Below are 216,054 nucleotides of genomic sequence, written 5' to 3' on the forward strand. Positions count from 1 at the left end.
TGGTTTAATTTCATAAATAAACCTAAATCATACAAGTATATATAAATTCAACACATTCATGACATTGAAACACCTTTTCATTCTTCTCCTAACTATATTTTTTTTTTCTTTGGTATTATTCTGGTGGTTGTTCACTGAGTAAACCCCATAGAGAATTTTCTGTTTTTAACCATTACGTAAATAATTCACCTGGCTTTAAAAGCCAGGAAAATAAGGGTTATAATCACAGTCATATGATCATCTACATTTTAACAATAAAGTACTTGAACTCTAGTTTGTTGTATAAAGTTAAGAAGCTCAAGATCTTCAAAGGTCAGAGAGAAACCAAGTCTAAGTATGGTTGGACAGCTGGACAGAGGCAGATAAAACCATGCTTTCCAAATGTTTCTATCCATCCTACCTCTGTGTACCTCTGCCTTGTTAGTTCTAGGAATATTCATTTCTTTTTTCTTTCTCTCTCTTTTTTTTTCGTGTGTGTGAGTATGTGTTTGTGTGTGTGATGGAGTCTCACTCTTCGCCCAGGCTGGAGGGCAATGGCACGACCTTGGCTCACTGCAGCCTCTACCTCCTGGGTTCAAGAGATTCTCTCACCTCAGCCTCTCAAGTAGCTGGGATTATAGGTGCGTGCCACCATGCCCAGTTAATTTTTGTATTTTTAGTAAAGATGGAGCCTCACCATGTTGGTCAAGCTGGTCTCCAACTACTGGGCTCAAGCGATCCACCCGCCTCGACCTCCCAAAGGCCTGGGATTACAGGCGTGAGCCACCGTGCCTGGCCATGCACGTTCATTTCTAGATCCAGCTAGATTTTCTTTAAACTTATTTTTCTTAAACTGTAAGCTTGGTGACTATTTTTCTTTTTTAATTTTCCTGTATGTCTCTAAAATGGAACTAAAGGCAAATGGAATGAAAGGAACATATTTTCCATCTTCCGACTCTTATAATAAGGGTTGGCAAATAACTATGTGGTACACATTTCAATTTAAAATGTTGTAAACAGTCAAGTTTATTATTTCAGTTTTTGATACAAACCAAAATACACTTACATTTACCCACTACTGGGCTTCTTTTTATAAAAGTGTTTTATTGGTATACATTGTCAACACATCAGTAAAGATCTTAAAACATATATTTTACTTGGATCATTTGCAGAGTAACCATGTGCTTCAATATGACTATCAAGATTGAAATAAAATTGGCCTCAAAAAAAGGAGAGTATGATCTATATGTTTATATCTCTCTTTCCACATATTTTCTATTTCCAGACAACATGTAAAGAAATTAAGAGGTAATGACAGTAAAAGGGTAATGATGTAGTCTACATTTGGGAATGTGATTTTTTTTTTCCTTTTAAAATAGAGTTTTGAAAGAGTGTATTGTTTTAGAAAGGAACTAAGATCACCTGGAATTTGAAGAGCTGCTATGAATACATTATCTAGAAATAATTCATTTGCCAAGTTGATGTGATTTCTCTTTTTCCCCTGAGCTGATTTCATCCCAATTCTTTACTTTCCCTTTTTTGGTAATAGTAGATCTTCTTGTTTAGGCACTAAAACACTCATTTTGTTATTTTGAGCTATCAGAGACTTGGCTTATCAGCATAATAATTCAAAAATTTTAATTAAAATTTGTTGACGGGGTAATGGGGAACATTGCCCAAATATATGATAAGGACAAACATCCTTTCTCTTCTTTTCTTTGTTTTGAGACAGGGTCTCACTCTGTCACCCAGGCTGTAGTGCAGTGGTGCAAGGATCTCACTCTGTCGCCTAGGCTGGAGTGCAGTGGTGTGACATGGCTCACTGCAGCCTCAACCTCCTGGGCTCCAGTAATCCTTCCACCTCATCAGCCTCCCGAGTAGCTGGGACTACAGGCGAGCACTACCATATTCAGCTAATTTGTTTTTGTATTTTTTGTAGAGACAGTTTTCACCAAGTTGTTCAGGCTAGTCTCAAACTCCTGGACTCAGGTGATCTGCCTGCCTTGGTCTCTCAAAGTGCTGGGATTATAGGCATGAGCCACCATGCCGGGCTGGGACAGAAATACTTTTAATGGGTAAATCATGTTTTTTGTTTTTGTTTTGTTTTTGTTTTTTTGTTTGTTTGTTTTTAATTATAACTTGTCAAATAAATACTTGACACCTCTAATTCCTGGATTCTAAGCAAGTAAAAGTATATTGAGACACTGAGCACAATGGCTCACGCCTATAATCCCAGCACTTTAGGAGGCTGAGGTGGAGGTATCACTTGAGGCCAGGAGTTCGAGACCAGCCTGACCAACATAGTGAAACCCCCTTCTCTACTAAAAACACAAAAATTAGTAGGGCGTTGTGGCATGAGCCTGTAATCCCAGTGACTCAGGAGGCTGAGGCAAGAGAATAGCTTGAACCCGGGAGGCGGAGGTTGCAGTGAGCGGAGATCATGCCACTGCACTCCAGCCTGGGCGACAGAGTAGGTGAGATGCCGTCTCAAGAAAAAAAAAAAAGTATATTGAGAATGCTTAAATTTAAGCATTTCTAGTTAGTGACAATTAGCATATTTATAGTAATCATCACTCCATTTACAAAGATCTGAGTTTTACCAACCATTTGCTTGACCTTGCAAACCTGTCAGTCTTAGTCAGCATCCAAGGCAGATTCAGAAGCAAGGGAAAATCTAATTTGGCCACCCTAAGATTCTTAAAAAGTAGTAGATTCTATATTTCTACAATCAATATCTAAACTATGTTTTGGTTTTCTTTTTTTTCTTTCTTTTTTTTTTTTTTTTTTTGAGAAAGAGTCTCATTCTGAGGCGCAGGCTTGAGTACAGTGGCGCCATCTTGGCTCACTGCAACCCCACCTCCCAGGCTCAAGCGATTCTCCTCCCTCAGTCTCCCAAGTAGCTGGGATTATAGGCATGTGCCACCATGCCTGGCTAATTTTTTTAGTAGAGATGGGGTTTCACCTATGTTGGCCAGGCTGGTCTCAAACTCATCACCTCAAAGGATCACGCCCTCCTCGGCCTCCCAAAGTACTAGGATTACAGAGTGAGCCACCATGCCCAGCCTATGTTTTGGTTGTCTTAATGCCCTTTTGACCACTAAATCCACATCTTTTTTACTGCAACACTTTTAGAGCTGTTTGTTAGAGGTGTTTAGAGCTTCTCCGAGGACTTAAAATGAGATAAACTACTTCTGATTCCTTTTAATATCATGACTTCCTTCTTTTACTCCCCAAGATTACAACCAATGTCACCTTTCATATTTACTAAACATTTATGATGTGCCAAAAACTACATAAAAGACAAAATTTCTTCTCTTGAAATATTAGGTTGGTGCACAAGTAATTGTGGTTTTTGCCATTAAAAGAACCAATGCACCAACCTAATAGTAACTTAAAGTATCACCTTACTTTGATCTTATTGTGGGTATTTCAGAGCTGTTTTTCTCTATCACATGTGCACACATATATGTATTAGCAGTAACTACAGGAGCTGCTATCCGTCAGAGAATGGGACATTTTGTTCACGTATTAGACAAGGTGATTGTGAAAGGAAAGGTAAGCAAGGGCTGTTCCTCCCAGTGTTTTCAGTGTGACTTGAAACTGGTCAAACATTGGCAAAAATGGAAAAAGGAGGTGTGGTAGGACCGTAGAAGAAGGAGGAAAAGGACAAACAACTGATGCCCAAGAGTGAGAAAGAAAAAAGTGAGATTAAAAAAAAAAAAAGAAAAAAAGAAAAAAGTGAGATAATAATACAGTTTTTTCAAGTAAAAAAAAAAAAATTAGCTAAATGTGGTGGCATGTGCTTGCAATCCCAGCTACTCAGAAGGCTGAGGCAAGAGGATCCCTTGAGTTATGCTTGCGCCACTGCACTTTAGCCTGGGTGACAGAGCAAGACCCCGTATCTTAATTAAAAAAAGAAAAGAAAAGAAAAGAAAAATGAAAGAAAAACACAGCTCTTAATAGCTGGGAGCTGACCTGGTACTAGCAACTGGGCCTTAGGGCTGATGGCACTTGCAGCTAAGCCACGGATTCCTTCTGCTGAACATAAACAATCTCCTAGAGCACCTATATTAGGTGAGATCACTCTGTGTCCATGATGAAGTGAAACAAAAACAAGACCACTTTGTAATTGTGTTTGAGTGCAACAGAAAAAACCAAGGCTACTGTAAAACCATAAAAACGCCAACTCACCCAGTAAGAGTAACTGCCAGTTTTCTACCAATTGAATTTAGCCCCTCTTAATTTCTCCTGACTTCTAGATAAAAATTATCGTGATACCCAATCATGGAATTGTTCGTTTCCTGACAGCACCCAATCCATAGCTAATGCCCACTTTCTTGAATCCTTCCCCATAATACCTAACAAGCTGAATTCCTTGAGAAAGTTTTTTCTAACTCTTAATGCAATGCTGTCAAAGTTCCCCCCATGGTGTGTGGGCTCCCTGGTTGCAATGAGCCAAGCCAATGAACTCAGATTTGTTTGACTGTAGTTGTGTTACTGGTGGTCTTTGGCTGCAGCTCATCAATGAGAGGCAGGCCCAGATTTCTATATATTTCTGTATATGTCAGAATTTCTATGTATTTTCTTTTCTAAATGCATCAGAATCACTGGAACCTGCTTTTAGAAATGGTTTCTGGGCTCCAAAATCTCCTTAAGCTGATAAGCAACTTCAGCAAAGTCTCAGGATACAAAATCAATGTGCGAAAATCACAAGCATTCCTACACACCAATAACAGACAAACAGCCAAATCATGAGTGAACTCCCATTCACAATTGCTACAAAGAGAATAAAATACCTAGGAATACAACTTACAAGAGATGTGAAGGACCTCTTCAAGGAGAACTACAACTCATTGCTCAAGGAAATAAAAGAGGACACAAACAAATGGAATAACATTCCATGCTCATGGATAGGAAGAATCAATATCGTGAAAATGGCCATACTGCCCAAAGTAATTTATAGAGTCAATGCTATCCCCATCAAGCTACTACTGACTTTCTTCACAGAATTGGAAAAAACTACTTTAAATTTCATATGGAACCAAAAAAGAGCCCACATACCCAAGACAATCCTAAGCCAAAAGAACAAAGCTGGAGGCATCACGCTACCTGACTACAAACTATACTACAAGGCTACAGTAACCAAAACAGCATGATACTGGCACCAAAACAGAGATATAGGCCAATGGAACAGAACAGAGGCCTCAGAAATAACAGCACACATCTACAACCATCTGATCTTTGACAAACCTGACAAAAACAAGAAATGGGGAAAGGATTCCCTATTTAATAAATGGTGCTGGGAAAACTGTCTAACCATATGCAGAAAGCTGAAAATGGATCCCTTCCTCACACCTTACACAAAAATTAACTCAAGATGGATTAAAGACTTAAATGTAAGATCTAAAACCATAAAAACCCTAGAATAAAACCTAGACAATACCATTCAGGACACAGGCATGGGCAAATACTTCATGAGTAAAACACCAAAAGCAATGGCAACAAAAGCCAAAATAGACAAATGGGATCTAATTAAACTAAAGAGCTTCTGCACAGCAAAAGAAACTATCATCAGAGTGAATAGGCAACCTAGAGAATGGAAGAAAATTTTTGCAATCTATCCATCTGACAAAGGACTAATATCCAGAATCTACAAACAACTTAAACAAATTTACAAGAAAAAAACAACCCCATCAAGAAGTGGGCAAAGGATGTGAACAGACACTTCTCAAAAGAAGACATTTATGCAGCCAACAAACATGAAAAAAAATGCTCATCATCACTGTTCATTAGAGAAATGCAAATCAAAACTGCAATGACATACCATCTCATGCAATCATTAAAAAGTCAGGAAACAACAGATGCTGGAGAGGAAGTGGAGAAATAGGAATGCTTTTACACTGTTGGTGGGAGTGTAAATTAGTTCAACCATTATGGAAGACAGTGTGGCAACTCCTCAAGGATCAAGAACTAGAAATACCATTTGATTCAGCAATCCCATTACTGGGTATATACCCAAGGGATTATAAATCATTCTACTATAAAGACACATGCACATGTATGTTTATTGCAGCACTGTTCACAATAAATGCCCATCAGTGATAGACTGGATAAACACAATGTGGCACACATACACCATGGAATACTATGCACTCATAAAAAAGGATGAGTTCATGTCCTTTGCAAGGACATGGATGAAACTGGAAACCATCATTCTCAGCAAAGTAACACAAGAAAAAGAGAAAACCAAACACCAAGCATGTTCTCACTCATAAGTGGGAGTTGAACGATGAGAACACATGGACACACAGAGGGGAATATCACACACTGGGGCCTTTAGCGGGGGTGGAGGGCTGGGGGAGGGATAGCATTAGGAGAAATACCTAATGTAAATGACAAGTGGATGGGTGCAGCAAACCAACATGGCACATGTATACCTATGTAACAAACCTGCACATTGTGCACATGTACCCCAGAACTTAAAGTATAATAATTAAAAAAAAATAAAGAAATGATTTCTGGGCTCAACCCTAGATCATCTGAACCTTTGCAGAGGCACAGAACCTGCATTTGAACAAGGTTCCCAGGTAATTCTTATATGCATGAATGAGTGTGAACACTGATACGTTTTCCAAGCAGGCTGAAGAAGTGTACATCCAAGCAAAGCCAGAATGATACTATGCCCCTTACCCATATGTGTACCCATCTTATTGGGGGATCACTTCCAAACCTTGCCAAATCTAAAAATACAATTTAGTAAATACAGTTGATCCTCCTCATTATGCACAGATTCTATATTTGCGCATTCCCCTACTTGCTAAAATTTACTTGTAATCCCTCTAAATCAACACTTATGGCACTTTCATCGTCATTTGCTGACATATGCAGAGCATGGAAAAATTTGTCGCCTAATGCAAACATATCCAGCTGAGGTCACACAAGGCAACTCTGCCTCATTTCAGAGCTCATGCTGATGGCCAGAGGACGAGGCAGTGCAGGGTAGTGTGAAAGCTGCAGCTCTGTGGCCAAATGGAACCAGTTTGAAACCCAACTCGCATCTGTTAGCTTATTCGTGAAGCAGCCTCAGGCAACTCACAACACTTTTGAACTACATTCTCATTCTCTCTCTCTTTCTCCCCCATCCCCCATGATTTTCTTTTACTTTGTTCAAATATACATAACATAAAATTTACCATTGTAACTATCTTTAAGTGCACAGTTCAGCGGCATAAGTACATTCACAAAATCCTGCAACTATGACCACTATCCAATTTCAGAACTTTTTCATCATTCCAAACAGAAGCTCTGTATCATTAAACAGAAACTCCCTATCCCCTCCTCCCTGTAGCCCCTGGTAACCTCTATTCTACTTTCTGTGAGTTTGCCTAGTCTAGAAAACTTATACAAATGGAATTAGAAAATACTTGTCTATTGTCTGGCTTATTTCGCTTAGCACAATGTTTCAAGTTTCATCCATGTTGTAGCATGTATCAGAATTTTATTCCTTTTTCCAGATGAATAAGATTCCAATGTATGCATTACCACATTTTATGGCTCCATCTGTTGATGAACATTTGAATTGTTTCCACCTATAGTGAATAGTGTCGACATGAGTATTGGTGTACACGTTCTCTGAATTTTTTTTTTCAATTCTTTTAGGTATATACCTAGGAGTGAAATTGCTGGGTCATATGGTAATTTTGTGTTTTAAGTTTTTTGAGGAGCTGCAGAACTGTTTTCCACAGCAGCCACGTCATTAAAACATTTCCACCAGAAATGCACGTGTTCCAATTTCTCCATGTACTTGCAAACATTTGCTATTTTCCATTTAAAAAATAATAACAGCTATCCTATTGAGTGCAAAGTGGTTGTTTTCTCTTTTGTAAAATAAAGAAAATAGGATCTATCAGAATGCCTTGCTTTCAGGTTTCAAGATTATACATGATGTGAGATACACACACACACACACACACACACACACACACCTCCAATCCCAGAAGCAATGGCTCAGCATATATTTCCCCTAGGAGCAATGGCTCAATATTTGCTAATTCAATGTTCACTAGCTACTTTATAGAACATAACTACCATGAATAATGAAAATCAACTGTAACTAAAATAAATGAAGATGCCTAAGAAGCTACGAAAGACAGAACATGCCAATTGATGAACTCAGAGTTAAGTGAGATTTCTCCTGTTTGAAGGATTTTTGCTGCCTGAGCAACAATTTCCTATTAACTAAAATGAGAATATTTATACCAACATATGTTAATAATGTGGCACACGGTCTGGAACATAGTGCACACTGAAAATATGAGTTCCTATTAACGCCCCAAGAACAGATCCACAGATACAGTCCCAGTTACTACTGCTCTTCAGAGTAAATAAGCAAAGTGAATTGGAAAAAACAATGTTGAACTGCGTTTTGATTATTTACATACTAACCAATACAAAACTGTACAATGTAAAATAGCAAATATCCAGGCTGTTGCTACCCAAGATGGTTTTATTTGTATTAGATGAAAACAAACAAACAACAAAAATTATTTTTTTGAGACAGGGTCTCACTCTGTTGCCCAGACTGGCATGCAGTTTAGTGATCTTGGCTCACTGCAACCTCCGCCTCCTGGGCTTAAGTGATTCTTCCACCTCAGCCTCCTGAGTAGTTGGGACTGCAGGCATGTGTCACCACGCCTGGCTAATTCTTTTGTATTTTTAGTGGAGATGGGATTTCAGTATGTTGCCCAGGCTGGTCTTGAACTCATGGACCCAAGAGATCCACCCACCTTGGCCTCCCAAAGTGCTGGGACTACAGATGTGAGTCACCGTGTCCCGCCTAGAATTTTTTAAGAAATAAACTTTGTAGGTGATGTTGAAATGCCCCTGTCTTCCTCTCTCCAGTTCTATTTTTTTCCCTCTGTTTCCAGACATAACTACTAAAATGAATATAGTGTATTTCCAGTTAATTACTATATATTTATAATGCACATACAGAATTATAACATGACCATTAAGGACACTGGCCCTGAAGCTGAGATATGAGTCTTTGCTCTACCACTTTCCAGCTGTGTTACCTTGGGAAAGTTGTTGAACCTCTCCGTGTCTCAGTTTTTGTATCTATAAATGGAGATGCGTTAGATTGAGTCCTCCAAAAAGCATATTCTAAAATGACATTAGACACCCAAAGGATTTACTGGGGGAACACTTGTGAGAGAAAAAGAGCATGAGGTTTATTGTCTATTGTTGCATAACAAATTACCCCCTGGGATTTAGTGGCTTAACACAATATACATTTATTATCTCAGAGGTTTTGTATGTCAGGAAACTGGGAGTGACCTAGCTGAGTGCCTCTGCTTCAAGATCCCTCAAAAGACTGCAATCAAGATGTCAGCCAGAGCTCTTGTCTCTTCTGAAGCATAGAGTGGGGAGGAGCCACCTCTCATTTCCCTTACATGGTTATTGTCTGGATTCAGTACCTCATGGGCTATTGGACTGAGAGCCTTAGTTCCTTACTAGCTATTGTCCAAAGTCCTTCCTCATTTTTTTGCCCTTTTCTACAAAGAGCAGCTTGTAGCATGGCAGCTGGCTTCCCTCACAATTTTTTTTTTTTTTTTGAGGCAGAGTCTTACTGCATTGCCCAGGCTGGAGTGAAGTGGCGTGATCTCAGCTTACTTCAACCCGGGAGGCAGACCTCCCGGGTTCAAGCAATTCTCCTGTTTCAGCCTCCTGAGTAGCTGGGATTATAGGTGCGTGCCACCACACCTGGATAATTTTTGTATTTTTAGTGCAGACAGGGTTTCATCATTTTGGCCAGTCTGGTCTTGAACTCCTGACCTCAACTGATCCACTTGCCTTGGCCTCCCAAAGTGCTGGGATTTCAGGCATGAGCCACCGTGCCCGGCCCAACTTACCTCACAGTTAAGGAGAAAGCTAAGCACTAGTGAGTGCATTTAAGATGAAAGCCACAGTGTTTTTGAAATTGACTCTCAGAAGTGGCATTCTACCTCTTTACTGTATTCTATTTATTAGTAGCAAGTCTCTAGGTCCAGCTAACACTCAATGAAAGGGTTACACAAGGATATGGTTACCAGGAAGTAGAGGCTGTCTCAGACGCTGCCTGCCACAGAGCTAGGGACTTTGGAAGACCTGACAGCCAGTGACGTATGTCTGGTCCCTGTGAAGGGGAGAGGAAAGGAAGAAGAGTTGAATTGGCACAGATTTAGACGAAGCATAGTTTTAATAATATTTTAGCTAGGCTGCTGGACCAAAGTCACCTATCAGAGGAGTCTCCATATCACCAGAAGAGTCTTGCCTTTAGAGCCCTGCTTCAGTCACTGGCCGAAAGCAGTATGTGGGAAGTATGGTCTCAGAGTGAAGGACGTGGTGGATTCAGGGTACAATAGCTAGGTGATCAGTTAATTACATGCTCAGCAGCAGATCTGAGTGGCACATTTTCATGGCTGCAACAGGGAATAAAAGTAGTACCTCCCGCAGAGGGCTAGGGAATTAGACAAATAGACTATTTGGAAGGGCACATAGAATAGTGAGGGCACATAGACTATAAGCCCTATATACGCTCTACTTATTTATTATTATTACCTCAAAAATACAGTATCGCTTTATTTTTTTTTAGTTTACATTTTTAGTATTTCACTGTATATAATGTCCTGCAGCTTCCTTTTATAATTCAGCGTTATGTTTATGAGGTCTCAGATTGTGTGTTACGTATTATTCTTTTGCAAATATTTTCTCCCAGTCTGTGACTTGTCTTCTCGTCCTCTTGACATTGTCTTTTGTAGATCAGAAAATTTTCACTTTACTGGTGTGATCCTAGAGACAAAGCACAGTCAAAGCAATGACTACCAAGAGGCAGAAGTGGTCCAGTCAAAGCAGTAGTGGGTGGGTCAAGAGCAAAAATCATGGCAATAGTTTTTTTTTTTGGATGTTCAAGCCACTTTGCTTGTTGACCTTCTGGAGGGCCAAAGAATGATAGCATCTGCTTATTATGAGGCGGTTTTGAGAAAGTTAGCCAAGGTTTAGCGTAAAAATACCTGGGAAAGGCTGGGCGCCGTGGCTCACGCCTGTAATCCCAGCACTTTGGGAGGCCGAGGCGGGTGGATCACGAGGTCAGGAGATCTCGACCATCCTGGCTAACATGGTGAAACCCCGTCTCTATTAAAAATACAAAAAATTAGCCAGGCGTGGTGGCGGGGGCCTGCAGTCCCAGCTACTTGGGAGGCTGAGGCAGGAGAAAGGCGTGAACCCGGGAGGTGGAGCTTGCAGTGAACCGAGATCGCACCACTGCACTCTAGCCTGGGCGACAGAGTGAGACTCCATCTCAAAAAAAAAAAAAAAAAACCTGGGAAAGCTTTCTAATGTGTTTAAGGTATGTCCTTTTGTTTGTATGAGTTCATGTGTTTTATTTACATAGTGTTATGTGTGATTTGTCTCATTTTGTTTCTTGCTCTTTTCAGTCAGCACAGGTTGTTGGGATAATCCATATTGTTATGCATATATCTGGCTTTTTACTTCTAACTGTGATACTTCAAGTTAGGCATCTACCTTAGTTTGCTAGTCTATTTCCCCGGTGTTGGATATCCCGATGGCGTCCAACCACCTCCATCATCATCAGTACTGCAATGAATGGAGTGAGACGTGCCCATTCGTGGACCTGTGTGAGGATGTGTTTGGGGTATACACCCAAGAGGGAGACTGCCAGGCCATAGATTATACTTGTGCTTAATTTGACTAAGCATTGCCAGACTCCTCTTCAGAATGTGCATGAACCTACCTCACATCCATAGTGCATAGTCCTATAATCTCTTCAAAATATTATTCAGCTTTCTCATTTTTGCCAGTCTAACGGGTGCAAAGTGATACCTCATAGTTGTTTTAGTTTATATTTCTTTAGTTTTTAATGAGTTTAAACACCTTTTTGTATGTTTGTTAACCTCTTGGGTTTCTCTGTTGTAAATTCCCTATTCTTATTCTTTGCCCATTTTTCGACTGGGATTAATTCTTTCTCCTGTTCATTTGCAGGAGTTCCTTGAAGATTCTAAGTTAATTATTCTAGGTTAAACCCTGTTGAATTAAGCATTGCAGTTATCTTCTCCCAGTCTGCTATGTGTCTGTTAATGCTGCCCATTGTGTCCTTTTTTAAAGTAAAAATCTTTTCTTTTTTCGTAATCAAATTTATCAATATTTTGCCTGATAATTCTTGCTTTTAAAATTTGAATATTTTTTCCCATTTTTAGATTACAAAGATAGGTTTTTCTTCTACTGTATAGTTTTTACCTTTTTCATTTAGGTCTTTAGTCCATCTGGAGTCCACATTTGTATGCAATGCTAAGCATCCAGTTTTATATTTCTCCATTTGTAAAAGCAATTTTCCAACACTATTTAGAAATAGTCTCTCTCCTTTAATTTTTTTAAAACCCCTATAGCTTTCTAGTATATTTTGTTATCTGGTGGGGAAAATGCTCCCTTTTATTCTTTATTTTTAAAAAGCAGATTACTGGAAAAATTACAAAAAAATTAAAATAGTATTATTTTTATTTTATTTATTTATTTATTTATTTTGAGATGGAGTCTCGCTGTGTCACCAAGGCTGGAGTGCAGTGGCGTGATCTTGGCTCACTGCATCCTCCACCTCCCAAGTTCAAGAGATTCCCCTCCCTCAGCTTCCTTAGTAGCTGGGATTACAGGCACTTGCCACCATACCTGGCTAATTTTTGTATTTTTAGTAGAGACGGGCTTTTGCCATGTTGGCCTGGCTGGTCTCAAACTCCTGACCTCAGGTGATCTGCCCGCTTTGGGCTCCCAAAGTATTGGGATTACAGGCGTGAGCCACTGCACCTGGCCTAAAACAGTATATTTTAAAATGTAATACACACATACATAAAACAAAAATATAGTTTCACAAATTATTATAAGGAAAACAACTGGGTAACCAAACTAGGTCAAAAGAAATCGTCACTAGTTCTCCAGTATTCTTTCCCAAATATAAACTTCTCCCTCCCTTCAAAGAGCCATTCTTATAGTTTTAATAGTGATACTTTCTCTGCTCTCCTTTACAGTTTTATTATCCACATATCAATTCCTAAGTAATAGAACTGCTATTTTAACAGTATATAAATGTATAAATGTATTCAACATTATATTTTTTAAGTGATCCATTTTGTTTTAGTAGCTGTAATTTTTAATTTTTCATTGCAGTATGGTATTCCATTGTTCCTTGGACCTTTATGCTTTCATGTAAATGGTAGCATAAATTTATTAAATTTCTCAAAAAAAAATCCAGCCAGAATTTTAACTGCAGTTGCCCTAAATATATAGATTTATTTAGGGAAAATATCCATGTATGTATAAAAACATTGTCCCAGTGAAGCATGTAGAATTTATCTTCATTTAATCCATCATCTTCTATGTTTATAATTAGAGTCTAAAAGTGTTCTCTATAGAGATCTTGTGTTCTTTGTTAAATTAATTCCTAGATGCCTTATAGATTTGTTGTAGTTGTGAATGTTATCTTAATTTTTCCAATATTTGTAATTGTTTTTTGATATGGATAAATAATTTTGATTTTAGAAAATTATGTGTACAGTAACCATACTGAATCTATTTTATTAATTCTAATAATTTATCGATTTTGTTTTTTTGTAAGTATTTGTAGTACCTAAAAGAATGACAGTTTTGTCTCATTTTACTTCTTTTTGTTTCCATTCGCTTTATCCAGGGCTTCCAGGACTGTTAAACAGCAAAACAGCAACAAGAGTAAGCATTCTTTTCTATTTCTTTTTTTTTTTTTTTTAAGAGACAGGGTCTCATTGTGTTGCCCAGGCTGCTCTGCTAGAGTGCAGTGGCACAATCACGGCTCACTGAAGCTTCAACTTCGCGAGCTCAAACAATCCGCCCACCTCAGCCTTCCTAGTAACTGGGACTACAAGCATGTGCCACTATGCCCAGCTCATTTTTTTTTTTTTAGAGATGGGGTCTCACTATGTTGCCCAGGCTGGTATTGAAATCCTGGGCTCCAGTGATCCTCCTGCCTTAGCCTCTCAAAGTTCTGGGATTACAGGTGTAAGCCATCATACATGGCCTCTTTTCTAATTCTTGAACCCAAAGGCAATGCATCTACCAAATACTGCTATAGATTGGCATATAACCCTAAGGAAATTCTTGTCTATCCCTGCTTTGCTGTTTAAATCATGAACTGCTGTTGAACATTATCAAATACTTTTTCTACATTAATGTAGCTAAGTATATAATTATTCTCCTTCAGTCTACTAATGTGGTAAATTATACTACATTTTGTTTCTGATGTTGAACTATCCCTGCATTCCTAAGATAACTTCAGCCTGATCATTAATTTTTTTTTTTCATTTCTGCAGCATCTTTTTTTTCCCAATAGTGTTTGGGGAAAAGGTCATATTTGGTTACATGGATAAGTTCTTTAGTGGAGATTTCTGCGATTTTCGTCCCATCACCTGAGCAGTGTACACTGTACCAACTGATCATTAATTTTTAAATACACTGTTGGATTTAGATAGCTAACATTTTAGTTAGGTTTATAAGCAAAATAGGCCTATAATTTTTAAATCCTTGAATCTTCCTTATCTCATTTTGAAATCAAGAACTAATTTAGTCTCACAAAATCAGCCATTCATCTTTCTCTCTTTATGCCAGCCAATTGCCTGTTTGCTTTCAGCTCCATTTCTGTCCTTCTGTGCTGCCAGTACCTGGTTCACAGTAGAGACTTCATAAATATTTGTTATGGGCTGGGTGCAGTGGCTCACGCCTCTAATCCCAGCAGTTTGGGAGGCCGAGGTGGGAGGATCACCTGAGGTCAGGAGTTCGAGACCAGCCTGGCCAACATGGCAAAGCCCTGTGTCTACTAAAAATACAAAAATTAGCTGGATGTGATGGTGTGCCTGTAGTCTCAGCTACTCGGAAGGCTGAGGCAGTACAATTGCTTGAACCAAAAGGCGGAGGTTGCAGTCAGCTGATATTGTGCCATTGCACTCCAGCCAGGGTGACAAGAGTGAAACTCCGTCTCGAAAATAAATAAATAAATAAATAAAATAAAATTTGTTATGGTGGGGAATGCCATCAAATCAAAAGCGGGTCAAGCTCGAGTTGGTTTGGGCAGCTGGCCAGCATTTCACTGACCTCATTCTTCTCGCCCTTGTTGCCTGTTCATCCATCATCTGTCATCTTGCCTCCAGATCACCAGCAAGAAAGGAAACTAACAGTTTCTGTGTATTGCCTTTTTGTTTTCTTGACTGTATCTTTTAAACATCAGAAGTTTTTAATTATGATGAACTCCAGTTTATTAATTTGTTTCTGTTTTGGTTTGCACATTCTAAGTATTCTAAGAAATCTTTGCCTAACCTAAGATCATAAATATTTTTTTCTACATTTTCTTCCAGAAGTTTTAGCTTTTACATTAATTCAAGTTAATATTTGTTTATGGTGTATATGGTCTTTTTTCATATAGAGATTCAATTATGCCAATGCTGTTTGTTAAAAAGACCATGTTTTCTCAACTAAATGGCCTTGGCATTTTTGTTGATAATCAATTGACCGTATACATGTGGATGTATTTCTTTACTTTTTATTCTATTCTATTCATCTATCTCTATATGTCTTTCCCCATTTCAATATCACATTCTCTTGATTACTGTAATATTATAGTAAGTCTTGAAAGCAGGTAGGGTAAACCCTCTCACTTTCTCCTTCAAACCTAAGCTTTTGTAAGTAAAAGTTGATTATTAGGTAATTTGGGAAATAAGCACCCTTCTCTATATATGAGCCTCAAACCATCTCTGTTCTTTTCCCTATTACTGAGCTTCACTGAGTTCAATGAAGTTAGAAACAGATGAGGGGAGGGATGGTGAAGCTCCCATCCCTGTTAGTTGGCAGACCCAACCCAAAGCACAACCCCAATCTTCCCAGCCAGTACCCTCCGTATGTCCATGTGACCCATTTCTGATTAATAAGACATGATATTTCAGCTGTCACATCTGTCACACAAATATTTCCCTTATGAGAAAATCTTGGCAAGAAAGGGATTATAAGTCAGTATAAATTCATCCCTACTATAGGAAAGAATCTTAAAATGTACGTCTATTAATAGTAAATAAATAGTGACATCTTCATCCTTGAGGACATATTTAATAAAATTTTCCCCCTCTGTGATTCTTGTTCTTATAAGAAATGCTACCTTTTGTGTGATTGATTACCAGGAATTCTATGGTAATGAATTATAGAGTTCAAGGGTATTGGATACGGATATGTCTAGCCCTACATAAGTATCATTTTACTACTACTACCAGTAATATAGCCTGAAAGTAATGATAATATAGTTCTGGATTGTTTTTTAAAAAAAACAAGCATTCTTCATGTGATGATTGTTTCTCAAAGCAGTCCTGTAAGGCAGATACTGAGCTATCACAACAGTTAGATCATAAAGCCCCTTAAAATGATATTTCAAAAATTAAATCCAAGTTTCTCAAAGACATATGGCTGCATACACAGTGACTGCAGGTGAGGGCAAACACAGAGGTAGAATTTTTCCTGTGTGAGAATTAAAATCAGTGCTACTGTGCCCTACAGTATTATAATTTCCAAATTAGTCAGTGTTCATTAACACACCCTACTGAATTGGGAATTCAGTATTAAACACAGACTTGATTATGTTTTTCTAAAAGATCCCTAGACCAGACTCTGACTGATTGCCTGAAACAACATGATCTTTTAGACAACAACAACAAAAAGATAACTTGGGTTTTGACTGGTGACTTGCATGAGTTGGTGTGGTTTTTTAGGATTGCAGTGAGGAATAACTGTCTCAGGATGGTTTTGGAGTCTGACAACAGGAACTGCAGTCTTTTTTTTAATTATTATTATACTTTAAGTTTTAGGGTACATTGCAGCCTTCTTAAGAAGGGTGTGAAGCCTGGACAACACTTCCGTGGGTGAGAACACCTTTCCCTGACAAACAGGTCACTGTTCTCCTACACGCCTTCTTTTGCCTTTTGCATATCCTTCCTACCTATCCACCTCCCAACCCACTGCCAGCAGTTTTGTCATTACCTTTGTAGTCAGAAAGACACACAGAATCCATTGGACTTGTGCAAATGTATTTTAAGTTTATGTCTTCCAAAATGTAAAGCTCTTTGTTAGCAAAATTGTACAGATCAAGAATATTATTAGTCTGTCATTTTCTGGTGCTAACCCATGGTTGTTGGTTGGAAACCCCCATACAGTTCTCAGTTTGCATAACACAAGTGGTTTAGAGTGTTTTTTGCTCCTTTTGAAGCAAAACTTCTGTTTTTAACAGGGGATTTCAAAATTCTTAGGCTAGCCTTTGGAAAGAGGGAGGAAAAGGAGTAACTACTTCTCATCTGTGATGGTTGATTTTGGGTGTCAACTTGACAGGAATATGGGATACTCAGCTAGTAAAGCATTATTGATTCTTAATGCTTCGGTAGGCACTGAGCTTGTTTTTCTTCTGCTGAGAGCCAAACCCAAGTAGGTTTGCTTTTGATTAGCATGATTAGGCTGCCCCAGGGGTGACTGTGAGGGTGTTTTCAGAAGAGACTGGCCTGTGAGTCAGTGGACTGAATGAGGGAATATCCACCCTCAATGTGACCAGGCAGCATCCAATCAGCTGGTGGTCCAGATGAATAGAAAGGTGGAGGAATGGGCTGGATGTTGTGAGAGGCTGAGGCAGGAGGCTTACTTGAGCCCAGGAGTTGGAGGCTACCCTGGGCAACATAGTAAGACCCCAGTCTCTTTCTAAAAGAGGGGTTGGGGGAGGAAGGATGAATTCTTGCTCCCTCTCTTCCAGAGTTGGGATGCCCTTCTTTTCCTGTCTTTGGATGTTCAAACTTGAAGTTCTCTGGGACTCCAACTAACAGCCTCTCAGGCCTTCAGCGTCAGACTGAGAGTTACATCAGCTCTCTTGGTCCTAAGGCCTTCCAACTTACACTGAGCCATGATACCAGCTTCTCTGGTTTCCCAGCTTGCAGACAGCCTGTTGTGAGACTTCTCAGCCTCTATAAGTGAGCCAACTCCCTAATAAATCCCTTCTCATATACCTCTCTGTATGTGTCTGCTATCAGTTCTGTCTCTCTGCAGAATCCTGACTAAAACACCATCTGTGACTCCTTTCCCCTCATATAATTTTTTAAATAAGAGTTTTATTGAGATATAATTTACATATAATGAAATTCAGTCTTTTAAAGTGGGTGATTCAGTGATATTTAGTATATTCAGAGTTGTGCAACCACCACCACTATCTAATACGAGAACATTTTTATCAACCTAAAAAGTAATCTTGGCTGGGTGCGGTGGTTCATGCCTGCAATCCCAGCACTTTGGGAGGCCGAGGCGGGCAGATCACCTGAGGTCAGGAATTTGAGACCAGCCTGGCCAACATGGTGAAACCCCGTCTCTACCAAAAATACAAAAATTAGCTGGGCGTGGTAGTGGGTGCCTGTAATCCCAGCTACTGGGAGGCTGAGGAAGGAGAATCACTTGAACCTGGGAGGTGGAGGTTGCAGTGAGCCAAGATCGTGCCACTGCACTCCAGCCTGGGTGACAAGAGAGAAACTCTGACACACACATACACACACACACACACACACACACACACAAAGGTATCTTATACCCATCTGCAGTCATTCCCTATTTCCCACTCTCCTCAGTCCCTGGCAACCACTAGTCTGCTTTTTGACTGTGGGTTTGCCTGTTCTGATGTTTTATATAAATGGAATGTGTAGCCTTTTGTGACTGGCTTCTTTCATTAACATATGTTTTCAAGATTTTTATCCATGTTGTACCATGTGTCAGTACTTCATTCCTTTTTATTGCTGAATAATATTCCATTGTCTGGATATACCACATTTTGTTTATGTAGTCATCAAACGACAGACATTTAGGTTGTTACCAATTTTTGGCTATTATGAATAATGCTATGAACATTTGTGAACATACTTTTATGTGGACATGTTTTCAATTCTCTTGGATATTCACCTGTGACTTCAAAGTTTTATTGTAATTAAACTATTGTTTAACAATGTCATGTAGACTGTTTCACTAAGGGTGAATTCATATGTGATAGTTGTTCCATTTTATAATACATAAAATATTTTAAGTTAATTGACTACGAACTTACTCTTCAAAGTTGGACTAAAAAATTGTGGGACTGAAGAATTAAATGTTGTGATACATTGTTTACAACTGAATTATAAATATAAAAATAATACTGAGTATCTTGAGTAGAAACCAGAAGCACATTAAAAGACTGATACTCCATGGCCAAGTAGGATTTATTCCAGGAATGTAAATATGGCTTTATAGCTTTAAAAAACTATGAATATAATTCACCATATTAATAAGTCAAAAGAGAGAAACCATATGATCATCATAATAGATGCCAAACATGGATTTAATAAAATTTAGCATTCATTTTTTTTAATTGGTACTCACTGGTTATAGCAAGCATTCATTTACTTTCTTTTTTCTTTTTTTGAGACAGAGTTTCACTCCTGTTACCGAGGCTGGAGTGCAATGGCGTGATCTTGAGTCACTGTAACCTCCACCTCCCGGGTTTAAGCGATTCTCCTGCCTCAGCTGGGATTCCAGGCATGCGCCACCACACCCAGCTAATTTTATATTTTTAGTAGAGACAGGGTTCACCATGTTGACCAAGCTGGTCTCGAACTCCTCACCTTAGGTGATCAACCCACCTCAGCCTCCCAAGGTGCTGGGATTAGAGGCGTGAGCCACCGAGCCTGGCCAGTTCAATGGTTTTTTAAAAACTCATTAACATCAGGAATAAAATAGAGATGCCACTAATATATTAAGTGAAGGAATCAACTAAGAGCTGGAGTGGAGGCCACAAAAGGATTATTTTTCAGGTGATTTTTGAACTATATATACAAAATTAATAGTCTGATTATACATAATAAAATTACCTAGTTTAGAAAACATATTGTCAGAAAACACACTAATTTATAATAGGAACTAAAATGTAACTGACATCAGAAAACCTTGACGAGAAGGGTTATGTAAACAAAATGATCAGGGCTGGGCTGGTGGCTTACTCCTATAATCCCAGAACTTTGCGAGGTCAAGGCAGGTTGATCACTTGAGGTTAGGAGTTCAAGACCAGGCTGGCCAACACGATGAAACCTCGTCTCCACTAAAAATACAAAAATTAGCCGGGTATGGTGGCACACGCCTGTAGTCCCAACTACTCAGGAGGCTGAGGCATGAGAATCTCTTGAACCCAGGAGGCGAAGGTTACAGTGAGCCAAGATTGCGCCATTGCACTCCAGCCTGGGTGAGGGAGTGAAATTCCATCTCAAAAAAAAAAAAAAGAAAATGATCAAATTTTACTGAGTTCTGTCTGATTCCAAATACAATTAATCACTATTGTGGATATATTTATACATATTCACTTATATGATAAAGGTAAAATTTCAAAAAACATGGTAAAAAATTGATTACTCCGTAAGGGTTTTGGACAACAGGTCAGTTATCTGGGAAAAATAAAACAGATCAAGATTTCAACTCCCAAGTAGAATTGTGGTTATCAGGGGCCAGGGGTGGGGTAGAGTGGGGAGCCCTTGGTCCAGGGATACAAAATTTCAGTTAGACTGGAGAAATAAATTCAAGAGATCTATTGTACAATATGTAACTATAGTTAATAACAATGTATTGTATACTTGAAAATTGCTAAGAAAGTAGATTTTAAGTGTTCTCACCACACACAAAATAATGATAAGTATGTGAGGTCATGCTAATTAGCTAGATTAAGCCATTTCACAAAATATACATATTTTACAACATCAGGTTGTACACCATAAATATATATATATTTAGTTGTCAATTAAAAAAAAGATTTCAACTCCTTACACACAAATGTCTTCTAGATGGATCATGGATGCAAGTGTGACTGATGAAATGTCAGAAGTGCTAAAAGAAAAATAATGGATATTTTTCCTTTAAGGGATGGCAGGCCTTTTAAAACAATATTACAAAAATTCAGGAACCAAAAAGAATAAAATTGATAACTTTGACATTTTAAAGTTCTGTGTTGCAAACGATCAAACAAAAAACAAACTCACAACTCACACTATAAAGAAGGAAGAGAGAGAGGACAAATTGAGAAATGTTTTTGCAGCATGATCTATAACAAAGGGCTGAAAATAAAAATATATCTTACATACAAGGAAGAACAAACAAAAGAAAAATGACAAAAGATAATGGACAGAAATTTATAAAAAGAAGATATCCAAATGACCAATACATATATTAGATGGTCTAGTTTATTAGGAACCAAAGACCAGACAAACAATATTAAAACCATCATTGAAATACTTTTTTTTTGTCCAATTGTTAAATATTTTAAAAGATAGTAACATTCAGAGTTGGAGATGATTTCAGGAAATGGATACTCTCATATCCTATTGGTGTAAATGTAAATTAATATAATACTTCTAGAGTACAGTTTGGCAATATGCATAAAAATAACCCAAACTGCCACATATAGGAATTAATACAAAAGGAATAACTGAAAACACGAGAACAGCTGGAACCATAAGGATACTCACTGTGGCTTTGTTCATAATAGAAATTCAGAATCAGCCCAGATAATTAAGTAAATTATGGTGCATGCATTCAGTACAACACACTGCAGCCTGTAAAAGAGAAAAGTAGCTCTGTACTGATAGGTATGGAAAGACTGAAAGGAAGCATGTTTCAGAACAGCAAGTGCAGTATGATTTCATTTATGTGAAACTGTGTTTGTCTATAAATGTGTGTATTTGCACAGAGAAATGTCTAGAGGATATTCACCACACTGATATCAAGCTTTCTCTATGGTGATGAATTTTAGGTATATGTTTACTTTCTTTTCTGTACTTTTCTGTTATGTGAGATTTTGTTTACATTGAGCACGCATTATATTTAAAAACAGTAAGTTGGTTTTAATATATTGCCCTACATGTGGCTCCTTTTCAACATGGCAGTGCATGTGTTAGCAGTCTTGTACAGACATGAGAGCAGTGACCATGTCAACAGTATTTCTACCCTAAAAGCACACTTAGTCCTAAAGGAATACGTAAACACAGCTTGGTGGCTAGAGGAAATACTGGAAGGTACATAGTACACTGGAAAAAAAAGGTGGTTCATATACACTCAGATAACTCCATTTCCCAAAATGTGGCCTCGAAGAGTTCAAGTAGCATTCACGTATCCCTTTTTAGAAATTATTTATTTATTTATTTAGAATAGAGATGGTGTTTTGCCATGCTGGTCAGGGTAGTCTCGAACTCCTGGCCTCAAGCAATCCTCCTGTCTTGACCTCACAAAGTTCTGGGATTATAGGCATGAGCCACCATGCCTGGCTTCATGTATCCCTTTGAAACATTCTACCACCAAAATATCACGTTTATATTCAAAAGTGACATTCAGTGTTCAGAAACTTAAATTTTTTCAATTTGCAGACATTCTTGTGGCGAAATATTAAAAAGTAATATATCACAAGACCAGAAAAGGCATTACTGTAAAGCATCATTGACTCCCATGAAAGAAACATATCTGCAGCCAGAAGCCAAAAAACAGTATTATGGCAAGGCCAAGTTCATTGCACATCATTGCCAGAAACGTATTTCTGGCAAAGAAACAAGAATTGCTAATTGAACTATCAAATATATTTCAAGAGGTTATTATGTTCCAGAGAGAATTGAATACATTTAGAAGTAGATTTCATCTGATTTTCCCTGACCTGAAGCATATCTGAATGCCAACATCTATTAGGCAAGATCTCCATAATATTGAATGCAATAAAAGTCCTTTATATTTCTTATAAATTTTTACATATGCTTACTTAGGAGGGTTTTTTTTTTGTATAACAATGTCAACAGACATCCTCTAAAGAAAATTTTGTCTTTACTAAGTTTCCTTGAAACCATATAGAGTCAATAAATTTGTTATTGTATTAAAACATGATTGAGAAATTTTAGACCCTGTCATCTTGAATTATATTTCTATCTGCAGCACTGTAACACTGTTTAGCTTGAACAAACTTCTTTATTTCTAGATTCTGTCAGCCAAATTAAAAAAATTTTTAAAAAAGAGAACATTACTGTACTCCACAGGGAGCAGTAGGGTTTATGATGAGATAATATTGATAATTTATTTTGATCAAAAAGAAAAAAATACTATGAATAAACTTATTGTATATGATAACTAAAAGGAAAAATATAGTTCCACAATGAAAAACATGTGTAAATTTAAATATTTTCAATATTTCATGTTCATAGATGAATCCTAGCTCAGTGCCTTGCCAAGGAAGATTAAAAAAAAATTCAGTTTTAGAAAGCTCAAAGTTCCCAAAGTCAGAGAAATGCGAACAGAGTCAAGCTTACTCCATTATTCCAATTTGTTCAGCTTTATCCATTAGGCTGTCACTAACTTCCGGCTTTTATTTTTTTTCCCAGTAATGTGCGTAGGCCAATTTAGTACGAAAGCTACAGTGCAGAACCACATATTTTGAATAAGAGATTGAAAACGGAAAATTTGTTTCAATTAGTCAAACAGCTCTCTAAATTTTCTTTAGCATGGATGGAAGCACAAGGATTACCATGGGCTGCTAGTTTTTATTAGAATCTAAAGTCATTATTGTAAAGTTCTAGTATCAACTTAGAACTTAAACATTTTCCCCAGGGACCAGCTACATCCCTATTTATAGCCCAAACTCTTGGTTTAATGCAATTTAGAATATCTACAACAACCACAACTTTTCTTTAGGATTTCTTTCTCAATTTTGACAGTTCACTAGTCAAGCTCCAAAGAACTGTACATTTAGTTGGACTGGTGATTCTCAAAGTGGGCCATGTTGGAAATTGGAGAGTCAAACCCCTCCACTCCTCAGGATGGATGAGAGGAAAATAATTCAACATTACATTTTTATGTTTTTGAAGGAAACACTTTGATTTTTGTAATAAAACTATAGAAAGCAAAACTTCAGGGAAAAACTACATGTATATGTCGAAAATGATTGAGAAGCACTAGCAAATACTGATAACTATTGTAAAGGAAGGAGAATGTAAAAGAACTGGTCATTTAGATGGAAGCAGAGGAAAATTTTCGTCTGGGCACGATGGCTTACGCCTGTAATCCCAGCATTTTGGGAGGCGGATGAGGGTGGATCACGAGGTCAGGAGTCCAAGACTAGCCTGACCAACATGGTAAAACCCCGCCTGTACCAAAAATACAAAAAATTAGCTGGGCATGGTGGCATGCGCCTATAGTCCCAGCTACTCAGGAGGCTGCGGCAGGAGAATCGCTTGAACCTGGGAGGCGGAGGTTGCAGTGAGCTGAGATCACACCACTGCACCACAGCCTGGCGACAGAGTGAGGCTCTGTCTCAAAAGAAAAAAAAAAAGAAAATTTTCTTGGTGAAAGAGGTGACAGAGGGACAAATAGGATCATACAGTACCCAGAGTGTTCTGTTCCAGTTTCCTCCTCCATTCCATACTTGTCTAGTTCATTAGCAAGCTGTGAATTTGGATGGCTTAATCTGTGACTTGATTAGCTTGATTAAAGGCCGAGTTAAGTTGAAATATTTGGCACTGAATTTCAGAACTGAAACAGATAAACATTACCCTTGCCAAGTGGCAATTCCAAAAGTTCACGGGTTTTGTTGATTGGGGCTGGAGGTGACCAGGAAAGTAAAGAGGGGGAGATTTGGTAATAAGGACGGCGGTGGAGGGAGCACTTGGAGAGAGACAGAAAATTAAGAAAAATGTACTTGATTTTTAAGTTTAAAAAGAACCACAAGATCACAAATAATAAATCGTCATAAAATTGAATCTATGGTAACAAGTAGAAAATGCTGTTCACTACAATGCACAGGGATTTAACATTTTAGGATAACAAGTCTATTGCTGCCAGAAACTGGAATTACAAAATAACAATCAAAAGCATATATAATTTGGAAGCAAATAACATAGGAAATACAAACATTTTCACATTTATACCCATCTGTTTCATAATAACTATGCTGAACTCTTCGAGAAGAAACACATTCCTGAGAGAACAAATGGGGCATTCCACCTGTATTCCACGGAGGAAGACTTATTTCAAGACATAAGCAGAGCCACTTGTAGAAGGATACTGCTCTTATCTTTTTGTGTTTTTCATGACCTTTCTTTTCAGGCAATGTGTTGCAGTTTGGTCCCATAATATGCAACTAGGTTTGTCTGGGCTGACTTATCTGGGTTAAAATATTCAAAGTAATTCTCCATTTGCTATCCTTCCCAAAACACTTTGTTAAAAGTTATCAGTACATAGGTAAAATAGCTTAACACAGTGAAAATTCTAATTCAGAATAATTATCTGAAAGGCTTAAGTGAATTAAAATCTGATTTATAAAATTCTTTTTGATATCTACGAATGTATTTTTAAGTTCTCTCAAAATATGAGCTGATTCTCAGAAATTTTCAAGGAGAGTTCCTTTTGGACCTGTTTTAACAAACAGGTAAAAATCATTTTTAATTAGTTCATCATTCATATGCAAATAAATGCTGCTACAGAATTTCAAGAGTGCCTGAAAGGACTTCCTAAGGAAAGCTAATAGTTCCCTCGTGATTTTTTTCTATTTATAGTTTATTTATCAAACACTTTCTTAGAAAAAGTACAAAGATCGTGATCTTACCTATGCTAGAATTATCTCAGCTTCTTAAATACTGTTTATTTAATGAGATTTTACTGGAATCCTCATCGTTAGTTTTATCACACAGGAATGGTAATTGTGTCATGTGTATAAACCTTGTGGAAAACATTCCAGACCTCAGTTCCTTATGGTTTGATTTTAGCTATTTCTAGGACATTTATTTTAACATTAAACAGGATTCTGAAAATTTTGTGGATTTAGTGTTGATTTGTCTAATGCATATTTGTCGGCATCTTTTTCCTCATAAGCAACATGTTGGGAGATGGTGTAGACAAAGGTAAGGATCCAAATCATCAGTTGAAAGTGACAGTGAGAATACTAAGGTTGGAGGATGAAGCAGGCCACCCAGCAAAGTCCAGGCTGGGTCAGTGTATTAGTTCGTTTTCACACTGCTGAAAAAGACATATCTGAGACTCGGCAATTTACAAAAGAAAGATGTTTAATGGACTTACGGTTCCACGTGGCTGGGGAGGCCTCCCACAATCATGGCAGAAGGTCAAAGGCACGTCTCACATGGTGGTCGACAAGAGAAGAGAGCTTATGCAGGGAAACTCCCCTTTTTACAACCATCAGATCTTGTGAGACTTATTCACTGTCATGAGAACAGCATGGGAAAGACCTGTCCCCATGACTCAATTACCTCCCCCTAGGTCCCTCCCACAACACATGGGAATTCAGGATGAGATTTGGGTGAAGACACAGCCAAACCATATCATTCCACCCCTGGTTCTTCCCAAATCTCACATCTTCACATTTCAAAGCCAATCATGCTTTCCCAACAGTCCCCAAAGTCATAACTCATTTCAGCATTAACTCAAAAGTCCACAGCCCAAAGTCTCATCTGAGACAAGGCAAGTCCCTTTCACCTATGAGCCTGTGAAATCAAAAGCAAGTTAGTTAATTCCTAGATACAATGGGAATGCAGGCATTGGGTAAATACAGCCATTCCAAATGAGAGAAATTGGCCAAAACAAAGAGGTTACAGGCCCCACACAAGTCCAAAATCCAGCGGGGAAGTCAAATCTTAAAGCTCCAAAATGATTTCCTTGACTGCATGTCTCATATCCAGGTCAAGCTGATGCAAGAGGTAGGCTCCCATGGCCTTGGGCAGCTCTGCCCATATGGATTTGCAGGGTATATCCCTCCTCCTGGCTGCTTTCACAGGTTGTCATTGAGTGTCTGTGGCTTTTCCAGGTGCATGGTGCAAGCTGTCGGTGGTTCTACTAATCTGAAATCTGGAGGATGGTGGCCCTCTTCTCACAGCTTCACTAGGCAGTCACCCAGTAGAGACCCTGTGTGGGGGATTCAACCCCACATTTCTCTTCTGCACTGTCCTAGCAGAGGATCTCCATAAGGGCCCTGCCCCTGCAGCAAACTTCTGCCTGGGCATCCAGGAGTTTCCATACAGCCTCTGAAATCTAGGCAGAGGTCCCAAACCTCAATTCTTGACTTCTGTGCACTGGCAGGCTCAACACCACATGGAAGCCGCCAAGGCTTGACGCTTGCACCCTCTGAAGCCTCGACTCGAGCCCTATATTGGCCCCTTTCAGCTTTGGCTGGAGTGGCTGGGATGCAGGACACCAAGTCCCTAGGCTGCACACAGCATGGGGACCCTGAGCCTGGCCCACAAGACCACTTTTTCCTCCTAAACCTCCAGATCTGTGATGGGAAGTGCTGCCGTGAAGACGTCTGAGATGCCCTAGAGACATTTTCCCCATTGCCTGGGTGATTAACATTTGGCTCCTCGTTACTTATGTAAATTTCTGCAGTCAGCTTGAATTTCTCCTCAGAAAATGGATTTTTCTTTTCTATTGCATTGTCAAGCTGCAAATTTTCTGAACTTTTATGCTCTGCTTCCCTTATAAAACTGAATGCCTTTAACAGCACCCAAGTCACGTCTTGAATGGTTTGCTGCTTAGAAATTTCTTCTGCCAGATACCTTAAATCATCTCTCTCAAGTTCAAGGTTCTACAAATCTCTGGGGCAGGGGAAAATGCCTCCAATCTCTTTGCTAATATATAACAAGAGTCACCTTTGCTCCAGTTCCCAACAAGTTCCTCATCTCCATCTGAGACCTCCTAAGCCTGGGCCTTATTGTTCACCTTACTATCAGCATTTTTGTCAAAGCCATTTAACAACTCTCTAGGAAGTTCCAAACTTTCCCACATTTTTCTGTCTTCTTCTGAGCTCTCCAAACTGTTCCAACCTCTGCCTGTTACCCACTTCCAAAGTTGCTTCCACATTTTCAGGTATCTTTTCAGCAGGACCCTACTCTACTGGTACCAATTTACTGTATTTGCTCATTTTCACACTGCTGATAAAGACATACCCTAGACTGGGCAATTTACAACAGAAAGATGTTTAATGAACTTACAGTTCCACATGGCTGAGAAGGCCTCATAATCATGGTAGAAGGTGAAAGGCACATCTCACATGGCAGCAGACAAGAGAAGAGAGCTCGTGTAGGGAAACTCCTCTTTTTACAACCATCAGCTCTTGTGAGACTTATCCACTATCACAAGAACAGCACGGGAAAGACCTGCCCCCATGATTCAATTATCTCCCACCAGGTCCCTCCCACAACACGCGGGACTTCAAGATGAGATTTGGGTGGGGACACAGCCAAACCATACCAGTTGGATACCCTGGAAACCTGTGAATGTGAGAAGTACTGTCAAAGCCACTAAACCATGGGGGCAGGAGTTAAATGCAGCATAATCATGGCAATGGCTGACAAAGATATAAGTGGTGACCATTTTATTATTAACTTAAAGAAGATAAATGGGAAGAAATTAAGACAAAAGGAAGTGTTATAAAGGCAAGATAGGTGGAAAAGATCTTGGTCAAGATCCAGGCGAATGTCAGCCAAAGTTCAACTGGAGTCTGTATTGCATGCTAGGACATAGATGAGTTCAACTGAAGTCTATACTGCATGCTAGAACAGAGATGAGTTGCGGGTGGGGGGGATGGTGTGGGCAGGAGAGCTTCAAATTTTCATTTTATAGAGGAAAATTGAATCTCAGGGAGATGGAGTTACAAACTTACTGGATGGCAGAAGTAAGTCATTATTTTTCTTTATCTGTCATCTCTGCAATGGAAATCCTACCCATCCTTCAAAGATCAATTCAAAAGCCACCCTCTGTTACTCACTTCCCTGTTTTTCCTAACTCCTGATCTCTTTCACCTCTGAATTTCTGCAGATTTTAGTAGTGTTTATGTAACAATTTCTACTTATATTTTGGTTATTTGTATGTAATGTCTTAACTTTCATAGTCTTCAGACTGTATACACCATGTACGTGACAACCATAAACTTTTGTTGATATGAATAAATGAATGGACCAGGCACAGTAGCTCATGTCTGTAATCACAACACTTTGGGAGGCCAAAGCGGGAGGATCTTTTGAGCCCAGGAGTTTGAGACTAGCCTGGGCAATGTAGTGAGACCTTGTCTCTACAAATAATAAAAAATTAGCCAGGTGTGGTGGCATGTGCCTGTAGTCCTAGCTACTCAGGAGACTGAGGCAGGAGGGTCACTTGAATCCAGGAGAGACTGCAGCGAGCTATGATGGCACCACTGCATTCCAGCCTGGGTGACAGAGTGAGATGTTGTCCCAAAAATAAATAAATAAATTTCAAGACCATTTAATGGACAGATTCCTTAGCCCTGTCTGAATTTAAAAGCAAAACAGTTTTATTTTGTTTTTCCTGGCTTACTATCCTGTTCCTGTTGCAGGCTGCTTGAACTCAAAGAAAGAGGCTCACTGATGAGTATGTAGGCAGGGAGGGCCTTCAACGTAGCATGTCCTCTTGCTGGAGAGAAAAGAACAGGGAGAAAAAATGAAATGTACCCTGACCTCATCATTTTTTTCTCTTTTTCAATAAACGACCTTCATGAATTCTACTTGTTTGATTTCTCCCTGTTCCTATGAAACCAGAAGGTAAGTTTTTTAGGGTTTCTCCTCAGAGCATTCTATTACCTCCATGTTATGATTCCAGTAAATAAATAAATTCTAGGGACCTTTGGTAGACCAAAAGCCAGACGATGTCAGCTTTTCTCTGCTTTCTACTTTGAGTGATAGTCAGGTAGTACAAATGCAGCCCAGTGTGGTGTGGGGTCACAGGACCAAATTAGTCAGATGTATGGTAGCTAACGGATCATTTCAAAGTAAGAAAGGATGGATTTAAAACTTTTGCTATTATTATGATGATGGTAAAGGAGAAGTCATTATGAAATTACATTAAAAGTAAAAAAGATGGTTTATACCTAAAGGAGGAATTAACAGCTCAGAAATAAAGATGTTTTTTCCTCTCAGTGAGCACTTGTGAATTTAGAAACCCCAGGAGTGAGTCACTGAAAATGTCCCAACAGATAACATATTGTTAATCTTTTTCTTCTCCTAGAAAATCCAATGTGAGAGACTAAAAATCTAAAATAAAGTCCACTGCCTATCAAATATCTGGAGGAACTAATGGTAGAACAGTGATGAGATCAAAACAAAATAAAACCATCAGCTGATCTAATTCCAAGAACTAGAGAGGGTGTGTTTTGGTTCCTGCAAAGTTCTGGAAAGCAAAGCAGCTGGTCAAATTCTTAACTCCTTCAGGGCAGAGCTGTGTTTTATTTTACCTATGAATTCCCTTTAGCGCTCAGCAGCACAGAGTAGGTGCTTGGGACATGTTTGCTGCATTAAAAGCGTTGAGCCATACTTGGTATAGCAAAGGCAACCATGTGCTATGTTAGTTATCTCTCATATGAAGCCTTTCTGAGTCTCTGCCAATCTTCTGTGTTCTTTGTACTTCACAAATTGGTGACAGAAAAGCAGATGCCCGTAGTCTTTTGTACTATCTGTTCTAAGCCTGGGTTTCACAGTTACTTCTTGCCTTTTGTGTGTGTGTGCTAGTGAAAAAGTGATGACTTTTCTGGTAAATGATATATGTCTCCACTGCCTCTAAAGATGCTACATCAAAAGACCTCCAGGACTCCTATTTTTCATGCCTAGCAACTATTATTGATTGGAATTCGGTCTCAGAGTTTAATAATTTCATTCCCAAATCTCTGGGGTGCAGAGAGCTAGTCTCAGGGGTGGGAGGAGGTCCACGTTTGACTGAAATACCTGTTCCTCTTGTTCCCACTCATAGGCCCGTTTCACATTAATGAGCCAGACAGCTCTGCCTAGAGAGCCTATTGCTTTTTTTTTTTAAAATAAGTTTCTTGATCTTAAAAACATACGTTTGATTGTTAAAAGTGATTGCAGACAACCGTATAGAGTAAAAAGGAGGAGTGTTCCAATCTTTTGCCATCCTATCATTGATTCCTTTCACCAGAGGTCATTGCTGATAAAATCCTGACCTTCAGAGATTCAGACAGATTACATCACTGCCAATGTTTGAAAAAAGAAAACTCTTACATTCAAAATAATTCTGTCTGCATGCCTTCCAATAGTTCATTTTACAGTTTTGATGAAACACTGGTCAGGTACTGTAAAGGATCTCAAAGTTATTACTCCCAGTACATCCTGTGTGTGGTACAGACTGTCAAACGTACACCTTGTATTATTCTTCATACATCCTGGATTCCTGGGGAGAGGGTGTATGATGTGGGCGTGTTTCGTGTGCTTGATATCTATAAATATACTCAGAGGCTGCTCAAAGCTGCTCACTGTTATTTCAGCACATTCACTATTCCCGGTTTTTACATACACCCGCACCCTCACAAAAAAGGAGTAAAACTGAATTTATTTCTGCTATCATGATCATGATTCCAGATAAATTGCTACAAAACTAGTCATCATTTTCTAGGTGTACCTCACCCCAAAGATACAAAATTAACTTCTAGTTTTTCAGCAGCAATGTGTAGAACACTCTGTTTCTACTCATTTTCTTGACCTCCTTCAGGGCTGACTTGAGATGCTGACTTCTATTTATGCCTCCACCTGCCTTCTGCAGTTTGACTCAGGGATCATCTTCCTTTAGCTCATGACTCTGACTCCATTTTTCCGCTAAAGCTTTTCCTTTTTCTTTCTCCAGGAATCCCAGCCCACAAGTCTTCCACCCACTGCTGCCTGTACCCTGCCCTTGCAGTCTGCACTTATCTGGAGCATGGGACCTTGAGAGTGTTCAGGGCCCATCATGATCAGCCCCTATTCACCCAGCCAGTCTCACCTCCCGTGGCTCTTTCTCATATGTAACATTGTGGTTAGGAGCGTAGATTCAGGAGTCAGTGTCTGGATCCAAATCTTGGCTTTGTTTCTTATAAGTTATGGGTTACTTAACACCATATGGACTTCATTTTCCTCATCTGGAAAATGGGGATCTTAGTCCAGTTACCTACATCACAGGGTTTTTATAAAGACGGTGGGTGGACTGTTGCAGTAATTGCAAACCCAGCGAATCATGCCTGAAACCATGCTCTTGCGAAGTCCCCTTTGACATTGATTTTGGGTTTGGCCATGTGGCCCACTTTGGCTGATGGCACAAGCAGATATTTGATATGTGCTTGCACGTTGAGTTTTGTACTCATTTGCTTGCTGGTTTTTGGAACTCAACCACCACCTGAAAAAGCCTAGGGTAGCCTGCTGGATTCTGAGAGATGCTTGTCTCAATAGACTCCATCCCCCAAGTCAACCGAGACATGTGGGTGGGGGGACATCTGGGACTAGCCAGCCCCAGCTAACTTGCCAAGTGACTACAAATACATGAGTAATTCCAGCTATTATATGGAGCAAAAAGATGGACTGTGCTAGCCCAAATTGCCAACTCACAGAATCTTAACCTAATAAATGGTGATGGAGTCACTAAATTTTGGGGTGATTTGTTATGTAGCCATAGTTAACTGATAGAAAGACAAGTGAGTTTTTACTTGGTACATGCAAAGTATTTAGAAAAGTGTCTGACATTTGGCATGTCAGTAGTTGTTTATTATTATTTATCATTAGCTTGAGTCGTAGGGGTCACCCTGGAAACTCCTGAATAGGCTGAGCCTTCTTATGCTTCCATGCCTCTGCATATGATTACAGTTCTCAAAAATGCATTCACTGACTGCCTACCTCCTATGTGCCCCTCAAGAAGGGGGATATTTAAAATATTTGACAATTAGTATGGCATGGGCACCATTAATCAGAATCAGGTGTGTACCACCTAAATATCAGGTCTGCCTTCAAGACTCTGATGAAGCATCACCATCATCAGTCACCTGAGTTATTGTAATACCTCATCAGATTTCTCTGCTTCTTTTCTTACATCTCTCCATCCTTACCCCATAGTTTGCTCTAAACATGGTTGTCATTTTTCAATGGAAATGATCCTTTAAAAATATAAGTCAGATCATATCACCATGCAGAGAATCAAAGCTGCAATGGTTCTTCGGTTCACTCAGAGTAAGATCTAAGATCCTTGCAATGGTTCACAAGTCCTGCAAGTTCTGAGTCTTCCACTCCTGCTCCTTACCTCTCTGATTTTTCTCTCCTTCCTTCACTGTGCTCCAGCCACACTGGTCTTCTTGTTCTTTCTCAAAAATCCTACCTTAGAGATTTTGTTCTAGCTGTTATTTCTGCTCGAAATGCTTGTCCTGAAAGAACAGACTTGCCTAACTACTTCACCTTTTCTAAGTCTTGCTCAAATACTTCTCAATGAAACCTAAACTGAGTATTAATCTGCAATCTGCTCCCTAATGCTACCCTACACTCTCACTCTCCCTTTTACTCTATCACCTTCTATAATAGTCAGGAATCCCCCAGAGAAGCAAAACCACAAGGATATATATATATATATATATATATATATATATGAATATATATACACAGAAGGATGTGTGTGTGTGTGTGTGTGTGTGTATATATATATATATATATATATATATCCTTGCAAGGAACTGGCTTATGCAACTGTGGGGGCTGGCTAGGCAAACCAAGATCTGTAGGGCAGGCTGTCAGAAAAAACAGACTGAATTCCCAAGCACAAGCTAAGGCTTCAGTCCATAGGCAGAATTATTTGTTTTTTAGGGAAACTGCAGTTCTACTTGTAAGGTCTTTCACCTCACTGAATCAGACCCATCCGGATTTCTAGGATGATGGTCACAGCAACACCTACACTGGTGTTTGACTGAATAACTAAGGACTACAGCCTGGCCAACTGGCACATCAAATTGGCCATCACATCTTCTAATATATTATATAATTTTCTAATTTCTTATGTCTATCATCTGTCTCCTTCACTAAAATAAAGTTTCCATGACCACTGGGGATGTTTTGTTTGCTGATACATTTCATAGTAAATATTCAATAGATGTTTGTTGAATTAAATAGAAACATCACATCCCCAGGAAGTCTTTTGACTACCCGCTATCCCCAAAACAGACACCTATCTACCCTAAGTTAGGTGCCAATCCTCTTCTTTCTACCTCCTAGTTAGCTAAATCCATCCACTTTAATTAGACTGATTTAACTTCATTCCAAGAGATTAAGTAAAGCACCAGGAATAACTAAGCATCTTATGGTTTTATTTATTTAACTTATTTATCTCTTTGCTCCCATTAGCCTCCTATTTTGCATCTATTCCTTTATCTTTCTTCTGCTTCTTTCTTCTACTTCGAATCATTAGGAAAAATAAAAAGGAGGGTGCATTATGATGAAATTTATAAAAAGAAGCCTTACACTAAAGGCAGTGTTGACTTGTTTGATATCTCCACCTATAGAAATAGTCTTTCAATTTAGCAACATGCCTCCATTTATTTTACCAGCATTTATTAAGCACCAAATATGTCAGACATTGTATAAAGTACTGAGACCACAGAAATAAAAATCAATGTCACTGCCTTCAAATTGCTTATAATCTTTAGTAATTGTTAATTATTATATATTATCAATCATTACAATTATTAATGATTCCTATCAATTATTTATTATTTCTCATTAATTAAGCCTTTATTAATTATTAGTTAATTATTGGTATACACAGTGTTTGATATTTAAATCAGCTGTCGACATTGAAAAATTAGGCCGGGTGAGGTGGCTCATGCCTATAATCCCAGCACTTTGGGAGGCGAAGGCAGGTGGATCACCTAAGCTCAGGAGTTCGAGACAAGCCTGGCCAACATGGTGAAACCCCGTCTCTACTAAAAATACAAAAATTAGCCGGGCATGGTTGTGGATGCCTGTAATCCCAGCTACTTGGGAGGCTGAGGCAGGAGAATCGCTTGAACCTGGGAGACAGAGGTTGCACTGAGCTGAAATTGTACCATTGCACTCCAGCCTGGGTGACAAGAGGGAAACTTCATGTAAAAAAAAAATGGAAATATTAGAATATTTTACATAGAAATCAGAATTTCTAGCTTCCCTTGAAATATCAAAAGAGGTAACAAAATGGCCTGCATTTTTACACAGCATAAGCAGCTCAGATTTGAGGCATGAGCTCTCCATTTCTAATTCACCATATTCACTACTTCTCTGTATTGCTTCTCAACATTAAGGTCAGATATCAGTTGCTATTTATCACCTTACACCTAGCCTGATTAGTTATTTAGCTACCTTCCTGGCCTCCTGCATGGATTTGGTTTGTGGATCTCTAGTCTAGTTCGTTGTATTTGATAATACACTACTAAAACAATTTTAACTCTGTAAAATAATTCTGCTTCTATGATATAATTTGATGTTCACAATAAATCTAAGATGTAGGTAGGCCAAGTATTATTGGCTCCATTTTTTACACAACGTAATGAAAAATTGAGGTGGTTAATTTACAGATTTGGAGTGTAGTGGTGGTTCTAGAATTTACATGTCCTCCTTAGCTACCTTAAGTCTAAAGAGTATTACAGAGGGATTTCACCCCCTTCCTCACTTTCCTCAGTACAAGATTTTAGACTGAAGTAGGTCAATGATTGGGAGGGGCAGAAAAATGAACACAAAGTTAAATTTGGAATTTTAACTATTACTTAAGGCTGAGTTGTGGCATTTTAGCACTAAGTGGCTGGGGGACTTCTTATTATCTGAGAGTCATGGGCCTGTTCAATGTTTCATCTTAGGATAGAAAAAGATCACACCAATGAATACATGTGTAAAGGGACAATGGAAGCAAAAATTGAATTTTTCTATGCAATCAAAATGTGTCACATTTATTCAGCTTACCAGTTACAGAGATGCACACACACCACACACACACAGACACTTTTTTTCTTTTACATAAATAGGCTCATACTGTATACAGTATCTTTTATTGTTGTCGTTGTTGAGACAGGGTCTCACTCTGCCATCCAGGCTGGAGTGCAGTGGTGTGATCATGGCTCATTGCAGCCTGGATCTCCTTGGACTCAGGTGATCCTCCCGCACCAGCCTCCTGAGTAGCTGGGACTACAGGTGCATGCTACTATGCCTGGCTAATATTTGTATTTTTTTTTTATATATACAGGGTTTCATCATGTTGCCCAGGCAGGTAGTATTTTCTAACTTACTTTTTCCTTTCAACAATATGTCATCTTTTTATGACATTAAGTTTTCTTATACTGTGTCAATTTTAATGGTCCCATAGTAGTCTACTATATGGTGGTTTTATAATAATATTTATCCAGTAACCTGTGGGCCAATTTGGTTTTCCAGTATATTATTATATAAATAAGTTGCACTAAATATTCTTGTAGCTGACTCATGTGCATGTATGAATATTTCTTTTCTTTTCTTTTTTTTTTTTTTTTGAAACTGAGTCTCACTCTGTTGCCCAGGTTAGCATTCAGTGGGGCCATCTCAGCTCACTGCAACCTCTGCCTCCCAGTTTAAAGTGATTCTACTGCCTCCGCCTCCCAAGCAGCTGGGATTACAGGTGTGTGCCACCACGCTTGGCTGATTTTTGTATTTTTAGTAGAGACTGGGTTTCACCATGTTGGCCAGCTGGTCTTGAACTTCTGGCCTCAAGTGATCTACCTGCCTCAGCCTCCCAAAGTGCTGGGATTACAGGCTTCAGCCACCACACCTGGCCATATGATTATGTCTTTAGGATAAATTCCTAGAAGTGGAATTGCTATATCACAGGATACATCTATTTTTAAAATTTTGATGCACATGTAATGACTCCTTAATCAATATCCTTCCTTCCAAAATCTCCCAACTCCTAATTAGGTCTAACTACTTCAGCCAGATAAATCTCACTAAATATCATACTTGAATATTGTACTCCCTTGTTAAAAAGTCTCAGTGGTTTCTAGCTTATTAGATAAATTTAAAAGCTTTGGGGGTGTGGGGGGAGGCCCAGGGAAAATATCTCATCTTAACTTCTTTAATCTCACTTACTGCTCTTCAATTCCAGTTGGGGCTGACCTATAATTTCTGCCAGGTCCAACATTTCTATTTTTTTTTTCCCCTACATGAGGAAGCTGCTCCCTTTTCTTCTCTGCTAATCTAAATCCTACATGTCCCCTGAGGTCCAGATCAAATTATACCTCTTCCAGAAAGTGTTACTGGAATAATCCCACCCCCAAATTATCATTGCACCCATAAATCATATTCCTCTATAATTTTAGTATGTATATCCTAAAATTTCCTCGGGGTGGGCAAGCTGTTTCTGGGCAGGTTATATTTTGAATCTGCCTCCACAGCAAACACAGTGCTAAGTTCTGAATCTTGAAAAGGACTGTAAAATTGTACAATGAGTTACTGGAGAAAGTTCTTGAATATTCCCTGAATGCCTTTAAAATCGGTTATACTCCCATTTGAAATTAGGTAAATGGACTAACTGAGTTTTCAAAGAGGCTTCAGCCATATTTTTCTGAGAGTATAACTATAATTAGTTGTTGGTGAAGTATGAATCATTTTCAGCTGGCCCTGTGAAAGATACCTCCACTTACTCACAGAAATTATTTGGTGTGGAATAAGGTATGAGAGAAAAATCTCTCAAAGATGATTTAATCACCACAATTACCAAAGTAGTTGGTGGTGGTCACATGATGGATTTTGAAAACCACATAAGTGAGGTTCCATTGTATAAAGATATTTTTATTCATAGCTTATGATACAAAACTGAACCAATGAATTTTCAAATTATCCTAGATACTGAACATTAAGAAAAACTTTGATTCATTTAAAAATACATAAATTATTTTCATGTCACCCCCCCAAAGTATGGTGCTTCACTGTTCCAAAAATACTACACATTCAAATAAACTGTAATTATGAACACATATAGCTTCCCACAGTTAGAACTTTAAAGATGAATTGAGTTAAATAAAATGCATGTTGCTGCAATATTTAAATATGCTTTAAAGTAAATCATTATTATAAGTAGGTATGTAATTACTATGGCTTTAGGAAGGTTTAACTGGGAACTAAAATACAAAAGAATAAAATTTCTGCAGCTTTTGACCAAAATACAATGAATAGATATCCACCATAAATCTGCTCTCTAATCCCTCATTCCAGGTCTTCCTAGATGAGGTAACTGGAATGAAAAATCATAGAGAGAAAAAGTAAAATTTGGAACAAAAGATATGAAAAATAGAAATAGAGAGTCTAGAAATATTAAGAACTTCAGGCAATGTAAAATCCAATTTTTTAAAAAACGAATCTTGGCCGGGCGCGGTGGCTCACGCCTGTAATCCTAGCACTTTGGGAGGCCGAGACGGGCGGATCATGAGGTCAGGAGATCGAGACCATCTTGGCTAACACGGCGAAACCCCGTTTCTACTAAAAATACAAAAAATTAGCCGGGCGTGTTGGCGGGCGCCTGTAGTCCCAGCTACTTGGGAGGCTGAGGCAGGAGAATGGCGTGAACCCGGGAGGCGGAGCTTGCAGTGAGCCGAGATCGCGCCACTGCACTCCAACCTGGGAGACAGAGCAAGACTCCGTCTCAAAAAAAAAAAAAACAAAAAACAAACAAAAAAAACCGAATCTTTACTGGAGGAGTAGTGGCTTTGAATCTATCTCCTTAAGGATTAGAGCAAAAATAAGATTTCCAAAAGAGTGGGTATGTTTTGGTCAGAATGGAGGAGGAAGTTGTCTGTGGTACTAAGATGCAATGTAGTACTCACCTGGCACTAGGTACTCTTTAACCTAATGCATTAGTCAACCTTCTAGTATTCAAGTTTTTCCCTGAAATTTGCATCATTTTAACTTGTACATGTACTGGCAACTGGCAGCTGAGCTCTCCCTGCCTGGGTCTCCCACAGTTACAGCAAATTGGCAGTAAGCCTTCCTTAGCAGCTGCTAATGGGCTGAAGGTACCTACAGCATGATTCCACTTACATGAAACAAATACAAACCCACCTATTTCCATGTGTACCACATATGTATGCAACTACACAGAAAAATGTTTGAAAAGATACACTTAAAACTGTTAACATGTGCTACTTCTGGTGAGGAGATTAAGGGAAAGGTCAATGAGAACTTTCATTTTATGGTTTGAATTTTTACTATAAGAATGTAATCATTTTCTTTCCAGTAAAGCCTTGTGAAAAAAAAAAGGATGTAATCCTGTATTATTTGCTTTGAATTATTTTAAAAATTAGCAACCAAGAAAGCAGCCCTGGGACGCCAGCCAATGCCCAGAGCAATGTGAAGAACCATGTAGTTGACCACAGAAAGCTGCATTACCAGTTTCTTCAGGGGCCAATAACTTTATGAGAGTGAATCTATCTTTGTACTAGGTGTCCTTGATCTGGCTAATCTACAACTTTCCGCTGGACATTTTACTGGGATATCTTGAGGTTACTGCAAACTCTGTAGGCCTAAAACCACACACCATCATCTATCCCATGTGACTTTCTTATTTTTACCAACTCTATCATCATATTTTCAGGCTACTTCATCTTCCTTGCCCCTCATATCCAATTAGTCACTGAGTCACGTTTATCCCACCATTGCCATTTGGCTGCTTCTTTTCATTTGTGCCACACTACACTACTTCATGCTTTTATCATGGATAAACTTTTTTTTCTTTTTTTTTAGATGGAGTCTCATTCTGTTGCTCAGGCTGGAATGCAGTGGCACCATATCAGCTCACTGCAACCTCTGCCTTCCAGGCTCAAGTGATTCTCATGCTTCAGCCTCCTGAGTAGCTGGGATTACAGGTGTGTGCCACCACACCAGGCTAATTTTTGTATTTTTTAGTAGATACAGGGTTTTGCCATGTTGGCCAGGCTGGTTTTGAACTCCTGGCCTTAAGTGATCCACCCACCTCAGCCTCCCAAAGTGCTGGGATTACAGGTGTGAGCCACCGCGCCCGGCCACTTTTCTCTTTCTTAAGTGCTCAAGTCAGAGTTTATCTTACTTGTGAAGACTCTGTTGTCTGGTATTTTTGTTTAATTAGTTTTATTTATTTATTTAAAAAAAATTTTTTTTTTTTGAGATACAGTCTTACTCTGTCACCCAGGCTAGAGTGCAGTGGTACCATCTTGGCTCACTACAACCTCCAATTCCCAGATTCAGGTGATTCTTCTGCCTCAGCCTCCCAAGTAGCTGGGATTACAGGAGCCTACCACTATGCCTGGCTAAGTTTTCTGTATTTTTAGTAGATACGGAGTTTCACCATGTTGGCCAGGCTAGTCTTGAACTCCTGACTTCAGGTGATCCATCTGCCTCAGCTTCCCAAAGTGCTGGGATTACAGGTGTGAGCCACTGTGCCTGGCCTAGCTTTACTTTTTAGAGACAGGGTCTGGCTCTGTCACCCAGGCTAGAGTGCAGTGGCACAATCATAGCTCACAACAGTTTTGAACTCCTGGACTCAAGCAATCCTCCCACCTCAGCCTCCCAAAGTGCTGGGATAATTAGTTTTATTTAAAATTTGGATTTATTTTTATGTCTGAAGTTGATTACAGTTATCTTAAGGGGAGAATCCTTGTCCTAAGTTTCATATTATTCCTAACTGCTCCCCCAGACGGACTCACCTATCACAGTGTAATCATCAAAGAAGGCATTCAATAAATTTATTGGCTGATTGACTCACTGAAACCAAAGAAAATTTCTCTGTACCTTCTTTATTTCTGGGTATCATTGTTTATATGCTTCCAAAAGTAAAAAAGAATAAATTTGATACATTGATGTAGCCATATATCTATTAAAATGCACATTGCTTGAATTTTGAGTTGGAATATATGTTCCTGGAGGTAAACATTTTGGTTGGTGCCAGTTCATTCATTCAACAGTATTTCTTGAATGTATAATATGTGTTAGGTATTTTGCTAGGCCCTGGGACTGAACAGACTAAAATTCATGCCTTTATAGAGCTTACATTCCAAAGAAGAGAACAGAAAATACATGAAATAAATAAGACACAGAGTTGGTCAAATTGTGATAAGTGCTTGGGGAAAAAACAAATCCGAAAATAAGTTTAGGGAGTGTTGAGGGTGCAGGGGGAGTGCCAGTTGCAATTTAAAATAGGGTGGTCAGTATTTTCCGTATGTGACATAGAAAAAAAGTTGATACGTATATCTAAATATAATACAATCAAGATCAGCTTGAATCAGTTTGCCTCAGAAAATATGACTTTGAATATTTTTCTCATGATTTAATTTTAGTTGGCTTTTAACAAAGACTTCAAAATGGCAGCTCAGGTTCATTTTTAGTTCAATGAAGAATAGTTCTCATACATATGCAGCCTGGATTTAATTCTATTTCTTGGGTTGGATTATTACCAAGATCTTAACAAGGAAAATGAAGAAATATGGATGCCTCAGGAATTGACTAACCACTTATATCCTGCATTAAACATGCTTCTCTGCATCCAGAAGCTGACTAGTACCAGATTAAGAACTAGAAAGGATTTCTTGGCAAAGGACACTTTCTTGCAAAAATAATTCCAAGACTTGGGCCAAGCTCAAATTTTAGGATTTATGTGGAAATTCAAGACTTATCTTTTTGTATTACCATGTGAACAATTTGAGCAAGTAATACACACTCCCTGAGGTATGGTCTCAAAAGGTCTAGAGTTTAAGAATACTTTTTATCTCCTATACTCTGCATTGTCCCTTATTGAAGTAAAGCATTCATTTCACAGTGTTATTCAGTAATACCTATATTAATGAAAGACACATTTAAACATCAAAACTTTTAAATAATTTTGTAATTAAAATAATATAGATGACATGGGAATGCATTCTAGGAAAGACAATAGGGGTAGGGTATAAAGATATTATTCAGCTCAAATAATACTAGTATGAGGTTACCCCATGTCTAAAAGCCATTTGTTTTAAAGTGTAGTTCACTAATCATTCTGTTGGCTGATGTCTGATCATTTCTAAGTTTTGATTAGGGATGGAGAGAGGACACTGGAGACCTGTAGATGGTGTCAAAGGTGAGAGATGTATTGACACATGAAAAAAGAGAAGAAAATGGGAAAAATGAGAATGCCAAGGCAAACTTATTTCACAATTTTGCTTAGGGCCTGTGCTATTAACAGTCAGCTGTAACGGACAGGCAGAAGCTGTGGGGAGAAGTTTTTGTGTATGTGTGGATGCATAATTTCAGATGAATGACAACAACCTAATAATGCTTCGCATAATTTATCAAGAATTTTTACTTGCTTTTTCTTCCCCCCAGCACTGCTGACTGTGTAGAAAGATGTTCAGTCCTAGATAATTCTATAATGAGGGATTACATCACCAGACTACATAGATACCATAAAGCTATATACAAGTAAAAATAGATTAAGTAAATTTCCTTTTCTTAAAACACAGAGAAATTGCTTACCTGATATACATTAGTGTGAAACCTATTTTTGGATACTTCCTGTACCAATTCCAACAGATTTTCAATTAAACTTTGCAGCAAACAATTTGCATTGATTTCTCCAGGAAGCTCAGATACAGGGTAATGGGGAGGTATGCTGTGTCGGAAGTAAAGTTGCTATCTTACAGACTACAAAAACAAGGAGGCAAGCATTTGAAGAGTAAATTGGATTCATGGAAACAATGGACTCCATCAGTTAAGGATTGTCTATTGATCTGGAGCACAAGACGCACGTCACCCCATTTGACACCATAAAGCTTGTAATACATATCTTAATGTATTGACAAATCCATTTGCTAAACCGCAAAGTATCAAAAGAACATTTTGAAATGCTTCTTAATATATTATGCTGCTAAGTTTCTCCTAAGTCAAAATATTAAAAGCAAAACCCCTAATTTAAAATTAGTAAAGCAATTTAAACTAAGTCTTTAGGATAGAAAATGCGACTTTTTAGAAGGTCTTTATCTTCTTTAGTACCTAATTTTGAATGAGTGAATCTTTTCATACTTGCCGTCTTTGCACTGGAAGGAATTACAAATATAGCATCTAATGGTTTTGTATTCTTCAGTGAAGTTAAGTCTTTTCTTTATAGGAGCAATTCTTAGCTCCCGGATACTTGCCATGAGATGTGTTTGTGCCTGCCATGTCATGTCATTAGTTCTATTGCAACATCTGATTTCAGCTCAATCTAAGGGATTTTTGCCACTAGCCACTGTCACGGACTTGTTCATCTGAGTGGTTCTATTTTCTTTACAAGTGATACATTCCATTTACTTACATTAGCTTTAGATTATGGTTACTAATATGCTTAAGGAATTGTTCTATCTTAACAGCATAGGAGGCAGATGGACTTTTGTAAGATCTCATTCCTCTGCCAAGGGTGTGAAGGGCTCAGCTAAAGAATGATGAAAACGTGGGTGGAGGTAATAACCTACGCAAGGGGAGGTCAACACCGTTGCATGTTCAGTCAGACCTTATGTCAAGGGAAATGAAAAAGAGAAGAGCTTGGTGGTCTTAGGTAGCCGCTCCTAATCCTTAGTGTCCTTCACTTGAGAAGATGGTGAAACTGAGAGTCAAAGGAAGAAGTGTTAAAAAGTTTCTTCCCCACTGTAATGTTGGATTTGGGCTCAGCCTGTCAAGCATTTTTGTTTACTTTCTCTTGTGAGCAGAGAGACAGGTTAAGGGTGGAGGCTGTATCTGGCTGAGGACCAGTTTTGGTGTGACATTTAACTCCAAGTAAGGCTGAATTGTATGTGGGTAATGTACTTTTTCCCAGTCTACTTGTGAAGCCTACAAATGGGGGTGGTTGTGAAAAAAGAAAGGTTTGGGTTGACATTTAGCATGCTAGATGAGTCGAACCCCTTAAGCAAAGAATTATGATAGACAAAACTAACCCAGAGGAGGATGTGAGAGGGGCTATGGTTTGAAGTTATGTGCCTAGCTGTCAGATGGACACATCTTAATTTTTTAGTATTTATTTGTACACATAACACTATTTTGGGTGGAAGATACAAAAGCAATAGAAAAAGTCCACCTCCCACCCCCCGCCTCAAAAGAGTTCCTGAAATGGCTGATGAGTCAGCCCTACTCACTGAGTTTGCATGCAGAAGGAAGTCAGGCCAAAGGTTTGGTAAAACCTAAGTCAGTATCTCCTGGCTCTAGGACTTAACCCAGTTCCTAGCAGAGTAAGGTATAACTGATGGCCACAGAAGTGTACAGAAATAATAGCAGCAACTAACATTTATTAAGTGCTTCCATTATACATTTATGTGCTATATACTTTACATCAATTATTTCATTTAATTCTTAAAACAACCTTGTAAAGTAGGAAGTTTTATTATGGCTCTGAACAGAACCATCATACAGAGAAGTTAGCTCATGCTAAAGTGTACTAAGGGTTTTTTGTTTGTTTGTTTGTTTGTTTTCTGGAACCCTTCACTAGGCTGCCAAGACACCTGCCTTGGATCTCCTTCTATTTCCCTGGTTGTTCCTTTACCATCTCCTTTGCTGAGTCCTCCTCCTCTTCTTTTTTAATGTTGGAGTGCCCCAGGGCTTACTTCTTGGTCTACTTCTTTTCTCTAGCTACATAATCTAGTTGATCTCAATACCCATCTGTATACTAACAACTTCCAAATTTATATCTACCCCAGATACATATATCTAATTGTCTACACCTATCTTCACACGGATGTTTAACAGATATCTCAAACTTACCATATCTAAATCAGAGTTTACAAATACAATCTCCACCCTGCCCTCCAATATTTGTTCTTTCTCAATATCCCCAATCCCAGTAAAGGGCAACTCAATTCTCCCCAGAGATCAGAACAAAACCCTTAGGATCATCTTTCTTTTATATGCTAATCTGTCAGCAGTTCCTGAGTACTTTACCTTCTAAACAGATTCAGAACCTGTTCACTTTTCTCAATCACTGGGACTCTAATCCAAGCCATCCTTACTTTTCATCCCAGCTAGGCTAATCTCCTTGCTTGCTCTCTTGCCTCGCTATGCATGTTGCCCATACAGCAATCAGTCATCTTTTTTTAAAAGAAACTTTGTATTATGAACTTTTATTTATTTATGAATTTTGAGACGGAGTCTCGCTCTGTTGCCCGGGCTGGAGTGCAGTGGCCCGATCTTAGCTCACTGCAACCTCCGCCTCCTGGGTTCGAGTGATTCTCCTGCCTCAGCCTCCTCAGTAGCTGGGATTACAGGCACCCACCACCACACCCGGCTATTTTTAGAAGAGACGGGATTTCGCCATGTTGGACAGGCTGGTCTTGAACTACTGACCTCAGATGATCCGCCCGCCTCGGCCTCCCAAAAAGGGCTGGGATTACAGGCGTGAGCCACCGCGCCCGGCCCATTATTATCTTTTAAAACATACACATAAACACACATAAATGATGACCACCCCTATGCACCCAACACTTAGCCTCAAAAATTAACATTTTGCAAATCTTCATCTATTCACTTCTCTGTCCTTTTTTTTTTTTTTTTGAGACGGAGTTTGTTTCGCTCTTGTTGCCCGGGCTGGAGTGCAATGGCACGATCTCGGCTCATCGCAACCTCTGCCTCCCGAGTTCAAGCGATTCTCCTGCCTCAGCCTCCCGAGTAGCTGGAATTACAGGCATGCACCACCATGCCCGGCTAACTTTTTGTATTTTTAGTAGAGACGGGGTTTCTCCATGTTGGTCAGGCGGATCTCGAACTCCCGACCTCAGGTGATCGGCCCGCCTCAGCCTCCCAAAGTGCTGGGATTACAGGCGTGAGCCACGGCGCCCGGCCTCTGTCCTTCTTTTTGTGGGATATTTTCAAACAAATCCCAGAAAAATCATCCTTTTAATGATCAGATCAAGCTACTCACCACTTTCTAATTGCTTCTAATCTCAGTAAAAGCCAAGTCCTTTATCACGGCCTGCAAGGCCTGGGTGATCTGTGATTACTCCTCGCCACACCCATTCCTGCCGCCGTCCTCCTAACCTCACTCTGCTTTATTAGAGGGTCTCCCAACCTCGCGGCCCCAGCAAGCATTATCTGGAAAGCTTGTTAAAGCACACGCTGCTGGGCCCCACCCCCAGAGTTTCTGGTTCAGTAGGTCTAAAGTGGGACTGGAAAATTCGCATCTCTAACAAGTTCGCAGGTGCTACTGCTTCCAGCGGGCATACTTGGAGAACCACCAGCTGCATTGTTCTCCTTCCTGTTCCTCAACAAGGCAGGCAGGATCTTGCTTAGCAGTCTCCACGCTGCTCTTCCCTCTGCCCTAGGCATTCTTTGCATTACTCAAAGCCCCTGTTATTCCATCTCTCTTTAACTCATGCCTTTTGAGAGGCCTTCTCTGACCACTCTTTCTAAAATCTCTTTCCCTCTCCTCATCCTCATTTATGTTTCTTCATGGTAAGCATCACTTACTGTTTCCGTCACCCCGTCTAGATGGACAGCTCCACAAGCAGAAAGACTTTGTTTTGCTGTCACATCCCCAGCACTAAAACCTTGCCTAGCAGGTGCTCACTTCACTTGTCCAAGGAATGGATAGCATACTGAGGAGGGAGAGCCAGCTTCTTGCCTGGGACACTGGACAGGCAAATCACTTCTTCTTGCCTCAGTCCCACCATTTGTAAGCACACTGGTTGGTTATGCCTACCCTTCCCATCTCCCTGGGTACAGGCACAAATGAAAAGAATAACGTGTACACGCCCGCAAAGCAGAGCAGCAAGTGGATACCGAGCATTATTACGCCGTGCGTTCGGCCGCCCTTTTTCTGCACGGAGAACCCCCTCCGCTCCCATTTTCCAGCGCCCCCGTCCCGGCGATCCAAAGACCCGCTGTGGGCGGCCGCCGCCCGCGTCCCGGCCTGCGGGCCAGCGTCTGGGCACGCCCGCCCCGCACCCGGCTGGCGCCCGCCCGCCTCCACAAGCAGAAGCAGCAGCAGCAGCGGCAGCGGCAGCGGCAGCAGCAGCAGCAGCAGCAGGAGGAAGGGGAGGCGCCGAGGGAGGGGTACTCGGCCGCCGCGGGAGGCCGCATCGCAGTCCCGTCACAGCGTCGGCGCCGGCCGGGGCCGAACCCGGAAGTGGCCGAGCCCGCGCGCCCGCCGGTCCCGTCGCCGCCGCCCCGCACTCGGGCGAGCGCGGGAGCCGCGCAGTAGACGGAGCGCGCCCGGCCGAGCGGGCCATGGCCGCGGGGGCCGCCGCCGCAGGTGGTGGCGCGCGGTGAGGAGAGCGCGGCGCCCCCTCCGGGGCGGATGGAACGCGGCTCGGCGGGCGGGCAGTGCCGGCGTCCGCGGCTGGAATGGTGCTGGCTGTGTTGGTCGGTGCCTGCGTTCTGAAGCCCGAGAGGAGCCACAATGGAGACGCCGCCGCTGCCTCCCGCGTGAGTGAGCGGGCGGGCGGGCTGCGCCGCTGCGGATAAGCGCGCCGCTGCGGCGCGTGTCGCCGGCCGCGGGCGCAGCTCTGGGGACAGCCGCCGGGGCCGGCGGGAGGTGGGAGATGCGGGGCGTGACGAGGCGCTGTGCCCGCAGTCCTGAGCGGACGCGGACGGAAACTCAGGCTGGCCCGGCGGTGACTTAAAACGCTGCCCAGGATTTCTGGGGAAGGGTCTTCCCCATCTCGGGCGGATAGAAGATTCGGGGTGGGGCTGTGCATGGGTGACCCTGCAGGTCCTGTGTGTGCCTCCCTGAAATGCATAGGCACCTGGTGCCCAGTTTGCCTACCCCTTTATAAGAGATCAGGCTAGGATGCACTGAGTCCGTTGAAAAAAGGAAACTGGAAAGTACCAGTCACCCGCTGTCTAAATGAATTGATCTTAGGTTGCTTGATTCCCCGAATTTCTAACAAAATTAATATCTGAGGAGCTTTTGCATCACTCTAAATGAGCGGCGGCCGTTCAGGGCATGTGACCTCTTTTACCTGGCACTGCAGAACGTTTTATCCAGAAATCAGCATCTTCTGTTTCCTTCGTACCTCGGGCAAATTAGTAGCGTATGACCTGCCAGGCACAGGTGTCTTTTTTCTTTGGTACCCAAGTACATTCAAGATCACTGGCAACAGAATTACTTTCTAGAAATAATAGCTGAAACATTATGTAGAAGACATTATTGCATTATTCAGAACAAGGGTTTTTTTTTTTTAATTTTAGTTTTTAGTTTTAAAAACATCTTGGTAAAAGTGAACTGTAAATACCCAGGAGTTTCGAAAATTTCAGTTTTGGTTCCCTCTTCTCTTAGGAAGGAACAAGAGTCCTTTGAATCTGACTTTTCAAATCGCAGACAAACCTCATCCTGAAGAATGGTTTACCTTTTCATGAGAGCTTATTCATGGAGGCTTGTCGTTCTCCGGTCAAATTTGGCAAGCTTCACTCCATGCCGATTGTACCGCACCAGTCTCTTGTGGTTATTTGGCAGAATTCCAGCCAAAATAAGGATACTTGGCTTGGGTTGAATAATTTTTTGATGTTCAGCCCTTTTAGGAGAGCTAATGGGATTCTGGAACGACAGTTTCTAAAAGTGCGTTTCAGAATTTTTAGCTTGAGTGGAACAGGTCGTGGAAATCTAGGGGGTAGATAAGACTCTTGAATTGGCCTTCCTGGGCTGACAGAAGCAGGGGCTTAGTCACCTCTCGATAGCTGTGGCTTTGAGGGCTCTGAGATTTGGTCATGTTCTTCAGCAGGCTGGAGGAAGTCACCTGAACCCCTAGGAAATATGATGGTGGATGGTTCACATCAGCAGCATGAGCACACGGGGGTCTGCCCAGGCTCAGAAGCACTTAAAGCAGGATATGCTAGCTGTATTTAGACAACATATGGTATATAATATGTAACATGTAGGTATGCTATCTGTAGTAAACCTGCCTTCTACATAAGTTCCTGCAGTTCGTTTTTACTTTTGGAACAGAGGGAACTAAAGGAAAGAACAAGGGAATACTTAGAATGCAGGTGAAAAGAAGGGTGTGGGAAAGCAGACTCTGGAGGGAGGGAATAGAGACACAGATGATTTAAATTGAAATAATAAAAAATGGAATTGATGTATGCATTGAAACATTGATAAACTGACTCTAGGGTAGATCAGCTAATCATAATTTTGATGACCAGCACCATTTTTGGCATTGAGATTCCATCAATAGTGCTGGAACAATGAGAGGCTGAGATATAATGGAAAACCTGGAATGCCAGCATGGATGAAAGAATTGTTAAAACTCCTTTCAATCAGGGGTGGCTAAAGTTGGTGAGACTTTTTCATTGTTTCTGTCTATTTAATTATAAATACAAGTAGGTTTTTATTTTCATTTGGTTCTGTCCAGGATTAAACCTAATTCAAGAACTCGTTATGGTGTTATTTGCCATTCTGTGGATCAGAAATAGTTTTTTTCCTTGCCACCCCTTGGCCTGTTTGCCTCCACTCCCATTAACATCCCTCCACCATGGATCCCGTGTGCCGGATTTGAGACTTGCAGGCAGTGTCTTTAGGAAGGAACTTTACCGGGCCTCACTGCCAGAGCTGGGCTAGAACAGAGGCCAGTGGAAACTATTAGGAAGACTCAGCTTTTCATGAAGTTAGATTTTTAGCCTGAGCTTTAAGTCAAAGAAAGATGACCTGGACTTAAAGTGCCTTATGGTATGGTTGGAAGCACGGCCCCAGATTCTCTTTGTGTAAGTGTCTGTTTATTAATTCATTCAATGTGCAAATATTTGAATGCCTGTCTCTGCCTGGCACTGTGCGTGGTGCTTTTGCTTGTGTTCTCTTTTAACATCCAAATTTACATTGTTCTCAGATCCCACCTTGTTCTCCACTGGCCTGTTGGCACATTGTCTTGGAGGGAGGTCAGGCATCTGTACCCACCATTCCTGGTTCCTTCAGGATGGACTCCTTGAAATTAGCTTTTGATCTTTTGTGCTTTTTCTATTCCTTGCCTCCAACTTTCATCCTTTTTAATTCTCATATAATTAAAAATTGTCGTTGGACTATATATTTGTGCTTATTGTTTTTTGCATACTTGAGTATATGTGGCATTTAGATTCTGTTGCATTCTGGGGTCTGGGTGATATTGAGACTGTGTTACATTTGCTTCTGATCAAACCTGAAAGATGTGTAACTAAAAGATGTAGATTAGTAAAGGAATTTCAGGTAGTAAATTAAGAGATGTAGTTTAGATGTAGATTAGTAAAGGAATTTCAGATGGTAAACTGAGATGTGCAAAAGGAAATGTAAATTGACCAGCCCTGACCTCAGGAATGTATTTTACAGTCTGGCTTTTATAGTTATTTGTATAAAGGATTTTCATAATAAGTTGAAGGAAGACTGTGAGGTATAGGCCTGAGTGCATCCCTCTGATCTTCTCTTACTGATAGTTTTCTTGGCACTTGTTTTTTTACTGGCTCCATTTTCACAAGTCGGCTTACTCTCTGTAAGCCTTGATTTTTTTGCTTTTCCTTCACAAAACTAAGCAAACATCCCTCAGATAGAACCATATCTTTTTTCAGTTGATGGTTCCACATTACTAGAGACTTGTCGTCAGAGGTGTTCATGCATAGGCAGAAAAACAACTTGTTGACCATGTTCTAAGGCATTTAGGCAGCAGAAAATTGGTTGGATTAGAGCAGAGGTTCTCACATTTTTTAATTTAACTGACCTGTAAAATTAAAAAAAGAAAAAAACAATTGAAGTCTAACAATTGCTAAGTTTTTTGTTTTGCTAAGTAAAAGAATTATTTATGAAACAACAATGATCAACTATCACCATCTTTTCATGAAAGAAAAAAACATTTTAATATCCTTCCTCAAATATAGGGAAGAATATAATCTGACTAAAGGATTGTCTTTAAATTTAAAAAACTTAGCCTTATGAAAACTTATTACATTGTCCTCATTTTGACATAGATCAGTAAAAAGTTCATTGAAGCCTGACATTTGCAGTCCACTGGACCAGATGACCTTTAATGTTCTTTCTAAGATTCAATTGCTGTGAATTTGGAACCTTGCTACAGGATACCCAGTATTCATTTGTTTGTCTGTTATCGTGCATTGGAGTGTATTCTTATTTTTGTTTAACTAAATGTACATTGGGCATCTCTCATATCACAGGTGAATCTCCCCAGTGATAGACAAAGACATTTAAAATATTTAGGAGTAATAATGGCCCACAAACAAGGTAATGGTGAAAGAAGACATGTGGATCAATGTGTGTTGAAGGAAGTGTTACATATAGAGACAACTTTGAGGTGCATTTGGGAACTTGAGAAGTGAATTCTGGAAATAGGTAGCATTTATGTAGTAGTTTAAAAATTTTCTGATGCTGGGAAATCACTCCACCTACTCCCTGCAAAATGCCCCAAACCTTTTGTTTCTGATGTACATGGTAGGCATTCAGTAACTATTAGTAAATGTGCTTTTCTGAAGGTGACTGTAAGTTTACTCATCTATGGCTGTTACGGATTTACACTAGTAGTGCTTATGAAGACCACTGAACTTCTTTCTTAATATCAGGCAGAAGGTTTTTTCAAGGTGATCCAGAGAAGGAAATTCACTTTATGTTGCATTTCTGTAGTGTTCTACCAAATCCAAATGCATTTACTCTTTATGATGAGGTAGTTTGAGTTTTTAATTTATATTTATTGAGTGCCTACTATGGCCAGATTTTGGGGATATCTCAGAAAACAAAGTTCCTTTTCCTATGATTGAAACTAATAGCAAACAACTATGTAATATTGTTAGTAGTATTACAGTGAACAAAAATGAAGCAGGATAAAAGGGTAGAGAATAATAAGAATAATAGTTCAGATAGGGTCAGGGTGTCTTTGACGAGGTGATATTTTAGCACAATCCAGAGGGGGAATAGCATTCCAGGGAGAGAGAATAGCAAGCGCAAAGGCATTCTTGAATTCTTCCCCTGATTAGATAATTGCTGCAGTGAGTGGGTCCTTAACTTTTTGTGTGTTATGCGCTGTACTTTCTTACATTTCAGACCGTTGGCATTTGCTAAAATGTTCCTTTGACCAGTTCCATTCTCTGATTTTACCTTGAAAAACAAGCCCCTGCTTTTTATGATAGCTCTTTTTCTTGTTTTCGTTCTCTGGTTTTTAGGTTGCTAAATGTGATTTGCATACTTTGTCACTTAATCTCACTTAGTCTTGTCAACAACTTTATAGTGGTAGGTGTCTTATTTATCAGATGAAGAAGTAGAGTTTAAGTTACTTTCTCAAGCTTATCAAGTATTAGAAAAACTGGGATTCTAATCTCTCTGTTGTATCACCTTTTTCTGTCTTGCATGACTTCTCTTCTATCACTGTTTGTGGGCAGTATTTCCTCACGGAAGTAGGCCTTGGCCAGTTCTTTTCAATCAACTGTTAATCTCTGAGCTCTAGCTCCATCTATATCTTAAGTCGGGGCTCTAGGTCTGTGCTTTGGTGTGGAATTTTGAACTTCTCACATCTCTACCCTTAGCTCATGCCTCTAAACCCAATATATCCAAAACTGATGTGTGTTCACAAACTGACTTCATTTTATAACATTTCCACTTATTCAATGGGATAACCATTCTTCTGGTCCCTGATAACCAAAACATTGGAATAGTCTTTGATTTCTCTCTCTTTCTTCATCCTCCACATCTTATCAGTCCCCAGGAACTGTGGTCTTGGTTTCAAGTGTCCATTCTGGTTGCTACTATTCTGATGAATGGATTTCATCACTTGATACCTGAACTTTTTCACTGGTCTTCTATTGAGCTCTATGTAATCTCTCCTCATCCTTCAGTCCCCACACTGTTTTAACCCTCCAACATCTTAGAGTCATGTGAAGTGACTTATCAAAACCAGAGACTCAGGCAGTCACAGCCCTTTATCATTTTATCTTATCCTATATATCCAAGATCATCGTGTGCTTTTAAAACTCTCCCTTGTCCACAAGCCAGGATTCTCCAGCCTTTTCCTATGCTTCTCTTCTTCTCTCCCCTGTTACAACAACTTGAAGTTCCTCCAAGGCCCCATTGGAGCCCCATCTCCTTCACCAAGTCTTTCCTCTTTACTCCAACTCATTCCAGCTCATCGTTGCATTCCTATGGTGTTTGTCACTGCACCTATGTACTGACTTGTGCCATTCCTTAGTGGTTTCCCATGTACCTTCCTGTTTAGATGGTAAATGGAGGAAGATCTCAGTTCAGCCTTCCTAATGTTTCTTACCCTTCTTAGTACATGGCATGCAGTGGACATCTAGGCAGCACTTAAATACTTAATTTATTGGCTTTGGTCATTTTGAATATTGCTATTAACTTTGAATTGAATGTTGCAATTAAAAATGAAGGCCAATAAGATCCATAAAAATATATCTGCATATTCAGTTTAGATCCTGAACTCAACAATTTTCTTCTAAACTTTGTTTACATTCATATAGTGCCTAGTGCCTATACAGCTCCCTGAGATAGGTAGGTGAGGTATTACTATCTTTGACTTTCATATTACGTTTCACATCAGACATATTTATGAAATAAATTTTATAAGTAGTCTGAAGCCCAGAGAGGCTAAGTGACTAATCCAGGGTCTCTTGGTTAGTATTTGGCATAGACAGAACTACAATTTTGGGCTTCTTTCTGATTTTGGTTCTCATCTAGTACCTTTTCATTTGAGTGCTGGAAAATGTATCCCAGTCAACTGAATTGCGGAGTCATATTGCCGCCCCCTTACCAACCAAGTGATGGCAATAGTAGGAAGAGGGGCAAAGGAAAAGTCAGAAATATAAGTGATAAAATAAATGGAAATGTTTGAAATGGATCATCAACCTCCTTTTCCCTATTTTAGCACCTCACAAATATCCCACTCTGACAATGCTTTGTTAGTTATTTATAAAATATTCCTTAGGAGATTGATCTTGCATAAGACATGCTTTTACCGTGGTCCTTTTCCTGGTAATAGTCACTGTCAGGGACAAAAAGTGCCTGATTGTGTTCTGTTTGTCATGTAGGTGGGAGGGAAAGAGGGAGAGAAAGCTGAGTTGAACTGAAGCAGAGCTTTTTACAGCTCCATTGTTCTACTATCAGAGAGCAATTATACTCCAACTTCCATCCACCTCAGACATCCCAACCTCCTCCTCCTGCCAGTGCTTCCCCACACACTTAACATACAGCCGCACAACCGAGTTCTCCAGAGAGAATAGGGTGCTCTTTAATACCTCCATCTGCCCTTCAGTGAGTTCAGGGCTCTGCTTTTTAACTGCTAATATATTTTAGTAAAGTTTGGCAATTCAAGCTTTTCTAGATGTTTCCTTTTCAGCTCTGGAAAATTGGAAAAATAATTTTTAACTATATATGTTTAAAATATTCAGTGGCATTATGATATTGTCTGAAAGGCATTCTGTGACTTGATGCAAGATCAGAAGTTTTTTTTTTTTTCTTGGAGAAGTAAGTAATACAAAGAAAAAAGAGATAGAAGTTTTTATCTCACAAGATACCTCATATTCAGTTCTACATACTGAAGACCTAATCCAAGTTCTTACATGCCTATAGGGCAAATGTTAACATTTTTAAAAAGCTCTATTTATTTGGTAATATGAACATATGTTTGTAGATTAGTTAGTCTACTGTTTCCATACCTAATAAAAGTTTAAATTCCAGACATGTGAAGAAAATTTGCAGTGTGTCTCTTTGCCTTAGCTAACTGCAAAAATTGAAATCACAACCCTACCATAGACCCAAACGTGTTTCCAATTGAGAAAGTCTTCTACCTTCACAGCCTCTAAGTAATATAGTGGTTATTTGTTTGAAGGATGTGAGAGTATTTTGTTGAGAAACTGTAGAATGACATAACAAATTTTAGTTAAAATGTTAGTTATGGTTGACTCTGTACTTCTGATATCCTGGATTTGTTTATGAGAGCAATGCTAGTAAGATGCCTGCTTCTGAATGCAAGTTTGGCTGGGAAGACAGCAGAGAAATAGAAGAAATATTATAAAGTAATGGAGAAACCTCAAAACATTACAGCATGGATGTTGACTTTGAAAACAACAGCTGCTGACGTGAACTTGGCAGAAATTTGTGAGTAATGGTGGGTGACTCATTGCAAGCAGGAGAGTCTTGCAGCTTTTGAGGTGAACAGGCAAAGGGGAGAACAGTGATGGTGGCCACCCAAGGGCCAAGTATTTATGTCCTAAATGTCAAAATGTCTTTGATCTCCTGTTAAACTTTGCAGCTGCATCATTCACATGAATAGTTGCTTTTTTTTTTTTTTTCTAAAAATGCAACATATTTTCTAAAGCATTTGTTTTTAATCTGGGATGATTCTGAGGTGGGAGGTAAGTTGGTGGCAGGACATATTACATGACTTTTGTTATTATTATTATTTTTAAAAATCACGCATTGCTGGCTTTACCCTATACTCCTGGAGATGCCGTCATGTATGTGTAGCTAATTCTAAAAAGGGCTTGTGTGACTCTTCATGTGAGAAGGGGTGGTTATTTGTGGCTTGAAAAAATTGCTTGGGTGATTCTGATCTTTCTCTTTCACGCTGCTGAAAACCATTGTTTCAAAGCCAATAATAAATATCTAAAGAAGTTTTACTTCATTTCTGTGGTGTTCTCAGAATTGTTACAGCAGGTTTAAACCTTTGCCTGGTTTGGAAATCTTGACTATTTGAGAGAGACAGCCCTGTTAGAGTCTTTATTTTCTTCCTGTCTGAGAATTCAGTTATCATCAATAGTGTATTCTTAGGCAGAGTCAGAAAGTCACCTCATCTGAGAAGCCACCTGTGTCCACAGCTGGGAATTTGCAGAAGTCAGTCACTGAAGGAAGGCTTTAGGATATCTATGATAAAACATAGCAGTACACTGGGATCCAAACCCTGGGAAACCTCAACTATTTTAGAGTATGTGTTGATAACAATAGGCTATTGGATAATTGCCAGACTACTTGAGGAGTCTAAGAGTTGCATAAAGACTTAAAGGTGAAAGGAACTTGGAAAAATATCTTCTTCAGGTATTTTAAGGGAGACAGTTCTCAGAATGAGAAGCTTTTCTGGAAAAGGCTAGCACTTTGCTTCAGAAGAGAAGCAGGGCAAAGGTGTAATTCTTCATTTAATGTGGTACAACCTAAAGGGTAAACCTTTACCTCTCACTTAACTAGTTATTCCTAGTAGGTATATGTATATATGTCTCACATGTATAGTTTTAGACATTATGCATCATTTTCTGTTCTGCTTCTGAATGAGAAGCCATCTAACACAAAGCCACACAGGGAATGGAAATTTATGGAAAGGGCATTCGTTTTGAAAATGGACGTTTGCAGAAGGGGTGATGTATTTGTAAGTGACTCTCAGTACAGAGAACACTTAACAAAATTCAGTGTTTTTTCTTACTTATTCCTTTAAGCCTTTGAATAAAGTCTTCTTTGCAGGGTTTCTGTAGTACATCAGAAAAAGGAGGAGCTGAAAATAGGTTTAAGAGAGCACCAATATGGGCATTGATTGTTGTATGGCAGCTGTCTTAAAGTGAATTCTCCAGTGCAGGGAATTTTAATTCCTAAGTTCTTAAGCAAATATAAACACTCCTGACTCTTAAATCATGACATTCTTTCTGGGGCAGAGTTGCTTTTGCTTCCACTTTCAAGCATTGAAAATTCTTTTATGATAGTTTTGCTAATCCTCAGTATAACATTCTTCCTTTGTTGCACCTTCTAAATTATTAAACTAGAAGCAAATATAGAATAAGTATTACCTTGCTATCGTATATAGACATGCAGTGTTACATGGTTAGAAAGTTTGCATGGGTTGCATATATCTACGCAGTTTCCCCTTTCCCTGGTTTTTTACTGTTTCCTTTACAGGTAGAATGAGAATATCTGTCTTATACTATAAAGTGTTTCTCCAGTTCTCTCCCTCCAGACGTGAACGTTCTGCCATCTTTTTGGTTTCTAGACTTATCAGTGCTTTTCCTTTCTTAGACTGGGTGTAACTAATTCCCTACACACACACCTTCAAGAGGGCATAGGGAGTAGAGTGGCACCTCCTTATTCTCCCACTTCAGCTGTAGGCTTTCCTTGTGGAGGTAAAGCCTTGCGTTAATTCATTTGTTAGGCCTCTTAAAAACTCTCAAGCGGTGAGGAAGTAGAACTGATGTGCGCTAGTAGTAGGCAAGCCCTCAGAGAGTCAGGTGCTTCAACTAGTGCTGATTCTGGGGTTTGGGGTTTGCTTAATTTTAGAGGTTATATTCATGTTGAGTACCTGTTTCATGGCTTCGTGTACCATCCATGTAACCAGTGATTCCCACGTTTCTGCCTCCAGCTAAACTTTTCTCTCCAGCTCTAGACTCCAATATTTATCTGGTGATTTGATGCCTTCACTTGGATGTCTGATGTTTTAAAACCATTAGGTATAAAAACAGCTCTTGATCTCTGCCTATCTCAAACAGTTTCCACCTGCAGCCTTCTTCATCTCAGTGAACAGAAACTCAGTCCTTTCTCTTGTTCAGGCCAAAAGACTTGGAGTCATTCTGACTTTCTTTGACATGTCATATGGTTGTTTCAACAGATCTCATTGGCTGTATCTTCAAAATGTCCAGAACCCAGCCAGTTTTCATCACCTCCACTGCGACTATCCTCCCTAAGCCACTGTCATCTCTTAGTGAATTATTGTAATATCCTGCTAAATAGTTGCCCCCTTTTCATCTTTGACCCGTGTAGAGTGTTCTCAACCAGCAGCCAAAGTGGTCTTTGGAAAACGTAAGTCGGATTGTATCACTCTTTTGCAGTGTCTCCTCATTTCACTCAAAGTGAAAGGCCTTAGGATATCCTAAAAGGCCCTTTGTGATCTGCACTCCCCTCTCCTGCTCAGCCCCTGCCTTTTGCCAAAGCTGCATGGGTCACAGTTCCTGGAACATACCAGGTACATATTGGCCTTTGCTGTAGTTACTACTTCCATCCGGATGTTCCCACACCCCCTAGTCTTTTGTTCAAATCTCAGTTCTCAACTAGGCCTTCCCTGAGCACCCTATTTACTGCAGATTACACCCCTCCACCATCCCCACATTTCTCACTCTCTTCACGCTGCCCTGCTTTTTCTACTTCCATAACACCATTTCCTAACATGCCAGTTGCTTCCCTGACTTGTATTGTCTTTCCCTTTCCCCCCACCAGACTCCAAGCTCTATGAGGACAGTGATCTTTGTTTTATTCACTGGTATATTCCAAGTGCCTTAAGAGTGGTGATTGGTACATGGTTGGTACTAAAAAAAATTGCTGAATGAATTAATGAATGATAGTGTTTAAAAATGAATCATCCTTTTAGAAATGGGTCAGGAAAGGAAGAGAAGTGCAGCAATTAATGATGTTTGCTTGTTCTTTGATATATATACAAGTATGATATTTTTAGACTTCATTTTTTAAGCCTAGTTAAAAAATTGGTGCCCTGATTTTTTATGTAATAGCTTTATTGAGGTATAATTTACATACCATAAATCCACCCATTATAATTGTGCAATCTAATGATTTTTATTAAATTTATAAAGTTTTATAACCATTGCTTCAAAAAGTTGTCTTGTGTTCATTAATTTGCAGTTAATTCTTGTCCCCCTCCTCATGGGACCCTGATTTTTTTGGTTAATTTTATGTCCTAAGTCTTGAAAGAATAATTCACATAGCAATGCTAGTATAGCCTTGTGTGCTTAAAAAATGTAAATTTAAATATTCACTGTTCAGTGTAGGAAATGGTATTGAAATATTAGTGAAAAGAACAAGATGGAGAATCAGACTGGCCATACTCTTACCCAGCCCTACCATTTACCCCGTTACTCAAACTATTCTCTTCATCTGTTAAATGGGGATAATAATAGTAATTTGCTCAGAGAGTTGTTATGAGGATTAACCAAATAATGAAAGTAAACTACTCAGCACAGGGCTGCCATATGGTAAATACTCAATAACTATTAACTAACATGATTAATCTCGATTAATCTCTTGTTAGTATAGGTCAAAATATATGGGGTTAATATATCCTGGCAGGTAGAGAGCAAAATTTAAATCAGATTCTAAGTTTCTGAAGTTTGTGTAAAATATGATCCTGCTCTGTCTTGGTTTGTTAATAATGTATGACTATAGAAGTTTGTAAAAGCAAGTTAATTTCCAATGGAGAAGATCATTTCTCAACAGTTTTATTTGGAGATATCTGCTAAGCCACTTCTGCTGAATATTCTGTGTTGATCTTTGACGGAACTTTGACACCAGGGAGGTAATTACCCACTTTTTAATTGAAACCATAGTGTCCATCAGAAACTGTTCTTAATTGTCTTAACCTTACATTGGGATATTCTGTCTATGAGACTTCCTCTAAATAAGTAGGGGAAGGAGACATTCATTGTCTCTCTTGTAGCTTGATAAGCTGAACTAAATGATCTTTAATAAGATCTTTTTCTGTTTTTGTTCTTTTCTTTTATGTACAGATGCACAAAGCAGGGTCATCAGAAGCCTCTCGATTCAAAAGATGATAATACCGAAAAACACTGCCCAGTGACAGTGAATCCTTGGCATATGAAGAAAGCTTTCAAAGTCATGAACGAATTAAGAAGGTATCATTATACTAATGTACATGCAACCATTGGTTTCGTTCCTTTATTTTTCAGTTGTTTGTAGTGAATATATAATCAACCTTCCATTGTTGCTTTGTCTGGTACACAGAACATTAAAAGCTTTTTCTGCAAGTTTTTTAAAGGAAAAGAGCAAATAATTTATCAGAAGTGTGGATGGTGTGGGGCTCCTCTATTAGTGTGGTAGCCACTTAGCCACATACAGCTAGTCTGATGAGATAGTTTGGAGGTGAAAAATACACAGGGGATTTCTAAATGCAAAAAAAAAAATGTAAATATTTTATTAATACTTTTAAATATATTGATTCCATGTAGAAATGATAATATACTAGATATTTTGAGTTAAAAAGAATACAGTAGGCCAGGTGCGGTGACTCATGCCTATAATCCCAGCACTTTGAGAGGCCAGGGCAGGAGGATCACTTGAAGCCAGGAGTTTGAGACCAGCCTGGTCAACACAGTGAGACTCTGTCCCTATTTTCTTTCTGTTAAAGTTAAAAATAAGAGAATATATTATTGAAATAAATTTCTCTTGTTTCTTTTTACCTTTTTAATGTGATTACTATAAAATTGTGACTTGCATTATGTTTATATTGGACAGTGCTGGTCTAGGGCTTCTAACTTACTGTGGCAGAGAATATGGAAAGAAACTTTTAGAGAAAAATATAACCATTGTTTTGTGGGAGTGGTGGTAGTTTTGGGGGGCAGTGACTTGCCTGTTGCTGAGGTAATTCTCAAGTGTACTAAGGATCACTGCAACTTTTAAGTAGTATTAAAAATTGATTGAAAAATGAGTAGCTTTTTTTTTAATTAAAAGGGTAATATATGTATTAAGAGTCTTGGTTTTATTTTCTTAGCACTTTATGAAAGATCTGCTTTTTCCCAGCATTCCGTTTGTGAAAGTACTCTACGTATATCTATCTGAAATGCTGAAAGCCTGGCTAAGAAGGGATTAAACCTTCCCTTAATCTTTCTGTGCTGCCTAAAAGCTCTCCCTTTTAGGCCCATCATTTGTTTGTTTCTTCTTTAATTAAATTAGGGATTCAATAAATATTTATCTGCTAGGTACTGTAGGTACAATGGTGAGCAAGAACAAATATGGTTGCCACCCTTGTGGGCCCATAGCTGACTGCAGGAAGCAGGCATTCATCAAAGAATCACAAAAATAATATACTGTAATGACAGTAAGTGTTGCAAAGGAGGGTTGCTGGTGCTAGAAAGGTGGATAACAGTGGTCAGGAAAGGCTTTCTTGAGAAGACAGGAATAATTATGCTGATATCTAGAAGGAAAAGAAGATAAGGGGACAAAGTCAGGATGGGAGTGAGGAGAGGGAGAACAGTGTTCCAGGCATTGGGAATGCTGTGCCACATCTTAGGGTAGGAAGGAGCTGGCCTCATCGGAGGAACTGACAGTGTTGCTGCAGTGCACATGGCGGTGGAATCACACAGGAGAGGCAGCTGAGTAGGTAGGAGGGGCCATTGGACTGAGGTCCTGAAATTTTGGTCTTAATCAAGAGTTGCCTTGAGAGAAAGCCAGTGGAGAGTGTTAAGCAGGAATGTGACCTGATCAGATTTATATTTTGAACACACTGGCTGCTGGGTGGAGAATGGATTGGAGAGAGATAAGAGAAAGTTAAACTGAATATTGGATCATTTAATTTGCTTTCTAGTACCGCTTTGACAACATTTTCAGAATGTGGGTTTTCACTTATTCTTTGGGAGAATATATAACTGGGATAATCCAGCAAGTCTGAGGGTGCTGTTTCAGGATTTTAATCCTGTTTTGACAGTAGTTATTAGAATGTAAAATGCATTGGTTACTAAGTGGAACTGCAAGAAAAGTAAGAAAAATAGTCTGGTTGTTTTAAGACTGGGATCTTTAATGGCTCTTTTTTCTCTTTGAGAAGTCTAAAAAGACTGACTTTTAATAGGACTATTCAAATGTTCTTTTTCCCCACTCCTATGGGTGGGGCACGGGTAGCCTTGGCTTTCTGCTGGTGTTAATGTGAGTGGGTCTCTGATGACCTGGGCATGACTCACTAAACTGCAGGGAAGGTAACACCAAGTGCTCCTTCCCTTGGGGTGAATGACCTGAGTTTTGGGACAGACTCTGGTCTCGAGCCAATTATTTTACTTGTTTGAGCCTGACTAAAATGAGAGGAATGGACAGGATGGTGTCTAAGGTTCAGTGCTGCTCTGACATTCTCAGCCTAGAGATGTTTTTCCTGCTTACCTGCAAGCCCTGTGGTGTCCTTGCCTGGCCCTAGGATTATTTATAAGCTCCAGTCTTCATTCATCTGTTTGCCCCTTTTTGGATGTGAACTCTATAACTGTGAGATAGTACCTTCTTGTTCTTTGTGTGGCACCCTTTCAGCAGCTAGTATGTCACTGGGCTGGTAGTCGATGCTGATTTTCAGAACAAAGAATGACCTTTGAATAGCCAGAGTATTGGCTGCCAGGTCTATAACCTGGATTGTTTTAATGAAGGCGCCAACAACAACAGTATTTTTAAAAATGGACTGTCGTTGGAGTTCATCAGACCTTTTTAAAAATGTCATTCCCTTCCACTCTTAAATCTTATAGCCATTTTGAGTAATTCTTTAAAAAAAAAATCTCTGAAGAGGCCTATTCCTTATACAGCTGAAAATCATTAATTATTTCCTGTCCTTGCGTCAACTTCCTCTTGCCCAGAAAGGGTAGCTGAGAGTGGTTTCCTGACTTCTGGGAAGGGAAAACTTCCTTGTTCTCACCACTCTGCCCTTGGGCTCTAACCTCAAAGTGGTAGAGCAACAGCTGTACTACAAACAATGTTAATGTGAACCTTTGGCTAATGGAAGCAAAATTTTAGGAATAAAAGTCACTTTCAGTTATGGCTGATGTAAGGTGTGGTTGTGGGAATGGGGGTAGGAAGACAGGAGTTCTGTAAGGTTTAAGTTACAGAATTAAAATTGTTTGACAGAAAAAGTACATGATATTTTATTGTTTTCTTAAACTAATTGTTTTTAGACAGGAGGCCCAGAGACCTAGCTTTATATCCCAGCCTGGTAAGAGCTTGAATATCTTGAAATTATTTGGTTTAAAAACCCTGCAGTCATATGTAAGCAATGTATTCAACAAGTATTGGTGAGCACCTAATCAGCTAATATGCCTGAAAGGCTGTGTGGGATCCAAAAACAGTATCAGACTTAGGCCATGCCCTTTGAGTGTCTAGAGAGCTGCTGGACACATACAGAGAGGAGGATGAGGCAGTGAAAAAGTGTGCAAATCGTGGGTGCCCAAAAGAATTCTCATGGGGAAAATTCACACGGCCCACAGAGGTGGGCTTCAGTTGGGCCTTGATGGGAGTGCAGCAGGATTCACTGAGGGGATGGAGTGGGAAGGTCTTCCTGGCATGATTAATTGCACAAGCCAGGGAGGGAATAAACGTCATCTGTTGGATAAAGTGAATCAAGGGTTCATCCTGGGGAGTCTGTGCAGAAAAGGTTAGGAAGCAAGAGAAGAGCAGAATTGTGGCAGGCTTGAATAGTATGATGAATTCGGACTTAATCCTCTGGGCAGTGGGATTCAGTGAAGGCTTTTGAGAAACGGAGCATCATGCTAAGATTAATGATGTTGGAGTTGTGAAAGGATGGCTTTTAGGTCAGCAGTGCATCTCTGGTGGGAAATTCAGATCTTAACTCTAAATTTCCCAAGTGTGGATGGGGGAAATTTTTCAAAACACCAACATTTTCAAAATCAACCCAATAGATCTTCACAGAATGCTTATAATGTGCAACACACTGTATTAGGTCTATAGAGGGGACAGAGAAGCAGACTGTACCCCAGGTAAGTTTTTTCTTTTTCTTTTTTTCGAGACAATCTCACTCTGCCACCCAGGCTGGAATGCAGTGGCGTGATCTCAGCTCACTGCAACCTCCGACTCCTGGGTTCAAGCGATTGTCCCACCTCAGCCTCCCGAGTAGCTGGGATTACAGGTGCGTGCCGTCACACCCAGCTAATTTTTTATATTTTTAGTAGAGACAGGATTTTGCCATGTTGGCTAGGCTGGCCCAGATAAGTTTTATTGACAAAATTAGATTGCTAGCTTTTGGAGAAGACCAAAGAGCAACTGTTGAAAGGTGGCATTTTGTGTTTAAAATAAATTAAAAAAAAAAAACCTACTGTTTTTAGGCTATAGGATAAGACTGTACTTGAGCTTTAACAATTTCAATGAGTATTAGTGGTGGGGGCACAACCTATTAGCTTTATTTACAAGGAATGTAAGTTTGATCCTTAATATTTAGGAGTTGAAAGTGTTCAGTAAGGATGAATCATATGAAGCAATTCAAATGTTCACCTTTATATCCTGTACAACCCATAAATATTGAGTTGTTCGTTCATAACAGCAGTTCTTAACATTCCAGAAGATATTTAAGCAAAATAGCCTGACCTGCCCTCTTAAAGGAATGGTTATTGTGTTTTTCCTCCAGGATTTTAGGCATCATGGGACCTATATCACTACTAGGATTAGATTATCTGATGTGCATCCATAAAAACATTTGATTTGTGGCTGTTGAATTTTGGCTAAATTGTTATTGTGGCTATTGTATGAATTCATACTTTGTTGCTTAGATGGCAAGTGAATTAAACAGTGAACTTAAGTGAGTCTCCCTTTTTCTTCAGGTATACCTGAGATATTTTGATACAGGTTTATAATGTATAATAATCACATTAGAGTAAATGGGATATCCATGACCTCAAGCATTTATCCTTGGTGTTATAAACAATCCAGTTATATTCTTTTAGTTATTTTTAAATGTATCATTAAATTATTATTGATTACAGTCACCCTATTGTGAGACATATTTTACTTTTAAGAAGATAGACACCGTGCATTTTAAAAGCAGTGACAGGTTTTTCTCAGTCTTAGGAATTCATTCATTTTATATCAGAAGACCCAAGGATGCCTTAGTATGTTCAGGCATGTTTCATACCTTTTCAAAGCAGTTTCTTTTTTTCCTGGGAAGGACCAATTTTCATGATATAATTTTATTCAGGAGATGGAGTGCCTTTCTTTATTCTGTGCTATTTGAGTTTTATATTAAGCCTATCTAACTCCTGTTCTTTTCCCTTTAGATTTGAGCTTAGAAGCCACTTTCATTCTGAAGCTTTTCCATAAGGTTGGGCCTAGCTTCTCCTGTGTGTTTCCAAATATCCCACACTTGCCCCATCTTAAAGTCATGGGTTCATTTTATAATCACTTATTTCCTTGTCTGTCTCCCTCACATGACTGTAAACTTCATACTGTCATGGCTGTTAATCTTGTTTATTTTGGTAAGCTCACACAGTCCTTGATAAGTGAATGAATACATGCAAATTTTGCTAAATAACAACTTATTTATACCATTATTTTGGAGGCGTTCTTTTCCTACAGTTTATTCCCTCATTAGATTTCAAGTAATAGGAACATAAACTTAGAAATTCACCATGGAAGACTTTGCATATGGGCTGCTAAAAGAAGTTTTTCTTATTTTTAGTGCCAGACTTTTCATTCGTAGCTGTCTCACTCAAAACATTCAGCTTCTTGTAAGCATGCAAATTTGGAAAGAGGTAAGGGCCAGACTCAATGTACACACACTGATATACACTCATTTTATACTCAGTGACCCAAACTAGTAAGAGTTTGTTAGCTCTCTCATCTCTGAATGCTGTTTTAAAATATGTTATTACTGAAGACAAATAAAAAATTGAATACTAAAACTAAACATGTCCTTAATTTGTAAAGTGTCTCTGAGACCTAACCCAGGATGTGGCTGCATAATATTTTAGCAGTGTTTTAACCTTATTAGTTAACTAACATCAACTAATAAGTCAGTAAGGCCAAGTTAATTATGTAAGTGACAGCCAGCAGGTATTATGTTAGAAGGTTTGGATCAATGAATAATTGTAATTGAAACCAAATGTAATTAGTTATGTGATTTTTGAGGTGTTCAGGTGTAATTCCACTTGTGTTCCATCTTGAAACTAAAGCACTAGGAGGGATTACTGACAAAAGGAAAATAGGCATAAAGATGCACTTGACTCATGTTTGAGTTGTGTTCGAATCCCCAGGTCACAAAAGGGAAACCTGGATTGCTTTATTCTAGAGAGACCATGCATGCTCTGCTGACCCTGCTTACCTCCCTCCAGAGTTTCTTCGCTCCCACCCTTCTCTGTCCCCACTCTTCTTGGCCCACAGTTCCGCATTCTGCTTTGCTGCTTCAGGTCTCCATGCGATAGTACATCATGTTCTCTTTGGGATTCTTTTGCTCCTTCTCGATCCAGCTAACTCTTACTTGTTTTTAGAACTCAGCTTAAGGCCAATAGCTGCAGGAAGCCCTTTCTGATCCCCAGTCTGATTTAAATGCAGCCCCCCCACCCCAACCTTTCCATAACATCTTTATTACAGTGCTTTCCACTTTATCCTATAATTTTTGCGTTGCCAATTTTTTCTGCTGGTCTTCTTAAGGGCAGAGATGGTCTTGCAGTACTTTGTTGAATGAATGAACAAACTTTGATTTTTAAAAATATTCTGTAGAGGTAGTGCTTAAAACCCACTAAAATTGGAGCTTTTATTAGCTATATATAGAACTTAAAAATACTTTCTAGTATATATTATGTCAAAAAATAAATTATTTATAATTTATTTATTATTTCTCTTTCTTGTTTTATTCAAACTTTAACAGATCTTAAAACCGTATAGCTGTAGGTTTTGTGTAGTGGTCAGGAGGCTCTGGAGTCAGCCTGTGGATTCGAATCCTGGCACTGCCTCTAGTTGGAAGACTTTAACCTTGGTTTCCCCAGCTATAAATTTGGGGATAAAAATAATACCTTATAACATTGTGATGGGCACTAAATGAAATAATACATGCAGGTAAAACTCTTGCATAGTACCTTCCTGAAAACACTGCTGACACCACTGACTTTTCCACCCTAGTTATATGTGAACCCATAGAATTCATAGAATTGCAGAATGGTTTTATATTCTCAGAGCAGATGGTAAACTTTGTCAGTTCTCTAAAATGATCTGGAGGAATTATAAATTAGTGATACTGTGCCACCTTTTATGACTCCAATACGGGACCTGCTTTATGTCTCATACAGCATCATGAGCCATTAAACTGGTAACACATGAGCCATACCATAATCTAAATGGCATAGCAGTCTCATCAGCAATGAGGCCCTGGGATGCAGTCATCACTGATGCTGGGGTACTCTTTTTTTCTTCCATTTCTCCTAAACTGGAAGGAGAATAGTTACCAGTAGGCTCTCCAAAAAGTTTTGGCATGAACTTTATGGGAACAAGTTTGCAAGCAGTATGGACAGGTGGAAAACTTCAAGGACTTGGTCAAGCTCATGGAAAATGTTGCTTGTAAGCTACTAGAAAGTTACAGAAGTAGGCAGGCCACCTTTTTAGGAAATAGAACAGTAGAGGAGGGTGCCAAGTGTGACCTGCATGCACTATGCACATAGACATAAATTCAGTGCTTGGGTATGTGAGGTGTGGAAGGGACATTTGCTTTCACCACACCTGTTTCAGTCATTCATAGTATGACTACTAGCAAGGCAGGTTTTAGGCTTTGGAGCCTTCTTGCTTGTTCTAGAATAAGCATCAGCAACGTTTTCTGTTAAAAATATTCTGTGACATTATTAATTACCTGGAGAGTATGATCTGGCACCACGCATTGCATGTCAAAAATGCTCACCACATGTTTTTGAGTGAATTATAATGGATGTTTTAAAATTAGAGATATAATAATTATGGTTGCTGAATAATGGTTTTGAGGTAACAAAATGCTTTTTTTTTTTTGAAACAGAGTCTCACTCTGTCACCCAGGCTGGAGTGCGGTGGTGCGATCTTGGCTGAATGCAACCTCTGCCTCCCAGGTTCAAGTGATTCTTGTGTCTCAGCCTCCTCAGTAGCTGCGATCATAGGTGTGGTCTACCATGCCTGGCTAATATTTGTATTTTTAATAGAGGCTGGGTTTCACCATGTTGGCCAGGCTGGGCTCAAACTTCTGGCTTCAAGTGATCCATCCACCTACCTTGGCCTCCCAAAGTGTTGGGATTATAGGCATGAGCCACTGTACCTGGCCAAAGTGTTTTTTAACTTTAGATGTAATATTTTCTGGCCTTGAAGGATGAGATATTTTGCATTGGTAAAATGTTGTGATTAAGTTAAGCTTCAAATGTGCAAAGCCTTTTAAGCAGCAAGTGTAACTGAATATAATTTTACCATTGCTTGATGAACTAGTGTCTTTTAAGATTTTTTTTTTTTTTTTTTGAGAGGGGGTGGGTATTTGACCCAATTTAGTTTTCGGTATGTGTTTTTTTTTCATCTTCATGTCAGACTACACCTGCCACTTCTGCCGCTACTTCTTATTCAGACAGCCTCTTCTTTTGCAGTCCATTGATGGTTTGCTGCCAGTAATTGCCTTTAGGTTGAGAAATCAGTAATCAAGTTTGGGAAGATTTCTGTGTTTTTCAAAGGCAGGATTCTTAGTGAGGGTCCAAGGCATGTTGGACCTTTATCCCAGCTGTTTTCTATGTACTTCATGTTTAGGGATCATCTCCCAAAGGATGGCTGTCTTTTACGTTAGTCTCCACTTGATGAAAGTGGGCTTTACTGTAATATTTTTGCATAGGATGTTCAATACATTCGTTGTTGATATCATTTAAATTTTTTCTCTCTGCTTTTTACACAGTCAAAATTTGCTGTGCGATGTCACAATTGTGGCAGAAGACATGGAAATTTCTGCTCATAGAGTGGTGCTGGCCGCCTGTAGTCCTTATTTTCATGCCATGTTTACAGGTATGAAATATTTTAGTTATGGGCATTTTAAAAAATGTATTCAGATCTGTGCTTTTCTTACCACATTTTCTTTTGTTATTGACATTTTACTTTTATGAAATGAAGAATTATAGTGGAAGAAAATGTTCTTGCTTTGTTCCAAATTCCTCCTCATCTTTGTTTTGCATTGTGGGGGGTCAGTAAGCCTATACATAGGTACACTCACAATTTTATGCTCAACTTTCTCCCTGTAAGTTATACTTATGTATATTAGTTTCTGCCATTTATAATAGCTTTTTGGCACTTTATTATTTTGACAAAAGGAAACCACTTTACATTTTTTAAAATGATTTTTACATTTGTTTCATCCAGTGTTACATTGAACAAAAAGATGTTTATTTAATATCCTTCATTTGGAAATATAAGAAAATAAAGCGATTTATCTACAAGCTTACGTTCTACTTTGGCAACTGTGAAAATATATAGAATGATTTTAGTACTTCTGGAAAAGAAGTAATTTATGTCTGTCACACTTGAATCCCTTACTCTCATTCTTTTTTAAAATATACTGTACAAAGAAATGAAGTTTTTATCTGTTACATCAATGAATTTATAATCTTAGGGTATTGGTATGCCAAATAGAAAATACAAATAGAAATGTAGTTATACCAAAAAGCAAAAATACAAAGCTCTTCTTACTTTAGAAACTATTAAGTATTTCTGGTGCTACTGTTTTACTAGATACTTCAAGGCATACAAAAACAATGTGAACATGCTTCCTGCCCCAAAAGCTTCCTGTGTAGCTAGGCAGATGGTTGTGCACCCTTTAATAGGTAATAGTGTATGGAAGATCTGAGTGCTCACAGCAGTGGTCAGACGTTGAGGGCTGTGATGGGCAGCACTGAGAGAAGGATTTCCCCAGACCTGATGGATCGAGGGGTTTACACAGATGAAGATGAGTGTAGAAGGTCAGATGGAGAAGACAGACTGAGTGAAAACTTTTCTGAGTGTCTTGGGAGTAGTGAGGAGACCAGAGCCCCGCTCAGTTTTCAGCCTTTTATGATCTTGCTCTTCCAGAACAGAGTTAAATAATCAGGAATGAAGAAGGATAGCAGGTGGGCTCTGAGCCAAGTTTGGGAGGGTTGCCTTTCAGCTGAGAGCTGAGGTTGATCTGAAAAGTCAATACCCGTGAAGTGAGACTAGTCAGATTTTTATGTCTTGGGGTTCACTCTAGTCTCTTGATTTACATCTTATTTATTACTGCTGGACACTTTTCTAGAGAGAGAGAGTCTCTAAGGCTTGTAAGAGAAGGATTCGATCTGGAATGTGTTGGGCTACTTCAGGAATTACCTTGTAAAGTGCTGTCCCCTTGGTGGCCTTCCTTCAGATGACACTGCTGTTGCCACTTACTTGTTGGAATTACTAGGTCTTTGGAAAACTTAATCTGTGCTTCAGTTTCCCCATCTGGAAAATGGGAATAATAATATTACTCACATCCTAGAGTTTTTGTAAAGATTAAATGAGATCATATGTGTGAATTTCTTAGCACTTGACGCATAGAAAATGATCAGTTAATTTTGACAGTAATTATTATGGTCATCATCACCATTCTTTTTTACTCTAACTTCCTAAATTTCTTTATATTCTGTACAGGATTGGAAAGCTTTAAGCTAGGCTCTTTTTTTTTTTTTTTTTTTGATAAATGTTTTATTGTCCACAGAGTGACAAAAATAGAGTGATTAACTTATACCTGTAAGATCAAGGTTAGTTTTCTTTCCCCTCAAATGGCTTTGGAGACTTAGTGTCTCCAAACTCCCTGAGCCTTAGACATCCAGTGAAATGGATGCTAGGTAGAGATAGGAGAGCTTATTATGTCTTTAGCTCTCTTTTCTGTTTGCTTTATAATCTAAACTGCATTTCAGTTTCCCTCTTCTGTTTTTGTCTAATGGTTCTCTATGCTTCATGATTTAGCTGATGTGGTTTATGAATATGTGAGCTTTCCCTAATGAAGGGAATGAGGCATTGAAGACATTCTGATTTTCTAAGTATTTATAGGGTATTACAACTAACTAGTAGGTAGGTGCTTTTGCAGTTCAACTGGTTTCTGTCTGAGAATATACCTTTTATACTTAGCCAAATTTTAGATTGCTATGCGCTAAAGTACTTCAAAATAGGAATACTATGTTAATTTCTGGCACATACACAAAATGTGAATTGAGTACCTAACTTTTTTTTTTTACTAGTTTATTGAGGCATATTTTATATATCATAAAATTTACTCATTTCAGGGCTGGATGCAATGGCTCACACTTGTAATCCCAGCACTTTAGGAGGCTGAGGCCGGTGGATTACTTGAGGGGTTCAAGACCAGCCTCGGCCACATGGTGAAAACCCATCTCTATCAAAATATAAAAAATCAGCTTAGTGTGGTGGCACTAGCCTATAGTCCCAGCTACTCAGGAGGCTGAGGTGGAAGGATCACTTGAGCCTGGGAGGCAGAGGTTGCAGTGAACCAAGATGGTGCCATTGTATGCTAGCCTGGGTGACAGAGTGAGAAAAAAAGAATTACCTATATTAAGTGCACAACTCACTGATTTTTAGCAAATTTACTGAGTCGTACTGCCATCACCATAAATCAATTTTAGAACATTTTTGTTCTCACATAATGTTTTTGAGGTTCATCCGTGTCATGAATGTTTCAAAGGAAGGTTTGCTGTTCTTATTGCTAAATAGCATTCTGTGTGGATAGACTGCTTTTGACTTTCCATTTACCAGTTGATGGATGTTTTTGTGTTGTTTCAATTTTTGGCTATTATGAATAATACTGCTATGAATATTCATGCGCAGTTCTTTGTGTGGACATATATTTTTATTTCTTTTGGGAGTAGATATCTAGGAGTGTAATTGCCGGGTCACATGGTAAATTTATACTTAAAAAATTCTGCTAAGCTGTTTTTCCAAAGTTACTGTACCATTTTACATTCCTACTAGCAATGTTTGAAACTTCCTGTTTCTCCACGTCCTTGCCAACACTTACTACCGCTTTTTAAAAAATTATAGCCCTTCTAGTGGGTGTTGAAGTAGCATAGTATTGTAGTTTTAATTTGCATTTTTCTAATGACCAATGATGTCAAGCATCTTTCTATATGCTTATTATTTAGGCTAAACTTTTATGGTTTTTCAGCAGTAGATGTTATTTGACTTTTTAGCAATCTTTGTACTGTTTTTTTTTCTTCTACTTTTGAATCTACTGTTTAGCCAACAATTTGGCAGAAATTAGATAAGATAAAGGCCACTTTGGGAAGCTGAGGCAGGTGGATCACGAGGTCAGGAGATTGAGACCATCCTGGCTAACACGGTGAAACCCTGTCTCTACTAAAAATACAGAAAAAAAATTAGCCGGGCGTGGTGGCGGGCACCTGTAGTCCCACCTGCTCGGGAGGCTGAGGCAGGAGAATGGCGTGAACCCAGGAGGTGGAACTTGCAGTGAGCCGAGATAGCACCACTGCAATCCAGCCTGGGCGACAGAGCAAGACTCTGTCTCAAAAAAAAAAAAAAGATAAAGGCAGGGCGCAGTGGCTCATGCCTGTAATCCCAGCACTTTGGGAGGCCAAGGTGGCAGAATTGCTTGAGCCCATAAGTTCTAAACCAGCCTGGGAGAAATAGGGAGATCTCATCTCTAAAAAGATTTTTAAAAAAATTGACTGAGCATGGTCACATGTGCCTGTATAGTCAGTCCCAGATACTGGGGAGGCTGAGGCAGGAGGATCGCTTGAGCCTAGGAAGCAGAGGTTGCACTGAGCTGAGATCATGCCACTGCCCTCCACCTGGGCAACAGAGTGAGAATATGACCCTGTCTCAAAAAATGAAAAAGAAAAAAAGAAGACACGGGGATTGGGTCTAGGTAATTTAGTGTATGTAGACTCATTTAAGTATTTGCCAGAGTATGAGTACTTTGTTTCTTTGTTTTTCATGGTCTGAAACCCTGTTAAGCTTTTTTTTTTTTTTTTTTTTTTGGTAAAAATTATGGTGAGGTTAACAAGTAGACCATTGGATGCTTTCATTCCACCAAACATCATGTACATTTACATTCTCTTGCTCAGGGACAGGGAGTTTCCCTACTCTTCTTTTGTTTTCCTGTGACTAACCTATTAGGAAATGGGGAATATGCAGATGTTCTTTGTTGGGTCTTACTTTTAATCTCATAAACTGTACGTGAAGTTTTCATTTAAATTATATCACCTAAGAAATAATTCTGTTACTCGTCATAGTTCCAAGTATTTGAGTAGAGAAGGGAAGTGAAAAGTAATTCTGTGAAGTAGTCACAGGGTTTTACTTTGTGAAGTATGGGCCTATTTAGAGCAAGGCCAAGTTGTTTAACTGTTACTTAAGAAAGAGCATACCAAATTGGGTTCTCGTGTTTTTAGATTACTTCTTGGTTACAAATGTGGCATTTAGAAAGCTGTTTGCTTAACACATACTTTGAGATTTATTTGTGCCACAGGCTAACATTTCTGAAATCTGGTGGGAAGTACTGAATACTAAATTTTTATTTTTAGCCTGTTTTTGGTGTGCTTTTTGATTTCTTTTGTCATATTGAACATGATTCAGTAAAATAAATTAGAATAGGAAAAGACAGATTATTGTTTGAGTGACTAAGAAGTAAGATTTTAAAAAGCTATATACATGGTTATGTTTGTCTAAGATTCATGCTTTCATTCATCAAGGAATATTTATTGAGAATCTTCTCTGCTAGGCATTGTCCTAGGCTTTGGGGACTAGAGTGATGAATAAAACAGATAAGTTCCTGTTCTCATGATTATAGTTAGGAAGAAGAAGAAAGGTTAGACAGTAAGTAAACACACAAAAGATAATTTCTGGTATTGATGATGGCTCTGAAAAAAATTAAATAGAATGTTGCACAAAGAACTTAAGTTGGAATGCTTTAGGCTGCCTGTAACAGCAAACGCCACTCAAACTGGTTTAAATACTAAGAAAGCAGGCTGGGCACCAGACATGATTGGATCTACAGCTTGAAAATTTCATCAAGAATCTTCTTCTGTCTCTCTACCCTTCTATCCTCAATAAAAATATCCTAAGGTTTGTTCCTCTCCTAAATGAAAGATGCCTGCAAGAGTGGACCCAACATCTCAAGGAAGGAGGACTCTGTCTTTTAGGAGCTAAGAAACCTTTCTCAGAAGTTACCCAAACCAGACCAAAACTGGCAGGGCAATGCAGTTACCATGTTGGTCTTAGATTTGCTGTAGAACTGGAGAGTTACATACTCTGACCATCATAGAGAATGGCTGGTGGGCCACCCAGGTCAGCTTGCCAAATTGAAAATGCCTGTGTGTCAGTAACTGCTTTGTAACCTAAGAACAAAAAGGTGGTAGTGATTAGAGTAGATGACAAGTGGAACTTGCGAAGTAATGGAATAAGATTTGTTTATTAAACATAGCTATAAATTTGTTATTTATTTCTTAGAGTTTCAGCATAGTCAGAGTTTCTGTGTTACACTTTTATTTTTTTTTTCAGATGTTTTGTGTGCTAAATAACTGAAACTAGAATCATAGAATTTTTAAAATGAAATGAATTTTAGTGTTTATCTTTTTAAACCTATTCACTTTTCATTTATTCATTGGATAAATTCATTTTGCAATGGATAAGTGAAGTTACCAGTTTATGTTGGGCTTCAGGAGTCCTGATTAAAGATCCTTGAGTTGGAATTTTTTTTTTTTTTTGAGATGGAGTCTCGCTCTGTACCAGGCTGGAGTGCAGTGGCATGATCTCAGCTCACTGCAGCCTCTGTCTCCCGCTCAGCCTCCTGAGTAGCTGGGACTATAGGCATGCGAGATGGAAATGTTTTTAGCCATATATGTGTTCTTACACTTTCATGATTTGGAGGACTTCCTTTTTTTTCTCAATAAAAGTGGATAGGAGACTGGGTGCAGTGGCTTATGCCTATAATCCCAGTACTTTGAGAGGCCAAGGCGGAAGAATCATTTGAGGCCATGAGTTCAAGGCTGCAGTGAGCTGTGATTACACAATTGCACTTCATCCTGGGCAACAGAATGAGACTCTGTCTCAAAAAAAAAGGTAGAGATGATGTGGTATTTGCTAGTGAAAGTGCTTGGCTCACTCTGTAATGTACAGTGATGTTCAATAAATGTTGACTGAAATCCTACATAGCTAGACTATCCGTGTTTAAGACTAATTTTAAAGTGCCATTAGTTATGTTAAGTAAAAATGCTATATTTTATGTATTTATTCAATTTATTTATTTATTTACTTATTTATTTATTTGGTGAGATAGAGTCTTTCTCTGTCACCCAGGCTAGAGTGCAGTGGTGTGGTCTTAGCTCACTGTAACCTCCACCTCCCGGGGTCATGCAATTCTCCTGCCTCAGCCTCCCACGTAGCTGGGATTACAGGCATGTACCAGCATGCCTGGCTAATTTTTGTATTTTTAGTAGAGATAGGGTTTCGCCATGTTGGCCAGGCTGGTGTTGGACTCCTGACCTCACATGATCTGCCTGCCTTGGCCTCCCAAAGCACTGGGATTACAGGCGTGAGCCCCTGTGCCCAGCCAAAATGCTACATTTTAAATTGGCACTTGCTTTACTTTTTATTCATCTAGTCATTTACTTATCTAACCAGTATTTATTGGGTATCTACTAGATGTCAGACATGTTATACAGAGATAAGAAAGGCTTCATCCCTGTTCTCAGTGAGCTTAAGAATTCAGAGGAGGAGAACTAGGTAAAGAGTTGATTATGACAGAGTGGATTTGCATGAGGTACCCACCCAACTGTACCTAATCCAGCCTTGGGCCACCAACAGATAAGGCTACCTAGAGAGGTTCCAGTGGAGATTAGCCTGGGAAATGAGTGGGTGGGGAGACAGAGAGGACAATGTTCAACAAGAGCATCAGGGGTAAGACATTGCTTGGTGTCTGTAGAAAACAACAAACAGCTTCTCAATAATGTATTTCAAGTTTAGAAATAGCGGGAGGAGAGAGAGAAGGCTAGATAATGAATCAGGGGCTGGACATGTGTACTTGGACTGGGAGAAACCAAAGGATTTTTGAACTCCGTGCTCAAATTTGTGGAGTCAGTACTGGAGGCAGGAAAATAATTAGGAGGTGGCTACATTGGTGTTAGCAAGAGATTATAGGATCCCCAGTGGTGAGAAGGTGAGAAGATTTATTTGAGATCTATCCAAGGTTAGTTCTGCAAGTTTTAGTGAACTGTGGGACTGGTGGGTAAGGAAGAGGAGAGAATCAAGGATGACTCTCACTGAGGTTTTTAGTATAGGTGTTTGTATGGATAGCATAATGTAGCTTCAGAGTTCTGATATAACCTCAGAGTTATGTGATCAAAACATAAACAAGAAACTATAATTTCTATAGAGACTATGGGAGGTTACAAATGGTAAGGATAAACTATGTACAGTATCATTGGGTAGCCTAGTTTTTTTCTGTTTGTTTTAAATAGGACAGAGTCTTGCTGTGTTGCCCAGGCTAGTCTTGAACTCCTGGGCTCAAGTGATTCTCCTGCTTCAGTCTCCCTAGTAGCTGGGATTACAGGAGTGAGCCACAGCACCTGACTCTCATTCATAGTTTTTAAAATGCATTAGCAATCAGAAATCTCACAAAGCCATACTGTTTAAAGATTTCCTCTGAAAACACAGCAAAGGGCAAAAACTAAGGTAATAATGTAACAACTGGAATTAGATATAAATAACTTTTACAATACTCTTTAGTATGGGCTTTGATTCATAGTAATTAGAATTTTTAAACCATTAGTACAGTCATGGGCACATTTTTTATTTTTCTTACTGTTTTTGTAAATTAATATAAAAATATTAAAATGTTTTCCAAACAGTATATAATTGAAATTGAATTTATTGGAAGCAGATACAGTTTTCTGGGGAGAAAAATAATCTTAAAAATCACAAATATTTGAACTAGCAAAATGCATCTTATAGCAATACCTTAAAAACTATAATATTAAAAACTGTTTGGCAGAGAACTAATTATTTTTCAGTCATACATGTAAATTAAAGTCCCACTTGGTTTTGCCTAAGGTAAGTCACGCTTAACTGAGTACTGGCTGTTTGGCTTTGTGCTCATGTGGCCCCAGGCCCTGAAGGGCTTTGCATATTATTGGGGCTCTGTAGGTGAATCAGTTATGGCCCTTGTCTCAAGTCCAAGTGGGAATCACCAGAATGTCTTAACTTTTGGCACAAAAGAGGCTTCCGTTTATACAGACTATCAGTTTATACCCCAACTATTCACAGGATCCAGCAAGAATAGGATAGAGAAAGGTGCCTTATATGTGGCTGAAGACTTATTTTTCTGTATTCCTTGACCTTCCTTTTTCCCCCTTTCTGTAAGCACGGGAAAAACATTTGCTGTAGCACCAGACATACAACTCAGTCCCCTTTCATCCTGCTATGTAGGTATAGGTACATCTTTCTCATTAACTCTCCTACTTCCCTTGTCATACAAAGAGATGTTTTTCTTCCTGGGAAGTAGCAGGGTAGTTTTTTGGGATATTTTAGCTCTGAGGTGAACAGCTTCTTTCTGAGATCTTGTCAAAGATAATCTCCAGGGAAGCATGCAGTTTTGTACACCACTATTGTTATTTCTCTTCTCCCAGGGTTTTGTTTACAAAGGAATTTTGTGTAATTATGATTTCCCATAGACTTTTCTGATAGTTTATGGTCGCTGACAGTGCATTGTATCAGAAAAAGAAGTGAGCTTTCAAGAAATCTTGAGGCTATGTTATGGTTTAATAAGAGATGCTGGGTTAAAGTGAAGGTGATGAATAGTGGCACGTTCTCATGCTTCTTTTACCTTTGAAACTTAGTGAATTCTAGAGCCAAATCTTTTTTGCCCATGGCCCTCAGCATTATTCTTGGACTGTCCTTTTAGTTTTTAATTGAATCCCTCCCCACCCCCATTCAATTGCTTATGTCTCCATGTATCATAGTTCACTTATGTTGTCACACCTCGGTGCTTAAACTTGCCTCCTACTCTCCCCAAGTCTCCTTGGCTTAGGGACCATCCCTTCTCTTTCCTCCTTCCCTATTTCTTTTCCACAAGTGGGTATTAGGAAGAAAGTCTTGTACTGTTTTTTTAGCAGGCAGTTTTGTAGAAGGATACCTGGTTTTAGTAGTAAAGCTGGTATGGAAATGACTTCAGTGTGAAGTTGCTGCAGTTGACAAACAGGAACTGAATCTGAGCTAGAAGATCTCTGTAACAAGCTTTGTTATTGACTAACTCTTTGTTATTATTGTGATCCCTGTTATGCCTTGCATTCTCTAAGCATCATAAGTAATTTGTTTTCTCGTTGTCTCTGGCATGAGGGTTGTGACCTCTCACTGAGGGTGGAGCCTCTGTGTCTGGTGCAGGCTGTGCATGCCCCGGCAGGCATTTGTGTGTTTGTTGAAGGAGTAATGCTAACCAGGTGGGTCCTTTTCAGCAGCTGTTCATTGCTATTAGCCAAAGGCAGTAACATCGTTACTCTTCTAGTCATGACTGGAAATCCATAAAGACAACAAGTGCCCAAAAGCAGGGACAGCCTCAGCTACTGATCCTATAGCCACAAGAATAGTTCATGCAGCTGGACATATGGCACGTTCATTGTTGTGATATGATTTTCAGGTGCAAGTGGGTAACAAAAGTACATTTTATGATTTGCTCAGGTGAGCTTTTGGAAGAGGAAGGGGAGTATTTTCGTCCTGCAAAAAGTGGCTGATTATGCTGCCTGTTGAATACAGTGAGTGGCAAGAAGATGTATCAATCTACATTGGCATTGGAACTTCCACAGCAGTGTCTTGCTGTAACATCACTCTTATTCCTTTGTGTTTTAGGTGAGATGAGTGAGAGCCGAGCAAAGAGAGTTAGAATAAAAGAGGTAGATGGCTGGACCCTGAGGATGCTAATTGATTACGTTTACACTGCAGAAATTCAGGTTACAGAAGAAAATGTACAGGTAAGAGTAAACACTTCACACCATCTAGCTTTTTATGCATACAGTTTTTTTAATAAAAAAAGCACACCCACACAGTATACAATTTGCACCAAAATAATAGGATTCATTGTGAAAATTGTATTTCTAAAAAATATTTGGAATGATTACACCTTTTTAGTAATGTTTCTGAGTTCAGTATCTTTTATATTCTTTAAGATCTGAGATACAAATCCTTTAGTTCTCTGAATGATGCTTGTTCTTTCATGAAAACACTGTCATATTCATTTATAACTGTTGATTGATGCTGCCCACAATTTTTCTTTATTCCTTGGAAGGATATGGTCTACAAAGAATGTTTTTGACTGCCAATATTCTTTATTTCTGTCTTTTTTTTTTTTTTTGATACCCGATCTTGGTCTGTCTCTCAGGGTGGAGTGTGGTGGTGTGATCATGGATCATGCAGCCTCGACCTCCTAGGCTCAAGGAGTCCTCCCGCTGCAGCCTCCCAGCTACTTGGCTGGGACTACAGGCATGTGCCACTATGCCCAGCTAATTTTCTTATTTTTTTGTAGAGAGGTCTCACTGTGTTCCCCAGGCTGATCTCAAACTCTTGGGCTCAAGTGATCCGCCCTCTTCAGCCTCCCAAAGTGCTGGGATTATAGGTGTGAACCACCATATGCCCAGCCTATTCTTTGTTTTACTATTTGAGCATCCTCTTTAAGTGATTCTGGAGTTTAGGTAAAAGTTGATATTGCATCTTATTTTCTATAAAGAACAAATGTTTTATGTGTGTTACATAAATGTTTAAATAATACGGATGGGTGTGGAGTAAAAGATGAAAATCCCTCTTTAGAAAACGGACCTTCTCTTCGAACCTACCCCAGTCCACATACATTGATTCACTTCTTCTTCTCTAGAGGGCAGCTTCTGTTATATACTGTGAATCCCTTCAGACTGTTTTCCATGCATTTATTCACACAAACGTACACACAATTTTTTTACATAAGAAATACTATACTTGTTCTGAAACTTGCTTTTTGAACTGAACAGTGTCTTAGGGGTCTTCACACATTAGTGTATATGGGTCTAACTCATGTTAATCAGCTATATATATATATATGTATGATTTTTCACCTTTATAAAAACAGTGCAATGAGTGGACATTTTTATATTTGCATCCCCAAATTTTATAAGCTGGATTCCTCAAAATGGAATTGGTGGATCAAAGAGTACATGCATATATTAATTTTTTGATAGCAATGCCAAATTGCCATCTGAAAATGTGTGTTTATTTATATTCCTTCTAACAGGGACACTGTGTTTTGAGGACAACAAAAATAACTAGGACTAAATTCTTAAGAAATAATCTTTAAATTCTACTTGCACAAATAGGAAGCTGTCGGCTCAATCCTTATCCCTGCTAACTAGTTGAAATATGCTACAGAATGAATTCGGAGACTGAAATCTTTGCACTTGTTAAGACATGCTATCGATTGTTCCATGTGAAATACTGGCAGTAGTAAGGCCTCCTGGTGATCTTTCCCAGATGGCCTCATTAGCTTTTGCTTAGAAGTTCCAGTTATGAGTTAAGGCATTTGAAAAACCTTGGTCAATATTGGGGTTGTTTCTAAATGTATGCATCAGATGCTAGATGAACTTTTTTTTTTTTTTAACATGGAAGAAAGTGTTTGGTATATGTCATGACATCACTGAACTAATATGTTATCTCGTTCTGGTCTTTTAGGTACATTTAGACTATTTGCTAGATTCTGGGGCATTGTTTTCAACAAGAGTTTATCTTGGTTTCTTTTTGTTCATTCTTTTTATTTATTTTAGTGCATGGGCCTCATTATGTCCTTATATTTGACCTTCAACAAATGAATTACTGATTTCTTTGATTCACATAATGGGCCACATGGGAGAAAATTGAGAAAACTCATTTAGGCCTTAGAGACTAAACTGTGTGAATTCAGCCCTGAATGTTGTTTGTAGTAGTTCTTGTGGTGGGGACATGGGCCTATTAGGAATTAGGAGAACACCTCTCATGTTTCTTTTAATAACTATCATGTTCCAGTCCTGAAATATTAGTCATCACAGCCTTTCAGAAAACTCTTGCCATCCTAATTTGCCTCTTGTGTATATATTGCTTAGCTTTTAGAATATGCAGGAATACATTCTAAGAGTTACATTTGGCAGGCTTATTAAATGCTTAACATTTGTATAGTTTTGTTTTGTTTTTAAGTTTTTAAGAGGGAGAGGGATATCTCTTCGGCATAGGGCTATCATGGTTTGTAAAGCTTTCTTTTATTTTCAATTGAAAAATACTTGTTTTGGAAAAGGCAGTTGAGAAATAAATTAGATTAAAAGTAGCTACTTTTTCCATAACATGTGTTTTTCAATGAAAAAAATAAGACTATACCATGTAAAGATACACCAGACTCCTATTTCCTGCTTTGTATATTTTTTGTCAATCTATATTTTGTTAAATCTTTCTTGTAAAGTGCTGTCCACCTTAAAGAAGAAGGTGTCTGTTGTTATTAATGTTAAGCTGAAGTTTTAAGTGGCCCTAACTGGAAGCCATGCTCTGAATTTATATGCCCTGAAGGTGCTGACAGTGGGAACAGAAGTTTCTGTAATTCAAATGTTTCTTGGTGGTGGTATATTTTTCTCACTGGACCTAGACTCAAATCTTTTACCAGGTGACCTCCCTTTTGAAAGTTTCTGTTTTAGTAGTAAAGTATAATATTGGCTAGAAAGTATCTTTGGGATTGCATGTTTTGATGCAGAATCACTGTGCCGTAGAATGCTGAGGTCCAGCCATCTGTTGGCAGTCAGTTGGCGACAGAACAGGGCCATAACCCTGGTTTCCCAGATTACTAGTGTAGGGTCTCTTCCATGATACCATATGGTCTCCTTATTACACTAATTTTAAACAATATAATACCTATTTGAAGTGAAGGTTGTTAACTTGGAGTCAGAATGAGGGAATGAGTAATTTAAAAAATTAACTCCAAAGAAGGGACTATTGTTATTATAGTCCCTTCTGATTTATACAAGCAATAGGGCTTTAATTCTTGGCCATTCCAGGTTTCCTAGCTTTTTGTGTGTTTGTTGCTGCTGTTGTTTTTTTGTTTGTTTAGGTTTTTAAACTTTGGCTTCAAGTTTGGATATTTGGTTTTATTTATGGCAGAATTGGAGGATAATTTGAGCTAAATGAATTTACAGGTTTTTTTTAAAGGGAGATAAAAGGAGAACCAATATTTTACCTATGACTACACTTGTAATTCAACTTTTTTGTTGTTGTTGCTGTTGAGTGAATTAAAATTTAACTTGTGTCTAGAGTTTCAAAGCAAACTTAATGAACTGCATAAATCTGGGAAATAGAGAAAATACAGTCAAAGGCTATTGAAAAGTATGCTCTTTGACATTTGGTGGTTATGGACACCTTTGAGAATATGATGAAAAACTGTCAACCCTTTTCTAAGGAAAGGGCACATTAGCTTATCTGCACAAAGTTTTGCATACATTTTCAATACATTTTCAGAGAATCCATGTACCTTGCTGCTTGCCCCACCTTCCACTGTTAAGAATACTTGGCTTTATTTTTAAATTTTTAAATTTTTTTATTTTATTGAGACAGAGTCTTGCTCTGTTGCCCTGGCTGTGGTCAGTGGTGTGATCTTGGCTCGTTGCAACCTCCTCTTCCCAGGTTCAAGCAATTCTCCCACCTCAGCCTTCCAAGTAGCTGGGACTACAGACATGCACCATCACGCCCGGCTAATTTTTGTATTTTTAGTAGAGATGGGGTTTCACCATGTTGGCCAGGCTGGTCTTGAACTTCTGACCTCAAGCAGTCTACCAACCTTGGCCTCCTCAAGTGCTGGGATTATAGGCATGAGCTACCACTCCTGGCCAAGAATACTTGGCTTTAGATATAAAAAATATAAATATATAAGTGTGTGTGAGTCTGTGTGTGTATGTGCGTGTATGAAGGATTTTCACATGAGTATATCTCTAGTTATATGCTAAGCATTTTATATGTAGCTCATTTGATGTTTTTGCCTCCATATAAGATAGGTGTTACCCCAATGTGATTGAAGAAATAGGCTTAAGAAGGTTAAATAATTTGCCCAGCATCACGCAGCAACTATTAAATCATCATTAACTAGTATTGCTTACAAAGAGAGTTTATAAATTCAAAAATGTAAATGTCTTTATAACTGAAAATTTTTTTTCACGATCCAAAAATTATTCAAGATACATGCTATGTCATTAGATGTGTTAATTAACACTTTTGGAGAATCCTAAAGGATCTTGAACTTCTTAAAGCATTTACTTCATTGCTAAATTTGTAGTTTTGTTACATGAGTTTGACTTCTCCGCCTTTGGGTATTTGTTTTGGCTTCCTAAAAGTAGGTAAGAGTTTTTCACTTGATGTAAGTGTTACAAACAAAGGTAATGCTGTTAATAAACAGTGCCCATGAAAGTAAATGCTCTCTATTCCTAAATTAATATTATGAGTACTCATCTACAGATTCTTTCCATATTAGAACTGTTATCATCTAGAAGAATTTGAGAAACATCTGACAGTTTTGAATGGATGGGTTTTAAAAAGTTCATGAAATATATGTTGGATGAAGTGGAATTATTTGAGACAGACACTTTCTATCTCTTTAGAAATGAAACAAAATTTAAATGAGAGTTTTTCAAGGGACATCTAAAATCAATTATTGGTAATAAACAGACTAAATGTTTAACACAGTCTCAGTATAGTAGAAAATTCAACATAGTGTGTCCATTTTATTGGTGGTATAGGGCAGGTTGTTGTTGTTTTACTTCAAACCACAACTGCTAGGAGTATGCTGTATAGATAGTGTTTTACTCTGCATGTTCCCGGAAGGAGGACATCACATGGAGGGGCTTACATGGTACCAGGCCTGTTGACATAGTTGAAAAAGCTTTAAGTTGGCTTAATCAATAAAAAGCCAGCCAAAGTAGGGAAATCACCAAAACAGAATACATGTGTACCCTAAATATTTTAACCTCAAACATGTAGGTTTACAATTGTATTCCAATCTTTGTTTGTAAAACTAAGTGTGGTAAGCTGTTTTAAGAGCCACATGTCCTTTTTTGCACAAACCACACCATAATCATGCACCAACTATAATTTCCAGGCTTTTTTTTTAAGTGCAGCAAGAACTGAGACACTTGAAATCTCAATGCAAAATCTTCTTTGAATTATACAGTTTCTCTTTCATTCCTCCCATGTCTAATTGGATTGAAAACATTTATTTTTTTTCCAGTAACACGTTGATCAAGCCACTCCAAAGCAGCCAACTTAGTTTTCATAGAAAGAGCTCTTTTTACATTCACATTTCATTGAATTCATTTACTTAAATTGTGTAATTTCAATAAGTGCAAGTGTCATAAACAGATGTGGGAGCAAATCCAACATGTATGAGTTGGTAAAATGCATCCCAGCTGGAGGAGCAGACGTGTGCAAGCACAGTAGAATGTAGTTACTGAGGGCATGGAGAGAATTGGTTCATCAGGTGAGTAGGTAAAGTAGATTTTGGTGAAGAGTGCTTTTGCTTTGTGTATTTCTATATTGTGTGGGTAAACATTGAAATGAAATTCCCATTAGGTGGAGATTTGTTTTAAAAATCTGTCTTAAAAATATTTAAGACACCCTATCAGTTAAACAGTCATTGATGGAATATCTGATAAGTACTTGGTCCTGGTGCTACAAAAACAAACAAACAAACAGAAAAAAAAATGAACAGGGAACAAAGCGTAATGAATAGAGTATATACTTAGACTGGGTTTGGATCTTGGCTTTGCTGTTTAAGTGCCATGTGACCTTGCCTAAGTTGCTTAACCTCTGATTGGCATTGGAGCTTGAGCTAGGGATGAATAGGGCTAGGCGTAGGAGCACTGACCTGATGGAGCAAGCACTCAACAAGTATTTTTTTTCTGTTTGTGTTTGTGTGTGTGTGTTTTTTGACATTTTCAAAAAATAATTTTAAAACTGAGGGTAGGCTGGGCACAGTGGCTCATGCCTGTAATCCCAGCACTTTGGGAGGGATGCCAAGGGAGGCGGATCACCTGAGCTCAGGAGTTCAAGGCCAGCCTGGCCAACATGGTGAAACCTCATCTCCACTAAAATTACAAAAGTTAGCCAGGCATGGTGGTGCACACTTGTGGTCCCAGCTACTCGTGAGGCTGAGGCAGGAGAATCGCTTGAACCCGGGAGGTGGAGGTTGCAGTAAACGAAGATCGCACCACTGCACTCCAGCCTGGGCAGCAGAGTGAGATTTCATCTCAAAATAACAACAACAACAAAAAACTGAGGGTAGCATGCAGTCCAAACTGAAATGTTTAGAGGTGAGTTACAGATTCAGGTCTGAATGAGATGCTGCAGAGAACCTGGCCGCAGGACTTTCGTGGTGTTGGTAGTGGTGGTAGCATATACTCTTAGGCTGATGGCAGTGCCTTTATCCAGGAAGAGCTGCCCTGGGTGAACACTCAAGCCTATAGCTCTTATGTTTCTGGCTAGTCTAGAAAGAGACTTGGTAAGGGCTGGGCAATTGTAATGACCACAACCAAGTAATATTGAGATTGTGGAGGGTCTGCATTCCCATAGGAAGCTGGGCAACAAACCCAGGATCTGGGGCTTGTTATGTGGGGCATTAGGAGTCACGCTGTGGCTTGGCAAGCATGAGGGTACTTGGGGGACACATCACATTTAGGGCAGCAAGATTAACGCCAGACTGTAAACACTGATATGGTGCCCAATAAGCTTTGTGGTATTGGTCAGGATTAGTCTAGGACCGAATTGAGCTGCACTTGAAGATCTAAGATTTTTAAGACCTGTAGCTGGATCAGGCCAGATCAGGTATGGATGAAGAACCACTTTACTGCTTTTTATACATGGCTTGCCCTTTCCCTTCCCTATATCTAAGCTGTTGAGCTTACCTCTTTTTTTTACTGCCAGTATTGATCCTGATGAATTTCATCTTTCAATCAATAGTTTACTAAATATTTATGGGGTATCTATTCTATGCCAGACACTGTTCCAACCATTGGTGTTACAATGTCAAGCAGGATAGATAAGGTCCCTGTCTTGAAAGGCTTTACATTGTAGAGGAGGGGTAGGGACGAGACAAATAATATACCCATAGATAGAGAAACAGGTGACTTTTACATTATTCTCTGGGGAGGAGTCATTTGAGCAGAGACTTGAATGAAGAGAAGGGAGTGATGTAAAAGTAAAGGCAGAGAACATTCCAAGCAGAAGGAGCAAAGGACCTGAGATGTGAATAAGTTTGGCGTGTTTTATGGGCCAGAAAGAAAAGGACGATTATTATTTGAGCAGAGTAAATGATGAGAGAGTGGAGAAAGATGAGATTAGATTAGAAAGGTAAATAGGGCCAGACAAAGTGGGTTTGTAGACTATGATAAGGAGGTTTGATTTTGTTCCAGTTGTAGTTTGGGCAGGGAATTCATGCTTCAGACAGTTTGTTCCCCTTTCCCATCTGCTAGATGGAGGATGGACTGTGGGGGCAGTAGAAGAAGTTGGAGGCCCTTTAGATACCTGTTGGGGTAGGCTAAGTGAGAGACTAGTGGCTTGGGCCTGGGTTGTTGGCGTGAGATGGTGAACAATAGATTTGGGAGATATTTGGAGGTAGGGTCAATGGAATTTACTAATGGATTTGCATGACGGTATGGAGGAAGGAGAATGATCAAGAATGGCTCCTGCATTTTTGGCCTGAGCAACTGGGTGGATTATAGTGCTGTTGTCTGAGATAGTGAAGACATGGGATGGGGACATATTTTCTGGGTGGTGGGAATTAATGGTTCTATTTTGGTTGTGTTAACTTTTACCAGTTGGGCTTACAAGTGGAGATGCTGAATAGGTTGGTTCTGTGATGGGAAGGGTCAGGTTAGGGAGGTAGATTTGGTGTATTGGTGGCATATTGAAGTGGATGAGGTCACTTTAAGAGGTAGTGTAGACAGAGAAAGCAAGCAAGCCAAAGACATAATCTGGGGCATTCCAGATTTTAGATGAGCAGATGAGGGAGATGGAGTACTGGTGATGTAGGAGGAAAAGCAGGTGTATGTGGTGTCACAGAATGCTAGTTCTAGAGAAGAAAGTGCTTCAAGGAGACAGTGTTTGGCTGTGTCAGATGTTCTTGATAGGTCAAGAAAGTGAATTGAGCCATATCAGTGTAGGTGTCATTACATTAGTTTGCCTGAGACAGTCCTATTTTATGCCTGCTAATCTGGTGTCTTGTCTGATTAGTGTTTACTTTACTCAGAAATGTTACAGTGTGGATGATAAATTATATGGTCACACTGGTCATTAGTGACCTTGGGAAAAGCTATTTAGAGGTGATGGTGAGAATGAAAACTGGTTTGGAGTGGACTAAGAATAAGTGGACTCAGAGAGTACCGAAAGTTCTTTTAATGCCCTTTGCTATGAAAGGGGAGAGAATGTGCTGGCTGAAGGGGATGATGAGTTTAAGGGTGTTTTTGTTTGTTTGTTTTGTTTTGTTTTTTGATGGGTAATATTTTAAAGCATTTTTTATGTTAATTAGAATAACCTAGTAGAAAAGCGAAAGTTGATGTGATAAAGGGGAGAAAGAAACAAAGAGTATAATTGCAAAAGTGAGAGGGGTTGGCATCTAAAACAAAATGAAGGGGTTTACCTTAGATGGGAGCAGGAAAACTTCTCTGTTAACCAGAGAGAAGGCAGACTTGTTGTTGTCAGATACAAGTTAGTGGCTTGGATGGTGGAAAGGTAGGTATTTTATCAGCTTGCATATAATTATAAAGGCTGTGGCAAGTAATTAGCCAAAAGGAAGATGAGGAAGAGGGATGCTGGAGATTTGAACTAAAGATGATAAATCATTGTCTTGCAAAGGATGAAGATGAATTTACTAGTGAAGTGTAGTCGAATTGTCAGGCCATATTGGGAGCTCATTTGAGATTTGCAGTCATAAATATCAGGTAGAATGGTTGTGTGATTTTCTTCAGCCATGTTAAACCACTTAATACTTAGTATAGAGATGATGAATGTGTTAGTTAGCTATTGCCACAAAAATGCCACAGAACAAAGTATGCCAAAGCTCAGTGGCTTAATAAAAAAATCATTTATTCTTATGGATTTGCAGATTGGCTGAGGATCAACTAATCTAGGCTGAGGTTGGCTGGGTGATTGGCTGTACACCATGTTTTAAAAATTATTCTGGAATAAGAAAGTCTAGAGCAAGACTACATGAGTGGGCAGTTGAGAAAGAGTGGAGGAGGAAGTGGTAGTTGGAACTCAGGAAACCGAGATGTTCTATTTGGATGTTTATGTCATCAAAAATTGTCAGCAGTTGTGGTGGAGAGAATGGTGATTTAGGTTTTAAAAAGTTCTCTCCCTTGTGTTTGAGTTAGCATGATGACAACACTCTGGGGTGATTGTAGTACCATACTAAATCTTTGATTTAGAACCACCTGTTCCATCTTAGTATACTAGACGAAGTTGGCCAAGTAAAAAAAGTCATCTGTAAATGAGTAGGAGTGACTGAGTTGTGGTTAGATAGTCCCAATGAGGAAGGTGAGCAGACACGTGCTTCCAAGGAGCGGGGGTTTTTGGAGAAAGGAGAAAGGAAATAGCAATGGGGAGCTGCATCTCCAGGCCTTAAAGCAGCATTTTTGTTTTTCAGGTGTGGATGGTGATCAACTAGTAGGTCACGAAATAAACTTAGTAGGTCATTATTAGCATTTAAGAGAAAAATTAGAGACAAGAGTAGGAAATGCTATTCAAGTTTAAAGTCTATTTCAGAAGAAAATAGCAGATCCTAGCAAGTCTGCATGTTTTGTGAAACTTTGAGTTCTAGGTTGTGAGGTAAAAAGTCTTACTATGTAGTGTGGTCAAAAGAATTCGAAAATTCAGCTATAAGTTACTTGGAGTGTGAGAGAGAAAAGTTTCATGAGTAGTAGAGATGTAACTGAATATATGTTATTGTTTATGCATAAATACAGTGATTTTTATGTTATTTGTGTATATATTTTATTTTTCTAGACTGTATTCTTTAGCATGCATTTCTAGCATGGAAATACCCAACAGATGACTAATAGATGTTGACTGCTTAGATACCAGGAAGACATAGGTACTCAGTGGTAATCCAGAAAGTATACTTTGTTTTCTATGCTGGCTCATGGTGCAATTCCTGGAACAGGGCACAGAGATTCAGATGGACCTGCTTGAGATGGTGAGCAATGAAGGTGATGTCACAGTGGGGGTTAGACATCGCTTGCCCAATCTGTTTCTTGGCTTTGCAGGTCTAGAAACTATTTTGTTAGCTCCTTCAGAGTTGATCAGACTTTTGGGAAATAGCTCAGAGTAGCCAAAATCAGAACACTAATACATAAACCAAAATGATCTTAAACTAATTTTCAGTGGGTAACAGGTGTTTCTAGGGACTGTGTTTACATTATCCGGTGTGCGTCATTCTCAGGATCTAGATACCTAAGTGATAGAATTAGTAATCAGAGCTTCATTTGGTGAGCAGGGAATCACAAGGAAAGGGAATTTACTTCAAAGTGATAATGGAAAGTCTTACCAAACTGGCATCCCACTGCAAAATATACCTTTCTAGTGATTTGAGTATTGATTACATACTGTGAAATCCAATGTCTCCTTACCTTTCATGGTACTGGGAAAACTCTGACAAATAATTGCTCTTTGGATAACCCATTTCTGAATTTTTTTGTAATCTGGTAGTTGTCTTTTTCTGTCCCCAAGCACTTGAGGATGTGCCAAACTCCACCAGACACAGTGGTTCATTGACACAGAGATTCTCAACTAGAGGGCAGGGTGCCCTGGTATTTTTAATTCTTATTTATCTCCTTGTGGAGATTTAATAATGTGGACCATTTTAAACCTCATGTTAAAAATAGTTTCTTTTGGCCGGGTACGGTGGCTCACGCCTGTAATCCCAGCACTTTGGGAGGCCGAGGCGGGTGGATCATGAGGTCAGGAGATCGAGACCATCCTGGCTAACGTGGTGAAACCCCGTCTCTACTAAAAATACAAAAAATTAGCTGGGCGTGGTGGTGGGCGTCTGTGGTCCCAGCTACTAGGGAGGCTGAGGCAGGAGAATGGTGTGAACCCAGGAGGCGGAGCTTGCAGTAAGCCGAGATCACCCCACTGCACTCCAGCCTGGGCAACAGAGTGAGACTCCATCTCAAAAAAAAAAAATAGTTTGTTCTGACAGAGACTATCACTATATATTTGATTATGTTTTGAGCTTTGTTACAGTCATATTCCAGATCTGCTCCTCCAACATTGCTCTCCACGCATTTTGGGTGGATGACCATGCTTCATTCATAGCCACACATCTAGAAGTTGCCAAGTAGCAAGGAGTTCTGTAGAAAGTTCATCTTCAAGGTGAACAGAAACATCTACTGAGTAGTTTTTTAAAATGTTGTTAACAACTCCTCAAGGTAAAATCATTTGAATTATACGTATAATGCTGCATATTTATATTAATGTGGAACAACTCAGAAAATAATAAGGAGCCCATAGATTGTCTTTCTAGTAAACTTCATGGCCCAGTGGACTTTGGCTAATTATAGTGTTAAAATTCAGAGCTCAAATCTTGAATTTATTACTGACTTCAAGAAGGGCCTTGAGTAAGATATTAACCTTTCTGTTTCTCAGCTATTAAATGAGGCCAACAGTGCTTTGCCACTGCATTGAAATCGTGTAAAAATATACCAGTTAAAGCTTGCAAAAATATCTAAATGCTCTATAAATGTTGAGCAGAAATAAGAGATGGGCAGGAATAAAAAGACTTAAGACCAAGAAAAAGAATAACTCATTAAAATTATTTGGGATCACTGGGTAGAAAATAGCTCATATGACTTTTCCTTCCATCTTTATATTCTGAATCAGGTCATATAAAAAATGTCCCTAATTTGCTATAGAGTTCTCTCCCTCTTGTGCATTTGAGTTGGCATGGAGACCACACTCGGGTGATTGTAGTACCATGCTAAATCTTTGATTTAGAATCACCTGTTCCATTGGTTTGACATGTAGTGGTTAGAGAAAAAGTTATGTATCTCCCAGCAGTGTCTATGGAAGGCTTATTGCTTTTCCATTTCTGTTTTCTTTCTCTTATGGGATAGAAGTCCTTTGTGAGTAAAAGGGTTTGGCAGATGATGTGCTTGGAAAACACAGGTTAAAACTTAAAAAAAAAATACATAAATTCCTGAATCAAACCTTCAGGATTAGTGGTTGTTTATGATATAACCATGGATACTTATATCATTGTAATGAATTTATCTGACATTCTAGCACCCAGAAATCAGTTACCTTGATATTTTATCACTTTACCTGGTTAGTACTAATTTATTATCCAGAGGCATAAAAATTTAAATTATTTACCATTTGAGTTTTGATGTTAATTGTATTTTATTATATTTTAAGTCTGAATTTGGTAATCCTCATAGTTTTAATCAAAATATTAGACCAACTAGAACATCCATTCTCCATTCTAGTTAAATTATTTTTATTCAATATAAGAATATAGAATAAAAAAAGTCTTATTTAAAATTTAGTATGGAATGGCCATTGAGGTCAGCTAGTTTGAGAAAACCTAGAAACCTTAGTATAAGAGCATCTTATAAAACTAGATGGATACGAAACCCAAAGTGGTTTTTAAAAAATTTTTTGTTCGGAGCAAGGCTAGGTACTCTAGAAGCGTTAGTAATTGAGTTACTTGTGGCTTTGTATTATTAAAATATATGGTCCTTGAAGATGCCTCCATGGCTGAATCATTTTGAGAGTCACGTTTTAAGTAGTTTCATGTGGTACATAAAAGGCATTTATCTTGATGAACAAAAAAATGACTCCATCCTGATTATGATTTAGCATCTTATAACAGCGTCTTTGTAATTTGAACTCGAACAAGACAAATAGAAACAAATCAAAGTCCTTATTAGAAATATATCCAGTTCAAAGTGGATTTTTTTTTCTTGTTTGTGATGTTGTTTAGGTATGGAGCCTGTGTGTGGGATAGCACATTTGTATCAGGCTAGTTGCCAGTGTTCAGGATATGCCTCTCCAATCCAGTCCAGGTGGTCACAGTCTAGAGTTGTTAAATTATATGTGGTTCTGGCATGTTTGCTTTGACACCAGCCAAAGGTTTTATAAACCCTAGCATTATTGACATATAGTCTTAAAAATATTATTACCTCTTGGACCTTAATGTCTTAATCTCATTGTTAGGTTAGTAAAATTAATGTGCTTCTGATAATCTGGTTTAATTGTATTATGCCTTTTCTTAGGCTATATAATTTATGAAAACTTTATTTCTAGCTTTGTACAGTGGCAGTATCATAGCCAATGAGGTTTATCTGAGGCATGATTATTGCTAATTGAAAACTTTATTTCTTGCGAAAATAGAATATAGCTATATCACTGACATGGATGCACAAGCTACTGTTTTAAAATAAGTTTATCAGTGCTAGTGTAGCAATTTGGTCATGTAAATGCATTTTTGCGGGGTTGCCTCTTATTTTGGATTCTATCAGGTAGGATTATTATTTTCTATTTGAAAATTTATTTCATGGCTTATAAATGCTGTCCGTTGACCTCTGGTTAATCTATTAGTATGGATTTAAAGTACAGCTGTCCCTCAGTATCTGTGGGAGTTTGGTTCCATGACTTCCCTTGGGTACCAAAATCTAAGCATGCTCTGGTCCCTAATTTAAAGTGGCATAGTATTAATATTGGCATATAACGCATGCACATCCTCCTGTATACTTTTTTATTTTTATTTTTTTTGAGACGGAGTCTCGCTCTGTTGCCCAGGCTGGAATGCAGTGGTGCGATCTCGGCTCACTGCAATCTCTGCCTCCTCCTGGGTTCAGGCGATTCTCTTGCCCCAGCCTCCTGAGTAGTTGGGATTACAGGCACCCACCACCATGCCTGACTACTTTTTGTATTTTTAGTAGAGACAGGTTTCACCATGTTGGCCAGGCTGGTCTCGAACTCCTGATCTCAGGTGATCCACCCGCCTCGGCCTCCCAAAGTGCTGGGATTACAGATGTGAGGCACTATGCTTGGCCCCTCCTGTATACTTTAAATCATCTCTAGTTTGTTTACAATACCTAATACAATGTAAATGCTGTGTAAATAATCATTAATATGGTATGGTTTAGGGCATAATGACAGGAAAAAAAGTTTGTACATAATCAGTACAGATGCACTATTTTTCCTGAATATTTTTGATCTGAGGTTGGTTGAATCCCATGGAGGGTTCACTGTACTTGATTGTTTTTCCCCTAGTGGGATATAATTTACATACTGTAGATCTTAACTGTACAGTTTGCTAAGTTATAACAAATGTACACATCTATTAATCCACACCCAAATCAAGGTATTGAGCATTTATAACCTCAGGTCTTTTCCCAATAAATCTCCCACTCCCTTTCCAGGCAACCATTGATGTGATTTCTATTATAATAGGTTAGTTTTCCCTGTTCTTGAACTTCATATAAATAGAATCATACAGAATGTATTTCTTTTAAGGCTGACTTCTTCCTCATAACATATTTGTGAGAGTCATCTATGCTATTGTGTATTTCAGTAGTCGTCCCTGTTTATTGATGAGTATTGCATTGTAAGGGTTTATTACAGTTTAGCATGTTAATTGATATGTGTCTCTGACTAGAGACGGGATGGGATCCAGATCCAGATCCAGTGCTGCAAGCTGTAGGAGTGAAGGATGCAAGGGCAGGAGCCAAGCTGCCATTAAAAAAGCCAGTAGAACACTTTCTTTACTCTGTCCACTATGTGTTAAAAATACTTGGTGTGGAAGTGTTCAGTAGTTCGTTCTGTTTGTGTCAACATTGTTTTATTATTTAAGTTTCCTGAGATTAGAGGAGCTTGTTGTCCATTAAGTTGTTCTAATATGATGATAGGTTAAAGCTGTGTGCCAAGTCCATTTAATTTTATAATAGGATTGTTTGTTATAGCAAATACTTTAGAAATGTTAGTTATTTTAAAGCCATTATTAGTCTTTATTATTACTGATTATAACATTTCATCATGTGGATTTATCATATTTTACTTAATTGTTGCCATATTGTTAGATCTTTAGTTGGTTCTGGTTTTTTTTCTACTAAGTAATGCTAAAGTAAAAGTCATTTACGTATCTTATTCCATTTTTTGGACTTTTTTCTCAAGGTAGATTTTCAGAAACATAATTTTAGGGTCAAACGTTTTAAACGTTTATATTTTTTGGTATCTATTGATCAATGTTCCTTATTTGTTTTCTAAGAGAGTTGACTAGTTTACAGTGACAGCAAAAATATGCTAAGGGCCAAGGCTTACTGTACTTTAGTTTGAATATATATTGTCTGGAAACATTTTGTTGTTTGAATTGGGAGGTGCTAGAAAGAAAAGTAAAAACATTTTGTATTGTAGTTATAAAATGCACTCTCATGGTTCTATATTTGTTTGATAACTAATGAGGCATCAAATACATTTATCATTTTTGTATGCTATGTTTCTTTTGCAAATTTTCCCTGATTACATCTTTTATGTTGAGAATATTTGATCAAAAAAGGAAGCTACCTATATTGTGAATGATCTGGGATGAAATATCATCTTATGTGGGAGAGAGTAAATCTTGGTGTTCAATTCTCATGAGGTAGAATGTTCAATCCAAGAAAAAAAGCCCTGAGTCAGAGCTGATGTGCTACATGGTCATTGCCATGCATTGTGTTAAATCGTTGACTGACATTTAATTTTTCAATAACCCTGAAAGGTAGGTGGTGTCTTCATTATCCATTTGAGCCACTCTCAAATAAGTTGGACTTTTAAGAGAAACCTTGGGTTAAAAGTAGTAGAAGTAGCAACTGGAAAAAGGATAGTGTAGGAGAGATGGCTTTCAGTCTGCCTGAGGCTGCTTTGCCCCCAAATTTCTCCTCTCCATAATACCTTTGCTTTTCTACTTCATTAATTATAACATTGGAAATGCCACCAATTGCAGTTGTATTCTGCTTAAGAGTCAACCTCTCTTAAAATGTTAAAAACCCCTAGAAGGGATTTATTCTGGAGGATCTTGTGTTATTAGCCATTAATATGAGCTAATCAGACAGTTTTTTTGTAGGGGGGGGAGGTTGTTTTTGTTTTTTTAAACTCTGTGGGACATACCTATTCCTAGGGGTGGAGTGTTGGGAGGAGGCAGGCGAGGTTGCATGTGGGGTACAGGAAAGGAGGAGGAAGAAAGTTTCCTTCCTCTTTCTGGGATGTAGGGGGCTGGCCCGGTGCAGAGTTTTGACATAGGAAATGTTTGTCCTTGGCATCCTGCCATCTCCTTATTCATACTTCTACATCTCAAAACCCTACTCCTTGGCCGCAAAACCCAGCCCTCTGCTATGTGCATCCAACCATGACTCTCCACCCAGATCTGCCTTTCTTGTCACTAAGCGTTTCATCTTCTAAACACATCACCCTTGCCTACCTTCTTCCCACACTCCTCCCCAAGCTCCACCTTGCAGGATAGCTATGGCTAGCTGAGTCAAAAACAACAGCAACAACAAAAGCTGTCTTTTCATGCTTGCATGTTTTCTTAGATATTTAGAAGTTATATATATACGGAGCAATCGGATCCTTTGGTAGTCTCTTCCTAATAAACAAACTGCTAATGGCTCAGGATTTAAAAGACATACTACATAAATTATTTCCCCCTATGGAATAAATACGCAAGCTGAAAATAAACTACAGATCCTAATAGCCAAGCAGAAGGAGTATACTTGTCTAAGCGAAACATCTTCTATGTAATTTGGCTTGTCAAACAATGTGAAGTAGGATGAAAGCATCTTACTTTAAAATGTGCAGCTGGTGTGAGAGTGTCACACAGATGCTAATTGTTTGGCTTGGGTGTCTTCCATTTCTGATGCTCTACAGTGTCTTCACTGATCAGTGGTGGCTTCTCCCCTCCGTTTCTTTGTTCATTGCAGAAAGCATCTCCACAGTAAAAAATGTGCAGCCTTTTATTTGTCTCCATTGGTTGGAAATCAACATATACAAATAAAAAAGCTTTTTCCCCCCTGTTTTTCAAAATGACAACATTTTAAGTTAGATTTATTTAATCAGGGGCTATGTCCTTCTACTTCATGTTTCTCCAAACACTTAAAACTGTTGCTGTTCACTGAACAGGAAGAGTAACGTGTAGAGCCTGGTTACTGTTCTACAAAACACTGGCTTGATGATCAAAGGCCCTTCAGACTCCAAAGGCCTTTCAACACGCCAAAGTGAGGCAATCTCTAGTGAGTGGTGGGTAATATTTCCTGGAGAAGCCACAGTCCATATATAGCTCCCCTTAACCCTTGTTATATTTGCTAGCATTGTAGAGATCCAGAAAGACATTCCTTTACTTGCTTCTCCCTGACTTTCTTTTAAATAATATTTGACCATTTAAATGGTACATAGAAAATGCACCACTTAACAAATACATAAAATTTAACAAATATGTAAAAATAAATAGGAAATGTTCATATCACACCTAACCAGAGATAAAACGTATTAACAATTGTGGTATAGCCCTCTAATACTGTTTGTTGTTATGTACATATGTGTTTACCCAAAAAAGGGGTCATACTGTAGATTCTTTTAGAAACTAGCTTTTTATACTAAATGTATTAGAAATATTTTTCCAAGTCATTAAGTATTTGTCTACTATATCTCTTTTAAGAGCTGCAAAATATTCAATTTCATTGATATTATAGAATTGACTTTATTTTTCTCTTGTTATTGGACATTTAAGTTCTTCTCATTTTTTATAATTTAAACAGCACTATAATTAATAGTTCTTTAGCTAAGTATATTCACATTCGCAGTTTGTTCCATTGTGTAATATAACAGCTTGGGGTCCTTCTGCAAGCAAGGCTTATGTGCAGTTCATTTATTTGGGAAGTGATCCCAAGGAGCCACAGTGAGTGAATGGAGGACTTGAGCTGGAAAGGAGGGAAAACCGGTTCATAGGTGCAGTACAGATCTGGCCATAGCTACATGTGACAGGACCTTTGAAAGCCTTATAAAATATGTCTCAGAACTGTCTTCTAGGAGAGTACCAGGGGGAAGTATTTCTCTTCCTTTGATGCATTCTCCACTAGTCAAGGGTGGTCCCACAGCATTATTTCCTGCATGCTTCCAGACTGTGTGGGTATGAGCCCAGTGCATCACTGAAGGCCTAGGATAGGAAGCCAGAGAGAGGTATGGCTGGGGGCTGGGGTGAGGCCCTGTTACGTTACATCTTCAGAAAGGTGGTCAAAGCCTGCTTGGGCCTGGTTGCTGCAGTGGTGGGTTGGGCAAGAAGTAAGGCTGAGAGGATTTGTAGTAGGATACAAGAAGTGTCTGGTACATATACATTCCTAGAAACAGAGTTTGTAATTTTGTCTCAAAGGACATGCACAATTGTATCTCAAAATAGAAATACACATGGGAGTCATAAAATTATGTTCAGGTTGATTCATTTATGAGGTACACAGTCTGAGACCTGAGGATGTGGCAGGGGGTAACAGACATGATCCTACTGCCACAGAGCTTACATTCCTTTGCAGGAAGACAGTAAACATGGGAACAAATACATAACATCAGTGCTGACAGCAGTAGGTGCTGTGAAGCAAATGAAATGAAGCAGTGCTGTTAGTAGTGACTCGAAAGGGACTGAGCCCATGGTGAGAACACCAGGGTTCTCATGATTTTAGATGGCACACAGATAAACTGAGAGTGAAGAGACTCAGGGTTGGGTTGATGGAATAGAACTAAAGGAGAAGGATGTAGGAAGGAGGGGCGAGGGCCTCTTTACATTCACTGTCCGCTTTACATTTTTCCTAGAGGCAGATGTACCCAAGAGAGATATTTTGGCTTTTGGAGTGTGGCCTTCCCTCAGTGTATACACTATATGGAATTTAATCACTCTTAGATTCTTAGAAAATATTATTAACATTCAAAATATATATCAAATTATAATTGCTCCATCTTTGATGTTTTGGAATATACTTAAGGATCATAGAGTGCCTTGGGGTTATTTTTAATCAATCTCAGGGTTAACACTAGTGCAACTCTGCACTAGATGGAAATTTCCATTAGATGGTGGCTGGGGGTTTATTATATCAATGTAATTCTACTTCATATGAGAAGTAGCACTGATCAACTGCTCCTTTGCTTTAGAGAGCTCAGAAAATAAGTTTCAAAGACATAAATTTATTCATTGGACCTTTTAGTTACAATGCCCAAGATATTTTTGTGACCTAAATAGCAAATTAAGAAATCACCTCTTTACATTGCTAGGTGTTTCTCACATTTGTTACCAATAGTACAATTTATCTACTTCAGTAGAAAGTAAGCCAAGGGATTATGATAGCTCCAGATTAAAGCACATTCTTCTTTTTCAGTGATATGTAAAACCACAGGATCAGAATTACATCAGATATTGAAAGATTAGAATATTAAATCTGATCTCCTAAATCAGAGTTTTCCAAATTCTGATCACTTGTAATCAATTGTGGGCCAGCTTCAGGATTTTGCTATATTCTACAAGTGCAGATGCTATTAAATTTTTAATGTTTTTCTCTACAGTGAGTCAATTTTTGCTTAAATAAGTTTACTTGAGAAGGAATGTTTATATTATTGTATTATTGAAATAAATGGAAAATAACTTAAAAAAATGTATTTCTAACTATGAACCTATATTCTTTTTTTTTTTTTCTTTGAGATGGAGTCTCACTGTGTCACCCAGGCTGGAGTACAGTGGTCCGATCTCGGCTCACTGCAGCCTCCGCCGCCTGGGTTCAAGCGATTCTCCTTCCTCAGCCTCTCAAGTAGCTGGGATTACAGGTGTACACCACCATGCCCAGCTAATTTTTGTATTTTTAGTAGAAACGAGGTTTTGCTATGTTGGCCAGGCTGGTCTTGAACTCCTACTCCTGACCTCAAATGATCTGCTCACCTTAGCCTCCCAAAGTGCTGGGATTACAGGTGTGAGCCACCAAGCCCGCCCTGAACCTATATTCTTAACTATTAATGCAAGAAGTTTATCTGTATGTCATCTAAAATCATTATGCACATTTTGGTTAGTACTGCTTTCATAGCAGGCTTGGCCTGTCCCATACCAGGTGTGTGACCTTTAGCAAGTTACCCAACTTCTCCTACCCTCTGTATTCACTTGTGTATGATGGAGATAATGAGATATTATTGTCTGACAAGTGCTTAGCACAGTGCCTGATGTAGTAATTACTCAGTAAATGGAAGTAACTGCAATAATGCATGTTGAAGTGGTTGTTGTCTTTATTATTCTTCATGAAAAGGACAGTGTTGGAGATTTAGAAATTATACAAATACTTCCATTCTGCACCTAAATTTGGGGTTGAAGGTATTAGAACAGTAGACCAAACAGTTGACCAATTTGATTATATCCCTAGCTTTCCATGACTCGCTGTATGACTTGGTCAAGCCGTTTAACCCCTCAAGGGTGTGGTTTCTTCATCACTCAAATTAGAAGGTTTGATTTGATTTGATCTCAAGACATTCAACTTGCAGGGTGACAGCTGTTTGAGTGGTTTTGATCATGGGATGTGGTTCATCTGAAGTCAGAGCATTTTAAATTTTGTTTTAAGTGGCTGTTTGACACACAAAATAAGCTAGGAGTTGATGTGGCCCCAGCTGTTTTCCTGTTTTCATTATGAGTGACTGATGGTCACCAGGCGTCATGTTAGCAAGCTGGGTCAATTAGTAATTGCTTTTGAAGCTGTATATAATTAATTACATAATTATGAGCTATTGAAGTTTAGTCCTAGTAAAACTACATCATAAAACCAAGGCAATTTCAAAAGATTTACTGACAAAAGAAAAATATGAACAAACTTTTTGTACATTTGACTTACATTTATGTTTAGTATATATTTGTCAAGCATGTAACCACGTTTCACTGTCATCAATAAAAATTATATGTGAATATAATCTAGCCACATGGACCACTGTTGAAATAACTTTTATATTTCTACCTAGATGACTTGTTATGCCCCTTCCAGATAGGAGAATCTACAATTTTATGAATTTCAGTCTCCTAATACGGTAGATCTGAACTTGGTAATGATTAAGTTGAAATCAATAAAGCAAAATGAAATTTTAAAAGCCTGCTACACACACATATATGTGTGTGTGTGTGGGGGGGGGGTGTATATGTTAGCATAATATACCAACGACTAATTTTTTTTTCACTCAGGAATATATTTTAGAAATTATCTCATTTATTAGTTTCCTCTTTCGTTTGAATGACTGCAATTGAATGGATGATTCCAATTATTTGATCAGTCTCCTTATGATGGACATTAAAGGCTTTTTTCTAACTTCTATTAGCCACAATAATGCTGTAATGAATATCTTGTGCATGTGAGATTTTGTGCATATGTTAGCATATCTATAGGTTAAATTGCTGGGTCAGAGGACATGTGCATTTGTAATTTTGAATTTGAAATAAACAAATTATTCTTCATGGAGGTTGGACCAATATGTGCTCCCACCAACAATGTGTAAGTGAGCCTGTTTTCTGCCCAACCACTTTTTCCTCATCGTTCTGTGTGACCAAACAATTTAAGTATTATACTGTTTTCTCTAGGAAAATGCTAATTAGAGGGGTGATCATACTATTTGTGCAGATTTCACAGAGATTGAATTTTACACTGAAGACCACTTTCTAAACTATATGTAGAAATTTAATTTGCTGAATTAAATGGCTGCACTGTTAAGCATCTTGGAACGCACTTTATGTTGCTTCAGAGCGCAATTACACTGGTATGGAAAAACCTGCAATTTGAAAATTATCAACAAATTAAAGCCTTCTGTGGATATTCATTCTCATAACATAATGAAACCTACTATACATATCTTGCAAAAAGTTTGGCTGTAACGTTATTTATACTTTATTTTCTATTTTTATTTTTATTTTTTGAGACGGAGTCTCTCTCTGTCACCCAGGCTGGAGTGCGGTGGTGTGATCTCGGCTCATTGCAACCTCTGCCTCCAGGGTTCAAGTGATTCTCCTTCCTCAGCCTCCTGAGTAGCTGAGACTACAGGTGTGTGCCACTACACCCAGCTAATTTTTGTATTTTGAGTAGATTGGGCTTTCACCATGTTGGCCAGGTGGTCTCAAACTCCTGACCTCAAGTGATCCACCTGCCTCGGCCTCCTAAAGTGCTGGGATTACAGGCGTGAGCCACCACGCCTGACCTATTTTTCTTAAACTCAGAAGGAAAAGGCCTTATGTCTAGATACTGTTTCTATTTTTTCTTGAGCCTTTAGGTTCAGGAGTTAAAGCTTCTGTGCTTCCTTTAAGAAGGTAAGAAATTTGTTACAGAGAGATGTGAATGATGTCTTTCTTTTCTATGTTTAGGACTTACTCCATAGATTTAGGAAAGTCATAACATATAGTTATAAACCACTATTATTTTTCTGTCTTTGCACTGCAGTGTGGCATATATGAAAGTCAATTTCTGAAGGAACTTAGATCTTTTTTTAATGCTAATGTAGTCTTTTCTAAAATTTACCATTGTTCGAATAGTTGAAGGTTTTTTTGTGGGGTTTCTTTGGCTTTTATAAAGGATCACCAGAATTTGATAACCTTTTTTTGAAGTTTTTCTCCTTAATTTGACTTTCAAATATGGTCCTTTATATAGCACTGTAATAATTCACTTACAAGGAAAAATGTTTTTCTATTATTGACTTATTTGAAAAGCACTTGTAGTGTTGGATATAGTATTTATAGTGAAGATAGTCGTTCAATCCCACAGAATAACCTATAATTAATATAAAATTGCTTGGAGTTACTCAAATAAAAATGCAAATTAAAAAGTTATTAGATAATCACCTATTACATTTTCCTTGTTAGCACATATATTACATTCTAGAGAAACTGTCTGCTTATAGGTAGAGACTGTTGTTGAACTTTAAATTGTTCTACCCCGTAAGGAAAGCAGTTGTTATGATACTCATACAGTGGAAAAACAGGCCTTCAGCAAAATGAGGCTTTGTTGTGATATGGATTACTCTGGGGCCACTCCTTCCCCACAGATCACTGAAGTGCATGACTGCTTGAACTAAGAGAACAAAACCATTTTCATTGAATCATAGCACCCCCTAGCATCCTAATAATTTATGGGTTTTTGTTGTTGTTGTTTTGTTTTGTTTTTGAGATGGGGTCTCACTCTGTCACCCAGGATGGAGTGCTGTGGGGTGATCACAGATTACTACAGCCTCGACCTCTCAGGCTCAAGTGATCCTCCCACCTCAGCCTCCTGAGTAGCTGGCACTACAGTTGCGTGCCACCACACCAGGCTAATTTTTATATTTTTTGTAGAGATGAGGTCTTGCTATGTTGCCCAGCCTAGTCTCAAACTTCTGAACTCAAGCGATCCTCCTGTCTTGGCCTCCCAAAGTGCTGGGATTACAGGTGTGAGTCACCATGCCCAGCCAAGAATTTGTGTTTTTAGAAGTCAAAATAACATTTTGTTTATGCTTATGAAACAAACCATTAATCTTATAAGATCTGATATCTCATATTCTGACCAAGGAGAAGAGGCCTTTGAAAGATTACATGGAAATTATGGGGAATGTGAAGAGTCATCATTGTTATTAAAAATAATTTTTATATTTGTTTTCTAGGGAATATGGGGGTATGGACGCAGATAATAAACTATGGCTGAACATCTTGTGTCCTATGTAGAAGTGGTCAAAGAGGCAGTGTTTTTCCACCCAAGTGCCTAAGAATATTGATGTGTGTGTTGCAGGTACTTCTCCCAGCAGCTGGTCTCTTACAGTTACAGGATGTGAAGAAGACTTGTTGTGAATTTTTGGAATCCCAGCTTCACCCTGTCAACTGCTTAGGAATCCGGGCTTTTGCTGATATGCATGCATGTACCGACCTTCTGAACAAGGCCAACACCTATGCAGGCAAGTGGAGTAGACCTCAGCTGAATTTGGGAGGAAACTGCTTGGTTTTTGATATGATTCCACAGTGGTCTCTGGAAAGTCATGTCATATTTCTGGATCTGGGCTTTATAAAAATACATTTAAAATCTTATAATGGTCACACTGCATAACTGAAGCATACTCATAAAATTCTGAACTTAAAAAGCAAGCAACTATACATTGGGATTGGGCCTGAATAATAGAATAGCTAGGAATAGCTAGGTTTTTTTTTTTTTTTTGAGACGGAGTCTTGCCCTGTCACCCAGGCTGCGGTGTGGTGGTGCAATCTTGGCTCATTGCAACCTCCGCCTCCAGGGTTCAAGAAGAATAGCTGTATGTATTTTTCTTTCAAATTGTTAAATGAATAGGCATATGAGAAAGTATATGCATGTGAAGTTATTTTAGCTCTGATTTTTTACATTTTTTTTTTTTTTTTTTTTTGCATCCATGAAAACAATTTTGTGGCTTAAAAAAATCTTCAAAGCAGTGAAATATAGATACATTTGGTGGAGTAGAAAAGTAGACCAATAGAAGCAGCCCACTCCTTGCATGCTGGTTCCATGGCCTACTGCTACTGCTGGCATTTCCCTGTGGCGGAGGGAGGGCCTGTTGCTGTTTTCAAGGAGCCCTTGCTTTAGCTGCTCTTCAGGCCCTTCAGACCCCTCATCTCTGCAGTTGGGGAGGAGACATTGTTATAGCTTTGAATGCACACACGTAGTTCACAAATGTAATCTATATTTTATTTGAGTTTATAAACAAAAATATATATTAAAAGTGATTATTAGGAAATTTCTTTTTTTAATTTCTTTATGCTTTCATTTAATGATTACATCCTTTTTTTTTTATTCTAATAGCTTTAGGAGTACAAGTGGTTTTTGGTTACATGAATGACTTGTATAGTCACGAGGTCTGGGATTTTAATGTACCCGTCACCTGAGTAGTAGACATTGTACTCTAATCGGTAGTTTTTCATCCATCACCATCCTCTCAACCTCCCCACTTCTGAGTCTCCCATGTCCATTATACCATTCTGTCTGCCTTTGCATACTGATAGCTTAGCTCCCACTTATAAGTGTGAACATGTAGTATTTGGTTTTCCATTCCTGAGTTACTTAACTTAGAATAATGGCCTCCGGTTTCATCCAAGTTGCTGCAAAAGACATTATTTCTTTCTTTTTTTATGGCAGAGTAGTATTCCATCATATATATATACACACACGTATGTATATACACGTATATATGTACACACATGTATATACATATGTCTACATATGTATATGTATGTGTGTGTGTGTGTGTGTGTGTATATATATATATATATATAAGACATTTTCTTTATCCACTCATTGGCTGATGGGCACTTAGGTTGATTCCATATCTTTGCAATTGTGAATTGTACTGTGATAAACATACACATCTGGGTGTCTTTTTGATTTAATGATTTCTTTTACTTTAGGTAGATACTCGGTAGTGAAATTGCTGGATTGGATTTTAATTTCTTTGAGGAATCTCCAGACTGTTTTCCATAGAGGTTGTACGAATTTACATTCCCACCAGCAGCATATAAGCGTTCCCGTTTCACCACATCCACACCAACATCTATTGTTTTTTCACTTTTAATAATAGCTATTCTGGTTAGGGCAAGGTGGTATCTCGCTGAGGTTTTAATTTGCATTTTCCTGATGATTAGTGATGTTCAGCATTTCTTTCATGTTTGTTGACCATTTGTATATCTTCTTTTTAAGAAATATCTGTTCATGTCATTTGCCCACTGTTTAATGGGATTATTTGATTTTTTCTTGCTGACTTGTTTGAGTTCCTTTTAGATTCTGGATATTAGTCCTTTGTCAGAGGCATAGTTTGCAAATATTTCCTCCCATTCTATAGGTTGTGTGTTTACTCTGGTGATTATTTCTTTGGTCTTGTGGAAGTTTTTTTTGTTTAATTAGGTCCCATTTATTTATTTTTGTGTTTGTCACATTTGCATTTGGGGTCTTTGTCATAAATTTTTTGTTTTGGCCAATGCCCAGAAGTTTTTCCTAAGTTTTCTTCTAGAATTTTGATGGTTTCAGGTCTTAGATTTAAGTCTTTAATCCATCTTGGGTTAATTTTTATATATGGTGAGAGATAGGGATCTCTCACCATATATGAAATGTGTACACGAGCACAACGTGATGGTTTCCAGCTTCATCCATGTCCCTGCAAAGGACACGAACTCATCCTTTTTTAATGGTTACATAGTATTCCATGGTGTATATGTGCCACATTTTCTTAATCCAGTCTATCATTGATGGACATTGGGAGGTTCCAAGTCTTTGCTATTGTGAATAGTGTCGCAATAAACATGTGTGCGTGTGTCTTTATAGTAGTATGATGTATAATGCTTTGGGTATATACCCAGTAATGGGATTGCTGGGTCAAATGGTATTTGTAGTTTTAGATCCTTGAGGAATTGCCACACTGTCTTCCACGATGGTTGAACTAATTTACACTCCCACCAACAGTGTAAAAGCATTCCTATTTCTCCGCATCCTCTCCAGCACCTTTTGTTTTCTGACTTTTTAATGATCGCCATTCTAACTGGCCTGAGATGGTATCTCATTGTGGTTTTGATTTGCATTTCTCTGATGACCAGTGATGATGAGCATTTTTTATATGTCTGTTGGCTGCATAAATGTCTTCTTTTGAGAAGTGTCTGTTTATATCCTTTGTCCACTTTTTGATGGGGTTGTTTGGTTTTTTCTTGTAAATTTGTTTAAGTTCTTTGTAGAGTCTGGATATTAGCCCTTTGTCAGATGGGTAGTTTGCAAAAATTTTCTCCCATTCTGTAAGTTGCCTCTTCACTCTGATGATAGTTTCTTTTGCGTGCAGAAGCTCTTTAGTTTAATTAGATTCCATTTGTCAATTTTGGCTTTTGTTGCCATTGCTTTTGGTGTTTTAGTCATGATGTCTTTGCCCATGCCTATGTCCTGAATGGTATTGCCTAGGTTTTCTTCTGGGGTTTTTATGGTTTTAGGTCTAACATTTAAGTCTTTAACTCATCTTGAGTTAATTTTTTATATGGTGTAAGGAAGGGATCCAGTTTCAGCTTTCTGCAAATGGCTAGCCTGTTTTCCCAGCACCATTTATTAAATAGGGAATCCTTTCCCCATTGCTGGTTTTTGTCAAGTTTGTCAAAGATCAGATGGTTTTAGAGGTGTGGTGTTATTTCTGAGGCCTCTGTTCTGTTCCATTGGTCTATATCTCTGTTTTGGTGCCAGTATCATGCTGTTTTGGTTACTGTAGCCTTGTAGTATACTTTGAAGTCAGGTAGCGTGATGCCTCCAGCTTTGTTCTTTTTGCTTAAGATTGTCTTGGCTATGTGGGCTCTTTTTTGTTTCCATATGAAATTTAAAGTAGTTTTTTTCCAATTCTGTGAAGAAAGTCAGTGGTAGCCTGATGGGGATAGCATTGAATCTATAAATTACCTTGGGCAGTATGGCCATTTTCAAGATATTGATTCTTCCTATCCATGAGCATGGAATGTTCTTCCATTTGTTTGTGTCCTCTTTTATTTTTTTGAGCAGTGGTTTGTAGTTCTCCTTGAAGAGGTCCTTCATATCCCTTGTAAGTTGTATTCCTAGGTATTTTATTCTCTTTTTAGCAATTGTGAATGGGAGTTTGCTTATGATTTGGCTCTCTATTATTGGTGTATAGGAATGCTTGTGATTTTTGCACATTGATTTTGTATCCTGAGACTTTGCCGAAGTTGCTTATCAGCTTAAGGATATTTTGGGCTGAGACAATGGGGTTTCTAAATATACAATCATGTTATCTGCAAACAGAGATAATTTGACTTCCTCTCTTCCTAACTGAATACCCTTTATTTCTGTCTCTTGCCTGATTGCCCTAGCCAGAACTTCCAACACTATGTTGAATAGGAGTGGTGAGAGAGGGCATCCTTGTCCTGTGCTGGTTTTCAAAGGGAATGCTTCCAGTTTTTGCCCATTCAGTATGATATTGGCTGTGGGTTTGTCATAAATAGCTCTTAGTATTTTGAGATACGTTCCATCAATACCTAGTTTATTGAGAGTTTTTAGCATGAAGGGCTGTTGAATTTTGTCAAAGGCCTTTTCTGCATCTATTGGGATAACCATGTGGTTTTTGTCATTGGTTCTGTTTATGTGATGGATTACGTTTATATATTTGCATGCATTGAACCAGCCTTGCATCCCAGGGATGAAGCTGACTTGATCATGGTGGATAAGCTTTTTGATGTGCTGCTGGATTTGGTTTGTCAGTATTTTATTGAGGATTTTTGCATTGATATTCATCAGGGATATTGGCCTAAAATTCTCTTTTTTTGTTGTTTCTCTGCCAGCCTTTGGTATCAGTATGATGCTGGCCTCATAAATGAGTTAGGGAGGATTCCCTCTTTTTATATTGATTGGAATAGTTTCAGAAGGAATGGTATCAGCTCCTCTTTGTACCTCTGTTAGAATTTGGCTGTGAATCCATCTGGTCCTGGACTTTTTTTGGTTAATAGGCTATTAATGATTGCCTCAATTTCAAAACCTGTTACTGGTCTATTCAGAGATTCAGCTTCTTCCTGGTTTAGTCTTGGGAGGGTGTATGTGTCCAGGAATTTATCCATTTCTTCTAGATTTTCTAGTTTATTTGCATAGAGGAATTTATAGTATTCTCTCATGGTAGTTTGTATTGCTGTGGGATTGGTGGTGATATCCCCGTTATCATTTTTTTATTGCATCTATTTGATTCTTCTCTCTTTTCTTCTTTATTAGTCTTGCTAGCAGTCTATCAATTTTGTTGATTTTTTTAAAAAACCACCTCCTGGATTCATTGATTTTTTGAAGGGTTTTTTGTGTCTCTATCTCCTTCAGTTCTGCTCTGATCTTAGTTATTTCTTGTCTTCGGCTAGCTTTTGAATGTGTTTGCTCTTGCTTCTCTAGTTCTTTTAATTGTGATGTTAGGGTGTTGATTTTAGATCTTTTCTGCTTTCTCTTGTGGGCATTTAGCACTGTAAATTTCCCGCTACACACTGCTTTAAATGTGTCCCAGTGATTCTGGTACATTCTGTCTTCGTTCTCAGTGACTTCAAAGAACATCTTTATTTCTGCCTTCATTTCGTTGTGTACCCAGTAGTCATTCAGGAGCAGGTTGTTCAGTTTCCATGTAGCTGTGCGGTTTTGAGTGAATTTCTTAATCCTGAGTTCTAATTTGATTGCACTGTGGTCTGAGAGACAGTTTGTTGTGATTTCTGTTCTTCTACATATGCTGAGGAGTGCTTTACTTCCAATTATGTGGTCAATTTTAGAATAAGTGCGATGTGGTGCTGAGAAGAATGTATATTCTGTTGATTTGGGGTGGAGAGTTCTGTAGATGTCTATTAGGTCTGCTTGGTCCAGAGCTGAGTTCAAGTCCTGGATATCCTTGTTATTAACCTTCTGTCTCGTTGATCTGTCTAATATTGACAGTGGGGTGTTAAAGTCTCCCATTATTATTGTGTGGGAGTCTAAGTCTCTTTTTAGGTCTCTAAGGACTTGCTTTATGAATCTGGGTGCTCCTGTATTGGGTACATATATATTTAGGATAGTTAGCTATTCTTGTTGAATTGATCCCTTTACCATTATGTAATGGCCTTCTTTGTCTCTTTTGATCTTTGTTGGTTTAAAGTCTGTTTTATCAGAGACTAGATTGCAACCCCTGCTTTTTTTTTGTTTTCCATTTGCTTGGTAGATCTTCCTCCATCCCTTTATTTTGAGCCTGTGTGTGTCTTTGCATGTGAGATGGGTCTCGTGAATGCAGCACACTGATGGGTCTTGACTCTTTATCCAATTTACCAGCCTGTGTCTTTTAACTGGGGCATTTAGCCCATTTACATTTAAGGTTAATATTGTTATGTTTGAATTTGATCCCGTCATTATGATGTTAGCTGGTTATTTTGCCTGTTAATTGATGCAGTTTCTTCATAGCATCCATGGTCTTTACAATTTGGCATGTTTTTGCAGTGGCTGGTACCGGTTATTCCTTTCCATGTTTAGTGCTTCCTTCAGGAGCTCTCTTGTAAGGCAGGCCTGGTGGTGACAAATTCTCTCGGCATTTGCTTGTCTGTAAAGGATTTTATTTCTCCTTTACTTATGAAGCTGAGTTTGGCTGGATATGAAATTCTGGGTTGAAAATCCTTTTCTTTAAGAATGTCGAATATTGGCTCCACTCTCTTCTGACTTGTAGGGTTTCTGCCGAGAAATCTGCTGTTAGTCTGATGGGCTTCCCTTTGTGGGTAACCCGACCTTTCTCTCTGGCTGCCCTTAACATTTTTTCCTTCATTTCAACCTTGGTGAATCTGACAATTATGTGTCTTGGGGTTGCTCTTCTTGAGGATTATCTTTGTCTTTGTGGTGTTCTCTGTATTTCCTGAATTTGAATGTTGGCCTGCCTTGCTAGGTTAGGGAAGTTCTCCTGGATAATATCCTGAAGAGTGTTTTCTAACTTGGTTCCATTCTCCCCATAACTCTCCGGTACACCAATCAAACGTATATTTGGTCTTTTCACATAATCGCATATTTCTTGGAGGCTTTGTTCATTTCTTTTCCCTCTTTTTTCTCTAATCTTGTCTTCTTGCTTTATTTCATTAATTTGATCTTCAATCAGTGATATCCTTTCTTCCACTTGGTCGAATCGGCTATTGACGCTCGTGCATGAGTCACAAAGTTCTCTTGCTGTGGTTTTCAGCTCCATCAGGTCATTTAAGGTCTTCTCTACACTGTTTATTCTAGTTAGCCATTCGTCTAACCTTTTTTCAAGGTTTTTGGCTTTCTTGTGATGGGTTAGAACATGCTCCTTTAGCTCAGAGAAGTTTGTTATTACCAGCCTTCTGAAGCCTACTTCTGTCAATTTGGCAAACTCATTCTCCATCCAGTTTTGTTCCCTTGCTGCCGAGGAGCTGCGATCCTTTGAAGGAGAAGAGATGCTCTGGTTTTTGGAATTTTCACCTTTTCTGCTCTGGTTTCTCCCCATCTTTGTGGTTTTAACTACCTTTTGTCTTTGATGTTGGGGACCTGCAGATGGGGTTTTGGTGTGGATGTCCTTTTTGTTGATGCTGATGCCATTCCTTTCTGTTTGTTAGTTTTCCTTCTAACAGGCCCCTCAGCTGCAGGTCTGTTGGAGTTTGCTTGAGGTCCACTTCAGACCCTGTTTGCCTGGGTATCACCAGCAAAGGCTGCAGAACAGCAGATATTGCTGCCTGATCCTCCCTCTGGAAGCTTCATCCCAGAGGGGCACCCACCTGTTTGAGGTGTCTGTCATCCCCTACTGGGAGGTGTCTCCCAGTCAGGCTACACAGGGGTCAGGGACCCACTTGAGGAGGCAGTTTGTCCCTTCTCGGAGCTCGAACGCCATGCTGAGAGAACCACTGCCCTCTTCAGAGATGTCAAACAGGGACATTTAAGTCTGCAGAAGCTGTCTGCTGCCTTTTGTTCTCCCCAGTTTATGTTTTTGTATGCTTTGTCGAAGATCAGTTGTTTGTAAATATTTACTTTATTTCTGGGTTCTCTATTCTGTTCCATTGGTCTACATATCTACTTATATGCCAGTGCCATACTGTTCTGGTTATGATACCCTTATATTAGTATAATTTGAAGTCAGGTAATGTCATGCCTCTAGATTTGTTCTTTTTGCTTAGGATTACATTGGCTATTTGGGCCTTTTTAAAAAAATTCCATATGCATTTTAGGATTTTTTTTTTTATAATTCTGTGAAGAGTGATGGCATTTTGATAGGAATTGCATTGACTCTGTAGATTGCTTTGGACAGTATGGTCATTTTCATGGTGTTGATTCTTCTAGTCTGTGAACATGGGATGTATTTCCATTTGTTTGTATCATCTATGATTTCTTTAAGCAGTGTTTTGTAGTTCTCCTTGTAGAGTTCTTCACCTCCTTGGTTAAATATATTCCTAAGTATTTTATTTTATTTTGTAGCTATTATAAAAGGGATTGAGTTCTTAATTTGATTCTCAGCTTGGTCATTGTTCGTGTGTAGCAGTGCTACTGATTTATGTACATTGATTTTGTAACCTGAGGCTTTACTGAATTCATTTATCAAAGCTAGGCACCTTTTGGAGGAGTCTTTAGGGCTTTCTAGGTGTAAGATCATATCATCAGCAAACAGAGATAGTTTGACTTTCTCTTTTCCAATTTGGATGCCCTTTATTTCTTTCTTTTGCCTGATTACTCTGTCTGGGACTTACGGAAGTTGCTAATTTGTTTTTAAACTATATTTCTGGAAGATAAATCTGGTAGAAGTTACAATCCACCAACTGCCTGCAAGACTCTGCTTTGCATCTATGAGACTCAATAGGAATAGTTCCTGTGGAAGCTTCTGTGTTCACTGCTCCTTTAATAGGCTCTAGAACTGTAACTTCCCCAGATTTCAAATGCAGGAGCCTTTTGTCTAAACTGCTTCAGTGTGCTTACTCTGATGAGTAAGGAAGCTTTTGGTACATAGATCTGGGTAAGGGAGAATGCATGTGTGTATATATATGTGTGTCTCTGCCTGCACAGAGCATTGGAGAGTAGTAGTCCTAGAATCCGTATTTCATTTAACAAATAAATAATGGTTCAAAGTGGTTAGTTGAAAAAACAAAAACCACAGTGCTTCACTAAATCACAGTAGGTCCAATAAATTTAGACCTTATTGATTTCTGTTGGGTGGCCTGATGGCCTAACTGCCCTTTAGAAAATTATTTCAGTGAAAAAATGTGATCTGAGTTCTAGGAAGCCGATTTACAGATGAGCTTTTAGAACACAACCCTTCTGTAAGTTGGGGAATGCCTGTAGTGTGTAACACTATACATGTAGCACTTTTGAATAGAATGAAGCATTTTATGAAAAACCAAAGACAAATATGAATTTATTGGTGTATTCCAATGCAAGCAATTCTGTTCAACTAAGTAGAAAATATTACTTCTAAATTCAGATTCCATTAACAGCTAGACTTAATGCACCTGTTATAAGTGACTTCTATTAGGAAAACCAAGAAAGCTTTTGTATTTTTAGATATTTTTTGCTGCATGAAACAATCACTATTTAACCTTTTATCTTTCCTGGGCTGCCAGTTTTCTCTATAGTGATTGATAAATGTTACTGACTGCTAATGGGGAGAGGAGGGTCAGTGCCTGGGGAGAGAATGAATAAAGTAGGATTAATGCACAGGATATCCAAACATAGTTCATATGATGTACTAGAACTCTTAGTTTTGCTTATATCAGAAGCAACTCATTTACTGTGTTTTTAGGACATCATTAGATTTTTAAAAATCTTTCTCTTATTTAAAATCTTAAATTTATTCTAGTATACTACAAAATATAAAAAATTTTCCACCAGAATTAGAACACTTCTGTTTCTTAGTTTGTAGAGTCCTCCTTTGTAATTATGCCAAGAATTTTTCATGAAAAATTATTCACTTTCAGTAAAATTATAAAGAAGCATTGATTCTTCATTTTTAATGCACTATATTTTGCATCTGAATCTAGCTTTAAAGGATGTACTGCTTTTATACCATGCTTCTGAATCTTGTATTTGCTTGAGTTTCTTAGGTTTTAGGTAACATTTTAAAACATCTTTCATTATGAAAAATTGCAAGCATGTACAAGAATAGAACAGTACTCATGATCCAACTTCAACAGTTGTCAACTCAGGGACAATTTTGTTTTAATTATAACCTTCGTTACTCCCCTTCCCTTTTTTTTATATGCAAACATTTTACTGAGGTCTAATGTACATATAGAAAAGTACACAAATCATGTCTACAGCTTGAGGAATTTTATACATCCTCTTATATTATCTTGAAGCAATTGTCATGCTTTACCTATGTATTTCATCCTTATATTTTAAACAAATGCCATTACAAAGACCATGCTTGTATGATGAAGCTATTTCCATATCTTTGGTGTATTGATAACTAGTTGCAACAAACTTTCCAAAATAATCCAGAATAATACTATAAAACAGTTTGATATGGTTTGGCTATGTCCCCACCCAGATCTCATCTTGAATTCCCATGTGTGGTGGGAAGGACCCAGTGGGAAGTAGTTGAATCATGGGGGGCAGGTCTTTCCTTTGCTGTTCTTGTGATAGTAAGTCTCACAAGATCTGATGGTTTTAAAAATGGGAGTTTCCCTGCACAAGCTCTCTCTCTTTGCCTGCTGCCATCCATGTAAGACATGACTTGCTCCTCCTTGCCTTCCACCATCATTGTAAGGCCTCCCCAGCCACGTGGAACTATAAGTCCATTAAACCTCTTTCTTTTGTAAATTGCCTAGTCTTGCATATGTCTTTATCAGCAGCATGAAAACAGACTAATACACAATTGTTCCTCATAGTGAAACTATCTGATTGTTGTTGACATTTTAAGCAAATAGGAAGTGGGGAGATAAGGAGTCCATGCAGTAAGATGTCTATAGCTCCTTTTCTACCATAAACAAATAATTGTTGTTTAGGTGATTTGTCTTTAAAGCACTCTATTTGTCCAGAAAATTTACCCAAACCTTCAAATTACTTTCGAGTCAAATCACATAGCTTGTGAAGAACTCCAAGAGGGTGACAGGACACAGTGGCAGTAAAGTTAATATTTTTCTTTTTCTTTTTCTTTTCCCTGTCATAGGCAGTAGGACTTGTGACAGGCTTTTCTAGGTAGGAAAGAAAAGAAGGAAGGGAAGAAATAAATAGCAATAGATGACTCAATACATACATACATATATACATGTAAAGCAGAAGGGAGGAGAAAGAAGCTGAGGGAAAAAAGGATGGATAAGGAGAGAAAGCCTGCAGGACCTCGGGGTATTGTCTGGTCCATGGTGTGACTGCACATAAGAAGAGCACTCTCGGGCCGGGCGCAGTGGCTCACGCCTGTAATCCCAGCACTTTGGGAGGCCGAGGCAGGCAGATCATGAGGTCAGGAGATCGAGATCATCCTGGCTAACATGGTGAAACCCTGTCTCTACTAAAAATACAAACAATTAGCCAGGCGTGGTTGCAGGAGCCTGTAGTCCCAGCTATTCGGGAGGCTGAGGCAGGAGAATGGCCTGAACCTGGGAGGTGGAGCTTGCAGTGAGCAGAGATCTCGCCACTGCACTCCAGCCTGGGTGACAGAGTGAGACTATGTCTCAAAAAAAAAAAAAAAAAAAAATGGAAGAGCACTCTCTATCCTTTGAAAACTCACTGGAGATTCTGGACATAAGAACTGCTTCATTTCTTTCTCTTGCCCATTGGAAACAAGCTTTCTAGAATACATTATAATGAAATTAAATTGTACAGGTATAATGAAAAAATTAACAGTGTTCTATGGAGATCTCTTCCATGAACTCATGCTTATTTTTAATAACATCAGTATCTTTAGGGAAAGTAAAAATGTGAGCAACCAAATGGGTAGGTTAGAGAGTGAGAGCAGGGGAGGATGTGGAATCCATGCTGCTCACCCTGAGATGCTCTCGTGGCTTCAGCAGCATGGCGCTGGCAGTGACAGCCTGTCACACTGACCACCCTGCTTCTCCAAGGCGTGGAGTGACAGCTCAGTGTGACCAGACCACCCAGGTTAAATGGCCTATGTGCTGAGGCATGGTGTTCTGGACTATGGTCAGCCTTCGTTACACTCCTGAAAGATTTATTTTATTTTATTTTATTTTAGCTTAAAAAGCTGTATGAAATTATTTTTTGTATCATGTCTAAAAATGAAATTTTTCTCAGTTAACCCCAAGTGTACTAACTTATTCAGAGAGTGCTGGTTTGTGGACTCTTCTCATGTTTGTTGGGTGGTATCTATATTTTAACCATTTCTCAAATCATTAGCACCTTTATTTTTAGCATTTTTTGCAGGCCAAAAATATAGAGGAGATAAAAATTGAACTCATCGGTTTAGATGCATTTTAATAGTTCTAGCAAAAGACTCTTTGGAAATTGGATTTTAATTATAACTTGAAATATGAATTTTATTCAGCATTTCTTATTGATAGCCAAGCACATTTAAGGGGAAAAAAATTGTTACAGATTTTTAGTCATTCCTATACCTCACCACTTCCCATACTGAAAATTTGAGAAACTACTTAGTACTAGTTCTAACTGATCTTTGGGGAAGTTTGTGGTATCATTTTCTTTTTCTTTTTTAAAATAGAGACGGGCTCTTGCTGTGTTGCCCAGGCTGTGCTCGAACTCCTGGCCTTAAGCAGTCCTCCTGCCTTGGCTTCCCAGAGTTGGGATTACAGGCATGAGCTACCACACCCAGTCTGACTACCATTTTCAAGCTAGAGCTGTAGCTGAAATTCTGGGCTTGGTAAGCACTCAGCATTCCTCAGTAACAGGACTACCTGTGGAGAATTCCTTCAGAGCTGGGCATGGTGGCCCACACCTGCAATCCCAGCACTTTGGGAGGCTGAGATGGGCAGATTGCTTGAGGCCTGGAGTTTGAGACCAGCCTGGCCAACATGGTAAAACCTGGTCTCTACTAAAAATACCAAAAAAAAAAAAAAAAGCCAGGCATGGTGGCATGTGCCTGTAGTCCCAGCTATTTGGGAGGCTGAGGCAGGCGAATAATATTAACTCAGGAGGCAGAGGTTGCAATGAGCTGAGATCGCACCACTGCACTGTAGCCTGGGCAACAGAGAGACTCCATCTCAACAATAACAACAACAAAAAAGAAGTCCTCCAGTTACTGATATGCTTTCATTTTATTTTCCATTCTTTGGCTCTTAACTCTGTTATTAGTTTATATATCCCAGGCCCCGGCGGTAGTAACTACTTTACCCAGGCCTGTTCAGGCACCCCTCACTGTCCAGCTTCTGTCCTTTCCACTAGGCCTATAAAATGATCAAACTTTTTTATATGCGCAAGTATTTTCATGTGTGTCCCCTCTGTCTTTGTCATAAATGAAACTTTGTGTTTCCCCCAAACCTGTATGTCGTGAGCAGACTTCTCGAAGGGATCACTCCCCACAGCCCACTGGGAACCTAGGTAGAAGGGTACCACTTCCAGACCATTGCTCTCACTGCCATCAGCCTCACTTTTTTTTTTTTTTTCACTGTTTACTACAAAACAAAGTAATTTTAAGATATTTTTAAAAATTGACGTTAAGAAGCTAGATTAGGTGACTTCTTGTAATATGTGACATTAAATATTTTGAGAAATTCTTGGTTTCATTGGAAGGCATTTATAATGATAAACCTTTTTTCAGTTATAATAAGATACTAAGCAGAGATAATTTTGTCATCCCAGATAGCAATTTCTTATTAACAATTGATAACATTTGAACTGAAAGAGATTCCTACCTTTATTTCTATATTTTTTTCTACTTATTTAACTTTTTTGACATCCTCTTATCCCCTCAATAGGATCCAAAATATGTCTAAAATTAATTCAAAAGAAAACTATTTGAATTATTGCTTGTGTTTGAAAACAGTATTTACTGTAGTATTCCACAGTTTCTTCTTTTTTTAGGCTAAGACAATTAAATAAAAATGTAAGGGATAAGAAATATAGTTGAAGTCACAATAAAGTATATTTTCTTTTATGGACATAAAACATAAATTTTAAATGTTGGCTGTTTAAGAAAAAAATTCTGGTAGATATTATGCATAACCATTGCCCAAAAATGTATACAGCTGTTTTCCAACATATTTATATACATAGTGGTTCACTTAAGACCAGCCCTGTTAGAACCTTCTGAATATAATGTGCTCTTAATTTATAAATGGGCTACCCTCAGTGTATAAAATATATAGGCATATATGTTATACATACAAAGTAAAAAATATAAAAAGGAAAGATGGAAGAAAAAAGAAAGTATCCTTTCCTATAAGATCTAGACAGAAAGTCATTATAATTAGTGGGACCATGGAAAATATTGGAAGGATTTCAGTTTTGGCAAATACTTTTCAGAAAAATATCCAAGCTATGAGAACACTAAATGTCTATTTTAATAATTTAGTAGATATTTCTATTCAAACATTCAGTGAAGGTGTTTCCGTCTTCTACTATGTAGAAAAGAAGACTTTTGGGGTATCTGTTAAAAGCGAAGAGTTGCTCATTTTTAACAGGTTAGTAATAACCTTTTAATCAAGTATATGTCATGCAAAGACTCAAGTCCTGTTCCAGTAGTGTTTGAGTATGTTTGATGGAAGATTCCAATGGTGAGGATCTGAATTCTTCGTACATCTTAGAGGGAATGGAGCAGGATGTTATGGCAATGGAGGGGGTCAGCCCCAAAGGTAGCTGGCCCAACCTTAACTGTGGATGTTAAAAACACACACACACACACACACACACACACACACACACCCCAAATATTTCTATAGCATTCTTTTTGCTGCATTTTCTTTATTTTAAGCCACAGGTCTACTTGGAGGGTCACGCAGCAAGTGGCTTATAAATAAAATAAAAGTCTATGAATGGTGTCATCGCATTAAGAGACAATTGCTGGGTTGTTCTTTCATTATGTAAAAAGCTTGCATCTTGGGAATCCATGAGTTGGTAGGTTTTATGGAATACCTGAGATGTACCTTGCTCCGATTAACATTGCCATGCTACTCACTATAAAAAAGCCCAAGGGCAGACTACAGAAGACACTAGGGTCACCACCTTCTGGAGATTGAGTTGTAACCCAACCCATTGACTTCATCACGGCTTTCTTCCATGTAGAATAACGAATTTCACTTTCCTCAGCATTAATCTGAGGTTCAAACCGCTCCATCGTGACGGTGGACAAATCCTCAGGTTCAAGACTCCATACGTCAACTCCTTCTGCAGCCCCTGCCGCCATGGCAGCACCCAGTGCAGTGGTTTCGGGCATCAAGGGCTTCACTACTGGAATATACAGAATGTCTGCTTGTAGCTGCATAAGAATTTTGTTGCTGGTCATTCCTCCATCAACCTGCAAATGACTGAGTGGAATTCCACAGTCTCGATTCATGGCATCCAAAATCTCTCGAGTTTGGAAACAAACAGCTTCTAATGCAGCAAAAGCAATATGGCATTTATTGGTGAATTGAGTGAGTCCACAGATTATCCCTCTTGCGCTGGGCTCCCAATAAGGTGCATATAACCCCGAAAATGCTGGGACGAAGTAGCAGCCATAAGAAGTACCTACTTCTTTAGCAAGTTTTTCAATTTCTTCTGAGGTCTTTATAATTCCAAGATTGTCTCTTAGCCAGCGAATAACAGCACCAGCTATAGCTACAGAACCTTCCAAAGCATAATATACCGGTTTGTCTCTGCCAAGTTTGTAAGCCACTGTGGTGAGAAGGCCATGATCAGAAAATACACACTTATGGCCTGTATTACATAGTAAGAAACATCCTGTTCCATACGTATTTTTGGCTTGTCCAATCTGGAAGCACATTTGTCCCACCAGTGCAGCAGACTGGTCCCCTAAACACCCAGATATTGGCACACCTTCCAAGGCCCCCGCTTTCATTAGGCCATAGATCTCAGAAGAACTCCGAACATGTGGAAGAATTTCCATTGGAATTCCAAAAAATTCACAGAGTTGTTTATCCCATTCCAAAGAATGAATGTTGAAAAGCATAGTCCTACTTGCATTTGTTACATCTGTACAGTGGACACCTCCATTGACGCCTCCTGTCAAACTCCAAATAAGCCATGAATCAATAGTCCCAAAAAGAGCTCGTTTTTCTTCAATGGCCTTTTGAACTTTTCTCACATTGTCGAGGAGCCAGCGAAGTTTCACTGCACTGAAGTAAGTGCTAAGTGGAAGGCCTGTCTTGGACTTGACAAAGTTATTATTTCCTGGAATTCTTTTACTAAGACTCTCAACGGTAGACTGTGTTCTTAGATCAAGCCACACCACAGCATTGTAGAGAGGCTCTCCAGTTATCTTGTCCCAGACTACGGTGGTTTCCCTCTGGTTGCTGACACCAATAGCTTTTATGTTGGAAATACCAATATTGAGCTGTCCAAGTTTCTCACATGTTTTCTCTATACACTCATAGACAGAATGTAGAATTTCCTTAGGGTCCTGTTCCACCCATCCTTCTCTTGGGAACTCTTGTTTTATTTCCACTTGATGATGACTAAGTAGTTCAGCTGTTCTTGAATTGAAAACCAAAAAGCGCGTGGAACTGGTGCCCTGGTCCACTGCCCCCACCAATGGCCCCAAAACTGCCTTCTTTGAGGCTGCCATGAAACCAGCTTCAGGTCCGCCCGCGTTTGCGGCCGGTTTCCTGGGTGACGGCGGCGGGAGGGGGAGGGGCGGGTGACGAGTCCAAAGAGCGAGGCCACGCGAGTCCGCTGAACTAGCCTCACTTCTTTACTGGCTGGCTAGCAGGCTACTGCGTTCTCGCTGCAGCTCATTTTCTCTCTTGGCCTCCAGGCATACATCTGTCTTTAACACTGAGATTATCTTTCCCTGCGTATTTTGTTTCTCCTGCCATAAACGCCTTCAGAATCTATACTGTTGGCTCACGTGAGACTCTTTCATAGCTCCCTGTGACTATCATCTTCCCCCCACAAACCCATTCATCACCTTAGACTGCAGTTCCAGGGTCTGTTGGACCTTTCTGGTATTTAGAACTCTGGGGTCCCTACCTTGGTTCGGACTAGATGTGTGCCTTCTCATTCTCTTGTATTTTTTCATAAATCTGTGCTCTTTGGCCCTTGTTCTTCCAGCCAACTCTTGGCCGTTCAGCCTAGACCCAGTAGTCAGTCATTTCAAAGCTATCCTCTTTATGTGCCTGGCATTGCCCACACTGTTGTGGGTGATAGATAACAGGCTCAATACAATTTAACCCTTGCTTATAATCTAACTTTATAGTCCAGTAACAATAAACTCACACCCTAATTAAGTGTATTTGGAATATGCGTTATTCTCTGTAAAACCAGTTTTTATAACAGTTTCTTCTACAGAAAATTTACTTCAATCATTTGCCCACCTTTCTATAATTTAGGCTAGGAATCACTGCTTGGAATAAACATCGGTTAGAATAAGCTCATGATTTGAATGCCACCCTCTTGAAAGAAATTTGTGTTGAGTGAGTGGTTTTAATAATCGTATTGCTAGCCTTAGACATGGGATATGCATGCCAAAGAATAGATGCTGATTATTCAAGGGTCTATTGCAATGTTAATTTACTGATACAGAAGATTCTTCCATTGGAGAACTGTGAAAGCACTTGATACACAGCACTTTTTAGCTGAAGTCATGCCAACTCAAATGATGCTTCTTAAAAGAGTTAATTATTTGTATATTCATGCATTCATTATGGTCCTCTTTATTCCTTAGTAAACTACATGCAGTCTCTGCTATGCCTTGTTGACAGGAATTTTTTCTAGCTTACATGAGTTAACTGTTTTCAGGTTTCATTAAAACTGCCTTATGTTAATAGAACTGCTGGAGACATACATGGTTTTTTTCTCCTAAAGATTAATAGTGTTGAAAGTCAAAGAATCACAGAGTATTAATGTTATAGGAAATCTTAGCAGTTATCTAGTCTAACACTTTCATTTTATTAATTAGGAAAATGAAGACCAGAGATATTTCTGTTTTCCCAAAAACACTTTGTCTGTTAGGGATGAGCTGCTTGTGGATCTCAGAGACTATTGTTATTCATACTTTTGCCCTCACTTCTCAAATGGGACTTTGCATTGAGTATAGAGGAATTGTGGAGACCCATCGTGGCATTTTAATTTTGTTCAAAAAGGTGCTTGGTGTTTAGAAATCAAATACAAAGGGTACTTTGTACCTTCTTACAGGATACAAAACAGAACAAATAACACTTGAGACTTATATTGTTGATTTTATTACACTTATTTGGGATGAGGGTCCTAACTTGATGCGCTCTCTCTCTTTTTTTTTTTTTTTTTTTTTTTTCATTTTTTATTGAGATGGAGTCTCGCTCTGTCACCCAGGCTGGAGCGCAGTGGTGCGATCTCGGCTCACTGTGAGCGCTGCCTCCCGGGTTCACGCCATTCTCCTGCCTCAGCCTCCCGAGTAGCTGGGACTACAGGCGCCTGCCACCACGCCTGGCTAATTTTTTGTATTTTTAGTAGAGATAGGGGTTCACTGTGTTAGCCAGGATGGTCTCGATCTCCTGACCTCGTGATCCACCCGCCTCAGCCTCCCAAAGTGCTAGGATTACAGGCGTGAGCCACCGCGCCCAGCCCTGATGCTCTCTGTTGACCTGGTATGGCAAATTCTAGGGACTGTCTTTCATTTCATGATTAGCTTATTTTATTTCCTAGAGGGAAACAGAAAAGTTCAATTGCTTTAGAGAGTAATGAGCATATATGTTCATTATGGAAGGAATGGAATGTATATTCCATATACATATATGGAAGGATTCATATGTATATTATATATTATGTGTGTGTAGTTTATGTGTTTAACGTATATAGCATATTGATGGCATAGTCTTTACTACCTGGAATTGTGCCCTATTGCAGTTATGGTATTTGTTTAGAGAGAAGCAACTGATGATTAAATGTCAGTATAACTATGTTGGGCTTTATTCAGTGGCCAGTGGTGAACTACTGAAGGTAAATTACTAATGTCACAAGCTATGATCCATAAACAAAATGACCTGTCAGTATGTGGGTGAAAGGTTTGGAAGCAATAATTGAGGTTGGTAATAGCGTTAGAACTAGGGCAATGAACACAGAGGGGAGGTGAATGAAGCAAGATCATAGATATGGGAACTAACTCTGAGTATAAGTAGAGGAAACAGATTAAACTCTGAGATGACCTGCCTTTGAGCATTACATTTTAGGTAAATTCTTTGTAGGTACATTTTAGTGTGTGCATATTTACAGCAAGTGTGCAGTAGCTGTTGATTTTTACTGTACCTTACTGAGATACAGTAGGATGAAAAAGAATTCATTCACTGAAACGGAAGAATTTTTCACTTTGGCTGTGTTGTGTTAGGCTTATATTAACCAAACTGATGCAAAGATGTTAGGCTTTTAGTTGATGGTATATTCAGTGGGAACCAATTATGTAATCGTGTCCAGAAAGGTGTAAGGTGATTATCCGTTCTGTTCTGTCCAGATCAGACCATAGCTATGAAATTGAGTTTATTTTTCGGTTCAGTGTTTTGAGAGAGACTGATGCACTAGAGCCCTGAATTTATAGTCAGGGTGATGATGAAGACCCCAAATCATGTTGTGCAAGCAGTGGTTGAAGTACATAGGACTGTACAGACCATTGAAGGATAATTTGGGAAAATATAATGCTCTCTGTAAGATTTTGAGGAATTTCATAAGAGACAGATTAATCTTGTTCTGTTTATTGCGGTGGCAGAATTATCAGTGTTACAAAATAAGAGTGAAAAAGATTTTAGAGCAACGTACAGAAGAACTTCTAATAGTAAGTGTTTGTATTAGTCCATTTCCATGCTGCTGATAAAGACATATCCGAGACTGGGCAATTTACAAAAGAAAGAGGTTTATTGGACTTAACAGTTCTACATGGCTGGGGAGACCTCACAATCATGGTGAAAGGCAAGGAGGAGCAAGTCATATCTTATGTGGATGGCAGCAGGCAAAGAGAGCTTGTACAAGGAAGCTCCCATTTTTAAAACCATCAGATCTCATGATACCTATTCACTATCACGAGAACAGCATGGGAAAGACCCATCCCCATAATTCAGTCATCTTCCACTGGGTCCCTCCCACAACACATGGGAATTATGGGAGCTGCAAGATGAGATTTCGTGGAGACACAGAACCAAACTATATCATTCCACCTCTGGCCCCTCCCAAATCTCATATCCTCACATTTCAAAACCAATTATGCCTTCCCAACAGTCCCCCAAAGTCTTAACTCATTTCAGCATTAACTCAGAGGTCCACAGTCCAAAGTCTCATCCCAGACAAGTCAAGTCCCTTTTGCCTATGAGCCTGTAAAATCAAAGGCAAGTTAGTTACTTCTTAGATACAATGGGGATACAAGCATTGGGTAAATACAGCCATTCCAAATGGGAGAAATTGGCCAAAACAAAGGGGCTACTGGCCCCATGCAAGTCTGAAATCCAGTGGGACAGTCAAATCTTAAAGCTCCAGAATGATCTCCTTTGACTCCATGTCTCACATCCAGGTGACACTGATGCAAGATGTAGGTTCCCACAGTCTTGGGCAGCTCCTACCTCCTGGCTGCCTTCAGGGGCTGGTGTTGAGTGTCTGTGGCTTTTCCAGGCACATGGTGCAGGCTATCAGTGATACCATTCTGGGTTCTGGAGGATGGTGGCCCTCTTCTCACAGCTCCACTAGGCAGTACCCCAGTAGGGATTCTGTGTGGGGGCACTGACCCCACATTTCTCTTCTGCACTGCCCTAGCAGAGGTTCCCCATGAGGACCCCGCCCATGCAGCAAACTTCTGCCTGGGCATACAGGCATTTTCATACATCTGAAATCGAGGTGGAGGTTACCAAACCTCAATTCTTGTCTTCTGTGTACTCACAGGCTCAACACCACGTGGAAGCTGCCAAGGCTTGAGGCTTGCACCCTTGGAGGCCACGGCCTGAGCTCTATGTTGGCCCCTTTCAGCCACAGCTGGAGTGGCTGGGACACAGGGCACCGTGTCCTTAGGCTGCACACAGCACAGGGATCCTGGGCCCGGCCTATGAAACCACTTTTTCCTCCTACGCCTCTGGGCCTGTGATGGAAGGGGCTGCTGCAAAGGTCTCTGACATGCCCTGGAGACATTTTCCCCATTGTCTTGGTGATTAACAGTCAGCTCCTTGTAACTTATGCAGATTTCTGCAGCTGTCTTGAATTTTGCCTGAGAAAATGGGATTTTCTTTTCTGTTGTATTGTCAGGCTGCAAATTTTCCAAACTTTTATGCTCTGTTTCCCTTTCAAAACTGAATGCCTTTAACAGTACCCAAGTCACCTCTTGAATGCTTTGCTGCTTAGAAATTTCTTCCACTAGATACCCTAAATCATATCTCTCAAGTTCAAAGTTCCACAGTTCTCTAGGGCGGGGACAAAATGCCGCCAGTCTCTTTGCTAAAACATAACAAGAGTCACCTTTGCTCCATTTCCCAACAAGTTTCTCATCTCCATATGACACCACCTCGGCGTGGATTTCATTGTCCATATCATTATCAGCATTTTTGTCAAAGCCATTCAACAAATCTCTAGGGACTTCTAAACTTTCTCACATTTTTCTGTCATCTTCTGAGCTCTCCGAACTGTTCCAACCTCTGCCTGTTACTCAGTTCCAAAGTCGCTTCTGCATTTCTGGGTATCTTTTCTGCAGCACCCCACTTTACTGGTACCAATTTACTGTACTGGTTCATTTTCACACTGCTGATAAAGACATATCTGAGACTCGGCATTTTACAAAAGAAAGAGGTTTATTGGACTTAACAGTTCCACATGGCTGGGGAGGCCTCACAATCATGGTGGAATGTAAGGAGAAGCAAGTCACATCTTACATGGATGGCAGCAGGCAAACAGAGCTTGTGCAAGGAAACTCCCATTTTTAAAACCGTCAGATCTTGTGAGACTCATTCACTATCATGAGAACAGCATGAGAAAGACCTGCCCACATAATTCAGTCATCTCCCACCAGGTCCCTCCCACAACACATGGGAATTATGGGAGTTACAAGATGAGATTTGGATGGGGACACAGAGCCAAACCTTATCAGTGTTCAAGGATGATATGACTGTCTTGCCATCTGTTGATGTGTGTAAACTACAGCCAGATAACCATTTATTGTGAAAATTTTTGAGGTTACGAATACATATTATAGAAGCTGTGTCAGGTGACCTTTCAGATCTCTTATACCATTAAATCTTATGATTTTTATGGCATTACTGAGAAAGAATTAACAGGGTTTATGAAATAATTCACATTAGCGGTTAAAAAAGAGTGGGATGATGAGGGAAAGGGTAGTTACTTAATGAATTTCATATTTGCAAGATGAAAATGTTAGATCTTTTTCATAACAGTGTGAATATACTACTTTTTTTGAGATGGAGTTTCGTTCTTGTTTCCTAGGCTAGAGTGCAGTGGTGCAATCTAGGCTCACCGCAACCTCTGCCTCCCGGGTTCAAGCAATTCTCCTGCCTCAGCCTCCCAAGTAGCTGGGATTACAGGTTCCCGCCACCATTCCTGGCTAATTTTTGTATTTTTAGTAGAGACGGGGTTTCATCATGTTGGCCAGGCTGGTATCGAACTTTTGACCTCAGGTGTTCCACCTGCCTCGGCCTCCCAAAGTGCTGGGATTACAGGCATGAGCCGCCATGCCTGGCCCAGTGTGGATATTCTTAACACTGTTAAACTTTACACTTAAAAATGGTTACGGTGGTAAATTTTATGTTTTTAATCACATAATATAAGAGAGGGAGGGAGGCAAAAATGACTGTGACTAAGACTTCATTCATCCTTGGAATCGGAGTGAAGCCATTAGGACACAAAGGGAACACGGGAGGTCCAGCAGGTGTCTGGAGGAGGTCACTGAAACAGTTTGAAACGTAGGTATATCCTCATCTTGTTTGCTTGAGGGAGAGCCAGCAGTGAAGTGCAGTATCAATTTAAAGGTTCTCAGATTGGGCAAGATGTTTAACAGTAGCCAAAGACAGCTTGGCCAGAGGAAGAACTTGATTTATGTTGAGAGGAATATCAACAGACATAGAGAATCTTTATCAAAGTGTGAGGCCAAAGAGTGAAGCATAGCATCAGTGGAAAAATGCACAATGATGAAAAGTCAGACCACAGAGCTCAAAACAGGCCAAGGTAAGTGGCCCAAGGTAGTAATTAATGTGAAGGTTTTAGAGGACTGCTTGTATGTGGTACTGGTTTCATGGTGTATGGGTGGCTCTGTCTTGTTTAAAAGAGCCATGATGATTAGATCATATTCATATGGAGACTAACAGACAGCTAGAAATTCAAACATTGGGGTTTGGGGGAGAGGTTGGATCTGGGAGCAACAATATTAGGGTAATAAAGATAACTGTGGACAGTAATATACATTAGATAGTTAAGACAGAACAAGTGGAGAATCAAAAGGAGGCTGAAGGCAGGCAGGACCATAGTAATACCTAGTTTTAGGGAGGTAAAGGAGGCAGATTCAGTGGTCAGAGAGGTAGAAAAATATATAGAATCCTAACCAGTAGAGAAGGCCATTAAGCTTAAAATCAGCAGAGAGGTTGAGAAGGACTAATGCCAAGAAAAAGACTTCCAAAGAACTATTTCAAGGTAAAATTGAGCCAGAGGCTATGCCATAACATAAAGATGTGAGTGTGCATCAGCACGCAGAGGCTTCAGAATTGAGATCTGCTCTTGAGAAGTCTGGTGTGGAGGCTGACAAGGTAGGACAGCGGCCAAACATAGGGATGTTAACCCAGTGATCTTTCTTTTTTAGCAGAGCAGGTATTTGTCCACTGAAGTCAAGACAGTGACATGCATTGACTGTCTATAGCAACACTTCCTTTCTCACTGGGGAAGGAAAGTAGTTGGATCTAGTTGCTTGTTTTGTTTTTATTTTTGTTTTTTAATTTTCATCACCAGTGTTTTCAAATGGTTATAAACTTTTAAAAATATTTGTGTTAAGGAACATATAACATGAAATTTACCACCTTAGCCATTTTAAGTGTTCCACTCAGTAGTGTCATGTATAAGTACTTGCTTTATTGTGAAACAGATCTCTAGAACGTCTTCATTTTGCAAAACTGAAACTCTGTACCTTTTAAACAACTCGTCTTTTCCACTTTCTGCTCTCCCTGGCAAGTATTATTATACTTCCTGTTTCTATAAATTTGACTCCTTTAGATACCACATATTAGTGGAATCATACAATTTTTTTTTATTTTTGTGACTGGCTCACTACACTTAGCATAATGTTCTCAAGCTTCATCCATGTTGCATTGTGACAGGATTTCCTTCCTTTTTAAGGAATTGTATGTATATATAGTGTATGTATATACCAATTTCATTTATCCATTCATTAATCAGTGGATACCTGCTTCTGCCTCTTGCTATTGTGAGTCATGCTTCTGTGAACATGGGTGTACAAATATGTCTTCAAGACCCTGCTTTCCATTCTTTTGGATATATATACCGAAGTGAGATTGTTGGATCATACGGTAGTTCTACTTTTAATTTTTCGAGTAACCTGCATGCTTTTTTTTTTATAATAGTTGCAGTATTTTATAATCTTACCAACAGTGCACAAGGTTTCTAGTATCTTCACATCTTTGCCAACAATTGTTATTTTCTGGTTTGTTTGTTTGTTTGTTTGTTAGTAGTCACCCTAATGGGTGTGGGGTAATATCTCATTGTGGTTTTGAGTTGTATTTTCTCTGATGATTAGTGATGTTGAACATCTATCATCTATTCATACGCTTATTGGCAATTTGTATATCGTCTTTGGAGAAACGTTTATTCCAGTCCTTTGCTCATTTTTAAATTGGGTTATTTGATTTTTGTTGTTGTTGAGTTGTAGGAGATATTTTTATATTCTGGATATTAACTCTTTGTCAGATACATGACTTGCAAATATTTTCTTCTCTTCTACAGGTTGCCTTTTTTCTTTATCGTGTCCTTTGATGCACTGAACTTTTAACTTTGATGTAGTCCCATTCGTCTTCGTTGCCTGAGCTTTTGGTGTCATTTCCAAGAAATCATTGACAAATCCAGTGTCACGAAACTTTCCCCCATGTGTTTACTTCTAGGAATTTTATAGTTTTGAGTCTTACATTTAGATCCTTAGTCCATTTTGAATTAATTTTTGTGTATGGCGTATATGATCCACCTTCACTCTTTTCTATGTGGATGTCTAGTTTTCCTAGCACAATTTGTTGAAGAGATTGTTCTTTTCCCATTGAGTGGTCTTGGCACTCTTGTCAAAGATCATTTTACCATATACATGAGGATTTAAAAATATTTGAAAGGTATACATTGAAAGAGTCATCCTTTCACCCTTGTTCCTCATTTCTCTCCCCTCTAAAGATAATCACTATTATTAGTTTCTCGGTTTTGTTTTGTTTTCTTGCATGGAGAGGATAAGTAATCCATTCACATGGTTCATAGAACAAACAATCTAGCCACTGAAAAAATGCATTCTCACATCTGTCCTGCTTCTTTTCTAAGCTAACAGTATTTCCTAAAGCTTTTTTCATATTATGAGCTTCCTTGTTCATTTTTCCAGATGCAGAATATTCCATTGTATGGATATACTATGTTTTAAACTAGTGTCTACTGATGAACTCTCTTTTGTAGTTGTTAAAAGCAGTGCTACAGTGAATAACTCAGAGTGTGTCATTTCATGAGTGGTCAAGTATATTTGTAGGATGAGATTTCAAAATTGCTCTCTGTAAAGATTGTGCTGATTTATACTCCCACCAGCAGTATGAAATAGCATACTGTTTCATAATAGGGTTGTTGCTTTTTTTTTTTTTTTTTTTTTTTTTTAACTTTGATCCTCATGGTTTTGTGGCTTGAGGCCAGGGAAGGAATGTTCATGTTACATCATTTTTATTAGTACTAGTGGTAATATAAGAGAATTTAATGTCATGAACTAAGCACCAGACAGACTAATAATGATTGGCATCAAGAACATATAAAATAACAGGTGAGCTGCACTAGGCTTCTTGCCTTTCTTCCTATAGAATTTTCCATGCATGCCTTAGAGTGACTTTGCCAGTCATCTAGTGCTTCCTGACTGTGTAAAGTGTTGGGTCCTTAGGAAGTGTGTTAGAAGCAACAATCTCATTAAATTGCCTATCAGTAAATACTGTAGAACACTTGAAGAAATATACAGTTAATATAAATAGAAGAAAGGCAGGCCCTAAAGTAAACTAATTTACTCCAGATGTTGCCAAATAGTGCCCTCTATATTTTAGTAATGCTCCATATATGTTAACCACATCCTTTCCAAAGAAAGCTCAGTATAAGAATGTAAACATTAGATATCAATACTTAAAAATTTTTCTAAGGAGGAGGGATTGTTCCAATAGAAAATAAAAGTATTTGAGAATTAGAATTATTTAAAAACATGTATATGTACACAATGAAAGTTACTTTTAATTTGAACATTTCTTCTTCACTTTTCCTTTAGGCTAATTTTTGGTGTTTTTTTTTTTTTTTTTTTTTTTTTTGGTAAGTGGTGAAGGGGTGGTGTTTGTTTGAGTGACAGCTGTGTTATGGTTTTGTCAATAAAGTTGTAATAGTTGACTATTTTCCTTGCCCTCTTAACCTTCTTTGATACACTAGGAAAGAATACACAATGAATTTAGATCCCAGACTTGGTTTTGGATAGAGTTTACTAATGCCCTTCTACATTTATGTAATTGCTGACTTTTAAAAAATCACCACCAAGTTGGCTTTTTAGCAAGTCCATTTTTTTCTGGTCAGTGAAGCAGAGACTAAGATAACATGTAGTCACAGTATGGAAAAGTTCTCTCAGTTATGTTTGTTACCACTGGAGAGTTCTTTCCCCTCATGAAAAGCATAAGGCGGCCGGCAATCTCTTGCTTCGATTCAGATTTAAAATATACAGAAGAAACTTAACCCAAAATCACTGTAGACATACATTTGAAGGTGAAAATATTTTTATAATGGATAGAAAGAGATTTATGTTAGCTTCTCTTTTGTTCAGTGGCTGCTGTGTTTTCTGTTTGAATTTCCAAGTTGGTATTCATAAATGTTTCTAAATTTATATGCTGTTTGCCAGCTTTTCATTAAAATGAATTTATTTCTCAATATTTTAGAGCTCTTTTTTTATTTGTTTTTTTTTTTGAGACAGGGTCTCACTCTGTCAGGCAGGAGTATAGTGGCACGATCATGGCTCACTGTAGCCTTGACCTCCTGGGCACAGGTGATCTTCCTACCTTAGTCTCCCAAGTAGTTGGGACTACAAACATGCACCACTATGCCCAGCTAATTTTTTGTAGAGATGGTGTTTTACTATGTTGGCCAGGCTGGTCTTGAACCCCTGGACTCAAGTGACCCACCCTCCTCAGCCTCCCAAGATTCTGGGATTACAGGCGTGAGCCACTGCGCCTGGCCTACTTTGGAACTTTTAATATAAAGAACCTTGTTTTTTGTTTGTTTGTTTGTTTGTTTAAATATGTTCAGTCTTTAAAAAACAAACTCAACTATTGAAAAAGTTTTCCGTTTTTTCTTAGTGTATAAAGAAAACTTTCTTAGTGTATAATTTTTTATATAAACTTCTGGTAAAGTCAGGAATTAGCGGGATTATATTTTAGATATAGAAGGTACTTTTGCAATTAATCATGATGGCTTTTTAAAATCTATAATCCAGCTGAGTGTGATGGCTCATGCCTGTAATCCCAGCACTTTGGGAGGCTGAGCCTGGAGGTTCACCTGAGTCAGGAGTTCGAGACCAGCCTAGCCAACATGGTGAAACCCCGTCTCTACCAAAAATACAAAAATTAGCTAGATGAGGTGGCAGGTGCCTGTAATCCCAGCTACTCAGAAGGCTGAGTCAGGAGAATCACTTGAACCCAGGGGGTGGAGTTTGTTTGATTTTGGAAGAAACTGCCGAACTGATTTCCTACCAGCAGTGAATGAAAGTTCCTGTCATTCCACATCCTTGTCAGAATTGGTGTTGTCAGTGTTTTGGATTTTAGCTATTCTGATAGATACGTAAATGGTATCTCATTGATGTTTTAATATGCAGTTCTCTAATGACATGTAATATTGAGCATCTTTCCATGTGCTTATTTGCCATCTGTATATGTCTTCTTTGGTGAAGTGTCCATTTAGATCTTTTTGCCCATTGTTTAGTTGAGTTGTTTATTTTCTTATCGTTGACCTTTAAGTGCTCTTTTTATATTTTAGGTAACAGTCCTTTATCAGATATGTGTTTTGCAAAGATTTTCCCCCAGTCTGTGGCTTGTCTTTTAATTTCTTAAGAGCATCCTTTGCAGAGCAGAGAAGTTGTTGATTTTAATGAAGTCCAACTTAACCATTTTTTTTCATGGATAATACTTTTGATGTTGTATCTAAAAAGTCATTGCCATACCCAAGGTTAGTTAAATTTTCTCCTATGTTATCTTCTAGAAGCTAAGTTTTGTGTTTTACATTTAAGTTGCTGATCCATTTTGAGTTAATTTTTGTGAGAAGTGGAGTCTGTGTCTAGATTTATTGTTTTGCATATGGATGTTCAGTTGTTGCAACATCATTTGTTGAAAAGACTCTTCTTTTTCTATTGAATTGGCTTTGCTTCTTTGTCACAGATCAGTTGCCTGTGTTTTTGTGGGGTCTCTTTCTGGGCTCTCTATTCTGTTGTGTTGACCTACAGTCATCCCTTGGTATCTACATCCATGGGGTATTGGTTCTAGGACCCCCAACAGGTACCAAAATCTGTGGGTTCTCCAGTCTCTTATATAAAATGGGGTAGTATTTGCATACAGCCTACTCACATCCTCCCGTATACTTTATTTTTATTTTTTTTTTTTAAAGAGACAAGCCGTTACCCAGTTGCCCAGGCTGGAGAGCAGTGGTGTGATCCTAGCTCACTGCGCCTCAAACTCCTCTGCTTAGGCAGTCCTCCTGCCTCAGCCTCTCAACATGCTGGGATTACAGGTGTGAGCCACTGTGCTCGGCATCCCATATACTTTAAATAATCTCTAGATTATTTATAATACCTAATATAGTGTATGTGCTATAGTTGTTTTTTATTGTATTTTTTTCCCAATATTTTTGATTTGAGGTTGGTTGAACCACCGGTTGGTTGAATCTGCAGATGTAGAACTTGTGGATATGGAGATCCAACTGTATTTGTTATTTACATCTTCAATTTCATATTTATTTCAGTACAATACCTTGCTTTGTCAAGTCTGAGTTTTAAACAATAGTGTGTCAAAAAACTTTTGAGTTTCAAAAAATTTTGTAAATACAAACATTTTAGAGCTGCTTGTTTTTTTTATAGTTATCTTGGGGTGAACTTTTTTATTTTTTTTTTGAGACAGAATCTTACTCTGTTGCCCAGGCTTGGGTGCAGTGGCGTGATCTCGGCTTACTGCAACCTCCTCCTCCCAGGTTCAAGCAATCCTGCCTCCTCAGCCTCCCAAGTAGCTGGGAGTACAGGTGTGTGCCACCATGCCTGGCTACTTTTTGTATTTTTTGTAGAGACGGGGTTTCGCCATATTGTCCAGGCTGGTCTCGGACTCCTGACCTCAGGTAATCCGCCCACCTTGGCCTCCCAGAGTGCTGAGATTACAGGTGTGAGCCACCATGCCCTGCCAACCTTTTGTAAATTGAATAGTTTTTCATGAGATTTATGAAAATGCAGGTTTTATTTTTCAAATGTCATTGAAGGGGAAGCCAACTGTTCCTTTTTATGGTATGTTGAAATACATATTTGAAATGAATCTTTTATTTCACCTTATAAAAACAGTTTTATAAACTCTATTTATAAGGGTTTTATAAGGTGAAATAAATATGGTTCATTGTGACGACCTAGAAATTAACCTAGATTTTCTAGCAAAATTTTACTTTAGAATTTATAATATTAACAAGAGCTAAGTTATTGAATCCTTACTCTCTACAGACACAGTTCTAGGTGCTTTATAAACCACTAGCTTATTTAATCCTCACAGCAATCTTATTTTTATTATCCTCATTTTACAGATGAGGAAACCAAGGCTTAGGGAAATTACGTTAACTGCCCAAGGTTGTACAAGCTAGCATATGGCAGAGCTGGGATTCAACCCTGGTATGTCTGAATCCGCAGCCCAAACCACCACATTCCCTTGTGAGGCAGATTTGCAAGAAAGGTTATTTTATAAAAGATTCGTTCTTTGTAAGTTTTTCAATCATTGCACTGATAGTCTTTTCCCCCCTTGGATGGAGGACGTATCGGATATTAAATTGATAAGAACAGATACTACACTTGATCTTAGCCAAAAGGCCAAGAAGCGATCTTTTTTCCCCTTGGGAAGAGTGGCCATATTTGTGAAATCAAGGGAAAAAAACTTTTTAGCTATTTAAGAATTACTAATTTTACAAGTTTCTGGAAATGGGTTGAGGCATAAAATCCTGGAATTTGATCCTGAAATAAACTATTTGTTTAGAATTCAGAGCTATCTATATCATAAACCAATTCTATCTCTTTTTTTTTTTTCTGAGACGGAGTCTTGCTCTGTCTGTCACCCAGGCTGGAGTGCAGTGCTGCGATCTCAGCTCACTGCAAGCTTCGCCTCCCAGGTTCATGCCATTCTCCTGCCTCAGCCTCCTGAGTAACTGGGACTACAGGTGTCCACCACCATGCCTGGCTAATTTTTTTTTTTTTTTTTTGTATTTTTAGTAGAGACGGGGTTTCACCGTGTTAGCCAAGATGGTCTCGATCTCCTGACCTCGTGATCCGCCCACCTCTGCCTCCCAAAGTGCTGGGATTACAGGCGTGAGCCACTGCGCCTGGCCCAATTCTCTCTTTTTAAAAAAATGTTGGTCATATATTCAGATTGGCTAGCATTTGAGATTTCTTTAGTTTCCAAATAAAGCAGGGCTTTTTTCCTTACTCCATAAGGAACAACCCTCTAATGTTTCACATGATATGACATGTAGGATATGACAATATGACATCATGTTCTTTATCTGATTTATATAATCAAAAGGTTTTACAAATTTAAGTACTGATGGTGTCATACCATATAAGGAATAGATTTTTTTAAGCCTAAAATACCACCATGTAAAACAAGAATGATTCAACTAAGTGCATGTATATTAAGGCAGCTTCCCTCCTTGCACTGCTACTGTGCTGTTGTATAAACAAATCACTGAAGGTACATCCCCAGGTGTCTCTGAGTTTGTTTGGGTTTGTCTTGTTAGTTCTTGCCTGGAGGTGTGCAATTGGTTTTCTCATTCTTAAGTTAGACTAAATTAAGAAAAACCTTTTTTAAGCAGTTTGAAACTATGATAATGGAATGTTGATGTTAGTGGATTTTCTTTTTAATTCCCAAACAGAGCAACATTTTGCAGATGTTGTACTTAGTGAAGAATTTCTCAATCTTGGCATCGAACAAGTGTGCAGCTTAATCTCAAGTGACAAACTTACCATTTCTTCAGAAGAGAAGGTAAGGATATTTTTCTTTTCCCAGTGTGCAATGATGTTTCCCTTTTTTTTTTTTTTAATTTCACTTTTTTTTATAGCTTTGTGATCCTGTATGTGTAGTGACAGCCAGTGATGTTTCAACTGGAAGTCAAGAAACTCAGCTAGTTACTTCAGGAAAGGATTCCAGGAGAAAAAAAAGAAACTCAGGACTTGTTGCTTGTCTATGTAAATTACTCCCGGTCTTCACTTTGTGGGAGGTTCCCTAAATGTTTAGCCACTACAGTTTTGTACTTGACCTCCACAGCAAGAGCTTGCACACATTAGACTATCTGAAACAAATGCTTTTTTGGAAACTAGTTTCTTCCTACAACTCAATGCCTATAGGAATTATGATGTGAACATAATATTTGTCACTAAATTAGTTTCCTTGTCTTCTGAGTTGAAAGAGGTTACCTAGGATGGCGAAGTTTTGGTAGTTCTAGACTGAACATTCTTGATTATCACCTTCCTTTAGATTGATTTCCTGTGACATAATACCTCACCCCTGCCAGTCCGTTCAGCCTCCCTGCCTCCCTGCCTCTCTCCCTCCCTGCCTCCCTCCCTCTCTGTGCAGCTACTGCTTCTGGTTGTAGTCTTTTGTCTCTCCACATTTTGGATTACCTTTGTCAGCCACCTGCACTTTTCATATAGTTGGAGAGAGAAGCTCCTTTTAGTAGGCTGTTTTTCCTTGGGTGGGTTTTGTAGCACACGGGAATCAGAGCACAAAAGCTGTGCTTAGAGGAAATGAAACTTGAGTTTCTCCTTTGTGTGCTTTGCATTTCAAGTTGTGTAAATTCTGATTCTCTTTCTCAAGGATATTCATTTCACCTGGGGGTAAAAGACACATTTACTCTAATATTTACAGTATTAAAAAATGTGAAAGCATTTGTGACATGTATAATCTTAGCATCCTAGAAATACAGAGGAAGATGACATTACTTTCATACTTAATAAACATGTATTGAGTGCCTACCATGTACCGGACACTGCCATGGGCTCCTAGAGAAAAGATTAGCAGAATAGAATTTGTTACTCATAGACTAGTGGGACAGCCAGTAGAGTAAATAATTGATTACAGAATGCTGTAAAGGGTGCCTTAGGAGCATTTAACTTTTCCAGGAATGGGATAGGGATGGGGATGGTAGTTCAACTTGGTTCAGATGTATATTTCAAGTCTTTTAAAAATGAGTCTGAGTTTGCCAGAGAAATAGGGATGGGTGGGAATGCAGAGGGCATTCCAGGTAGAAGAAGCAGAATATACAAATGTAAAGAGGTATGAAAGAGTAATTGTATTCAATGTGTTCAGTATGATGGGAGTTTAGAATATGAGACATCGGTGGAAGATAAAATTGGAAGATGATAAAATATCTTCTCAGCTGTGTTAAAGAAAATTAACTGTATTGTAGTGATGAGCCTTAAAAGGGTTTTAAGCCAGAGGAGAAAACCATGCCAAAACCTGCATTATAGAAATATCATGAGGGCTGTTCTGGTTTTCTGCTGCTACTCAAGTCATCGCCAAATGTAAAAGCATAAACAACCATTTTATGCTAACAATTCTATGGTCAGAATTCATGCAGAACAATAGGGACAGCTTGTCTCTGCTCCACAGTGTCTGAGACCTCAGCCAAGGTGACCCAGGTGCCTGGAGATACCTGGCATGGTTCTACTGGAGCCATAGATCTGGAGCTTCAGTTCTTCTGCACATGGCATCTTATGGGTCTGTAATGTCCAAGGTGGCTCCTCCACTCACTTTTGTCTGGCTCCGGGGCTCCCAGTTGATTGGTCTCTCTCTAGGTCTCGCTCCTCTCCCCTCCTTTCTTCTCTATAACTTGCATGGGTTTCTCATGGTGTGGTGGTTTCAAGTAGCCAGACTTCTTACACGACATTTGGCTTCCTTCAAATGAGCATTTCAAGAGAGCAGAGTAGAAGTAGTGAGGCTGCTTAAGACCTACCTTCAGAAATCGCACAGTGTCACTTCCTCCACACTCTACTGGTTAACAGGGCCAGCTTAGATTCAGTGCGGAGGGTTACTATATAAGGGTATGGATCTGGAAGATGTGGTTTATTAGGAGGCTATCTTTGGAGACTAGCTATCTGGTGGTGGTGGGCAGTATGGACCAAAAATGAGGTGAGGGCCAGATGAGAGGATGTTGAAGTCATACCAGTGAGCAGCAGGTTCCGATATGGGATGATAGAAGCAATGGGGAGAGAAGACAGAACTGAGAAATATTAGATAGAATTGCCAGAAGGCCGACTATCTTGTTCACTTAATCTCTGGCACCTGGCACGTAGAGACACTTGATAAATACTTGTTGACAGAATGAATTAAAGAGGGGTGTTAATTTTAGTGTGCATTATTTTTAGTTTCTTGCTTTTTTTTTTTCAAACTTTGCAAAATGTTTTACTACCTCCATTCTGTTCATTCTTGTTATTTATTTGCAGAAATCAATAAAAGGTTGCCAAAATGTAAGCTGATCCACAAAGTATGAGAGAATTAGTTTCTTGCTTTATTCCTGGATCAAAATAACCTATTTTTGGTCTCAGTTATCCAATTGCATATTGTCAAACATTTCCTGCAAACCTTTAAAGATTGTTAAGTGATATATTCATCAGTTGAGAAGAAAATTATGTAGACAAACAGTGTCTTCATATTAGCTTATTAGCTTTCTCACAATTATGTATTGTAAAAAATAATGCCCTTATTTTTTAATTTGTAAAAAAAAATTTCAAAATACTACATTTTAATATATTCTGCTATTACAGAGCTGAGTCGATCTATTGTACAAACCTTCGATTTATGTGTATGGTCTAACATTTGTTTGTAAACCTGAAGAAAAAGCCAAACATGAATTGTTTATAAGGATACATGATTTTCATTCCAGAATATCACTTTGCTTTATTATTTTGGGTAAATTAAAAAAAAAAAAAGAACAGAAAAGAAATGAGGTGAATGGCTTTGTAAGTACATTGCAAGTCAGGATTTTGAAAACACTTGAGCTGTGAATTAAACTTGGATGTCTTAGCAAGAGTTATATATAAAATGTAGTCTCATATTTCATCCAGATGCCTTGATACACAACTCATTTCTTATTTTTTCTTCTCCTATATTTTCTGCAAGGTATTTGAAGCAGTAATAGCATGGGTGAACCATGACAAGGACGTGAGGCAAGAGTTTATGGCCCGACTGATGGAACATGTACGGTTACCTTTGCTTCCTCGGGAATATTTAGTTCAGGTAAATGCATATGCAAAACATATGAATCCACACAGCACTGTGTCACTGGCCTGACAGCATGTAGATCCCTATCAAGCAGTGATAAGAGCTGTAGAATGCAGATCTGTGGAGTACAGGACAGAAGACAGTAAAGGACCCCGCAGGCTGGAGTGCAGTGGCGTCATCTCGGCTCTCCTCAACCTCCACCTCCCGGGCTCAAGTGATTCTTGTACCTCTGCCTACTGAGTAGCTGGGACTGCAGGTGCATGCTACAACCCCAGCTAATTTTTGTATTTTCAGTAGAGTTGGGGTTTTGCCCTGTTGGCCAGGCTGGTCTCGAACTCCTGACCTCAAGTGATCTACCCGCCTCGGCCTCCCAAACTACTGGGATTACAGGCCTTGTGAGCCACCACACCCAGCCACCATTCCCCGTTCTTAGAAATTTGCTTTTGGCCCTATTTTTGATTTGGGTAAGCAAGTACTAGAGCTTATCAAGGTAGTATTTGTGGTCATTTAAATACATGTAAATAAATGTCCCTGTGGCGGTCACTGCTTTGCATCTTCTTTACTGTTTTTTTCTTTCGATAGTCTCTTCTGATTCCCCTGCAGACCTGGAATTTTGAGGTCTGACCCAAATACCGTTTAATTTTACTTCGTAATTTAATAGTGGCATGCATTTGATTTCTGTCTTTATTTCTAAGCTGAGGGAAAACATTATTTGAAATAAATGTGAAAAATGATTCTTTAGTGGTCTCCAAATAATTTTAAATTTACTGTTTTTTTTATTAGAATCCCGCTAGGAACATTTCAGCATTATTTTAATAATTGAAACCATTGAAAGAATCATTTATTAAGAAATTAGATTTGAACATTTTAGGATTTCTTGAAATCTCATTCCTTTTTGTGATCTGTGTAATCATGGGTCTTCTGGTATTAAGAAAATGATCCAAAAGGGTGGGTGCGGTCAGTGGCTCACGTCTATAATCCCAGCACTTAGGGAGGCGGAGGCAGGCAGATCGCATGAGGCCAGGAGTTCGAGACCAGCCTGGCTAACGTGGTGAATCCCCGTCTCTACTAAAAATACAAAAAATTAGCCAGACATGGTGGCAGGTGCCTGTAGTCCCAGCTACTCAAGAAGGTGAGGGAGGAGAATTGCTGGAACCTGGCCGGTGGAGTTTGCCAGGATTGCGCCACTGAACTCCAGCCTGGGCAACAGAGTGAGACTCTGTCCCCTTCCCCCCCGCCACCCCTCCCCCCCAGAAAAAAGAAAACGAACCCAGAAGCCTGTCCTGCGTTTGAGGTCAGGCTAGGCAGTACAAGATTTATTTGTGTTATGGGTACGTTGCTTTAAGGTATTTCTAATCTCTTTTTGGGATATTTTACTTGCCCACTTGTGTTTGAAAAAGGTATCATTAACTTATTAGTATTGTCTTCACCTGAAGGATGTATTATCTAAACTTTGTTTCTTGTTTTGCTTACTTTTTGTCTTAAAGGTTAAAGATACACAGGTGGATATAATATCCGAAGAGTTCATCATATTCCATAGCTAACATTGAAGTTTATCATTTTTCACTGTAGTTCTTCTTTTTATTACCTATATATGTTTTTCTCTGCAGGCCAGATACTTGAGCATTTTTTGGTTTTATTTATTTTTCTCTTAGATGTATTTATAAACTTTCCTCATTTATTTTTAGACTAAACTAAAGGATATAGTTACTGCTTTTTTCCTCTCCTTTACTTCTTTTTCTTTGGCAATTTAATTATGAAATAGCCCTACCCTCAGTGGGTGTGTCTGATTTCTTGTTACAGAGGGTTGAAGAGGAAGCATTGGTCAAGAATAGCAGTGCTTGCAAAGATTACCTCATTGAAGCAATGAAGTATCATTTGCTGCCAACAGAGCAGCGTATATTAATGAAGAGTGTCCGGACCCGGCTGAGGACACCCATGAACCTTCCCAAAGTAGGATCTGTTTCTCATGCTTGTTATTACCTCATGCAAAAGGCTTATAAGTGAAGCTGTTAGTACTTTGCTCATTTGAATTTCCGTGATTTATTGTTTTAGTTTTCCTTCAAGAGAAAATGTGCCTAAGAATGCATTGTAGTGTATGTAATTCAACCTCTATTGATTTTATATGTTAAGGGTGGGGATTCTTTGGTCCATTTAATTTTTATAAACTGCATGATGTCACTCTTCTGGAACAGAAGACAACTGGTTTTTGTTCCCTCTGAGTTTTATTAGCTCTAATTATAGTAGAAAGCTCTAATTATAGTCCAAAAAAGTCAGACCAGGTAGAAGGATTTCTCTGTAGGCCTGGGGTGCTGTGATTCATGCCTGTAATCCCAGCACTTTGTGAGACTGAGGCCGGCGGATCACCTGAGGTCAGGAGTTTGAGACCAGCCTGGCCATCTTCGTGAAACCGTGTCTCTACTAAAAATACAAAAATTAGCCACGTGTGGTGGCAGGTGCCTGTAATCTCTGCTACTCAGGAGGCTGAGGCAGAGAATCACCTGAACCCAGGAGGCGGAGGTTGCAGTGAGCTGAGATCGTGCCACTGCACTCCAGTCTGGGCAACAATGTGACAGGCTCTGTCTCAAAAAAAGAAAAAAAAAAAAAGAATTATGTTGTAAGCTAGGTGTTTGTTTAATAACTGAAAACCCAGTAGTTTCACAGAATTACACATTAGAACTACGGATGATAAAATAGCTTGTTCAGTTCATCTCATTGTTGTTCCCTGTTGTATACCATTTGATAGTTCCCTGCTCATCATATGTAGCCATTTCAGCATACATTCCCATGTCTTCCCATGTGTCTCGTGTTCATATTTTCCTATGTGAATGTTTATATTCTACCTTGGTCTTTTTAGCTGTGGCCATTCATATTTTACCAATTCAGTTTTTCTTATGAAATAACCCCTCATTTCTGTCTCCGTTGGCAATTCCTTCTGCTCTGTTTACATCTTTATAGTACGACCAATACTTTAAGCACCATTTTGTGCGTGGTCTAATCAGAATGACTCATAATATAAAGACTTTATTTATGTATTTATTTTTAACTCTTGTGTATGTTTCGGGCAATGCTGGATTAAGAAATAAGAATCTGTTCTCTCGTTTTCTTATATCGTCTTTAGTTATTACTCTGTCCTTTCCATTGAATTGTTTTTTAAATTCTTTCACTTTAATATTTTAATATTTTTCTAAGTTTTACTTTGGAGTCTACATTTTTAATTGCTGCAAATCTATATTGGTATTGCTTTTCTGTTTTGCCTATTACTAACAACAGTTCTCAATTTTTTTTTTAATTTATTTTTTTATTGATAATTCTTGGGTGTTTCTCACAGAGGGGGATTTGGCAGGGTCATGGGACAATAGTGGAGGGAAGGTCAGCAGATAAACAAGTGAACAAAGGTCTCTGGTTTTCCTAGGCAGAGGACCCTGCGGCCTTCCACAGTGTTTGTGTCCCTGGTTACTTGAGATTAGGGAGTGGTGATGACTCTTAACGAGCATGCTGCCTTCAAGCATCTGTTTAACAAAGCACATCTTGCACCACCCTTAATCCATTTAACCCTGAGTGGACACAGCACATGTTTCAGAGAGCACAGGGTTGGGGGTAAGGTCACAGATCAACAGGATCCCAAGGCAGAAGAATTTTTCTTAGTACAGAACAAAATGAAAAGTCTCCTATGCCTACTTCTTTCTACACAGACACGGCAACCATCCGATTTCTCAATCTTTTCCCCACCTTTCCCGCCTTTCTATTCCACAAAGCCGCCACTGTCATCCTGGCCCGTTCTCAATGAGCTGTTGGGCACACCTCCCAGACGGGGTGGTGGCCAGGCAGAGGGGCTCCTCACTTCCCAGTAGGGGCGGCCGGGCAGAGGCGCCCCTCACCTCCCGGACGGGGCGGCTGGCTGGGCAGGGGGCTGACCCCCCCACCTCCCTCCCGGACGGGGCGGCTGGCCGGGCTGGGGGCTGACCCCCCCAACAGTTCTCAATTTATAACTAACTGCAGATTTGCCAGGGTGCTGTTGACTTATTTTTCTAGATCGTTAGCAAATATTTTAATTTAGAATTGATCTCAAAACTCTCTTGGTGGCACCTTATTAGAAGTACCCAGCCACTGACACAGTCTATTTGTGGAAAGTTTCATTCTATATGATTATTATCTAAGCCAAAATAAGTAATTTGGCATATAACATCTGATGAGGTTGAGGATCAAATGGATTCAAATTTGGCATGACTTTTTAAACATTCTTCTGCATGGTATTTTATTGGCCCCTAGAAGTTCAAATGCTTTTCTCAAAATCTTCTAAATTTTTACTCAGAATTATCATCACTTAACAAAGTGTATTTACAAGGTATTCACTTCCTATCCTGGTTTGAAAATTTGGTATTTGCTTTCTTTAAATTTTCTGATCTATCCTCAGTTCTCTGAGATTTTTCAGAAATAATTGTAAGTGGCTCAGTAAGTACATTAGCTAGTTCCCTTAGTACCTCAGTATTCATGCCAGGTCTGCTGATTTTATATGTGTTTACATTTTTCAAATACCCTTACACCTGCTTTTATAAGTACCCATCTTTTAAGTCTTCATTAATTCATATTTGTCCATCTTATTTGGTGTCAGTTTTTGTTCTTACAAAATAATCCATTTATAAAAATTGTTGAGTCTTGGCAGTAAATTTAAGGTTGCCATTTATTTTATTTTATTATTTTATGTAAGTCTTTCCAACTTCCTTCTAAATAATGTGCTATATCTTTAATACTTTTTAAATACTTCATATTTGTAAAAAAGAATTTCTTCTTGTATATTCCTTCCTCTAGCATCTTCAAACTTTCCTATATTTAGCTATGCTGCAGAGACCTTTAGAGTGAAAATGAATTCATTTTTGATTTCTGGAATAAACATGTCATTTTTGAAACCTAGAGTTCTCGGTAAAAGCCTATCAAGTACTTACTTTCTCTTTTGTGGTGTTGTGTTTACATTGTTCCTGGACTTCTCTGGTTGTGGTTTTGGAGTAGGACTCCTATAGCTGTGTTATACTTTTAGATTTCTCAGTTCTCTAGCTGTTATTTTGTGCTGGATATGTGGGTCCCTGGAGGTTCTCTTTCATTCTGCTCTATCAGGGTGGTGGGAGGGGCAGCAGACTTGCTGGATAGCAGTGAGCAGCCCTGTTGCTTTGACTTTGCATGTTTACTTGTATGATCCCTTCTCAGTGTGTTTGTTTATCCACACATATTTTCGAAAAGGTGCTGGTGATGAACAATTTTCCAACACCACCATTTGTCATTTTAGAGTTGTTATGTTCAGATTAAGTCTAAGGAGTTGGGTAAGAATGAAGCAAAGATTAATTTCTTATGCTTATTATTTCATAGTAATGATGCCTTTTATCATCGTAATAATGAGTCAAATTGAACAAAATGTGGTAGTTGTGCTGAAGAAATTACAAGGTTTTGATAATATTTTACCATGAGAGTGAATTAGTACTTTTTATATTACGCTCTGATTTTTAATTTGCATGAATGATTCTTTTCATATCTCAGACATTAGTTTTGGCTTCTCAATAAACAGATTGTATAAGGTATCCTTGGATTTGCACATCATAATAAAAATTGTGTGTGTTTTGCTTCTTTTGTATTTTGTTAGCTTTTCTCTTTGGAATCTGTATTTTTATAAGTGCTGTCATATTTCTGGGTATATATTATATTTTAAAAATATTTTTACCCAGTATATTTATTGAAGTTTTCAGTTAGAAACTTGATTTTTCAGGAGTTAATTTTCAACTAATATTTATTTAATAGGTAAAATAAAAAGAACAAAGTTTAATTGACGTACATTTCAGGATGATTACTGAATTTGCTTAACCTCCTACCCCTTGCCCTCTTCAAATATGTTACGTTTAACTTTTCCTTACAAAAGGTCTTCTTTTCTTGTTCCTTCATAGCATAATTAGTATGGTGTTTCTCAAATACCTGTGTCTTTTACAGATAACTGGGATGTCAGCATTATGAGCAACTCTTTTGGTAGCCACACAATGGTTTATGACACAGTCTCTTGGTTTTATATAAATATTCCTGCCTTCCTGTCCCCCCATTGCACATTCTCCTTGTCTCCTTTATCCCTGATTCCTGGAGACCCAAATCCTTACCCCATTTTCCCTCCTTGGGTGAGTAAAGGACAAATATTACTACTGTTCTCTGTATGTAATAGCACAGTTTTCCTTTTCATCTTCATTTTAATGTGTAAAAGTGACCTATTGCGTGGAAATAGAAATCTTATATTCAAACTCTGAGGATTATGAAATCTATAACTCAGTGTTATTTATCAAAAAATTTAAAAAGTGTTCCCTTCTGAATTTTTAGAAAAATTGGTCTTCATCAGATATATCATCTAAGACTCTTTCAACTATTGTCTCTTGGGCAGTTTTGAAGTTTTGAACAGAACCCTAAATACAAGGTTTACCTTAACATGCATCCCAATTCTGTAATTTTTACAACCTTGCCCCCCCCCCCCCCCCCCCGCCGTTTTTGGGTGGTCAGAGGTGAGGGTATTGTATATTTTCTTTATTAATTATGTTTATTTTATTTATTTATTTTTTGAGATAGAGTGTCGCTCTTTCACCCAGGCTGGAGTGCATTAATGCAGTCTCAGCTCACTGCAACCTCTGCCTCCCAGGTTCAAGAGATTCTCATGCCTCAGCCTCCCAAGTAGCTGGGATTACAGGCACGCACTATCATGCCTGGCTAATTTTTGTATTTTTGGTAGAGACGGGGTTTCACCATCTTGGCCAGGCTGGTCTCGAACTCCTGATCTCAAAGTGATCCAACCGCACTGGCCTCCCAAAGTGCTGGGATTACAGGAGTGAGCCACCGTGCCTGGCCAACCAAAATGTTGTCTGTGTGTTTGTTTGTTTGTGAGACAGAGTCTCACTCTGTTGCCCAGGCTGAAGTGTAATGGTGCAATCTCGGCTCACTGCAACTTCCACCTCCTGGGTTCAAGTGATTCCCATGCCTCAGCTTCCCCAGTAGCTGGGATTACAGGTGTGCACCACCATGCCTGGCCAATTTTTAATTTTTGTTATTTTTTGTGGAGAAAGGGGACTTGCTGTTAATCAGGCTGGTCTTGAACTCCTGAGCTCATGATCTGTCCGCTTCAGCCTCCAAAAGTGCTGGGATTACAGACGTGAGCCACCATACCTGGCCAAGAAGAATAACAGGCCTGAAAAAAATTATGTAGTTGGTTTATGTTCAGTCTTCTTTTAAGACTTTTAAAATTCATTCTGCTCTCCAGTTACCAAAAACTAAAATGGGCTTCTTTTTGGAAACTTGGGATTTGCTCTCTGATTCAGGAATCATTTTTTGCTTTGTACCCATCTTTCTTTAATTCTAAGTACAGGTAGGTCATTGCCTAGTCAAGGTTGCAAATCTCCTCTTTTTGTGTATATGAGTTACTCCATATTCTGTTTGTTTTTATTTTTTGTTTCTTTCTAACATCTATTTTTCCAATCGTTATCTCTTCTTTTCCTGAAGGTCCTTGCCATTCTTTACAGTTTTTGATTTGAGACATCATTAATGTTTACATTATTCTGATTTGATGGCTGTTATTTTCACTGTTGCTGGAGAGTGTCTGTGCATACTCAGTAAAAGACAGACACATTGATTTCTAAATTCTATCCATTTAGCAAGACCATAGATCAGGTTCCAGGAAGCTTTCACTAAATTACGGCAGCTTTTCATTTTCTGATCAGCAGTAGCAGTTACGTCTATACTAATCACATAATTTTTCGATCATATGTAATTGTGTACTCTTCTTGAGTTACTTCATAAGTCTTGTCTCCTTAGTGAGATCTATCAAGTCTTGAAGGGTAGAGACCATGTCTTATATTTCTTATGTATAACACCTAACATAGTTCTGGACACATATAGACCGTAGGCATTTAGTAAATAGTTGTTGGATTGAGTTGAGGGAACTTATAGACCTCATTTATTCTCAAAAGTAGACTATTATGTATTTGTTCATTATGATATCTAGCATCTCCATTACATGTCCTGTTAGGTTGTTTTATTTGTGGGGCATCAGGAAAGGTCTCTACTGGAGATTCGGGAATCTGTACTCTTGTGAGCTCCAATTCAATTACTCCTCCTTTTTCAATATTTTTTTTCCTTCTTCCATCTTTCTTTTGATACTTACTGTCCTTTTCACTTCACCTACCCAGTAACATATGTTTCATTTCTATCTTCTCTCCTGGATTGTGGAGTTCTAATGCCTGGTCATTGCAAAAACCAGGATCTAGTTTATAGCAAGCCCTATGACATACTGCAGCCTTGCCAGTAATAACTGCGTGCTGTTTTTTTGCTTAAATAACTGCTTTTGCTTGAAGGATCAGAAACTTAGTTTCTGAAGTCCTTATTTTTGACTAAATGTGCTGGACGATAGAATTGTATTTTTAACGTGTGTCCCCTTGGTTGATGTTTATGAAATGTTGGTTAGGTGGTTAGATGTTTGTATTCGCCAGCTCACCCTATCATCTTCATCCTAACACTTCCCACACCAGTGTCTTTGTAGGACATTTTAAATCCTGAATATGTAATAGTCATTTGTTCAAGTGCTTACATTTCTGCCCTTGTAGTTGATGGTGGTGGTTGGGGGCCAAGCACCAAAGGCTATCCGGAGTGTGGAATGCTATGACTTTAAAGAAGAAAGGTGGCACCAAGTAGCAGAGTTGCCTTCCAGGAGGTGCAGGGCAGGTAAGCATGATGCATCATGGTCAATTCTCTACTCCTGGGTCATTGGGAGCTTCTTTTTCAGGTCTTATTTTATTAATTAGAAAAATCTCTATCAAAAAAGCTTTGAGTAAAATAGCTATGTAGTTAAACAATAATTCAGAGGCCTCATATGCCTCTCAAGACATTGATGGGATAGCTACTCTGTCTCCACCTTTACGTATCTTTCTGATTGTTTAGTGTAAGGTGGGGGAGCTAGTAATTTGCCGGATATTTCCTAGTTACATTTGCCTGAAGTGTTGAGAGGGGAATTCTTTAGGTTGGGACCCTTAGTTCTAGGAGATTCCCTCAGCTATAAGGTACTGTTAAGTCCCTCAGTTATAAGGCATAATTGCCTTCTTCAAGGCATCTGTTTTACAAACATTTGTTGAAATAGACTTTCATTTAGCCAAAGCTGTGATCAAAAGAAGCAGTTATTATACAAACTCAGGATTTTTCCTGGGACTTAAACTTGGATCCATAATTTCTGTCTCCCATAGCGAAATGAGTTCTGTATGTAATGGAACATTTCTATGATGGTAGTACTTTAACAATACATCTTGGAGATTGTTACATATCAGCATATCTGGAGTTACCTCATTCAATAAGAGCTGTCTAGTGTTTTATTTTGGTCTGGACATAGTTTTTACTAGTTTTTAATAGAGCATTACAAATGTTTTTAATCTTAATGTTATAAACAATGCTACAACAAATCTCTTATACATACATCATTGTGTACATATGCTAATATATTTTGGCAGGATAAACTAGACTTACTGATTCAAAGGATGTCTTAAAAGGATATGCCAATTATTACTCCCACTAACAGTAAAATATGAAGGTGCCAGTTTCCCTAAACTCCTGACAGTACTTTGTAATTAAATGTTTTGAGCTTTGCCAATCTGGTGGGTGAAAAATGCCTTAATTTGTACTTATGTAATTATGAGGAAAGTTAAATATCTTTCTCTCTGAATTGTCAGTTCATGATTTTTGCCATTTTAATAGTTTTATTGATGTCATAGATACAGTTATGTTAAGGAAAGTAACCTTTTTGTCTGTGATATGTAGTGTGAATATTTATTTGTATTAATCTTTTATCTTTTGACTTTGTGCTATTTTTGCCATGTAAAAACTTTATCTTTTAATGTAGTCCTATATACCAAAGTTTTGTGTCTCTGGACTTAAAATTTTGTTTCTTGCATAGAAAGCCATATGCCAAAATTATCTATATGTGTGTGTGAGTGTGTGTATACACACACAAACATATTTTTTAAAAACTTTATGTGGGGCCAGGCGCAGTGGGTCATGCCTGTAATCCCAGCGCTTTGGGAGGCCAAGGTGGGCCGATCACAAGGTCAGAAGCTTGAGACCAGCCTGGCCAACATGATGAAACCCCTTCTCTACTAAAAATACAAAAGATAGCTGGGTATGGTGGCAGGCACCTGTAATACCAGCTACTCAGGAGGCTGAAGCAGGAGAATCGCTTGAACCTGGGAGGCGGAGGTTACAGTGAGCCAAGACCTCGCCACTGCACTCCAGCCTAGGCAATAGAGTGAGACTCCGTCTCAAAAAACAAACAAACAAACAAAAAAACAAAAAAACTTTATGTTGAAATAATTTTACTTACAGAAGAGTTGCAAAGATAGAACAAAGAATTCTGGTATATTCTTTCCCCAATATTAATATCTTACTGTGATACAGTTATCAAAACTAGAAATTAGCATTGGCATATTAATATTAACTGAAATACAGACTTCATATTTACCATTTTTCCATTGATTCTCTTATGCTGTTCTAGGATCCTGCTTTGCATTTAGTTGTCATATCTTCTTATCTGAGATAGTCCCAGAGTCTTTTCTTATCTTTTATGCCCTTGATTCTTTGAGGAGGACTGGTCAGATATTTTGAAGAGTGTCTCTCAAGTTGGATTTGTCTGATATTTTTCCATGGTTAAATTGACTTAGTATGATTATTTTTTGTGAGGGTAACCTTGTTCTCTTGGTTAAGGTGGTATCTGCCAGGTTTCTACCCTATGACAAAATTATATTTTAAAAACATTTGTTGTTCTAGTACCTTTACAGTTTTATTTATAAATATATATATCTAAGATATCTGGGCTGTGTTTTAGTCTAAGATGTAAGGTATAGATTTTGGTTTTTAATGGCTAGTCAGTTGTCCAAATACCCCTTATTGACTTATCTGTCTCCATTCATTTGATGAAATGCTGCCTTTATCATGTATTAAATTTCCACATTTACTTGGTTTTATTCTAAATTTTCTGTTCTCTTCCATTGATTTGTCTTGCCTATTCATGCATCAAGACAAAGCCAGTTTTAGTTACTGAGCTTTATAATATGGTTTACTATGTTATGAAACTGGTGATAGGACTCCTGTCTTCTTTTATATCCTTCAGTAGATTTTTAACATTTTCTTCCAATGGTCCTCTGTGTTTCTTGGCAAGTTTATTTTTAGGTGTTTTATCTTTATCGTTACTATTGGAAATGGAGTCTTGTATGCCATTTACTAACTGGTTTCTTAATTCATATCTGATTCCTAATACAGTTCCCTTTTCATTGAGGCCATAAGTCATTTGACTCATTTTATTGCAAAATGTATTATTTACTTATTGGGTAACTATGAATAAATTTTATCTTCATCATGCCCTCTTCCCTCTCCCTCCTTCAGATTAGAGCCAATGTCCTTAACTGTGTAAACTTGGCCAAATTTTAATAAACTGTGTAATGAAACTTCTGGGCACTTCAGTTTCCTGATAACTTTGGGAGGTTATAATACTTCTTTTAGTTCAGTCCCTTCTCCAGACCCAGAGCCTTTGGTAGGGGGGCACTTCATAGATTGATTCATTTATTTTCTTCTTCTCTGTGACCTAAAATTCTCTAAAACTTGGTAAGCATGCTACGTTACTTCTAAGAGATGGCATATTTGTAGTGTTATTTTGTGGGTAGAGAAAGGAAAATGAAAATTGCAATGGGCAAAATTCCCACAATGAACATTCCCTGGAGTTAGTTATGATTTTGGGATACAGGATTGTTGCATGCTGAAACATGCTGCCTGGTATGTTGCTGCTCACGAGTCTCCAGGCCCTCTTAGGATGTCTGTTAAATTCTGTGCTAGCAGGGGGCCAAAACAGGCAACTTCGTCTGAACTGGAAAGGTCTTGTTGCCATATGGAGGACTGCATTTCCGTGTATTTTTACAGGGGTGGGGGAATAAAGCACCAGAGGGTAAGACAGTAAGGGGTAGAGGTACATCTCTTGCCTGATAACATCTGCAAAACATTGAGCTCGTCAAACATATCTGGTGATTCCAGTTCTCCCTACAGGGATTCAGAGAACTGTGAGCCACATTGCCTGCCCTCAGGCTGGCACAGGGACATAAACATTATAGAACTAAGAACAATAAAAATTTGAACAATTTAAAGTAATTATATTATAGACAGTACATTTATTAAACCTCAAGTACACAACATAGATGTTATTTGCTATAGGGTTCAGGAGCTGGACGTAATCCCTTTTAGGCTAAAGTGGACAGGGAAGGCATCATAGAGAATGTGGAACTTTAACTGAGGATTCAGAGTTAAAGAGAACAGAGTGGATGGTGATAGGAGCCTGTCCCATTAGGACAGCAGCATGAAAAAAGTTGAGAAAAGTGAAAAGATGGTTGAAACCTGAGTCTAGCAGTTCAGTTTCTCCATTTACTGATTCCGTAATATCTCTTTAGCTCAAGGATCAGCAGACTTTCTCTTGAAGGACCAGAGAGTAAGTATTTTAGGCTTTGTGGTTATATGGTCTCTGTCACAGCTTCTTATCTACTGCTATAGTGCAAAACCAGCCATATGTAAGTGAATGGGTGTGGCAGTGTTCCAATAAAACTATATTTATGGATGGTGAAATTTGAATTTCATATAGCTTTTTACATGTCATGAAATATTATTCCTCTTTTGGTTGTTTTTCAGCCATTTAAAAATATAAAAACCATGCTTAGCTTATGGGTTCTACAGAAATAGTTCGGTGGACCAAATTTAGCCTGTAGCTGTAAATTTGCCGACCCCTGATTTAGCCCACTAACATGATAAACTAGGAATACGTTATGCAAATAAATTATAAGCGTATAGAGTTTCATTCTAAGAATATCCGCTAGAAGATCCAAAACTGAAAGCTATGGGAGGTGAGTACAGGTTCAAGTAGTTGGAAAATAATGGCTCATTATTTAAGCTTGTAAATTGATATTTAAAAAAACCAAGAGTCAACATGGTACTTTAGCCCATGCCATTGCATTTTTTAATAACCTTAGAAAGAAGGCCAGGTGCAGTGGCTTACGCTTGTAATCCCAGCAGTTTGGGAGGCCAAGGCGGGCAGATCACGAGGTCAGGAGATCAAGACCACAGTGAAACCCCATCTCTACTAAAAATAGAAAAAATTAGTCGGGTGTGGTGGCGGGCGCCTGTAGTCCCAGCTACTCGGGAGGCTGAGGCAGGAGAATGGTGTGAACACGGGAGGCTGAGCTTGCAGTGAGCTGAGATGGTGCCACTGCACTCCAGCCTGGGCGACAGAGTGAGACTCCGTCTCAAAGAAAGAAAGAAATAATAATAATAATAACCTTAGAAAGAAAGACAATTTAGTGATTGGATGTTCTTGCAAATGAATAGCATTTTCAAGGATTTATTTAATCAGGCTCCTAAGAGTAGCACGTTCTGACAACAGCTATAGACTTATCAGAAAGCAATCTTTGGATATTGGTGGTAGTTGAGTTGCATGTTGATCATTAAATGCTGTACTCCTTTTGCAGGCATGGTCTACATGGCTGGACTTGTTTTTGCTGTTGGTGGCTTTAATGGCTCATTAAGAGTTCGCACTGTAGATTCCTACGACCCTGTGAAGGACCAGTGGACCAGCGTTGCTAACATGAGAGACCGGAGAAGCACTTTGGGAGCTGCTGTGTTAAATGGATTGTTATACGCTGTGGGAGGCTTTGATGGGAGTACAGGTAATTTCCTTTTCATTTCTTCTACATTGCTGCTAAAATGAACGTAGTAGTCATGTTTATGGAATAAATTGTGGCAACATTAGGGCACGTGAGGTTTTTTGTGGTTTTTTTTGTTTGTTTGTTTGTTTTTGAGATGGAGTCTTGCTCCGTCGCCCAGGCTGGAGTGCAGTGGCGCAATCTCGGCTCACTGCAAGCTCCGCCTGCCGGGTTCACGCCATTCTCCTGCCTCAGCCTCCGGAGCAGCTGGGACTATAGGCGCCCGCCACCACGCCCAGCTAATTTTTTTGTATTTTTTAGTGGAGATGGGGTTTCACCATGTTAGCCAGGATGGTCTCAATCTCCTGACTTTGTGATCCGCCCGCCTCGGCCTCCCAAAGTGCTGGGATTACAACATGTGAGGTTTTAACTGGTATTTAAAGATAAGTTTAAAATTTTATCAAGAATTTCCTTAAATGATATGAGTGCTGAGTATATAAATTTTCTTTCTTATGCATCAGTATCAGTCATCAAATTTTAAAAGCTTATAAATATCAGTAGCTTAGGTAGGAGCCTCCTGGAAAACAAGCTGTACCTGTTTTTCATGTAATTGCTGTGTTTACGTTCCACCATTTTCTTCTCTTAATTTTAGCCCAGTATAACATACCTGAAGTATTTTTCCATATATATGAACTATTGACATTTTTTAGAGAAGGAAATGAAGACTGTTGTGCTTTATTATAGGTTTGTCATCTGTGGAAGCATACAACATAAAGTCTAATGAGTGGTTTCATGTAGCTCCCATGAATACAAGGAGGAGCAGTGTTGGTGTGGGTGTTGTTGGAGGTAGGTGTTGACAGTTCTTTCAGGTACATGTGGCTTTTTGATCCTTGAGAGTGGTTCTTCCAGTAATCTCAACTTTAGTTTTCTGAATGGGCAAGCTAATTATCATTTTAAAAAGAAAAGTCGTAATTACTGTAAAATTTCAGTTATCCTCTTTTTAAAATTAGCTTCTCTATATAAATCAACCTATATAAAGCCTTTTCTCTCCCTTACTATCCCCCTCCCTTTATCCCTCCTCCTTTCTCTCTGTGTGTGTGTGTGTGTGTGTGTGTGTGTGTTATATAACTGTGTGTGTTTGACTTATATAACACATGTGTGTTTGACTTATATAACAGCAGTCCCCAACCTTTTTGACACTAGGGACTGGTTTTGTGGAAGACAATTTTTCCATGGACAGGGGTGGGTTGGGGGGATGGTTTTGGGATGAAACTGTTCCTACCTCAGATCATCAGGCATTAGAGTGTCATAAGGAGTGCACAACCTAGGTCCCTCAAATGTGCATTTCAAGATAGGGTTCACACTTCTGTGAGAATCTAATGCCGCTGCTGATCTGACAGGAAGTAGAGCTCAGCTGTAATACTTGCTCACCTGCCGCTCACCTCCTGTTGTGCAGCCCGGTTCCTAACAGGTTCCAGACAGGTACCGGTCCATGGCCTGCGGTTTGGGGACTGCTGCTGTATAAGACTGTCAACTGATTTTAACAGTTGTTTGGGGGAACAATTCAGGTGACATAAATGTGTAATTTTATATCTGGAGAAGGGCTGTTAAGGGATGGATTGCCACAGTTATTTATTTATATCCTACTTTGTCTCCCAACAGAAGTTAAGGAAGGCTCTAAGTATTATTTTTTGTTTTTTTTTTTAATTGACTTGGGCAAATTTGCAGGTTTCCACCCCCTCCTCATCGTAGGTGTAATCTCTGCACTTAGAAAAAAACAGCTTTATTGTGATATAATCCACATCATACAATTCACCCATTTCATGTATACAGTTCATTGTGCATCCATCACTGCAATTCATTTTAAAACATTTTTATTATCCTCTAAAAGCAATCCTGCTTCCCTTGGCTCTTACTGCTATCTTACCCAACCTTCAGCAACTGCTAGTCTACTTTCTATCACTTAGAGATTTGCCTCTTCTGAATATTTTAGTCATACAGTATGTGATCTTTGGTGACTCACTTCTTTGGCTTAGGGTGATGTTTTCAAGATTTGTTTATTTATACTGAGGCATTTATTAGTACTTCATGCCTTTTTAATGCCAAGTAATATTGCATTGCATTCTGTTATTAATTTTTGATTTAACCTTTTTTCCGATTTCCTAAGATAACTTTGGTATTTAATTCTGTCTTACAGGATGTTGTTCACTTATCAAATAGTGTTACCTAAAGATATAATCAGTGTGCTATTTTATCAGATTATTGATGAAAGTATAAAATTAACATCATCAGATATACCCTGCAGATCTTCATAATATGATTTGATTACCCCATCTGTCACCATTAGGCAAGACCCTAATATAGTTCATAAAAATCAGCAGCACTTTAAGGGGAAACTCTGCTGCCATGAAGGAAAATATATTAATATTTTCTGGCTTGAAAAATTAGTGTTTTTTGTTTGTTTGTTTTTTAATAAATTTGGCTTTCTTTGTGATTTTATGTGTAGGTTTGCTGTATGCTGTAGGAGGTTATGATGGAGCATCACGTCAGTGTCTTAGCACGGTAGAATGCTATAATGCTACAACAAATGAGTGGACCTATATAGCAGAAATGAGCACCAGGCGGAGTGGAGCAGGTACATGTGAACCTGTTTTAGCAACTGAAGCACAAAAATGATGGAAAATAGTTAAAGTAAAATGATTCAGTGGCATCACTTTACATTATCTGAAAATATATGATATGCTGATTTTAATGGCACTGCTAAATGTCTTTTGAATTGTGCAGGTAATGGGAGTAATTACAAAGTAATTTTACTTTAAAATTTAATGTCTAAGTGCCATAGACATTTCTGTTTCATTTATATATTCAAGTTGTTAGCACTCCTTTTAGTTTTTTGTTTTTAGTGCTTATTGGGGAACTTGCTTAATAATCAAGTCTTTTCATGTATATTTCTTAAAATTTTGTGCTTTAATATGGGGTTATTTTACTATGGATATTGTTTTCAAAAGGATTACATTAAAGGACTTTTTCCCTCCCTGTGTTTCACCTACATGTTATTAATATTTTTATTCTGTTTGACATGCCTCTTTTTTCAGAATAATGGTTTGTTGAGATGCTTATTTAATCATCAATTCTATTGATTTCCATTTCTTAAATTGTAGGCTATAGTATCAGCTTGCTTTTATTATGAATTATAACTTTGAAAGTTTTAGTTACAAGTCATTTAAATAAACCTAATATGATATAAATCTCTTGTTCTTTTTGCCCCTCTATTTGGCTGGTTGTGTTTTATAGGTGTTGGTGTGTTAAACAATTTATTGTATGCTGTAGGAGGTCATGATGGCCCTTTAGTACGAAAAAGTGTTGAAGTATATGATCCCACCACTAACGCATGGAGACAGGTTGCAGATATGAACATGTGCAGAAGAAATGCAGGTATCTGTCAGTTTAAGGTTATAAAACTTATGTTGAATTTTATTTTAAGTTTCACTGGTATCACTCTATCAATGAATATCAATGGTATTTCCATTGTTCTTTTACTGATCTGGGTTCCCTGATAGACTTTGAACTCTTTAAAGACAGAAACTTATGTAATAATCCTATAAAGTGAATGCCTGCCATAGTCTCTGGAACATAACAGGTTGTTGTGACACTTCAGTAAACTCATCATTTCTACTAGCTGCTACTTTTTGGTGATAAATGTGGAGACTAATTAAATTAGGTATAGACCCTTTAAATGATACTTGAATTCATTCATTCTTACAACAGATATATTTTAGTGCCTACTATGTCTCTATCATACGCGGGAGATCCTAGTTCTCAGGAAATTTAGTCTAGTTGAGTAAATATTTATACTAGGTTAAAAAGCTAGTTGATTATCTAAATCTAGAGGAGAAGTCTGCAAAGGTAACCCTAGCTTAATACAGTTCAGGATTTCCAGAAAAATGGAAAAACTAAAGCAACAACAATAACAACAAATAATTTTAAGAAAGTGGAGAACTTCAAGATTAGGGAACTAACCACTTAAAAAGAAGAATCAAGAAAGGGAAATACAAATGGAAAATAGACTCAAGATAGCTACACAGCCTTTCAGGAAATGCTAGGATTCTTCAAAATGCCATTATCTTCATGTCATTTCTCATAGTGTAAAATAAGTTCCTGGTGAGTCTCAAACTTACTGTACACCATTGGACACCCCCCTCCATCAGCGCTCATCTTAGTTTCTCTTTAAAGAAGTGTGATTACTAAGAGAGACTAAGTATGTGGAACTGCAGATACTGTTAGCAGCAGACCAGAATTTATAATTAATTCTGTTTGGCCTTGCACGTCATCTAGTCAGTTGTATATGGTAATCAGTTCGTTAGATGGTAAGACCCTCAAATATGGGTCCTTAGTAGAATAAGTGACTCCAGTATACATTAAGTTAGAAAAGCCATGGTGATTTGTGCATGTGTCTTCCTGGATTAGGAAATTTAGTTGCAATTTGAGCTTTTTATGAATATTTTCTTAAAGGTTAGACTAATCTTATTTTTTCTCTATATGTGTTTATTGTTTTCATATCAAAATTCACTCATTTAGGTAGAAGAATAAAGAGATAATTTGTATATATAGAGCTACCATTATCCTGTTCTTCAAAAAATTGTGTGGGAAAGGGTAGGATTTAGGAAAAAGACGTAAGTCTCTGTTGAAAAGTTGTTTCATATTTTGATTTAGACAACATTACTTGAGTTTATTTGATAATCAGGAAGAGAGAGAAATCTGAAAGCTTACTTTTCAGTTTGTTTTTCCTTCTTAATCAATGATGTTTATTTTCTATGCAAATAACAAAATTTGAATTATTTACTTTTATAATTTACAAGATACAATATAATCCAATTGAGCATATATTTTAAAATTATTTAAGTTCATAAGAGTATTTTAAAATCTCACCCTCATTCCATATTCCTGATAATCTGAAACAAACTTCTGATAAGATCTGTTCAGCTCTTCCTTTTTAATAACCTAGGCTAAGGACCTCATCCAAGCACCTAAATTATTGGAAAGAAAGAACTAAGCTGGCAAAGAGTGGAGGACATGTATTCAATGTTAAGCGGGGAGAGGTGAAAGCATCCATATAAATTTGAAATAGCAAGCAGCTTACAAGCCAGATTTCAAAAGTTTTCATAAGTATGGTAAATTATGACACCAAGAGTGGAGTAAAAATGAAATAAATTTGAATTAGATGATTATATATAGACCTTTAATACCTAGCACATCTGTAATAGGTTCTCAATATGAATTTGATTGTGTTGAAGTAAACTGAATAAACTGGAACCATCAAACACTGCAGGAAGGTGCATCCTTTTGGCAAAGTGATTTGGCTCCTATCGCCTAAAAGGAATCTGGTGTCGTGAGTTAGTGGGTTAGTAAAATTGATGTCTTCTGAATGTATAGCTAAGATATTCAAATGGATGTATGGACCAACCTCCCTTTCTGCAGTTGGATGCTCTTTAATCTGTGAGCCCCTCGTAGATATGATTGGGAAAACTCTTTAGAACGATATAGTCTCCTTGTTGATGCCTTCCATCATAGCAGGGCCATTTTTGAGATCATTTTTTCTCTCACAGTCCTATGTTGTCCATCAATAGGCTGAAATACAGTGTTGCATACACATGTAACTACTGTGTGGAGCTTGTGTGGCAGCAGCATTTGATTCTTGCTTTTAAGTATTTGAACAACTTTAAAATGGTATGAGTTTTTTTCCTACAAAGTTTTGTAGATTTGGGCAGCATTCTTCGGGATTCTTTGATGCCCTCTAGTATAAGTTCATAGTAGCACTGAACTTTTTATAAGAAATTAAATGTACTTTTAAAAAATTACATTGAAATAGCTTTTTAAAAGCATTTACCATTAGACTCAGCAGTTTTCCTTCTAATAATTTATATTAAGAAAAATTGCTCAAGTATTCAAAACACTGTTCAGGGGATCTTTGTTCATTGCAACATCATTGGTAACAGCAAAAAAATCAAAATTACTTAAATATCCATCAGTAAAAAAATGATTAAATAAACTGTCATACATAAAAATTACATTTATATTTATTAACTTGAGGAAATGTCCAAGGTAGGTTGGTTGGCCAGGGTGGGTAAGTTATTTAATAAAGTAGCATGTGTAGTGTGAGCTACTTTGGGGTTAAAAAAGAAAGTGTCTGAGTATATATGCATGGAGAAAAGTTAATCAGAGTAGAGATCAAAATTTTAATGGTCATTATTCTAAGAGACATAAGGTTGGAGGTCATCTTTTTTTCTTATAATACTTTTCTAGATGTTTTGAATTTTTGCAAAGAAAAGAGTTATTTTAATAGATAAATAATATTGTTCTCTTTAAAGGGAGATAAAATAGTTAACCATTCAGTGTGATAATTAAAATTAAGAATATTTTTACCTTCTACTAACATATATTTTCTTCCTTAAGATTCCCTAAAGCTGACTTTGACTTTTTATTAAAAAAAAAAAAATGAGGGTCAAAATAGTTTCTAACCTATAATGTTGTGAAAATTAGGTAGAATAATGCATATATAAAGTAACTACTGCATAAATGACACTCAGTAGGAGCTTAGAAGTGGTATTATGGTCTCCTAATATAGAAAGAATTCTTTTTTTTTTTTTTTGGAGACAGAGTCTCACTCTGTTGCCCAGGCTGGAGAGCGGTGGTGTGGTCTTGGCTCTCTGCAGCCTCTGCCTCCCTGGGTTCAAGTGATTCTCCGGCTTCAGCCTCTTGGAGTAGCTGGGACCACAGGCACATTCCCCCATGCCTGGCTGATTTTTGTATTTTTAGTAGAGATGGGGTTTTGCCATGTTGCCCAGGCTCATCTCGAACTCCTGACTTCAAGTGATCTGCCCACCTTGGCCTTCCAAAGTGCTGGGATTACAGGCGTGAGCCATGGTGCCTGGCTATCCTAATATAAAAAGAATTCTTTTCATGCTCACTATTTTCTCTTCTTGCCTCCTTTCAAAGAAATTAGTGTCTCTGGATTACCTCACTAAACATGTACAGTGATACTCATATTCATCCCAATTTTTTAAATAATTGTTTTCTCTCTGTAATTTTTTAAAGGAGTTTGTGCAGTTAATGGTCTGTTATATGTTGTTGGAGGGGATGATGGTTCCTGTAACTTGGCGTCAGTAGAATATTATAACCCAACAACCGATAAATGGACAGTTGTGTCATCGTGTATGAGCACAGGGAGAAGTTATGCAGGTAACAGTTGTCTCTAAAGTCAATTTCCATACAAAAAGATGACCTCATTATGAATGTTATATTAACGAAGTTTTTCTGTTATAAGAATAAAGTCTTTTCTCAAGGTATAGTTTATATCTTATTCTTAAGATGATTAACATTGGCTGTATATATTCTGAAATAAAGTACCAGTATACTTTTGTCATTCTACAGTCATTTGTATTCAAAATCCCAAATCTTTGATATACAAAATCATATAATAAAATTTAATGTAGCTAAAATCTGTATGCAGAGGAGAAGAATTCATATGTGGCAAGGCTTTAATTCCTGAGATGTCCAAGAAATAGGATAGGATTCCTACATCTCCCCATGGTGTGGCTCCATGAGATAGTATTATAGTGAGGCTGTGGAATAATTTTTCTTTCTTAAGCATAGTACTGGTTGAGTTATAAAATGTGATTTTTTGGTCCATTCTCTTAGTAAGATAAATGATAATTTTAATAAATATTATGGTGAGTCTTTATGTTATTTATTTCAATTATATTTATCTTGCTTTTAATAGTATAATGTTTCTGTAACAAAATTGATCCAATAGTGGAGGAAGAAAATGTTTAAGCTCATTAACCATCACTGTTGCTTATGTATCATTCAAAACAGTACTGAGAAGAACTATGTACAGTAGAATTCCAGTATAACATGGATGAATATTAGATGAATTTTTAAAACAACTTCATTGAGGTATAAACTGACAGAATACATAGCGTACAGTTGACCCTTGGACAACACAGGTTTGAACTGTGTATGTCCACTTACATGCGGATTTTTTTCAATAATTATGTTGGAAAAATTTTTTTGGAGATTTGTAACAGTTTGAAAAAACTCAGATGCACTGCATAACCTAGAAATATTGAAAAAATTAAGTTTAAGATTATGAACACATAAAATATATGTAGATATTAGTCTGTTTTATCATTTACTACAAAATATCTACAAATCTGTTACAAAAAGTTAAAATTTATCAAAACATATGCACACAAACTCTTACGGGAACAAACACCCACAAACCATAGATGGTGTCATTCACAGTCCAGAGAAATGTGAACAAACCACAAAGATACAGTATTAAATCATAACTGCATGAAATTAACTGTAGTATGTTACTGTACTGCTATAATAATTTTATAGCCGTCTCCTGTTGCTGTATTGGTGAGCTCAGCTGTTGTGAGTATCCACTTAAAAAGCTGTGAGGCGCTAATCACCTTTGAAAGAGCAATTTGTCTCTTCAGCGATGCGTATCTCAGTAAAAAGTTCTCTCTCATGGTTCTGCCTTATTTTTCATCATGTTTACTGCAATATCATAAACCTTGAATAACACCATGGGACCCATACAAAGTGCCACCGGTGATGGTGCTAGGAAGTGCTTCAGCGAAGCAGAGAAGAGTCATGACATTACAAGAAAAAGCTGAATTGCCTGAGATATACCATGGATTGAGGTCTGCTGCTGCACTTGCCCACCACTTCAAAATAAATGAATCCAGGGTAGGGATCATTGTAAAAAGGAAAAAGGAAATTCATGAAGCCGTCCCTGCAGCCATCCCAGCAGTTTTGAAAACTTCACACTTTTTGTGAAATCCCTTTTTATCTTGTGTTGAACATGCAGCTTTTATGTGGGTGCAGGATTTTTGTTTTTGAGACAGAATCTCACTCTTGTCGCCCAGGCTGGAGTGCAACAGCGTGATCTCAGATCACTGCAACCTCCGCCTCCCAGATTCAAATGATTCTCATGCCTCAGCTTCCTGAGTAGCTGGGATTACAGGGATGTGCCACCACACCTGGCTAATTTTTAAATTTTTATTATTTTTATTATTTTTGATTTTTTGGTTTTGGTTTTTGGTGGGTGCAGGATTGCTGTAAGAAAAGCATACCTGTCAACTCTAATATGATTTGAGAAAAAGCAAAGTCATTATATGACAACCTGAAGCAAAAGGAAGGTGAAGGATCTAAAGCTGGAGAATTTCCTCAGCCCACTCAAGCAAAGGATGACTTGATAATTTTGGAAAGGGGTTTGGCTCAAAAAATGTCAAGATAACAGGAGAACACTTCTGTCAACCAAGGGGCCAGCAGACGAGCTCCCAGATGCCATGAAGAAAGTTGTTGAGGAGAATGGATATCTGCCTGAACAAGTTTTTAATGCAGACAAATGTGCCACCAGGGACATTTATTAGGAAGATAAGCAAGCACCAGAATTTAAGGCAGAAAGGGATAGGCTGACTCTACTATTTTGTGCAAATGCAGTTGGGTTTATGATTTGGACTGCTCTTATCTAAAAAGTTGCTAACCCCCAATCCTTGAAGGGAAAATATAAATACCAGCTGCCAGTCTTTTGATTGTATAACAAGAAGGCCTAGACAAGAAACCTTTTCCTGGACTGGTTCCATCTATGCTTCAGGTTCAGGAAGTACCTTGCCAGTAAGGGACTGCTTTTTATTTTGATATTGGACAGTGCCCTTGGCCACCCAGAACCCCATGAGTTCAACACCAAAGGCATAGAAGTGGTCTACTTGCCCCTAAACACAATGTATCTAATTCAGCCTCTAGATCAGTGACCATAGGAACCTTAAAGGTTCATTATACATGGCACTCTATGGAAAAAATTGCCAGTGCTATGGAAGAGAATCTCAACAGAGAAAACATGAAAGTCTGGATGGATTACACCATTGAATATATCATTGTTATAGAAAAAGCTATGAAAGTCATCAAACCCAAAACAATAAATTCCTGCTGGAAAAAAACTGTGTTCAGATGTTGTGTATGACTTCACAGGAGTTATGACAGAGCCAGTCAAAGAAATCATGAAAGAGATCATGGATGTGGCTATAAAGGTTGATGGTGAAGGGTTTCAAGGTATGGATCTTGGAGAAATTCAAGAGCTAATAGATAACAAACCAGAGAAATTAACAGAACATGACTCGACGGAGATGAGTGCTTCTTAACCACTGCCAGACAATGAAGAAGATGTAGAAGCAATGTCAGAAAACAAATTGACATTAGACAGTCTGGCAAAAGGGTTTGGTTATTCAAGACTGTTTATGAGTTACTTTATGAAATGGGCCCTTCTATGATATGTGCACTGTAACTGAAGAAAGTGGTGGAAAGAGGATTGGTATTATGTGGAAACATTTTTAGAGAAATGAAAAAAACAAAAAAGTCAGACAGGAATTACAGTGTATTTCCTTAAAGTTGCACCAAGTGTGTCTGCCTCTCCTGTTCCCCCTGCCTTCCCTTCCACCTCCTCCACCTCTTCTGCCTCTGCCACCCCTGAAACAACAAGACCAACCTCTCCTCTTTCTCCTCCTCCTCAGCCTGCTCAATGTGAAGAGACAAGGATGAAGACCTTGATGATGATCCACTTCCCCTTAATGAATAGTAAATATAGTTCCTCTTCCTTATGACTTTTTAAATAACATTTCCTTTTCTGTAGCTTACTTTAAGAATACAATATATAACACATAACATGTTATGACATACATAACATATTACATGTAAAATATGTGTTAATTGACTGTATCAGTAAGGCGTTTGGTCAACTGTAAGCTATTAGTAATTGTGCTGGAGTAAAAAATTATACATGGGTTTTTGACTGCGTGGAGGGTCAGCACCCGTGACCGCCATGTCGTTCAAGGGTCAACTGTATATTTAAAGTATATAATTTTATTACTTTTGACATAGTATATACCCATGAAACCATCACCACAATCAAGATAATGAACATATCCATCATGCTCAAAAGTTTCTGTGTTCCCTTTTGAGTATATTTTCCAAATTGTAACTACAAAGAGGAAAAGACTAGTTCTGGATTAAATAGTCTTATATTTAACTAGTCCATAACTAAACAGAGTTTTCACTGTCATTTAGATTAAAATGATACTACTACTAAAGTTTAAGAAAGAGATTCTGAAACATGATTTGTACGGTTCCTCCTGCCTTCGTATTATAATGAAGAATTGAGTGTTTTCTCAGAGATACAGAATGCTGCCTGTGACTTCTTTTTTCTCTCTTCATTTCTTTGCTCAGGGGTCACAGTTATTGATAAACCATTATGAGCCTGAAGGACATTTTCAGCATATTTATACATGAGAAACAGCCTTCAACAAGTATTTGTGAAGTGACTGAGAATCTAGCACTTCTCCACTTGTAGCTGCACTTTAAGTCTCAGCAGAAGATACGATCGTCTGCCTTTATAGGCCTCGGATACTGAAGATTATTTTTGGTAGAAGCACCGTGTAGGCTTTTTCTGCAATGAGCAGCAGCTGACTGAATTTTCATAAGAAACCTGGACTGCAGGACTTAATCTGTAGTCTTTAGACAACAGTTGCTTTCATAAAGACTAGTTCTTATCAACCTTGAATGACTACAGATTATTTTGTGAAGGAGGATGAAGTAATGTGTGTTCTTGTAAAATTAAATTTTATCTTTATTTCTTCTAAAAATCTGTATACCAGGAACTGAAAATCTTTCAACAGATACTAAAATCTACGTAAGTATACAAACTAGTTGAGGGATACACTGTTTGCTTTTATAAAATAACTTTGATTACATGAATATAATAAATTATGTGCATATAAATGTGTGTCTATATGCTTTCCTTTAAATATGTTTGAAAAGATGTTTGAAACTTGATTATACTATTTATAATTGGCACAGTACTTTGAATTATGCCAGTACTACATTGTAAAACAGAGTTGTATTTTTTGATATTTAACAATGCTTAACACTTTAAATGCCACTTCTGAGGAATGGACCTGGTGTAACACACTTGAATATGTGTGATGCCAAACTTTTTAAAATACAATATAAATTATGCTTATTTATTATTTTCTTTAGTTTAATCTTGGTCATGTTTTGGTGTGTATTTTTAATTTTTTTCTTAAATTAACACTTCGGCATGAACATTACTGCAGGTTTTTGATGAATATAATGAATGTATGGAATTCAATTGAATTTGCATGGTCTTCGGAATTTTTTCTGTGTGTATAAATTTAGCTGCTATTAACAGAAGAGAGAACTTTCTGTGAGTAGCCATGTGTGTTGATCAGATACAGTTTTTCTGAGATCTTCAATTAATCTCTTTAAAAATGACCAAAACATGTCTTTCTTGAATTAACTTTGAATAAAAGTTTGTATATTATTTGTTTCACAGTGTTCTTGATTTTTATCTATTTAGTTTTGTGTTAAAGTTTCCTGTTAGTTTTTTTGCTCTTTTATAGTTTGCATTTTGTCACTTCACAAATCTGCATTTTTAATTTATTGCCAAAGGGACCTCACCTACAAGACAAAACTATTAAATGAATAACCGAAGTCAATAAAAATGGTTCTCTTTCCAAGGAAAAGTAACTTCAACTATCAAGGAGAGGTCTGTCAAGGATTGGTAAAATTTAAACTTTTTATATTTTTGTGTCCCTGATATGGGTAGGGCATGAGATAAGGATAAAACAAGTAGTATTAGACCAAAAGGAAAGTCAAAGAAAAAAAATACCTACTCCAAAGTAACTGAGAAATAAACTGTGGTTTTGATACCAAATAAAAGGAATTGAGGAAATAGGAATAGTGGAGTCAGGTAGGCAGCTGAGGTGCTGGACACAGCAGAGGAAGGGAAGAGGGGGAAGGAGGAGGTGATGGGATATTGTGACCATTCCTCAGGAATTAAAAAAGTTGGCATGAGCTGTTGCTAGACCAGTTGATAATCAAGAGGAAAGATTGCTATGATAACATTTCGATTCAAATTTAAACATGGAACCACATTTAATACTTAGTTGAACTTTCCATTATAAATGAATTTAATCAGAAAAAGCCTATGCTCAGTTGATGAAAACATGAATTTCTGCCTTACAGCACATCATTGTCAACAAACATGTTGAAGGTCTAATGAACTTGGAGTAGTCGGCTGTTTCTGACAGAGGCACCAAGAAAAATGTATGAGGTCTCTGTCTGTCCTGATCACTTCCAAACACTAATGTTCTATATGAATCTATCAATTAAAGATTTATCTGAAAAATCTTAAAGCTTTTCTTAAAATATAATCTCAGCCTATTAAAGTAACAAAGACTTAACTACATAGCATGTCAAATACCTCTATCTTTACTTTCTTAATCTTTGAAGCTTTAATAGCTATACTATAATTGCCAAGGTTTGTCAGTAGCTGGATTCATAGCTATGATTTCAGAGACTTTACACATACCTCCTTCCCCCATGCCAACCTTTGTCTTTCCAGTTTGAAATTTTTTTAAAGGCATATGGAAGTGTTCTCAGCCTATTCCATTGTTGTATGAAAAATAAGAAGGCAGAGAGGTGTCTTAGAAATCCTGCCAAGGAAGCGGCCCCATGTTTGAGCAGAGTTCAAGGCTGGATCCACATACCTGCGTTGTGAAGCAACTCGTCTGCCTGCTTTGTTGGGATCTATGCCTTCTTGGCTGAAAGCAGTGATGACTATGGTTAAAGCGGATGGTGTATTTACTGTCAGAAGACTATCAGTTCTTTCCCTGTTTCTTACGGAGTCTGGTGTATGATTCCTGGTATTTATTATCTCTTTATCGTTCCTTACAGCATAAGAACCCAGGTATTTGTAATCCTAACTGCTGATGCGTTATGAGACTTAACTTTATGAGGTGTAAAAGGGTCACATGAAATTACATAGCAGTGTGCTGACACCATCTTGGTTTAGTTTTGTCTTAAGCAAACTGCCTCCTACTGACTTCCATGGCTGCCAGTGTCTCATTTTGGAGAGGAGGCTACGCTGGAGAATGGAACTATATTTTGAGTCAAGATTCTGGGGTTCTAATCCTGGCTTTAAGGAAAAAAGCCATGTGGTATATTGGAAAGCCCATGGGCATAGAAACAGAAGGGTTCTGGGTTTGCAGCTCCCTCTATCAATTGCTAGCTGTGACTTTCAACACATTACTTAACCTCTAATCCTTATTTTGTTTTTAAAATGGCAATAGTAGTGTCTGTGTCACAAGGTTGTTGCGTTTGAAAGAAATGATGCATGTTAATATGCTTGAAATCCAGCGGGCCCTCAATAAATTACAGCTATTGTTCCCTGAGCCCCCCGTTAGTCTTCATTGTAGGGAAATAAGTGAGTTGAGCTGCTGCATCAGCATTTTTTTCCAGCTCTAAGCCTTTAAGGTTTAAAATAATCTGACCCCTCCATACACCTACGCCTGCTCTGATTTAGAAAATGTAATACTGTGGTAGAATTCCAAATCAGAAATAATTGCTGACATTTACTGATCATATCTTGTATGCCAGAGACTCTGCAAAGGGCTTTACATATGTTATCTCATGTAATCATCATAAATAACTCTTCGAGGTGTAGGTATTATTATTTTACAGAAGTACCAGATAAGACAGAGAAGTAACTTATCCACTGCTAATAAAATGCCAAGCCTAGTAAGTGTGGCCCGATAGTGTGTGCTATTGATGCTCACCTGATAGAGGATGGCAGGTTTGGGCAGAGAGAAAAGTTGGGTGGCAGTGCAGTCATCACACAACCAATAGGATGGGGAGCTCTGGAGCTGGGATGGCCAAGCAAAGTAGCCCTACATTGGTTTAGGGGATTTTATACGTTTCAACCAGTTACTTGACTAGCTGTTGCCTAGAAAGGGGGTATACCCGTGGGGAGAGGTGCTTCTCTTTGGCAGTACTCAGCAGCTGGAGGAATGCCTGCTTAGGTCTTGAAGAGGGGGATCTGGGTGGTGTGCCACAGCATCCACTACAGGACCAACAGATTCATATGCCCACTGCACAGTATACGCTGAGACAGCAGGGTTTGCAGCAGAGAAAGTTTAGTGATGGCAGGGTGCCGAGAGGAGATGGGAGGAGACCCTCAAATTCATCTCTCCGAGGAGTTCTGTGCTGGGGCTTTTAAGGGGATCCTGGAGGGCAATGGGCTGGAAAATTAGGGTCCTCGATTGGCTGGGGTAAGGGGGAATGAAACCATCAGGATGTGGGAACTGCATTCTTTGGTGAGTCAGCTCCTTGTCAGACCAGCTGAGTCAGTAGTTTCATCAGTATGAAGGACCTGAAAGGTTATCTCAAAGCACAAACTTAACGTTTCATAATGTTCAAGTTGTTGTCTATAGAGCAGTTAGGGGAAACTATAACCTTGTAACAGAGTCTACATGATTCTGAAGCAATAGGCAAACAATTATGAGGAAGGGGTCAGACAGCAAGCTGACCTAATTATTAATCCTCAGTGTGCTGCAAGCTTGGTTTAATTTCGTTCCCCCCACCCCTTTTTCCCAGATTAATTTCATAAAGTATATAGGGACGGTTTCAGACACCACTGTAAAGGCATCCTAAAGACAGGGCTGACCCTGACAACCAAGGGACAGATGCCATTTCTTTTCATTTGACGTGACCTCTGTGATGATACTTTACAAAGAATGTGTGTGCCAAACATGAGGGATAGACGAATAAGTACAGGTCACACTGAATCTAAAAAAGACACTTTTCAAGAGGGAACTTCCTCAAGGAGATAGTACCTGAATTGATGGGGCGGCATGGAGATGGCTGATTATTCCAGGCAGAAGGGCCAGTTTGAGCAAAAGCATGGAGGAATGAAACAATAGTATTCTGTTTTCAGAAGCTGTATATATTTGACACAATATACACATAATCAAAACATCATGTGTACGCCGTAAACACAATTTTTGTCAATTATACCTTAATAAAGAAGGAGGAAAAAGGGCCTTCACTAGCCCAAATGATGCCCCTGTGCGGTTTTTTCTTTAAAGGCACCTCTTCCGTTAAGTGAAAGTTTTAGTATATTATCACATCTGTACAGTTTTATTATGAAACCCCAGTACACAATATTTTAATGTTGAGAGATGGTGTAAACTGAGCTTTAGAGCTGCAAAGACCTGCGTCAAGCCCCCGCCCCCGCCCCCGGGCACTCATCGTCCAGCACAACAATTGCAACAACACCTGGGCGTTCTCAGCCCATGTAGCGAGGTCAAGGTCCTGGGAGCCGAACTCTCCCTTGATGTTCAATCTTTTTAAATCTTTCCCAGCCTCTACTTCTCATCTGCAAAATGACGATAATCGCATTTGAAATTCTCCGTTTCAAAATGCAGGGATTTATTAAAGGATACGTAGGCTGGGGAAACAAGGGAGACGAAAGATCTAAATCTAAATGGTAGACCAGAAAAAGGAAGGCAAGGGTGTCTGGAAACACAAAACAGTCAACATAGATTTTAAGACTCATCTATACTCTTTTCTTCCCGGGTTTGGGAGCTGCGGTTGCTACACAGGTCACATTTGAAATAAAAGTCCTGGGACTGCGGCTGGCGCGACACTTTCCCCCGCACAGCGCAGGCTCTCACTGGGAATCTGCCGGGAACGCAGTTGCCAAGACGACTCCGCGCGGCAGGGCGAGGCGGCCATCCGTCTGTGCCCGCCCCCTCACGCCGTGACGCGCACTCACGCTTCCCCGCCTCCGGGCGCTCCGCGGTGCCGACCATTGGCTGGCCCTGCAGGTCTCACTATCCTCACTCCATCCGCGGAGCAAATGGCTGGGACCGCCAGGAGCTCGTTCGCGCGAGTCACACGATGTCGGCAACTGCACAGACCAATCACCGTGCCGAGAAGGCGGGGCGGGAGCCCTCGCAGGCCAATAACGACAGGACGGACCGCCTGGCCCACCCGGCTCCACCCCCCAGCCAGGCGAGGCAGGTTCCGAGGCTGGAACACCTGGCGAGTCCTCGGTGTCGGTGGCCGGCAGTCATCTCGCGGCCGTTCAGGTGAGGGGGTTGGAGGAGTGGCTCATGAGCGAGGAAGGGGGAGCAGGCGGGCTCCTACCCGGTGCTCCGTGAGATCGAGGGAAGCGGGTTCGGGGTGCGGATGCACGCGCTGGGCGGGACGCTGGCAGTGGTACCCGAGAGGGGGCGGAAGGAGACTGGAGTGAAGGTGGGCCTAGGCTAAGGTACGTGCTAGAAAGGATGAAAACGGAGTGAAATTCTTAAGTGATGGAACTAGGCTAGGGCATGTTTCTTGCCCTTTAAAATGTGTTGTCTTCGGGAGACAGGACGTAGAAGACAGTTGCAGCACAGGGTGATAGGCTGGCGAAAGTTATACAAAAGCAGGAAACACTAGAAGGAGGTAAGATGTAGTATGCTTTGGGAGTAGTGGCGTTGGGAAGGGCGTCCGAGAGGAGGTTACTGAAGGATGACTAGGAGTTGGATGGGAGGACATCACCTGTAAGGGAACGGTATTTCCGTGGGCAGAGAGGAATGAAGCACTAGCAACCATGAGTGATCAGATACTGCAAAAATGTGAAGTGTAGGATGGCGAGAATGTAGGAAATGAAGAGTGAAGAAGTCTGGAAGGGCCTCGTGTGCATCAATCACAGCGGGGCTTGATCTTTATGCTTAGGGCAAGCACTCCCTTGAACTTTGAGTGTTTTAAGGAGGTTATCTCTGATGTTTAAATTTATATAGATCGTGGCATTGCATCTTAGAAACAAGGTTTAAGAAGGGCAAGCTTGGAGGCAGGGCAAGTCCAGAAAATGAAGGAGCTGGTGAAATCCGTGTTAAAGTGCCAAAGGACAGAGACAGGCTGACAGCTGAACTTCAAGGTTTCTGAGAATCCACAAATAACTAAATTTTATCTAGTCAACCTGCTCCAGAACAGGCTTCCAGTCATTTAGGTTGCCCAAGAATGAGTAAAGGAAAAGGAAATTCAATTTTCCAAGACCTTGTCTCCCCTCTCCTCTTTAATTCCTTGTTCAGTTAGCAACAGTATATCCATTCCCTCACTCCTTTGTGAAAAGTAAATTCCTGAATGTTAACTAAACCAAGTGTTTCTAAATTGGGTAAGAGTTTGAAGACTTAAGGCAGCAGAATGGGAGAGACTTAAAACGTTATGTCTGAGAATTAGGCATTAGAGGCGGCCTAGTATTTGGGCGGGGGTTGTGAGGAGCACATACTGAACCTTTGGACCTGTTGAGTGAGTTCATGTGCCTCTGAACTCTCTGACTGGATATGACCAGTAAACTTGGATAATTAGATCCTGGAGTTTAGGGGAGAGGGCTAGAGATAGAGATGATGGATATCAGCATATTTTTAAAACAGAAAATAGTTAAGATCACCCAAGACAATCTGGAATCGTCTGGGAAGTTTACTGGGAAACTTTCCAGCTTCAATTCTCATATTCTTTCTAATCTCCTGGTTGAGTCTTTGGAGTTGCTGTTCTCTCTATGCAAAACCCCTCCTTTGACCCTCTCTCCCTCACTCTATTTTTTAATTTGTCACCTCCCTCTCCTGTTCTAGGTCTCAGTTTAGATAGCACCTTTCTCTAGAAGTTTATAGCACTGTGTATTCCCCCCTTTATTGTTCTTATCACATAATTTTTGATGGTTTGGACACTAGTTGTTATTCCTCACTAAATTTTATGTTTTGTGAACTCAGGGGTAAGGGCACCAGCTAGCACAATGAATGCACAATACTTGTCAGAGTGAATGCATTTGAGTTCCAAGAACCAAGGAAAGGCGGTATTTCAAGAAGAGAAGTATCAAATCTTCCAGATTAGTCAAATAAACTCCAAAAAAAAAAAAAAAAGGTTTATTGGATTTGGCAGCTGGAGATCCATAGCGATTTTTTTTTTTTTTTTTTTTGAGACGGAGTCTCACTCTCGCCCAGGCTGGAATGCAGTGTCGTGATCTCGGCTCGCTGCAACCTCAGCCTCCCGGGTTCAACCAATTCTCCTGCCTCAGCCTCCCCAGTAGCTGGGATTACAGGCATGCGCCACCACACCCGGCTAATTTTTTTGTATTTTTTTGGTGGAGCTGTTTCACCATATTGGCCAGACTGGTCTGGAACTCCTGACCTTGTGGTCTGCCCACCTCAGCCTCCCAAAGTGCTGGGATTACCAGCGTGAGCCACCACACCCAGCCTCCTTAGTGATTTTAGTAAGAGTAAGTTCAGTGCAGTGATGACAATAGAACGCAGATTGCAGTTGCTAGAATATAAACAGGAAATAAGAAGATAAAGACAACTCATGTGGAATACCTTTTCATAGGGCTTAGGTAAACTGTAGGAATTATTCTCCTTGTACTCTAATGCTTATTATGGGTTTTATTTATAATTATAGTGTAATATAATGGATGACTGCATGGGCTTCCCCACTTAGCATTTGTTAAGTTAAGCATTAACTTAACATTAAGCATTAGACTTTGGGCAAGTTGCTTAATCTTTCTAAACCTCAGTTATTTTATCTATAAAATGGCGATAAAATAATACCTACCTCACGAAGGTGTGGTAAGGATTAAAGTGAAAATGTAGAGAGCAGGTGGCATGCTTTGAACACAGTTCTTGGCACAGAAAGTGCCCAATAATTGTTAGTTTCTTGTAGCTATTACATGCCAGCTCCTGTGCTAACTAAGCGCTTTATATGCATTGTCTCTTGGACTCATTGGAAGACCTACTGTTTTAATTTTTGCTGCTGATAAAACTGCATCACAGAGAGGTTACCTAATTTGCCCAAGGTCACAGGACAGGACTAGTAAGTGGTCTTGGTTCATTATCGTCAAATTTACTAATCACCTTGAGAGAAATTAAGATTGGATGGTTGCCTTATTTTACAACTTAGAAGATGATGGAAGACGTTTTGGTGCAGGTGGGGAGCCAGATTGCAAGTAGCTCAGTGAGTTGTGTGGGTGAGTTAAGCAACCTTTTTTTTTTCTTTTTTTTTGAGACAGAGTTTTGCCGTTGGTGCCCAGGCTAGAGTGCAGTCACAGCTTACTGAAACCTCCACCTCCTCATTTCAAGCCATTCACCTGAACTCCTGACCTTAGGTGATCTGCCCGCATCAGCCTCCCCAAGGTGCTGGGATTGCAGGCGTGAGCCACCATGCCCAGCTGAGTTAAGCAATCTTTATGTAGAGCTCTCCTTTGAGAAAGAAGGTGGTTGGTTCAAAGAAAGATAAATGGGACAGTGGCTTGGAAGAGGTAATGGAGGCTAGGAAGGTGTTTATCAACAAAGGAAGATGTAGGCTGGGCGCAGTGGCTCACACCTATAATCCCCACACTTTGGGAGGCTGAGATGGGAGGATTACTTGAGCCTAGGAGTTTAAGACCAGTCTGGGCAACATAGGGTGACCCCTGTCTCCACAAAAAATTTAAAAAATTAGGCAGGTGTGGTGGCGTGTGCCTGTGGTCCCAGCTACGAGGGGCTGAGGTGGGAGGATTGCTTGAGCCTGGGAGGTCGAGGCTGCAATGAGCCATAATTGTGCCACTGCACTCCAGCTTGGGCGACAGAGTGAGACCCTGTCTCAAAAAAAAAAAAAAAAAAAAAGGAAAGAATGTGAATGTGTTTTTAGACCTGAAGGAATGGATTCCATGAAGGGAGAAGGATGAAAGATGGGAAAGGATAAGTGATGGACAAGTTCTTGAGGTAAGATAAGAACACAGGAAGACTAGTCAGTCTTAGAGGAAAGAATGAATGAGCAAAGAAATTTTAAGGCTTGTAATGACACAGGATGGAACACTATAGTCACTGTGGTGTAAGTCATTTGAGATGAGTAGGACAGAAGAAGGACGGCCTGAAGTGAATACAGATGCCTGAAGGAGTTGGCTAGGTTCTCAATATTCCTTCTGTAGAATGGGATAAAAGGTCAGTTTGAGAAGTGTTGGGGAAGGGGACTTTTAAAGCACTATTTAGAATGCTTCTGAGGCTTTAAAATACTCATTTTTAAAATGGTCCAAAAAATTCATAAATTAGAAGCAGCAGTGGTGAACATTTTTAGGAAAGTGACTCTTGAGAAGTTTATTTTTTGGTTAGTGACCTATTGAGCTTATTTATTAGGTAAGTAGAACATGCTCATTTAAAAAGTTTAAATTGTGCAAAAGACATAAATCAGATTTTTTTTTCTGTCTTCCATAACACTATTTCCTACCCCGCCGCGCTCTGTCTTCCATAACACTCTCCCCTACCCTGTCGCCACTCTGTCTTCCATAACACTGTCCCCTACCCCACCACACTGTCTCCTACCCCGTCACGCTCTGTCTTCCATAACACTCTCCCCTACCTTGCCACGCTGTCTTCATTAACACTATCTCCTGCCCTGCCACACAACTCTGTTTTCCTAGAAGTCACCACTGTAAATTTTTCCCTTTGTATCCATATGTACATTTTTTGTTTCTGTGTGTCTGTGTATGTACATATGCATAAAAGTGCATAGATAAAATACATATCCTTTTCAAAAAATCTTAAGTGGGGCTCTTGCTATGCATACTATTCTGTAACTTGTTACTTGGATTAACACTGTATCTTAGACATCTTTCTATGTAGAGCATATAGATCTTCCCTGTTCTTTTAAAGGGCTGTATAATTGTCTATGGAAGGACTTAATTTATTTAACCCATACCTTGTTGATGGCTTATTTGTGTTTTGCTTTTATTTTTTCCTCTTTGTTTTTGCTACTACAAGCAATGCTTCCTTCCATCTTAGTGTATCTGTCTTTGTACCCTTGAATGAGAAAGTTGCTGGATCAAAGGATGTATTCATTTTGAATTAGGTGTTGCTAATTTTTCCTCCAATGATACACTGATGTATCCCCCCTGCCCACAGTGTGTGGTCATGCCTGTTTTCTCACCCTCTTACCAGTACTGGGCATTAATAAGCTTTTAAAGATTTGCTACTCAGGCTAAAAGTGTCTCTTTGTTTTAGGGTGCATTTCATCATTTAATGAAGTGAAGATTCTTCCTTGTTTAGTGACCATTTGCCTTTATTTTTCTGTGAACTGCTTGTGAATGGCATTTGTCATTCTTCTGTTGTCTTTTTAGTCTTTTTTCTAAAGCACACTTTGTAGCCCTTTGTTGTAAAATGTTGGAAATATTTTTCCCAGTTTGTCATTTAATCTTTGACTTTGTATTTCTATTCCCCAGTAGGAGATACTTAATTTTTATATACTCATATTTGGCAGGCTTTTTCTTTATAGGTTCTTTTGGCTTTAAGTGATACTTTTAAACCCAGCTATTGCTCATTTAAATTAGAAGCTTTTCCATGAGAACCACACTGACGATTTCTTTAAATATAGCTTGAAAAAATTTTTCCCCTATTGTTCTTTTAGCTATTGTTCTTGAAAATAATGTGTTTTTTAAAGGAATATCTACAAATAGAAATGGTGATGATATCCAGCAAATGTTTTAAAATGGTGTAAAACCATTTGTACTCCTTTAGTAATTTTTTGGTAAAAAATTTATACTCCTTTAGTAATTATCATTTTTAAAATGATCAGAGGATGCATTTTTTAACTGTTTTATTTTTTGAAAGCTCATTGTTTAACTTATTATATATGTATTCATTTCTACAGAATTATAAGGCTGTCTGCAGAGATTTGAAAAATGGCAACAAATGAAAGTGTCAGCATCTTTAGTTCAGCATCCTTGGCTGTGGAATATGTAGATTCACTTTTACCTGAGAATCCTCTGCAAGAACCATTTAAAAATGCTTGGAACTATATGTTGAATAATTATACAAAGTTCCAGATTGCAACATGGGGATCCCTTATAGTTCATGAAGCCCTTTATTTCTTGTTCTGTTTACCTGGATTTTTATTTCAATTTATACCTTATATGAAAAAATACAAAATTCAAAAGGTGAGTATAAGGGACTAGAAATAGAATATTATTATTAATGTTGCTGAATATTTTAAAAGTACATAGGGCTTTGTTTTGTGAGGCTAAAGCAGTGATATCCAATAGAAATATGAAGCCACGTATGTAATTTTAAATTTTCTAGTAGAATACATAGAAAAGGTAAAAAGAAATAAGGAAATTAATTTCCTAATGTGTATTATTTAGCTCAATAAATGTAAACTATCGCTGGGTGCAGGGTCCATGCCTGTAATTCCAGCACTTTGGGAGGCCAAGGCAGGAGGATTGCTTGAGGCCAGGAGTTCAAGACCATCCTGGGAAACATAGCAAGACCCTGTCTCTACAAAAAAGATACAAAAATACCCAAGCATGGTGATGTAAGTCCTAGCTACTTATGAGGCTGAAGCAGAAGGATTGCAGCACTATACTCTAGCATAGGCGACAGAGTGAGACCTTGTCTCAAAAAAAATAAGAAATAAATGTAAATTATTATTTCAGCCAGTAATCAAATTCTAAAAAATACTTAATGAGATATTTAATAAGTCTTTGCAATTCCGTGTGTATTTTACATTAATTTTAGTCTATCTCAATTTAGACTAGCCATGTTTAAAGTGTTTGGTAGCCACATGTTACTAGTTGCTCCTGAATTGAGCAACACAGTCCTAGGTCATTATTGATAATATTTCAAGAATACTTTGTTAAATTGGGCTTTAAGTAGATGTGATGGTTATCTAACTTAAGTTTATGAATTTTAATGTTTAAGCTAGCTGGAAAGGAAAGGTATGGTGATTTGCGCATATTTTGCAGTTCACCCCAACTCTATGTTCCAGCAAATCTAAGGGACTGTTAATACACTACGACCTTGATCACGGCTATTCAAGTTTTTTTCCCCTAAATATATGGTAGGTAGTTCTGCAGCATTCGTATCATCCCAAATAAGGAGGTGATGCTCCTCGTTTCTGGATATTTGCTTCATTGCACTAAATGTTGAGAGGTCGCTATGTACATGACAAGGTGAAATCTCATATGTAGCCTGTGAGCTTGATGTGAGCATTTGGAGTAGCTTATTAGAAAGATGAATTATTTGTTAGAATTTGTAAGCTGATGATAGTTTCTAGTGTTTGTTGTTTACTTTTCATAAAAAGTCATTCCAAACTAAAACTCAAGGGCACACAGTCTTGGTAGAAAGTAGACCATTGAGAGTATTCATCTATGGAAAGTAATTTACATTCACTCAGTACAATTGGCCCTCCATATCCATGGGTTGTTGTATCCATGGATCCAACCAACTGCAGATCAGAAATATTCAGGGGAAAAAAATTGTGTCTATACTGAACATGTACAGTCTTTTTTTTCCTTGTCATTATTCAAAATGACAACTATTTATAGAGCATTTGCATTTTATTAAGTATTATAAGTGCTATAGAGATGATTTAAAGTATACGAGACGATTCGTGTAGGTTATGTCAAATACTATGTCATTTTATATCAGGCACTTGAGCATCTTCAGATCTTGGTATTTGCAGAAAGTCCCAGAACCAATCCTCAAAAGATATACCAAAGGACAACTGTATATATTTTGGATGGCAGTCTGTACACATTCTCTGTTATCATTCTGTTAGTTTCACAACCTCTCCCAGAGTCTCACTTTGAGCAGGTATTAATATTAGTCCTCTCTGGGGATAATGCAGGGGTCAGATGACTGTGGACTCCAGGCCAAAGGAAAAAAGAGCAAAGGGTAAAGGCGAAGGAAATAAAAAATAGGAGGGCCAAAGGAGAGTACTCTGTGACCCTCAATTAAGGTCACAGAAGCTCCAAAGTGCTTTTTAGGAAAGCACCTGCTTTGAAAGGCAGAATTAAGTTTGGACGTCTAAGTTCTAATGCACCTTTAGGGTGACTGTGGCTGCCATGTGTCACCCAGTGATTTATTTATAGGGCTCATTCATTGTAATTCATTGTATGGCTGGCCAGGCAAAAGCATCCTTTTTCTCCTTCACTGCACTTTGCAACTGACTCACTGGTTAGAAGTAGTAACCTTTCCAGAGAGACAAAGAGCTTTCTCAGGCAAGGGTATATGAGCAGCTTTAAAATATAGTGTGGCAAAGGAAAGAATAAGCTGTAGTCTAGTTGGTCAGAGCTAGTTGTTTATGAACAGATTGAAAGGCTGGGTAATTTGACTTCAAGTCTGTACTCAGCAAGTCTTTATGTTTCATAACCGTTAAAGTCCATGCTTTGAGCATTTTTGATAAAAAATGTGATTTTAAGCCAGGACTAGTTTTCACAAGTTAAAGGAGTTTTAAAAGAAACCAAAATATTGGTACAAATTAATTACAGGTTTATGCATTTTGAAGGCAGATACCCTGATTAACATTGAGGGTATCAATTGTTTAAGATAACATATTTGAGAATTATATTTAACATATGCAATAAATGTTTTTATTCTTAAAATTGTCAAAAAGAATAGAAGAAGTTGGTGGTGGTGATGAAATAGTACTAAAGACTTTCTTCTTTCAAACAGAACAGACAACTGGAGAGCTAATGCACATCCTTGCTAGTTAGGGGAAATTTCACAGGAATGAAAAAGTAAAGCAGACTTTGCAGGATCTATTTCTTTAAAAAAAAAAAATACATCTTAGTAATTCTCCAAAAATTTTCTTCAAAGATAAATGTACTAAAAATATTATTTCTGAAGTTTGTGGCCCTTGTAAAGGTATTCCTTTATATTAAGTACAGTTATGCATAAAGAAAGTAAAATATGGTAAACTTTCATATTTCACTAGGTATGAATTTGTATTGCTGTCTTTGTAACTAATTTATGTGTACTCTAAATGGTATAGCATGTGATTTTATTATAGTTGATTAACTTTGTAATTTCTGTAACTGCATCAATATCACAGTCTACCTGGGAAATTAAGTCTATTAACCATAGTTGCTGTAGGAGACAGTACTATTGCCAACTGAAGCCTGAATCCTTCATTTATTTTGTCCCCAATTACAGAGTGGAGGTTTAGAGGAGTGGGGTTAGATAATGCTGAGATTAGAAATACAAAGGCAGCTGTCAGATCCTCCCATTTTATTGTTGAAGAAACTGAGTTGTAAACATCACAAGAGCTAGTTAACTGGTGAGTAGCAGCCCTGGTATTACAGCACAAATCTCTGGATTGATTCTTAGTTCAGTGCTTTTCCTATTTTTGTCAGGAAGATAACCCTTAAAGAATTTCAAGAACAGAGCTGGATCTGGAGACCTAGATTTTAGTTAGTCCAACTTCTGCTAATAACTGCGTGTGTGACCCTGCCCAAGCTGGTTGACCTCTTTGGGCTTCTGCTGATGCGCAGTAGTTCCTGTACTTTGGATATCGTGGTTCAATTAAAAGAGTTTTGTTGGCAGATACCTGAATTTTTCAGCAGTGACATTTAAAACAAAGCAATAACTGATACTTATTGTCACCATCGTTTTGTAAAGCCCAAAGCACTTTTTTAAGTGCAGTCCTATAAATTGAATACATTTAGTTAGTTTTTGTTTTGTTTTGCTTTGGTTTTTATAATGACTTGCTAAGCAAATGGGTATCCTGATGAGGTCTTAACGAACATCTCATGTTGATCTAACTTTTCTCATTTTGACTTGAATCTGTGAACTCCATAATCAGGACACATCTCTGTACTTCTCAACTCAGAGAGTTTATAATTCTGTCATTGGATTTGAACAAAACTGCATTTATTTGTTGGAATGAATACCACTGAGTGCCTGGAAGCATCGACTTACTGTGTAAAAGGCTTCCAATGCTTCGTATACAGCTTCTTCAATTGCGGATACCCAACTGTAATCTTAGCATATTATATTTCTTTTTCTCTGAAACTTCTGGTAAAAGAAGTGAAGTGAATGATCTGTGGCAGCAAAGACTGGAGAATTATTCATTCCATAGTGTTTCTTAGTTTGTTTGAGATCATCATGGCTAGGCGCATCTGTTAACAGTTTCTTCACCTGAAGTAGTGATAGTAGTTGTCAAGAATTTAGAAGGCAAAGATTCCTGAGTCTTAGTTATATAAAGTTAACATAACTGACATAGAATTAAGGTCCAACATAAACAGAGAAAAAATTAGGTCAAGTTAAACTCTGATAGCAGAGACTAATATTAGATGTTGTGATTTTTCTTCGTAGGATAAGCCAGAGACATGGGAAAACCAATGGAAGTGTTTCAAAGTTCTTCTCTTTAATCACTTCTGTATCCAGCTGCCTTTGATTTGTGGAACCTATTATTTTACAGAGTATTTCAATATTCCTTATGATTGGGAAAGAATGCCAAGATGGTACGTAGATAAAAATTTGGCTTTTACACCCAATTGTGGCTTATTCAGTTAAGTTATACTTAATGTTTGTTCTAAACTTTGGAAGTAAATAAATAGTAGAAAAGTAAATCACAGTAAAATCTTAAAATGTTTCCATTTTTACATCTTTTAAATATTTTATTGGAAGGTGAGCTTCTAGTATCAGAAGTTTCCCTAACGTCTTTTGTATGTTTATATACATGTATAAGTGCTTATGTCGACAAAAATATATTACATTTTAATTTTAAAATGAATGAAATATATGAGAATCATTTATGAGGTTTATAGAAATTGTGTTTACATAAACAAAAATATGTGTGTATATATATATACACACACATATATATACACACACATATATATATACTCATGCGTCACTTAACAGGGATAGCTCTTGAGAAAAGTGTCATTAGGCAAGTTGTGCGAACATTGTAATGAAATGAAATTGGTCTAGTGGGCAGTCTCTTTAACCTTATATCAAGTTATGTAGCTGTATCTGGTGGTTTTGAGAATTTATTTATGAATATATCCAATTAGGTCAACCTGGTAAGTGGGTGGGTGGTTTTATGTAATGTCTCAAGCAGTGATCACAACTAAAAGTCTGGATAGTTCAAGTGAAAATTATTTCTTACACATTACAACATTTTTATCTTAAAGGTATTTTCTTTTGGCAAGATGCTTTGGTTGTGCAGTCATTGAAGATACGTGGCACTATTTTCTGCATAGACTCTTACACCACAAAAGAATATACAAGTATATTCATAAAGTTCATCATGAGTTTCAGGTATGTGAGAGTTATATTTAATTCTTTCTGTTAGAGGCAAAATGTCTATTTTAATTGCCTGAGCATTTTTCTAAAATTGTTGGTGACGTTTTTATTTTCTTTTCCTTTGGCATGATTATTCAGAACAATACACACACATACAAACAAGCCATTTCTACACATTGTCTTCATTATTTAAATTTCATGGTAAATTGAGATCTGAAAGAAAAATATTATATGAAAGTTTGGACTTCCATCCTTGTGGACAGTGCTACACTGGCACAGCTAGATCCTCACATTGCTAACTCCCACAAAAACAGTAACTTTTATGAGCACTGCTTTTTTTTTTTTTTTTTGAGATAGAGTTTTGCTCTTGTTGCCCAGGCTGGACTGCAATGGCATGATCTCGGCTCACTGCAACCTTCACCTCCTGGGTTCAAGCAATTCTCCTGCCTCAGCCTTTCAGGTAGCTGGGATTACAGGCGTGCGTCACCACGCGTGGCTAATTTTGTATTTTTAGTAGAGACAGGATTTCACTATGTTGGTCAGGCTGGTCTCGAACTCCTGACCTCAGGTGATCCACCCGCCTTGGACTCGCAAAGTGCTGGGATTACAGGCGTGAGCCACCATGCCCGGCCTATTAGAATTGCTTTGATGTAGCTTTGTCAAACTGGTTATGTGAGTATGTTTTGCATTGACCGTGATTACATGGTGTGCCAAATCAAGCATCTCTTTATTAGAAGAACAAATATAAATACTTAAGTCAAAATTAGAGTTCAAGTCAATTATTTAATGCCTTTATCTTAAACCATCAAAGACAGCAAGATTTTATATCCCTAGACTTTTGATGTGGAGTAAGGTATTTTTATTGAGAATTGCTAGTATTATTTATAAGTGTATGACTAGATAAATCATCACTACATATAGAATCAATATAACTTTGTAAAACTTTATGCATAAGTAGGATATATATATATATATTAGTGAAGTCTCCAGTGAAGCAGAATCATTGGGGTATATATATGCAGAGAGAGATTTATTTTAAGGAATCAGCTCATGCAAGTGTGCGGCTGTCAAGTCTGAAATCTGTAAAGCAGGCTACAGACTAGAAATCCAGGTAAGAATCGTTGCAGCCTTGGGTCCAAATTCCATGGAGCAGCAAGTTGGAAACTCAGGCAGGGTTTCAGTGTTGCAGTCTTGAGAATCCTTCTTCAGGAAACCTCAGCCTTTTATCCTGAAGGCCTTCAAATGACTGGATGAAGCCCACCCTCATTATGAAGGGTAATCACCTTTACTCAGTCTACTGATTTAAATGTTAACAACATCTAAAAAATACCTTCACAACAACATGTAGACTGGTATTTAATCAAACAGTTGGATATCATAGCCTAGCCAAGTTGACACATAAAATTGACCATCACAATAGCTAAGAAATTGAGAATTTCTTATCTGTTTGTCTTAGGCTCCATTTGGAATGGAAGCTGAATATGCACATCCTTTGGAGACTCTAATTCTTGGAACTGGATTTTTCATTGGAATCGTGCTTTTGTGTGATCATGTAATTCTTCTTTGGGCATGGGTGACCATTCGTTTATTAGAAACTATTGACGTCCATAGGTGAGTATTAATTTCTGTTCAGGTATAAAGCATAATGAAATATATTTATTTTCATGGCCATAAGATTATCATATTTCAAGTAGACTAATAGGAGAAGTTAATCTTCTTAATGTTATATTAAGAAAACATAATTGTTGGATAAAAGTTTAAATAATAGATGTTTTTACATTCTAGCCTATGCTGTTATAATTTTTATAGTGATAATGTGTTATTAGGGCAAGTATATATTCAGGACCAGCAATTTCCTTATCCTTCTGTAGTAAAGCTAAACCTAACTCATATTTGAAAAAAAATATCAAAGCATTCAGCCTTCATTGAATAAGACTTTCTAATCTCTACTGTTCAGCACTGATAAAGGCACTTGCAAGATGAAACTACTACTTGTAACACATACATATTTCAAACGCATCCTTTCTGTTGATTGGAAGACATTTTGTGGTAAATTATTTATATTGAATGCCTTCTTAAATGCTTATCCTAATTGTTCATTATTTTTTAATTATATGTTCATTGCATTTTGACTTGGGACATACTTCTGTACTCATGAATGCAGAATATCAAATTCTAAGAATTATTTTTAAAGTGCTAAAGTAGCAAAATTAATGCTTCTAGTCCTAGGCAGAGAATATTCTTCTGTAGAAAAATTGTAATTGACATTTCTTTCTTTTTTTTTTTTCTATCCATTGTTTCTTTCTGCCTTCCTTCCTCTAAGCTCCTCAAAGGAAGAGAGGGTTAGAGTGATTCAACTAAGTATAACTGGATGTCTGATTGTAGATATGTAGTTGGAAATAAAGGAGCATACTTTAAATGGGACTCTTTTTTGAAGCCATTTGTCTTCTCCCAACTATAGAAAAGTACACTGGTATTTTGATTAATTGTGGTACATTTGATTCCAACTTGTCATTGCCTAAAAAAGTAAATGAAGTTGCTATACAGGGATTCATGGGCCTGCCCTTTTTAATACTTGATACTAATTTTATGTGACTTTTCCTAAAAAACATATTTAGTATTTTGGGCTTTATTTACAACTGTTATACATGATGGTGAGAAAGCTTCCTCTAAAACATAAAAGAAAATTAATTCTTAAAAATCTGTGTCTAAAGATTCATTACTATAATCCGTCTCTTCCATCATTCATATATTTTATCATAAAATAAATGATTTTCTTAGATTTTTTTAAGGATTTTTTTTCTTAGAGTGGTTTCTAGAATATACACCATTTTCTGTGTTTGCTGTTTGTGAACACTTAGAAATAAAGTGGTCTAGGCAAAGTGGCATGTTATCTAAATTGGTTAATGTGAACACATGATTATTAATAAAAACAACAATCATTTGAGATGTATTTATTCCTTAATAATCTTTATTATTTTTGTTTCAGTGGTTATGATATTCCTCTCAACCCTTTAAATCTGATCCCTTTCTATGCTGGTTCTCGGCATCACGATTTCCACCACATGAACTTCATTGGAAACTATGCTTCAACATTTACATGGTGGGATCGAATTTTTGGAACAGACTCTCAGTATAATGCCTATAATGAAAAGAGGAAGAAGTTTGAGAAAAAGACTGAATAAATATCTCACGTAAACCTTCCTGAAAGATAAACGTTTTCCTGAATTCAGAAACTAGTAGCTAACATTGCTTCTGGAGAGCAGAAATAAGCATGTCTTCTGGCTACTAAGTGATAAAAAGAACATTAACAACCTTTAATTACCTTCCTAGTGGGAACTTTTTCTACTTTACCTACAAGTTCTATATATGTAGAAATGAATAAATATATATTTAAGTACAGTTTTCATGAGGAAGTTTTAAAAGGCCATGTTCCTAAGCTTCCAAGAAGGTTTTGGATACTAGAAGTATTAATCTGTGGCTTTTCTCCCAGTAAAACCATAGGCCTGAAGTTACATTGGTCTTTAAATCTTTTAGATATATACTGGTCATTTCAGAAAATTCTTCATAGTGGTATTGGCCTTATATTTAGCTTTTTTTTTATTTTTTTTTATTTTTTTGAGACAAAGCCACACTCTGTCTCCTAGGCTGGAGTGTAGTGGCACAGTCTCAGCTCACTGCAACCTCTGCCTCCCAGTTCAAGCAATTCTTCTGCCTCAGCCTCCCAAGTAGCTGGGATTACAGGCACCTGCCACCACACCCAGCTAATTTTTGTATTTTTGTAGAGATGGGGTTTCACGATGTTGGCCAGGCTGGTCTCGAACTTCTGACCTCAAGTGATCTGCCCACCTTGGCCTCCCAAAGTGCTGGGATTACAGGTGTAAGCCACTGCGCCCAGCCTTTTTAACTTTAAACATGTTTTAGAATTTGCCTAAAGATCAAAATATCATGGATTGAACCTCATCAATTGATAGCAGTGAGTGACTGAAGCTTCCAAATCAAGAAAAGCCAGCACCAAGAACTTCCATTCTAATCTAGAGCTGACCAGTTTGAGCTGATTCTCTCTTTGAAGAGTCCTTGATTGCAGTGCAGTACTGGCATTTCTGAATGGATGTAAGTGGAGTATTTTAGTCTAAAGGCTTTTCAAATTACTTGAATTTTTTTAAAAATTGAGGAGCTTTATTTCTATTTACCCTTCCATTTTTGTATATCAAATTTCCATTGTCATTAAAAACTGTATCTTGAAACTTTGTGAACTGACTTGCTGTATTTGCACTTTGAGCTCTTGAAATAAATGTGATTTTTGTGTGATTATCTGGTTTCCAGTTTTAAACATTAACTGTCATCTTTTATTCTTAAACTTGAAAGTACAGAAATCATTAAATTATTAAGTTGTACAATAAAAGGATTGGTTTCTTTTTTTTTTTTTTTAAGTGCTTTCTTTGCCGAAATGTTTCCTGGCTGTTTGAACATGAATTTTTCAGGTTTAAGTATTATGGGAAATCGTCTTGACCTAATAAAGCAATACATACTGAGGCAGTTCTTTGCCCTGCTTAGATAATGTATGTTTTCTGTACAGTTGAAGAATAGAGCTAAACTTTTCAGGGCTGATAAAATCTCAAGTATCTAGTTTGTAACTCATCAAGGGTTGGGAATTCTTAGTATGTGGTGTTAATTATTTTTATTTTTTTAAGCTGCAGAGTCATTATCTGGTAACTTCCTTTTTTTCTTTTTCTTTTTTTGAAACCTTACACGGTAAAGGTGTCCAGGTGTAAGGGATTCAGATATTTAAAACTGAGAGTGTTTTGTTTGTAGGTCATGCTTTATACCTTGTATGTGGTTCATATGCCCACGTGTGTGTGTGTAAACTTGTTATAACCCTCAAGCAACAAATTTGGGGCTGGCTGCAATTAAAATTGTGCTGTGTGCTACAAATAGAGCTACCATACGATCCAGAAATCCCACTACTGGGCATTTATCCAAAGGAGATGAAATCGGTATATGGATGAGACATCTGCACCCTCAAGTTTATTGTAGCACTTCACAATAGCCAAGATACCGAATCAACGTAGTTGTGGATAAAGAAATGGATAAAGAAAATGTGGCATATATACACAATGGAATATTTTTCAGCCACGAAAAAGGAACCTTGTCATTTGTAGCAACATGGAAGGAACTGGAGGACATTGTGTTAAGTGAGGTAAGCCAGGAACAAAGTTAAATACTGCGTGTTCTCACTCGTGGAAGCTAAAAAGAGTTGATCTCAGGGGTAAAAGGTAGACCAGAGGACACTTGAGGCTGGGAAGGGGAGGGAGCACAGAGGGATAGAAACAGATTTGTTAAAGAATATAAAATTAACAGTTGGAAGGCAGAGATAACTAATGTTCTATACCACTGTAGGATGACTATAGCTAGAAGGAAGATATTGACTGTTGCCAACACAAATGATAAATGTCAGAGATAATGGACATGCTAATCACTATACATTATATGTATTGAAATGTCACTGTGTACTCCACAAATATGTACAACACGTATGTCAATTTAAAGAGTGTGCTGTTACTCTGGGAGGCCGAGGCGGGTGGATTACCTGAGGTCAGGAGTTCGAGACCAGCCTGACCAAAATGGTGAAACCCCATCTCTACTAAAGATACAAAAAATTAGCCGGGCGTTGTGGCGGGCGTCTGTAATCCTGGCTACTTGGAAGGCTGAGGCAGGAGAATCACTTGAACCTGGGAGGCGGACATTGCAATGAACCGAGGTCACACCATTGCCCTCCAGCCTGGGCAACAAGAGCGGGAAACCCCATCTCAAAAAAAAAAAAAAAAAAAAAAAAATGTGCTGTTTAGTTATACCTATAAGAATTCTTTTATCTTCTACCTTTTACTCCCTAATACTCATGGAATGCCCAGCATCTGAATTAGCCATAAAAGGTGACTCCCTGTCAGCACTTGGGGAGAGAGTGACACCGGCTGCTGGAAGCTCTGCTAAACGTTTTAAAACAACTTGGTAAATTCCAACTCATGCTTCATACTACACATTTATTGAGCACTTTGTGTCCTGAATTGTGCTATGTTTAGTGTGCTGTGATTTTAATGCACGTTCTCATTTGATTTCTGAGATAAATGCTATTGTCCCTATTTGATAGATGAGATAATTGAGAGGTTCAGGTCACAGGCTTGGTCTTTTTGACTTTCGAAGCTGTGCTTGTGGCTACTATGTTCACTATGCTGGGGAGTTGCATCTTCTATAAAACTCGTAGGGAATGCTTTTAAAAGTGATATTTAAAGAGAAATAAGGTTCTAAACTAGTAGTCATCCAGGAAGTGGTAAGACACATACAAGAATGTTGGTATGGAGTAGACTTTAAGCTAACTTACCAGCCAAACCTTTCTTTTTAAAATTACTTAAATTAAGCTTTTAACTATACTGGCATTTGATAATTAGACAAAAATAAATATGAAGACTAGAATACAAAACAGGGTACATAACTCTGACTCTAGCAAATAATTGACAAGATTATTTTTTATTTATTTATTTTTTAAGACAGAGTCTTGCTCTGTCTCCCACTGGAGTGCAATGGTGCCATCTTGGCTCACTGCAGCCTCCACCTCCTGGGTTCAAGCAATCCTCCCATCTCAGTCTCCTGAGTAGCTAGGACTACAGGCGTGTGCAGCTACATGCAGCTAGTTTATTTTTTGTAGAGACAGGGCCACACTATGTTGCCCAGGCTGATCTTGAACTGGCTCAAGCGATCCTCTCACTTCAGCCTCCCAATGGTGCTAGGATTATAGGCGTGAGCCACCGTGCCCAGCTGACAAGAGATACCCTTTGTTTCTTGGATTATCTATTTGGATTTTACTAATTGTTTAAAAGTTTAGTTAATATTATAATTTAAAAATTAGTAGTAGAGTATGCTTATAATTATAATTATAATTAACTAGTATTTTACTCTTTGCTACATATTTGGCTAACGACATGTAGACCTTTGGACAAGATTGGTTCTGTGGAGACTCTTACCCCAACTTCTAATTCTCATGCTCTTATATAAAACCTAGTAGGTTTTTTTGTTTTGCTTTGTTTTAGATAGAGTCTTGCTCTGTCGCCCAGGCTGGAGTGCAGTGGCACAATCTCGGCTTACTGCAACCTCGCAACCTCCACCTCCCGGGTTCAAGCGATTCTCCTGCCTCAGCCTCCTGAGTACCTGGGATTACAGGTGCCCGCCACCACACCCAGCTAATTTTTTGTATTTTTTAGTAGAGACGGGGTTTCACCATTTTGGCCAGGCTGGTCTTGAACTCCTGACCTCGTGGTCCGCCCGCCTCAGCCTCCCAAAGTGCTGGGATTACAGGCGTGAGCCACCGTGCTTGGCCTAGTAGGGCTTTTTAATTCCACATTTAAGTTCTGTATTTCCATAGAGAGAGATAGTATCTAAGCTCTTCCTGAAGAGTGAGCACCTTGTTTCTGAAGGTTTAGCTCCTAATCCATTCTTGCAAAAGAATAGAATTTTTCAGCCAATGTTAGAGTAGCATGCTATTAGTCTAATGAATGCTGTCTCTGCAAGTGACTGCCAAATGTTGACATTCTTACATGAAATCATCAGAGGGCCATGGTAAAATGTCTTTAGTACATATGCTTAGAGGTCTGTTGCCTTCTAAAAGTCTAAAGAAAAAGGACATGAATGGCTAGAATCTAAGATAGGAAATGTTACTTTCAAACTATTAGGAAGATAAGTAATTCAACTCAGGGACACAGGCTGCTTATTGTGCACTCACAAAAGGAAAGGGACCATGACGGAATGAGAACATGGGATAACTAACCTGCAAGCTGCGTATAGAATGCTGAAACCAGCACTGCTGGGATAGTAACAGGAGAGATTGCCATGTATGCCCTGCCAGCCGGTCTTGCTCCCTTGCATTATGAAGCTCCTTGGCTCCTGGTGATTGGCTCACTCCCTGGAAAGCCTTTCCCCCTCCTCTCTCTGGAGAGCTATTTCCTCATCTATGAAATGAGGATAATAATACTTCATGGGGGGTTTGTGAGGATTCCGTAAGATGCACCATGTGAAGTATGCGATGCGTGTAATGAATGTTAGCTATTTTTTTTTTAAATTCCCTCCCTTTATTTAAAGATCCGGTTCAAGACTCACCGCACCACTTCATCAGCCCCACTCCTCTTTCTGAGGTCTTATTTCTGCTTCAGATTAGAGAAATCTCTCCCACTCTCCCTCACTCAGAGTTCTGTAACACTCATCTCTACCACCTCTCAGCATACGCCACCTTGTGTTTTCTGCTTCAGACAGAGATTGGAAGATATGTTTGAAGAAACTGAACCCAACCCACAGAAAAATACTTACAAAGTTTGAAAAGATTGACTTGCTGCCTGATTATTTAAAATGGTTTTACAATCACATTTGCAAATTGTATTGCTACCTCTTTTTTAGCCAAAGATCTCTCTTTTGCACTGTGTGCTTTCGTTCTTCTGCACATTTGCTCATGCCTCACCTTCAGCCAGTGAATGTTATTAACGTGGTCAAAGGCACGCGGGTAGTTCATGGCAAAGCTGACTGCAGAGCTGAGATCTTCCCACTCTGTGTATTTTCTCCCTTGTTATGTATACCTGGCACCTTGCCTTGAACATGGTAGGAGTTCAATAAATATCTGTCAATTAAAACAGAAAGGACATTGTAATAGCATCATAATATAGGAGCGGCAATTAAGCTGCCATTTTAGTAATCAGTTCAGAAGGTTTTTAGTAATTAACAGCAAATGATGGGGAAGGAGAAGACAAGGAAAGAAGAGGGTTCTTGAAATACAAGCCAGAGCAGAACCAGGTGCAGGGGCTGCCGGGTTCAGTTGAAGTCTGGCTACATTCTAATGCTTTGGCATCTTAAACTTTGATTTCACTGGTCATGTTCTTGTGGGATATGCAGCTTGATATGCTCTTTGAAGGAACAAATTATGTATTAGAGCACGTTCATGTCCGTTTGAGTTCATGTCCAGCTAATAAAGAAAATTTAGAACTATTTAGTCTGTTGGCAGATTTCAATCAGACCTCTTGTATTCCATGAAGGTTCTCTGAGATTTTTTTTGCTATAAAATAATTCATCTGATAATAATAAAATATCATGATGGTATAGAGGTAGGAGAATAAGGAATTGGTCACTGCCCAGGAGTAGGTAATATACCATTAACATATTAGAATGGGAGGCTGAGCTACCTAAATTTTGCATTTCTATGTCACAGGAAAATGATCTTCAAGTTGGAAAAGGAAACAAACTAGCCCCGTTCAAAGGGAAGCAAATCCCAAAGAGGAGGAAATTTTTAGCAAAGTGCTTCATACATTTTAATAAACTTTTTTTTTTTTTTTTCCGAGACGGAGTCTCGCTCTGTCACCCAGGCTGGAGTGCAGTGGCGCGATCTCGGCTCACTGCAACCTCTGCCTCCTGGGCTCAAGCAATTCTTCTGCCTCAGCCTCCCGAGTAGCTGGGACTACAGGTGTGTGCCACCATGCCTGGCTAATTTTTTGTATTTTTAGTGGAGATAGGGTTTCATCGTGTTAGCTAGGATGGTCTTGATCTCCTGACCTCGTGATCCACCCACCTCAGCCTCCCAAAGTCCTGGGATTACAGGTGTGAGCCACCGCGCCTGTCCTTCAATAAACTTTGAAGTCTCCAAAGTCAGATAACTTGCATTCCAGGTGACAGAAAGAATTTGCAAATGTGATTGTAAAGCCATAGATGATCAGGCAGCCAGTCAATCTTTTCCAACTTTGTTAAGTATTTTTCTGTGGGTTTGGTTCAGTTTCTTCAAAAAAATCTTCTAATCACTGTCTGGGGCAGAAACTGCTCATATGTCTTCATGCTGGGAATCACATATGTGGGAGGAGACAGGATCTGACAGTTGAGTGGGTTCCCTTTCACAGAATCCCTCTTCTGCCACCTGCCTAGGTCACCCAAGGCCTCCTCAGCATCAGGAGAGTCTTGAGCCTCTTCTGTTCCATTTCTCCAAAGAATAAATCTGCCCCTTGGGAAGTGTGGCTCTACAGAGTTGGAAAAGGGACCTGTGGCCTAAAGGCTTTGTAATAGAGTTTTGAACTGAAATTGAAATGCTGGCTTTTAGTATTACACAATACCATGGTATTTAATTTTTAATGGAACCACACCATACAAACACACCAGAAAAGCACACAGCTTGATGAATGGTTACATCCATGTGATCACTACACAATCAAGAGCGTGACTACTTCCTTTGTCAATTGTCCACTTTGGACCAGAAATGTAGTTAGAGTCTTACCTGGTTCAGCAACTGAATCCAAATTCTCTTGACCAAGGAGAGTTTCTAGTGTTGTGACTTGAGGCTTTGCCTGTAGCCTTGTCCTGTTAAACATGTTTATCATTGACCTAGATAAGGCCACTGCTGCCAAGCTTATCAAATTTAATACTGAGGCAGAGGAAAAACAGCAACTGACACTTTGTTCTACAGGACAGAATCAAGATCCTGCAAAATGTTTGCCTTGATTTAAAAGTTCAGCTGCACAAATGGAGGAGAGGAAACATAACCAGGATTAACAGCGATACATACCCAAGAGCCGTAAGGATTTTAGTGGACTACAAATGCTCACTTCCCCACAACTTAAGACAACCGTAAGCTAAATTATTAAAGGTAAGCCTAAATTACAGAGAAGACAATGATCTCCTTTTATTCTGCTTTGGTTGGTTACAGGTGGAAAAGCATATTATGCTTAGTGCATCATATATGACTAACATCCACAGGAGACAAGAGAGTAATCAGGATTTTTGTTGTTGTTTTGTGTTTGTTTTTGTTTCTGAGACAGAGTCTCACTGTATTGCTCAGGCTGGAGTGCAGCAGTGTTATCTCAGCTCACTGCAACCTCCACCTCCTGGGTTCCAGTGATTTTCATGTCTCAGTCCCCCAAGTAGCTGGGACTACAGGCGCACACCCTCACACTCAGCTAATTTTTGTATTTTTAGTAGAGACAGGGTTTTGCCATGTTGTCCAGACAAGTCTTGAACTCCTGGCCTCAAGTGATCCACCCACTTTAGCCTTCCAATGTGCTGGGATTACAGTCATGAGCCACTGTGTCCAGCAAGGAATTGCTTAAGGTCTAGCAGTAATTACACAAGATAATTTAAGGAAACAGAGGGATAGTCTAGAGCAGCTCTGTCCAGTACAGTAGTCATGAGCTGATGTGGCCATTGACATCTCTGAGTACAGATTATAGAACGTTTCCATCATTACAGAAAGTTCCATTAGACAGAACTGGTCAGAGAAAAGAGGACTAAATAGAAATATCAAAGGTGTGTTCAAAAGTCTGAAATGATATTATGTAAAAGAGGGTGAGTCATTCATTATTGCCCCAGAAAGCATAAGTGTATCAGGAAATAAAGTTCTAGGTGTTTGCTGTTTAAAAATTCAAACTTTGGAAGAACTTTCTTAAAATTAGAGCTAGTTATCTTCCCCTTCATTGATGGTTTAGGCAGCAACTATAGGATTCTTAGTCAGTATATAACGAAAGAGATCCTTAAAATGAGGATGAATTTCTAAAACTAAATTTTATTTTATTATTTTATTTATTTTGAAACAGAGTCTCGATATGTTGCCCAGAGTACAGTGGCACAATCTTGGCTCACTGCAACCTCCGTCTCCCAGGTTCAAGAGATTCTCCCACCTCAGGCTCATGAGTAGCTAGAACCACAGGCGTGCACCACCACTCCCAGGGCTAATTATTGTATTTTTTAAGTGGAGAAATGGTTTCACCATATTGGTCAGGCTGGTCTCAAACTTCTGATCTCAAGTGATCTACTTGCCTCAGCCTCCCAAAGTGCAGGGATTACAGGCATGAGCCACTGCACTGGGCCTAAAAATGAATTTTAATTGACACATAATAATCATATGTATTTATGGGGTACAGTATGATATTTCATGATATAGTTGTATACAATGTGTACGATCAAATCAGGGGAATTAGTATATTCATCACCTCAAGCACTTATCATGAAATGAGGATGAATTTGAACTGGATTATATCTCTTTTTTGAGACAGGGTTTCACTCTGTCCTCCAGGCTGGAGTGTAGTGGCATGATCATGGCGGCTGCAGCCTCGAACTCTTGGGCTCAAACAATACTCCTGCCTCAGTCTCCTGAGTAGCTAGGACTACTGGCATGTGCCACCATGCTCAGATGCTCAGCTAATTTAAAAAAATTTTTTTTTTTTTTTTTAGAGATGTGGTATTGCTATGTTGTTCAAGCTGGTCTCAAACTCCTGGCCTTAAGCTATCCTTCCATCCTGGCCTTCCAAAGTGTTGGAATTACAGGGATGAGCCACCACAGCTAGCCTGAACTGGATTATTTCTAATGATACTTCCAGCTACCATGGTTCTAATGTAGATATTTTAGTTTATTGTTGCAAACATTTTTAAGTAAAGCTTACAAGGTTTTTTTTTGTTGGTGGTGGTGGGAGGTTTTGTTTTGTTTTGTTTTTTGAGATGGAATCTCGCTCTGTTGCCCAGGCTGGAGTACAGTGGCACGATCTCAGCTCACTGCAACCTCTGCCTCCTGGGTTCAAGCAATCCTCCTGCCTCAGCCTCTTGAGTAGCTGGGGCTACAGGCATGCACCACCATAACTGGCTAGTTTTTGTATTTTTTTTGTATTTTTAGTAGAGACGAGGTTTCATCATGTTGGTCAGGCTGGTCTCAAGCTCCTGACCTCAGATGATCTGCCTGGGTCAGCCTCCCAAAGTGTTGACATCACAGGAGTAAGCCACCATGCCCAGCTGGAAGCTTTGTTCATTTTTAAAAATTATTTTTTCTTTGACAGATTGGGTTAATTCAAAAACCTGTCTTTGAGCTCTGAAGTTCTTTCTTCTGTTTGTTTGATTCTATTGCTGAGACTTTCCGGTACATTTTGCATTTCTCTAAATGTGTTCTTGATTTCCAGAAGTTGTGACTGTTTTTTATTTATGCTATCTATTTCATTAGAGAATTTTCCTTTCATATCCTTTATCACGTTTTTGATTTCATTAAGTTGGACTTCACCTTTCTCTCGTGCCTCCTTGATTGGCTTAATCATCGACCATCTGAATTCCTTTTCTGGAATTCAGACATTTAATCTTGGATTGGATCCATTGCTGGTGAGCTGGTATGATCTTTTGGGGGTGTGGAAGAACCTTGTTTTGTCATATTACCAGAATTGTTTTTCTGATTCCTTATTTGGGTAAACTATGTCAGAGGGAGGATCCGAGATTCAAGGGCTGCTGTTCAGATTCTTTTGTCCCACAGTATGCTCCCTTGATGTGGTGTTCTCCCCCTTCCCCTTGGAATGGAGCTTCCGGAGAGCTGAACTGTGGTGACTGTTTTTGACCTCCACCCAGTGGAGCTACCGGGCTCTGGGCTGGTACTGCGGAGCATCTGCAGAGTCCTATGATGTGATTGGTCTTCAGGTCTTTCAGCCGTGGATACCAGCACCTGCTCTGGTTGAGGTAGCAGGGGCGTGAAGTGGACTCTGTGAAGGTCCTTGCTTGTGTTTTTGTTTAGTGTGCTGGTTTTGTGTTGGTCGGCCTCCAGCCAGGAGGTGGCGCTGTCAAGAACTCATCAGCTGTGGTCCTATAGGGAGCATACGAACTTGCCCTAGGGACACCTGTTTAAGTATTCAGGTTTCTCAGGTAGTGGACAGGGCCATAGAGCTCCCAAGAGATAATGACCTTTGTCTTTGGCTACCAGGGTGGGTAGAGAAAGACCACTAAGTGGGGGTAGGGATAGGTGTGTCTGAGCTCATCCTCTCTTTGGGCAGGTCTTGCTGTGGCTGCTGTGGGGGATGGGGATGTGGTTCCCAGTCCAGTGGAGTTATATTCCCAGGGGGATTATGGCTGCCTCTGCTGAGTCATACAGGACTCAGCAGGGAAGTGGGGGACAGCTGGCAGTCACAGGCATCACCCCACTCCCACTCAGCCCACAGTCCTAAAGGCTGATCTCACTCCCACTGTGTCCCCCCAACAGCACTAAATCTATTTTCAGGCAGCTGATGACCAGGGCTGAGAACTTGCCCCAGACCACGAGCCTCTCTGTTGATAAAGCAAGCAGACTTACAGTTTTTCGGCATCTCAGGGAGCCTGCAGCAGTGATCCAGTTCTTTCAAAGGGTCTGTGGATTCTCAGCTTTCCAGGTATGTTCCTGCGGTATTTCTCAGAGCAGAAGTTCATGATGTGCGTCTCCACAGGCTGCTCTGTCCATCCAAGCGGGAGCTGCAAGCTAGTCCTGCTTCCTATTCACCATCTTAATACATTCTTATTACTCAATAAAATACTTTTGATATACATTTAACAGAGAAAGTGAAAGTCTTACACAATGAAAACTACAAATATTGTTGAAAGAAATTAAAGCAGATCTAAATCAATGCAAAGACATTTTTATGGATGAGAAAACTTAATATTGTGAAGATGACAATACTTCCCAAATTTATCTGCAAATTCAATGCAATCTCTATCAAAATCCAAGCTGCCTTTTTGTAGAAAATTACAAGCTAACCTTAAAATATATATGGAAATTCAGTAGACTCAAAATAGTCAAAACAATCTTGAAAAAGAAGAACAATTTTGAAGACTCATATTTCCCAATTTCAAAACTTACTACAAAGTTACAGTAGGCAGACAGCGTGGTTTTGGCATAAGGGTAGACATATAAAAATGGCGTAGGTTTGAACTTCAGATGTAAACCCTGATAGTGATGGCAATAGATTTTAACAGTGTTCCAAGATAATTTAAGGAGTAAAGAACAGTATTTTCAACAAATAGTGAAGGAACAACTGGACATCTACATGCAAAAGGATGACATTATAGATCTACCTCACTCCATACACAAAAAAGTAACTCAGATGATAGCACTAAATGTAAAAGCAAAATTGATAACACTCTTAGAATGAAGTGAAGGAGTTGCCTTGGATTAGCAATGATCCCTTATTTATGACCCCAAAAATACAAGCAACAAAATAAAATGATGAATACAATGGACTATGTGAAGAATTTTGTGCTGCAAATGATACCATCAAGAAACTGAAGACAATACACAGAATGGGAGAAAATATTTGCACATCCTATATCTGATAAAGAATTTGTGTCCATAATATATAAAGAACTCAAACTCAATAATAACAAGAGATAACCCAATTCTCAGCAAACTAACACAGGAACAGAAAACCAAACACCACATGCTCTCACTCATAAGTGGGAGCTGAAGAATGAGAAAACATGGACACAGAGAGGGGAACATCACACACTGGGACCTGTTGGGGGGTTGGGGAGCAAGGGGAGGGAGAGCATTAGGACAAAGACCTAATGCATGCGGTGCTTAAAACCTAGATGACGGGTTGATAGGTGCAGCAAACCACCATGGCACATGTATACTTATGTAACAAACCTGCACATTCTGCACATGTATCTCAGAGCTTAAAGTAAAACTTAAAAAAAAAAAAGATTTGAATAGTCATTTCTCCAAAGAAAATATACAAACAGCCAGCCAGGCACAGTGGCTCATGCCTATAATCCCAGAACTTTGGGAGGCTGAGGCAGGTGGATCACAAGGTCAGGAGATCGAGACCAGCCTGGCCAATATGGTGAAACCCCATCTCTACTAAAAATACAAAAAGTTAGCTGGGTGTGGTGGCAGGCACCTGTAGTCCCAGCTACTCAGGAGGCTGAGGCAGGAGAATTGCTTGAACCCAGGAGGTGGAGATTGCAGTAAGCCAAGATTGTGCCACTGCACTCCAGCCTGGGCAACAGAGCGAGACTCCATCTCAAAAAAAAAAGAAAATATACAAACAGCCAACAGCCAATATGTACATTAAAAGTTGCTCAACATCATTACTCTTTAGGGAAACCCAAGCCCAAACCACAATGAGATGTTACTTCACACCCATGATAATGGCTGTAATATAAAAGATAAGCAATAGCAAGTGTTGGAAAGGATGTGGAGAAGTTGGAACCTTTCTATGTTGCTGGCGGGAATGTTAGATGGTGCAGCTGCTTTGAAATGAGTTTGGCGGTTCATCAAAATATTAAACATAGAGTTACCATAGGACCCAGCAATTCCACTCCTAGGTATATACCCAAGAGAAATGAAAATGTATGTGAACACAAAAATTGTACATGAATGTTCATAGTAGCATTATTCATAATAGCAACAAGAGGAAACACTCCAAATGTCTATCATCTAATCCAGTGGTCCCCAATCTTTTTGGCCCCAGGGACCGGTTTCATGGCAGACAATTTTTTCACAGACGGGGTGGGGGTTGGTGGTTTTGGGATGAAACTGTTCCACCTCAGATCATCAGACATTAGATTTTCATAAGGAGCACGCAACCTAGATCCCTTGCATGTGCAGTTCACAGTAGGGTTTGCGCTCCTGTGAGACTCTAATGCCACCACTGATCTGACAGGAGGTGCAGCGCAGGTGGTAATGCTCACTCACCCACCACTCACCTCCTGCTGTGTGACCTTGTTCCTAACAGGCCATGATGGGTACTGGTCCGCAGCCCGGGGATTGGGAACCCTTGAACTAATGAATGAATTAAAAAATATGGAATACTCATACAATGGCATGTCATTCAGCCATAAAATGAATACAGTACTGATTCATGCTACAGCACGAATGACCCTTGAATATACTATGAGAAAGAAGTCAGTCACAAAAGACCATATATTATATATATGATACCATTTATATAAATTATTCAAAAGAGATAAATTTATAGGGATAGAAAGTGGATTTGCGGTTGCTTAGGGCTGGGGGTTGGGGCTTAGGAGGGAAGAATAGGGACTGACTGCTTATCCACTAGCAGGTTTCTTTTAGGGGAGATAAACATGTTCTAAAATTAGATTGTGGTGATGGTGGCATGGCCCTATGAATATACTAAAAGACATTGAATTGTATACTTTAAAAGGGCAAATTGCATGGTACATGAATTATTCCTCAATAAAGCTGTTTAAAAAACAAAAAGGCAAACAGTTAGCAGTGTATTAGTTTGTTAGGGCTGCCATAACAATAAGCAACAACCTGGATGGCTTAAACAAGAGAAATGTATCGTCTCACAGTTCTGGAAGCCAAAAGTGAGATCAAGGTGTCAGCAGGGTTAGCTCCTTCTCAAGTCTCTGAGGGAAAATCTTTTTCATGCCTCCCTCCTAGCTTCTATATTTCTTTTTCTATTCCTTTTTTTTTTTTTTTGAGAAAGAGTTTTGCTCTTGTTGCCCAGGCTGGAGTGCAATGGCATGATCTCCGTTCACTGCAATCTCTGCCTCCCGGTTTCAAGTGATTCTCCTGCCTCAGCCTCCTGAGTAGCTGGGATTACAGGCGCCTGCCACCATGCCCAGCTAATTTTTATAGTTTTAGGAGAGATGGGGTTACATCATGATGGCCAGGCTGGTCTCAAACTCCTGACTTCAGGTGATTCACCCACCTTGGCCTCCCAAAGGGTTGGGATTACAGGCATGAGCCACTGCGCCCGGCCCCTCCTAGCTTCTAATAGTTTGCTGGCATGCCTTTTGCATTTCTTGGCTTGTAGATGCATTACCCTGGTCTCTGCCTTCATGTTCACACCGTATTCTCTCTATGTCTATCTTTCTTTGTGTCCTGATTTCCCATTTTCATAAAAACAACAGTCATATTGACCCACCCGTATTACCTCATCTTAACTTGATCATTTGCAAAGGTCCCTTTTCCAAATAAGATCACATTCACAGAGAGTGGGGGTTGGAGTTAGGACTTCAACATCGTTTTGGGAGACACGATTCAGCCTATAACAAACAATATGGACATGATTTCCTTAATTGTAAGATCAGAGATGCTAGAATAATGCTTACTTACAAATAGCTCATCCCATTCTCTAAGACTGTAATACAGAAGGAAGATTTTTTTTTCTATCTCTTCTTAGCTTGAACACTTATCTGGAAGGCAATGTGATTTTCTGAGACAGGCAAAGACATGGCATAATAATTCTGTGTCCTCAATGACCTTAAAAGTCATTTAGTTTAGTTATCTACTCAGAGTTTGCATCTCCTTCCTGTGACAGACAGACAATTTTTTTTTTTAAGGGGGCTGTGAGCTGAGACCACTGGAGAGCAAATTCAGCATTTGGCAATAGTTCACTCGCCAGCTGGTGGCAGTATTTTGCTTGAAGCTGTGAGGCCCGAAGACTGGGCACAGGAACTACTTAGACCTCAGTGTGGAGTCAAACTCTGCCATTTACTGTGTGACTTACTTGTGTGCCCTTAGACACATCACTCAAGTGAATCTCTGTTTCCTTGTACATAAAATGGGAATAATGATGCTCATCTTGCAAACTTTTAAGAATGAAACACAGCCATAAAGAAAAACACACCAAACAGCAGAGTGCCCAACTCTTACCAGAAACAACAGCAACAAAAAACCAACAAATTTTTAAAAAAGCAAATGATGCTTAATTTTCTGAATTACTTAATTAGTATTTTAAAAATAGACTGCCAGTCAGTTGGACCCAAGAATATGGAAAATCTGAGAACCAGTGCAGATCTTTTTCACTGGAAACTATTATTTTCCCATGCACACACTGATTATTACAGGTTTGCCAATTTTTTTCCTGTAAAATGTGACGGGTAGATATATGCAATATATAAAAATAATTTGATATAACTACCAAATATATGCTTAAACTTAAAATATCCATTAGTTCACAGTATACAACTTTCAATGGTTGTGTTAAGAACAAAAACTTTTACATTTTTTCAATTTGGGAATTTTACATTAAAATGATTTTTATCAGCTATTTTATCAGTTTTTCTGATTTTCATTCAAATGAATAATCTCTTATCATGTAACATCTGTTATAACACCTCAAAAACAAGAGTGATTTTCCTGCTGTGAGGAGTGCAGTGCTGGATGGAAAGCATAAATAACCCGGAACTAAGTGGTTCAGCTGACTTTTCCCCCCAGACAATTTAGGTTACCCAAATGAATGATCTTTTCATGGTTTTGTTTTTTCATTCTATTCCAGTTTATTTTTACCTTTTTTTTTTTTTTTTTTTTTAGAGTCTCACTCTGTCACCCAGGCTGGAGTGCAGTGGTGTGGTCTTGGCTCACTGCAACCTCTGCCTCTTGGGTTCAAGTGATTCTTCTGCCTCAGCCTCCTGAGTAGCTGGGATTACAGCATGTGCCACCATACCCAGATAATTTCTGTATTTTTAGTAGAGACAGGGTTTCACCACATTGGCCAGGCTGATCTCTAATTCCTGACATCAAGTGATCTGCCTGCCTCTGTCTCCCAAAACTCTGGGATTACAGGCTTGAGCCACCATCTCCGGTCTATTTTTACCATTTAATCAAGGGTTTTCTCTAGCCATCCCTGGGTTACTGCACAAAACTCACACATTAGAAAGCGTTCCTCAGACAAGACTATGAAGACTAAGAATTATTCTCAAATGTGCTAGTTCAGGGCAGTAGGGATGAGCAACAGGATGGCAACAGTATTCTGAGAACTGGCTATTGAGAAAATTCCTTTTTAATAGGGCAGCATGCCTGCTTTACAGCTTTCATTCTTTACTGAAGAGTCCCAGACTAAGAAATCAGCGGTGATTAACATCTAATCCTGGCCACGGGGTGTTAGGGGAAAGTGGTTGTCCTTCAGAAACAAGGAGCCAATTAGAAATAAGTCATGAAGCATTTTCTTGGCCTTACTGAAATTGTGAATCTCCTTCCCTCCCTCCCTCCCTTCCTCTCTCCTACTTCCCTTCCCTTTTTTGAAAGAGAGTCTTGCTCTGTCACCCAGGCTGGAGTGCAGTGGCGTGGTCTTGGCTCACTGCAACCTCCGCCTCTTGGTTTCAAGTGATTCTTCTGCCTCAGCCTCCCGAGTAGCTGGGATTACAGGCATTGCCTTCCCTTCCCTTCCCTTCCCTTCCCTTCCCTTCCCTTCCCTTCCCTTCCCTTCCCTTCCCTTCCCTTCCCTTCTTATTTAAGCCATTTAAATTTAGTTTAGTTGCAATAAACCAAATCTAATTCATCTACTCAGGACTTCGAAGTCAGTACTGTTGCATTCCAGGTTCCTTTGGTTACAACCCGTATCTCCATATAAACTGGCAGGAGTAGGTAGTGGTGATGGGTTCTTCATCAAGCTCAGCAACATTGCTCTCATACCTGCATAAATCCACAACCATCAACTGTTTCCCGCAATTATGGAAGGGGTTGCAGCTTAATGAGTGTAGATTTTGAGCAAGTTATTTTTGAATTGTTGAGGTTCGACTTAAATAGCAGCATATCAGATGTCAACTGAGGAGCATAGCTTGATCTCTAAGAATTTATGTATTCATTCATTCAATCAATAATATTTACTTAGTTTTCCATTATGTATCAAATGCTGCTAGGTGTTAGGGTACACTAGGGGCCATGAGAGACAAGATTCCTGCCCTCGCACAATTTATAGTACAGGGGAGATTATGGACAATGAAATAAGTAATTATTAAAAACCTCTGAAAGGTGAGAGAGGCCTAAGGAACTCTGAGATCACATAGCAACAGTATCTTTTTTGCTTGATGGAAGCTGTTAGACAAAGCTCCCAGAGGAAATAATGTGTACCGTGAGACCAGAAGGACAACTAAAAGCTAACCAGAAATGAAGGGGGAGAGAGGGGAAGAGTGATTCAAGTAAAGGCAACAAAATATGCTAAGATCTGCTGGCAAGACAGAGAATAGAATAAACCAGATACTGAAAGAAGATTGTATGATTGGAGAGGACGCAGAGATGGCGGGACAAGTTGGAGAAATGAGCAAAGCTAGGTCATTATGTGCTTTGGAGTTTGTTTCTGAAGCTTTTTAGACAAGGGAGGCTGCCCTGCTGCAATGCTGTGCACAAGAAGCAAGAGAAGTGGAAGGAAGACCATAGAGCTTTGTGGCTTGTTTCCATCAGCAAACCTGTGTGACTAACCCTCACCTGTCCTCTATTTCCTCTCCTGCATAATCCTATCAGTTCAAGGCACCATTTGTGCCATTTATTTGTTTATTTACTTATTTATTGAGACAGGGTCTCTCTCTGTCGCCCAGGCTGGAGTGCAGTGGTGCAATCTCGGGTCACTGCAACCTCCACCTCCTGGGTTCAAGCGATTCTTGTGCCTCAGCCTCCCGAGTAGCTAGAGGTGCACACCACCACGCCTGGCTAATTTTTCTAATTTTTGGTATAGATGGGGTTTCACCATGTTGACCAGGCTAGCCTCGAACTCCTGGCCTCAAGTGATCCACCCACCTCGGCCTCCCGAAGTGTTGGGATTACAGGCGTGAGCCACTGTGCCTTGCCGGTGCCATTTATTTTGATGGTGCTTTTGGCACAGCACTTGTTGGCTGTCTGGCCAAGCATGGGTTAGTGGTAGATACCTAGGAGTGGATTTATTAAATCGCTAATGAACTAGCATAGGTATTGGGAGTCAGCCTGAACAAGCTAAGGAGATAAGAAGCTAGTTCCCAGGAAGAGCTAAAACCAAGTTCAAGTAGGGATGGTGGTGGGGTTGTTAGGGTTTCTGCAAGTAGTAAATAAAATATAAGAAAACTCAAGGAGCCAAAATATTGGTTTGTTGAGGTAAGGAAACAGAAAGAACAAGTTAAAAAAAATTGAAGCTTGGAAGAATCCTTTATTAAACAATGTTAAGCAACGTGGCAGCCGAACCTAATTTTTTTACCCAACCACACAGTATTAATGACTCATTGTGTTTGGTAACAGTTCCTGCCATAAGTGTCCCAAGGAGCTGGGGTGTGGTGTGTTCTGAATCTGTCGATTCATTAATTATTTAACCAAACTAGTTATTGAACATTCATTATACAATTAGTCCTCATTTAATGTCATCAGTAGGTTCTTGGAAACTGCAACTTTAAACAAAATGACATATAAAGAAACTAATTTTACCATAAGCTAATTGATACAAACAAGAGTTAAGTTCCTACGGCATACTTCTGGTCATAAAACCACCACGAGCTTCTAAATAAAGACCCCAAACACTTCTAATATTAAACATGGAAAAAATTGTGAGCTATATGTACATTTAGGAAAGATTAATTTTAAAAAGTAAGATTATTTACTTGCTTATTTCACTTCAGGGTCATAGGTGGCTGGAGGCTGTCCCAGCAGCTCAGGACATAATGTGGGAACCCACTGGCCAGGATGCCATTCCATGGCAGGGCACACTCATACACACACCCACACTGGCTCAGACCAGGACAATGTAGACACATCAATCAAATCAACATGCACATCTCTGGGATGTGGGAGGAAACCGGACTACCAAGAGAAAACCCACGTAGACACAGGGAGAACGTGCAAACTCTCCACAGATGTTGGCTGGCTCCAGCTGGAAATCATTTTTCTTTCTCATCAATGTTGGAACAAAATGACATAATTCAAGGACCTGCTGTGTATTGTTTTCAGAGTGTTCAAAATACTCCAAAAATCACTTCTTAAAAGCATATGTTTTTCCCAGCCCTCACTTCTGCTAAATCCCAATTGAAATAAACTCTCCTCTGCATGATGATTGGTTCTAGACAGGGAATGTGCTTATCACTGGATGAGGCAATCTTGTTTCTTCAGCCTGGAGAGGGAGGTCTGAATACTTCTCTGGTAGGAACTACAACTTAATCAATTTCGTATTCCTTTCTGACCACATCTTACTCAGTAAAAGCCGAGCCCGTGGCATTTACTAGGTCCTAAATAAAAGTCTGTTGAATGAATGAATGGAAAGCCCTCCAGTACACCATGGAAATAATGCTGTTTTCCTGCCACCCTGTCTTCACTATTTCCTATTTATATGAACTTGCACAGGTTATTTAATGTTTCTAAACTCTATTTTTCTTATTTGTAGCATATGGTAAGTAGGTGGAAGATTAAAGCCGATGACTAGCACAGAGTCTGGTTTAAAGACATTAGCTATTAGTAAGGTTATGAGGAATTACATTCTTTTAGAGGTAGATTGGTTCTTTCCTTGAAATGTTTAAAGTTTAAATTAGAACCTTTGGCATATAGTTCTTCAGGATTTAAATGAAAATGTTAGGACATATGAATTATTCATTCTTTCAACAAATATTTATTGAATCTCTTTTATAGACTAGGCTCTGGTGATAGGTCACCTTCCATCGGGAAAAGAAAGCAACGCAAGTAAAGAAACAACATCATTTTGTGATGATGCAATGAAGGAAATAAACAAGAAGATATGATAAATAGTACCTGGAGTGCCTACTTCACAAGAAAGCCTGAGAGAGTCTAGTTGTACTCAAGGAGAGGGAGAAGTAGCCAGGAGACAGATCCGGTAGGACTGTGAAAGCCATGGTAAGAAGCTGGGAACGTATCCCAAGTACGTTGGAAAGCTGCTGGAAACTTTTAAGCAGGGAAGTGATACAATCTGATTTACATTTTGAAAATGGCTCGCTGTTTGAGTAACAAATTCTAAGTGGGCAGATGCAGAGGCAGGGAGACCAGTTAGGAAGTGACTGAAATGGTCCATGTGAGAGAAGTTAGTTGGTGGCTTAGTTTAGGGTAGTGGCCAAGGCAGTGGTGAGGAGTGGGTGGATTCCATGTATAACATGAAGATAGAATTGATAGAGATTGCTGATGTGGGATGTGGGAAAGGGAAAGGTCAAGATTGCAAATGAATTTCATTTAACAAATATTGAGGCTATTTCTGAGATAAGAAAGACTGGGAGGAAAATAGGGTGGGGTTTTTTTTTTTTTTTTTTTTGGCAGGGAGAGGAGAGAGGGTCACAAGTTTGGAAATCATATCATCCAAGAAGATATGATTATAGATTATAATAAAAGATTAGTGTACTGCTGTGAACATCTGTGTCATTTTCAGAGCTACCACTGTGGATTCCTGAGCAACTTAATGCATGCTGTAAATAAAGAGGCTAACCCACATCTTGTGGCTAAAGAACAAATCAAACATCCTTTGTGACATTTGTCTGAAAAGAGGGTACCATGTGATTTTCATTTTGTCAACTTCACTCCCAAAGGGTATTTAAGAGAAAATGCACGTTTAGCATTTTCTGAACATTATACTAGTGGAGGGACTCACATAACATTTTGTAAGTAGACCATTGTAAGTAACATCTTTTTAATTCAGTTTTTTGGTATCTTGTTTTTAAATAGCAGAGTATACCATTAAAGTTAAATCTGATGAACACCACCACCACATTTTAGAGCTAATAAAGGCATATCATACTTTATATGTCTTTGGTAAGGATACAAGAATATTAATTTCTAGCCGGGCACAGTGGCTCATATCTGTAATCCCAGCACTTTGGGAGGCCAAGGCAGGCAGATTGCTTGAGCCCAGGAGTTACAGAGGAGCCTGGGAAATATGGCAAAACCCCATCTCTACAAAAAACACAAAAATTAGCCAGGTGTGGTGGCATGTACCTGTAGCCCCAGCTACTAGGGAGGCTGAGGTGGGAGGATCAATTGAGCCCGGGAGGTCAAGGCTGCAGTGAGCCGTGATGGTGCCACTGCACTCCAGCCTGGGCAACAGAGTGAGATCTGTCTCCAGAAAAAAAAAAAAAAAAAGGAAAGGAAAGAAAAATAATTTCTTTTTAGATAGACAGGAGGAGAACATAGAAAGTTAATTTGTTCTTGGCTCCTTTAGGTTTATAGTATGTTGTTCTAAAATAGAATCGGCTCAGCTCCAAAAACTTAAATAGAAGGTAATTCTAAAGTATATTTTTAAGCCAATAATAATATATATTTTGACCCAGCATTTGCTTGCTTTGAAATGTATTCTTTACAAATTTAAGTGGCTTATCAGTCAATGTAGATAATAAAATGAGGTCATTGTGAGGATCAAGTCAGAAAACGCAGATGAAACACTTTGTAAACACTGAAGTACTTTGTAACATAATTTTAAAATTATTATTATACTATTGTGTATCTTTAGTAAGATGCAGAGATGTCTCAGTTTGATTTAGGACTAATCATAAGAAAGGTAAATTTCCCACACTTACTACATTGAAATAGGTGAAGTGCATAAAGTTCCTAAGACCTCTGACTAGAGAGATATTAGTGATTTCATTTTTCAACAACTTTACTTTTGCTTTCTGTATCCATTTCACTTTTTTACTTCTTCCTCCTTTTCTTCTCCCATTGCCTCTCCCTCTCCCTGTCCCTCTCCTTCACTCCCTGTGTCTCCCTTTCTTCCCTGCCCTCTCCTGTTCTCCCAGCCCTCATTCTTCCCATATAGATTCTCAGCTAAACTCTATTATTCATTTGACCACAGGTTTCCCTCTGAAAGAGGTAATCTATTAAGTCACTCATGACAGAGCAGATCTAGCCTCAAGACATAGGCTGAGCCACCAATAGAACTTGGCTGAGCAGCTACCCCTCCATACCTCTTGGGCCCTCGTCTACCTAGTATGTTGGATTCTGCCCCCTCCCAGGTTACGGATTCAGGATGCGTGTTGCTGTAGTAAAGCATGCAACCAAGTGGAGAGCAAACCATGCTGCCTTTTTCCTTGACTTGGAATAAGACTCCAGATATGAGTTACTTTTCAACAAAAGGGGCAATACAAATATTGTGGTTGGGGTGTAGGAGAATCCTGATTTAACTTCAAGGACTTTGATGAATCTACACTGAGGTGCACAATAGCAATAATCATGTAAAACTAAGCCATTGTTATTGGTGAATATTCTTTGATCATACACTTAATAAATGTGCTGTTTCACTTACTTTTAAATGATTTTGTGGCAAATGATGTTGATGTGACTGACCACTCGCTCACCCACAGGCATCTGCTTTAAGCTGCCATTTCTTCAGTGAGGTGAATTTGTTGTATCCACAGAATTTTGAAATTAAGGATGCAGTTCGGGGAATGAGTAAGAGGTTTGTTTTTCTCTCTGTGTACATAAATCATTGATTAACCTCAATGATCTCGTTAGCACCATGGTCAGTACAACCAGAATCAAAGAAGCTACCAAAATGTTGGTCAAGGGAAGAGACAATATAATACATATGCATAACTACTACATGTGTTTACATACACTTATTATGTTGTAGCCTAGCAGGGGAGTGAATGGCTTTTATTAAATAAGATACCATTTCACCCTGACATCATATGTTATATAAAACAAAAAGGCTTCCTATTTTGGACTCTTCAGATTAAAAAAGGTATTAAGAAATGTTATGAATTGAAAAGTAACATAAGAGATAAGGCATGGTTATGGTTGATAATGAAATATTCTGGTACTTTTTTGTACACCTGGATGGTGTTTAATATTTCTGAGCAAGTTTATCTACATTATAAAGTTGTTGTGCATTGTGTTGGTCAGCTTCCAGCAGCTGAAGGGAAAACCAGTCATTCTTTGAGGTGTTTACTGATGGAAGTTGGCTACTTGATTTTCATTTCAGTAATTTGATTTCCAAAGGTAAGAACATAGTAGAAATTCTACTTTTCTCTTCTGAATATTACATTTGTAGTGTGGTAGACTTAAAATTATATTATGAACAAAGTAATAATGTAGACAGAAATAGGAATTACACTGAATAATTACACAGGTAGAATGAGAAAATTGGTAAATGACGTATATTACATGCAAGCAACTTGGTAAATGTGGTTGATGAGTGAAAAGGAAACTGTAGTTATTGCATCACACTTAGGAAGGGATCCTGTAGGATAGTGTGGGAGTGTAAGAGCTTGCTGAGTAAGGAGACCATTCACAACAATGGGAGAAGTCTGAGTGCTGTAGCTAGAGGAAAGTTGGTAGTGAATTTTCTAATTCAGTCATTCATTTGCAAACATATACTGAGCACCTATGACTGTGATTCTCACTGTGCTGGGCTTTGGGCGTAAACACTAGTTAAGAAAGGCTGGTTTCTGTCTAAGCAGAAGACACAGGACTCTGAATCCTGGGAGCTATAAACATGGGAGGAGAGAGGTGATAAGTGAAACTATGAGGGTGGATGAGGTCACCCTCCGTATGTGAGGAGGGAGCAATACAATGGGCCAAGTGTGGAGCCCTGAGGAAATCCAGGAGGGTCATAAAGTTCCTGCTAGCAAGTTATGCAGACACCAAAGTCAAGGGAAGAGAAGGTTTCAAGGAAGGAAGAAGCATTTAATACTGCATTTAGTATTAAATGCAGCAGAGTGCTCCAGTAAAATTAGAATTTAAAAGCATTCAATAGGTGGCCCTTTAGGAAATCACTTGGTAACAGGGCATAGTGGATCAGAGCACTCAGGCTTGTGGGGTCAGACTGCCCAGGTTCAAAACAGGCGTCTGTTGCTTCCTACCTCTGTGACTATAGCAGTTATTTATGTCATCATAAGGAACCATCTGGGTTCCAGTGAAACGGATTCTGAGATGGAGTTTACCATGCAGGATGTTTACTAGGGAGTGCTCATGAGATCAACACCAGTGGAAAGGAAGGGAAGGAAGCAGGATTCAGCAGAGGGAGAAGTTGAGCTGCAAGGCAGTCTCAAGAAAGGCCTCAGTTGAACCCATTGGGTGCTCTGAAGCTGGGTTGAACCTTGAGAGTTGCTCTAATCATGGGTGAGGACATTTGGCCTTTATGCTGCTGCATGTAATGTACATATACTGTAAAATGAACAATTGCTGGATGTGTGCTAACTGGGAAGGCAGTGTAGTGTGGTCTTGGACTCTCCTCAGCTAAGGCCATCCTCCAAAGAGGTGGACAGCTGAGGCCCTCTGATGACAGCACATCCATTTGCTGAAGTAACAGCTCTTAATTCCTGAAGGAAGACCTGGACAATCACTTTCTAATGTGCACATGTGGATTTAGTAAGATACTGTACATAGAGTGCTTAGTGTAATACCTCACACACAGTAAATAATCAGTGAATATGAAGTTTTATTAAATGGCTGGAACCCACAGAGTAGACGTTGAATAAAGAGTGAATGAGACCCGAGAAAGCTGAGATGTTTGGCTCCCGAGGAAAGTGGACTCAAGTGAGGATTTCACTTTTTTATAAAGGATAGGAGAGATTCGTGTAATGAGAAAGTTCAAGGAGAGAAAGAGGACCTGAAAGTATAGGAGAGAGGAAGACTTCCTGGTGGAGAAGAAGATCATAGAAACAGAGTCTTGGGGATAGAGCTGGCCTGGGGGTGAAGAAAGCCAGCTTAGGAGGTAAGGATGGTGTAGATACAAGTATGGGTTCGACTGAGGCCTTTCCTGAGACTGCATGGCAGCTGAACTTCTCCCTCTGCACAATCCTGCTTCCTTCCCTTCCTTTCCACTGGGCTTGACCTCATGGGCACTCCCTAGTAAACCTCCTGCATGGAAACCTCCATTTCAGAATCTGTTTCCCTGGAGCCCACCTGGTTCTTCATGAAGATGTAAATAATTGCTGTAGTCACGGAAGTAGCAAGCAACAGATGCAAGTTTTGAAGGTGGACAGCTTGATCTCCAAGCCTGAGTGCTCTGATACATTATGCCGTGTTACCCAGTGATTTCCTTTGGAGGGGGCGTGGTGGTTGCAGAAATTTGAAATAATAGCTTGAGAGATAAAATGAGGTTATGAAAGAAGCAGGAGTAAATATAAAAAGTAAGATTGCCTAGGGCTCTCTAATCAAATTCTTTGAGGAAGAAGATCATGGCTTTGTTCTGATCCACTGAAAGATGACATGACAGAATCCTAGATAGTGCAGTCAAGGTAAATAGTGGAGAATGTGATTTTGGCAGCAAGATTAGAAATGAGATTAACCAGTGATGGAGAGGAGTAATCTCAAGAGGAAGATGTTACCATGGTCCAGGCAAGAAATAACCAGAGGCTGCACCAAGATATTACCTGTGAAGATAAAGCAAAAGCAATAATTATTAAAGACGGGACTATAACAAGAGCAAGATTTGTCAGGTGTTCAATACAGTTGTCACTAGCCAATTGTTGCTACTAAGCACTTGAAATATGGCTAGTCTCTCTGTGATGTGCTATGATGTAAATTACACAATGGATTTTCAAGACAGTATATCATTAATATATTTTATATTGATTACAAGTAGAAATGATAATAATTGGAATATGTTGAATGAACATTTATTATCAAAATTAATTTTATCTGTTCCTTTTTACTTTTTTTTAACATGGCTACTATTTAACATAAAATTTAAAATTACATATGTGGTTCATATTGTATTTTTGTTGGGCAGTGCTGCTGGGAGGTTGCTGATACTGGGGTGGTGACTGGAATACAGAGAAATTGGCACAGGGTAGAGTTGTAGGAAAACAATGCCGGGTGCGGTGGCACATGCCTGCGGTCACAGCAGTAGCTGATGCAAGAGGATTGCATGAGACCAGCAGTTCAAGGCTAGCAATTTAAGGCCAGCCTGTGCAAAATAGAGGCACCCCCTCGCTCAACAGTAAAAATAAAAAATAATTCTAAAAAGCAACAATAAGCCCTTTGGACCACATTTGAATTGGTAATTAAATATTCAGGTGGTCACAACTTGTAGATGGAGTACTGTTCCACCGATTCAAGTGGCATGTTCAGAATGTCACTTACATTACCTGTTTGGTCTGATACATATCTACCTTCTTGACTGATGTAACTGGAACATATAGTGGGTTGATTAACGGAAAAAAAATCAGTTAAAGAAGATAATTGTTTTAAAAAAATGAAGCATACAAGAACAATTTTGATAATTTATTTTAACTTAAAACATAAGCAATACTGATTCATCTGTTGATTGTTGGATATAGGATCAAGGCCTTTTCTATGCATATGGGACCATTGACTTGAAGTTTCTTTCATTTTTCTTGAAAATATCACATTCATAATTCATTTTCTGTCATTTCTAGTTTTAGTTTCTTAAAAGTGGAGTGATAAGTTTTTGAACAAATCTAAGGGCAGAATGTTTAGAGATTTTTGTTTTCTTTAGTCTACTACAGTTTTCTCATCCATAGCTGATTCCATTTTCAAACTTGAAGTGTTTCCAAAGCATTCAACCTTCTTCTACTCTCATATTTACCAATTTACCTAATTTTTAATTAATTATACAAGCTCGAGTAAAAATGGCATAAATATTTGGTGACATACCTGCCTGACTCTCCTTATGCACAGAATCCAGCGGTGACAGAATCATGATCTCCGCTGGAGCACTGGCCAGAAATGGTCAGGGGACCTAGACAACCACCAATATGCTTCAGAATGTGGGTGAGGAGCTGCTTCAGTGTAGGCTGGCTAAGAGAATTTCTTTGGCGCTTAACAGGGAGGGGCAGGCATTTGTGTTTGGAGTTCAGAAAGTAGAAGAAAAAATTCTGGAACAGCAAGGCCTGGACAGGACACTGCAGTGGCTGGTAAGAGGCTGTGTAATTGGAGAGTCTGCCCCAGCAAGGGGTGAAGGGGCACAGCAGGTTTCCATTTAGTGAGCACTTCTCCTGTGTTAGGTGCTGTGCCTACCCATTGACAGGCATTATTTTATGAATAAACATTCAATAGAGTGCTCACAGTGTAGCCTCCTGTTCAGACGAAGTCATTGAGTAATCTTCCAAAACAAGTAGGCCTGATATTAAAAAACTCTGGCCAAAAATAAAAACAAAAATAAAAAATGCTGTTCCATCAAACTTTTCTTGAACCATTGTTCCTGCAATCTTGTGTGTGTGAGAATCACCACCGGAAGTGTGTATGTTTGGGGCAACCCAACCACTTACTCCAATGCAGATTTCCAAGTCCCCATTCCCTGCAAAATGGATCGAATTGATCTGGAATATGATCATGCTCTCCAGGTGATCCTAATGCAGACAGTTCATGAAAACTGAGTGATGACACAATACTACCTTTACAGAGGAGGGCCAGCCAGAGAGGGAGGGAGTGCCGATGAGTGAGTAATGAAGACTAGAGATGGATATGCAGTGGTCTGCTGAAGCCAGCTCATACCACTTGCAAGAGCCAAATGTTAAAATTAAAGGAATTTTGTGCATCATTTGTTGAATAGAGCCATTATTTAAAAAATAATATAAATGATATAAACTTGCAATTGAATTGATTATGTTAAAAACAAATGTAATAAACACACGTACTTATCACTTCTATGTTGCCGTATTTATCTTCTATATTCTTTTTTCCTCCAAGGGTAGAGACTCAATAAAATTAATAACTTGTAATATTTTATCAAGAAAAATTTTAAGTGAAACTCTCTTTTATCTTTCTTTAAATTTTTTTTTTTAGGGTGATAGAGCCATGGAGAAAACAGTAACTACTGATGCAAGTTAATGCCCTGCTTTGATTTGTGCTACAGGACAAGCAGCTTTACAGTCAAAGAGGCTAGTGACAACCTAGTATTATCATTAAAATCATTTAAATCAATTAACTAATGTATAAGCACTTAACATGAGATCTACTGTTTTTCTTTTTTTCTTTTCTTTTTTTTTGAGATAGAGTCTCGCTCTGTCGTCCAGGCTGGAGTGCAGTGGCACGATCTCAGCTCACTGCAACCTCTGCCTCCTGGGTTCAAGCGATTCTCCTGCCTCAGCCTCCTGAGTAGCTGGTACTACAGGTGCCCACCACCATGCCCGGCTAATTTTTTTTGTATTTTTTAGTAGAGATGGGGTTTCACCACGTTGGTCAGGCTGGCCTTGATCTCCTGACCTCAAATGATCCACCCACCTTGGCCTCCCAAAGTGTTGGGATTATAAACGTGAGTCACTGCACCCGGCTGGTACCTACTCTTTTACAATTTTAAGTGCATAGTACAGTTTTGTTAACCATAAGCACAATGTTGGGCAATGTTGGACAGCAGATCTCTAGAGCTTACTCATCTTGCGTAATTGAAACTTTATGCCATTGAATAGTAACTCCAGGTTTCCTCCTTGTCCCAGCCACTGGCAAACATCCTGCTCTCTGTTCCTATGAGTTTGTCTATTTTAGATATCTCATAGAAGTGTAATCATGCAGTGTATGTTTTTCTATGATCCTCTAGGATCATTCATGTCAGGTACTGCAAAATTTTCTTTTTTAAAGGCTGAATAATATGCTATTATATGCATGTACCACATTTGCTTTATCCATTCATCTGTCCATGGATATATGAGGTTGTTTCCATATCTTGGTTATTGTGAATAATGCTGCAATGAATAGAAGACTGCATGCATCTCTTTAAGATTCTGCTTTCAATTCTTTTGGATATATACCCAGAAGTGAGATTACCGTATCATATGTTAATTCCATGTTTATGTTTTTTGAGGAACTACCGTACTGTTTTCCTTAGCAGCTGCATCATCTCACATTCCCACAACAGTGTACAAGGATTCCAATTCTCCACATCTTGGTCAACATTGTAATCTTCTTTTACAGTAGCCATCATAACAGGTGTGAGATGATAACTCATACTCATTATGGTTTTGATTTGCATTTCTCTGATGATTAATGATGTTAAGCATTTTTTAATACACCCAATGGCTATTTGCATGTCATCTTGGAAGGAATGTCCATTCAATTCCTTTACCCATTTTAAATCAGATTATTTGTTTTTTCACTATTGATTTGTATGGGTTCCTTATATATTTTAGATATGAATATTCTATCAGACATATGATTTGCAAATATTTTCTTCCATTCTGTAGGTTGCCATTTCACTCTGTTGATTATATCTTTTGCTCTGCAGAAGCTTTTTAGTTTGATGTGGTCCCACTTCTCTAATTTTGCTTTTTTGCTGGTGCTTTTGTTGTCATATCCGAGAAATCATTGCCTGGACCAATAGCATGAAGATTTTCCCCTATGTTTCTTTCTAGGAATGTTATAATTCACAACACAATTCACTCTGTGTTGACTTTTGTGTATAGTGTAAGACAAGGGTCCAATTTCATTCTTTTGCATGCAGATATCTAGTTTTCCCAGCATTATTTGTTGAAGAGACTATCTCTTCTCCACAGTGTATTCTTGGCATTCTTGTTGATTAGTTGACTGTATATACCTGGGTTTATTTCTGGGATCTCTATCTATTGATGTATGTGTGTGTTTTAATGACAGTACTATACTGCATTAATTACTACAGCTTTATAATATATTTTAAAATTAGGAAGTATGAATATTCCAGCTTTGTTCTTCTTGCTCAAGATTACTTTGGTTATTTGAGGTATTTTGTAGTTCCATATGAACTTTAGAAATTTTTTCTATTTCTACAAAAATGCCGTTGAGATTTTGATAGAGATTACGTTGAATTAGTACATTGTTTTTGGTAGTGTAGACATTTAAAATATATTATCTTGCAATCTATTAAAACAGGATATCTCTGCATTTGTTTGTTTTTCTTTAGTTTCACTGTGAAGTTTTTCGTCTTCTTGGTTGACTTTATTCCTAAGGATTTTATTCTTATTTTTATTCCCCAAATGGGACTGTTTTCTTAATTTCCTTTTTGGGTAGTCCATTGTTAGTATATAGAAATGCAACTGATTTTTTTGTATGTTGATTTTTGTATTCTGCAACTTTACTATGTTTGTTTATAGTTCTAACACTTTTCTTGTGAGTCTTTAGAATTTTCTACATATAATGTCATCTGCACACAGAGACAATTTTATTTCTTCCTTTCCAATTTAGATGGCTTTTATTTCTCTCACTTACCTAATTGCTGTGGCTAAGACTTCCAGAACTATGTTGAATACAAGTGGTGAGAGTAGGTATCCTTGCTTTCTTCCTGATTTTTGAAGAAAACCTTTCAGTTTTTCACCATTGAATATTATGTTAGCTGTGGACTTTTCATATATGGCCTTTACTAATGTTGAGGTAAATTCTTTCTATATCTAGTTTGTTAGAAGTTTTTTTTTATTATGAAATGGTGTTGAATTTTGTCAAAGCTTTTTATTGTCTTTATTGAGAATTTTTCCTATACATTCATCAAGAATATTGACCTGTAGTTTTCTTTTCTTGCAGTGTTTTTTGTCTGGCTTTGGTATCAAGGTATTGCTGGCCTTATAGAATAAATTTTGAAATATCTCTTCTGTTAATTATTTTGAATAGTTTAAGAAAGATTGATGTTAATTCTTTAAATGTTTGGTAGAATTCACTGGTGCAGCACTTTACTTTTCGTTGTTGAAAGGTTTTAAATTATTGATCCTCATTTTGTCTGTTTCAGTGTAGAGAGATTTTACATTATTGAACTTTATTTTTATTTGTCTGTTTAGACATTTTGTCTCTTCTTGATTAAATCTTGGTAGGTTGTATATTTTTAAGAATTTATCCATTTCTTCTAGGTTATCCAATTTGTTGACATATTGTTGTTCATAATAGTCTCATGATTCTCTATTTCTGTGGCATTTGTTTTAATATCTCTGCTTCCATTTATGATTTTATTTATTTGAGTATTTTCTCCTCATTTTTCTTAGTTATTTTAGGTAAAGATTTGCTGATTTTGTTTTTCATAGAAACTCAGTTTTGTTGATTTTTTCTATATTCTATTTTATTTATATTTGCTGTAATCTTTATTACTTCTTTCCTTATGCTAGCTTTGAACTTAGTTTGTTATTCTTTCTCTAGTTTATTGAAATGTAATGTTAGGTTATCTGAGCCCTTTTTTTCTTTTTTTACCATACATGTTCATTACTATCAACTTCTCTCTTAGTACTGCTTCTGCTGCATCCCATAAATTTTTGTATATTGTGTATTCACTTGTGTTGAAATATTTTTTTTTTTTGAGACAGAGTTTTGCTCTTGTTGCCTAGGCTGGAGTGCAATGGCGTGATCTTGGTTCACTGCAACCTCCGCCTCCCAGGTTCAAGTGATTCTCCTGCCTCAGACTCCCAAATAATTGGGATTACAGGCATGCACCACCACGCCTGGCTAATTTTGTATTTTTAGTAGAGACGGGTTTTTACCATGTTGGTCAGGCTGGTCTTGAACTCCTTACCTCAGGTGGTCCACCCACCTTGGCCTTGCCAAGTGCTGGGATTATAGGCATGAGCCACCGTGCCCTCCCCTTGAAATATCTTCTAATTTATCCTTTGATTTTTTTCTTCGACCCAATGGTTATTTAAAAGTGTGATGTTTAATTTCCACATATTTGTGAATTTTCCAGTTTTCCTTTTGTTTTTGATTTCTAGTTTCATTTCATTGTGGCCAGAAAAGATATTTGGTATGATTTCAATCTTAAATTTATTGAGACTTATTTTATAGCCTAACATGTGATCACATGTGAATTTGACACTGTTCTGCGTGCACTTGAGAAGAATGTATTTTGCTGCTATTGAGTGGAATGTTATGTATATGTCTTTTAGGTCCATTTGGTCTGTACTGTTGTTCAAGTCTGCTGTTTCCTTTTTGATTTTCTGTCTGAATGTTCTATCAATTATCGAAAGTAGGGTATGAAGTCCCCTATTTTATTGTGTTGCTCTCTACTTTTCCTTCAAGCCTGTCAATGTTTGCTTTATATATTTTGGTGCTCTAATGTTGGGAGCATATGTATTTTTTTTTAATTATACTTTAAGTTTTAGGGTACATGTGCACAACGTGCAGGTTACTTACATATGTATACATCTGCCATGTTGGTGTGCTGCACCCAGTAACTCATCATTTAACATTAGGTATATCTCCAAATGCTATCCCTCCACCCTCTCCCCACCCCACAACAGGCCCCAGTGTGTGATGTTCCCTTTCCTGTGTCCATGTGTTCTCATTGTTCAATTCCCACCTATGAGTGAGAACATGCGGTATTTGTTTTTTTTGTCCTTGCAATAGTTTGCTGAGAATGATGGTTTCCAGCTTCATCCATGTCCCTGCAAAGGACAAGAACTCATCATTTTTTATGGCCACATAGTATTCCATGGTGTATATGGGCCACATTTTTTAATTGTTACGTCTTCTTGATGATTTATCCCTTTCATCATTAAATAATGGGGACCTCCTATGCCAGTTTCTGACTTAAATTCTATTTTATTTGATATGATTATAGTTATCCTTGATCTCTTTTGGTTATCATTTGCATGGAATATCTTTTTTCATCTCTTTACTTTTAGCCTATGTGTATCTTTGATTCTAAAGAATGCCTCCTGCTCACAACATATAGTTATTTTTTTTAATCCATTCAGCTATTCTACGTACTTTTATTGGAGCATTTAATCCGTTTACATTTACATTATCGATAGGTAAGGATTTACTGTTGATATTTTGTCATTTTCTGTTTTGTAGTTCTTTTGTCTCTCTTTTCCTCTGTTGCTGTCTTCCTTTGTGTTTTGCTGATTTTTTTGTAGTGATATGCTTTGATTCCCTTATTTTTTCTTTTGTATGTATGTATTTATTTCTTTTTCTTTATCTATTGTATGTATTTTCTTTATGGTTTCCATGTTTCTTTCTCTCTCTCTTCTCCTTCTGGACACCCATAATCAATATATTTGTTCACTTGGTGGTGTCTGATAATTCCCTTAGACTCTCTTCACTCTTTTTGATTTTCTTTTCTTTTTGCTTCTCTGACTGGATAATCTCAAATGACCTGTCTTGGAGTTGACTAATTCTTCTGTTTGATCAAATCTGCTGTTAAACCCTTATGATGAATTTCTTATTTCAGTTATTGCATTCTTTCACCTCAGAATTTCCATTTGGTTCTTCTTTATCTTTTCTATTTCTTCATAATATTCTCATTTATTTAATGTGTTATTTCCCTCATTTTGTTTAGTTGTCTATCTGGGTTCTCTTGTAACTTGTTGAGCTACTTTAAGATGATCATTTTGAATTCTTTGTCAGACAATTCATAGATCTCCATTTTTTTAGGGCCAGTTGTTGTATATTTATTTTGTTCTTTTGATTGCGTTTTATTTTCCTGATTCTTCATGTTACTTGTAGCTTTGCATTGATGTCTTTACATGTGACATCCATGTCTTAATGACATGTTCTCCACTCTTAATGAACTGGCTTTGATAGGGAAAGACAGCCCAGATAGTTTCTGGGTCTTGTTCCTAGGTCCTGATCCAGGTGTTCAGTCTTTTTCTTTTCTTTTCTTTTTTCTTTTCCTTTCTTTTCTTTTCAGCACTAGCAATCTCTTGCTCCCTCTGGTTCCCATGTCAGTCTCATCTGTGCTCCATATGAGATGAGATAGAAACTAGCTCTTCAGGGAGCTCACTGAAAGGCTCAGGACATTAGAATCATGATCCACTCCTCCTTCTTTCCTGAAGGAGAGGCCTTAGTTCTATGCCTTCTACAGATCTCTCAGAGCCTTGCCAGCCATGGGAAGGTGCCCATTCTCCTAGCTTTCCCAGGCATCTGGACTATGCCATGTCTTTAAGCACTCTGTAAGAGGCACAACAGAAGCCAGCCCCTTGAGGGGTGTACTGAAAGGCCAGAAATGTTGGATGCTCACCCTACTCTCTATCCCCTGCCCTCCCTACACCAGGAAAGGATTGTAGTCTCTCTGGTGCTGAGTTGTACTCGCAGGTAAAGTGAAATAGCTTTTCTTATCTGTTTCAGTGTGGCTGATTGTGATTTTTTGTTTGTCTGGGGTACTGAGATTTTTTAACTTAATCCTGAACTTCTTATGAAGCTAATTTGTTACTTATATCACTGTTAAATCTGTGTTTCTGTTGGGAAATGAGGGCTGGAACTTCCTATTCTGCTATCTTGCTGACATCACCCTATCCTTGATGTTCTTGAGGTTATTTATGTCTATTGTAACTGTATGGGGGAGATGTATGTATTGGTGGTGGTTCTGGCTCAGAGTCTCTAATGTGGCTGTGGTAAACCTCAGATGTCAGAGATAGAGCCCTCTTGAGGCTCAGGTGGGGCTGAGATCTGCCCCTGCCCACCCACATGGTTGTTGACAGACCTCAGTTCTTAACTGAA

At 38.7% G+C, this 216,054-nt stretch overlaps 3 protein-coding genes, 1 non-coding gene and 1 pseudogene across 12 annotated transcripts; 3 read left to right on the forward strand and 2 right to left on the reverse strand.

Annotated features, from left to right (window-relative positions):
- The first annotated feature begins 46,961 nt into the window (after positions 1-46,961).
- Positions 46,962-162,724, forward strand: KLHL2 (kelch like family member 2). 6 transcript variants are annotated; one of them, XR_008547659.2, is made up of 16 exons: positions 47,070-47,303; positions 59,340-59,465; positions 68,207-68,313; positions 78,169-78,290; positions 102,123-102,285; positions 133,242-133,351; positions 136,487-136,603; positions 138,392-138,541; positions 145,207-145,324; positions 150,145-150,342; positions 151,063-151,164; positions 152,825-152,953; positions 153,613-153,753; positions 157,414-157,557; positions 160,899-160,962; positions 161,611-162,724. XR_008547659.2 is itself a non-coding variant. In XM_001150117.6 (15 exons), exons 1-15 carry the CDS (start codon positions 47,278-47,280, stop codon positions 161,637-161,639), a joined length of 1,782 nt encoding a protein of 593 aa, XP_001150117.3. In that variant the 5' UTR covers positions 46,962-47,277; the 3' UTR covers positions 161,640-162,724. The 6 variants fall into 6 exon arrangements, 3 of the variants coding, with proteins under 3 accessions (XP_001150117.3, XP_054539448.1, XP_063666054.1); XM_001150117.6 differs by lacking the exon at positions 160,899-160,962 and having other exon boundaries at positions 46,962-47,303; XR_010156740.1 differs by lacking the exons at positions 47,070-47,303; positions 59,340-59,465 and adding an exon at positions 63,343-63,457.
- LOC112209169 (U4 spliceosomal RNA) lies at positions 91,640-91,827 on the forward strand (annotated as a pseudogene).
- On the reverse strand, positions 116,637-118,530 carry GK3 (glycerol kinase 3). The gene is given in 1 exon segment (NM_001246376.1): positions 116,637-118,530. A coding segment is annotated over 1 exon segment (1,662 nt). The 5' UTR covers positions 118,492-118,530; the 3' UTR covers positions 116,637-116,829.
- Positions 132,012-132,198, reverse strand: LOC112209155 (U2 spliceosomal RNA). Its single transcript, XR_002943815.1, has one exon. It is a non-coding gene; the product is annotated as a U2 spliceosomal RNA (small nuclear RNA).
- A 3,792-nt stretch (positions 162,725-166,516) lies between the features above and the next one.
- On the forward strand, positions 166,517-182,685 carry MSMO1 (methylsterol monooxygenase 1). 4 transcript variants are annotated; one of them, XM_003310562.7, is made up of 6 exons: positions 166,517-167,333; positions 172,903-173,188; positions 177,345-177,493; positions 178,169-178,295; positions 179,737-179,891; positions 181,270-182,685. In XM_003310562.7, the coding sequence occupies exons 2-6, from the start codon at positions 172,934-172,936 to the stop codon at positions 181,463-181,465; spliced, it is 882 nt and encodes a 293-aa protein (XP_003310610.1). In that variant the 5' UTR covers positions 166,517-167,333; positions 172,903-172,933; the 3' UTR covers positions 181,466-182,685. The 4 variants fall into 4 exon arrangements, with proteins under 4 accessions (XP_003310610.1, XP_003310611.1, XP_016807966.1 ...); XM_016952477.4 differs by having other exon boundaries at positions 167,306-167,515; XM_063809985.1 differs by having other exon boundaries at positions 167,328-167,691.
- Positions 182,686-216,054: the final 33,369 nt, after the last annotated feature.

Source organism: Pan troglodytes, chromosome 3, assembly GCF_028858775.2.
Source record: "Pan troglodytes isolate AG18354 chromosome 3, NHGRI_mPanTro3-v2.0_pri, whole genome shotgun sequence".
Classification (NCBI taxonomy): domain Eukaryota; kingdom Metazoa; phylum Chordata; class Mammalia; order Primates; family Hominidae; genus Pan; species Pan troglodytes.

What these genes read in the sequence shown, in the direction of transcription:
- KLHL2 (XM_001150117.6), top strand. Translation starts at nt 47,278, where the DNA reads ATGGAGACGCCGCCGCTGCCTCCCGC. An exon ending in ACGCCGCCGCTGCCTCCCGC is followed by an intron (nt 47,304 to 59,339) that starts GTGAGTGAGCGG and finishes TTTTATGTACAG; the next exon opens with ATGCACAAAGCAGGGTCATC. An exon ending in TGGTGTGGGTGTTGTTGGAG is followed by an intron (nt 151,165 to 152,824) that starts GTAGGTGTTGAC and finishes TTTTATGTGTAG; the next exon opens with GTTTGCTGTATGCTGTAGGA.
- MSMO1 (XM_003310562.7), top strand. Translation starts at nt 172,934, where the DNA reads ATGGCAACAAATGAAAGTGTCAGCATCTTTAGTTCAGCATCCTTGGCT. An exon ending in AAAAATACAAAATTCAAAAG is followed by an intron (nt 173,189 to 177,344) that starts GTGAGTATAAGG and finishes TTTTCTTCGTAG; the next exon opens with GATAAGCCAGAGACATGGGA. An exon ending in TGGGAAAGAATGCCAAGATG is followed by an intron (nt 177,494 to 178,168) that starts GTACGTAGATAA and finishes TTTATCTTAAAG; the next exon opens with GTATTTTCTTTTGGCAAGAT.